The 288358-nt window shown below is 37.4% G+C and overlaps 2 protein-coding genes and 1 long non-coding RNA gene across 4 annotated transcripts; 1 reads left to right on the top strand and 2 right to left on the bottom strand.

Moving 5' to 3' along the window:
* Positions 1-72968: 72968 nt before the first annotated feature.
* MAL2 (mal, T cell differentiation protein 2) lies at positions 72969-99701 on the bottom strand. The gene is made up of 4 exons (XM_053559389.1): positions 99451-99701; positions 86034-86204; positions 76170-76325; positions 72969-73331 (listed from the first exon to the last, which is right to left on the bottom strand). Exons 1-4 carry the CDS (start codon positions 99580-99582, stop codon positions 73260-73262), a joined length of 531 nt encoding a protein of 176 aa, XP_053415364.1. The 5' UTR covers positions 99583-99701; the 3' UTR covers positions 72969-73259.
* Positions 99702-99863: 162 nt separating this feature from the next.
* On the top strand, positions 99864-261954 carry LOC128563974 (uncharacterized). Of its 2 annotated transcripts, none has more exons than XR_008373937.1 (4): positions 99864-100006; positions 112597-112723; positions 113775-113851; positions 261799-261954. It is a non-coding gene; the product is annotated as an uncharacterized LOC128563974 (long non-coding RNA). The 2 variants fall into 2 exon arrangements; XR_008373936.1 differs by lacking the exon at positions 261799-261954 and adding an exon at positions 126618-128074.
* COLEC10 (collectin subfamily member 10) lies at positions 179690-215722 on the bottom strand. Its single transcript, XM_053559574.1, has 6 exons — positions 215486-215722; positions 192028-192099; positions 190683-190754; positions 183933-183986; positions 182118-182213; positions 179690-180212 (listed from the first exon to the last, which is right to left on the bottom strand). The coding sequence occupies exons 1-6, from the start codon at positions 215631-215633 to the stop codon at positions 179821-179823; spliced, it is 834 nt and encodes a 277-aa protein (XP_053415549.1). The 5' UTR covers positions 215634-215722; the 3' UTR covers positions 179690-179820.
* Positions 261955-288358: the final 26404 nt, after the last annotated feature.

Raw genomic sequence — 288358 nt, 5'->3', positions numbered from 1 at the left:
CTTGTTCTTTCTGGCCTTTTCCCGATATCTGAAAGCGATGTCCTGATCTATGGCTCAGGATAATGGGAAGTCTTTGTGCTATTGGACATGCAGACAAAGATGAAAAGAAAGAAAACAAGTATTACTTACAGGAAAAATTCTAGCTCTTTTTAAATATAGATTCTACAACAAAACTCACATAATATTATTTTGTAACCACACAATGGAATTGAGAAATTAGATTCTAAAAATACTGAAGGAAGAATAATCATGGGAGGAAAATTGACTTGGGAGGACTCTGGAGGCTTTTAAATAGTGGGATAATGTGGAAATAGTTCCTACACTGTTATTAGTATGTTTTTCTCATTTGTGGCAGCTGATGCAGAGTTTTTTTTGTTTGTTTGCTTCTCTTGTTTTGAGCAGAGCATATGCTCAGAGAATGATGTCAAGCAGGGTGAAAGGTTGGAAACTAAGCAGGACATGGGCCTGGTCTTCTGCAGCTTTTGGAAATTATAATGACAATCTGTTAATGGAAAAAGAGTGCTGTTTATAGCTGAAGCTAAAAATTATGTGTGTCTCCCCTTTGGCAATTTTTATTTTTTAGCCGATATTTTCTGTCTCCTACTTATAGAGAGTGGCTGGACATCAACATCAGATCAATTTGTAATTTTATGCAAATGAAACACACTAACTTAATGGGAAGTAAAAGAGCTGACTTCAGAATAAATCATCGTTGAAAGCCATTTGAATTACATTTGAGATGGAAATGAAACAAAGTTGTTTTATGGCACTGGTTTACAGGCACTGTCTTATAGACACTGTCCTGTTCTGTTTAGAGAAGGACTCAAATAAAGTAGAGAGAACCAGACTCAAGACCAGTCCCAACTATATACATGTCAACTGTTAACATAGGCTGGTTCCTTTTTTTAATATATATATTTTCATTTTCATTTATTTTTATTTTTTCAATATATTTTATTTTAAAATACTAACCAATTAGCAGTTAAATGTAGAACTATGAGTTTAAGGATAGCTGTTTTGGGATAGAATAGATACAACATAAGATTTCTTAATTGTTGCCAATCTACCTCATTTAATGTTTAGAATACTTGCAGTTCTCAAAGAACTTTTCTACAATGGCACTTCTTTCCATTATTGATCTTAGGTACTATCCCTTGTTAGGTCCCTTCGTGGTCGCCACTTGTTGGGCCTTGTCTGGGGTACCACTTGTTGGAGTCCAGGGATGCCCAGTCTCCAGCCCCAACGTGGGGGCTCGTCGGAGCCGGGATGCTAGGTCTCCCGCCTTGGCCCAGGAAACTGTCTGGACGCAGGCCGCTGCACCAGCTTACTCGGGGTAGGACTTGTTCTGGTCTCGGGTGCTGACGTGCCTTTAGAAGTCACAGTCAATATTAGTAGGAGCGAGCATCTCAGCAGCAATCTCAGCAGCTAGCTTGCTAGCTGTCTGTCTGTCTTAGTTCTCAGTTTCTCAGATCCCGTAGCCGCTTCTCCTGAGGTTATTTATAGAAGTGATACACCACAGGTGTGGAGACTGCTATGCTGCAATGTTGGTGTTCTCCCCACGTGCTCTTATGCACTCTGGTGCTCCTTAACAAGAAACCAATGATGTTAAATGGTGTTATGTGATGTTATGTCCCTGCCCCAATCCCTTATTGCCATGGTATTACTCACGGGTGTCTCTTACATCCCTAAACTGGTTCTCTCTACTTTATTTGAGTCATTCTCTAAACAATGTAATTTAGAGATGTGAAAGGACTCATCCACTGTATGTATTCAAAAGCAATATAGTTGATTTCGGTGTTTGCTAGGTTTTATTTCCTAGTTGACCTGGTATATGTGATAGTATAAATGAACACACGTGGACTGGGAACTGGAGTATAGATTTTAATCTACAATGATCCACATTGCATCCAAGAGACACCAAGGCACTCGGACAGCAGGGCTGGTGTCAGACATAACACTAGAGGGTGCCATTCCCACTTCCCTCTTCCTTTGGCCCCAGGAATCTTCAGGTTTCCAGATTGAGGACAATGGTGAAATTGTGAGGAATGCTATTTCATTTTGCTTAGCCAAGATTTTTGTAAGGGTCTTAATTTCCACTAGTGGAGATGTGTAAAAAATTAATGCCTATAGGGCTCTAATTCTTATGAATAAACAGTAGCATCATGAAATGATTATGATGGAATAGGACTGTCATCCTCATTTAACTTTTACTTAAGCAGCTGGATTCTCCTCTTTCCCCCTTCACTCTCACAGAGTTATGGGCAGGAGGGGCCTAGTGTGATTTTGAAAGGAGATTGGAGAGTAGAGGAGGATTTTTCTGTTCCAAAGAAACAGTGTGGCACTGTGCTGAGCTGTGGCAACCGTGCAGAGCCCTCAGCATCCAGCTCTCAGAGATGTGCTTTGGGATGTTTGTGTATGTAGAGATTACAAACACTTTGAAGTGTGAATTGGTCTTAAGTTATTTTCCTACTCATGGACTACAGATTGACCCTGGTTTGCTGAACCAGAGAAGAAGCTCTAAGCTTAGGGAACTCACAGAAGAAAGGCAAGAATCTCAAGTGTGAAATACTACTTGGTATCTGGTCTCTGGGCCCATGGAATTCAGAGTTCCTGGAACAGTGCATAGCACATCTAGAGAGAGAGAGAGAGTTGTCTTTTCAAAATGGAATCCTGAACTTAATGGGTATTGTTTGCTCTCTCTGGCTACCAGAATACTGATTCTAAAAATTAGTGAAGTTATAGATCATATAATAGCAAAACCTCAAAAAGTTTCTCAAGGATTTTATGAAGATGATACAATCATTTGTCTGAGGATACCTAAGAATAAGGTACTGTTTACACATACGTATTATACATAACACACTGTAAAAGACACATAATAATAAATTCAGCATCATTCCTCTTACAACATTGTGACTATAGTTAATATAATAATTCTGTATTATTAACTTGAAATTTGATAAAAGCAGATTTTTTCAAGATTCTTGAACAACAAAATTTATTCTTAAAAAATAGTTATTTAACATTAAAAATCATAGTAATAGTCCTCTAAGTGTTTGATCCTACAATTACTCTACTAGGTATATATCTAGAAGACCAAAAATCACACTTTAACAAAGATATTTGTACCAGAATGTTTATTGCAGCCCAATTCATAATTGCTAAATCATGGAAGAAGTCAAAGTGCCCATCAACCCACAAATGGATCAATAAATTGTGGTATATGTACACCATGGGATATTATGCAGCCTTAAAGAAAGATGGATACTTTACCTCTTTCATGTTTACATGGATGGAGCTGGAACATATTCTTCTTAGCAAAGTATCTCAAGAATGGAAGAAAAAGTATCCAATGTACTCATCCCTACTATGAAACTAATTTATAGCTTTCATATGAAAGCTATAAACCAGTTATAACCTAAGAATATGGGGAAGGGGGTAAGGGAGGGGAGGGAGGGGGAGGATGGGCGGAGGGAGGGTAATTGGTGAGACCACACCTACGGAGCATCTTACAAGGGTACATGTGAAACTTACTAAATGTAGAATATAAATGTCTTAACACAATAACTAAGAAAATGTCATGAAGGCTATATTAACCAGTTTGATGAAAATATTTCAAATTGTGTATAAAACCAGCACATTGTACCCCATGGCTGCATTAATATACACAGCTAAGATTTAATAAAAAAAATCATAGTAATAAAAATTCATGACTTTTAATGATTAGAAAATTTCCATAAAAATACTTGCCTGTAAGAGGTTATGTGGTATAAAGTGAATAAATGAAATAAATTCACTTAGTGAATAAATGAGTATGTTCATGCTTGACATGATTTAACATACTGCTCAGCAAAAATATTCAAGGAGTTATCCTGCCCTCACATTCATTTCTACATGAATTTTTTTTTTTTTGCAGTTTTTGGCCAGGGCTGAGTTTGAACCCATCACCTCTGAGCATATGGGGCCGGTGCCCTACTCCTTTGAGCCACAGGCGCCGCCCATCTACATGCATTTTTTATTCCCTGATGATAAAAACAGATTTTAAGTGTCTTCATCATGCACACATCCATACAAATGATAACTGTGCATAGTGATGGATGTATTACCTAATTTGATGATGGAAATCATTACATAGTTTTTACTTACATCAAGTCATCATGCTGTACACTTGGAACATATACATTTTTTACTTGTCAATTATATCTCAATAAAGTGGGAAAAATAAATATATTTCTGATGGACTGAGAAAAAAAAGAAATATAAATGAAAAATAAAAAAGGAAGAGGCTGAGACACACAGGTGAAGTAGATGATCACTTCTGAGATGATCAATTACTGTATATTGACGTCCAGTTCTGATGTTTATAATATGTTTTCTGGGCTGATCTGCATTCTTTGACGTTCACATCCTGAGGCTTCTTTACTAGCTGAAAGTGGCTCCAGAAAGATAAACTGTATAATCTCAACAGCAGAATCTTATTGCTTAGTTGTTTCACCTCCTATAGCACGTGGTCTCAGAGCGTGTGTGCTGTCAGTCCCATGACAGGTGTGCAGACAGACACCTGTCGTGAAGCTGCATAATCTCCATGTTAGGAGGGCCTTGAAAGAGACTCATACTCCAGAATGCTTTACCCAGTGATAAATACCCTTCACAACATCTCTCTGCAATCCTTCATAACATTGGATTCTACCAGAAAAAAAAACACATAGGAAGAGTTGTCAGTTTCATGGATGCCCATCACAGTTGTTGAAGATTTTTTGTTTTTATTGTATTGAGCAGGATTTCATCCCCCAAAAAACAGCTCTCTTAGGGGCCGAATTAAACCTTCTTGGATTAAAATCAATGATAAAAACTCCGTTTTTGTAGTTATCTCCACACTTACAATGCACTGTGGATTCTTGGGAGATGATATTTACTCTGGGACTCCATGCTTTTAACTTACCACCCCTTTTTTTTTGCAGTTTTGGCTGGGGCTGGGCCCAAACCCACCACCTCCCGCATATGGGGCCAGCACCCTACTCCCTTGAGCCACAGGAGCCACCCATTACCACCCCATTTTTATTTAAGTTCTCTTCTTAACTAAACTGGAAACACTAGTAGGCCCTCCAGGGTAGACTGCGAAGCTCTAAGCAATTAGCAGATGCGGAGGGTTATAGGAACACTGAGAGTTGCTGTGATTGGTGTTTGGGGAGTTGTAGCCAGGGCTCGTATCCCAGAGACAGATGATTTTGATTTCCCACCTCCCTTTGATGTCCTTGTTGACAGATGATGTGTAACTAGCTCCCCTGAGTGTAGTCGGGCTGAATTTACTGGATTTGCAGGTGTTTGGCTTCATCCCACTAATGAAAAATCATACCAATGGTCTCTCCAGGCTTACTTAGAAGGAGCTCATGGATCAGAGAAAAGAAGAGCCTTAGAGTGAGAAGAGACTATAAAGATGGTCTGGTCTTCCCTCTGATTTAATATATTTTTTATTTTAAATTTTTTTCTTCACTTCAGACCTCAAGTATAGAGCATTGTATTCATTATCTTTCTTAGTGCTTTGATGTTACTATTTGCCTCAATGTCCTACTCTTATTTTATTTCCTTTTAGTATTTTCCCCTTGATCACTGATCTCTCCCGTCTCCTCCTCGTTATGAGTACTCACTCTAACATCCTTAAATTGTGTGGCTCTTTGAAAAATTGTGATCATTCACGTATGCATGTGTTTTAAATTTGTGTAAATACCGGGTACTTTATATCTTGTGATTCTTGGTCCTTTTTCCACCAGCATTATATCTGCAGGCTTGTATTCTGTGTGGCATCTGAGAGCTGCTTAGTAAACAACTGAACACATACTCCACTTTCTACTACGTAGGTTGTCATCAATTCCCCACTGGTACATACAATTCCCAGGTGAATATCCTTAGATGTTCCTCCTTATGCACCTGTGGGCAGTTTTTCTCTGGGATGTGTATTAAAGAGATGGTTTCAAGGATTTACAATATGTGATTTCATTAAATAATTGCCCTTCAGGATGACTGCGATCATTTATACTTTCACCTGTGGGAGGGTGTCCTTTCCCTCATATTCTTGTCAAATGTGGAACTACTTTCTTCTGAATTTTTGCTAATTTAATGGGTATAAAGCATTTAATGTTGCTGAATGTTACTCTGACATATATTTATTTGCTTATTTATAGTTTAAGGTTCTCATGTACAGACTCATGGCTTTTCTGGTTTTGTTTGTCTATGAATTGCCTATTTATATTCTTTACCCATTTTCATCTTAGCTCACCAGTTTTTAATGTACATGTGCAAGAATTCCTTTAATATTTTCGACACTATGTTGGTTTTTGACATTGTTGGTATCTATCTCAACAAGGCTGCCCAGGTTAATATTATTTAGTGTTGTACTGTCTCATATGATTTTTCACCTTGTAAACTGTGTTTTGGATGCTTTACCTAAAAATAAATGATTCCTTTCTAACACTCTGGGAGGCAGAGGCAGGTGGATTGCCTGAGCTCACAAGTTTGAGACTGGCCTGAGCCAGAACTAGACCCATCTCTGAAAATAGCTGGACATTGTGGCTGGTGCCTGTAGTTCCAGATACTCGGGAGGCTGAGGCAAGAGAATTGCTTGAGCCCAAGAGTTTGAGGTTGTTGTGAGCTATGATGCCACAGCACTCTACCAAGGGTGACAAAGTGAGACTCTATCTCAAAAAATAGAAAAAAAAGATAGATTCCTTATTCTGAGGCTATAAAGATGTTTGTATATCTTTTCTTTTATTGGATTTATAATTTTTTCTTTCAAGATTGGGTTTAATTCATATGTGCTTTATATAGTATGAGGTAGAAATCCAACTTAGTTTGGATAAATGAGCCATGTATGCAACTCTATCTATTTAACAATTCTTTCTCCATTGTTTAGTGAATACCACCTCAGTAATGAATAGGCTCCCGAGATTTATATGGATCTGCGTTTGGATGCCTATTACCTTTTACACGTTTACTTACTTTTTCTAAGGTACTGCATCCTACAGTTTATAGTAGGGCTTCATGTCGGACCATATTAAACTTCTCTTTTCCTCTTTATTTTATAAATTGACAACTATTCACACATCTTTACATTTTTATCTAAATTTTAGAATTAGTTTGTGTGGAATTTTGATTAGAATAGTATAAGATTCATAAATTACTTAGGTGAAATGTTCTATGTTTATTAGTCTCATTCTTGAATGTGTATGTTGTTATACTTTATGAGTTTTAAATATTTTAATATCATTTAAATCTTTCTCCATTAATTCTTGATCCAGTTTTGCAAAGTAGCTAATAGGATTTTTTATCATTTACAGAGTTTTATAATTTCTTTTATATTTTCTAATTGGTATTGCTGATAGAGGAAATATTGTTGATTTTTGTTTTATTAAATTCATTGATTTCTGGGGAAAAATTGATAACTTTAAATATTAAATCTGGAACAAGAGATGCATCTCGATCATTTCCCATCTTTCTTTATGTCTTCAGCAATGTTTAAATACACTTTTAATAAACTTAGAATTTTTTGTTCATGAAGATTATGGACATTTTTGGTTGGTTGGTGTCTAAATAATGTACAGAGTTTTGAATTTGTTTTTATAAATTATATAATGATTTCTATAACATCTTATTGCTTTCATTTGCTGGAGTCAATACCAAATCCAGCCATCTTGCTCATATCCGAGTTTTCCAAATTTTTTCTTTTGATTTTTGTTAGGTTTTCAATGTTAATTATAACATCTGCCAGATACTGGCAGTTTTCCGTTATTCTTTTATGTCTCTATACCTCTTTTTGTTTAAATTGTGTTAGAGCACTCTTTGGTTCAAAACCCTGCAATGTCTGCTCACCTTACTCAGATCAAAGCTGGCATCCTGGCACTGTCCAGGAGGCCGTCTACCTCTGTTCTTAGCAGGCTGCCACCCAAAATTGTGCCTTTGCTCCAGTAATGCTGAGTGCCCCACCATGCCTGAAATTTGCCAGCTGCCTCAGGACCTTTGCAGGGCCACCCACAAAGAACATGAATAGAAAGTGGATACTTCCTTGCATTTTGCAGCCTAGCCCCTCATTTGCCTCACTCTAGTCTAGGCCCTGCTTTATAATTAACTTTTATATCTGGCTAAAAAGCTCTTTCCTCAGATATCTGCATGTTTTATGGCCACACTTATGTCTGGTCTTGGTTTAGATGTCTCTTCCTTGGGATGTTTAAAAATGGACACTGGGCTGGGCCCTGTGGTTCACACCTATCATCCTAGCACTCAGAGAGGCTGAGGTAGGTGGATTACCTGAGCTCTGCAGTTCAAGACCAACCTGAGAAAGAGTGAGAACCCCTCTCTAGAAACAGAAAAACTAGCTGGGTGTTGTGGCAGGCACCTGTAATCCCAGCTACTCAGGATGCTGAGGCAGGAGGATTCTTTGAGCCCAAGAGTTTGAGTTTGCTGTGACCTATGATAACCCCAGGGCACTGTACGCAGGGTAACAGAGTGAGACATTGTCTCTAAAAATAAAACAAAATAAATAAAATAAAACACTGCTCACCTATGCCGGCACTTCATATCCCATTTTCTTGCTTTGTTTTTCTCCGTAGCATGTATAGCTATTTTACATAGCCTGTGACATATTAGTTATTTTTAAATATTTTTGTTATTTTAAAATATTTCTATCTCTCTAGAATACAATGTCTATCTATTTTGCTCACTGCTATATCCTCAATGCTTAGAACTACGTTTGGCATATAAAAGGGGCCTAATAACTACTTGTTGAAAAGTAAATAAATGAACAAGTGAATGCATGTCATACTCCAGATAAAAAATAGAACACTTCATTTATCCCATGAGTAGGGGGTTCACAGTATAGTTTTGATAACTACTCTATTCTTAATCACCTGAAAGTTTATTTTTAATAATACGTTGGTGTTGAACTTACTCAATTTTTATTTCTATGAAGACATCTAATCATGTGGTCTTTGTTATTTAGGCCATTAATGTAAATGATTACATGGTAGATATTCTGATAATAAATAACATGTATATCTGCAGGATGCAATACAATTTTATCATGATGTATTATTTTTAATGTTTTAAAATTTGGGTTGTAAATTTTTTATTTAGAATTCTCATATCCTCTTCAAAACAAAAATATAGAGTCCACTGTAATAAAGTGATTTTCTTAGAGACACTTGATCAGCTCTAGACCCTAGATGTCAAGATTCTCTGTGGTCCTTTTGTTTAGATATTTTCTAAGACTGAATACTTCTTTTTTTTTTTGTAGAGACAGAGTCTTACTTTATGGCCCTCGGTAGAGTGCCATGGCATGACACAGCTCACAGCAACCTCCAACTCCTGGGCTTAAGCGATTCTCTTGCCTCAGCCTCCCGAGTAGCTGGGACTACAGGTGCCTGCCACAAAGCCCAGCCATTTTTTGGCTGCAGTTCAGGTGGGGCCACCCTCGGTATATGGGGCCGGTGCCCTACCGACTGAGCCACAGGTGCCGCCCTAGACTGAATACTTCTTAAAACTCATTATCTTACTTGTGCATCATTTTCTTTTATTTGTGCATCTTTAATGGAAACCAGTGTACTATTTTAAGATGGAATCTCTGCTTTATCAGAACTAGCTGAAAGTGAAATATTTAATATGCAGATAATTTTTTGTCTTTATGATACAAAACAATGATTTTTTAGCTTAATTTTAAATTGAATTGATTTTTTTGTGATCTAAAAATGATGTGATGAATCAATTATTCATGGCCTTTATGCTTGTGAGTCATTCCTCTCATAACGTCTTTCAGCTCAAAAGAGCTTCTCAATTTATTAGAGAACGTTTTCTGGAATGAGGCATATCAAGGGCATCTGGGAGTTTGCCTATCCTTGCTCTCCAAGGCTTCTCCTGTGTGCTATAAAAATTAATAATGATGAAAATGTATTCATCAAATATCAATTAATGTAATCCATCACATCAAAAGGCTAAAAGAAGAAAAATCACATGGTCATATGAATAGATGCAGAAAAAGCATTTCACTAAATTTAACACCCTGTTGTGATGAAAAACTTGCAACAAACTAGGAATAATGGGTAACTTATTCAACTTAGTTATAGGATATTTAAAAAAAAAATTACAGTTGACTTTATACTTACTGGTAAGAAATTAAAAGCTTTTCCACTAAGATTAGGAACAAGGGCAGCACAACTACTTTTTAACATTGTACTGTAAGTCTTAGCTGATTCAATAAAAAAAGAAAAGGAAACAAAAGATATATTGATTGGAAATAAATAAAACTATCTTTGTTCACAAATACCATCATCATGTATGTAGAAGATCTTTAAATATCAACAGAGAAAACACACACACACCTCCTAGAACAAAGACATCATAGTAATAAAGTTGAAGGATACAAGGTTAATATAAAAAAAATCAACCACTTTTCTCTCCACCAGCAATGAACAACTGGATTTTGAAGTTAAATACACAATGCCATTTACATTAGCATCCCCCAAATAAAATACTAAGTATAAATCTGACAATATATTTACTTGATCTATATGAGGGAAACTCCAGAACTGATGAAATCAATCAAAGAGATAAATGAATGGAGATATATTTCAATTTCATGGATAGAAAAACACAGTATTATCAAAATGTCAGTTCTTCCCAACTTGATCTATAGACCCAATGTAATCCTAATCAAAATTCTACTAAGTTATTTTGTGGATGCCAATAAACCTGAAGTCTATATGGAGAGGTAGAAGACCCACAATAGCCAAGACATTATTGAAGGAGGACAAAGTTGGAGTTCTGAATATACCAAACTTAAAAATATAATACAAAGCTACAGTAATCAAGACAATGTGGTGTTGATGAAAAAATAGGTGGGTGGATCAATGGGACAGAATAAGTCACATACCACTAAGCAACATTTTAGTCAACAACGCGCTGCACATAATGTGTCCATAAAGTTCGTGTGCAATTTAAACAGTTTCACATAGTAAATTGCACATGAACTTTATTTCCACCCTGTATGATGGTGGTCCCATAAGATTATAATGGAGCATAGACAGAAGCTTGATACATAGCAATTGGTATTGGCACTGCAGATTAAGTAGGGGAACTGATTGACATTTAGTAATGGTGCTAGAACATTTGGTTTTCCATATAAAAAGAATATTATATATATAATACATATATGTATATATTTGTGTGCATATACATACTCTATAGATTTGTGTAAATATACTCTATGATGTTTGTGCAATGGTTAACTCAATTAATGCATTTTTTAGAATGTATCCCCTTCATTAAGTGACACACAATTGTTCAGAGCACATATATAGATCCACACAAATATAGTCAACTAAAAGGTAAATACAAGGGAGAAAAGAGTATTTGAAGCAGGTGGTGTTATAAACTGCATTTTCTAGAAAATAATGAGGCATTAAAAGGCTAAGTAACTTGCCCAATGTCACAAGCTAGTAAGAAGGAGAGATAAGGTTCAAGCCCATAAACATTTGGTTTCTGAGTCCATGTTTTTAATTATACTATCATGCCTTCCTGTTTTTCCTAAAAATGTACCCAAATACTCACTTTTCCTTGCCATAAACTCCATGCTGCATCTCTTCCCAACATTGACACCTCCAAATTATAAAAGGTATGTTGGGTTGTATGGCTGGTAGGGCTGCTTGGACCTCTGCCTGGACCTGCTGTGTGATCCTTTCATATTCTAGACCTTCAAACCCAGCTACTTTTCATATCAATCAATGTATAGGGTCATAGAAGTATTGCTGGGCTGGAATGTGTGTTTCCCAGGTGTCAAAAAGTTTTCTTCTTTGTTGTAGGAGATGTATGTTACACTACTTTGGTTTTTTCCTTTGCAGAGGATGTCTGGAAAAGCTGTGATTACTGACATCCTCATTGGCATCTGGGTGATGACTCCCCAAATCCAATTCCCAAACCATTCTTAGTGCACACCCTGACAAATTACAGTTTTTCAGGAAGCAGGAAGGTAGGAGTGCAAGTAGTGCCATGGAAGAAATGTCTGAGTGGTGGTGCCAGAGACTTTGCTTTGAAAGCTCAGAAAGACTCTGCATTTGAAGGCTGTCATCTAACCATCCTCCTTATAGATTAATGGCAGATTTTTTCTGGAAGGGAGATTTGAGGGGTTCACCTCTGTAACTGATTTATGCATAGTAAAGTTGGAGAATCAGTGATGTAGAACTCTACAGCCTGTTTTAAAGATCTTTGTTTTTACTTTGAGAGAATAAAGCCATTAAAAGCTTTTGAGATGACGAGTCATGAGTAATTTAGTTACTAATGGGATTACTCTGGCTCTTGTGTTGAGAAGCAGGAATGGGGTGGTAAGAATGAGAGCAGGTCCAGTTAGGAGGCAGTAAATGTTGGTGGCTTGAAGGAGAGTGATATCAGTGTAGGTGGTGCATAGTGGTTGGATTCTGAATATATTACAAAGGATGTTAGTGTGATTCTAAGATCTTGGCTGAAATAACTAGAAAGATGAGTTTCCATCAAATGAAACACAACAAAAAAGGGTAAGTTTATTAGTTTTCAGGGTATAAATTAGGACATCAGTACTAATTATAATGTGTTTTAAATATCTCCTAGAATCCCAAGTGACTATTCCAATTAGGTAGTTGGGTATTTAACTTTGGATTGGAGGAAAGAGGTCCAGCTAGAGATAAAAATTTTGGAGTTAGCACATGTTATTTAAAGCAGTGAGATTGAATGATGTTACCAAAGAAGTGAGTAGCAATAGAGAAATATCCAGGAACTAATCTCTGAGGCCCCAACATTGAGACTTTTGGGAATAGAGTAGGAAGTAGCAGAGGAGTCCAAGAAGGAGGGGCCATGACATAAAGGCAAAGCCAAGAGAACTATGTTCCTGAATCCAAGTGAAGAAAGTATTTCTAGGACGCAGAAGTGATCAGCATTATCAAATGCTTCTGATGGGCCAAGTGTGATGAGAACCGCATTTTGACCTCTGAAACTTTGCATTGTGGAGGTCATTGCTGACCTTAATGAAACCAATTTCTGTAGCATAATGTTGGTGAAAAATCCAATTGAAATGGAGGTTGAGGAGGGGAGAGGGATGAGAGCTAGGAAGAACAAAGTAATGTTTTTGGAGTGTTGCTGAAAAGAGGAACAGAAAAATGGTGTGGAATCCAGAGGATGAAGTAAAGCTAAGCCAAGGGTTTGTTTTCCCAGATGGCAGAAGTGATATCTTGTTTATAGGCTATTGGGAATGAATCAGCAAGGGGGGAAATTTGATGCCTTAGGAGAGAGAGGAATTGCTGGAGTGATGTTTTTGGATCGACAGTAATGTAGAGATGTAGCACAAACAGACAGGGGCTGTCCTTGGATAGAAGCATAAACAGTTTACCTATAGTAACATGAAGGAAGCCAGGCTTTACATACTAAATGGTATACAGTTGTGATGGTGAGAGTTTATGTAAGTTCTTTTCTGATGGCTTCAATTTTCTTAGAGAAGTAGAAAGCAGAGTTATTGGTGGACTATGAAAATGGAAAAAGAGATGGTGAAAAGGTGAGAAAAGTGAAGGTATCTGTGCCTTTCAGGTAGAGAAAGATATTCCAAACAGGTGAACCAGCATAGCTGTATGGCTTATTGGAGTAATCACCAATGGCTTTGTGTAGTTTAGGGTCAAGCTCATCATTGGAAGATGAGCATGGAGCCGGAATGGTAGATTAGGATCAGGTTGTAATGGCCTGAATGAGATGTTAATGTGTTAAAATTATTTTTTTTTTAATTTAAATTAAATCATAGCTGTGTACAATAATGCATTTATGGGGTATAGTGTGCTGGTTTTATATACAATTTGAAATACAACAAACTGGTTAACACAGCCTTCACCACACTTTTTCACATAATGTATGGGGTGGTAAGAGTGAGAGCAGGTCCAGTTAGGAGGCAGTAAATGATGGCAGCTTGAAGCACTAAGTGCTGAGAACTCTTAGTGGTTCAAAAAAAGGAACTTATTAATTAGAATAGCATTTATATTGGAAACACAGTCTTTTGACAGAACACAGAACAAGTTGGAGAAAGAAGTACATGTGTTCTGCACTATGTGAATGGTCATTTTCCAAATATTCACTGTACCTAAGTGTAAACTTTATACCCCCAAATTCACTACTTTAGTTGAAACCCACACTAGTGGATCTGCATACATGTGCTAGCAAAAATAGTTTAGGTTGGAATGTGGACAAGATGATTTGGAGAACACTGCTGTCATTTTTTCTCTGTTCTGATTGAATAGTGTCTCTTGCTTCTGTTTTTAAACCATTTTGTACATTCTTGACTTTATCTTCCCCACATTATTAATGAATTAAAAAAAAAAAACTTAAACTTTCAAGAAAGGCCTTGCCTAGAAAAGACGTAAAAAGATGCTGGAAGTGGTAAGGTCTATTGAACAAAACAAATGCATGTCAAATATAAAGTTTAGCCATATACATTTCTGTATCTGTTGTGCATATGATAAGAAAGTAAATATTATGAATGTGTTGTTGGTGCTGGAAGGCTCACTGTATTACTTGAGTACAGCATAATATTTTTTAATAACTGGAGAAATACTGTATGGAGTGAATTGAGAGCCACACTCAGCATGAGATGTAATTTATCCTCGTGTTGAGATAACAGAAGACGCTTGGCGTTTCTAAAGATCTGAGGAAGGTGATGGAAAAAGGGAAGTTGAGTTCTGGGAATATTTTGAGGAATTTGAGAAGCTGTAAGTTATGTAATTTAACAATCATGACAGGCCCACACCTAACATTTGCAGACCCTGGAGTGGAGTAAAATGGAAGGACCCCGCCCATAGCCCACATTTTCCCCCACTGCCCATCCCATACTGTGAGGGTTCTCACACGTGAGTGTGAGAACCTCACCCCACACTTCAGAGCTCCATCCACTGACTCTCTCCCCATCCCCAGGCTCAGCAAAAGACAATGGCATGGTGCTCTCTCATGGGCCATCTCCAATCTGCAGGATCAATCAGGGAAAGTCTTGGCAGCCCCTGAAAATAGGCGTGGGTCTTGCAGGAAGAGGGCCAGAGCTAAGACCAGGGCAGGTTTGCTGAGACTAAGGGCAATACTGATTAGAGTGGAAGCAGTTTCTGTAAATAGTGAGGCGGAGTCAGTCTTTCTTAGTGAAATGAAGGGAACCACTGATGAAAAAGAAGAGTCATCAATAATAGAGGTCAAACCTTTCAAATAACTTTTAGACGATGCAGACACAATTATGTCTCCTGCTTGTGAAGACCATCATGACTAAATGGAAGCATCACACTTAAAAGAAGGAGGACATTCACCGTGTCATATACTGTAGGAACTGTGTAACTGGAAGAAAAAGGACTTAGAGGAGGTTAATAATGAAGCTTTCACCCCAGTGCTTTCTGGCTGGTTTCAGGTGGTGATCTGTGTTCAAAGTCCTGAGTGTCAGTAAGTGAAGTCTGTACTGGACTTTTCATTCACTTGTTCATTCATTTTCCATCAGCTCTCGTCACCTTTGCATGGCTCCAGTGGCTGACTGTGATCTCCTTTTTCTTCTTAACACCAGACCTCACTCAAGCAACTCTTTAATTAGCATTAGTTAAAATTATCTTTTTTAAAAAATGTTATTAGTTATCATTATGTATTCTAATCATATTACTACATTTATTTATATTATAGTTTATATTCACTGAAGTAAAAAAGGGAAACATATTTGTACAGCATCCTTACAGTTTCACTGCATACTGCAAATCCTGTCTGCAGTATACAATGTCAGATAATTAGACAATTAGTGCTTTTGCATCATGCTGGAATCCTTGAAGGATTATTAGATAGGTAGTTACAATAGTGCTTCTCAGGTCAGCTGTAAAGAAGGGCTCGCTTTTTTTTTTTTTTTAATTTCCCATTCTGTATAGACCATAGCACATAAGTTGCAGTGTATTTTCATTGTTTAAAAGGGGTTGAGACCCATAGATTGAGAACCGCTGATATAGACAATTCCTGCAGGTAATATATTAAAAATAAATTAATAGGATGTCAGAATTAAATTGATTGACTTCAGGGAGGACATTTCCCCTTGTCACTCCTATGCTACAGACAATAGCCTGCACAGAGCCCATAAAGGGGCCAGATTTCTCTCACGAGTGTATTTCTCACAGCCTTGATAAAGGGAGTGCTCTGCCCCCACCAGGCAATACAGTTAGGAATAAGGGGAGCAGATTTGACAGGATACACCCAAAGGCAGTCTCAGTCTTTGGACACATGATTTTATAGCACATAAGAAAATTCTGGCATTTAATTTTTACTTAGCGTAATGCTACATTTAATTAAAAAACAAAAAATGAAATATGAAGTATAAAAATAATTATTAAAAGGTAGGCATGATATGGCTTTTACATAACTTAAAACTTGCAAAGGAATATCACATCTTAATTATAGATAGAGACATATGGAGCAAACTTCACAAAGTATACAGAACGCTAAACAACATTGAATAATAATTATCTCTGGGAAAGAAGGCAAGAAGATGAGATCAGAGAGTTTTATACAGGGAACCTTATCTATAGCATTCTATTTCTTGGAAAAAATTAGAAAAGTATACAAGCAAATTCTGCAAAATATTGATATTTGACAAATTTTGTAGGTGGTGCACAGGGTTTCTTATTTATTCTTTCCTTACAAATATGCTTGAAATTTTTTATTTTTTGCACAAACACACACAATGCCCCGCAAATGTCTGTATATATTAAGCAAGGAAAAACTGTTATTAAAATTATAATTCTTGAGGCATGCATGACTTCTGCAATTATAAGAGGTGCTCAAATGTGGCTGGTATTCATCTTTTGTTTATCCATATATGTTGAGTATTACAATTTTAATACAGGTTTTTCCTTTCTTAAATAGTATATACTTTTTTTTTTTTAGCATAATCTGTATATATATTAAAATAGCAAGTTGGTGTGGTGGCTCATGCCTGTAATCCTAGAACTATGGGAGGCTGAGGCAGGTGAATTGCCTGAGCTCAGGAGTTTAAGACCAACCTGAGAAAGAGCAAGAGCCCATCTCTAAAAATAGCCAGGTGTTGTGATGCCTGTAGTCCCAGCTACTTGGGAGGCTAAGGCAAGAGAATCACGTGAGCCCAAGAGTTTGAGGTTGCTGTGAGCTATGACACCACATCACTCTACCAAGGGCGAAAAAGGGACACTGTCTCAAAAAAAAAAAAAAAAAAAAAATCAGACTTTCTGATTTCTCTCTCTCTGGGCTGAGTGCCGGGCAATGGTGATACCATTCCACATGGCATAGGAAAAAGGGGAACAAATTTCTAAGCGAACAGAGGAGTTAAACTTTGGATTTACTGGTTTAGAGAAGCCTAATGTCTATTTGTATCCTTTACCTGTCCCTGTTCTTTCTTTTCCCTTTTTTTTTTTTAATGAATTTTCTTATAACTTGGAGGCACATCATGAAAATGAATGACTTTGACAGGGCATGTCTAGACTTTTGATGAAGAATGTAATGAAACTTTACATGTTCCTGGTGATTAGGTGGAAAACATGGATAAATGGAAGCTCCACACCCCTCTACCATACCTCATCCTATGGTTCTTTTCCCTTGGGGTGTTCATGGGTTACCCTTTGTAATATCTTTTATCATAAATGAGGAAACATTGTTAGAGTTTTCCTGGGTCCTATGTGTTGCTGTAGAAAAACAATCAAGCCTTAGTTTGGATGGTGGGAACCCAATTCATAGCTGGAGGATCAAAGCACAGACGTCTGAAGCTTGTGGTTGTGAGTGAGAAATGAGATCATGCATATGTAACACTTTACACACAACCCATGTCACTGGACATTATCTAGGAGAGATTTGGGTGTTCTGCAACAGAATGGCTAATAGGAAGTCCAAGCTAGTGAGAAGATACTGTTTTTGCCTTGTACTCTTGAGTTTAACTCATCCAGTCAGTTGCTATGTATAGACTGGCTCTGTGATGTGGATCATTTTAGAATGAACTCTTGTCTACAATTATGACAAAGCGGGCAACTAACTTCTTGGACTTCTATCTCTTGTTCAAAAAGTTCACTAGCTAGAATCCAAGTCCATTTTGACTTGGGAAGATGAGAAAGAGTAATTCTGCTGACAGCTGAGTTCATCACATATATTTAAGTTTTGGACAAGCAATTAGCTCACAGTGGCTATTATGTCATTGCTAAGCTGGACATGATGGGGCAGCTTCAAATAACAGGGTGATAAATGCTTCTCCCAGTCAAGCTTGCCAAGCTCACTGGGACCCAACAGGAACTGTTCTCAAGCAGCCCAGGGGAATAGCTTATAGCACTGAAAGGCTTTTTAACATAAGTTTTCTCATTGTAAATGTAGAACAGTTCTTATTGTGGAAATTTTGGAGATGGATTTTTGTCTATGTATTTTGAAAATAAAGCGTCTTCCAGTAATAGATGGTCCTAGTTATAATCTGTCTTCTTCTAAATATTCTTTGAAATATGCAGTTTCATGAAAATGAGAAGATTATTCTGAAAGTCAGTTTCACAGATATTTTGTTGTATTTTGAAATACAACAAAATATCTGTGAATTTTCTGAACGGCTTTTGTGTATGTCAAGCTCTGTTGAAAAACTTCCTTTCTGTGTTGTGTTATAAATTTCAAATCAATGTGATATATATATATATATATATATATATACACACACATGGGGGCTGACAATTAAGTTTGGGAACTCATCCTAGAAAAAGTGCCTTTAAGGGTGAACTAGGCACTGCTATAGGTGGATAGTTTTCCAAGGTGAGTACTTTGAAGGTGACCATAGTGATACTCAGCATGAGATATATAGCATTTTTTCTGGGATGAGTTTGCAAACTTAGTTGTCGGATGTTGTATGTGTGTGTAATAAATAAATAAAAATCGCCTTCCTGGATTTTGTAAAGGGCTAATTTAAGACTCAAATCAAGGGTTTGTGGTTATTGCTTTTTTTCTGTGGTTTCATTCCAGTGGGTGGTATTTAATACACTAATCAAAAAATATATACTGAACTGGACCCCTGAAAAAGCATAGCTCTTTAGAGGAATTATTTCTTTACTTTACCTTGTCCTAAGTTTCTTGTGTTAAGACTGAACATTTTCAGATATGGAGTTCAGGATAGTATGAAAATTTATTTCTGGTAAAGTTTAAAGGGATTCTCTCAAAGTATGTGTGTCTTTAATAAAAAAACTCATTTTCTAATAATTCTTGTTTTAAGTTTTCTCAAAAAATGGGGAAGCTGGAAATTATGATCTTTATCTTTTAGATGAAAGGCTTATTTTCTGTAGAATAAGTTCCTGAGGCTGTCCCTTCTTTCAAAACAACTCAATAGATTGCATTGTGAGTCACCAGTCAGGTGGCAGGGGAGAGCAGGGTACTTTCAGTCTTCATTATGCCACAGGTAAGTGTTTCATTCAAATCCAATAATTTCTATTTTACCCTCTAGCAAAAAAAACGTGAGGCAAGTAAGTCAATGCATAAGTTATACATGGAAATGATCAACTTCCCTTGAAGATTTTTGGGAAAAGAGAATATAAATTATGTAATGAAATAATTCTCCTACATTTTAGGGGACTTAACCTAGAAAAAATTACTCAGATGAAACTATAGGGTCTGAAGAGAAGGCTGTAGCAATTGGGGACTTTAGCCACAACAAAGGTTATTGATTAGGCCCTTGCCCAAGTCCTGGTCTCAGTTTGCTTCCTGAAAAGAGTGAAAGCAGTGACTATCAATGGATCAGGCTAAAGGGAAAAGATGTAGGGGGGCACAACTTAAAATCTCCAGTGTTTTTTTTTTTTTTTTTCCAAACCATGCATGTTTCCAGATCAGCATCTGGATATGAAAGGCAAGGAGGTGTCTGGTGAGAATTACATGTATATTGAACAAAAAAGACAATGAGGCTTCCACAAACCAACCAACTATCTCTATCAAATCAAACCTCTCTCTGAGAACAACCAAAATAGCTGATTAAAGGAGAGAAAAAGAAAACAAATTATTTGATGATATTTGAGAGCTACTGAGGTCACCAGGATTTGTGAACCCCAAATCCCAGGGAAAGGAAGCCCAGAGAACATGACATTAGGCACCACTTCTCTTTTTAAGGCATTTGCAAGTTTGCAAGCAGCAAAAAGGTTGAGGAACTGAGCAGAGATGTTGACTAATCCTGGGATGGAAGAACACTAATTAGAAATTGGAGCCTTTCAAGGCCAGACCATAGTTATGAGGGTGAACTGGCAACAGACCAGTCCTCAAAAGACAGAGCCCAGCTTCAGATTCATTCAATCCTAAAATGGAAACAAACAAACAAAAAAAAAAAACAAAGATAAAAGCCAAGGATACCCTATCTCTCTTTCTTATCAGTTAGTTACCAGAGAGGAAGTGACCCCTCTCTCATTCAAGGCCAAGCCCTCAGTTAGCCTGTGCATGAATTGTCCTCTCTCTCTCTGGCTCTAGTCCTGATCCTTGCCCTCTCCTATACCCTTAACCACACCACACCATACTACCTTGTTGCAATCCAAACTTCTTTATTCCTTTGGCATTCACTGTTCCCTGAATTCAGAATGAAATGTTTCTTGCCACAATGATCTTCTTAAAAGTCCTCCTCTGAGTAGCATAGAAAGGACTGGCTCATCAACGCAGGCCTTTTCTGGGCTGCTTCTTTCTTTTTCTTCTGTTCCCCAGATGATTTTAATAAACACATTTCAAGATATCATAGAGTGCTCAGTATGTTAATTAAACACATTAACTTTTTTGTCAAGAATCTTGCTCTTATTTGCCACAGTGCAGGCCTATTAACCATGAGACCCTCCTAGATAAGCCCAGGGAACAGTGCTGTTCCCTCCAAATTACACATTTTAGCTGACTGTCAAGTAGCCAAGGGTTAAAATTGATATTCAGCCTAAGCTGAAGAGGAAGATGAATATTACTTCATGGAATGAACTGGGAAACAAAAATAAATAATAAATTCTCCACATTTTAATTTTATCTTTGAAAATGCTTATAGTTCAATTGTAAAACTGACATTATTCATTGCAATGATTTCTCAGCCTTCTCAGCTGAGGTCAAGATACTCAACTTTTGTAATCCTAAAATGGTAGATTCTCAGTTTCAATTCGGATCAAAGGAGGAGTAAGCTATTTGCTCTTGAGCTCTGCTGATTTCAGTATTGGTGATGGTGAAATGGCCCCCAGTTATTGAGCTTTCTTTCTGCACAAAATTGCAACATATAAATACATAAAGAGATTAATTTTTATTTCAAGTCACATTTTGAATGTTTGTGTATATTTGTAAGTGAATATATAGAAGATAATATTATACCTTGAATTGCACATATGCTTATAACTGATACTGTTGAGGGGATTAGTTAGTAATTTTGTTTGGTCATTGACAAAGTTAGGGTTTCAGAAATTAGGATGAAATAGATCTTTGACCAGTTATCCTTCCAACGATCAAGGCTGAATCCTAAAAATGAATTTTGTAAAATCCCAAGGCCACATTAAATTCTGGTACATTCCTGTTGTGGGTCATTTCTTATTTTGTAGTACCCATGCTCTCAACATCTCTAATATCATTTAAGTTATTAATCAACATATAAGTAGCTAAAGAAATAAACCTATGTTTAAGAAAGTGGGCAGAGCACACATACTGGGTCTCTCTCCTATATTCTTATTGGTTCTTTTTTTTTTTTAATGAATGATTATAAAGTGATAGTTCTCATGGAAAGTCTGATCTCTTTGTCTTACTGGTTTCTGTCCCACACTTCATCACTGAAATTTCCCTTGGCACAGTCGCCAGTGATCTCTTTCACTGATCCGTAACCGACTTGATCTCAGGGTAGCATTCCACAAGCTTGATTATTTCCTCCTTTGGTGAAATATTTTCTTCCCTATTTGTTACTACATTTCTTTAAGGGTTCTCTTACTATTCTGCTTTTTCTCAGTCTCTTTTGAATTCTCTTGCTTTCTGTTTGTTTCCTAAATATGATTTTTCTTCCAGGATCTAGTCCACATAGAATTTTTGTTCGTTTCATGTAGTCTACGAGGATTATTTTTTTTAAACACTCACAAATTTGATAGGGTTGTCTGTATTCTGATGATGTTCAAATAGGTCTCTTCAGCTAAGATGTATCTCCACAGCTCCAGATCTAAATTGTTAGCCATCTTCTAGATATCACCACCGATGGTCCCACAAATCTGATTGCCCTTAGTGATTCTTTTGATCAGTGAAAATACCACTATCTACTTAATTATAAAAGCTAAATATCCAAGAATGTCTTCTCTTTCTCTCACTTTTTACATTTAGTCAATTATCAAGCCTTGTGTTTCTTTTTGATAAAATGACTCTCATTTTTTCATCTTACTTCTTGTTACCTTAATTCAGGCTATCATGTATTTGTCTAGAGCCCCCAAACAGCTTCTTCTCTAGACTTTCCTATTCTGAAGTGATTATTTCCGAAAGAGTTTCATGTGGTGCTAAAAGGATATTATCCTGATTAAAACTTAGTAGCTCCCTCTTACCTTTAGAATAATGCTTTAATTTGGGATTATTTATACTCTGCCTCCATCTATCTCCTCAATTCCATCTTCCCCATACCCCCCACCCCCCATCTCTTGTTTTCTCTGCTTCAACCATTGTGAAACATTTTCTTATTTTCTGCATAAATTATGATCTCTTTTACCTCTAGGCTTTGGAACAAGGAGAAGTTTTGACCATGGAGTTTCAACTCAATGATTTGTCAGCATGAGATAATTTTATTTTTTCTGGTAACTTTTGCCAGATTTGCTTTGTTAAATCCCCTCCCTGCTGGACAACAAGAAGTAATATGGTGTCTCAGTTTAATCAGTAACTTTTCATTTACTTCTGATTGAAAGCATTTTTAATATTGGATAGCCAACCATCTACTTCTAAGAACTTGGGCAGAGTTCCTGTACAATGTGTATATTGGACAGAGTTTCTGTGCTAATGTGAATAGGTTGGGGATAGTGACACTTCGCTCTCTCTCTTCACCTTCTCCCCATTGCCTGTTCTACTGAAAATGGTGCAAAGGGATGTGTGTGTGTGTGTGTGTGTGTGTGTGTGTACCTGTGTGTGTAGCGGTAGGGAAGGAGAGATATTGTAAAGGAATGCCTTTGCGTATGTCATGTCAGTGGTAGTGAGATTATAGTCTAATCACCTAATTGTCACTGTTTCTTTGCCTGGAGGTGCTGTTACTTGATCTACACTGAGAGAAGCTAGCTGTCAGCTTGTGGTTATTATCTGATTTGATTTTTGGAAATATCCTCCTGGCTAAGAAGGAACTCATTTAGAAATAATCAATTAGAAATATAGGCAGTTTTCGAGTACCAGCTGATATTACCCTTTCTACATTTTTCTAAACCTCGGGATTAGCACAGGAGTAGAGAGAATTCTCCCATCATCGTTTCTGGCTGCCGTATCCAAGCATTTTCTGATATGGTCGTGGCATAACTTGTTCTGTCTTCCATGATCCCATTTCATTGTTCAGAAAATCTAACAATACCTGTTATGCACACTTTGCTCTTTCTTGATTGGGCTGAATATTTAGCTTTGGATCTACTCCTTCCTTGTCTCTCCTCATAACTCACCAAATAAAATGCAGAAAAAAATACTATGACTCAATAAACTCCTAATGAGAAAAGAAGATGGTAGTAGTTGCTTCTCTCTGATGCTTCTCTTCCCAAACCCTGGTATGTACTTCTTTGGAGAGAAGAATGGATTGAGTGAATGCTAGAGGAGCCCAATGAACTCCTATTACATGGCTGAGCATAGTGGTTTATGCCTGTAATCCCAGCACTTTGGGAGGCCAATGTGGGAGGATTGTTTAAGGCCAGGAGTTTGAGGTCAGCCTGGGTAATGTAATGAGACCCCTATCTCTACAAAAAATTGAACAAGAAATTAGCTGAGTATGGTGGCATGCATGGTAGCCATAGTTACTCAAGATCACTTGAGCCCAGGAGTTCGAGGCCATAGTGACTCATGATTTCACCACTATACTCCAGCTTGGGTGACAGTCAGACCCTGTCTCCCCAAATTATTTTAAAAACCTTTAACATTAGCCTGTACTTTGTCACGATTTATAGCCATCTTGGCAGATACTGTATCTTGTCTCATTTATCCATTCCTGATATTTTTGTCTATTGCTATATTTTACTAAAGAAGTCGAAAAGATAAATATTTAATTTCCTAACATTTCTTGCCCCTAGGAGTGCCCATGTCATAGAGTGCTAGCCCAGGAGATGAACAAAGCCATTGGGAACACTTTTATCGTTTTATTTTTCTTCCTGACTAAAATGCAAACATCACGTTCAGAGGTGGAGGTGCAGTAGCAGTTATCTTGTGACAACACACCTAGGGAAAAATCCAAGTGATTCTCATGGATGCTGGACTCCTTGTTAGGTACAAACCCGAATCTCCATTCTTTAAGATGTTGCAGTGGATTTTCTGTTGTTTGTAGCTGAATACAAACCTTATAGGAACATGAGGTCTTGGGGGAAGGTTATACTGGGGCTTTTGTTGGAATATCCTCTGCTAGTAAACTCTAGTGGGACAGCTAGAAACTGGCATTCTTCCAAACTAAAAGGCTGGAAAGATTAGCTCCTTTTGTCACAGATGTGATCATCTCCATGTCCATTCTTGCTCTCATAAGAAATAGGAACAGAGTGGCCTTCTCATTTGACATCCTTGAATTATACATATACTGTTCAGTGGGTCCGGATACTCTTCAATCCTTATCCCTTCGCTACCCTGTTCACATTTATTTCCTAAGTTGAGACTCATTTCCTAAGGTTAGACACCATGTCCTTGAAGGAAAATCAGATAACTATGTTAGTTTCCCAGGGCCACTGAAACAAACAATAATCGTGGTGACTTAAAGTAACAGAGGTGTATCGTCATGGTAAAGAAGTTAAACATCAAGGTGTCAGAAGCATCACGGTCCCTCCAAAGGCTCCAGGGGAGAATGCTTCCTTGGATTCTCCAGAAGCTGGCGCTCCTTAGCTTACGGCAGTGTAGCTCCAAATTCTGCCTTCATCTTTACCTGGCTTTCATCCCTGTGTCTTTGTGTCATCTCTTTTTTTATAAGAACACTAGTCATGCCATTTAGGACCCTAAATCTAGCATGATCTTATCTCAAGATTCTTGGTAAGGCCACGTTCACAAGTTTCAGGGATTAGAATTTGCACGTATCTTTCTGCATTCACTACATCTGCTAAGTCTAGATTAAGTGTTTTAATATGTCTACCTTAAACTGTGTGCTTATTTCCAGAGGATCAATTATTATAACATATTTTAATTGGCTATGTATTATCTGTAGATTATTTTTCCTTGAGGGAAGGGATTTGTTCTTTACATCTTTCAATGCCTGGCATGGGGCCTGGAACATAGTAGAAAATCAATACATATCACCAAATGAATGAAGACAGGACAATAAATAGAAACACTGAGACTGTGGTTTTTCAACCTTCCTAATGCTGTGGCCCTTTAATACAGTTCCTGTGGATCAGAAACCATAGGTTGAGAACTGCTGCACTGAGAAGACATATTTCAGGTTAATATAAAGATATAGGAAGAAATATTTTGTTATTTTAAAGCTAGTTACAGTTAAGGCTGGTTATCTTAGGAGCCAGGGATAAAGAGTTAATCTAAGTAAGAAAATCATTTTTGTTTTGTGTACAAAAAAATTCTATGGTATGATCTTATTACGCAAGTATAGTTCTCCAAACTAGTCGAGGTGGAATAAGCTAGATAGCAAGTGAATTTTTCTCTCTAATAAAGTAGGAGAGAATTGAGTGATTTTTAGATGCAACACCTGGATATTTTAGGCTGAAAAGGAGTGATGGTGGGAGCGGGGAGAGAGAGAGAGCGAGAAAAGTGTCTGATAGAAAAGGTGAGCAAGATAGTGGTAGATAAGAGACAAAGGAGAAGAATGGCTAGTGAGAAATTAAATCCCTGTGTTGCATATGGGCAAGGGTCTTTATAACTGATGTCCAATTGCTCTTCTTCTGTGAGCAATTGCAGTAAACAGTTTCACAAGCAGCTCTTGGTAGTTGGTACCTTTAAAAATGTAGTGTGGGCAATTTCATTCACACAGAGGGTGAAATGATGTGGCAAAGTAGATAGCAGCTTCTGTAAATAAGATTTAAGAAGCTTAGGTGGTGCACTTGATGTGAGGAGGAATTCAGAATAAGAGGGATCCAGGGAATTACTGTACCCAGAAACATTTCCTGAAATATTAGAGAAACAGTCAATTTCTAAGCAATGAGATGGCTGCTTGAGTCATTTTGTTTTTGCATTGATGAAAATTAATATCCAGAAAGGTACATATTAGAGACTTGGAGACACTTGAGTAGTACAAGTAAGAACTTTTTGATAGCCTGAGGCATCCTTAGATAAACATGCAATGAGTATTTTGTCACTATGTATAGAAAGATGAGCTGGAAGATAGTTTGTCAGGGACATCGTACAGGGGATTCGTGCTTTTGATGGTTGAATATCTACCATCCATGATGCTCAATGGTGCAATAATGTTAAGATTTTAAGGTTTAATGTGATACAATATAACTTTTGATTTTGGGGGGTAGAATTCTTCATATGGGTCAACTGTGTAAATAGGAAATTTGTGGTGAATATCTTCAAAAAGTTAGAGAGTCTGTCTTTTTATTTATTTAAGCAAAATCTGAGTTTCTATCTCACATATTGGCCTGCAGCTTGCTTACTTTTACTGCATCTCTAGATGGCCCTCAGGAACCTTGAGGGGTTTGAGTTCTATGTGCATAGAAGCCTGGATAGCTGCCTCCATCACCCCCAGCCATCATCCTGTGTGAGCCTGCCACAAAAGATTCATAGTGTTCTACAAATTCCGGCTGGTATTCAAAGCAGATTTGAAATATAGCTCCAGATGGAGACACCTACATGAATCTACAGGATGAAATACTAAAGAAAACAAGTAAATGTCGCCATTACCTTATATGTCAAAAGCAGAATAGAACATGTGAACATGCCAACCAAAGTTCATTCTCTACTCATTGGGGATTCTCTGCCCACCAGAGCCCAGTTGATTGTTGCAGAAAGTTTTCATTACAGATATTTGTTAGAGAATCTTAGCAATATAAGCCAGACGAACTATTTCCTCCAAGATTTAGACCCTGAAATGGACTTTTATTTGGAATTAAAATCAGGTTTTCCTTGTTATATTTGGTATTGGCTGAGTAAAAACACAGCTTGAATGTTGTCTCTAAGAAGGCAGGCATTGATCACTGCTGTATCCTAGTGCCCAGAAAATTATCAGAAACATAGTAAGAACTAATAAACAGAGATAAGTGCTTCTTCTATAAGCAAGGGAGTACATTGGAAAACATTATATAATTGAAAAATATAATTGATCACGCTAAGAAGGAAACACAAAGAGTAAAGCAAGAACATAAATTGTCAAGACAACATTATTTGAGGAGAATTGAGAAAGTGGTGGATGGACATTTGGACCAAGCACAAAGGCAGAGAAAGAGCATCAGAAACAGAATACACTCTGGAAAGAAAGGACTTGAGGAATTCTAGGAATTTAGAAGAAGTTTGGTGTGCCTGCAGTGGAGTGACAGAGAAGAAACCTGTGAGGGTACAGGGAGAGATAGAAGTCCAGTTGTTTGTAGTCTTGAAGACTGGGATAAAGAACTTTGACCTATTTTAAGAGCAAAAGAATATTTTTGAGCATGGTTGTGCCATGCTTTGATTTAGGTTTTTGGTATTTATTCTGGATGCTATAAAAGGAGACATTAATGTTGGTCAAAAATGCTGGGAGCCCCTGCAAGGGATGATTATCACTTAGGCCAGGGTGTTGGCGTGAGGACGGAGAAAAGAGGTTATCTTTGTGGCGCATTTTGAACATAGAACCACTTTGTTTGTGAGTTAGAATCAGAGAGTAGTCAATGCAATTTTTAGAAATAAAAACAAATCTGGAAGAATGATGTCACCAGACTTCAGGTTATACAACAAATCTACAATTATCAAAACAGCATGGTACTGACATAAAAATAGAGAGTTCTATGGACTATAGTAGAGAAGCTAGAGATGAACCCAGCCACATATCACCATCTGATCTTTGGTAAACCAAACAAAAGCATGCCCTAGAGAAAAGAATCCCTATTTAATAAATGGTGCTGGGAGAACTTGTTAGCCGCATGTGCAAGACTGAAATTGAACTCATACCCCTCACTACTGCCATAATTGACTCTCACTGGATGAAAGACTTAAATTTAAGATATAAAACAATAAAAATGTTAGAAGAAAGAATGAGAAAAACTTAACAAAATTGGCCTCTGGGGAAAGGTTTTATGAAGAAAACCTCCTCCTTGGAAATTGCAGAAACACCAAAAATGAATAAATGGGACACGATCAAACCAAAAAGCTTCTGCACAGCTAATGGTATAATAAATAAAGCAACACATTTTTTTTTTATTGTTGGGGATTCATTGAGGCTTTATTCTGTTTTTAAAATAGTAGGGGCTAAAATGTTATTAAAAACTTGGATGTTTACACTGCACTTATATTTTGTGTTTCACAAGGTTAAAATTTTATATTTTATAAAATGTCTGAAAAGGAATCCACAAAATAATTCTTTCTTGTTTCCAAACACAGAGATCTGAGAGAAGGCACATGGCCCTATTAGCTGCTGGGTGTTAAAAACAATTCTCTCTCAAGTACCGAGTGCCCAGATACATTTACAGGGATGCTGGAGTCTCATTTATACAACAGCTTTTGCTAATAGAAAGAGAAACCTCTTGATTAAAGTGTGGAGAAATAGAAGTCATACCAATTTGGGCAATTCTAGCCCCCCAAATGTCTACTTTTCTGTAAAAGAGGAGCATGTTCTAAGCTAATGTTCTTAAAAGCAACTTATGAATTTCTCCTTAAAATTTTTATAAAACTATTTTAGGAAAAGCTGTTTTATTGCATAGCACAGATTAAATGTACAGATGTCATCTTAAAAACTATTAAGGAATTCCCTTGTGATTTTGAATATTCAATGCCAACTATTATTCACATCAATATTTTCATATTTTAGCATCAATATATCAAATATAAAGTATTGATAAATAATGTTTAACTATTTAGAGTCCTAGTTAAACTTGTTGAGATGAATAAGGTAAGGGAAATAACATTCCTAAATGCCTACTGCGTGTACTAACTCTACGTAAGTATCTTGCCTAATCTTTATTTATTTTTTTTCAATGATTTCATGAGACAGATTTTAATTCTCATTTTACAAATGAGGAAATAAAGGCTCAGAGAGGTGGTATAACTTTCCTGAATATACATAGCTAATAAATGGCAGAATTGGAATTTGATCTAAGTCTGGCTCACTGCTAAGTCTATGTTTTGCAGAAGACTCTCCTCTTGTATTTCATAAACTGCTAATCTCAGCCTATATTTGGATTATCATATTTATGGGTTATTGGAGAGAGGTATAAGTTGGCAAGCCTCTATGGGAAAAATGTGGATAGAATTTGAATGAGATAAGAGTGGGATGCTTTCATAGTGTCTTATTTGTGTTGCTGAGGGAATGTTTTTGTTTCCCTCTTCAACAGCAGAGTATATAGTAGGAGGATGTTTTGAATTGAAGTCAGTTGGATCTGAACTTTTCCTATTATGAGTTACCTTCAAGACAGGTGATTTGTGACCATTTAAAAGTTCTGTTATTTAAAAGCCTTAGCTAGATCTCTAAGAAAGGACATAAGAAGGAGGGTTATTAAGGATCATGGCACTAAGGATGTAGAGTATAATGGGCTAAATCAGGATTAGCAGGTTGCTATGAGCTGGGGAAAAGATTAGTGAATATTAAATCCAATGATAGGAGCAGTTTTGTTTCAGTTATAACTTAAGAGGAAAAGTTGAGGGGCCTAATCTATATTTTGCTCCAGATCCAATTATTTAATTTTGAGCAGGAAGATCCAGTGATTGAATTCATGCATGGAAATGGCCTGGGGCTTACTGAAAGGTGGCAATTACCATTGCAAGACAATTCAAGAAAATTAGAAAAATAAATACAACTTTTAGAAGAAACTTCAAGTTTTCTCTCATTTACATTTAACCCTGGGAGTCTCATAGTTTGAGAATTGCTTAGGACTTGTGCTGTCAAAATATGGTAGCCACTAGCCGTTCATATGTGGCTACTGAGTACTTAAAATGTGACTAGTCTGATTTGAAATGTATAACTGTAAAATACATCCTAGATTTCAAAGACTTAATAAAAAAACAATGTATTTTTTTCTGTTGATTACATGTTGAAATGACAATATTTTGGATATATCTGAGTTAAATAAAATACATTACCAAAAGTAAAATAAATAAATAAATAAAGCAACAGACAGCTTTTAGAATGGGAAAAGATATTTATATACTATGAATTTGACAAAGGGATGATAAATATAATCTATGGAGAATCCCAATTAATCAACAAGAAAAGAGCAAACAATCCCATTTATAAGTGGGCAAGAGACTTGAACAGAAACTTATCTGAAGAAGACAGATGAATGGGCAACAAACACATGAAAAAATGCTAATTATTCCTAATCATTAGAGAAAGACAAATCAAAACTATCTGAGTTGTTTCCTAACCCCAGTGAGATTAGCTCACATCACAAAATCTCAAAGCTATAGATGCTGGATGTGGAAAGAAGGGAATACTTTTTTACTGCTGGCCAGATTGAAAACTAATACAGCCTCTATGAAAATAAGTATAAGAATTCTCAAAGAACTAACAGTAGACCTTGCATTAGATCCCATAATCTCATTACTAGATATCTACCTAGAAGAAAAAAAAAATTTTACCATAAGGACATTTGCAGTAGAATGTTTGTTGCAGCTCAGTTCACAATCAGAAAAACATGGAAGTAACCCAAGTGCCCGTTAGCCCATGAATGGATTATTCATGGTATAATCTGAACTGTAGTATATGTATACCATGGAGTACTATTCAACCATAAAAAGGATAGAGACTTTACAACTTTTGTATTAACCTGGATGGAGTTGAAACACTTTCTTCTTAGTAAAATATCACAAGAATGGAAACCCAAGTATCCAATATACTTTATACTAATATGAAACCAAACCAATATATAAACAACTATACACCCAAACAAAAGAAAAACACAAATATTCCAGTGGGGGTAGAGAGAGGAAGTGGGCGGTTGATTGGCAAGTTCTCACCTAACATGCACAATGTAAGGGTGTTGAGCATGCCCCTCCCCCTTAAAGATCTCACTACAACTTGAATCTTTGGGGATAGTTTGATACACAGCAAGAGATAACTGAGAGTGAGAGTTGCTAATTTTAAAAAAAGCTGCTGAAAGACAATTTTAAATTAAGACTGATTATAAGTGTCCTTTCAATTTTGTACCATGCCATAAAGAAATGGAGAAACAGAAGTAGACCCGTGGGGAAAAAAGCATGAGATCAGGAGCTACTCTTGTGGGAGAGAAGAGTGAGACACTCTGTCCTTCATGACATCACCTTTTCTTTGTTTTGTTCTCTCTAACACCCCTTCTCAGTCACCTTTGCTATCCATTCTCCCTTGTCAACTATTTCTATACAACACCCCAGGTTTATGCCATTGGTCTCTTTTCTTCTCAACCTATACTCTTTTAGTAGCCAACTCAGCCTCTTTCATGATTCAAGTTCAAAATTCATATTTTCAGCATCAGATTATCTCCAGATATTGCAGACACATACACCCAGATCTGCATTGGACATCTATACTAGGTTCTTCCCAAGTTATTTATGTGAGCTTCCTTTGCAAACTTCTTTCTCTTCTTTCTACTTGCTCTATCTCTAAGGGAATATTCCATTGTGCACTCAGTCATCCAAGCCAGAACTCTGGAAAGTATCTTTTACACATCTGTCTCTCTCAACTTTCACATTCAATCAATTACCAAGTCTGGATTTGTTCTACCTTCTATCAGCTCCTGAATCTCTCCTTTTTTTGGTTCATTTCCACTATCATTAGCCAAATCTAAAAATACTTTTATCTCATGACTATTCTTCCACAGGAATCTCCTAAATTGTCTTTTCATATCCTCTACTGTCCCTGTTTGTAATCTGGTTTTTACACAGACTGCCAGCATAGTCCTTAAAAATTGCAAATGTGAGTGTATGGTACCTCAGTTAAAATCTATTGCTTCTCTGGTCAATCTCAGCATCTTTAACATGTCCCAAATAGTCTTCAAGATTTTCTCCTATTTTTCAACATCTTCATCCCCTAACTCCTCACACTTCTTATTTATCTCTATATGCTAGTATTATTTCCGCTCTTTTAGCTTTTTGTTGCCTAAAACACCTTTGTAGATCGGGCCAGTTACCCATTCAAGGTGAGGGTAGATACCTTTATTCACCTGCAGAGTGTACTTGCTTTTCCATCCATGAACTCATTGCCATTTTCATTCATTATATTATCCTTTGCCTTCTCCATTAGGCTGAAAACTCCATAAGGGCCCCAAAGCGTATCTGTGCCAGTCTCCACTGGATCTCCAGGGCTTAGTATACAACCTAGCACTGACAATGAAATCAAAGATTAACCCTTTCCAATTCAATTTTTTTTGCCACCTGCATATTCCCCTGCCCTTATTTATTTTGGGTGGGAAAGAGATTGGTGGATTTCTTGTAATTATCCTACAGTTTTAAAAAGTGAAAAATATAAAATGGGCTCAAATAATGATTTTATTATTTATTTTTTGTTATATCAAATAATTCAAATGTTGTTGTCCAACATAGGATTGGAAAAGATTAATTCCTAAATTATTAAATAAACAAGGACTTAAAATAATGAGCATTTACATTTCTTTTTGTTTTGCCAAGTTGTTATTTGAGGCGATGAGATATATGCCCTTTTAAATAAAAAATCCATTTATCTCCTCAACGGATATGGTGAATGGTATTGATACCAAATATTATGAGACTTTGAAAAATGCCATCTCTGGTGAAAACACTCATAATGATGGGAAGCCTCTTCCTATGGAGCTACAATAAGGCTTTGCCACAAAGTTTCTTTGTCTCAGAGAGTCCTTTCATTAGGCTTCACTGAAATAATATATCACCGTCTGGGATACTTATAAATAATTTTTTTTTAAAAAAGATAGAAACAGATTTAGAGGGGAAAGGGGTAGAGAAAAAGACTTATATTATTCCAAATGCAAAAAGATTCATATTATTCCAAATGCATTTCCCATACCCTTTCCTGCCTTCTCCCTGTCATTATATATTAATCCATTTAGTGGTGCTATAAAGGAGTATGCAAGACTGGGTGATTTATAAAGAAAAGAAGTTTATTTGGCTGAGGATTCTGAAGACTGTACAAGAAGTATGGTGCCAATATTTGCTCTGGAGAGGGCCTCGGGCTGCTTCCACTCATGGCAGAAGGTGGAGGGGAGCTGGCATGTGCAGAGATCACAGGGTAAGAGAGGAAGCAAGAGAAGGAGAGGGGGACCCAGGGTCTCGTTAATAGTCTTCTCTCACAGGAAACCATAGAACACTCACTCCCCACCCCCAGAAAGGGCATTAATTTGTTCTTTAGGGATTTACTCCCATGACCTAAACACCCCCCACTAGCTCCAATGCTGGGGATCAAATGTTAACCTGAGATTTTGAAGAGATAAGCATCCAAATTATAGGATATCATGTGCCAGTATGTGAATTCAGTGCCATTCCAGCCTATGGGCCCAAAGTTTGGTGGGGGTGGAGGGGCACATTTGCTGTCATATCTAACATTCAGTAAAAGGACCAGGGATTTTTTTATTGATTTTTATGCTTCAGGCACATGCTGGCTCTTTTTCCACACATAATCTCACTTTTTTTTTTTTTTTGTAGAGACAGAGTCTCACTGTATGGCCCTCGGTAGAGTGCCATGATGTCACACAGCTCACAGCAACCTCCAGCTCTTGGGCTTACGTGATTCTTCTGCCTCAGCCTCCCGAGCAGCTGGGACTACAGGCGCCCGCCACAACGCCCGGCTATTTTTTTGTTGCAGTTTGGCCAGGGCTGGGCTTGAACCCACCACCCTCGGCATATGGGGCCGGCGCCCTACTCACTGAGCCACAGGCACCGCCTCACATAATCTCATTTTAAACTTCAAAAACAACTCATGAAATAAGAGTTATTATCCCTATTTTGTTTAGAATTAGGAATAGAATTTGTACTGGGTCAGGGATTAGCATGGGTTGTGAGGAGGAAAGAGGAAGGTTGGTACATGGCTGTGTGGTTTGGGCTGAAGAAGAAACAAAAATGTGGCCTGGGCATAAAGTTGGGTCAGGTATCAGAAGATGGTCTAAGGAAATGGCAAGGAAAATTTGAATTTCAACACATTGTAACTTGTGTCAATATTGCACCATCAGAGGGTAAATGGAAGCAGAGCCTCAAACATTTCTGTTAAGCATTGAAAGATAGAATCTCTTAATTTTGTCCAAGGTTGACCAAGAGTTCTTAAGAGTGCCAAACCTATTCAAGAAGAAATTAATTTTTTTATTTCAAATTAATATGAGGGTACAAATGATTAGGTTACATTGTTTGGGTTTGTTAGGTAAAGTTCACCCAGGGGGTGTTCTGTATACCCTTTCATTGTACCCACTAGGTGAGAGCTTATCAATCCCTCCTCCTCCCCTCTCCCTCTTCTGTCTTCCCCTTCCCCACACTTGAATTTAATTGTCCCTCATGTGGGCATGTAGTGGTTTACCTATTGGTTTCCTAATAAGGGCCATGACACTAGTGATGGATGAAACTAGAATTTGAACCCAGGTTTGCTGCATCAAACTCATTTTACATTGCAGCTTTGTATTTTAATTCATATTTTCAAAGTGGAACTGTATGAGCATCTTGGTGCTCATTTCAAAGGGGGGAATATTAATCCCCAAATGTTTTGTTTATTGTGGATACATAACTAATTTATGTTTTACAAACATTCTTCTTGATACAATGAGAAGAAACTAAAGAGGATGGCAAGGACACTAGCTAGAAGACTAAGATATAACTAGTAAGGGAAAGTGATATCTTAGGTAGGGTTAGTGGTGGCAGAAATGAGAAGGGGGCTCATTCTAAATGTACTTTAAAGGCAGAGCCAATGAATTTGAGGTTCTCAAACCTCAAATTCTTGAGAGAAAGAAAAGAGTCACTCAACACCAAGGATTTTGGCTTGGGAAACTAGAAGGATGGAATTGCCATGTATTGTGGTATCTTCCTCTGGGAACGTTTCCTGAGTTTAGTTGGCACCAACTTCATAGGGTTTCTCATTCTAAACTGTAATTTTTAGTTTCTTTCTCTTTGTCTATTATAGCACTATTCTTCATGTGTGTGAAGGCAGGCCTTGGTCTCATTGACTATTATACTTCTAGTAGCTATTATCCTGCAGAAGTATATGCTCAATTAGGCATATATATAGTCAGAATCCATACTTATAATGAATGATTAATATATAATAAATGATTAATAATGGACATCACTTCCTCAGAGCATAATTCCAATTAATAAATGTCTAAAGAACATTAAAGAATGGGGGAAATAGGAACACTATTATTATGCAAAAAAGACAGTAATAATTTTGCAAGCAAGGACTATTGATAACAAAATGCGTAAAGAAAAAGATGAGAACTTACTCTGCTGTTTTCTCAACTATTGTGTAAGTCTAAAATTATTTCAACATAAAAAGTTAAAAAAAATTGTGCCTAATAAATATTCTTTACCTGGACTGTAATGAATGAATTACTTTTTGCCTGACATTTCCAAACACCCAGAAACTCTTTCAGACTGTCTACATCAGAGATGTTTACTTTCCTAGTCTGTATTTCTCACTTAACTCAGTCACATTTTTTTTTCGTTACCTGGCTGCTTTCAGTTTTTATGGACAGTTACTCAGTTTCCAATTGTACCCTATACTGTAGGCTGGCCTCCTGATTTATTTACGACCAGTTTTCTGCTACATGGAGATACAAAGCCTAATGTTATTTTCATACATAATACACCCAAGTGCCTATGGACTAAATGACCAAAGCCTTAGTTGTTTATCTACCTTTAGCTTTGTGTGAGAGAGTTTTTAAATAATAAAGCAAAAAAAATTAATCTTTACAATAAAGTTCCCTAGAACAAAACAAGCCTAGGCTGGCATCTGGACCTTTTACATGGCATCTTTCACCAAGGAACACAAAGTATTTTATGGTGACGTGCTGTGGTAATGAGGGTTGGCACTTTGGGCAAGTCCTCTAAGGCTTATTTTTATGAAAGGATAAAATCCCAAGCCCTGAATTTGGGTATTTCGTCCAACACTTACAACAAACTGGCAGCAGGATAGGTGGTGGAGTCTGTCTTCTGACCTCCATTCTCTTGCCCTCATTAGGAGTTCAAACCACTCTCCTTTTGTTTTCATCTGTAGGGTGATAGCCCAAAGGGGAGTGATTCTGAGAAGTCAGCAGAGAAAAATCTTTGCCCCCTCTTGCCTCTCAGATACACTGAACGAGGTGTGGAAGTAGGTTATGAAGTTGCTGGTCACTTGCTGTACCCAGAATGTGGCCTATGATTCATTTTTGCAGCCTGTTTGTTCTTTTTCTCAAGGAGACAGGCTATTTTTCTTTTTCTCTTCTTTGGTAAAGTGTGCTATATTATAGGCACTACTTCAAAGGAAATAGTTGGATCAGGCTACTCTGAAAAATCTCTAGTAACCTGCCATAAATTTAAAACTTTTCAGTACAGTCAATATTTTTCAAATGCTAAAGATAGGAAATGTGGCAATTTTTAAAAATTCAGCAAATCTATTGCCTAAGGATAACTCTTGCCTTTTCTGCATTCCCAGCACTGGCTAATTCTAAGGAATCTTTCTTATCTTAAAAATGTTGACTGTAAGATTGAGCCAGTAGGAGTTAGCTCCAGATGGACAAGATAGATATCCAGAGTGGGAACCCAAGGATACACACTTAAATAGACTTACCTTTGTTTCTTTCATATCACTTAGGTATACTGAACCTTTCTAAGAGTGACAGCATACCAAGAATTCTATTCCTATTTTGTTTTCATCTTACTACAGATATTACCTAATAACTCCAAAGCAAATCCCTTCTTATTTTCAGATAGAAAGTTAAAATTTATGTCCATTAAATCAAAGTATATAGAAATTTAGAAAATCTATAAGATGGTCACTGCAGAGAGGTAATTTCTTGAATTTAGGCAAATTAGTCTGAGGTTGCCTAAGGATCACCCAGAAATCTTGCTCAAAATACAGATTCCTTAACTCCAAATATAATATTTCAATTCAGTTATTCACATATGTATCCAGGCTAGAAAATCATTACCTTAAGAATTATTCAATGGTTCATGAGCTTGAAAAATATCTTTTGTTCATTCATCATTTTATCTATGTCCACCTATCTGTCCATTCAATATATATTTATTAACTCTATATAAATTCTTGCTACATATTAGGAATGGAACCATGTGCTAAGTCTTACATGATTACATATTTCAGTGATATAAAATGATAGCCTATGAAAGCATTCAATGAGAAGAGAAGATGTATAAGAAAATAGCCAATTATGATGTGGTATATTAAAAGTAATTCTAGGGGTATGCATATGGCAAAATGAAAGACATAACAACAGCACTGAATCCAGCCTTGTGACTCAGAAGATTTCTCAGAGGAGGTAAAGTCTTAACCAGATTCTAAAGAAACTGTTCAATCAGAATGAGCTAAGTGAAGAAATATTGGTAAAGGGAAGTGATATGATGAGCAAGTATATGTTAGGAACCCATAAGTGAAAAGAACGTGGTGTAGAGAATTCTAATAGGTCAGTATTTATGGCAAGAGTAAAAGAGGCAATAGAGGAAGCAACAAAGGTTGACATTGGAAGGTTAGTAGGGTGAGCAAGAGAGAAGAGAATATAAGAGAAGGATCACATGTCCCCACTTACATAAGAAAGTCCTAGTTTATAACTGTTGTCTATTTTAATTTTAATAACCTCTCCTTTCACTCTCAAATCATGATATATGTTATGACTGGATGATGCAACTGTATGATTGGCCACTTATAGCCAATGCCAAGGAGTCTGGTTTTTTGTCCAGAGGAAGATGTATTTGCCCTTGAAGTGGTTCAGGAGAAAAATGAATTGGTCTGATTTCTGGTCTAACCATCTCACTGCGGCTGCCATATAGAGAACAGATTGTAGAGGGACAGGATTGGAGTCAGGAATATTGTTTGGTGGGCAGCTACAGAAATACTGACAAGAGCTAATAGTGGGTTGAACAGAAAGATGTTAGTGAAGTCAGCAGACAAGAATGGACTATGAAAATACTAAGGATCAGACTAGATTTACCAATTAACATGTGATCTTGGACAAGTTACTTAATGTTTCTTCCTTTGCTTTTAAAATAGGAGATATAAAAATTCCTCATCAGATTATTCTAAGAGCTAAAAGAACAAGTTGATTAGAGCACCCAATGTGTGCCCTGTGAAGCCCTCAGTGATTGTTGTCCCGTTTTCTGCTAACCAAGACCCTCAAGACACATATGGTGGTCTTCATGGCACCCTTCCAAGATTATCTCCCATGGTCAATTCTCCATTTCCTAAATTATATGCCATAATTCTCTTTTAAACTTCCTAGTTCTGCTATCCACTTAATGCCCAGATCCCAGGGGGATGTCACCAATGATAGCCTAATTTACTGGAAGATGTGTTGAGATTTATAGTTGCTTCAAGGATCATCAACAAAGGACAGCAATAAAAGGACAGTAACAAAAACCTACCATGCTTTAACCTCAAAGCATGTGCCCTGAAGACTACAAACATAAGCAGTGTGGCCTATGGACCTGGTAGCCAGGAGTTCCTATAACAGTTTGGTCAGAGATCCTAGTTTTGTTGGCTCAGAAAATATGGTATCTTTAGAAAAAGATAATTATTTATTTGAATCAGTTTCACCCTTCACCACCATCACCTTTTTTTGTTTGTTTCAAAAACTTTCCCTTTATTAACCCTTTCTTTTCCTGTTCCTTCATTTCTTTTCAATGTTTTCTCCATTTTCTGTCTTTGCTGTTTTTCTGGTATATTCACAGTTACGTCTAATCACACACCTAGGGACCTTGAATTCCTTGGTCTGGTTTCAAGGTCCTTTGAAATCCATCTCTTTTCTGCCAAGGTAGAAGCTTTGTCAAAGTCAGTCCCCTTCCTGAAGCACAGCATCCTCCTCCCTGGTCTCTGTGTTCATTTATGCTGACACTTCACCCATAAAGTATTTGCTTTTGAGTTGATTCTACCGAGCTGACTTTCTACTTTCCCCAAGGAATGCTTTTATTTCCTGCTCTAGCTTGAATTTAGCATCATCCATCCCAATATACCCCCAATTACTTTAACATTAATGATCTCAGATTCTTTCTACAGTATTCAGTTATGCTTTGTATTGTTGTAAGACTTCTGATAGCGCCTAGTCAGGAGATTTTTGTCTTATATATTCCTATTGCATCCATCAAACCTGGCATAAACTTTAAACACAGAAAATTATTTATTTGTATACTTTCAAGTACATGAAAAAATGTAAAACACCTTATTACCCATTTCTCCTAGGCTTTTCAACTGGCTTCTGGGTACCATTATTGGTGTGGTCTATAAGTTGCTCCCTTGTGCTTTTGTCATCAGAATTCCTAGGTCGAGACTTTGGGAGAGGTTAGTTTCACACACAGAAAATGGAGACATGAAATATCTCTTATGCCTGTCTTCTGTCATATAGCCAAGTGGAACAGTGTATTGTGGTTTGTGTTGAACTTATTTTGTGAGTACATGTAAGGTCAATTAATACATTTTTAAACACTTTGACCCCATTATGGACAACATCCAGCCTGATACCTTTTCTGTCTTTTCATTGTTGCTGAATTAATTCTCCTCTGGCTAACCGGTATTTTACCTTAAATCTAAGTTTAACCTATATTCCCAGTTCATCTCTGAGTGAGAGTCCAGGAAGAAATGTTTTAGAGTTCATTCTAATAGCCTAGAATTCTATATATTTGATTTTTCCCAAATTAATAAGAATAATTAGGTCTGGGTGTAGTGGTTCACACCTGTAATCCTAGCATTCAGGGAAGCCAAGGTGGGTGGATTGCTTGAGCTCAGGAGTTGGAGACCAGCCTGAGCAAGAGTGAGACCCTGTCTCTACTAAAAGGAAGAAGAAAAGAGAAGAGAGGAGAGGAGAAGAGAGGAGAGAAGAGAAAAAAGAAAGATGAGCATGGTGGTGCATACATGTAGTCCTAGCTACTTGGGAGACTGAGGCAAGAGGATCACTTGAGCCCAGGAGTTTGAGGTTGCTGTAAGCAATGGTGCAGTAGCACTCTACCCAGGGTGACAGAATGAGATTCTGTCTCAGAAAACAAACAAACAAACAAAAACCCTCAAAACCTCAAAACAATAAACAGTGTATAGTATTAGTGGGACAATTCAGTATGATGCACTTGCTGTGGTTTGAATTTGTTCCCTCTAATCAGATGTTGTCAAGGTGATAGTATTAAGGGGTGGAGCCCTCAACAAGTGATTCAGCTATGAAGGCTCCTTTCTCATTAATGCAATTAAGGTACTTATGAAAGAGGTATCAGTGTTCTATGAGTTTGCCCTTCTGTCCTTCTGCCACGTGAAAACATGGAGTTCCTTCCTTCAGGCAGACGAAACCCTTATCAGACAACCAGACTTGTGGATGCCTTGAATTTTGGACTTACTGGACCCTTAAATCAGGAAATTCCAAGCCTCTAGAACCATAAGAAAATAAATTTCTATACAGAGGTTTTTCATATACCCTTTTTCCTCACATATGCATAGCCCCATTATCAATATCCCATACCAAAGTGGCATATTTATTATAACTGATGATATTTTATAATCATCCAAAGTCCATATTAGTGTTTATATTAGGGATCACATTAGTATTTTAAATTCTATGCATTTGGGTAAACATTTAATGTCATATATCCACCATTATAGTGTCATGCAGAGTATTTTCACTATCCTAAAAACATCCTCTGGGTTCCATTAACCTATTCCTCCCCACACCCTCTACCTATGGCAACCATTGATCTTTTTACTTTCTTCAGAGTTTTGCCATTGACAGAATGTCATATAGTTGAAATCATACAATATGTAGAATTTTCAGATTGGCTTTTGTTTTTAATCACTTAGTAATATGTGTTTGAGATTACTCCCTGTATTTTTATGTTTTGATAGTTTATTTCCTTTTAATACTGAATAGATGTACCACAGTTTATCCATTCATCTACTGAATGAAGGAGAATCTTAGTTGTTTCCCCAGTTTTTGGAACTATGGATAAAGTTGCTATAAACGTCTGTGTGCAAATTTTTGTGGCCATAAGTTTTCAACTCCTTTGGATAAATACCAAGAAGTGCAATTGCTAGATCATAAGGTAAAAGTATGTTTATTATTTTAAGTAATTGCCAAACTGTCTTCCGAAGTAAGTGTACTATTTTGCATTCCCATCAGCAATAAATAAGAGTCCCTGTGGTGTTCTCAGTACTTCTAATTTTCTCTGTTCTAGCAGGTTTGTAAGGGTATCTCACTGATGTTTTAATTTGCATTTCCCTGATGACTTAGGATGTGAAGCATTTATAGTCTTGTATTTTAGATTTTAGCCTGTCATCCATTTGGAGTTTTAAAGGATGTGAGCTCTGTGTCTAGATTCTTTTTTTTTTTTTTTTTTTTGCATGTGGGTATCCAGTTGTTCTACTACCATTTGTTGAAAATACTATCTTTTTGACATTGCATTGTCTTTGCTTTGTTAAAGATCAATTAACCACGTTTATGTGATTCTATTTCTGGACTCTTTATTTTGTTCCATTGGTTTATTTTTCTATATTATCACCAATATTACACTGTCTTGATTACTAGCTTTACAGTAAATCTTTCTGGTAGTGTCAGTCCTACAACTTTGTCCTCCTCCTTCAACATTGTGTTGGCTATTCTGGGTCTTTTGCCTCATTATATAAGCTTTAAATTCATAGATATCCATAAAAATAAATTTGTGAGGTTTTGATTGGGATTGCATTGAATCTATAGATCAAATTGGAAAGAACTAACATCTTGAAAATATTGAGTCTTCTTATCCATGAACATGGGATACTTTCCCATTTATTTGTTTCTTTAATTTCTTTAATCTGAATTTTATAATTTTCCTCTTGCAGATCTTATATATCTATCGTTAGATTTATACCTAAATATTTCATTCTTTGGGTTGCTAATTCAAATAGGATTGCATTTTTTAATTTAATTTTTATTAAATCATAACTGTACACATTTATGGGGTACAATGTGACGATTTGAAATAGAATGTGGAATGCTTAAATCAAACTGATTAACCTAATCATCACTTCACTTATTTTTTATGCTAAGACATTTATAATATACTCTTATTTTTAAATTTACTCTTGCATTTTGCATATTAGGTGAGATCCCACCAAATGCCCTGCCTCTGCTTGCCCTCCCCCTCCCCTCTCCTCCCCTCCTTCTTGCTGGACTATATTTGTGTTTTATCATTTGTATGAATGTGTAAGTGATTATATATTGGTTTCATAATAGTATTGAGTACATTGGATACTTTTTTCCCCATTCTTGAGATACTTTACTAAAAAGAATATATTCCAGCTCCATCCAGGTAAACATAAAAGATGTGAAGTATTATGTTTTTAATTTGAAAACCCAGTTGTTCATTGTTGATGTATAGGAAAGCACATGACCTTTGTATCCTGAAACTTTGCCATAATTGTTATTAGTTCCAGAATTTTTTTTTTTTGTTGATTCTTTCAGGTTTTATTCGTAGATGATCATGTCATGAACAAAGACAGTGTTATTTCTTTCTGTCCAATGTGTATATCTTTTATTTTACCTTGTTTTATTTCACTATCTAGGATTTCTAGTACAATGTAGGAAAGGGGTGTAAGAGAGAGGAGGTCCTTGCCCTGTTCTCAATCTTAGTGGGAAACCAGTTTCTTACTAACATGCTGCTTTTCTTAGTGTAATTTAATGAAAGTGATACAAATAAAGTAAAGCCTTGTTATCCCAGCTTTAGCTAAAATAGTTACTGTTAATCACATTAACATTCCTCTGTATAAATAATTCTTTAGGTAAAGGGAAATTTTTGTAAAAAAAGATGGCAAAGGAGCATATTTGTACAATTCTGTTTCTCATTCCTTCAGCTTCTTATTCATTTCACACATATTTTAGTTTGTATACTATGTAATAGGCACCATTGAAGGCTCTGGAGAGAAAGCAATGAACAAAAAAGAAAATTATCTTTGCACTTTAGGTGCTTATACTCAGAAAGGGAGTAATAGGCAAAAAAGAAAAAGTAAATAAGATATAAATGATCATTTTAACAGCTACAAAAAACATTAACAGTTTATGAGAGTTATATGAGAGAGAATAATGGGGTATGGATTACATGAGACTGGATGAACAAGGATGATCCCACAGTTGTCAAAGAACTGTGGAAAGAAAGAGCTTTCAGGGTAGAGGGAATGGCCTCTGTAAAGGCCATGAGGTATGAAAGAACTTGAGAAGTTTAAGATACAGATAGGGTTTGACATAGCTAAAGAGGAAGAAGAAAGGGAGAATGGCATGGAGCAGAGTTGGAGAAGCAGCAGGTCAAATACAGAAATGGAAACAGAAATTAGCAGGCAGGTGATTAGAAACTAAATAAAAGTGGTTTCCTTTCAGAAGAAGCTGGACATAATTAGTCATGGTTGATGTCTGTAAGCAACCCTTGTCCTTTTCTCTTGAACCAAAAACTGGCTTGTGAGCTCTGCTTTGCCTCATCTGACCAGTGGCATAAAAGCTGCCTTGTCTAAATGAGACCTTCCTCCATTGATTTTACTCAGGCAAACTCCCTGTTTTGGAGGCCATGGAAGACACTTGCCTTATGCAAATAAGTTTTTATTCAACAAAAGTGGCCTCATGTAGTGTAGACAAACATGTTAAATATTATCCATTCTCCCATGGGGTATTTTACAAATCAAAAAACTTTCCCTTTGGTTTATAAACTCATGCGGTTTTAAAGGCAAACCATCTGGATGGTTCTGATTCATTTACATTAAATTCATTACCATGTCATTTTTTACAGTGGTTTGAAGTTTAAGAAGCATCATGAGACTAATTTACTTAAAAAAAAATACTATTTAATTTTAAAAGGCCCTTTTAACTCTTTTTCTACAGAACAGGAAATGAGGATTTTATAAACACAAATAAACAGAAAAGCTCAATTCTACAGTTCAGTTTGCAACATAAAAATTTATGATGCTGGTGTAAGTTTCAAATTAGCCAAATAGATTCACACATTCATGATAGAATGAGAGAATCAGACTTTGGCACTATGAGCAATGGTGTCTTTTACGTACAGTGGAAAACTATAGCATGTGTGGGTCACTACAAAAGTTTTGACAGACTGTACTATAATCCTTTATTTCACTTCCAAGCAACACGGTTGACAGCCATCCTTTCTGATTCACGTGGTAAGTTTCTATTTGCTCAGCTTATCAGTGCTGGTAGGGCTTCATTAGTTTCCATCCATGTGCATTGTGTGTTTCTTGATTTTTGTATATCTCAAAACTTTTGTAAGGACCCACATATCACTGTGAGGTCAGTATTTCCTTCTGTTTACTTCCTTACTTTATCTCAATTCACCAAACTACTGAATTTCAGAGATTCTTGAAATATCAGAACTTTAGACGAAAAAAAATCATCAAATTACAACTGGCAGTGCTTGAAGAGTCATTATTAAAGGTCTTTTTGCTGGGTAAGGCCCTTTTGGTTGCAAGTGGCAAATAATTCACCCAGACTGGACTCAAACAAAGAGAGAAATTGGTTTATGTGACTGAAAAACTCAGAAAGGGTAGAAGGAGTTTTAGAATGGAAGAACTGAGAGACTTAAACAATGTCATCAGAACTCTGCGTCTTTCCACCTCTAAACTTTGGCTTCCTCTCCTGCCATCACATCATGGCAAAATGATGTTAAGTAACTTGAGGCCATGTGCTCCCAGGTTCCATGAAAGTCCAGTGAAGAATTAAAAAGATAGACACATGTCAAAACTCCTAGATCTATGATTGGATCAGAAGTTCATTTCTGAGCCTATCACTGTACTTGAAAGATATGTTTTTCTCATTGTCAAGGCCAAGTTTTGTGCTACCTGGTACAATTAGGGGTTTTAGTGAGCTTTGCTTTTACCACTGGGAAAGAGATGGGGAAGTGATATTCCTGTGGGAACATGCAAGTATTTTCCCCAGAAGAAAAGACAATAAATATTAGATAGTAAAACAAACAACCCAATAAACAAAGCCAAACAAAAATGTTCACTGTGTAAACTAATGCACCCATTCCTCTGATGTCTGAGTTCCTTGAACTGGTCAAGTGAAATAGCATCCTGGATAGAGGGCTTGGCTTTGTCATAAATTACCCAGGCAATATGGCCAAGTCCCTTCACTTCCATGCGCCTCAGTATCCTCATTTCTAAAAGGCAGGGATGAACTCAATGCTCTCTCCAAGTTTTCTTCCAGCTCTGAAATGGTAATGATCACAAACTTGCCAAATGAGAAAGGGAAGATTCTCCTGGCCTTAGATTTCATGGAAAAGAAAACGGAAGCAGGCCCAGGTGCAGGGGAGAAAAGGGAGCCAGCAGACCCTGGGCCATAGAGTGAAGGAAGCAAAGGGGGAATGCTCAGGGGAGCAAGGTCAAGTCCAGGACAGGACAACTCTCTGCAAGCTGAGGAGCACCCTCCAGTCTCTGCTGATTTCTCTGTGAGTGAGTGCACTGGAGTGGTGGTGATAGTTGCCATAGAGAGGGGATAAATAGACTGTTGTTTGGTGCAATAACTTGGTTTCTGCCAGAAAGTTTCACACTCAAAATAAATATTATATATGGCTTCAATTAGCAGTGCTTAATCTGGAAAGAAAAACATATATTTTTTGAGGTGTTGTGTTATGATTCCACATGTCCATAACTTCTCATTTAGAATCTTTGAAATCATTTGTGTTTTGAAATTACTTAGGGGGGAAGGGATTTTAAAAAGCAAATATAAAACATGTATCACATAGGTCATATATTTCCAAAGGTGGGGTATACTGCATGCTCATATATATGTGTGTGTGTGTGTATCAACATTGTTGTGGTAAACTGAATGAATGCTTACACTGAGGCATAAAGTTTGCAAATAGTCTCCCTATAGTTCAGGTCACGTCGAATTTTTGTAAAAACTCAGGTTTCCAAAGCTTTTTGTATTTTGGAGTGTTGATTAAAGACCAGTTGGGTGACTGAGATGATTTTGGATATGATGAAGAAAAGAGATGGACTCTGGAATGCCCATGCATAAGTTGAGCTGTTTTTCTTTATCAATGCCCAGGCATGTGGAATTTACCACCTTTTTGCTCTGTGCAAGTCTATAGTAGGTGTTCAATAACCATTTATCAAATGAATGCTTTCTACCCACTTTTGGCTCATTGCCTGTGTTCTCGTCTCATTGTCCCAACCTCTCTGCTGAATGGTGCACAGCAAGTTCATGAATGGCCTCTGCGGCACTTGCCAGGTTGACAGTTTCCCTGCATTTCTCTTTCACTGATTTTCATCAAGCCTCTTTGTATCTAAATCCCTGAATGGTCCTTCTTGATTCCTTTGTTGTGTTGGTTTTCCTCCACCTCATCCTCATGTATTAGCCTTCCTCTTCTCTTGTTTCTTTTGTTCATTTTTCATTTGTGAAGCTAAAATAACACCCACCCCATCCTTTGTATGCTCACATCTCTGAAACTGTATCTCTGGCTCATATGACTCTTTTGAGATCAGGCATTCATTTACCAAATCAAATGTGCTCTTGATATTCAAAGCAAGTTTCTGACATCTCTTTCCTTCCCTCTCTCCATCCTCCCTCCCCGCTGCCACACACAGGTTACCGTAGAGAAAGCGAACGCCATCCATTCAGATACCTAAGACAGACTCCAGAGTTATTGAGTTCTATTACACAGTACCCACCCTATATCTTTTGTACACATTTCCCCCCACCATTTATTCTGCCACTGTTGTAATTCTGAACTGTATCACCTTAGCCTAGATTACCCAGTAGCCTAACTCACTTCTCTGTATCTAGTTACAACTCTTCATAATCCATTCTCTCCTTTGCTGTTACAGATTTTTTTTTTTGAACAAAAATCTGATCAAGTCATAGCTGTGCTATAAGTTTGTACCTTCATTCACCCTCAAATCAAGGCCAAGCTCCATTCTATTGATACCAAACTCCAGGTGCTCTGGCCTCTAATTTCTAGACTTGCTTTTGATTCCCACTGTGTGACCCAATCATAGGAAACTATTTATTACTCTCCCAACATATTCAAGCAGTTTTGCCTTGTTTCTTTGCACATGGTATCCTTGTTTTCTAAAAATGCTTTATCCTCTCAATTAATTAATTTATAATTCAGACTCAGCTTAGACACCTGCTTCTCCAGGAAGTTCTTCTGATATTCCCAGCTAAAGTCAATATCCCTCTCTGCACTCTATTTAGAATCGTATTATAAATACATTTTAATGTCTGTTTTCTTTCATACAATTCCTAGCTTGTGGGAAGAGGCCAAAAAGTTCCTATCTTCATTGTTTAGAACAATGTCTGACCCAAAATATCCCTGAATAAACTTTGGTTGGAGGAAAGAATTAATGATCACACACACACACACACACACACTTCCCTCTCCCACTGTTAAGCATCCCGTAAAGCATTTAATATGTTTTTACTTTTCTAAAGTGTTAGATATTGGCCTGTTAATTCTAGAGAATGCTGTTTTGATTTGATTTTTCACAATCCAGATCATAACCCTGAGGATAAGCAAGGTTATTCTGCAGTAGGAAACTGTCCCTAATCTTAGCTATCAGTGACCTTGTCACATGGGCCCCTGGTGGGAAAAGCCCAGCATGTGCCCAGAAGTATGGGACATTTGTAACACAGTAGGATAGTTATAAATTGGTCATACAAGGTATTGTAACAAACTGGTCAATATACAGAGGTGGTCAACATAAGGAACTAAGTCTCTTGTACTGTCATGTACATGTGGGGCACCAGTCTATGAAAATTAGCTCAACAAAGGAGGTGGTCAGTGTAGGGAGGTGGTCAACTAGGGAAGGTCTACTGTAGTTGATGACTGGCACGATTTTAGATATGAAGAATTTTATTTTGTTTTCCCATACTTAAAACTTCATACAGAAAAAAAGCACACATTTAACATCAAAGGTTAATTTTTAAAAAGAAACTCCTAGGGGCAGCACCTGTGGCTCAAAGGAGTAAGGTGTCGGCCCCATCTGCTGGAGGTGGTGGGTTCAAACCCAGCCCTGGCCAAAAACTGCCAAAAAAAAAAAAAAATCCTTGAAAAGAAACTCGTAGATCAGTATGAATTTATTTTTCTTTTCCTTGCACATCATCATGCAAAGCTCTGATTCTCTGAAACTCTAAATCTTGGACACACTCCTCGCCCACCACAAACCACACCATCCAGGAAATCCTTCCTTGCCCGCTGCCCACTCTCCTTACTCTGCCATCCTCTCGTCATGCCTAGATCATTGCACCAGCTCGCTGCCACCCTCAGTTTCTCTTCATTCTGTTCCCACGCATTGCAGCTAGAATAATCCTCTGAAAATACTCCTTTAGGCTTCAGCGTTTCTTCTCCAGAGCTTGCGGAATGATATATTGAACCTGTAGTTTATCATCCAAGATCTGTTATAATTTGTTCTCACCTCCACTGTGACCTCATTTTCTCTTTATCTCCCTGGGGAAGCCGTTGGCTCCTGCAAGGGCCCCACCCTGAGCTTCCCTTTCTTATCTGCACAGGTTTCATAATGGCAGTCCCTATCTCATAGAGTTGACATGAAGACTTAATGAAACAACTTAAGAAAAGCCCGAGGCCACAGTCCTCATCTATATTCCGCCTTGATATTACTGTGGCCTGCTGGTAGAAGTACATATTTCCTTTCATTGGCACTTCCATTAGCAATTCCTCATAAGTGCTTATACAATATTTCAATATCTTCCTTTATTCTTTAGCATTAACTGAAGATAAAGAATTTATTAACAAACACATAAGTGCCAATCATTTATACTGAAAAACTAGATAAATGGCTATAACTCATTTCTTCGCAACAAACAATTCCAGTTCTTATCATCCAAAGGATGATGAGTCTTCTAGTCCTGTGTCTTGCTGAGTTTCATGACACCACCGATGGTATGCAGCCACTCAGAGGTGTTACTAGCTTGACAGCAAAGAATCTGCCTTTACAGCTGCCAGGTTCTCCTTCAGGGGCTAACTCCACCTTTGTCGGTAAGGCGCCGGCCCCATATACCGAGGGTGACGGGTTCAAACCCGGCCCCGGCCAAACTGCAACCAAAAAATAGCCGGGCGTTGTGGTGGGCGCCTGTGGTCCCAGCTGCTCGGGAGGCTGAGGCAGGAGAATCGCTTGGGCCCAGGAGTTGGAGGTTGCTGTGAGCCGTGTGAGGCCACGGCACTCTACCGAGGGCCATGAAGTGAGACTCTGTCTCTACAAAAAAAAAAATAAAATAAAAAAAAAAAGAATTTGCAAGGATTTTTGGTTACTTCTGGCTGGAGTCATGTATGATAAATCTACTGTATTTGGTAGTGTTAAAGGTGGTTGAAGGATGTTATTCCAGCCACTGGTGTACTTACTGACAACCTGGGGGGAGGGTGATAGAGTTTTCAACTCCTTATAAATGCACTCGATTTGAATTGCTTAAAATTGTGCTCTAAAGATGATGTTGTACTGAAAAAAACATACTGGACCAGGAGTCCAGAAACCTGGCCTATGAAATCTGAGTGGAAGTAATGGAGCGATCCATTAGCATCAGCTTATTGTTTTGGTAGAGTTTGAATAATATCTGTCTTCTTAGAAGACTGTTGTAAACAACAAATTGTGTGTGTGAAAGTGTTTTGCTTAAATTAATAGTTTTATTTTCACATTAAGTTTGCACATGTAAAATGCAATGCAATATACGAATCACCTAAGAATCACTTGTATCATGTTTGTGGTATTTGCTGAAAATATTGTTTCTTTAAGAACCAAATAGAGGTAACTTGTACTCACAGTCAACCGCAATTAAAGCAGTAAGAAAATGTTTTTACTATTATTGCTTGTTATTTGTGGTGTTGGCATTCCTTAAGGGAAGGAAGGTACATACAAGGAAAGGATTTTACATAAAAGAGGCAATTTGAGGAACATGATAATTTTGCATGAGGGTACAAACCATAGGATTTGAATACTTAATATTGAAAACTGGCATTTAGGTAAAGGCCAGACTTATTTGGACTTACAGTTGTATTACCAGAGCAAAGCAAAGCAAAGGCTTAGCTACTTTTGGAGAGAAATCGCTCGTCAATTTCTGGCTCATTTGATGAAAATAATGACAAAAACAACAGCAACAGCAATAGTACTTTTACTCCAATTCTTACTGCTCAGTAAGACTGGAGCAATGTGCATCTTGCCAGGAAAAAAAAAAATCTGACTCAGAAATGATGAGATTTGCCCCTAACCTCACCTCTGAGCCAAAATATGAAACAACTTTTACCTATTTCCAAACGCTGTGTTCCTTTTATGCAACCACCTGACAAAGCTGGTTGTAAGAATAACTGTGACTTCAATCAAGAAGGCAAAGACAAAAATAGAAAGTTTACAGCAGATTTTTTTTCCTATTGCTTTTTGTTTCTTGTATGGACTACCTGATGGCCTGAAGCCTCTGCTATTACTAATAACTCAATCACAGCTACGGTTTATAGCAAAGGACGAAAGAGTGTGCTCAGCCTCAGTAGAAGCAGCAGCCAAGGTTTACAAATGGAGTCTGGTTTGTATGTTCCAAAACTGTATTTTGATTAACAGTGAAAAAACATTGCAAGGTGTTGAAAAGATAACTCTTAATTGTAACGTAGTGAGTGTCTCAAGGACACGAAAGATATTGATGTTTCATCTTACAATTCCCCCATCTCCACACTTTGTGGAACTAGGCATTCTGATTACATTTGCCTGTAATTTAATTTAATGTGATTACATTTATTGCTACTGGTGCGTTTGATGATTAGGCTTTAGCTAGGGCCTTAAAAGAGCCATAGCTCTCAAACGTTACTTAGAACAGCGTGTTATGTATGGCTTTAAAATCTGAGTTTTCATGTTTCCCTGAGGAAAGGGACTCAAGGCTATATCAGATTAAAATGGAAAATCTTTCTGAAGTTTCCCATCCTGAAGCAGCTGCCTAGTCTCCCAAGATGTTCTCTGACTGCCCTCTCCTGGTTGCATGTAAGAACAACTAAAAAAATCGATTACAAACATTGGTTTCAGCAGTTGCATGCATTTTGACTATTCTGAATTTAATGAAAATAGAAATTACCATGTGATCAGAATAGAAAAACAATGGGGCAGACCATGAAATCTCATGTGTAATTTTGCATTACCTGCATAAAGCCTGACTCAAGGATTCCATAAGGAGGCATCCACATGTCTGACTGAAGTCTTCTGGGGCTGTTTGATTTGTAGGGTTGTCTCACAGCTGTCTCTTGTGAGTGACCAGAGCTCACCTGAGTTCTCGAAGGCTTTGGTGTGGGCTCCATAAATGTGGGACAGAAACCAATAGAAGCAGAGGACACCAATGCTTGCATTTTTTTCATTCATTTATACATCTAGCTGGTGCCCTTTGGAGTATGCCAATGGCAGATGAAAAAACTGATAGTGGGCTGAGGTGCCAGCCCCGGCCAAACTGCAACAAAAAAATAGCCGGGCGTTGTGGCGGGCGCCTGTAGTCCCAGCTGCTCGGGAGGCTGAGGCAGGAGAATCGCGTAAGCCCATGAGTTAGAGGTTGCTGTGAGCTGTGTGATGCCACGGTACTCTACCCGAGGGCCGTACAGTGAGATTCTGTCTCTACAAAAAAAAAAAAAAAAAAAAAAAGAAAATAATCTTAAAACACTCAAGCATTCACCTATCAAATTTGTGGCTGTGATAAAACCTAAAATGTGTATCTCTGCTCAACTCCTTGTTTCTGGTTCAGAAACGTTGACTTTTAAAAATTCTTTCGATACCAATACCTCCTGGTCTCTTGAGCCAGATTTCTTGGGTTTGAAGTAGGGCTGTGTTCCTAGTTGTGTTACCTTACCCAAGTCCCCTAATCTCAGTGTCCCCCTTTCTACATGTAAAATGGTGAGCACAAGAGTACGTCTTGAGTGATTGTAAAGATTAAATTAGGGGCAGCGCCTGTGGCTCAACAGAGTAGGGCGCCAGCCCCATATGCCAGAGGTGGTGGGTTCAAACCCAGCCTTGGCTAAAAAACTTCAAAACAAACAAAAAAAATAAAAAAAGAGAGAGAGAGAGATTAAATTGGATACACATAAAATTCATAGATCAGTGACTAGCATATAAAAAATGATCAATAATGCTGGCTATTAATATCATTCTATAGTCAAAAGAGGGAGAGATCAGAACTGAAAAGTTCCATTGACCAGAGGAACTCTAAAGTCATTCTTTGTCATCAACATGTCTAATATTCAGAGAGTAGAATTACATTGATTTCAAAACACTCTAGGTCTTTGCTCCTCTTCTCAGATCTGTTTTATAACCTCCTTATCTTGCTGAAACCCACAAAACACACAAAGGGAGATTTTTGCTGCTGCTGTTTTGAAGTAAATTCTTCATTATAAAATCATCTGTAGCTCAATGAATAGTTTGAAATGTCAGAAGTAATTTGAATTTTATTGGTTAATGGGAAATTCTGTGCAAGGAATTGTACCTTTTAGATTATGATAGACAGGAAGAGAATGCTTCACTGTTCAGACTGAAGGAAAAACACAAATTCAAAGCAGCCAGGCAATGACCAATACACTCAAGTGCTTCATTTACTATGAAGGTGCAGCGGGTCAGCCCCATATTTGCCTACCCTTCCCTAGCACCAATCAGTAGTTCTGACTAAAGAATAGTGGGCACGTGATCATATATCATATGCACATTTGCTCTTGGATCTTTTATCAAAAATTGAAAAAGAAGAGGGACGCCTGCCCATTCTTTATTTCAGAAATAAGAAAAAATTGTTGTGAGGTAGGGCATTGGCAGGTTAGAATACCTCCCAGCAGTGGATCAGAAGACTATGAGAGTGAAGTAGTAGAATAAGAAAGGAAGATGGATCTAGAAATAGGGCTGCTACCTCTGCATGCCTGTGGGTAAACTGCTGTATGCTCCTTAAATGAAGCCCTAGAGTTCTCAGACTCAAGGGATATATCCAAGTTGGACAATGGTGAAAACTCCAACATTCATAGTCTTTAAGTAAAACAAACACATACAAATGTCTTTAGGTAAAGAAAGAGAAATTATGAGAAATAGCTGGGCAGGTGCAATTTGGTTCAAAGTATCCTTGAGCCTCTTGGTGCAAAGTCCTAATTCCTCAGCAGGGCACAAAAGGGTCTCATAAGGGAGTTTTGCTGACTGCTGGGTCTTCCGTCTTCCTTTCTGTGCTACAGCTGCGTGGAACCACTTTGCTTCCTGAAAGCAGCATCTCTCACTTTGCAAGTGAGTCTTTGCCTGGAATGCTCTTCGTATTTACTTGAGGGCCTCTAAGTCATCCTTTAGCTCTCATGTATTAATATATCACTTTCAACAAGAAGTATCGCAATACCCCTCAGCTCTCAGGCCTGATTATTTAACCTTTCCCTGTGCTTCCATAATATCTGTGTTTCCTTCTAAAATTAACTTGTTTTGTGTTAATTGTATGTTTACTCATTGGTTTTTCTCTTTAGGGATAGTTGCTGGGTCTCATTCACAATTATAGCACCATCTCTTGTACACCTGATCTAAAATGTGTTCTCAATATATCTTTTGAGTAATTGAAAAGACTTCCTTACTTTCCCTAGAATCATGCAGAACTTCCATTTGAGAAGTTCCTTTGGTGGTGACTTTACCTTAATGGTGAGGTCGCCTTTTGAAATTTCCTAAAGAAATTGTCAGGAGACTAAAAGCTCTCATGTGTAGAACTCTTCTTTTAATTTTTTTTTTTTTTTTTTTTATTGTTGGGGATTCATTGAGGGTACAATAAGCCAGTTACACTGATTGCAATTGTTAGGTAAAGTTCCTCTTGCAATCATGTCTTGCCCCCATAAAGTGTGACACACACCAAGGCCCCACCCACCTCCCTCCATCCCTCTTTCTGCTCCCCCCCCATAAACTTAATTGTCATTAATTGTCCTCATATCAAGATTGAGTACATAGGATTCATGCTTCTCCATTTTTGTGATGCTTTACTAAGAATAATGTCTTCCACTTCCATCCAGGTTAATACGAAGGATGTAAAGTCTCCATTTTTTTTAATAGCTGAATAGTATTCCATGGTATACATATACCACAGCTTGTTAATCCATTCCTGGGTTGGTGGGCATTTAGGCTGTTTCCACATTTTGGCAATGGTAAATTGAGCTGCCATAAACAGTCTAGTACAAGTGTCCTTATGATAAAAGGATTTTTTTCCCTCTGGGTAGATGCCCAGTAATGGGATTGCAGGATCGAATGGGAGGTCTAGGTTGAGTGCTTTGAGGTTTCTCCATACTTCCTTCCAGAAAGGTTGTACTAGTTTGCAGTCCCACCAGCAGTGTAAAAGTGTTCCCTTCTCTCCACATCCACGCCAGCATCTGCAGTTTTGAGATTTTGTGATGTGGGCCATTCTCACTGGGGTTAGGTGATATCTCAGGGTTGTTTTGATTTGCATTTCTCTAATATATAGAGATGATGAACATTTTTTCATATGTTTGTTAGCCATTCGTCTGTCATCTTTAGAGAAAGTTCTATTCATGTCTCTTGCCCATTGATATAAGGGATTGTTGGCTTTTTTCATGTGGATTAATTTGAGTTCTCTATAGATCCTGGTTATCAAGCTTTTGTCTGATTGAAAATATGCAAATATCCTTTCCCATTGTGTCTCTTTGCTTTGGTTATTGTGTCCTTAGCTGTACAGAAGCTTTTCAGTTTAATGAAGTCCCATTTGTTTACTTTTGTTGTTGTTGCAATTGCCATGGCAGTCTTCTTCATGAAGTCTTCCCCCCAGGCCAATATCTTCCAGTGTTTTTCCTATGCTTTCTTGGAGGATTTTTATTGTTTCATGCCTTAAATTTAAGTCCTTTATCCATCTTGAATCAATTTTTGTGAGTGGGGAAAGGTGTGGGTCCAGTTTCAGTCTTTTACATGTAGACATACAGTACTCCCAACACCATTTATTGAATAGGGAGTCTTTCCCCCAAGGTAAGTTCTTGTTTGGTTTATCAAAGATTAGGTGGTTGTAAGATGTTAGTTTCATTTCTTGGTGTTCAATTCGATTCCAAGTGTCTATGTCTCTGTTTTTGTGCCAGTACCATGCTGTCTTGAGCACTATGGCTTTGTAGTACAGACTAAAATCTGGTATGCTGATGCCCCCAGCTTTATTTTTGTTACTAAGAACTGCCTTAGCTATACGGGGTTTTTTCCAGTTCCATACAAAACGCAGAATCATTTTTTCCAAATCTTGAAAGTACGATGTAGGTACTTTGATAGGAATGGCATTGAATAGGTAGATAGCTTTGGGAAGTATAGACATTTTAACAATGTTGATTCTTCCAAGCCATGAGCATGGTATGTTCTTCCATTTGTTAATATCCTCTGCTATTTCCTTTCTGAGGATTTCATAGTTTTCTTTATAGAGGTCCTTCACCTCCTTCGTTAGGTATATTCCTAGGTATTTCATTTTCTTTGAAACTATGGTGAAGGGAGTTGTGTCCTTAATTAGCTTCTCATCTTGACTGTTATTGGTGTATACAAAGGCTACTGACTTGTGGACATTGATTTTATATCCTGAAACATTACTGTATTTCTGGATGACTTCTAGGAGTCTTGTGGTTGAGTCTTTGGGGTTCTCTAAGTATAAGATCATGTCGTCAGCAAAGAGGGAGAGTTTGACCTCCTCTGCTCCCATTTGGATTCCCTTTATTTCCTTGTCTTGCCTAATTGTATTGGCTAGAACTTCCAGCACTACGTTGAATAGTAAAGATGACAGAGGACAACCTTGTCTGGTTCCAGTTCTAAGAGGAAAAGCTTTCAGTTTTACTAGATTCAGTAAAATATTGGCTGTGGGTTTGTCATAGATAGCTTCAATCAGTTTTAGAAATGTGCCACCTATGCCTATACTCTTCAGAGTTCTAATTAGAAAAGGATGCTGGATTTTATCAAATGCTTTTTCTGCATCTATTGAGAGGATCATGTGATCTTTATTTTTGCCTCTGTTAATATGGTGGATAACGTTTATAGACTTGTGTATGTTAAACCAGCCTTGCATCCCTGGGATGAAGCCTACTTGATCATGATGAATGACTTTTTTGATGATAAGCTGTAATCTATTGGCTAGGATTTTGTTGAGAATTTTTGCGTCTATGTTCATGAGTGAGATTGGTCTGAAATTCTCCTTTTTGTTTGGGTCTTTTCCTGGTTTTGGTATCAGGGTGATATTTGCTTCATAGAATGTGTTGGGGAAGATTCCTTCTTCCTCAGTTTTTTGGAATAATTTCTGCAGTACAGGAATAAGCTCTTCCTTGAAGGTTTGATAGAATTCTGGAGTGAAGCCATCTGGACCAGGGCATTTTTTAGTTGGAAGCTTTTTTATTGTTTCTTTGATCTCAGTGCTTGTAATTGGTCTGTTCAGGAGGTCTATTTCATCCTGGCTAAGTCTAGGGAGAGGGTGTGATTCCAAATATTGATCCATTTCCTTCACATTGTCAAATTTCTGGGCATAGAGTTTCTGGTAGTATTCAGAGATGATCTCTTGTATCTCTGTGGGATCGGTTGTTATTTCCCCTTTATCGTTTCTGATTGAGGTTATTAGAGATTTTACTTTTCTATTTCTAGTTAGTCTGGCTAATGGTTTATCTATTTTATTTATTTTTTCAAAAAACCAACTCCTTGTTTCATTAATTTTCTGAATGATTCTTTTGTTTTCAATTTCATTGATCTCTGATTTGATTTTGGATATTTCTTTTCTTCTACTGAGTTTAGGCTTAGATTGTTCTTCTTTTTCCAATTGCATAAGATCTCTTGTGAGATTGTTGATGTGCTCTCTTTCTGTTTTTCGAATGTAGGCATCTAAAGCGATGAATTTTCCTCTCAAAACTGCTTTTGCAGTATCCCACAGGTTTTGGTAGCTTGTGTCTTCATTGTTGTTATGCTCAAGGAAGTTAATGATTTCCTGTTTTATTTCTTCCTTCACCCATCTGTTATTCAACAGAAGATTGTTTAATTTCCATGCCTTTGCGTGGGCTTGAGCATTTTTGTTAGAGTTGAGTTCCACCTTTAGTGCCTTATGGTCTGAAAAGATACAAGGTAAAATTTCAATTCTTTTGATTCTGTTGATATTTGTTTTGTGTCCCAGGATATGATCAATTTTGGAGAATGTTCCATGGGGTGATGAGAAGAATGTATATTTTTTATCTTTGGGGTGGAGTGTTCTATATGCATCTATCAAGCATAGTTGTTCTAGGGTCTTATTTAAATCTCTTACATCTTTGTTTAATTTCTGTTTAGAGGATCTGTCCAGCTCTGTAAGAGGTGTGTTAATGTCCCCTGTTATGATGGTATTATCAGATAACATATTGCTCAGACTGAGTAAGGTGTGCTTCAAGAATCTGGGAGCATTTTAATTGGGTGCATAAATATTTAGAATTGAAATGTCTTCTTGTTGTAGTTTTCCCTTGACCAATATAAAGTGACCATCTTTGTCTTTTTTGACTTTAGTTGCTTTAAATCCACATGTATCTGAAAATAAGATTGCAACTCCTCTTTTCTTCTGAATTCCGTTTGCCTGAAAAATTGTCTTCCAACCCTTGACTCGGAGCTTTAATTTGTCTTTTGAGGCCAGGTGTGTTTCTTGCAGACAGCAAATGGATGGCTTGTGTTTTTTAATCCAGTCAGCCAATCTATGTCTCTTCAGTGGGGAATTCAAGCCATTAACATTTATTGAGATAATTGATAAGTGTGGTAGTATTCTATTCGTCTTATTTGGTGAGAGTCCATTGCTTAGTTTTATCTTTTGCATCAGTGTGGAGGTTAGGTTCTGTCCTTTGATTTCTGAGTTCTTACTTTGCTGCTGATCCATTGTGGTGGTCAGTGTGCAGAACAGGTTGAAGTATTTCCTGTAGAGCTGGTCTTGTTGTGGCGAATTTCTTCAATGTTTGTATATCCGTAAATGATTTGATTTCTCCATCAATTTTGAAGCTTAGCTTAGCAGGGTACAGAATTCTGGGCTGAAAATTGTTCTGTTTAAGTAGATTAAAGGTAGATGACCATTGTCTTCTTGCTTGGAAAGTTTCATTAGAGAAGTCTGCGGTAACTCTGATGGATTTGCCCCTGTAGGTCAACTGGCGCTTACTCCTGGCAGCTTGCAGAATCTTTTCTTTTGTCTTGACTTTGGACAGGTTCATCACAATGTGTCTTGGAGAAGCTCGGTTAGAGTTGAGGCGACCTGGGGTCCGATATCCCTCTGAAAGCAGTGTGTCAGACTCTTTGGTGATGTTTGGGAAATTTTCTTGTATAATATTCTCTAGTATGGCTTCCATTCCTCTGGGGCATTCTTCTTCCCCTTCTGGAATTCCTATAACTCGTATGTTGGAACGCTTCATAAAGTCCCATAATTCTGACAGTGAACGTTCTGCTTTCTCTCTCTTCTTTTCTGCCTCTTTTACTATCTGAGTTATCTCAAGAACTTTGTCTTCTACCTCTGAAATTCTTTCTTCTGCATTGTCTAACCTGTTGCTGATACTTTCCATTGTATCTTTAAGTTCCCTAATTGACTGTTTCAGTTCCTTCAGGTCTGCTATATCCTTTTTATATTCTTCATATCGTTCATCTCTTATTTGATTCTGTTTTTGGATTTCCTTTTGGTTATTTTCCACTTTATTAGCAATTTCCTTCATTGTTTCCATCATTTCTTTCATTGTTTTCAACATGTGTATTCTAAATTCCCTTTCTGTCATTCCTAACATTTCTATACTGGTGGAATCATCTGCAGTAGCTACCTCATGGTCCCTTGGTGGGGTTGTTCTAGACTGGTTCTTCATGTTGCCTGGAGTTTTCTGCTGATTCTTCCTCATGAGTGATTTCTTTTATCTGTTTCCTTGCCCTAATTTTCCTTTCACTTCCTCTTGCTCTTTAAGTTCTTGTGCCTGTGGACTAAGGGTTACAGGACCAGAAGGGTGAGAAGGTTGAAGAGCAAAAAAAAGGGGATGAAAGAAAGGAGGACCGAGTGATAAGAAAAAAAAGAAAGATAGAGAAAGGAGAGGGGGTGGGTATAAGGAATATTGACAAAAAGAAGAGAGGCACAGAAAGAGGGAGACAGGGCAATATAGGTGTACAGTAGGGTACTTTGACACAACCTTAAAAAACCCCACCTTCTGTGGGTGCCCATTTGCGTGGTTCCCTTGAGGTCAGCAGCTCTTTGCTAACCTGATCAGACACAGTACCCCACCTCCACCAAGTAGAGGGGAAAGACAAAAATGCTATAAATCAAACCAAAAGAAGCAAACAGAAAACTTTACGGGGATAAAATTGGGTGAAAAACCAAATTATATCGGTAGAAACACTAGCAAAAATGAAGTTGAAGTTATTAAAAAAGGCAGCAATGGGAAATTATAATTAAACTAGGAAAATTGAGAAAGAAAAAGGGATCTGTGTGGAAAAGATTGAAATTAAAAAAACAAAAGAACATCAGCAACATCAAAATAAAGAAGCAAAAAAAACAACCAAACCAAAAAAAAAAAGAAGAAAAAAATACACAACCAAAAACAAAGCAGTTTGTATATGTTATTGAATATTGTCTGGGCAACACGTGGTCTTCTGGGGTATGAGATGTTAGTCACAGTTCTGATACGACTGGAGGCTGCTGATTTCTCAAACCCCAGCAGGTAGACACCCTAAATCTCTCTTCAGCCTACTTAAAAGGCACTTTGAACTTGTAAACTTGCTGAGCAGAAGCTTTCCCAGCTTTCTCGCTGGAATCGCTGCTGAAGTGGCTATCCACTTACTCAGTGTGCCAAAACCAGACTCACTCTGCCCCTGAGGGTTAGGGCTGCAAGGCGGCTCAAACCCCACCCTTAGGCTACTTGGTTGCTGGGTTACCAGCTCCCACCCATTTCTAGCTCTGCGACCCTGAGGGCGGAGCTTGCCGGGGCAGATCGCTGACAATGGATCCGTGTGACCCACCGCCAAACACTATTAGTTCCGTCTGGCTCAGCGGCTCAGACTGGGGCCCCAGACAACGGCCAAAGTTCTCCGCACTCCCGCTCAGGCCTTCCCCAAGGCAGTTCAACTCAGTGCCAAGTCCAAGGACATCAAAACAGTTCACAGGTAAGGCCTTTCTGGTTTGCAGTCTCGCTGCTACTGAACTTACAGTTGTGGGCGGGTTTAGACGGATTGAACACACGCGACCACTTGCCGGTTTTCCACTGTTTTAGTCCTCCTCTTGGGGTCCAGAAGTCTCTCTCTGACTCCCTGTATCTTCATAGGAGTGATGAAAGGCAGTTCCCACCAGCCAGAGATGCCTGGAGTCCTATCTCCCCAGACTCACGGTGCCCAGATGCAAGGAAGCTGTTACTCGGCTGCCATCTTGCTCCGCCTCCTGACCATTTCCTAGCTTCAGGGATGTCCCAGTGTTGTCCCTACTGATCTCCCAGTACCTGCAGGTCATAAGTGACAGAGGCGTCTGCAGAGACACCTGGATCGTCCTGAAGATGCAACAGTGAAGAGGGGACCCCAGATCCTTCTTTTAATTTTTTTAAAGGATCTCCATTAATTTATCATTATTTGTATACATCAGCTGCCCCTAAGTAAGCTGACATTTAGCTTTAAATCCAAACAAGTGACATATTGAAGTATGTTATATTCCAAAAACATTTGTTCCAAATATATGATTGCCGAATTTACAGCAATAGACACTACAAGGAGATTTGATTCATATAGTTCTTGAGACTTTCCAGAGGGATTCCACATTCATTGTCCCACGAATGGGACAGAATCAGCACTGGGAGATGCAGTTCACATAAAGCCTTGTTATCACATGATAGGACTCTACCTTGTTCCAAATTAGCTGGGAACCCATTGGAGGGTTTTGAGCAGAAGTATGGGGTAATCTGACTGATATTTTAACAGGATAATGCTGTTGGGATGTTGAGAACAGGATGTAAAGGAGCAAGGGCAGAAGCAGGGACACTCATGAAGAGCTAATGAATAGCACTCATGAATGGGACAATCACTTCCAAGTGGAGATTGTATTTTCTGGTCTTACTAAAAAGGAAACCGTGATTACTTTGTAGTTTTCTCAGATTTATCCAGCAACTAATAGGGTGCCCAGAGTTGTACCCTAAACATTTTTAACTTGAATCTTCCATCTAAACATTTTTAACTTAGATCTTTCACCTAAACATTTTTAACTTAGATGGTTCATCCAACAGACTTGCATATTTCACTGTTTTCTCAACATGGATGTCTAAGGAATCTCAAACTTGAAACAAAGTTGGAATGTCTTTTACTGTTTAAACTTTGTCCCTGAGAAAGTTATGTTGAAATCTTAATTCCAAGTACCTGCAAATGTGACCTTATTTGGAAAGAGAAACTGCACATACTATCAAGTTATTATGAGGTCATTAGGGTGAGCTGTATGCAATGTCACTGGTGTCTTTAAGAAGAGACAGAGATAATGCAGAGAGAATGTTGTGTGACAACTGAAACAGAGATTGGAATGATACAAGTGGAGCCAAGGAGCACCAAGGATTATACAAACCACTACCAGAAACTAAGAAAAGGCAAGAGGGGATTCTGTCATAGTCTCGGAGAAAGCTTGGTCCTGTTGAGACATTGATTTTAGACTTCTGTCCTCCAGAGCTCTGAGGAAATATATTTTGTCATAAGCTACCACTTACGCTTCTCTGATAAGGCAACCCTAGCAAATTCATGCAATGTTCAAAGCTTAACTCCTGATTCTCCTCCAAACCACCTCCTTCCACATTTCTTCCAAGGAAGAAATGGCAACTTCATCCTTTATGTCAATCTTGTGTGTTCCCTTTTGCTCATGCTCTACACCCAACCTGGCAGTGCATTCTGTTGGCTTTACCTTCACAACATTCCAAGATCCCAAGCACTCATTACCACCTTCTCTGCTGCCACTATGGTCTGACCCATCACCCTCTTTTTCCTGGTCTATTTCAGTAGCTTCTTCATTAGTGTCCCTGCTTCTGCCCTTGCTCCTCTACATCCTGTTCTCAACATCCCAACAACATTATCCTGTTAAAATATCAGTCAGATCATACCCTACTTCTCCTCAAAACCCTCCAATGGCTTCCCAGCTAACTCGGAACAAGGTAGCGTCCTATCATGTGATAACAAGGCTTTATGTGAACTGCATGCCCCAGCACTGCTTCTGGACTTATCTCACCCCACTCCTTCTCCTACTCACTTCTTTCTGGACACACTACTCTCCTCACTGACCCTTGATCGCACCAGTCACGCTCTCATGTCAGCCCCTATGAGGGGTTCCTTCTGCCCAGAGAGCCTTTCTCCTTAACACCTACATGACCTCCCTCAACCTCAGGATTCTGCTCCTTGCCCCCAAGTTTGGCTTCCCCTTCTCAGCTTCTTTCAAAATCACATTCCTTCTTCTGACGCTCCTACATTCCTTATTTTGCTTTCCCACCCCCCTTAACACTCATGAGTATCTAACATTTCATACATGTATCTTGCATTTATTTATTTCTCCTCTCCTTACACCAAAATGGAAAACCTGTGAGGACAAGGACATGTTTTTCTTCACTGTTTATGGAGCATCTAGAACACATATGATACAGAGGAGTTCAACAATTATTTGTTGAACAAGTGAGTGATCTCTTACATCACAGTCTCCTACTTTTCTCATTATACACAAATGAGAAAAAAATACACTGCTTAATAAATGACCAAGCTATGTAACTTTTAAAAAATGAGCAAGTATACCAAATACACTAACAATTTATTTGCACTCATCCAATGATCCAATTATATGAAATAAATATTATCAAATACAAAATATTTTAACAATTTAAATATTAATATATGATTTACCTTAAATGACCCACAACTTCAACAGTAGAAAAAGTAAAACAAAAGAAGGAGACAGGAAGAAAACTTTTATAGTTTATCAAGAGAATTTGTTAAAACATGAAATGTACAAATATCAGAAGTAAATTTAGGGTTGAATGAGTCCAGATAACATGCACGCACTTGTCTGATGGAGGGAGATTCATGCTTATATGGGGGATTCCTTTACACTATTCCTCTACTTTGCTTTAGCAAGTCATGTAGATTCCTTTTCTATATTTGGAAACCAAATCCACTCAAATGTCTTTGGATTAAAAGAAAAATGTTTAGTTATTGAAACCTTAGAAAAGTTTGCAATGATATTCTAGATAGAGAGAAATAGTGTTCTTTTGGATTAATGGCAAGAGAATTTGTATATTTAATAAAGCTTTATAATGGTAGTCAGTGAAACTAATAAAATAAAAAGCACAAATAAATTATTGGGTAAATATAACTTCTCTAACAGGAGAATGTCCAATATGCTGATTTAGATACCAACACATGAATGTACAAAAACATTGGTGACAGGTTTCACTGATGCCCTATGGAAGGAGCAACCAAAGGTCATCAACAAATAGTGAAAGTTAAATGTAGTTTATGAGGAGGATCCTACCTTTTCAGGAGAAGAGCAATACAACTAAAGAGTATACTCAAAATGGTAGAATCCTCAAGATGGTACCTTCAAAGACAGTGGAATTCTGTGCCATCTGGTACTAAATTTGGAATCATGGTAGGAATTTCATGAATTCTGAAACGTGGAATTTGGAGGAATACCTTTAAAGAGGGGCTCCCCAGAATACGCTGAACCTTCAGGGGTGCAGAGATGGCTCATCTTTCCCTATTAAGAGCTAGCACTTTCTCCATGCAGAGGGCTTTCCTTTAGGGGGCAACAGAACACTCTCTTTAGACTGTGTCCCTGCTGTTTTCCAGTCTGTCAGGCTGATCACTATGGCTAATCCCAGAGTATCCCAGCTGAATTCATGCCAAGGTCTGTTCAAGAATAATGAGATTATACGTGTATACCCAAAAGTTGTTGCAAAAATTAATTAGCATGTATTAGTAGGAGCCAGGGGAATACCACTGTGAATTGATTTGAAGGATGATTGATCAAGCAAAATAGACATTAGAATGGACATGAAGAAAGGGGCTTCAAGAAGCCTGCGAGGAAAACCTGGCCTACTGAATCATGAAGTCTAGGGCCCATAACAATGTGGATATGAAGTAAACTAGGTAACAATGACCAATAGCAAAAGAAGATCAATGACTAATTGAAAAAGGCAATACTTCCTGAAGGCCCAGAGAGGCCAATGAAAGACTTGCAGCCAATTTCAAGGGAGAGGGATTTATAACCCTGCAGGCTTTGCATCTCCATCTCTCTTTCACTTCTGCTCCTTCATGAGAGGGATCCACTTCCAGCTCCCTTTGGAAGTGCCCTAAGCTTTCTCTTTGTTCTTTCTAAATAAATCTTTAGGTATTTTTAGGAATTTGTTACACTGAAACTTGTGTAGGTTACTTTTAATTTCTATTCACATTGCCTGCATTTTTCCAGTTTTATTTCTAGTCCCATTCATTTTTTTTCCTTCAATTACTGCCTCAGTTGAACTTTCTAGCTCATCTAAGTAATTGAACCAGGTCATCTGAATAACAAAAAATTAACCTCAGAGGATGGTGCCACTAAATTGCCCAGGAATTAAAACACTCAGGGAAGTTGGCATGTTGGAATGATGTATTATGTGAAGGAAGAATAGTCTCCAAAAGATTTTATTCCATAGGAAAGCCTAGAGGACACATAGTTTACTAATGCTCTCAGAAAGTCTCTGGTAAGAGGAATCAAGATCTTGTGTCACACTTTATGGGGGCAAGACATGATTGCAAGAGGGACTTTACCTAACAATTGCAATCAGTGTAACCTGGCTTATTGTACCCTCAACAAATCCCCAACAATAAAAAAAAAAAAAAAAAAAAAGAATGGTCAGCTATGGAGCTCTCTTAAAGACTAGGAAAACATACTAACAGATCTTGACTCATCAGCATCAGTGAGGATATGCAACCTTGATGTAAGAGTCTAGATCAGGGGTCCTCAAACTACGGCCCACAGGCCACATGAGGCGGTGTGAATTGTATTTGTTTTTTTACTTCAAAATAAGATATGTGCAGTGTGCATAGGAATTTATTCATATTTTTTTTTTTTTTAAACTATAGTCTGGCCCTCCAACAGTCTGAGGGACAGTGAATTGGCCCCCTGTTTAAAAAGTTTGAGGACGCCTGGTCTAGGTGGTGATACTTAACCATCCAAATCCAGATGGCTAAACATTTTGGGGGAGGTAATCCTATAGCCTTGACCCACAGGGATTTATGCAGACAGTTATTAGAACATGGCATCTTTAGGGACAAATACAGATGGATGATAAATGAGGGTGCTGTTTACTATATACAATGAAAAGAGGGCAACAATAGTTGAGCAGAAAGATTTTGGCAAGTGCTCACATTTTCTTTTTTACTTCACAAATATGAACCCATCTTAAGACCTGGAAACTATGGACTGAAAGAGGTGGCTGGTTCCCCACAAGAAAGAACCCTGCAACACCAGGGCAAGTTCATACTATAATTCCCTCGGTCCTTCTCCAAGAAGATGTATGACCATCTACTCAAGGGACTGATATTAAGTCAGGGGAATAACAAGGCATTTTAAGGGGTTTTGGATATAGGGACTAAGTTGACATTGATTTTTGGAGGCTCACAAGATCATTATTTTACTATTACAGTGGGTGCATTAGGGAACAGATAATAAATGGAATCTTGCTCTAAGTATAGCTTACAATAAATGCACTAAGTTTGTGGAATTAACTTTAGCCTTCTCCCTAGCCTCCAAGTGTATAATTGGGTTTACCATACTTAGCAAGTGGAGTAAACCTTATATAGGATATTTGTGGATTAAGAGCTTTCATAGTGGGTGAGCCCAAATAGAAGTTTCTGAAACTGCACATCCCCTCAGTGAACATACTAAGTTAAAAATAATACATATTACATTTCATGGGGAGGAATCTGACAGAAAATAGTGCCATTACTAAGGATCTTAAGGATACAGAGAAGGTTGTCCCTTATATATATTTAATTCAATCATCTGGCCCCTGCAGAAATCAGATGTGTCTCGGAGAAATGCCCACAAAATACCATAAGCTTGACCAAGTGGTGGTCCTGCTTGTAGCTTCCATGCCAGATGAGTTATCAGGGATATTGGATGGTGAAAGAATTTGTTCTAGTTTGAGAGGATCAGAAGCAGTTTACTTTCACTAGATTTGTCGCAGGATAGTTTTCCTGCTATGTGTAGTAATATTAATATAATTTGAAGAGCTCTAGATCACGTGGATATAATTACAGAGCATGATATTGATCTGTTCCATCAATGACATCAGGATGAAAGAGACCTAATTAAAAAGGTCCACTCAAGAGGACATAAGATGACCCCTGTGAAGACTCAGGGACCTGCCCTTTCTGTAAAACTTTTAGGCACCTGTTTGTCAGAGGCATATTGGGACATCACCTTCAAGAAAAAGTTAAATGGCTGCATTTTGATTTCTTAACCACAATGATGGAACTATCATGCTTTGTAGGTCTCTCTGGATTTTCTGAAGGCAACATATTCCACGTCTAGGAATATGACTTTAGCCCATATACTACTTGACGTAAAGAATCTTCTTTGAGTGGGGTCCAGATCAGCAGATCCAGGCTGTGACATAGCAGCTTGTCTTGGCCAGCTCAGGCTGCCAGAACAAAATACCCCAGAACTTGGTGGCTTAAACAACAGCTAAAAGTCCCAGATCAAAGTCTGGCAAGTTCAATACCTGGTAAGGGCGCTCTTCCTGGCTTACAGCTGGCACCTTCTCACTGTGTGCCCTGGCATGGAAGAGACCTGAGTCTTCCAGGCCTGTGGATTAGGATCCAACTTTTGTGAACTCATTAACCCTAATTGCCTTCTCAAGACCTATCTCCTTTGGAGGAATGTCCATCAAGTCTTTGACTTTTTTTTTTTAATTTTAGAATATTATAGGGGCACATTTTGTTTCCATGATTTGCTTTTGTGCAGTTTAAATCAAAGTTATCAGTGTGCCCATCACCCAGATAGTGTGTGTTGTACCCATTAGGTGTGAATTTATCCATCCCTCCTCCCCTCCCCACCTGCTTCATTTCTATTGAGTTTTACTACCATACATGCATTGGTGTTAATCAATTAATTCCAATTTAATAGTACATGTACATGTGGTGTTTATTTTTGCCCTCTCGTAAAACTTAGAAGAATGGTCTCTAGTTTCTTCCAAGTTATTACAAAAGGTATTAGTCCATCATTTCTCTTTATGACTAGTAGTATTCCATAGTATACATATACCACATTTTATTAATCCACTTCTATATTGGTGGACATTTGAGTTGATTCCACATGTTTGCAATTGTGAATTGTGCACAATAAACATTCAAGTGAATGTGTCTTTTTGATAAAATGACTTTTTCCCTTTGGGTACTTATCCAACAGTGATATTGCCGGGTCCAATGGTAGGTTTTCTTTTAGTTCTTTGAGATATAGCCACACTATTTTCCATAGAGGTTGTACTATTTGCAGTCCCATCAGCAGTATGTAACTGCTACTTCCTCTCCACATCCATGCCAGTGTTTGTTGTTTGGAGACTTTTTGATAAATGCCATAAAATTCACATGGAGTTGGGTGATACCTCATTGTTTGCGATTTGCATTTTCCTGATGATGTTAAGCATGAAAAATGTTAAGCATTTTTTCATAGATTTATTGGCAATTAGTCTTTATTTTGAAAAGTTCATGTTCGTGTCTCTTGCCCACTTTTTTTGAGGTTATTTATTTTTGCCAATTTTTAAATTGGGCTGTTTGGCATTTTGTTGAGTTATTAAAATTCTTTATTCTGGATTCTAGATTCTTATCAGATACGTAATTTGCAATATTTTTCCCATTGTGAAAGTTTCTTCCTGCTTTTTCATAGTGTACTTTGATGTACAATAATTTTCAATTTTGACAAGGTAAAATTTATCTATTTCTCCTTTGGTTGCTTGTGCTTTTAGTGTCATATCTGAGACTCCTTGGTTAAATGCAAGGTCAGGAGGATTTGCTCCTATTTTTTCCTGAGTTTTTCTCATGCACCTATTGTGGAGAAGTATCTTAAGGCGAGAATATATGTAAAGTCATGCTCTGTGGGCTTATGGAGTGCTTGCTTCACATCTGAATGGGGAGACATCCTCACGGCTGTAGTGATCGGTCATATTGCATAATGCACAAACCAGGATTGGCTGGCCTGATGGGTTCTTGGAAGGGCCTACTCAAAGCACAGCTGAAACATCACAACAGAGGCAATACTCTGGGAGGGTGGGGCGCCATTTTTCTGGGTACACACTGAATCTGAGACTTCCTTTGGGCATTGTGTCCCTAAAAAGAGCTGATGTGGGTGAGTGAAAAGAGATGAAGACAGGCATAGCCCTATTTACCATCACTGCCAGTGACTGACTCATGTGGAGTTGGTGCTTCCTGCCCTTGCAACTTTGGGTTCTTCATGCTTATCACTCCGATTCTCAAAGGAGGCTCATTCTTAGCAGAGGGAAGAGCAAGCATTTTATTGAACTAGAAGCTGCAGCTGCCGTTTATGCATTTTGGACTCAGGACATCAGGCACACTTAGAATGATACATTTAAACTACTGATGGGGAATTCAACAACATCCTTCATCTAGACTACCTCTCATATGCATCCAAGAATAAAGCTTGCAGTTGGGCCACATGAAAAATTAAAATGCCGTGTTATATAAACAGGCACCTCCATTTCATTTTAAGTTTAGAACAATGCCTATCATCATCTCTGATCCAAACATTAGCCATACTTCTTGCCTCCCATTGTAATTATAAAAAAAGACAGCCCTAAACCAATAGTCCTTAGTTCCCTCGATGCTTTGAAGATCATCTAAATCAAATGATTCTGTAGTGACTTTAGTCATAAAAATATTGGAAGATTTAATGATTTTAGATCAAATGTCTAATTTGTACATGTACAATTCCCCTGATATAGAGAACTGATTGTACAGTGTTTTAAAAACTATAATCACTAGACAGGCTGTAAGGTTAGAATTTACCCTAAATTCACACATACCTAGGTTAATTTACCCTAGATTCACACAGATGTAGGTTAAAAACCTGTAGCCATTTTATACCAGAGATTTTCAAATGCTAGCAAGGACAATTTTTATAGAATATATTGGTAGGAATGCAAGAGTAAGGAATTATCACTACTATTCATTCATTCACTAATTCAATATGTATTTACTGAGTGCCTGCTATTTGCTCTGCTCTATTCTAGGTGTTAAGGATAAGTAGTGAGCCCAGCAGAAAATTCTCCACAAACCTTGTGTTCTAGTGGAGAAAAAGGCAAAGTAAATATATAAATTAGTGATACATACATATATGCTTTATATAAAATATAAGTGCCACAATGAAAAATCTACAAAAGGAGAACAGAGAGTGCTGGTGTGAGATTTGTATGGTTCTCAGGCAGAGTCTCACTGTAAACGTAATAGTTGAGCAGACTTAAAAAGTCACGAAAAGAAGCCACACAGCAATTGAGAAAAGAGTGCTCCAGAGAGAGGATACTGCTTAAAAATGTATAAGTAACTAGCTCTTTTTACAAAGCTGGGCTTGCAAAACAATAAAAAAAAAAAAAAGAAAGAAAGAAAGAAAAATACATACATTCTAAAGATGATCAAACTCAGGTCCCTTCTGCATGAATATGTTAAGTTGCCACCTGAGAAATCAGTTCCCTGGGTAGTAACTGGAGGAACGTTGCAAAGGATAGAACCTCTGTGACAAAGACTTGGAATTCTAGGTTCTGGAATATGCAGAAGTGGAAATTCACAGTGCACGTCTGAAGGTTGACTGGTGTATTTCAGACTAAAGAACCTTTCCTAAGTCAGCTGCAGGGACGATCAGAAAGCCCAGAAAATTCAGGATAACACTGACTGACTCGATGTAACACAGTAGACAAAAGCCCCCATAGTCCCTGCCAGAATTAACAGAGAAATAACAGCCAGCCAAGCACCCTGGGGGCTTTTGCCAACTAAAGTTGCCTCACCTTTCCTCATCATGCAGGTTTGGCCTAAGTTTTTGCAGCTAAAAATCATGAATCCTTGGTAATGACAAAAATGTACTAAAAGGTGACGTCTATCATATTATTAAACATTCTGCTAGAAGCTTTTTTGGGGGAAAAATCACATTTTTGGATATATCAGAATAATCTGAGAGAACTGAAGCATACACAACAATGAAGGGCCTAAACTTTGGAGCCAGACTTCTCGGCTTTAAATCCCAGCGTTTTCACATGCTACGCAGGCGCCCCCAGTGTTTTTAAGGTCTCTGCCTTAGCCTCCTAATCTTTAAAATGGGATAACAAATCCACCTCATAGCATTGTTTTTTTTTTTGTGATTTTTTGGCCGGGGCTGGGTTTGAACCCGCCACCTTCAGCATATGGGACCGGCGCCCTACTCCTTGAGCCACAGGTGCCGCCCTATAGCATTGTTATGAGGAGGATTAAATGAGCTAGTATTTTAAGAAATGTTTTAGAACACTGCCTGGTACATATGAAGCACAGTATAAATGCTTTTAAAATAAAATAGAATGTAACTTTTATTTAAAGTTCCTTTGCAATATTATTTCCAAAAACTTACCTTTTTTACCTTCATAAAAGAAAAAAGATTTACCAATATATCTTGGCAGACTATCTTTTACACAGAAATGCCTTAAAAAGAACTCTTTTCTATAATTTTAGCAGCTCTTTTAAGTTTGTATTAAACCTTTAACTGAATTTTAAAGTGAATGTAAAAAAATAGATGACCAAAAGGATTACCAAATGAATACTTTATTAGAGTCATAACACTTATAAAATAAATTTCTTTTTATCATGGAGTCATACCAGATTTTAAAACCAAGCAACATTTTCTCATTTTTACAGATAAGATATATAAAGAAATTCTTAAATGCCATAATTTTTGTTCAAGTGCTTTTGTCATTCAACTTAAAAATCTAGAATGCCATTCATCTACAGATCTAAGTATTCACAGTTAGCTGAGACTTAGGCTTGGCTCTTAATGATCTAGAAGCAGCCCATTTACAAAAGTGCCACCTAAGCATGTTAATAAAATCATTTAATGCCACCCAAGCATAAACCTGATATACCTTGGAAACAAAAATAAAATTGTACAATTAAATTCTAGCAGACTAACATTAAGTGATTCTCACTAAAATAGACTATATATCCTTATGGCACATTTATTACTTTGTAATATATTACTCATAATACACACTTAGGTGTGTGGTATGGAACTAGAAAAACCAAGGAAGTTGGATGTTATAGAAAAGATATATATAGTATAAAGTCATAGACTGATTTCCTCAAGCCACATATTGAAACACATCTTTTGTCTTTATAAATTTGCCCCCAAACTCTAGCAAAGTTTGTCTTTCTAGGCAATGGTTAGACGCACGTCATTTGATCACTGAGCATTGTCATGCTACTCATTCATGGCTGTCCTGTGTGCCAAGAAACCTAATAGTCCAACTTATACTGTATATGGCACTCTTAGGAGCAAAGCAAAGGGGTGAAAGAGTAGGTAAATCCAAAGCCCTAGTGGTGGGAACTGTGGCCTGTGTATAGGAGGGTTAAAATACTTCCTGGTGCTCTTCAGCCAGACAGTTTTTATGCTGGCTATTGTTTTAAAACCGATTTTGTCTATCTGTCAACAATGCAAAAATAACATAGATGTCTGAGCTATTATCAAAACATGTAAGAATGTAAGAAGCTACAACTTTATATTTAATAAACTGTTAAAATTTAACTCAGAGAGTAATGCAAAATAATTACAAGTAAAAAGTTAACCATTCTCAGAGCTCTATTTGTAAAGTCTCACATATCCACACACAAATATTCATATATTCATGCACAGGGAAAACAACTTTATTCTGAAGCATAAATAAATCCCAAGTAAGATGTAAGTGGCTAGATATCAGTGCCAGTAGTGATTAGTGGTCTCTGAGGATTCCATTTTAAGGACTCACAGATGAGAATCTCACTCAATTGTTTGGAGATCATTAGTTGAATTAGGAAACTAAAGTTCACTTCATAATTACCTTTTTCTTATACCCAGGAGTCTGTCTGAATTAGCTTAAGAAACTATATGCCCCTCCCAGGATATATACTTAACCATTAAAACAAAGGAAATGTAATTATTACACAAGACTAATGATTATGTAACTTGTCTAGTGGTTTATAACCTTATAACTTTCATAATCTATTCAGTGATTAAGGTTTTGTATCCCAGGTTAACAAACTATAGCCCAAGGACCAAATCCAGCCTCCCCTGTTTTTATAAATAAAGTTTTATTAGAACACAGCCAAGCTCATTCATTTAAGTATTGTCTGTAGTTACTTTCATTCTACAAGAGCAGAACAGTCATGACACAAACCATATGGCCCATGAAACCTAAAATATCTACCTTCTGGATCATTGTAGAAAAAGCATGCCAATCACTGTTTCACATTAAAAGATAAGAGTTCAGTGGGAGGTCTATTTGAAATGTGTGTTCCTTAAGGAGTTTTAGTTACCTATTAAAATTAAGGTGCAGGTGACTCAGTAACCAAATAAAAGGGATACTACTTTTTAATGAACAATATCTTTGTAATTTATGAGTATAAGGGACATTTTCAAATAAGAAAGAAAAACAGAAAGAAAAGATGTAAAATTAAAGGTTATTTCTATTTGACATCATACTAAAATTAAAATTTCATCCATGAAATAAACCACAACTTGTACTTAGACTCTCTCTCTCTATATATGTACTAAACAAATATTTTTGGAATGTTGTTACATCTGGACAAAATGGTATCCAAATTGATTAGACATATAAAAGTAGACAAATGAAACTAACACACGACTGCTAGTTTCTAGGGAGTGCTACGGTCGCCATCTTCGTAAAGCCAGACCCAAACTGCAACCATAACAAGCTGTCGTCACAAAGGCAAAAATCTGAAGAAGAAACAAAAATTTACATCAGATTTATAAGGCTGAATTAGAAACAATGTCCTAAGGAACAACTATGTGAAGACTGATAAATCTACCTAAAGATACTTTAACATTAACAAAAATATTTTGTATTGTTTTTTTTTGTTCATTTATACCACTGTTTTTACTTTCTCACACTATTATTCATTTCTTTAAAAATTCTAGCCTCTAATAATTTCTCATTTGTAAAAAGAGTTATGCTGAGCATTTATTTATATACTAGGCTTACTTATTAGGCATTTCTGAAACCTGAGACACAGTGTTAAAAAATTCAGTATGAAGAATCTGTTCATGTAGTGCCTTCACAGCCAAGGAAGCCAGCAATTCCCAGAACCTGAGGATGTATCAAATCATTTCTGGGCCAATGCAAAGTGACTTTAGAATTCAACAAAGAAAACACATAGAAATGAATTAGCAGGTTGGCTCTTTCTTATTTGGGAGACAGTCCTTATGCTTAAGTCTGCACTCTGCTGTGAATTACTGATTTCTTTAGTACCAACTATGTGTACATTACTACATTTGGTACATATAAACAAATAGTAGATATTGTTCTCATCATTTTGGGGTTTATGACCCACAGAAAACTATGAGACAAAGCAAAGGCAGTTCAAAACATTATGATTTAGTATGAAAATTCTTAACCCCGGGAACCAAAGCTCTGGAAAAGGAGTATCAGAGATACACTTAGAGAACATTTTCACAGTTGAATTACCATTCTCTTGTCCTCCCCACCCTCCTTCTGCTGGTTGTTTCTCTGGTACATTTCTAATCCAGACATCTGAATGACAATAATCACTTTGGTATCTATTATTAGTAAAAAGGAATTTTCCTCTCTCTCAGGCATACTGAAAGAAAAAGAAAAGTAAAGGATGCGATCTTATGTGACAAATGACTAACTGACACATTTTATGGGCTATTAAAACTCAAAGCTAGAGATTTACTTCAACTAGATAAAATGGGACATAATATAGAACTTGAAGCAGGTAGAGATTTACTGAGGCAGCTTTACTTAGGCAGCTAGAGAAAGGGAAGGATAATGAAAACAAAGTGATAGAAGAGGATGGCCAGAAGAAAATTACACCATGGGCCTTTAGGGCGAAGGTATGTTGATGAGAAATTAATGGGATGAGTCAACTGTCCAGTATTTGAGCACCTTCTATTCTTGTGAAGCAGGATCTGAGGCTGCCTATCAATAGATCAATCTAGGGCTACTTCAGTGATCCAGGAAAGATGATGAGAATCTAGACTGTACCACCGCAAAGATGGGATTGGAAGTAAGACACGCTAAGAAAAATTCAAAGGAATTGATGACTAATAGAAAAAAAGAATTCCAAATTGCTGAACTTTGCTTTGTAACACTGACAAAACCAACCAGTGGTTTTCCAGCTATAGTCCTTGGATCGTAAAGATTCTATGAAAGTGCCCCAGGGATGATGAAGTAGTTAGAGAAGGCTTCAAAAAAGGGGATGGGCACCATTCAAGGCCCTCTTCACTTCCACTAAGGCCCCTATGCTTTCATTTTCTACATTTGTTGGGTTTTCTGTAAGATTTCATTATGTGAAATGGCTTCACTTCTTATAAAAGACAGTGTTAAAATCACTGATCTAAACTAAAAACCTTTCAAGGCTAGAACTATGCCTCCTTTCTCTTGCAAGCCTATCTTTAGTCTAATTCAATATAGTGAGTCAATAAATTTTGACAAATCCTTGCAGAGACTTGGGAAGCTCATAGTAGACCTTGAAATCATCCATCTTTACCCTTTTAAACCCAGACTCTACATCCATGTGGTCCAATATGATAGCCACTAGCCATATCTGGGTATTTGAATTTATTAAAATTAAATAACACTACAAGTTCAGTTCTCCAGGCATACTAGCTACATTATAATTGTTCAATAGCCCCATGTGAGGAGTATCCATCCACCACATCAACATAGACAGAATGTTCCTATCACTGCAGAAAGCTCTATTAGACAGTGCTTCTCCGGATGGATTTCAACGACAGTGTGGGGTATACTGGGTTATCTGGGTAAAACAGTAAAACATCAGGGCCACTCACTTTCTACATAGTGTCATCAACTATCAAGATATTTCAGAAAATAATTAGGACTTCTGACAACTTAAAAATTGTCTATAAAAACAAAAATAATGTATCATTTCTTTAAATTGCCTCTGTCAATATAAAATGACAAATTCACTCCAGGATACGAATTAAAGAGGGTAAATTTTTAAAAATTTCCCCACAGAATGCATTTAATCTGCTTATTGTCTATAGCAAGGGCCATGTACTAACCTCTACACTCAACTGCACTTTCTGCAGTGGCAGGAACTGAAATTTATGCCCCTCGTCCCCAAGACCCAGCAGAGTATTTAACACACTGGCAGGCCCATAGTAAATTTTCATGGAATTAAAGTGAATTACAAATAGGCATTGAATACCAAAGAGCAAAAATGGGAACCATCTCCCTTCCTATTTCTAAAAGTTATAAAAAATAAAAAGCCCAATTCATTTTTATTTGTTTTACAAAGAAGATGTGTCGTGCAAAACCAACCAAAACAAGTAGTACTACGGATTTGCTGGGATCTCAGACGAATGTCAGCTTGTGTTTCAGTTTAATCACCCACAACGCTGAGTGTAATAATGGTGCTTTGCTCATAGGGTTATTATTGTACAAATAAATAGCTATTACAGGTTTAATGCTAATGGTTATTAATAAAGAGAACTACTGTGGCCTGAGGATTTTCTTGAAGACTTTGCCAGTGGAAGGAGAGTGCTGGTGAACTGTGCCCACTGAGCACTTACTGTGGCTGCTACATTTATGTTGTACTGGTTATCACTCAGGAGCGGCTGCACAGCCATGGTTGTATTGCAGTGCAGATCGTGCAGGGATGTGGCTGCTGCTTCCAGTAAAAAGGCTCCAAAGTAGAAGACAAACACTGTAAAATGGTAGGCAAAATCCTGAAAGAGAAGAGAAAAAATATCTATGGTTAAACATAATACATTTTTTTCCTGTTCCTTATTTCATATGATGAAGTCTAGCTTTAGCCAGACAAAAACATTTAATGAAACATTTTAACTATACTGGGTGTTAATTTTGGCTACCTTAGCATTTTCAGGCTATTAGAATCCAAATGAAAATCAACTGATCCATCTTAATTGACACAGTGTCAAACCTTCCCATAGATGGAATTTTAAAATAAAATACATAATTACAGTTTGGAATAAGATGACATAAAGATCAATATCAATATAATATGAAAAGGAATAATATACTGTCTTTAAAATTCAAGTAAAATGGCATTTAAACGATGTCTTCTTTATTATAGTTATATATGTACACACTGTATAATTATTTTATTTCAGAGAAATTATTTTTATCATTTGATCATCCCACACACAGAAATATATAGAAGACTTATTAAATCATAGAATTCATTAACATATATTCATATATTCCATTAAAAACAAATAATACTTCTACAAAAAGTATGAGAACTCAGTTATTTATTAGGTTATGTATTATGTATGCTGGTGGCATTAATGTGAAACAGAACACTATTAAAATTCACATTGTCTTACCTGAATTAAAACATCATCAACACATTGGTATTTATTTTTAATAGCTGCTATATACCAAGTACTTTATGCACATTATTATAACCACCATTTATTATTTCCATTTTACAGAGATTTTCTTCTTTTCAGTTAAATAACTTTTCCAAAGCCACATAAATATTAACATTTGGAGGAGGAATGCAAGTCTACATACTCTGGTTCCAAAACCCACTTTCTTTTAAAAATAAATTCATTATCTTAGTTGACAGAAATTACATATACAAAGTATTTAGCATGTGCATAATGTTCTGAAATAAACATATATAAATGGAGGTAATTAACACATGCATTACCTCACCTATTTGTCTTTTTTCCTGATAAGAACACTTCAAATCTCTCTTTAGCTATTTTCAAAAGTACAATACATTGTTATTCACTATCGCCACCATCTTGTACAATACATCTATGGAACCTGTTCCTCCTAACTGAAATTTTACATCCTTTGATCTATATCTCCCTAGTCTCTCCCTGACTTCCATCTCCCCGTAACCACCATTCTACTGTCTGTTTCTGTTCAGCTCTTTCAGATTTCATATGTAAGTGAGATGACACAGTATTTGTCTTCCTGTGCCTGGCTTGCTTCACTTAGCATAATGTCCTTCAGGTTCATCAATGTGGATGGAAATAATAGCATTTCCTCCTAACTGAAGGTGGTATAGTATTCCATTTTACACACACACCCACACGCGGTGTTTTCTTTATCCCTTTCCCACTGATGGACAATTAGGTTGATCCTACATCTTGCCTATGGTGAATGGTACTTCAGTAAACATGAGTGCATATATCTGTTACTAATTTTATTTCTTGTGGATATGTACTGGTAGAGGAATTCCTGGATCATATGGTAGTTGTTAAGAAAAGTGTATGTGTGGGTGGCGCCTATGGCTCAAGGAGTAGGGTGCCGGTCCCATATGCCGGAGGTGGCAGGTTCAAACCTAGCCCCGGCCAAAAAAAAAAAAAAAAGAAAAAAAGAAAAGTGATATGTGGTGGCCATATGTCTAATCTATAAGAGAGATACTCAAATACGTGTGGCTATTTAACAAACATTAAACAAATTTTGATGAAGGTCAAAATCCAAACTCAAATGCCACTTCTTTGAGGGATTAAATGTAAGCTGTAACTTAATTAGTAATGATATTTAAGAAAAACATATTTTTTTTATTACTAGATACTCATTTAATTTACTGAGGTGTATCCCTGGAAATGATTTATCTCAGAAGGGAAGGAGAAAGTTTGGCAACCTGGCCTGTAACTCCCGGTATGGTCTGGTCCTTGCCTTCTTTACCACCATCTTCAACCATCAGCCCCTCTGGCCTCATTTTAGCCCTGGGAATCATTCTGTAGAAGAAGGATGACACTCTAAACGGTGTAGTCTCTGCCTGGAAGGGCTCTGCCCACCGTGATTACTACTTGCACCTGCTCCTCCTCCTTTCTATTCCTGCCAGTTTTGCCTCCTCCCTCCATTTCTGAATTAAACCGTCATTTAAAGGATTCTTCTCTCTAATCCTATTTCTTTCCCTTTAATCTTTCATAGGTGTTGCCACTCAATACACTTTCTGTACTCCTAACTCCATGTGCGTGGGTCACCCTATCCAGCTATCTCTACTAGAGCCATAAATACTCTAAGCCATATGTATTCTAAGGTATAGCAAGGGAAGATACAGTATGGAATTTATGGCATTGCCCCTGTGAAGATCACTCTGTAGGCTCCTAGAGTTCTAGATCTTGGCATGGAACCTGCAACAGAGAATTAAGTCTTTGACAGCAACTCCTGCGGGCAGCGCCTGTGGCTCAAGGAGTAGGGTGCCGGTCCCATATGCCAGAGGTGGTGGGTTCAAACCCAGCCCTGACCAAAAAAAAAAAAAAGAAAGCAACTCCTGCTACACTGCTGGGCCCTGATAGAGAAGAAACACTTGATCTTAAGACACTAAGTGACTAGACATTCAGAACTGTTTCTTATGAGTTGGGTTCCATGAAGCCACCAACTCACAAAGCCAAGTGCCTAGCAGCACTCTCCTTAAGATGGGAATGGCATATCTGAGACAGATAAGAGCAAGGCCAGATGGCATGAGTCAGCTGCAGGAGAAGGTGGCCCAGGCCCCTCTATCACCTACCAGAGTGGAACTGCCCTTCCCTGGCTCATACCTATGGCCAAATGATACAAGGCTCCCCTTACGTCCAGCTGAAGAAGAGAAAACCTGAGCTTTATTTTTGGAAGAGTTGGCTCACTATGTGGTTTCAGGGTGAAAGGGGACAGCAGGTACATTGTCTATGTGGTTTAGCCACATTTAGTGTTGGTTTTGAAAGACAGTGCTTAGGGAATATTTTCCCAATGAGTAGAGCTAAGTGGCGCAGCATGTCACATGCTTTGTGTGGAAAGAAAAGTGACCCACAGTGAGAATGTACATAGACTCATGGTCAGTGGTGAATGGCCTGTTAGGATTTGGCATGAAATGGGAAGATTTGTCACATGGGAATGCTCACCAGAAGCATCACCATGGAATGGAACATAAACAGAATGACCTTGCTAGTTGACATTAGCCAGTCTTTGTCATCGGCCACCCCAGAACTGGCTTTATGAGCATACAAACAGAGAGCCATGGATAGGGGAAGGTGGCCACAGAAAGTCCACAGCATGGATTTCCAACTGCCAAAGGTCAACTAGCTACTAGTTCTCTGAACACTGAACCTGCCAGCAACACAGACCAAATATGAGCCCCTGATATATTACCCTCAAGGAGACCAATCAGTTACTTCAGTAAGCTGATGGAAGCTGAGCTCTTAACCTTCCTACATGGTAAAATGGTTCAGTCTCATAAAAAGAGACACCTGTACTGGCTCCTTCTCACAGTCCAGGGTATGGCTTTGCTTTTCCTTTTCTGATCACCTCAGCCACCTATTTTCAGAGATTCACCGAGGGCCTGATCCATAGGCATCCACAGTTTACACCACATACTGCACCATCTGGAAGCTGCTGGCCTGACAGCACAATAGCATTGCTGGCTGGAGGCACCACTTAGAAACCCTAGTCGGTAAGGATGGGTTGGGGGGGTCATTCTTCAGGATGCAACAGATCTACTAAACAGTGGTATGGTCCCACTGGAAAACTGGGAGCCCAGGGGTGGATGTAGGAATTTCTGCATTTACCGTCACTCCTGATAACCTGCTATAAGACTTTATGGTTTCTGTCCCCAAAATGCCAGGCACTGAATGGTCAGAGTTCCTGGTCTGCAAAAGGGCACATTGTTGCTAGAGGAGATAGTAAGGGCTCCACTGAACTACACTCTATGGCCCCTTTGGACTCTTTGTGCAGGGAACAAAACACAAGAAGATGAGCTGCCATCTTGGCAAGGGTAGTTGACCCTTAGCATTGAGAGCAGGTGGGCTGCTGGAGGTCAGGAGGGCAGTGAATAGTAATATATTTGGACCTGACATATGTGTCACAAGGAGGGCAGGAGGAATTACAAGTCAAAGTCAGATGTTTGACTCGGAGGCCCCCGATGTGGTCTGAAGTGGGTGTGGCCGCCAGGGACTCTGGCTCCCTCAGGAATGAGGATTTAGATGCCCCACCAGAGAAACCATGAAGACTGGCAAATATGAGAGCTGGGCAGGAAGAATGTGAAATGGTCAGTGGGAGAGGGAGCTGATGAATACAACTTTGAGCCCAAGACAAACGTCAGAAAAACGGGGCTGTAGTTTCTCCCTCTAACCTCTCTTTTTAAATATTTCTTCAGAAAGAGGTAAATTGGAACAATGGAGCAGCAACTCCCCAAATATGGGTGGAGAAATGAATCTGCAGGGTTCAGGGAGCAGACGGTGGCACCCATAATTCTAACTGCACACGTTTTCCTTCAAGAAAGAGCTTGATGCTCATCTGTGAGGTGAACAGGAAGCAGGGGATTAGGGACATGCTGCAGTGTTTGAGCCAAGGCCACACTCTTCCTAGGTAGCCACTCACGACGTCACAGTGAGGGTACCAGCCCTTGAACACTGTGCCCAACAGAAGCTCTTAAAGGAATGGCTGTGCTCTGGAGCTTTCCATTGATTGGCCAAGCCTCGTGCATCTGTAGCACAATCTGAGACTTCTCAGACTTATCTTACTTCCTCCCATGTTATCTTTTGCGGGTGTTACCTCCTTTCTCCCTCAAAAACCAAGAATTAACACAAAATACAGAACTTCAAATTCATTTTAGGATCTGCTACCAGTGGAGGTGAGATTATACATATATTGTTTGGCATGCTGGGCTTTCCCTTCTTGGCTATTAATGTAATTTTAATTAATACATTAATTATGTATTTTTTTTCCATTGTTTACCACAAAAAACTCTTTTGAGAAATACTACTAGGCCAGTCGTGTTCACCATTGTAATATTCCCAAATACTAGAAAGCTAAACCCAAATTTATATTTGGCCATCCTGGGTGTCTTGTTACAATTCCAGCTGTGTGTGGGATGTGTGCAAGAATATGCCAAAGCCAAAAAGCTTGGGAAAAAATCCTGAGGCCACCTAACATGAATATTATTTAATTTCATGACCAATAAAAACCATAAAAAATATTCAATCGCCTAGATAAAAATACTTCTAGAAAATAATTTTTTTTAGTAAAATGCATTCTTGCTTCCTTTAAGCATGGTATAAGGTGGCGTTTAACTATTATCACAGGGATTTTTTTTTTTTTTTTTTTTTTTTTGTAGAGACAGAGTCTCACTTTATGGCCCTCGGTAGAGTGCCGTGGCGTCACACAGCTCACAGCAACCTCCAACTCCTGGGCTTAAGCGATTCTCTTGCCTCAGCCTCCCGAGTAGCTGGGACTACAGGCGCCCGCCACAACGCCCGGCTATTTTTTGGTTGCGGTTTGGCCAGGGCCGGGTTTGAACCCGCTACCCTAGGTACGTGGGGCCGGCGCCTTACCCACTGAGCCACAGGCACCGCCCCGGGATTTTTTTTTTTTTTTATTTTTAGCAATTGATGTCTAATAGTTTCAGAATGTGGCAATTCAAAATTGTTACCATCTGTGACAATTCCACGATATGCATGGCTCAAAGATTTTTCTGACTTAGAGCAAGATATATTACCAAATTTTATCAAAAGCAAATCATGCAATCAAAAATGATTAGGAAGAAAATCACAAGAGAAGGGGGAAAGGAATCTTTTCTAAATGGGGGAGACATTTAGTAAACTCTTTGAAGAGTTGGCTCTCTGAAAACATGTCCTCCATGTGATGGGTCCTGTGCAGAGACAGCCACTGTACCATGGAGGGTGTGTTACTATTACATTTTTTGCCTCAGTCAGTAAAAGTAGACTACTAAAAAACCTAGGATAATCTTTGCAGGTGACCTATGGAACAGGCTGAGGGGTCTTTCCAATTACAATCATCACTTTCATATAACAACAACAAAAACTCTTACATTTTATTTCCTCAACCTCATATAGAATGCTAAAAATGAGTGGGAAATACAAATGTAGAAAAAAAATATTAAGGATAATAATGATTGTACTCGATACCCAAGATAAGACTCAATAAAAGCAAAAGGGGAAACAAGGATGGTTTAGACGTGTGTAATAAGACAAAGAATCATGTCCAAAAAATACTGAAGCCCTGGCAAGGCATGTGCAAAGGAATGCTGGGCATCGCAGGATCCTGGAGACCTTACTTCTCCAGGCATTTATCCTTTATTTGCTGGGCTATTAGGAGACCCAGGAAGGTCTCAGAGAAAGAGCCAGGGTGGTCGGTGGCACAGCACTTGGGGAGAGGCAGTAGATTGGGGCAGAAACTAGGCATTAACTAGCACTGATGCTCCAGCAGGGAAGTAGTGGCACGTGTTGGCCTAATATCACCCGTGAGCCTGATAATAAAAGAAGCCAGTACCTCTTGCCAACATTAGGGATCAACTGACTCATTCAGACATTATTAAGAGAAAGCCAGGCATTTAGAAAGAAGAAAATCAGTTATCTATCTGCAACTTTCACAGGGACTTTTGATATTCATCAGGTGACCGAATACTAAAAAATATTTTCTCATCCCTAATGAGAAATTAAGGGAAAAGTGAAGGAGCACAGTACATTAGCAACCTAAGAAATAAAGGAACTTTTAAAGTTCTAAACTGCAAGTCTCAGTGTCTTTCAGGAATGATAATGATAATGATGATCATTTATTTCTAATCCAGACTCAGAGCCAGGTGTTTTATAATACATTATCTCCATGATTCCTTAACAGCATCTGGAAAGGTAAACATTCTTTTTTTTTGCAGTTTTTGGCTGGGGCTGGGTTTGAACCTGCCACCTCCAGCATATGGGGCTGGCGTCCTACTCTGTTGAGCCACAGGCGCTGCCTGAGATAGACATTCTTATTACCATTTTACAGAGGAAGAAATTAAAATTTAGAGAGGTTAACTATTTTGCCCAAGGATACATAGCTATTGAACAAATGAGACCAAAGCCGCAAGCTCGCAAGCTCATGCAGGACTTGTAACCACTTCACACCACCCCTTCTTTTTTTTTTTAATTTTTTTAATTATTGTTAAATCATAGCTGTGTACATTAATGCAATCAAGGTGTACAATGTGCTGGTTTCATATACAATCTGAAATATTCTCATCAAACTGTTCAACATAGCCTTCATGGCATTTTCTTAGAATGTAGACATTTGTATTCTGCATTTAGTAATTTTCACCTGTACCCATTCTAAGATGCACTGTAGGTGTGGCCCCACCAATTACCCTCCCTCCGTCCCAACCTTCCCCCTCCTTTCCCCTCCCTTGGCCCTTTCCCCATGTTCTTGTGCTATAGTTGGGTTATAGCCTCCATATGAAAGCTATAAATTAGCTTCATAGTAGGGCTGAGTAAATTGGATACTTTTTCTTCCATTCTTGAGATACTTTGGTAAGAAGAATATGTTCCAGCTCCATCCATGTAAACATGAAAGAGGTAAAGTCTCCATCTTTCTTTAAGGCTGCATAATATTCCGTGGTATACATGTACCACAATTTGTTAGTCCATTCGTGGGTCGATGGGCACTTGGACTTCTTCCATGACTTAGCAATTATGAATTGGGCTGCAATAAAGATTCTGGTACAGATGTCTTTGTTATATTGTGATTTTTGGTCTTCTGGGTATATACCTAGTAAAGGAATTACAGGATCGAATGGCAGGTCTATTTTTAGATCTTAGTATTCTCCAAACATCCTTCCAAAAGGAAAGTATTAGTGTGCATTCCCACTAGCAGTGTAGAAGTGTGCCCTTTTCTCCACATCCACGCCAACATCTCTGGTTTGGGGATTTTATTATGTGGGCTACTCTTTCTGGGGTTAGGTGATATCTCAAAGTAGTTTTGATTTGCATTTCTCTGATGATTAAGGATGATGAGCTTTTTTTTATGTGTTTGTAGATCGTGCATCTGTCTTCTTTAGAGAAGTTTCTCTTCAAGTCCTTTACCCACTCCGAGATGGGATCACTTGTTCTTTTCTTGCTAATATGTTTGAGTTCTCTGTGGATTCTGGTTATTAAACCTTTATTGGAGGTATAACCTGCAAATATTCTCTCCCATTCTGAGGGCTGTCTGCTTGCTTTACTTACTATGTTCTTGGCTGTGCAGAAGCTTTTTAGTTTGATCAGGTCCCAGTAATGTATTTTTGATACTGCTTCAATTGCCTGGGGAGTCCTCCTCATAAAATATTCACCCAGACCAATTCCTTCAAGAGTTTTCCCTGCACTTTCTTCAAGTATTTTTATAGTTTCATGTCTTAAGTTTAAATCTTTTATCCAGTGAGAGTCTATCTTAGTTAATGGTGAAAGGTGTGGGTCCAGTTTCAGTCTTCTACAGGTCGCCAGCCAGTTTACCCAGCACCATTTGTTAAATAGGGAATCTTCTCCCCACTGAATGTTTTTAATTGGCTTGTCAAACAGCATGGTACTGGCACAAAACAGAGAAGTAGATGTCTGGAACAGAATAGAGAACCACCCCCTTCTTAGCTTTACACCAAGCCATGCCATTGGTCCCCGGGTTGGTTTAAGTACAGCCACATTCACTAGACTTCACTGCTGACAACATTTGGGATCATAATTCTCTTTACACTCTATAAATAAAACAAGAACAGGTATTTTCTTCTAACATCTGCCCTAAAGCTGTTGAATAAAATATTATTATGCTTGAAGGGAACACATGCAAAGCCTCTTTGAAGGTCTGATTTAAGTTTCTAAACACCAGTGTGATCAGGACATAACAGCAGTTAAACATTATCCATCCATTATCCATAGACTGGACCTCGTGATCTGCTGGGACATTCTAAAATAATCTCAGAGAATGAATGGACACAACCATGAAAGAGAGGCTCCGTGTATCACCCAGGAAAATGAAAAGTAACTTGATCCAATTTAATGTTGTCATAATTTTAAGAAATGTGTTCACTGCGAATTCATTTTTTGAAACCTACCAACTCTTGTTAATTTAGGATGGGAATTGATTAGAAATATAAAACATTCCCTTTTCTAAGTATTTTGAGAATAGGCTATATAACTACTTGTTTTCTAAAAAGGATATATGTATATGTGTATAAATATATATATTTATACACAAACACACACACATATATATATTCTTTTCAGAAAACAAGTAGTTATATATCCTCCAAGAGTTGGTAGGTTTTAAAAAATGAATATACTCATATACACACACACACACACAGAGATATATAAATCCAAAGCAGAAATCAATGAAAAAGGTCAAGATACGTGCGACAACATTCATCTCCCAGAGGTATCCATTCAATTGTTCAATAACTGTAATGCAATTACTATACTGTATGAAATGAGCCAGTTTTTGAATAAGGAGTAACAAACTGATTTTTCAGCCCTATCAACACGAGGATTTCACAAACAGGAACCCTGTTGTCCAGCAAAACAATCAACATGACAGGCAGGACAGTGGCCCCTGCGGCCCGACTTATTGGAGGCATCAAACAGAACAGGGACTCAGGCATTTCAGAATAGAATAAGATAAAAATCTCTAACATTTTCTTACAATAGACTTAAAAAGAAATAAAAATCCCTTACCAGGAAGTTCCAGTTGGCATCAATTTGGGTCACCATGCCGGACAGGAACAAACCCAGGAAGAGAAGGGAAAAGAAAAAAGCTGTCACGGACACAAACATGACCCATCCTTGCAGCAGAGGTAGAGGAACATTGGAGGAGGCCACCAAAATCCAGACGAGACCCCCAAACAGCTGGAAAAAAGAGGATAATAGGTTTGCTTAAAAGGTATCTTTTGTGCAACAGAATTAAACATACTTGTTTCACCTTCACTGCTGCCTTATTTTCCTCCCCAGACCCCTGCAGGCATTCCCGCAATCCCACCTATCCTCTTTTTTTTGCAGTTTTTGGTCGGGGCTGGGTTTGAACCCGCCACCTCAGGTATATGGGGCCGGCACCCTACTCCTTTGAGTCACAGGCGCCGCCCCATCCTCTTTTCTTTATATGTGAGATGCCTTCTTTCCACTAGTGCAAGACCAGTCTTTCTGCTTGGAGGCCTGACCTGACTCCGCATCCGCATCTTCAGGTTGGACTCCAGCCCATGGACGTGCCCGGCATCCCTCATTCCCTTCCTTTGACGCTGTACCTAACCATCACCCTTTTTCAGCCCAACCATTTTTTATAAGCTCATCCTTGCTTTGTCACCACTTCCTCCCTGTGTAACTGTGCTTCACACACCATACATGTAATACAAACCAGCTTCTGACTTCACTGCTTCTTGGAAAGCTTATTAGAAAAAAAAATTCATACTTTATAATTTGGCATGTTCAATGGCCATTTTCCAGTCTTTGTCACTCCCTATTTGTACATTTGATATTAATACTATATGCAGAAGAGTCCTATGTACTTTATAATAGGTGCTGTTCATTAGTAAACAAAAGCTACCATCACTGATTATCTACTCTGTGCTGGACATGGGAATAAGTACTTTCGATATCCATGGACCTAACAGGCAATAAATCCCTGTCAGGCACTAAGCCAGGTGCTGGGAATTAAATGATGAACAAGTCACACTCAGTCTCCGTCATCACAGAACTCACAGTCTATTAGAGGAAAGAGACAATTAAGCAAGTAATTAAAATGTGGCTTCATCAATGTCATGATTGGGCAAATGCTGGGCACTGAAGGTCTATATAGCAAGCAAGGGCTGTAAGTTCCGTTTTGAAAAGTTCAGAAACACTTCAGAGAAGCAAAATCCAAGGGATGGGCTTGGGGGAGTGAGGAGAGGGGATTCTAGGGTGAGAGATGAGTCTTGGGATGATCTGGAGGGAGCTGGGAGCCCATGCCAGCTGAGGCACAGAGTGAGCCCCGTGATAGGGATAGTATGCACCAAGTAGAGAGCAGTGACAGCCACGTGGAGACCAAGCTGAAGGGTCCCGAAGGTCAGAGCAGGAGCTGCATTTCACCCACGGTAACAGAAGGTCACCATCATCTTGAGCAGAAACCAGCATGATCAAGATTTGCACTGAGAAGTTCCTCTCTGGCTGGTTTGTGAGAAAGGACTAGAGAGGAAGGGAGGGAGGGCTGGGGCCATGCTGGAGACTGCTATGCCAACAGAGTGCAGCAAGGAGGGAAAGGGCTAGAGAAAATCCATTAGTATGTGTGATGAGGTTGGTGCCAGTTAGATGTGAAAGCAGGATGACAGAAAAGAACAGATAAGGAAAACACCCACAGTTCTGGCTTGGGAAACCAGGACTAAGCGAGAGAACCCTAGAGAAGTGGGGGGTGGGGTAGATAGTGAGTTTGATGAATCTAGCACCGCCTGTTTACCACAAAAGCAATAAGGGCTATGCAGGCTTTGCACGGCATTCCAGGCCTTTTGTAATCTATCTTTTTCATCCTGTTGCAACTACGCCCCTAATATTTTGTATCATAGGGGAAAAATAATCCACAGTTCAAAGACAAAGATCTCTTTCATATCAGAGTGGCTTGATACTTGCTGGCTCAGAATGCCATTCCCTCCCCATGTGTATTTGAGAAACTCCCCTCTTATGTACTCTTGAACATATCATGTAATTTTTCTCTCCTAAGTTCTACCCCATGCTCAGTTACTCCTCCCTCCTCTGGGCAACCTCCTTCTGAGGGATTTGTTTCATCAACCAGACGCGTTGTAATTGAATCTCCTCCACTTCCAGTCCATCTGCACTTATCAGACCTTGGCATCCGAGTGCTTTATATGTCTTGGCATGCCAAGCCTTCTACTAATCAACATAGTAATCCCTTCCTACCAGTCAGGGACCATGCTAGATTTGGCCACACAAAAACTAGGATATACACCTGCCCAAAAGATACCATAAGCAAACAGAAATCTTTCTCTTTCTCTCTCTGACACAGACACACACATACATACACACACAGAAGGTTCTCAAATATTTGCTTAGTGAACAAACTAGTACCCATATGAGAACAACCTGAGCTCCAAATATTCAAAACAAATAATCATTTGTATCTTGCATCTTAATATCGAGATACCCAAACTGCGTAAGTCACTATAAGTTAAAACCAGAAGTTTTAATTCAAGTTTCAAAAAACAGCCCTGTCATAAAATTTGTTACTGCTTTGATGAAACATTTTTGTTTTCTTTTTTTTTTTTTTTATTAAATCATAACTGTATACAATGATATGATTATGGGGCGTCATACACTCACTTCATAAACCATTTGACACATTTTTATCACAGTGGTTAACATAGCCTTTTCGGCGTTATCTCAGTTACTGTGCCAAAACATTTACATTCTACATTTACCAAGTTTCGCAAATACCCCTGTAATATGCATCACTTGAACAATGTTAATCAAAGTACTGGTCTAATACATTTATAGTTGTGGCACACACTTTATAAGTCCTAATTTCAAATAAAAAATTAACTATCAATTCAGACAGTTTGATGAAATAAATATACAGACTATAAATACATATTAAATTTTTAATTACTACCTTATCAGTAACTGTAAATGAAATAAACTTGTTCCTGGTGAAAGATTATCTACTTTTCATACTATATAGGAAATATCTGAAGATGATAAGAATGTCTTCAATAGATTAATCTTTCCTCTTTTCCTAGTTTCTTTTTTCTAGCAGACTTTTCTTACTATCCCACTATGAATAACCTATATTACTTTAAACACAATTAAAGAAATGTACATCTTTATTAAATAGCTCTTAATGTGACAGTCATTTGGGGAGTCATTTCTTTCTGCTAAGAAAGGACAACTGGCCATTGTTTATTAGGGCAGGCTGACCCAAATAGACAAACATAACAATACTATTTGGGGAGTGTGAAAAATTCCTCTAAAGAAAAGGCTGTATGATTCTTTGGAAATAAATATAACATTTAATAAACCTGGACTGGATCTCAAACAGGCCAGGCCCAAGCCTACCCCTGGACACTGCAGAAGAACATTCAAGAAAAAAACAAAAGAGGCAACGTTCTGTCTCCTGGAGCTCTAAATAAGGAAGAAATAGACACCATTAAATCTGATGCAGAAGCAGATTGTGGTGAGTGCTATAAAAAGAGCTCGACACAGTGTGCTCTGAGAGACTGGGAGAGGGGAGAAGCAGTAAAATGGGGGGATCTGGGACGGCAGGCAGGGGAGGCGGGCCTTAACGGATGCTTTTGGGCAGGACCAGTCTTCACAGGTGGGTTATGCTGTGCAACAGTGTAGAATACTTGTCCTTTTTGCACAAAGAATGATAGCCTTCTTCACACCTCAAAGGCTTGGAAAAGAAACTACATGCTCTGAGAAAAGTGATCAGATTTGCCTCCTCATTGGTGGTAAATGCATTGCATGTAAAGGAGAGAAAGGGTATGTGAACACCGTGCCCTCCCACTCTGCTCACAGAAACACAACTACACCTCCAGGTCAGGGAGTCGACATGATCTGGGATAGTTACTTGAAGTAGCAATGAAAACAATTGTGTGGTTGGGGGTCACCACAACATAAGGAACTGTATTAAAGTGTTGCGGTGATAGGAAGGTTGAGAACCACTGCTTTGGCAGGTGGAGGAGGTGCCAGAGAACATAATTAAGCCCACTTTGGAGAGTTGCCTTCCTCCTTTCAACAATGTTGCCCTGGTGTACGGGCCACCCCTACGGTTACTATTCCCTACTTTGTGACTTCCTTTTGACAAAAGCTACCTTTTCATTTGGGCTTTCCATCCAAGCTCCAACTGTTGAACACCCCTACTGGTGCTCAGGATGTTCATTTTATCAATTCTGGGTTTTATAAACTCAAGAGTATTTGTAAGATGAGGCAATTATACACGGAAACATCCCTGTTTAGTGGAGATGATTCTTTTCATCTGTAAAAGCAGGGCACAAAAATGGTTAAAATCTGAGGGAGGGAGAATAGAAGACAAATTACACAACAACTATCAAGTGAACACACGGTGAAGCAAGGGATCCAAATGCCACGTTATGCCCATGTTGTTCGCATCTTGGATCTGAATCCACATTCTTACTCTTTTCTACCACTGCCTTCCCTTTGCTCTCAAGTATCCCAAAATATCCAAGATTTATGTGTAAAACTGCCACATGCACCTCACACTGAAATTTTTTTTTAAGTAAGTAAGGGCTATGATGATTCAAAGCTCAGGTTCTAACAAGATGACTATCCTACTTCCAGGCAAAGGTAAAACCCACTTAGAAGTAGATATTAGCCTTCCCTGTAACTTGGTTACTTCTTAACCCAACTTTAGGTTGTACAGGGTACATACAAGTACTCAAATACGTCCTGAGTTGCAGTTATGAAATTGCTACACATTCCTAAGACAATTGATCTTTGTGGTTTAACATATATTTAATGTTAGGTTAGTTTGGCCTCTGCAAACCAGAAGGGTGTGGCTTGGCTAAAAACCACAGAAGTATTCATCCATAAATCACACTATACTGAACCCTCAGAATTAGAGTTAAAACATGTTTTCCCTAGAGACTGTGGACTGTTAAAAACACACAGTCCCAGGGAGAAAAAGGTATTGAGCAAATGGCTGGTCTGCGGATCTGCTGTGTGGATGATGGACTTCAAAACTTGTCTCCTATCTGAATGGTCATCTTGTGTTGCCAAGGGATTCCTTGGGCAAGTACCTTTTTTCTTGGCAAATATCAGTATTTCCTAACAACCTTCTTTTAGCCATGCCCCTCTGAGATGAGCTCATAATTTTCAAGCCAATTTGACACCTCCATCTTAGTATACCCACTAAGTGAACAGGCTAATTTCCCACTCTAACCTAGTTTTTGTTAATGTTTGGAATGAGAACGGGGAAAAGTTAAGCAAATCTGAAGGGATAAAGACTGTTTACTCCTAAGGAAAACGATTTTATTATTTAGAACTTTCTGTACACAACCCCTCTTTCTCGTTCCCTGTTGTCTTTGTACTGCACATTTCGTCACTCTACTGCAGTGAGAATGAACAACAAACAACAAAATGAAAAAAAAAAATTACATCTCCTAGTCTGGCTTATAGAGTTAGAGTAAGAGGTTAATGCTAAAGGTGATAACAGAAATATTAGCTAACATTTGCTGAGCTCTTACATTCCAAGTACAGTTCTGAGGGATTCTTTGTGCCAGTTTAACCCTCACAACCTATGAGAGACAATATTATTATTTCCATTTTACAGATAAATTAATTGAGGTACAGATCCATTGATAACTTGTTCCCGGCTATGCAGTTAAGAAATGTTAGACCCAAAATTGGAAGCTGGCGACTGGCTTCCAGAGGCTGTGATTCTGACATTATGCTATTCTGCCTTACTCAATGCTTCATGTTCACTCTGGAGCAGAGTTTCTATTCATTTTCCATATGATTCCCTAAAATCCTATAGAATTGGGTGGATAGGACATAGGCACTTTTCTGAAGACACAGTCCACACCTTTCATCAGAATCCCAAAGGGATTTTTGTCTCCCACCCCACCCCCCCAAAAAAACGTTTAGAATGCTTTATCTACTTACTGACCCTTCTATTTTGATGGATGCTCACTTATTAAGTCCCTTAACATGAAACATCATGATTATGTTAAGTGTTTAATGTGTCTACACGTTTGTCATCTAGAAAAAAAGATTGTCTCTAGTTAGCTCCATCTTATAATTAATTTGTATTTTTGAATGATTTCCTTTTAAAAACTGGAAACATACTTTAGTCAGCATAGAGAATGTAATTACTGGTGGATGGATTTACAAGGAGCCCACACAAATGTGAATTGATCCACAACATAACCATAGGAGAACACACTACACTGCTGCCTCCTTCACCAAGCTCACCCCTTTCCCTGCAATGCTCTTGTTCCTCCCAGCCCCATTTTGCACTCCACAGCCTGTAGCCCTCATCTCCTGCACACAGGGAATGCCCGCCGGTCATGCTTCTGTCTAGCATGCTACCAGTAAATTATTTTCTGGGTAACTAAACTTCTGTTCCTTGTCTTCCAAAAAGGCTTCCCTGCCATCCCTTGGTTCTTCTGTGGTTAGCAGTGTGTGTATTCTCCTTAGAATTAACCACAACTGATTGAAATCATGGTTTCACTCACTTTTTATTGCCCACTGGACTGTGAGATGTGTCAGAGACACTGCCTCAAACATCTCTGTGCGCTCAAAACTTGGGACAGTGCTGTCTGCAGTACTGTCCTCGGTCGTATGTTCCTTGAAATGAATGGAAACCAACCACATGAGCAATGAATGGTTCCAGAGGAGAATGCTACCCAAGTGCAGCTTGGGATGCTAGAACACACTGCAGTTTAGAGCCCAGTTCATTCTCTGGTATGTCGTGGGCATCCAAAAATAGGCATGAAGACCAGTGAAGCAGGAACACATACTTCTCAATTTTCAAGTTATTATTGGCAATACCCACCACCTAGTATAAGATTTCAGGAGGCTGAGATGAAAGTTATAAGAAAGTTGGCACTTCTTGCAGTCTAGTTCACGACACCCAATTTTTAATCTTCTTTGGGCTGTAAGTTTGCCCAGATGACTTGTTCTCACTGCAGCTTCCACTGGAACATTTGAACACAGTAAATCTTGTGCCTTCCCCAGTCTCTCCTGCTCCCCTCCATCAATCCCCATGCGTCCTCTAACCATGATGACTTTCATCTAAACTGGTCCTGGACCAGCCCTAGTACAAGCCTGAATTAGAGGTACAGGTCAGCAAAGTTTTTATTTTATTTTAATTAGGGAAAGTAAAACAAAACAAATTCTTGGAAGTAACTCATATGAGTTGTGTATAAATATATGAAGCTTATGAACAAAATATGCTATTGCAAAAAGTTTTGCTTTTTAGTTTTACATTTAAGAGTTTTAAAAATATGTTTGCGAGTACTGTAAAGAGTTATACATTTCCATTAAGTTCCATTTCAGTCACTTATGTAGAACTAAAACCCTAAAAGGGAAAGTACATATTACAGCAGAGAAATATGTTCTGGCCCCTTTTGATTCTTGTTTATAATTCCCCTTGATTTTGAAAGTCCTCTTTTCTTGTTTGCAGGCAACTAGCTATCACAGAGGTGAAAAATGTTCCTGCATGCCAATGCCCTGACAGCGGCAAGAAGCATACAAACCACTGCCTCTTTTCTTTTTCTTTTGACCTCCCTTCTTCTGAAAGCAGCAATACAAAAGTTAAGGGTGTCATGTTTATATGTGGGATCTACAAAAGGACATGGCCCTCTCATATAAACTAGGACACTTAGGAAATTCAGGTCACACTGCAGATAACCTGGAGAAGAATTTATGGCATTTTATAAGTTGGGCAAGACCCTAACAGGGCATCTCTCCTAGAGCTCCCTTTCTCCAGACTATTTTCACACACCTCACACACGATTCAGTTAGTACTTCAGAACAACAAATAGTGCTTGCTAAGTACTGCACGTGTACTGCACTGGCCACGCCAAGTTTCTGGGTTTCTGTCACATGGTCCTTTCTAGTCGGCCATATCCAGGCAAATACACCATGCCCACGGTTCCCACCACCAGGCACAACACCTCTGTTGGGCTCTACGAGATAGATCTTCTCTCCTTGACCTTTCCCTTTGGAGCTCAAGGTGAATCTTTTCATCAACTTGGTTTAAAGTTTTCCATCTTTCAGTTCTTCATATTTTTTTTTTTATAGGGCTGCCAGTCAGGGCCAATGATTACTGACAATAATCTTTGGCAGGGGCACTGGTTTTTCTCCTATGAAACTTTAAAAGTTCTTTCATGTGGATAGAGCTTTTTGACCCAGAGGCAAAGGAATAAAAATCTTACAGTCTTACTTAGAAGACTAAAACTCATTTCGAGAGACAAACAGGTCTTCTGACAGCCCCTCTTGCCCACTGCAGCATGCAATGTCCCTGTGTAATCAAAATTCATTTTCCAAGCAATAAAAGAAAAACTTTACACATCAGCACACATATGTGATAGTCAGTCTAGAGTCCACGCTTTTGAAAATAAAAGTCCCTTCCACAGATTTATTTGCATGATTGCACCTGCCTTCTCCACAGCCACCTCCGCACCATCATCCTTACATTTCTCTTACTGGTACAATTCCTCTGAGTTACAGCTTATATTTAAGTTTAGTCTAGCATCATTTCAGAGAAGGTCAAATTTTACATACTTGGTTAATAACCTAAACCTCAAATCTCCCTCTTTCTTTTTCCATAATTCTTTCCTTCGTCTGAGTTCGGGGTCTCATCATCCCTTATCTAAACTATTGTGATAACCCCCCAACTGATCTCCCTGCCTTTGATCTGTTTTACAACCAAACGTCATTGCTCAAAGATTTCTGATCAAGTTTATTCCTGTCCTTCAGTAGCTCCCTAGCACAGACAGAATACATTCAAGTCCTCGGCCTACTGTTTCTTAGCAAATCACAACCTGAGCCCTAACCACTGTTGTTTTTCCTCCTTCTGCCACCTTTCAAAAAACAGTTAACAAAACCCTCATGCCTTCGTCTTTCTTCCCTGTGGGGTTTGCACATGTCCTTGTTTCCACCTAGAATTCTCTTTCCCACTTTCTACTGAACTACTGCTCATCATTTAAGGCTAAACTCAAATGTCACCACCCCATTAAAACTTCTTGTCCTGACCTCTCCAGTAGGCAGATGTACTCTGTTTTGCTTTTACACAATCCTGTTTATACACAGTAAACCTATTTTAGCACTTTCTACACAGCACTAAAATTCATTATTGACTTTATATTTTCCCAAACAATAATTTATTTTAAGGGCAGGAGCTATATTAGTTGTTCTATTCCCAGGACATAAAAGAATGCACGATGTCAGTAATTAAAAATTAAATATATGAAAATTATTATGGCACCCCAAACACCATGGTTAGAAACATGCAAAAAAGATTCCTAGAATATCTCCCATAAAGAGACACGTGGATTGGGTACAGTGGCTCACACTTGCAATTTCAGCACTTTGGGAGGCCAAGGTAAGAGGATGACTTGAGGTCAGGAATTCGAGACAAGTCTGAGCAACATAGCAAGACCACTATCTCTACAAAACATATGAAAGTTATCCAGGCGTGGTAGTGCATGCCTGTAGTCCCCAGCTTCTTGGGAGGCTGAGGCAAGAGTTGCTCAACGCAACTCCTTGAACCCAGGAGTTTGAGGTTGCAGTGAGCTACGATGATGCCACTGCACTCTAGCACAGGTAAGAGTAAGATCCTCCCTCAAAAACAGAAAAAAGAGAAATGTGAATAACTTGGGGCATATAGTTTCCTAAAAACTAAGACTGCAAAATAAAACATGATAAATTCAATGATGACCTTATTCTTTTATATGATTAATACTGTTACCTTCAATTTTTTTTATTGCATTTTATAACTGAGGACAGACACACTAATATCTTGTTCAGCCTAATAGTACAGATGCTCCAATGTCATTTTTTGTTTTTAAATAGGTAGTGCCACCTGGAAATGCTTTAACTACCCATACCTTTGCTTCTCTGAAAGGTAGTTATTTTTGTGCATATCATCTGAAATAGATTAGAAGGGCTTTCAAGTTGAGAAAGGGGCTAGATATTGTTCCCCAAAGAGCACACTGCATATGGTAAGCATTCAGTAAGTCCTGATGAATGAGTTAGAAAATATGGAGAGATTTTGAAAATGAGAAATTTTAACAGTGATGTTTTCCATCCTAAACTGAAAGGCTTCACTTTGCAATACTAACTTAGCATTAACTCTCTAAGTGGCAAGCACACATTGGAAAGTATAGCTGAGGCCAAAAACCAGCGGGCTGACCATTTAGGTATCCATGAATGGAACACATCTATCTCGCAAACAAAATGACCACAAAACCCCCCTCAAAACAAACAAGAAAACAGAAAACCACACACAAACTATGTATGTGAGGTTGCAATATTCTCTACATCAGAAGACAGTGCTCTAAGACTTTACCTGGTGCTGGTAGGCTAGCAGTATTTATGTCTTTTGTGTTACCTCGCTAACAGATGGCCTATATCTGTGAGATTGTGAATGGAGTCCATTAAGAGGGACTGGGATTGAATTCTTTCAGCAAAGTTAAATGGTTAGCAAGATCATGGGCTCATATAAGCTTATTAACTATTGATAGCCCAGTCCACCTTCGTTAAGTACAGTTTTCACATGTTAAGTTTCAGAGGGCAACGTGGCATAAACGAGGAGATCTTACAGATAAATGGATATGAATAGAGGGCCAAAAATAAAAAGGAATTTGGGGATATCTGTGCTCACTCCGGCAGCACATATACTAAAATTGAAACGAATTTGGGGGTATCTACAAATATGGCCAAAGGATAAGACAATAAGTCCCCAGAAAGGATATCACCTAGCATTTAGGATTGCACCTGGGAATTGTTACGTTTTACTTATAGGGTGAGAAATTTCTGAAGAGATGCCTTGGAGAAAAAACACCTTAAAGGAATCAGAAAATTATAGAGAGCAACTGAAAAATGTAAGAGTAATGGTGTTTCAAAAATGTTTATTTGGCCCCTAACTATACATCCACTCCAGGTAGGCATTTCAGATACAGGGGTCATGAGGCAGCTCTGAGCCCTGCTCTCTTAAAGCACATACTCTGATCCAGTATCTCAGAAGGACCAGAGCCTCAAAGGAGCTTGACTCCAGCATGATCTCTTGTTTCTCTAAGGGCATTATTTTCATTGGAACATCTTTGTCCCTTTTTATGGAGGTTTATATTCAAGTAAAAAAGATAACAAAGGCCTTACATTTAAACCTACCAAGCTGCTCAACCATAAAAAGTGAAAAGCAAACTGATAGGCTTTTGGAAGTGATATTGTTCTATCTAGATAAAAGTAAGACATGGTTCAGAGGGTAAGAAGCCAGAGGAAATGAAGAGATAAGAGGAACAGATGGGACGCTTATGTGAGTCTAAGATCTCTGTAGTATGAGGAGTGGTAGACGTTTTAGCAGCTAGAGAAAAATCACATGCGCAAGGAAAGTCTTTCCTACAGTGGTTCCCAGCCATGATTGTATATTAGAATACCCAGGGACGCTTTTAAATAAATGCATTCCCCAGAGAGTCTAATTTAATTAGTCTGAACTGGCAACAATATTTTTAAAAGCTGCTCAAGTTTTTAAGTACAACAGGAGTTGAGAACTATCCACTGGGCTAGATTAAAAAAAAAAAAAAGAAGAAGAAAAAGATGATATGGGGGGGTGGAAAAAATTCAATAAATCATCTTCTACTTTTTTCTCTCAGAATTAGGCTGTTTTCCAAAAGTATGACATCACTACAAGTGGTTCTTGAGAAGGTATTTGGTTTCATGGCACAGGAATAAGCTATCTTTGCATACAATCCATACATATACATATACTTACATTTATTTATGTCTACATATATACACAAAAATATATATTTGACTATTGGACTATAACCAGAATATCAAATCTGAGATTTCATGTATATTACATATATTGCTTAAGGTGAGGCTAAGGTAAGCACTGAAATTTAGAAAGTGAGTCTATTTAAGTGAATAGTCTGCAGATCCTAGTACAGGGAAAATAACAGCTATGGATGAGGTAAAAGCTCCTAAAAGAGGCAGGCAAAAATGTGGAGCTTGGGGAACATGGAGCTAAAGCAGCCCAGAGCCTATGAAATCTTCCTTCTCAGATCTTCCTGTTCTAAACATGTCCCCCTCCCACAGCAATGCAGCCGGCCCAAAGCGATCCTCTCTCTGCTCTGCCCACATGGATGTCTGCACCTCATCCCGAGCGCTCAGATGCTTCTCAGCTGGGCCTGAACTCAAATCAGCCTCACAGTCATGATCTGATTACTGACGTCACAGCCTGGGACTCACTCTTGTTTCCTCTTTCAGATTCAAATCTGAGCTAAACTTAACTTAGGGTGGCTTGGCCACCTGAGCATAATAGGGCAGAAAACCAATGCTCACAAGGTGTTCCAGCCCCAAAAGCACAAAAGTGAAATCAAAGTGACCCAAATCCACGTTATGTAAACTCAAAGGAAAGGGAGAGATGAAAATCCCAAACCAAGCAAACAAAACCAGCTTGCAGGAAAGGTATTAACTCTCTAACATTTCACTTTTTATTTGCCATTCACAGGGCATGATGCAACCTCAGGTTGCTCAATTTAGATTTGCACATTTTCCCCTTGTCCACAGTGAGCTTCAAAAGCTTCCAACTCCACAAATTCTTTAAAAAGTTCAAGTGTTTAGCCTGAAACGGTTGCAGGGCAGACCGGGTGACGCCACCTTTACTTCGGCCCAACAAAGTACATTGAGAAGGTCTGGAGTTGGGAAGGTATCCCAGGAAGGGAAAAGCGGCAAAGGCAATGAGGGAAGAACGTGACAGTTACCTTTCCCCCACCACTCCACTCTCACGCCAACTGGATTAGAAACTGCCAAGGACACCTTTTCCCCTGCCCTGCCTCCTGAACCCAGCTTCCTCTCCCCAATCCAAAGGGCAGTAATGACGGCAAGGGTGAATGGGAGAAAAATATGCTCAAGTGTTCAGCCCTCCTCCTCCTCCTCTTCCTGGTGACTTCCGCCCCCGCTTTCCACGGCGTGCCAGCCTCCTGGTCACCCAGTCATCGGCTACACCTATTCACCACCCAACAAAATGGCAGGTTAGCAACAGGCGAGGTCAAGATCGCAGGAGATTGCTCTAGACAAGCAGAGGCCCCGTGGCTAAGTCTTTTCTCTGAAGGCTGCTCCAAGTCCAAACACCCTTGTCCCCTTAAAGTCCCCAATTCTCAGCCCTGCCTAGTGGCCTGCTCCCTCTCCTGGGGCCATTTCCTTCGTCGCGGGCTAGGGAGCAGGTGCCAGCGTAACAGGTGCCAGGCGAGAGGGCCCGGGCAGCTGGGCCAGGCACGGAGAGGACCCCGGGAGGCGGCGCAGGAAAAGGCCACGTCGAAGGGAAGGAGGCTCCTGGCAGGGACAGAGGGAGACAGCCGGGGGACCAGGATGCTGCTGCCGGTCCTCGCTGCCCGGGCGCGACCCTAGCCAGCGTCACCCCACTTACGATCTCCAGGCAGACGAAGGCGCCGGAGTAGGTCCGCAGGATGTCTGGGCCAGCAGGCAGGGTGACCCGGGGCGCCGGGAAGGACACGGCAGGGTTCGGGGGCGGCGGGATTGGCGCTCCGCCGGCCGACATGCTGCCGATGCCGCTGCTGCGTCTCCGCGCGCCGCCGCCACTGCCGCCTCCCGCCTCCACCTCCCGGGTTCCCGCCGCCACCGCCGCCGCCCAGGTCTGCGGGGTCCCGGCGCGCCGCGCGGGAGGGGGCGTGGCCGCGCGGGCTCCGGCTGGCAGGCCCCGCCCCGTCACGTGGGTCCAGGTGAGCGTGCCTCCGCCCCGCGGCCGCGCCGGTCGGTCACGTGCACAGGTGAGGCCGCCCGGCAGGCGCAGTCCTTCCTGCTCGGCCGTCCCGCGCTCTGGTCTTTATTTTTACCTTGTACATCCCTTCTCTTAGTTTGTACCTGTCCTTACCACCTGTCCCCTTCCCCCAGCTGTCACAGCCCCCGCCCACTCTCCTAAATTTGACAGGAGCACCTCTGACTCCAAGGCTGTGACTCAAAAGGTAAAATCGCGGTCACTTGTTATACCTAAAAAGCGGGGTGCATATGGTTTATGTGGGTCTCTGGTGGAGTTTTTGAAACGCCACCCGGGCAGCGTCGAGTCATCTGGGTCAGTCCAGCACCTGTTTGGCGGTGGGTCCCCGGCAGGTAACCGCTGCGTTGGCCCCTGTCTGAGAAATGGCCCTGAGGGTGTTACCTCCTTTACGTGCAGATCCCATGATCAGACGTGAAAGGAGTTCAGCGTACGTAAGTGTTCAACTGATAGCTGATACAATGACAGCTATTTTCCTAATTTTTACACACTCAGGTGTCACTGCTCAGTGGACACAGGAGATCCGGCGGTTATATCCTCTACACGGAACTTTAATTATTGATTCACTCATCTGAAACTTCTTGCTTTTGCCTTTTATGCGTTTACAAGGATTTTATTTTTTTTTAAGATTCTATATATGGTTGGGATACCTGAGTTTCAACTCATCTCCATATATCCCCATTTTATCCTTGTTTTTAATGGCGGCATTTTATAGATGGAATAAAAACAATGAGGTCACTTTTATCAATCGTGCTGAAGATGAGCAAAACTACATACATCACACACATATTAAGCAGGTTGGAAAATGTATCAGTTGACACATTCACACATTCTCCAAATTGAGTCCTGATCTTGTCTGTCAGGTTTGGTTTTTGAGGAACTGGGTTTAGCTCTATGTGCTGATCAGCAGGTTTTAGTTGCTCTACCTCTATGTTGTTTTAATAAGCGAAACTCATAGGTGTGGTGATGGCATCTGGGTAAAAGCCACAAAGCAGGGTGTGGGTGAAACCTTCTGTATATACCTCCTATCATCTCCACCACTTAGTCACCACTTGCTGGTATTTAATGTGTGGCATTTACTTAATAGGAAATATAAAGTTTTCTACATTGATCTGTTTGATCCATGGGCTCATTTCTGTGATCAGACCCTAATGGGTAGGGGATGATCTTTTTGTTTGTTTGTTTGTTTGTTTTTAATTTATTTTCTACCTAAGAGTTCCCCAAAGCAATTAAAGAATGTTCAAAGGGAAGACCACTTCAAAGAATTCAGCATGGAGATGATCCACAACTATGATACGCCCCAAATATTCCAGGAAATGGACTTAAATTGACCTTGGTGTTTCCAAAAGTGCTAATAACTTGGGAGAGCCTCAAGTGAGCTAATGTAAATTGCTATCCAAGGGAAAGTTTTTAATGTGCCCCTTCCAGCACCCTCCTTGCCACCATTTGCAACTCTGACCATCCTTTGCCCTGTCCTGCCTACTTTTACAATGATCAGTGGAATGAAAATATTGTCATTGATCCCTCTTCAAATGTAACATTATCTGCTCGAATTGAATCCTTTCTAGAATGGGTTTCCCCTCTCATAATCACTACTGATACCTATTTTTCTTGATACTAACAGTTTTCTTCTTAAGGGAGGCAAATCCTCTGGAATCAATGCAAAGAAAGAAAATGGCCAGGAAGGATAGATTTGTGCATAAATACAAGACAATTACATTTAAAAAATTTTTAATTATAATAATTTAATGTATATTATAAATAAATTTAATAATTGTTTCAAGCAAAAATTATAACAGTATATTTAAGATTTATAATATACGTAAAATAGAATGTATGACTATAATAGCATAAAGGTCTTAGGAAGGAAATTAGTGTTCCTTTTTATTTCGTATAGATTTGCAGGATACAGGTGTACTTTTTAAATATGCATAGATTGCATAGTGGCTAAGGGTTTTAAGATATCCATCACCTGAAAAATTTACATTGTACCCATTAAATGATTTCTCATCACATAGTCCCCTCCCACCCTCTCGTCCTTCTAAATCTCCATTGTCTATCATTCCACATTCTACATCCATGTATACACATTATTTGATCCCACTTATGAGGACATGAGGTATTTGTCTTTCTGTGTCTGACTTGTTTCACCTAAGTTGATAATCTCCAGTCCCATCCATTTTTCTGCAAAAGTCTATTATTAAAAAGACAAAAATAAAAGATGTTGGCAAGGATGTGGACAAAAGGAAATTCTTACATGCTGTTGGTAGAAATGTAAAATAGTACAACTCTATGGAAAACACGGTGGAAATTTCTCAAAGAACTAAAAATAGATCCACCCTATGATCCATTAATTCTACTACTGGTATCCATCCAAAGAAAAAGATATCATTTTATCAAAGGTTACCTACACTCATATGTTTCTTATAGCAATGTTTACTAGAGCAAAGGTATGGGATCAAACTAAATATCCATTAATGAATAAATGGATGACAAAAATGGTGTATATATACACAATGGAATGATTTTTAGCCATAAAAAAGAATTAGATCATGTCTTTTGAATTTTAGTGTTCTAAAATTCTTATTCTCCCTTTGTAGTGGCATAATGGTACATAAAATTAACTGCAACAAGTATACTAAACCAGGCGTCCTCAAACTTTTTAAACAGGGGGCCAATTCACTGTCCCTCAGACCATTGGAGGGCTGGACTATAGTTTAAAAAAAAAATACTATGAACAAATTCCTATGCACACTGCACATATCTTATTTTGAAGTAAAAAAACAAAACAGGAACAAATACAATCACACTGCTTCACATGGCCTGTGGGCCGCAGTTTGAGGACCCCCTAAAGAAATTACAAGAAAGAAGAGAGTTATAGCTAATAAGGCAACAAAGGAGATATCACAGAAATCATGCACTTAATCCAAAAGAAGTCCCCATACAAAGAAGATAAAGGGAACAAAGGACATATAAAACAAGTAGAAAGATAGTAGAATTGAACCAATAATCACGTTAAATGCAAATTCCTTAAAAATCCTCTATTCAAAGGCAGGGATTATCAGATTTGATAAAAAGCAAGACACAACTATACTCTGACTCCAAGAAAACTTGCCTTAAATGTAAAGATATGATATATTACAAGTGAAAGGATATAAATAGGTTTCCCATGAGAAGAATATAATCAAAGCCTTTAATATCCAACTAAATAGGTTTCCATGTCAGGAAAGTTTCAAAGATACTGCATAATGATAAAAAGATCTGTGTATCAAGGGGGCTAAAAATTTCCAAATGTTTATACACCTTATAATAGTTTTAAAATAAATGGTGCAAAGCTAATAGAATGCAAGGAGAGATATAGAAACCTGCAGTTAGAATCAGAGATCACATCACCCTTCTTTCAATACTGATAAAAGAAGTAGAAAGAAAACAAGTGACATTATAGAAGACTTGATCAACACTTTACACTCCTTGTCTTTTATCTGGCCTCCAGAGGCAGATCCTGAGCCAGGAATATACTAACAAGTGATTGAGTAAAGCAGTGCTCACTCCTAGTGGAGCCTGGAAAAAATGTGAGTGAAACAGGACAGGAAAGAAGAGGAAGCCAAGCAAGGGTGTAATGTCAGGCAACGTCCCAGTGTGGCATAGTCCCAGGCAAGGCTTTCCTACCTCTTTACCTGTCTACCTGGCAAAGGTTAAGGAGGAGAGGCAGGAGAAGCATAAAGTCTGAAGTCTTCCAGCTCCATGCACATGTAGGCAATTCACCTTCAGTAGCTAGCTTAATGAAAATTGCTAAATGTGGAATGTAAGTGTCTTGGCACAGCAACTGAGAGAATGCCAGGAAGGCTATGTTAACCAGTGTGATGAAAGTGTGTCAAACACTCTGTGAAGCTAGTGAATGATGCCCCATGATCATAATGTACACAGCTGTGATTTAATAAAAAATAAAATAAAATAAATGAGCTGGGGGTGCTGATGTTGGAACTCACACCAGAGTGGGAAGAAGGGCACATGGAAATGTAAAGAGATTTGAAGGGACCAGGGAGAGCAATAACATCATCTGCTTCACTCCCTAATTTATATCCTAACTCTGATTTCTCTCTCAAATTACTGACCTCAACTTCCAATTGTCTGTTGGAATGTACCTGTACTTCAAGCTCAACAAATCCTACAGGCAACTTTATCTTTCCTTAGAAAACTTCACCTTTCTCTTTGGTTTCCTCCTTCTATTCTTGCTATTACCCTTTACCCGGATAGTCTTCAATTTCATTTGTTTTGTAAAAAAAGAAGAACCTTTCTATACACAGTTTCCAAATCTTTGCGATCTTATCTCTTAGATATCTCATACTTCTGTCCTATTCCTTCGTTACCACTACTTAAAATAATATCCAGTTATTTCTCCTTTGTTTCAAACACCTGGTTTTGTTGTGTTTAGTCATTTTATCCCCTGGTAAATGTGAAGTGATTCTGTCACATTTACTTTATCAAAACACAGACTAGAGATGTTATTTTCCTTCCTAATAACTTTTGATGGCAGCACATTACATACTAAGCACGTGCCAAACTGAACAACTTGCTGTACCTCATAACTTTGCACATGCTGATTTCTATCTTTGTTCACTTCTCCACTTGTCCTTTCTCAAATAATTTCTCCTTCTATCTTAGAATATCCAAATTTGGTGTAAGCTTTAATATCTTACCTGAAAGTCAACTCTTTTGTAATGCTGTTTCTTCTTTTTCCTTTTGACCTTTCTATCCTCCCAACACTTTTCACATTCCATCTTATCTCATGGTCATTTATTAGTTCACACACACACGTGTGTGTAAATATATTTAGTGTAAGTACCCATATACACATGCAAATGCACACATATATGTCTGTGTACACTCACATTAATTCGTTATAAACATCTCTTTTCTACTTAGGATCATATGTGTGATTTTCCTTCGTTTGCCCTATTGCCCCTTGCTCTCATCACCATTTAGATATAGTGCTTTACACATATTAATTTATTCTTTTATTCAACAAATTTATTTGGTATCTATTATATGACAAATCTGTACCAGGCAGTAGAGATAAAGTGGCACATACAATAGACAGAAGCTTAGTCTTCATCAAGCTTCCAGTTCTTTGGAAGAAGCAGTCATGAGCGAAATAAATACTTATTTAAAATTGTGGTAAATGTCACAAAGAACAAGGGTGTTTTTATCAGTCAGAGTTCTAAGTTGTAAGCAACAGAAACTGAGTCTGGCTGATTTAAACAGGAACATGATCTATTGAAAAGACAATAGCTGTTCATAGATGTGGCAGAAGGGTTGGTTAGAAAACCAAGCTCAGAAATTAGAGAGGCAGAAAGAAAGCTGCATAGCCAAAGTCATCTCCCAAATTGAGCTCCAGAACTGGTCTAGTGAGGAAACAACTTCCAACTCCACTAATCACCATAATCTATGACCTGCACTCCTTACATTGTCAGAACTGAATCAAGGATTCTACCAACAGCTTTGATGCCATCACGACCTGTGTCATGGCAGGTTTGGAGCAAACCAACTTGCTTAGTGTGAACAAGCCATTTAACACTATATGTTGGTGCAGCCTTTTTTTTTTTTACCATCTTTAGACTATATCCCTTTTGGTCCACGCTTCTTTGACTCACTATTATTAAAAGCTGAAAGCAGGTACATCCAGTGCTCTAAACCTAGCTTATGTACCTGCAGTCCAGCTGAAAGAAAAGCTTGGGAACATAGGCATCTACTTTTACACCTCCATAAGGAGAGGTGGGCTCTATCTCTCACTGCAACTTAACACTCCGGAAAAGTGGCCAAAGACTTGATCCATATTCTGGTGGTCAAAAAGATGTTGACTCAGGTTTTCTTCATGTAGAGAGTATATGAGTGAATAATGGAGAATCTTCACCTATTGTGGGAAATTGGGGAAACCTTTGATGGGTAAGTGACTTAATCATAGATCTGAAGCATAATAAAATCTAGACTGACTAAAGGCTGGAAGAGGGAGGAGGTATCCTACACGACAGGGAGAGCACATGTGGAGGCCCAAATGTGAAGAAGCAGCCTGGTGGTGAAAAGCTGAGGGAAATCTGTGTACTTTGAGATGAAGCCAGGGGGTCAAGTGAAGATTTGGTCCTTCAGAGCCTTACATTTATGCTTGAGATTATGGACTTTTTATCCTAATAACTCAAAAACAACAGTACAGAGAAATGAACTTACGAAGCACATGGTTTAAAGAGGCAACTCAGGGTGCTATGTGAAGACTAAATTGGCACTCAAATGTTGAAACAAAAGTGGAAAGGCAAGGGCCATGCAACTTTGGAGCAAACCGACTTGCTTAGTGTGAACAAACCATTTAACCTTCCCAATGCTCATTCCTCATCTGTAAAATGGGAGTTAGTTTATTTATCCACCTTTGACGTTATTATGAGGCAAAAGGACATAGACAATGTGAGTTTAATTGCATAATGGTCACAAATATGATGTAATAAATACTTGCTGAGTGCTTAATAGTTTGCTAAGCATGGCGGGGGGTAAAACAATCATTAAACTTTGTGAGTTTAATTGCAGAACACTCACAGATATGATGTAATAAACAGTGAGTGCTCAATAATTTTGCTAAACACGGTGGAGGGTAGAACGATTATTAAACTTGTGGAAAAATATTCTAGTTTTGCATTTCATAGAACATCATTTATCCTCATGTGTCCCTTTATATTTTTAGTGAAATTTTTGTGGAATTTTAGTGCTATTCTTTGGCTAGCTTGACATATGTAGAGGTTGTAGAGGTCTTATCATAGTAAGACCTAACTCATTGTAAGCACCTAATAAATGCTAAACATCACTAGTCATAAAGCATAAAAACTAATGCTAAAATATATGTAACATTGACTCTTTGTTTTGGTGATTACTTAAATTCATCCAATAGAAAATTACTTTAGAATTCATAAAATAAAGAAATGGGTCGGTGTTTGCAAAGGCAAGAGAGTACAGGTGTTACTTTTGTTTTTATAGAAGAAAATACATTTCACATGGCCAGTTTTACACTGAACACTTTGTCACGCCAAAAGAGAGATAGAAGTCTCTCCCCAGGGAATTTACATTATCAATGTTCTTCAAATCTAAGACATAACCAAATATGATCTAACTAGAAAATTATCCAAGGCTAGATACAACCTATTAAACTAATTTCCTTCTAATCATATCACATATGAAGGCGACTCCCTTGGAAAGATTATAGAAGAGATCAATAGCTTGTGCCCTTTGCTTTTTTAAAGACTATTGTTTAGAAAATGTTTAATTTTATAGAAAAACTAAAAGAAGGTACAGAGATATCTCATATACCCTCTGCCTCCACCTGTGCATAGCCTCTCCTATCATCAACATTTCCCACCAGAGAGATACATCTGTTACAAATGATGGACCTATGTGCACACACCATTTACCAGCCAAAGTCCATAGTTTATGTTGGGGTTCACTCTTGCTGTAGTATATTCTATGAGTTTAGACTAATGTAAATGATATGTATCCAGCATTATAACATCACGCAGAGTAGCTTCATTGCCCTAAAAATCCTGGTGTGCTATCTAGTCATCCCTTCTATCCCCTAGCCCCTGGCAACTACTGCTCTTCTTATCTTCTCCATACTTTTACATTTTCCAGACGTCCTATAGTTGGGATCATTCAGTACATAACTTTTTCAGATTGCCTTCTTTCACTTAGTGGTAAGCATTTATTCTTTTCATGTATTTTCATGGTTTAATAGCTTATTTCTTTCTAGCTCTGAATAATTGTCTATTCATGTTCTAGCTTGTGGTTTGTAAGGAGACAAATGGATTGGAAATGAGGAGAATATTTACCAAAAAATTAAGTAAAATGAGAACCGTATAACATGTGTCATACTACCTACTTCCTGTGTACCCATGCAATACATCAGAAATTAATCATAGCACACTTTTCATTGCTGCAGTTGGCACTTGAAAAGAAGTCTATTATTCCTGTCTTACAAAGAGTTTTAAGTCGTCAAGAACTGTTCTTCTGGTAAGACAATGAGATATTCTAGAAAGCAGGGTGAAAGGCAGCAGAAGACCTGTATGCTTAAAAATAAAAGCTGTTTGAACTGTCCTTCTAATACAGACAGTTTAATCTGTGTTGATTACATTGTGTTGTGTCTTGTCTATTACATTCCACAAATCTCTTGGAGAGTAGGGCTATGCATTAATGGGAAAGGAGGATAAATTTGTCCAAGAATGATGCTTGCAGACTGGCCTTCCCAAAAAGGAGCTGGCCTTGTGCAAACTCTGTAGTAGCTGGCTGTGTTCCAGTTCTCAGGATAATCAGTCCTAGTTGAAGGCTGGGGCTCCAACTCTTGATCACATCAAAGGAAGGATGGATCTGTCTCCAACCGCAAACCCTGTTGTTGCAACTCCTACTGCTGGTCTGATGTGTCATGTAACTAGAACTACAAAGATTAGACCCCAGCACCCAGGGCAGAGACACTTGGTTCCTACCACCCATAAATGCTAAAGTGGCAGTATACAATTGGAGCCAAATTTCTGCCACATTATAGCAGAGAATCACGTCAGGAGAAAGGGATTATGCTTCTCTAACATGGAACTTACAACTTCACACCTCAAGGTTTAGAGTCATCTGACTCTTATGCTAATTTTGCAATAATGAACGAGCAACTGGGAACTTACAGATACAGATCTGCAGCTACTTCTAGTTCCAATAGTTTTTTTTTGTTTGTTTTCGTTTTTGTTTTGAGACAAGGTTTCTCTCTGTTGTCCATGCTAGAGTGCCATGACATCAGCCTCACTCATAGCAACCTCAAACACCTAGGTTCAAGCAATCCTTCTGCTTCAGTCTCCCCAGTAGCTCAGAGTACGGGCATGTACCACCACACGCAACTAATTTTCCTACTTTTTTTTTAGGTACCAGGGCAGACTTTATTTATTTTTTTTTTATTGTTGGGGATTCATTGAGGGTACAATAAGCCAGGTTACACTGATTGTAATTGTTAGGCAAAGTCCCTCTTGCAATCATGTCTTGCCCCCATAAAGTGTGACACACACCAAGGCCCCCCCCGCTCCTTCCATCCCTCTTTCTGAGGTCTCACTCTTGCTCAGGCTGGTCTTAAACTCCTAAGTTCAAGCAAAACTTTCCTCCTTGGCCTCCCTGAGTGCTAGGATCATAGGCATGAGCCACTGCACCCATCCTGTTTTTATTAAATGAATGCTGTTCTAGCCAATGTGTGTGTGCATGTGCAATGATCCTAGTATTTGGGAATGTTAAATCATACCTCAGTGTAAAATTTTTAATCTTCCTTTTCTAATGTAAATCACGTATTGTAGATTGAAGAGCTTTAAATAGAAAGCGGTCGTTTCAGCAGAATGGAGCTTTGAAGTGATAATTATGAAATCCGTGTCCTGGCTTTTAAATGCTTCTTTATTGTCTATTGCCTGTACCCACCTAATAAAACCTGATGGTCTCCTCAGTTGAATGATTTTTCTATGGTTTAACCACCTCTCTACTTCTATTTTCCTGCTCTTATTGGCTTTTTGAAATCTCAACACCTATTAGCCAGAGTCCTGGTTTATTTTTGCCTAACTTCCTCAGAATGCCATATCATTGAGGTCACATCTGTTTGATTTCTTCTGCAGACTCACTTTTATCACTGTTCATTCTTCTAACAGTGGCCAGAGTTCAATTGTTACCCTGAAAACATAGGTGTTACACATCATGGCTTGGTTCCTCTTGATGATTTCTATTCAGTGGTATGTTGGTAAATGTTTAACAACCATCTGTGTAGAGATGGGGGATGGTAATTAGTACATGCTAATTTCTCTGGTATAAATATTTCCACTATAGTCAAGTTCAAGCTACCAATGTGAAGTCACTGGAGGTGGAGTTACGAAGAGGTGTAATGGTATACATTATACTTACTCTACAGAAATGATAGATGTATATAACCTCAAGAGTATAGATTAAAAAACAAAATAGTTAAAAATTATTGAATTCAAATATTTTTTATTAATTTTGTTTTTAGTTCTACTATAATTTACCTACTTGTAGATTTATACAATTTAAATTAAATGGTGGCTGTGTACAATAGGCAGTCTGCAAGGCACTTTAAATTTGCTGATTGGCTCTTTGTGGGCCAGAACAGGCTGGTCCCAGCACACAACTTCTCCATCTGACAATTTTCTGGCAGGAAGAAAGAGAAGTGGATGATTCCAAGGAATGTGAATAATAGGCCTAGAAAATGAATTTTCATGGATTTACCCCCAGTTTGAAATTTTCTTGTGGATGTGTCTGATACATTTGCAGGCATATACTATTATATATACACATAGGAATCGGAGGCAGAAAGAGTCATGCTTTGTCAGCTCTGTGTTGAAACTCCCAGTCCTACTCTCCCCCGTTGCTGTAAGTGTCTGCTGTCCACTGAGACACCCACTGAAGTGAAGCAGAATGTGAAAATAAATACAACTGGAGCTGTTCAGGCTTCATTGGTGTTTTGATCCCATGAATGGATTTAAATACTGATTAACTGAATGAAAATCATTCTAATTTCACATTTTTAAAACAAATTTGTTTTAAAATGTACTTGTCTCCAATTCATAGTAAATTATATTGAAATAATTCTCATGACTTTTTTTGTTGTTCCCAAATACTCTCTTCTCTCATGTTCAACTGGACACTGCCTTAGGAAATCAGAGAACATTATATTAAAAGAGGCTAGGGTTGCGAGCATGCTAACTTTAAACCATACTAATAAGCAAATAGACATCTCCTTGTGTAAACTTTTCCCCCTAGCTTTTATATGTATTATCTTTTGCTATCTTTGGGATTTTTAAAACTAATTTACAGTCAGTACAATCATTAGAAAATAAGACTTCTTTTTAATTAACCATACTTCATTACAATAATTAGTCTTCTGTGTACTCATTAAGTGGAATTATCTATCATTTTCTTCTAAACATTGCACTTGTTCCACAGCCTTAGACTGTCCTAGGACTCCTCCCACACTGAATACTTATTAACTTTCACTATTCAAATGTATCCTCATTAATGAGGTCTCTCTCTCTCCCTCATTCAGTTCCACTCATGACAACTTAGTTCTAGTATTTCATACAAACTGGCTTTTCAACTGTTGTCTTCACTAACAACAATTGAAAAATCCTTTTCTATAAAATTATGCAGGTTGATTTTTTTATATATGATAAATATTTGTACGTATATAAAGACATATATATAATATTTTATATATATACTTTATATATTTATATATTATATATAAATATAACGTCTTTATATTTATATATGATAAATATGTGTACGTATATAAAGACATATAAATATATATAATGTATATATAAATATAACATCTTTATATTTATATATGATATTTATATATGATAAATATTTGTACATATATAAAGACGTATATATAATCATTTATATATTTTATATATAAAATATATACAAGGGCTTTCTGGAAGTATCCAGCCATACAATATGAAACATGGAGACATATGTAGTCCATGACTGGATAATTTCTGGACAGTCCTCATATACTATGTATAAAATCCATGCTACATTTCATACATGTGATATATACCACCTATCCATAGTAAATATTATGTTTATATATAATGCTATGGCAGTTACATAATACCTCTCTCTACATGTATATACTGTTATGCCATTATGCTGTGGTAGTGAAGCCAGCTATCAAATCAGACGGGGTTCAAATCCTCATTCCACTACTTACCAGTTGTGTGACCTTGGGCAATTAACTTTATCTCTTTGTCCTGCAGTTTCTTTTCTTGTGAACTAATAATAATAACAGCACTCTCCTCTCAAAGTTAGACTATTAGTTAGCATTTAATCAGGAACATGGAACCCTCATGAATATTATGTAATAAAGAATACATTATATAGGAATTCAACCTTATACAACCATAGAAGGAATCTGAGGAAATAAAATTCTGAAAAAGATTAGAAAACAGTTTTTACTCAGCGTGGTGGGGGCGGATGAGTGGGAGGTTTGGAGATGCTGAGCACGTCAAGCTGCTCTGGGAGGTTGTAGAGGATGCTTGGCTATTCTCCACTGCTGCCTCTGTGAGCTCTCAGTAAAGCATCTTGAAGTGGATCTGCAGTAGGTTACCCGGTAAGCTACCGGATGGCCTGATAAATTGGAATTTCAGATAAACAACAAATAATCTTTTGCAATTGCATACATTTTAAATATTCCATACAGCATACTTTCAATTTTTTTTAAAAAACAATCCTTATCTAAAATTAGCTGAGTGCCCTATATTTTTGTTTGCTAAGTATGGCAACCCTAGGCTGTAATAACTCTTAGTCAAAGAACCAGCAGTTAGGAGCAAGAGCCAGGCACAGAGCAGGGGAAATAAAATCAAGAATAGGCTGAAACCAACGAGCCCCTTTGCACCTGCTCCTTCCCACCCCAGATCATGAGGACCAGAGCTGTGGCTGCAGCTTTGCTTCACGTCACTTCACACTATTTCAGTCTCACCCAATTCATCCTTGGGGCCAAACTTAACCTGGAACTAGACAGGTAAGGGAGTCTGAGAAATGCATTCAGCTTAGCTAAACTGACCAGTGCAAAATCACACACTGCATGGTGAATGGGGTAATATGTGTAAAACCTTAGAAAAGCATCTACACACCACACACATTCATAAGTTCATAAAATAGTCATTCTCTAGTGTTGCTGTTGTTTTGTTGTTTTATCCATTCTACCAGGTAGAACCTCAGCCTGAGAGGGTCCTGACATTTGGTAAAGAGGTGTGAGGAAGAGATTGGAGGGGTAGGTGTACACAATGTTGGCAATGAAGAAAGAGCTCCTTTACTGGAACAGAAGGAAACTTTGGTGAGTACACACCAGCTCTCTGGGGGCAATAAACAGCTCCTCCCAGACAGGGATCGAGGTCTGAAGGCAAAGCCTGTGAACAGTGTGGTAACTGTGGTTGCTTGTGAGGGGGCAGATACCTTTAGTAAATACCTTTACCTTGTGAGGGTGCAAGTAATTACTGTGATTGCATTGTAATTAGTGTAAGATAAGTCAATGTCACTTTGTGCTCTTTAATTTTTCCCATGCAAACAGAAATGTTTGCAAATGGGCAGTGAATGGGCTTTGCAGCACTGTTTCAGGTGCAGCCCTCTAGGTGTGGTATTCTGGGCAGTTGTGGAACAGTCCTGATTTGGCCACTTGCTTTCAGATTTCTGTTGTGCACCTTACCACCCAGGTCACAGCAGGATCCTTTAGCACTCGCTCTTTCTTCTCATGGTCCCAGCAGCCTAATTTTGCCTTTGGAGAAATACCTTCCTCCCATCTATGCCCTGGTCAGTGTTCCCTGGCCAAAGGGTAACCATATGACCCAGGTTTGGCCAGTTAGATGTGTGTTTCCTTGTATAGAATCCCAAACAGGGAGATCCAAAACAGCAGCATCAAAGCAGGATTTGATTCACACCACCTGTGAGGCTGTGAATGAGCTATCAGAAGCTTTGCCACTTAGGTCCATGCTACCAGTGTGGACCAGCAGCCTCAGCATCCCTGCGTGTCTGTTAGAGATGTGGAATCACTGGTCCCACATCAAATCTCCTGAATCAGAGTCTGCCTTTAACCAAGATGCCAGGCAATTTGTATACATGATGATAAAGCATCTCACAAATGTTTGCTTGGTGCACATATTTTCTTTCCTGACTTCTTGGGTATCTACCTAGCTAATTGCATTAGGGGAGGATCATATGTGGACATCATGGAGTGAGCAACACCCTGCTTCTGTCAGGCAAGGCTAGTATCCCCAGACACTGAGAATGTCCACAAACTCTGGTTTATATTTCTCCATCTGCTCTTCTGTCTCCTCCTCATACTTTCATGTCTACCCTCACCCATTAATTACCACATCTCATTCCTATAGAGTTCAATACAATCTCCCTTTCAACTGTATCTGAACATGATGGAAGCTGGTAACAACTTCAGAAGTTATCCATTGAGGTGAGTGCCAGTGGTTGGTTTGTTTAGCATGTTTTCCCTCCCTTCTCATAATAGGGCTTTTCATTTCCTTTAATGAGTCACATCTCCCCATTTTCAGTCCCTATAGCTTGGGTGGGGAAAAATTTCCTTTTTATCTCAAAGGGTAAGAACATGGCAGAGCCCTGGCAAATTTCCATATTCTGTTCACTATTCAAATCCATCCTATGAGACTAAATCCTGGAGTTCCTGTTGGAATGTTTGGGAAAGATAAGCTGTTTCCACTGAATGATTGCTCTAAGGATTTCTTGAACCTGGATATCCCTGGGACTATCTTGTGGAACTATACATTCTGGAAAGCAAAGCCAAACATACAGGTAAACAGCATCTGTAAAGAGGAGAGAGACAATATCATGAGAATTTCATTTGAGCTCCTGGATCCAATTTTCAGTTACATGGTTCAATAGACTTGCTTCTGTTTGAGCGAGTTTGGGTTGGACACACATATATGATAAGGTCACAACCAAGGCCTAGTAGAGGATTTGACTAGAAAAGACACAATGAGCCACACTTGAATTTAGACAGTTTATGACTTATGTGGAAAGCAAAAAGAAAAAGTAAGTCAATGGTGCCAGCTTCCCAGGTCTTTGTAGCATACAACAGAAAAGAGGGCTAAGATTATGGCATAGATTGTGGTGATGGTTTCATGGGTATATCTTTAAATTCATCAGGTTGTATACAATAATTATTTACAGCTTTTGTTATGTAAAAAATAACGAGTATAGAAAATCAAACAACAACAACAAAAAAACCTAGATGAGTGAAATACAAGTTGAGATACTCATTGCTGAGGAATCAGTTCTAGATGTTAGCTAAGAAGTTTTATATTCTGTCCCTCTAGTTTGAGGAGGCGGGGCCAAAAGCCCTGTACTTCACTAGCAACTCAGGGAGATAAGCGGCAGATAGGAAGGCAAGTGATAGATGGGGAATGATAAGTTCTTCTGCCAAGACTCAGAAAAGCTGTAGTCTACTTTTTGCTTGAATGGATACATATGAGATCTTCAGTGTACCATGGCAGAGCCAGTCCTTCAAAGGTCCTGGATCATACAACTTCTGTAGTGCAAATTTGTCCTTTTTGCCAGTGGTAAACTCCTTTCTAAGTTTAGGAAATTCTCTCATCTGAGATAGATGCCTCTTCCCTGTACAGAAAGCTAAAAAACCTAGATACTTTCTAATCTTCCTTGCAGCTTGAGTTGAGCATGTGACATAGGATCCATTTATAAGATGCACTGATTTCAGACTTTGACTCTGAAGCTAGTAATGATGTGAAGATAAGACTATTTGTGCTCCGCAGCACAAATACCCAACTTCCGGCGGCTGCAGTGGCAGCTACTCCAGCAACAGATCCTATTATATGTGATGCAAAATGCAGTGGCTAAGCGCAGTAGAAGCAGCAGTGGTGTCTTCATTAGGGATTTTGAATGATTCATGGCGCTGTTTTTTGGTGCAACACTTTCCATCTTTATGCTTGGGTTCTCCTGCAGATCAGTGAGTTACTTAATATCCTTTAATATCATAAAATAATTTTATATTTAAAACAGAGAGTGTTTTGCTCAAACACAAATAGGTTTCTTTATTGACACATCCTCGAAGACGCTCTGCTACTTTTGTGTTCCCCATCGCTTTCCACTTACCATCTACTTACATTACTAAGACGTGCATCCATTGATCATCAAGCCATATTTATATGGGTCTTAATTATCACATTCTTTAAGATCTAAAGAATGTATTCCTAATGACAGTATTTCCGGTATCATGTTAGATAACACGTGTGATTTTAAAATGATACACATTCATTAGAGAAAAGATGGAAAATATATCGCAGTAGAAAATAATCATTCATAATCCTATCAATTGATACTTTACTTTTTTAATCTAGTCATTTTTCTATGTATATTTACACAATGGTAATAGCACCTGAACACCTTTTTACTTTCTTCTTTTATATTTTAAATATTTTCCATGCAATTTAATGAAAAACTCAAAAGAATTTATTGTGTTATTTTCAGATCTATACCTATAAATACCTCTTATACTGAATATCTTTATGCATAAAACAGTTTTTTCTGCATCTCTGGTAAATTTTGTAGCATCCCATTCTTTTTTTTTTTGGTTTTTTTTTTTTTATTTTTCTTATTGCTGGGGATTCAACGAGGGTACAATAAGCCAGGTTACACTGATTGCAATTGTTAGGTAAAGTCCCTCTTGCAATCATGTCTTGCCCCCATAAAGTGTGACACACACCAAGGCCCCACCCCCCTCCATCCCTCTTTCTGCTTTTCCTCCCCCCCCATAACCTTAATTGTCATCAATTGTCCTCATATCAAAATTGAGTACATAGGAGTCGTGCTTCTCCATTCTTGTGATGCTTTACTGAGAATAATGTCTTCCACTTCCATCCAGGTTAATACGAAGGATGTAAAGTCTCCATTTTTTTTAATGGCTGAATAGTATTCCATGGTATACGTATACCACAGCTTGTTAATCCATTCCTGGGTTGGTGGGCATTTAGGCTGTTTCCACATTTTGGCGATTGTAAATTGAGCTGCAATAAACAGTCTAGTACAAGTGTCCTTATGATAAAAGGATTTTTTTCCTTCTGGGTAGATGCCCAGTAATGGGATTGCAGAATCGAATGGGAGGTCTAGGTTGAGTGCTTTGAGGTTTCTCCATACTTCCTTCCAGAAAGGTTGTACTAGTTTGCAGTCCCACCAGCAGTATAAAAGTGTTCCCTTCTCTCCACATCCACGCCAGCATCTGCAGTTTTGAGATTTTGTGATGTGGGCCATTCTCACTGGGGTTAGATGATATCTCAGGGTTGTTTTGATTTGCATTTCTCTAATATATAGAGATGATGAACATTTTTTCATGTGCTTGTTAGCCATTCGTCTGTCATCTTTAGAGAAGGTTCTATTCATGTCTCTTGCCCATTGATATATGAGATTGTTGGCTATTTTCATGTGGATGAATTTGAGTTCTCTATAGATCCTGGTTATCAAGCTTTGGTCTGATTGAAAATATGCAAATATCCTTTCCCATTGTGTAGGTTGTCTCTTTGCTTTGGTTGTTGTCTCCTTAGCTGTACAGAAGCTTTTCAGTTTAATGAAGTCCCATTTGTTTATTTTTGTTGTCGTTGCAATTGCCATGGCAGTCTTCTTGATGAAGTCTTTCCCCAGGCCAATATCTTCCGGTGTTTTTCCTATGCTTTCTTTGAGGATTTTTATTGTTTCATGCCTTAAATTTAAGTCCTTTATCCATCTTGAATCAATTTTTTTGCTCTCCTCGGTCAGCATCCATTCTTAAAAGTGCTTGTTATCAAGTAATAGGATGTGAAAATATCTTGATATGCATATCAAATCACATTTCAAATTGTCAGGCTTGAATGAGAATGCCAATTTCATTGTATTCTAATTAGTATTACAGGATACCATTTACCAAAATTGGTAACTCGATAGTGAAAATGCTATTTTAAATAAATAAATGGGTGAAGGATAACAAGACACTATTCACTAAACGAGGACAAGAATGTTTAATAAACATGAAAATATTCTGTTTCACTGGTAATAAAAAATGTTTGAGGTAATGATTTCTAGAAGTAATAACATTATTTGGCTGCATCCTTCTTGGAGGAAATCTGATAGAGGTTTTAAGTAATTAATTAATTTAAGTATGGGGTATATGTAGACTGACATTTACATGCTTTTTCTTTTCCTTTTTTCTTCCACTGACCTTGTGAGGTATGGATTTGCTCCTTATTTGTTAATGTCTCACTGAGTACAGTACAGTGTGTCTGATGTAAGTGGGGCAGGATTTTTACAGAAGAGATTTACTCTTCTGGATCACGTTTATCTTTGTTGGAGAATGATGTCTGATGTCTCATCCCCATTGTCCTTGTCAATGACAGTAGACCCACATTTTGTTCTCATTGTTTGCTATTTTAAAATGTCTTCCCTTTTCTCTTCTTTGCACAGGAATGGCTGGTATTACCATTTTTTTCTTAGTACGTATTTGTTGGATTGCTTGATTTTAATGTGTGTACTTTCCCTCTCTACATTGTACATTAAAATTCCACTGTTACACTTACGGAACTTCTGAAGTTATCAAGCTTTTTATTTTCAGTGTATAACCCCCTTTATCTTGGACGCCTGTAGCCGACCATAGACCTCTTTAAAGCAGAGGTCACACACTGGCTTATCGTGAGCTCTCACTGGATTGTAGATGTGTTTGCTGTTTAATATTTGAACTCAAAAACAAATTGTCAATGTTTAAAAATCGTGAGATTTTATTTACAAGTTCAGATTTCAGCTTCCTCTTCAAAAATTAAAACACCACCACCACCCTTACGATCTTGGAACACTGGCCCCTGGTCAGGAATGCGCTGGACATGATAGTGGCTGCTCTCTCTGCATTACAACCCTACCTTCCTATTTCATTGTGTACACATCTTTGAAGAAAAGCAATATAGCTTCCTCCTGAGGAGCCTGTGCTCTCAAACTGCCTGCATGAAAAACCTGGCTCTATTTACTTGCTAAATGTGTGTCTTTGGTGAGTTCCTGTACCTTTGGGTACCTCAATGTTCTATCTGCCGAGTAGGGTAGACTACCTACCTCATAAGGTTGCTGTGAGCGTGAACTAAGTCTCTGACTGTGAAGTATTCTGACTGGTGCCTTCATGTAATACGTGCTCAGTAAACACTGTGTGTATGTATTGACCCTCTGGGCCTTGTAGGTGGTTGAGGTTGCAGTCCCTGGTTTAAAAATATCTAAATTTGGTTTGAGAAGGCTCTTCAGATGCTATATCTTCAAAACTTTCTTTTAATCTTAACATTCTCTCTAGGAGGTAAGGGTTATTATTTTCCCATTTTTCCATTCTTATTGTACTCTCTCCAGCTATAACTCAAATTAATTGTCCAATGCTGTCCAGCTAGTACTTGGCAAGGCCTTACTAATCCAGGTATGTCAAACTCAAATACTATATTTTTATTCTTGTCATTCTGCTTTAAGTGTTTTAATTTGAATAAAACCATACCAACATACACATACACAATTAAACTTATTATGTACTGGATTACTATGATTAATGTAACAAATCTAAGTTTACCATAGGTTACAAGTCAATGCTACCTGGCACAGTACCTGTGAAGTCATTTCAATCAATAAAAAAAAGAAACCCAAATAACAAAAAACAGCCTCTGTACCAGCTTTCTTTTGCTTGAAAAAGTCACATACTAACACAGGCTTTTAAAAAGTCATATACTAACACAGCCATTGCATTATGTTCTTTATATTTAACTCAGCAAATAATACTTTCATTTTATTTAGAGAGAAGATATTTATCTTGGCAAATGAGAGAAAGATTTTGAAGAGACTGGCAAATATTGGAGCCCTTTGGGTGCTGGAGCGTAAGCTATCCCATCTCTGCTTCAAAGTCGTAGCACCTTGAATGGGAAACTGAGTGGCTAGATTGAGAAATCAATGAAAGTTCTAGGGAAAGCAGCTAGATTGGACAGTCTGCATTGTGGTTCTCTCAGTCTCCCTCTTTTTCTTGCTCAACTCTGGCCACTTCCCTCCCCTAAAGGGAGAAAATAACAGAGGTACAGAAACTCTGTTCTCTGCAGGAATTACTTTGTAGCCTGAAGCATGAGATTTGATCATCCATATCTTACTGTGAATCAGGAAATACATTATTACTAGTTAAAAATTTATCCATCTTAAAAAAAATGGCAAATCATTATAATGATGTGCAATTTTGGCCAGTAGTGAGTTTCACATATTAGGTAACTGCCCCTCCCTATATAAAAAATTATTCAAACTTCGTTTTTAATGTAATTAATTTTTTTATTGTTAAATATGGTGATCTCTAGTATGAATGGCCCTAAGTAAAAAAAAGCCTGACTATATAATCTCCTGAAGGTTTTATTTATTTGTTCATTCATTTATTTATTTTTTGAGACAGAATCTCAGTCTCACTGTCGCCCTGGGTAGAGTGCATTGGCATCATAGCTCAAAGCAACCTCAAACTCTTGGGCTTGAGTGATCCTCTTGCCTCAGCCTCCCAAATAACTGGGACTACAGCTGCCTGCTACAATGCATGGCTAATTTTTCCATTTTTTTGTGGAGATGGGGATCTCCCTCTTGCTCAAGCTGGTATCAAACTCCTGAGCTCAGGCAATCCACCCACCTTGGCCTCCCAGAGTGCTTGGATTACAGACATGAACCATGGTGCTTCACCCATCTGAAGTTCTTAAGAAATATGATTAATTCTTTTTCTCTCTCAGTAATCTTTAGCTATGTAAATGAAGACTAAATGGCTATTCACAAATCTCATAGCCTTGTGATTTTCTGACTATATTCCTAGACCAAATTTACCCGCAAACTTGTTTTTACTGTTTGTATTCCAGTCATAAAAAAAATAACTGAGCCTAATTTGATCCTAAGGCTTTAATGAAAAACAGAAAACATTAGTACTTCATTGTGAAGCTCCTAATAACCTAAAAAAAGAAGTCAATATTCTCCTTAAAGGCTCAATAGTAGAGATGGAGAAAACAGAGCAATTTCTGAAGATTTCTCTTGCTGAAGAATATGAGAATATGGATCAGCAGGCCTTGGACTTTCTAAGTGCTACAGGCACTTGGAAACTGGAGATTGGGTTCTTCTTGGCCCATATTTGGCAGATAAAGGTTTTGGGAGACAGAATGGAGCCAGGTGAGCAAATTCAGAGCTGGCCATGGACCAAAGAGGAAGTGTACCCAGGTGGGTAGTCAGGAATCAGGAGACTACGGACATGCAAGGTCAAAGTAACATGAAGACTCCAAAGTCTGAATTTGCAGGCAGTCATAAACTGAGAATGCCGTGAACAGCCAGGAAACCAGAAACTCAGCAATCTGTGTCAAACACCAGCACCAGCAGCGAAAGATTTCGGTAACAGAGACCAAGCCCTGTTTATGATGTAGTTGGAATGGCATGAGCCAGAGAATCTGACCTCATATCCCTGCTCTACCTTGCTCTGTGACCCACAGCTGGTTTCTATGGCTCACCTTCTAGCCTAGTACCTCAGAGCTTGGCACAGAAAAAGAAGAAATGAATCAGCCTAAGACCTGACTTCTCATGTGCTATAATAGGGTTTTACCTACCTAATAGTATTTGTGAAATGATCACAACAAATATTAATAGTAAAGTTATCTGCAAACACAGAACATGCCTTGTAATAGGTGATCCGGAAATAGTAGTTCTCCCTTCTTTTCAACAGCCACCTTCCAGATTCACTTTCAGCTGAGGCCGAGTCAGGAAATGATAACAGGTGAAAGGCTTGTGATTCATACACTTCATAGGGAAGTGAGAAGCAGGAGAGACTCATACTAACACAACATTGGGTGTTCATTAGGGGGTTGTGGTATATTTAAATAGTTAGGTACCTTTTAGAAGCACCTTCCAGCTAGGAATTCCTGTTGGGACCAGGATTGTGTCATATTTTCTATTTTGAACTGAAATAATCTGCTGTTTTAGAAAATCCCTTGTCAGTTTCTGTTTGAGATCCGTTGTCCTTATTTTTGTTATCAATGAAGTTTCTCGTAGGGGAGCTGGCACTGTGGGAAGAGTGTATACTTGAGCAAAGACAGGTATGGAGGGAGAGAAGAATCACCTTGAAGCTGTGTTTGCAAAGGGAGTATACTGTTTTCCTAGATGTGTTGCTTGGGGTAGGTTGTCAAAGGTTGGTGGGTACTTGATAAAGATAGTTTCCCACTACAATAATTAAATTATGATCATGTCGTTCCCTGGCTTATGAGCTTCAGTGATCCCACATCTCCCCATACCAGTGACATTAAAGTGACAAACTTTCAGGATATAACCCACTAAGACTATGTCATTCACTCTCCACCCCTCACATACTAGCCTGAAGTCAAAGTAAATGATGTGAGGTTCTTATAGAGTCCCATGTTACTTTGGATCTTTGTTAATGGTATGCACTCCATTTGCAGAGTTTTTCTCTTTCCACCCTATTTACCTTCAAACTCCTGCTTATGCTTTACGATCCTAGTTTGGAAGTCACCTCTTTCTTCTAGGAAGTCTCTCTTGAGTCTCCTATGACTGACACAAGTGCCCTCCTAACCACGTGTTTCCGTAGTACCCTGTGATTGTTTCTAAATGTGCAGCAAAATTACCTTGCTGTATGCTTTCATGTAAACCTGTCGGAATGATGTAAACAATTGCTGAAATTACTCATAACAATATAGGCATTCCTGAAGCTCAAATGAGATAATGTAGTGAAACATTAGTATTGTTACTGGCAAATAATAAGCAGGCAATATGTCATAGCTAGTCATATTATTGTTGTTATTATTTATAACATTAAGAAGCTCAGTTTCCTGGATTCTGTATTGTTCCATCCATTTTACTGACATTCTGATGTTATGTATATGAAGCGATGACATTGCCAAAGAAAAGGTCAAGTTCATTTTCATTCATTCATGGTTCTTTTTGATGGTAGGAGTGTTATATTGTTATGTTATAAAAATATCTTTCCCATTGTTACTAGAAGAAACTGCACTTTTGAGCTGTGATTCTTTGAAGATGCAAAAGAACAAACAGATCTATGACATGGATGATACAGTGCATTGCATTTGAAAATTTTGTGACTTTTCTCAAGGCCCTTCATCACTACCTTCCTGTCCTTTTTCTAACATACTTTCTGTATTCACCCTTCCTCCCTTCCCACTACCTGGGACTTTTCCCTGAAGGCCCCTAATTCAGGCAATCTCTGCATTTCTCCTCAGCCTAACTTTCGGACACCAGACTTTATCAAAAAATCTCCTCCTGTGCATATTGGTTTTCACCCTCTTTCCTCATTAGGCCCTAAATTTGAATAAGTCTCTCCTTTCTTCAAAAATAAGAAAAACATCAAAACAAACTTTTTCTTTGCTGTGCTGTCTCTTTTTAGTTATTATTATGTTGTTCTCCTTTCCATGGCTACAAACTTCTAGAAGGAGAAGCTTGTATTTCCAGATGTGATTTTAACACCTCTCCTCTTCTTCACCCATTCGGTCTGCCTCTCCATCTCACTTGTTCCTGCTTGTTCTTAAGGTCTATAATCACTACATCTATTTTATTTCAAAAATGTACTTTATTCTATATTCTACCTCGGCAGGACTTGGTTCTGAGGTTTGACGGGAGCCTTGGTTCTGAGGCTCCCTTCTCTCCTGTCCTTTTCAGTGCTCCTTTCCAATATTATTTGAATTTTGGTGTTCCATGGCTTTATTCTTGGGTTTCACCTTTTCCCAATCTTCATTCTCTAGGAGAGCTCATCCATTTGTGCAATTTCCGCTGCCCCCATGACACATGCATATAAATTCCTAATTTATATTTCCAGGTAAACCTGTATTCCAAAATCCTTTATATCTAATTGCCTACTAAATATATTCATTTGGAGGCTCTATGAGCATCTCACACTCAAAATGTCCACAACCAAATTCCTATTTCCCAAAATTTACTCCTTCTCCTGTGCTACAGTTTAGTGGATGACACTACCATCAACTCAGTAGACTAAGTCAGAAACTCTGTTCTTTATATACTTACTAAGAATCTATTATATGCCAACTATTGTAGCATCCAGAATTAAAAAGAAATAGCCATTGTGCCTCAGGAGTTAAAACTCTACTGGGGGAGAAATACTTATTGGCTCCATCTAATTTATATTGAGATCTCACTGAATTTGTCTCTTTACTATCTCTCAACCTGTCATCTCCTCTTCAGTTTCTTTCACTGGTTTTAGATGAGCTCTTTGCCAGTTTCACCATATAGAAGCAACTTAATAACTTTCTTTCTCTTCCATTAATAGCTATCCTTCTAATTTTTTTGCTAATAGAGGAAAGCTTATTTCTTCCTCTTTCTTATATCAATTGGAATGATGTTTTTCCTTAATACCTTGTACCTTTGAGTTATTCCCTTGCTCTTTTTCATACTCAGAGATCTTGGTGGTTTCAGATCCTCCGTTGTGTAGGAACCTCACACTTTGAATAGTGAACCTTGTTCAGAAAGGATTTGAGTTTACTATAATCCCTTGGGCTTTGACTCTTATTGCTTACACCCTCTGTGGTTGTTTTCCCTTAGACTTGGTCATTTGTTGAGTTTGAACCCATTTCTTCATTTTATTCCTTTGTATATTATACATTGCATATGATCTGGACAATGACATTTACTGGTGTTGACTCTTTTCCCAAGGGATCATGTTATCATTTGCTGATATTATATCAAAATTTCAGAGTCAGGTTTTGAGGGGAAAATAATCGTATGAGAGTTGAATCTGGCAAAGTTCATATACCTGCAGACACTTGTTAATGATTCCAGGGTAGCGTCCTCACTATAACAGGTACCTTGGGTACCTACATCACAGTGCTTTGCCTCACCTCTAATACCAGCCACAGATGAAAGAAGAAGTTCTCTGCCAGCTCAGACTCCTTAGCTTCTCCTGGTATCTTTCAGCATTCTGTCCCAGAGCCTTCTCCTTATCCTCAGGAGTGTGCTCGGCCTGCACAAATACCCTTCAGTAATGTGAGGGAGTTAACACACATGTACTCAACCCTCAATTATCAAAATGTTGGTTCTGGGTGATAAATTCTCCAACTTCCTATTTGTAGCCTAGTCACTTGATTTCAAATTAATATGAGGGTACATTAGGTTACAGTGTTTGCACTTGTTAGGTAAGGTTCCTGTTGTAGTTGTGTCCCTCACCCAGGAAGTATGCCATATACCTTTACATTGTGTCCCTTAGGTGAAAGTATACCAACCAATCCCCCTCCCTTCTGCCCTCTCCCCACAACTTGAATTAAATTGAGTTTTTCTCTTGTGTGGGTATTAGTTTGTCTACTGGCTTCATATTAGTATTGAGTACATTGGATACTTACTTTTCCATTCTTGTGATACTTTACTAAAGAGAATGTTCTCCAGCTCTATCTAGGTTGATACAAAAGATGTAAAGTATCCATCTTTTTCATTGTTGAATAGTATTTCATGGTATGCATCTACCAGAGTTTATTAATCTATTCATAAGTTGATGGGTAGTTGGGTGATTTCACATCTTGGTGATTGTAAATTGAGATGTGATAAACAATCTAGTGCAAATTTCCTTATGATAAAATGAATTTTTTTTTCCCTTCAGTGTGGATACCTACCCTGTTTCCCCGAAAATAAGACAGTGTCTTATTTTAAGGCATGCTCCCAAAGATGCGCTAGGTCTTATTTTCAGGGGACGTCTTATCTTTCCTGTAAGTAGGTCTTATTTTCGGAGGATGTCTTATTTTCAGGGAAACAGGGTAGTAATGAGGCTGTAGGATCAAATGGAAGGTCTATTTTAAGTTCTTTGAGGAGTTACCATACTTGTTTCCAAAGAGGTTGTATTGGTTTTCAATTCCACTAGCAGTGCAAAAATGTTCCCTTCTGCCCACATCTGTGCCAGCATCCACAGCACACTTACATTGATTTTTACTCTTCCCCACCTATTTTCTCCACTCCTTCCCTTCTGCTTCCTGAGATCACCACCAAACAAATCAGTGTTTCAAAGTCTTTTTCACAAGCTTCAATTCTGTGGGAAATTAAAATAAGGACACTTAGATATCTGAAGTTACATAATGGGTCTACGTGATGAATGACTATATACAGCTAAAAAGCATTTTATCCAGTTATACCATTCTTGGACTGAGGACCCCTTAATTTCTAGATGTATAATGTTGATAATGATGACAATGTTGTAAGATTAGAGCATAATGGATGTAAATCATAGGCAGTGTCAAGATCTCAATTTAGTTATTTACCAAGGAATTCTCTTGATTCTCTTGCTTAGTGGTATTTTTAGTCAAGTAAAAGCCATATTTTTGGCTTAGAGATAACATATGTTATTAACTTGACCTAATAGCATTGTTACCTGGTAGATAACTACAACATCAAATGAAATGCATTAACCTTTAATGGAAATGGAAATCATCTTGTTGACAGCACATTTAAGTTGAGTTTTAAATGTGTTGTAGAAGTACTTTTTAGAAATGAGATGAATATATCAAGGGGCCAAGGACAAGACTATACTCTCTTACTTGTGGTATAGATAATGGCAGTTGCCCTGAGCTGATCTTCCTTCCTGTAGTCCTTTTTCATTTTCTTTTTTTTAATAATTATGGGTCCATAATAGTTATACATCTTTATAGGGTACATGTGATGTTTCAATATAGGAATACTTCTATAATGTGAATTAATCAAGTCAGGATAATGGGGATATCCAATGCCTTAGGCTGCAGTCCTTTTTTCTACATGGCAAACAGAGCTTCCTAAAACACAGAAACTGATCCAGTTGTTCCCATCCTTTTGATGGTTGACTTCTCTTTCTCATAGGATGACATCTACTGCACATAATTTAACGTGCCTTTTATGAGTTATTCCCTGCACACCCCGCAGCCTGATCCTAGATCCCACCCCCTTCATTACTTGCAGTCTGAACCAACGAGGAAACAGTTTTTAATAAGTTTTGAAATATGCCCTTTTCTCTGCCTCTGGGCTTTTGAACTGCCTAAACTAAGTACCTTGCAAACACTCTTCCTTTTTTGTTTGGTTGACCTAATTTAGGTTGTTATATTTTTCCAGATCTCTTTGTTTGGTCCCTAAGACTGGATCTTCATTTGTCTTCTAGCAAAAACCTGTTAATTTTCTTGCTTGCAATTTATTCACTTTTGTCCCCTATGTATTAGGCTGAGGAATGACCTCCAAAGATATCCAGGTACTAATTTCTGAAACCTGTGAATGTTACCTTGTATGGCAAAAGAAACTGTGCAGATCTGAATAAATAAAGGATTCTGAGGTAAGCAGAATTAAAGTGGATAATCTAGATGGGTCCTAAATGCAATCATAAGCATCCTTCTGTGAAGGACACAGAGGGGGATTTGACACATAGAGGAGGCAATGTCACCACTGAAGCTGTGCTGCTGACTTCAGATCCAGAGGAAGGGTCCACAAGGCAAGGAGTGCAAGGACTGCAACTTGAGAAGCTGGAAAAGGCAACAAGGAAAGAGATCTCCCTCCTAGATACTCTGGAGGAAACTTAACCCTGCCAGTACATTGATTTTTACCAGTTAAACTGATCTTGGACTTCTGAACTGCAGAACCGTGAGGCAATTAATCAATGTGCTGTTGAAAGTCAATGAATTTGTGGTGACTTGTTACAAGAATCATAGGAGACTAATACATTGTAGAAATCTCTCATTTGGTCTCCACAAAGAGAGCCTTTCCTTGACCATGGCTGGCCTCTTGCCCTACTAGATGCTATTTCCTTCCATAACACCTTTCATTTCCCCTTATCCCTGAGCACACTGTTCGTTGAATTGATAACCTTACCACCTGGATCATTAATTTTATGAGGACAAGGTCCACCTTTGTTTTGCTAATCTTGACATCCTTTTGGCCTAGGTTATAATATTGCAATCAATTATATTAAGTCACTCATGTTAGACTACTATAGTTTGAATATGTACTGCAAAGTTTATGTGTTGGGTACTTAATTCCCAATGCAACAGTGTTGCAAGGTGGCATCTTTAAGAGGTGATTAGGTCATGTGGGATCTGCCCTCATGAGTGAACTAACGCCAATATAAAGGGAGTAGTTCACTTGTTTCTGGAGTGGATTCCTGATAAAAGAATGAATTTGGGATTCTTCCCTCTCTCTTGCCAGCCATGTGACATCTTCACCCAAGTTATAACACAGTCTGAAGGTCCTCACTGATACAATCCCCTGATCTTGGACTTCCATATCCCCAGAACCATAAGCCAAATAAACATTTATTATTTATAAATTACCCAATCTGTAGTAATTCTGTTATAGCATCACAAAATGGAGTTATACCATTGACAATTTCATAATAATCAATGTACAGGTCCTCAATGAAAGTGTGTTGAATACATACATCTAAGGAGAACATTTTATGTGTGAGGGACTTGTTCTGAATTCCATTTCCACCTCCCAAAGTTCCCTAATCAGGGGCAGGTCATATGTGTGAAGGTCATATGTGTGAAGACATTCCACAGCTAGGAGCCATTCTTCATGTGACTTTTTGCTCTCTGAATACAATGGTCACACCAAGAATGTGAACAAAACCAGAGTTATAAAAAGGGGAATAGGAGAGTAGATCTCATCCAATAAAGTGTTTTGTCAGAGTGAGTCATTAATTGTACCAATAGCCACATAAGTAGATGCTATTTTTATTCCCATTTTACAGACCAGAAAATGAAGACACAGAGATTTTAAGTAGCTTGCCCAGGGTTTGCTTCTTGTGGTAGTAATGCTGAGATTCACGCTCAAAGTGACTCCAAACTCAACCCTCCACTGCCTTTGGTAAGCATCGGCCTTTTATCAGACATACCATTTATGAATATTTTCTCACCCTCTAAATCTAGTAAAATACATTCTTTTACAAAGACTCACTCTTGGTAGAGGCATTAAAAGCACAAGGTTACATAAAAGGAACTGTGTGTGTCTGTCTGTCCTTGTGAAGATGGAAGTCTCTGAGGTGGGGCACATGAGGGGGAGTCATTATGAAATTCATGAAAGGATTTCCTAGTGAAATCCCGTGAGCCCCACTTTTGTGAAAAAGGCATCGTTTTGGTGATAACCCTTTCTCTGCAAAATATTAAATTGTGTTTTTTTCAAGTATAGGAGATGAAAATTATTGCCACAACACTGACATTTTATAAGACTTGTAAGTTTAAAGAGTTCGTGGAGGTCATGGGAAACCAGAGGCAAAGGGAATGGTTATATTTGAAAATAAAATAATTGCATACCAAGCTTCTTTGGAGTACTCACTTATTATTATTAACATGTTATTAATGTAATATTATACAAGTAGAACTAAGAAATTAAAACTATTATTGTGGCATTGTTAATAAGGTTTTATATGTTTGTATTGCAATGTAAACAATTTCCTGATATCTATCATTTTTCAAAGTCAAACACATTTCGGTGAAAATACGATAGATGGGCTTATAATAATGAAGTTGGTAGATATATTGCTGACTTGCTTACCATAAGAACCCAAGGTTTTTGTTATAATGGATGCAGTTCAGTGATTTAGGCTCCTGAGATGGCACACACATGCTGGTACCCTGCTTCCCCGAAAATATGACATCCTCCTAACTAAGACCTACTTACAGGAAAGATAAGACGTCCCCTGAAAATAAGACCTAGCACATCTTTGGGAGCACACCTTAAAATAAGACACTGTCTTATTTTCGGAGAAGCAGGGTACATTTCTCACTGTAAACATTTGAAGATACACATTTTTATCTTTTAAGATATTTGATTCTTGTGTATTTACTTGAGCTTCAAAATGTCAAAAGACCAAGTTTACCTGACAAATGAAGGCTGCCAAAGGTAAGGGAATCTACCGTATCTTACCACACATGACATACTTTGCCACGGAGTAAAATCCCTTTCATTATTGAGGGAAGCACTGGTGTTCAGGCTCTCATTGCAATTTTCACTTGCAATTTTCTTCCTTATCACTCTAGAAATGAGAAAGATGGTGAAGAGAACTAAGTATCCACCTCTCCTCCATGTATTATACTTGACAAGTTTAATGGGGATTTCTGATTCAATTCACTCAAAAGTGGTATTTGTCAAAAGCCAGTTATTTACAAGACACATCATAGTCACTGCAAAGAACTAAAACTGCTGATTTATTACTATAATTCAACCTCCTCTTCTGGAGCGCATCAAAAGTATTGATGTTACCTGCGAACATTTATACCTGGAGATCAGGGTTGTGACTGGAGTTTAGTCACAGGAATCTATGCTCTTGAGTTTGCTCTGTGATTGGATTTGATAAATGTTTATTACATGGCTATTTTGTGTCTTTTTCTAAACACAACCGCAAATAATTAATTGAGTGACTTTCATCATGTAATTCTAGAGGACCTGTCATGTACCAGGCATTGAGCCTCAGGTCAACTCCATTTCCAGCGCTGGATATTTTCTCCTCCAGACTCCCTTTCCTCTTTTCTCCACCTTGCTCTTCACCCAAGAGGCTGCTCTGTAAGTGCTGCGTAATGTGCTCCCTTCCTTTCTGGCTTTACGTCCTGCTTACTGAATACCAGCAAGAGACGGAAGCAGGAATAAAGTGAGGTCAGGCTACCAGGTCTGACAACGAAGTTCTGAACCTGTCCTAGAAAAGGTGCCATGAAGGGTAGACTAGGTGCTAGCATCGGTGTATAGCTTCCCAAGGGGAGTACTTCAAAGGTGACTGTAGTAATATTCAGCAATGAGGTATGTGGCACTTTTCCTAGGATGAGTTTGTGAACTTAATTGTCCAACCTCATATTTATCCTAACTCCTTTCTTGGGAGGCTGCTGCGACTGGCTGAGCCCCTCTTGAGCAATTGATACTGTTCCTTTGACATAGCCCTCTCTGAAATGTTCCCAAAGTCTGGTATCTGTCCCCTCTTTTAGCCCCTTAAGGCCTTTGGTCTGACTATTGTTGTTAGCTCTGCAAAACTGCAGGATTCTCAATGGTTTCCCTCACCCTGCACACATCTAATAAATGGTACCTTCATTGATCTGTCCTTACATGTCTCCACATACCTGTGCTATCTGTGTCCTGCTGACATCCAGATTGTATGGTCTCTAAACTTCCAGGCAAAGCGGAGCCTTCTGCTGACCCACACTAATCCTGTGTGGCTTAAATATCGATAGTTTGGAGGTTAATTTGCAAAGTGGCTCTGTGTACTTAATACAGCCCTAACCTAGCTGAAACACCGTGAAAGGGTTTTAAACCCATAGAAATCTAAAGGATTAGGGACAATAATCCAAGAAGTATAGATTTTTCTAAATGAAAAGAATAAGTTTTAGAAGGGAATGAAGTGTATAAACCATACTTGACAGATGTTCATAATTTGATATAAACGGTTGCTGAAAAAGGAATCTGCAGCAGAGGCAACCTTCCTCAACAGCTCTTTGGAAAGTTAGGCGTAGTCAGGCACTAGGTATTAGGACATGTCCCTCTCCTGCTCCTCCAGGACATTCTGTTGGATGTGCATGGACCATGACGCTCCCCCAGCATGTCTAGATTAATATCTAGGAAACATTTTCTGTGTTCCTTTCTATTATTTTCCTTCACATGGAGAGGTGAAACTTATTAGAATATAAAGCTAGATCAAATGGAGGAATTAAACTTTTGCCAGAAATTTCATCTAAGTCACTTTAATTCAGATGAATGTTTACATAAATCCATAAACTATTAAGGCAAGAACATCAAACTTTTAATTACATTAGACATGCATTATTCTCGTTATTATATTTTTTTGCTTTGTCCTGAACACATAGTTCAGATCTTCATATAAAGTGAAGGCTCAATAAACTTTCATTGAGTGAATAAGCAAAATCATGGCTAAAGTTATAAGAAGATAGAACAAAGTAAACTATAATAGCTTTTCTTTGTATTGCTGCAAATTTAATTTTTCGATAAATGTGCTAGAATTTATCCAGGTAGATAAGAATTGTCCTTAGGGAAATAAGCTTGGGGTAGGAGAGAAGTAAGTAAAAGCATTTCAACAATGGTAGTTTTATTAACCAAGGTGTTTTTTATATGCCTCTTTCAGAGCCAACTACACATTCTCTTAGAGGGTGGCAAACCTTAATCGTTTGGGACATGTTTTAACTCTTTTGATACTGTTAAAATTTATGCAGAGTCACCTTTTGTATGTAGAGTGAGTGACCAAACCGAGTAGTTTTACATAATATATATATATACATATATATGTAATATTACATAATATATGTTTACAATAAGGTGTGATTATAAAGCAATGATAGCTTTTTTTCTGAAAAAACTCAGATATGCTTGGAAGTCATCAAATTCCAAAACTGGCATCTCCTGAAATATTCTGAGTAATGCCAACCTGGGAAAAATGAGCATATAGCTTGCCCCAGTGATTACTCTGAAGGATGGAAGTCGTTTGACCTTTTAATTTCTGGCTTGTATGTTGAATAAGTGGTGCTACGCAGTTCCTGGTACTTTGGAAGCATTCAGGATAAATTAGTTGAATAAAATGAAAGCACAGAGTTTTAAATCCATGAGGGTAGAGGTTTGGTCTTGTTAGTCTCTATTCTCAACAAAGCCTACTATGGTGCCTTTTATAAAAAAAAGTAGAAGTTCAAGCAATAAAGACTGTATATTAAATGGATGTTCAGGAGGTCATGAAATGCTGAAAATATTGCACAAAAGTTGTCACAGAGGATAAAGAAGAAATATACTCATGTTAACAATGCACCAAGAATGAGAGGCAATGAATTACTGAATTCTGTGGAAGCCAGAGGCAAGCCTTCTCAGTTCCCATCTCCCCTCCACCACTTACAAGCTTGGTGTTCTTGGACAGATGGGTCAACCACTTTAATCCTCATCTCCTGATTTGTATATTAATGAGAATAACTTACCAAAAATTGTCACATTTAGGATTAAATGAGATAATTTATACTGAAAAGTTTTATAGAATACATGCTAGGGTATTTTAAAATAATTATTTTTTAGGGGGGCAGCACATATGGCTCAGTGAGTAGGGCACTGGCCCTACATACCAAGGGTGGCAGGTTCAAACCCAGCCCTCGCCAAACTGCAACAAAAAATAGCCAGGTGTTGTGGCAGGTGCCCATGATCCCAGCTACTCAGGAAGCTGAGGCAAGAAAATCACCTAAGCCCGGAATTTGGAGGTTGTTGTGAGCTGTGATGCTATGGCACTCTACCGAGGGTTATAAAGTAAGAAGACTCTGTCTCTACAAGAAAAAAAAAATTATTTTTTAGGTTTTGAAGTGGGTATGAAGTTTAATTAATGTTGATTGTAGATGGCATTTTGCCTGTTAACACAAGATAGTCAGAGATTGGAAACGTAATAAAAAGTAAGGGAAAGGTAAAATGGAAAATTGTTTAATATAATATTCATCACTATAATATGAGAAGTTCTTTGTTAAAATAAAAAATACTCGAGTTGAAGAAAAAAATCAAAATATTGTTCTTATATCAAAGTCATTCATTTGCATTCATTCATTAGAAAAAAATCTTTCTAATTTCATCTCAATTATGTTGGCTATGTTCTTTTACAACTTGATTATAAATTAAACATAAGCTGGAACAAACAAGGAGTGTTGTGTCAGAAACAAATTAAGAGTGTCAGTGCTCAGATCAGTGAGCATGTTTTTGGTTATTTTCTCAAACCTTGGCGAAATGCAAAAAGGGAGAAGGGAAAGACAAGGCTTCTCCAACTGTTAGCATTAGCACGGGAGCATGCAGGGATTGGGCAGGTGGGTGTCACTAGAGCAGCAGTTCTTAATCTGTGGGTCGCGACCCACAGGAACTATATTAAAGGGCCATAGCATTAGGAAGGTTGAGAACCACTGCTCTAGAGCCTGGCAGATGAACTCAAATTCTTACCTGGCCAGTTATTCACTGCATGGATCTGTCAGGCTAGTTCCTTCATCTAGCCTGAAAGGTTGGGAGAGTGAAGTTAGCTACTGTTTGAGCCTGTTATCAGAGCTGGCTTATGATCTGTGCCATGTACTTACCACACTTAGTACTTATATCACAAAATTATCTTGAGAATTAATTAGAAGTTCTGAACTCAGGAATGCATTAAAATACTGCGCCATGAGTTTGAGGAAAGGAACACATATTTTTGTCTCTAGATCCAAGCACAAAGCTGTAAGTATTGGGAGGTTGTTACATGTGCTAAGAAAAAGAAAGACTTCAACTGTATTATTCTGTGGCTTCAAATCAAGTATCCTATCATCTTTCATGCTTTGTGTGTATAGCCATCTCTTGGAAATAACTGTTTGGGATATGAAGGCATTTGACAAGGACTCAAGATCATTCCGATAGCTGGCTAATACCTCCATGGATTCAAGAAGGAATTAGGCCAAAGGAATATTCTTGGAAAAAGTCCCTCTGTTTATTGTTAAAAGACTTTCTGGCAAATCCCAATAGAGTCTTCTTACCATATAATGCCGTGAGAAAGAGTTTAGCGTGGACTACAGTCAGCAGGGCAGCTGGTCTCCTTGGCCCCACATCTCTATGTCTACACCCTAATCTCAATTTTCCATCTTAACATTGAAAGAAAAGAAGACATTTATTTATTTATACTTCTTGTGCTAATAATCTGGTAAGATGGACTGAATTGTTCTTGGACTTGATTCCTGAAAAACAATCTCTCTTTTGTGACATAGAAGGGTAAAGATGAGCCCTGGGTACCAACCACTATTTCCTCACAATAGTCCCCATGAATCTTAACCATACCAGACATACTGTATTTTTCCATTTCTAGTTGAATATGTACAGGGTTTCAGTTCCAACTAAACCCTTGCTAGCTTTATCATCTTGAAGCAGTTATATATTATCTCTGAATATTAATTGTTTTATTTGGGAATGAAGATCTCTCGTTTCAAGATTGTTTAGGGGGAGGAAATATAAGATTATAGAAGAAATTTCTGAAAAGTGTCCAGTCTCCAAAAAAGGTGTTAATTCTCCTAAAAGAACTTGTTTTTTCCTTTACTGGTTATTTGTTTTTCACTTGTTTTTTCCTCCCTGGGTCAACTTGATCTTAAGAAAACTTTGATATAAACAAAAGATAGGGTGTTACTGGGGAAAAGTAGGAAAACCAAAGGATAATGTGCCAGTTGAATATCTACCCAGGAACAGGTAAAGGTTGTATGTCCAGCAATTTACACTTCCTTCTGAAAATGGTTTTTCCAACTTCAGTCCTATTCTAGGAAATAGTTTTCTTCTCACACTTAATGGTCTAAGGGTGAGTAGAGAAGTCCAAAGTGATATCACTCACTACTTGACCTTTGTTGATTGGCATAGGAATAAGCTTTTTACTTAAAGTGACCAAATTGGAGATCTTCTCCCTGATTTTTTAATTTGGAAAAAGAGCAGAAATCAGTCATTTTTTTCTGGTAATGATTCTAGTTTAAATTATTGAATGAGGAGTTGTGAGTTGCCAGATTCCATGTTTCTTGCTGGTGGGAAAATCTTTTTTAAGAAAATAAAGCCAACATGTAGAAAGAAGACATGTAGCGTGTTCTGGAGACAATACAATTTATGTTCCCAACTGGATTCTTGGCTATATTTGCTCTTTGTGTGGAAGTCTTCAAATACATTTCCACTTTTTGGCTCAAATAGTTTCTTGTTGGCTTGCTGTCACTTTCAATTAGAAATAAAGTTGAATTAGGAAATCCACTTAAAAAATCAAGACTTCATAAACCCTCAGTCCAGAGCCAACAGGAGGCCATAGAATCTACCCTGCTAGGAGATTCTCAAGTTGGGTATATTGAGGAGTAGATGTTGCTCTTTCCTGGCTCTAAACAGAGCTAAACTGGAAGGGGCAAAGGAGAAGTTAGAACTAAAAGTCAGAACACGAAGCTTCTGACACTTATGAAGTAGTCATAGAATAAGCAACAAAAAGAACAAACACACCAGGAAAGGGAGTCAAATGCCAAGTCTTTGGACAGAATCGCATGGAGCATATAGGCCGGGAGGGCTTTGTCATACAGATGCTGATGTTCAGGTGCACAGAGACCAGGATTCCGAGGAAAGGATAACTGGGACTCCACCTGTGGAAGGGAAGAGAAGGGAGCTGCTAAATGGATGGTATGGGGATGGACAGAATGTTTTGCCACCCAAGATACTGAGTTCAATAAGAGAATATTCAATGACCGTGTTTTAATTTTTCATTTGTATCATTTCTTGGTCTAATATAGGCACTTCTTGTTCATGGGTGAGGCTTTCAAGTTAAAAAAATAAAAATCTGAGTGAAGTTTGTATCCCACTTTTAGAACATTAAGCATATAAAAACTCAAATGTATACTCAAGGCCAGTATGCATAAGTCTTACACTAAAGTATTATTTATTCTACAAAAGATTTACCACAGAATTCCTATAATCCAAATAGTAGTATCCTTTTAATATGGCTAAATATGAGTCAATTTGTATGTAACATTTCAAGACATGTCTCTTTCAAGAGAAAGCAAGATAATAAGCACATTCACATTGTCCGATGTAATTTAATCTTCCAGCTGTAGCTTACTGTGGATTACATGCAACAGTATAAAGGCTGGACACAAATCTATCTCCTTCCAAATGAGTCGTATTTATGTTATCATTCCGAACGTTTTAAGATGTCCTCTATGTGATTATTTATTTACACCTACAATCAAAACAGAAAGGTTGTAGGCTCTATAGGTGGGTCTGTAGAAGTCAACATCCAAGGTCATAAATTCACATACCATACCAAGGACTGTTGTATGAGAATAATACCCATCATCTCTTAGATGAGGACAGTTCTTTAGAATGTAAAGCACTTTTCAATATTTTATTTTAGATAAGCCTTATTACAGTTATTTGAAGCAGATATTATTATGGCCTTTGCAAGGACAATAAAATGGAGACTGGAACATTAAATGGCTTGCCCAAGGTTATACAGGGGAGTATTGTCTGGGGGCCCAGAACCCATATTCTATTCTTGTGACTATTCTTCTTTCCAGTGCAATACGGCTACGTTAGAGTAAAACACCTTATTTGTTCTTGAATGAGCTGTCTGATATATCTTATAAATGATAGTAACAAATTCCTCTTAAAGCAGTTTCCTGTTTTCCAAGCATGATCCTGCATAATTGGCCCAGGATTGAACTTCTTGAAAACTGTTCAGAAATCAAAGCCCAGAATGTATTTAGGCAGTTTCTCAATTACTTGGCACAAACTTTTTCTTGAATCTGATCCAGCTGTCAGATAATTGATAGACATGCCCCAATTCATATCTGTTAAATTAACTACTGCTATTTTCCTATGTTAAACAGATTTAACAAAATATGCTTATTCTACAACCAGCTAAAGTATATAGTGAAGAAATTTTGATTGTTAATCTTGCATGAAAAACTCAGAGAAGAATTTTTTTTTAAAAATTGAATCTGTGCTTAAAGAATTGTATATTTAATTTTCTTTTTAGAAGTTGTCATCATGAATATATATTTTTGTGAGTCTAAGAAATATAGAGCCAATTTTTTTATAGTAGTATGTTTGCTTTATTGAGGAAATGCCAGCCTAGAAGTCTATTGGGCACTAAGGATAATTACATATTGTTTTCTTCAATCTGGATAGATTGGAGAAAGAACAAAGCATATACAATCTTGTCAGAAATAAACAACCTTTTTTCTGGATTAATTAGCAGGGGAAGTCAGAATAGGAAAAAATTTAGAAATTTGAAAAATAGGTAATTAGCTAGATAGCTTAAAAAAATATGTAGAAAACAATGAATTTCTCTACTCAATCAATTCCACCACATCACTCTTCTTCCCCAACTAAGAAGTGTTAATTATATATTACAACATAGTTTTTATGTGGGAATGAATATTATTATACTTAAAACTTTCTCTTCACAACTTTACACACACATTTATAAGCACTCAGTCATTTCACATTTAAGAATTTTGAGGAAGAACAATATTCAATAGTTATTACTTATCTTTAAAATCTAGGAGAACTCAATTGTATTAACGTGGATGACATCCAGATAGTTCTTTAATGACATGTTCGACCTTCCCCTAATTTGAATCATTGAAAAGGTAAACATATGTCTGAATAACCTTGTTGCAATAGTTGTATCAATATAAAAATCATTATCTATCTATATGGCTATCTATTTAGGTCTTTCTCTTTAGTTAAAATATATACACACAAGATATTTGATTTATTATTTCATTTTAAATTTGTTTACAGAACCAATTTTACAACAAAAATTTCATGCTTTGAGAAGTCTTCTTGAAATGACTGCCTGTTTGCTCAATTTACAGTGTTGCAATACACAGCCAGTTTTTCAAATAAATGCCATGTTAGCAACTTAATTAACTTTACTATAGGAAAATCCAAACTTTTCACATGTTGTATCAGACACTCTGACTATGCCACATAATTAAATCAATAAGACATGATACCTGTGCATGCTTAAAGCATAGGTAGTCATAAAAATTTCTTTAGAGACATTTGGCTCATCTTCATAGCTCTAGGGAGGGTATCTCTCAAGGGAAACCAACAAGTTTTTGCATTTTATCCTGACTTGGAATGAGATCTGTGTGGGTTGGATTCCAAATGTTATTGAAGTTGCCTAGCTACCACATTTCAGTAGAGGAGAAACTGACAATTTTTACAGCATTTGGCCATGTGGCAAATTACCAGCACCTCTCTTGACAGCTGGGCAGGAGGGAGTTTTCCATTTTCACCTAACATAGCTCCTTTGAGTAAGATCAACTCTGCTGCAAATGCTAAAGAGAAGAGTTCTCCTCTTTCACCACTCCTGAGTCACATCTGTATTCAGTAGGTTTAAGGCTAACATCTGTATTCAGTAGGTTTCAGGCTAAAGTAAAGTCCAGGAATGAATTAAGAAGTCAAGATTATGATACAAGGGTTTGCAAAACCTGATCTGAGGGAATGGTGGTGGTGAGGAAAACTTCCTCTGTGAGGGAGTGTTGTGTTCTGGGCACAAAATGTGTGTTGGCACAGAAAAGATAAAGAGCCTTCCTTGTAGGCAGGAGCAACTGCCTCTATGATGACTCAAGAAAAAGAGAATATTGTGTTCAAGGGTCCGAAGGAAGCGTAACAGGGCTAAAAATAAGATAATCATTCAAGAGGAGCTAGAAGTGAGTAGGGGACAATTCAAACAAAGTCTTAAAAGAAATACCTGTATAATGAATTTTTAACTTTATCTTAAAGACAATAAGCAGTTATTAATGAGCTTTAGTAAATGTGATTCATAATAACAATTATGATATTAAAGGAACCCTATGAACTATTAGGAAAACAGTGAATCAATTGTGACATAAGAGAGGCAACATTATATGCAGGAGGCCAATTAGAAGGATATTACATTTTCATTATTTCCTTACAGACAAAAGGTGTTGGAGATATGTACTTGGATGAGGCCACTAGAGATAGAGAGAAAGAGATTCAAGAGGCCTGTTAGAGGTAGAATTGGCATGAATGGGTGGCTGGTGTGGTGAGGTCCTTGAGAGAAGGTAGGGATCAAGGATGAGTACATACTCTCATGACTGTCCATAAGATACAGTAGAGGATGAAGAATTATTACCTAGGAAAGCAAAGTTACAGGTGCTGGTGAAAAATCAAATGTCGAGGCTGTGTATGTGCACAGGTCAGAGACTTAGACAGGTTTGACACATAAAGTCATGGGTGCTATGAGGATGGTGGTGATTATCCAGGAAGCGAGTGGACAGGAAGGACTTAGACTGGGCCCTAAGGGGGTCCTATGCCTAATTGCTGTATGGAGGAGTGTGGTTTAGTAACTGGACTAGTTTGGTCATAGAGAAAGAAGAAACAAATCTAAAGCAGAGATATCAGAAAAGCCAGAGGAAATGATGGCTTCCAAAGAAAACCAAACTGTTGAATAATAAAATCAGTGCTGAAAAATATACTTAATTTTTAATATGCTTTTAAAAGTTTAATTTATTAGTCCCCTGACAAGAACAATGTTAGTGAAATGGTAGGAGTAAGTTAGGAGAAGGATGGGAGGTGAGAAGTTACAGAGAGTGAATTTAGGCAACTGTGTGAAATTTTGCTGTAGAAAGAAAATGAGTTAGGATAATGAACAGAAGCGAGAAGAGGAGTTAGACTTGAGGGAGGTTACGAATACATAAATACACATGTACACACACATATGTACATGTAAAGAATAAATGCACATGTGATGATGGAGAGGAGAGAGAACTAAATATACCATATTCCTAAAAAGCTCATCAAAAATAGTGAGAAAATAAAAATTTAGTGTAGATTTGAGGATTTTTTGCAGCCTTCAAGATACAGTTGAGGAAAATTTCATCTGATTGATGGCTTCTATCTTTCTGTGAATTCTGGGGATGACTTGAGGTCTTTTGCTGAGAGACGGGGGATGAGGCGGTATCAGATGTTTGAAAATTGTAGAGGAAGAATTATTGTAAGAAGGATATGTTCATCTATCTATGCTGCTATCATACCCAAGACTGGACAATTTATAAAGAAGAGGAATTTATCTTCTCACAGTTCTGCAGGCTGGGAGTTTCAAGATAAGGCTCTGGCATTTGGTGTCTGTGGGGAGCATTCCTCTTCCATACTTACATGACAGAAGGGACGAGCACTGTGTCCTCACATACTGAAAGGGGAGAAGGATAAAACAAGAGTCAGGCTGCTCTCTGAAGCCTGTTTGTAAGAGCATTAATCCCATTCATGAGGGTTCTTCCCTTAATCGCCCCACCTCGTAATGCTATCACATTGGTGATTAAGCGTCAACATATGCTTTGGGGGACACTTCCAGACCACAGCACAGGCTCAATGCACACTGACTGGCATCACAGGGTAGGACTTCAGATCCACACTTAGGACTCAGTTGAGAGTGCTGGACACAAGTTCACAGTGGTGACAATTTGCCCAGTAATGGGACTTTCCCTGACAGTATCAACAATCTGGGTGCCATTGAAGAGGACATGGATAGCTGCCTATTGGTTGGTTATTTGCCATGAAGGAGCAATGGAAGGATAACAGAGCAAGGGAGTTCTGGATACTAGCCATAATTACTAGTGGTGAAAGGGCTGGAAGCCCATGTGTGACAGAGAGTCAATGGATTTTCTGTAGTTGTTAATGGGCCAGTCAACTCAGTGTTCTAAGTTGGGAAGACTTCCTCTCTAGGGGATACCAAGTAGCAATTATTGTCTTGCTTTCAGTATATTGTTTGGCTCCTCTTTATTTTTTTGCCATCACGGTTTCCTCTCCTAACGGTTGACATAGGCTCTAATAATGGACTTTGGAGAGAAAAAGGGTACCATACCTTTCTTTTTTCTTCATTATTTATTAGCCTTGAGCCTCTTGTGGTTCAGTTCTTTTTCTCTTAAAACAAATTATTTCCTAGAAGGTTATTTCACACAGAGATTCCTGTTGAGAATACCCACAATTGTAGACTGAAGGATGCTTTCAGTCGCTCTAATAAAAATCCCATAGCAAAACCTATGATTCTCTGCACTTCTTCCTAAGTATCCACCAAACGCAAGAATACTAGCACTTCCCTCATCTCTCCAAGTTCCTTCCAATCAAATCTAAAGAGTCCCCCCATGGGCAGACAACAGTCCCAAGCCAGTATGGTGCTGCAAACCATTCCTGTGGACTTCTCTTTATAGCCTGAGCTCTTTTTTCTGTTATCACTACTCATGTTCTTTGTCCTGAGTGAGCTCTGATTTGGCCTGGCTCTCCCTGATTTATGGTTTCAGGCTGATTGATTCATCCAGATCCGTGATGCTGTTATATTTGTGTTCAGTGCTATTGCTCAGTTGCTTTTTCTGGTTCATTTATGCGTAAGATAATGGAATTTAAGTAGGAAAGAAATCCTGTCCTTTATTTCTTTCTCTAAAATAATGTCCTCAAGTTTCTCTTTTTAGATCCTCTAGAGAGAGTATGGAGGAGAGAGTGAAAGGCCGTGTGGGTGGGTGAATGCGTGAATCACTTTTGGTGCTGTAGGATGTTTTAGTTTATGGTAATTCTACTAACAATTGGTAAAATTGTCTTACATCTTCTACTCCTATGATTTAAACAAGAAAATGTATGATATTTCAATGTAATACCTATGTAGAGAGATTTACCTACCTTTCTAATGAGTATAGTTTGTTCTAATAGAAAATGAGTGATTTCTCATTGCTGAGCCAATAAGAAGATAACTTCTCATTATCTAGACAAGAGGAAGAGTCCTGACCAATAATGGCAGGCAAGAAAAACAGGAAGAAGTATTGATATTTTTTGCCCTCTTACCCTCAATTTTTCATTAAGTCTATTCAGAATTCCTACCTGGATTTTATAATCTATGTTGTTTTATTATTTTAATTACCCACAATATAAAGCTTATAGACATAGCATATAATTCCCTTTATAATATTTATAGAAGAATTCCATCTACTAAATACAGAAAAAATGGTAAAAATAAAGAAATTACAATTTTATAATCCCTGATCAGGAGAAGAGGGGTCTTTAAGGTTCCTGTTTGATTTTTCTGAGCTCCTCAGAGCCTTTGGTTCCTGCAGAGTTCTGTGGCCATAAGAACTTGGGCTCTGGCGTGGAATGTGGTTTGATTCTGGTATCACCACTTTCTACCTGTGTGACCACAGGCAAGTTACATAACCTCTTTAAATTTCAATTTTCTCCTCTGTAACATGGTGATATCAGTGGTGTCTGTCTTTAACTAAGGAGAAATGATACAAAGCAAAAAGCACTTCACCTTAATTTGAAAAATCCATTAAGGTTTGCCTCTGTAACAGGTACTAATTTTGTTATAAACATAGGGCTAGATACTAGAGAAAGAAATGTGTGCAGGACATTCAGCTTCGGGCTTCATGGAACTAATGTTCTTATGGTGGTCTAGACATACCAAAAACAGTACAGAGGCAAATAAGCACATGATTATGAGTCATAAACATGCCAGAAGAAGAGTAACTGCTCTATTTTGAGTGCAATGATCATGAAAAGCATCTCAAACAATACTAAGAGGGAGAGACTTTGGTGGGAAAGGAAGCATTTGTGCAAAGCTCTGGGAAGAGCTCTGGGTTGTTTGTAGAATCTATCAGACTAAAGGCAGAAGTATATTTACAAAGAGGCAGAAAATGATCATGAAATGATAGTAAAAGAAAGTTCATAAAGGGTGGTACTACAGGCCAGCAGGAGAAATTTGGATTTTGTTCTAAGTGCAATAGGAAATTATTGCAGGGCTTTGAAACAGATAAGCGACCCCGACATATATATTGCTTTATTATATTATTATTATTAAATTATTTATTTTTATTTATTTTTTCATTTCAGATTAATTTGAGGGTACAATTAGTTTACAATGTTTGCATTTGTTAGGTAGAGTCCCTTTTGTAGTTGTGTCCCACCCCCAAGAGCTGTGCCATAACCCCCACATTGTGCCCATTAAGTGGGAGCACACCAATACCCCATCCTCCTCCCCCTTTGCCCCCTTCATCACCCTTCCCTTGAATTGAATTGAGCTTTTCTCTTGTGTGGGAATGTATTAGATCGTCTACTGGCTTCATATTAGTATTGAGTACATTGGATATTTGCTTTTCCATTCTTGTGATACTTTTCTAAGAAGTACGTGTTACAACTCCATTTAGGTATTTTAAGTATAATGGTCCATGACATATGATGGTTTGAGTTATGATGGTTCAACTTTCAATTTTCAACTTTATGATGTTATGAAAGCAAAGAGCATTCAGAAGAAATTATACATTAAATACCCAAACAAATAATTATATATTTCACTTTCAATGCAGCATTCAATAAATTATGTGATATATTTAACACTTTATTATAAAATAGGCTACATGTTAGATGCTTTTGACCAACGCTAGGCTAATGTATATGTTCTGAGCTTATTTAAGACAGGTTAGGCTAATCTGTGATGTTTGATAGATTAAGTGTACTAAATGCATTTTTGACTTACAGATATTTTCAACTTACTGTGGGGTTATTGGGCCATAACCTCGTCATAAACTGAGGAGCATTTGTACTCTTAATGCTGTGTGGATTTAGAATGCATAAGATCAGAGGGTTAGGAAGCTGTTGATTCAGAAAAGGAACAAAAGTCGTTTGGCCTAAGGTAGCAAGAGTGGAGATGAAGAGAAAGACAAGAATTCCAGATGTATTTATGGAAAATAAAGAGGACTTTACAGCAATTAGTGTGAAGGGATGGAGAGAACAAAGTTGGAATCATACAGTATCCTAGGCATCTGGCTTGTTCCCTGGGTGGGGTAGTCGTGCCATTTACAGAGATGAAGAGGAGACAGGAGGAGGAAGGTGACTTATTTGAAAGGAAAAGAAAAGAAAATCAGAAGGACATGCTAAATTTGCAATGTCTCTGAGATAACCAAGTATAAATACTCTACCCCAGAGTGAGGGTGGACTGAATGTTATTTATTTATAGTCATCTTAGTAACATAAGTGCAATTATTTCCTTAGCAATTCTTCATTGAGAATCCAAGACATCATTCGTGACTATTAGAAGGTTAAGGGTTTTATTTTGACTAAATATTGTATCACAAATTCAGTGTATTAAAGAAAGTGAAAATCTGTTAATTTTTGAAAACTATGGTTTAAAAATACCCATAAAGTAGAAAAACTTCATATTCATATAAAACCCTAGACGGCACAATTAAAACAGAGGGCTCACTTCTTCAGTCAATAAAACAGTGTTTTGACAGCTCATGGCAGCCCAAAAATTTGTATCTTAGTCACATAAATGGAAAATATAATGCACTTATGTTTGTTCTAAGTTCTGAATTACTTTAAAGGCAGTATTTTTGAAAAAGCAAATGATATTTATATTCTATTCTTAATATATTTGACATGTACCCTTGCAGTATGCACAGAGTACAAATATCTAAACACAACGATTAAATGAGGTGAAAGCTATGTTAACCAGTTTGAGGTAAACATTCCAAATTGTACATAAAATCAGCACATTGTACCCCATAAATGCAGTAATGTACACAGTCATGATCTAATTAAAAAAAAAAAAAGAAAAAGCAAATGATATAATATGTTCCTCTCAGGTTCTAAAACATTGACTCTAAACCAGTATAAAAACATACATTAATCAGGATGGTTTGAAATTCACAGCATGGTTTGAAACTATAGATACAAACCCCCAAGGTGAACTAGGTAAAAGTTACTATCCCCTCAGTAATTATAAATTGCTCTTGTTCAACTGACAGGTGTGATTAGTCAGGAATGCTTCACTGTAAGACTGAAGTGACTGTGAGAGGAATGCTCAGGAGAACTGGTGGGTTTGGAGCTTTGCATTTCTTTATTATTTGAATAGTACGAGGCATTGAAATTTCTTTTGCCTTTCCAAATAAAGACATAAATAAAACTAAACATACTATTTAACTGTACATGTTACTTTTTATAAAGATCAAATTCTTGGTTTGAGAAATAATTAGCTCACATATTCTTACCAATTACGCCTATCAGAGTTCTAGGCAGGGTGCTAGCCACATATAAGAGACTCACTGGGTACTTTTTCCGCTTAACTCACCTGAATCTGTGTATATTTAAGTAAAGCAACCACCAGTTTTTGCTTGTGCAGGACTGAAGGAGTTTTCAGGATAAATAAATACATAAACATTAATAGGTTTGCTTTGTTCTTTTAAAGCATGTTCCAAGCAGGACTGTGTCTTCTTCTTTTTACATGCCTGGTGTCTCAGAATAATGCATAGAGTAGATATTTTATACATATTAAATTAAAAGGATGGTAATCTGTCAAGAAAATGAAAAGGAAAAGCAATAATTATCATATAAGGATTGCCCTTCCTTCTTTGAAGTTTCCTGATTCTCACATTTTTATGAAGATGAAAAATGTCTATAATATATGCTTTATCTTGGCAAGAAAAATGTGAGAAGTTTTGAGTTCCATGACTAACTGATGCAGAAATTATGTAAACCAAATGCAAAGGTTTGGTAACTGAAATGTTTTCCTCATCAGAGCACAGTTTATGTTGTTATAACATAGCCTTGTTTTAATCCACGGGTTCCCTTTCTTTCTCTTTAATGAAATAGCCATTGCGAATGTGTCTTTCAATGTTTCACTGAAGCATTAGACATATAAGTTTAATGAAACCAAAATTAAACAAGAGGCAAAACATTCGCTTTCTGTTCCTTTGCATTAAATTTTTTTCTAATCAAACCAGTTAGTCTACATTCTTGGTAAAGCATTACCTGTTTCTTGACACAAGGAAGTAAAAATACATGATATATATAATGAAAGGCTGGATCAAGGCCATACACTTTACTGCTTATGTTGTCATTTGAGATCAATGATTAGAAAATTTCTCTTACCCTACAAATTCTTTTCTCAATCAGTGATTGATTCAACAAAGGAGATGCTAATACCATCTACAAACACAGACAAACTTTTAGTGTACGTGGGGGAGAGGAGCAACACAGAAATGTCGGTAGGTTTCCCTTCACATCATTTGACAGCAGGAATGGAGTAAAGCTAGTGCACAAGAGAATTAAATGAGGAACCCTCAGGAAACCAGCATGGTGTTTTGTGGTGGTAGAAATGGAGGCTCTGGTGCTGCTTGGATTTGTCTGAAAAATTATTGAAATAACACGACGACGTTTTTACCATGTCAATTACCTCCTAAGATTTTAAAATTGAACAAGTTTCATAATAGGAGATATCCTCTGATTACTGGAAAAACTATACTCTTTCCCAACATACATGCAAACACATATTCTTTTTGCTGTTTTTTTAAAATAACTTTGCCTTTGGAAGAGATTTCTGCCTTCAGGTATCTTGAAACCAGGAATTACAGTTAAATCAATAGTTTCCTTCTGCTGCTGTAATGTATTATAACAAATTCAGTGACAGAAAACAACAGTTCTAAAGTTCAGAAGTCAAAATGGTTTCTCCGGGCTAAAAATGAAGGTTTTGGCTGGCTCCCATTCCCTAAAAGCTCCAGATAAAAATCTATTGCCTTGTTTGTTTTTTCGTTTTTCACTTTCGGGAGTCTCTGCATTCCTTGGCTCATGGCTCCTTCCTCTACTTCTAAAGCCAGCAGTTTATCACCCCCTTCTCTAATTCTGACCTTTCTGCTTCTCTTTTATAAAGACCCTTGGGATTAAATTGAGCTCACCAGGATAATCAAGGATAATCCTACTGTTGCAAGACTCTTTACTTAATCACATCAACAAAGCCTTTATTGCCCTGTATGCTAATATGTTCATATTCACAGGTTCTGGGAATAACGACATGGATAGCTTTGGGGCTATTACTTTGCCTCCCATTGAAAATGTCCTTGTCATCCAAGTGAATACAAGTACAGGATGAAAAAGATGATAGAAGATCAATTTTACTTCTAAATATATATGCAAAAATCCAAAATAAAGCATTCAATTAAATACAGGTATACTTTAAAAAATAATTTTAGGGACATTTTGATTATTTACTATTAGAAAGTATATTGAAATAATGACTCTATTGAAATAATAGAACAATGAACAAAACTTTATGGTTATCTCAGAGATCCTTGAAAGGTATTTGATGATATTTATAACTCTGATAGAAAACTGTTATTAAAGTGGAAAATACCAAAAGTAGTCCCTTAATATGAAAAAAGTATATATGTATACTTTTGGTATATGTGTAACCAAAACCTTTCTCCAGTGGAACTGCTAAATACACTCTCATTAAAATTAATAACAGAAAAGACTACTGATTTTTTCTATTGTTGTGTGTTATTGTGTGCTGTCATGAGAATGTCAGAGCTTGAATTAGACCAATAAACAAATGTTAAATTTCTTATTAAACTTGACTAGAGTGGAAGTGAAATCAGGGATGTGTTAGTCTAAGTTTATGAGGATAATACCATGAAGAAAATGGCAGTGTTCAAATGGATTAAACATTTTTCTGAAGGAAGAGAAAAGGTCATGGAAAACAACAAGTAATGAGCAGAACTGATGAAAACATTGCAAAAATTCATTGAATTGTGTATCAAAATTATCTGCCAATTATGAGAAGCAGACCAAGTAAACATTGATAGAGAAACAGGAAAATCTTAGCTGAACATCTTGGCATGAGAAACATGTGTGTGAAAAATGGTCCCACAGGAGCTCATCAATGTAAAAAAGCAAAAGTGAGCTGAAGTTTGTCAAGACCTTTTGGGGAGAAAAGATAATGCTTTGGGCTGTGTTATCACTGGTCCTAAAACATGAGTTTACCAATACAACCCTAAACAAAGCATTAAAGTACAAAATGGAAGTCAGCTAATTCTCCATCACCAAAAAAATCCAAATCAAGAATAAAAAAAGTTGTTGCTAATCTTTTTTACTATTGGAGGGATTATACATTATGAATTTGCACTATGTGGACAGTTAACAAAGTTTATTACTTGGAAGTGCTGAAAAGGCTGCATGAATAAGTTAGCCATAACAAGCTAAACTTTTCACCAACAACTCATGACTCTTGCATCACAACAGTGCACCAACTCACATAGCATTGTCTGGAAGGGAGTTTTTAGCCAGTAAAAAAAATAGCTGTGTTGGAACACCCTGGCTTCTCACCTGATATGGCCTCCAGTGACTTTTTCTTTACCTGGAGATAAGGAAAATATTTAAAGAAAGACATTTTGAGGACATTAGGGACATCAAGGGTAATACACAAAAAGATCTGATAACCATTCCAGAAAAAGAATACCAAAATTGTTTTGAAGGGTGCATTGATGCATAGCTTCCCAAGGAGATTACCTCAAAGGTGACTGTAGTTATTATTCAGCAATGACGTATAAGCACTATTTCTAGGATGAGTTGGAAAACCTTGTGTATCAATAATTTTTAGAAATTAATAAAAAGATGATCTAATTTTAAAACATGGGCAAAAGATTTAAAAAGACATTTCACAAAGATAAAAAGTGGTCAATAAACACTGAAAAAATGTTTGACATTATTAGTCCTCAATGAAATAAAAATTACAACCAAAAAGAGATATCATTTACGTGTGTTGGAATTGCTAAATTAAAATTGTCAACAATCCTGAACATCAGTAAGGAGGAGCAGCAAACTGGAACTCACAGATTTTGCTGGTGAGGGTCTAAAATGAAACAAACCACCTGGGAGGATGTTTAGGTTGTTTATTTTATAAAGTTAAATGTACATCTACTCATGACTTAGCAATTATACATGTATGTATTTGTTCAAGAGAAATGAAAACATATGTTTATGAAACTTGTAAAAATGATCATCCCCAGCTGAAAACAACTCAGATATGTATGAGCAGGTGAATGGATAAATTGTGATAATACTTAGCAAAGTAAACTACTGATACTCTTACCTAAATGGATAAATCCCTACAACATAATGTTGATTAAAAGAAGGAAGAGAGAGTATTGTCTTTTACATAAGTTCTGGAAGAGGCAAAGCAAATCCACAGTTATAAAAGTCAAAACAGAGTTTCCCTGTGTTGGAAGTATTGATCAGAAAAGGACATGAGGAAACTTTCTAGGTTAGTAAAACTATAACTTCACAAGGGTGGTGGGTGTAGAGATTATACATTTGCCAAAATTCATTAACTTGTACTTCTAAAATGTGTATATTTTAGTGTATATTAATTTTACCTTAATAAGCAAATAAAAATTATAACACAAATTAAATGCATAGCATTGTTCTAATTGTATTTTAAGATGATTACTTAAATAGGGTAATTACCCTGTTTCCCCGAAAATAAGACATCATCCGAAAATAAGACCTACTTACAGGAAAGATAGGACGTCCCCTGAAAATAAGACCTAGTGAATCTTTGAGAGCACACCTTAAAATAAGACACTGTCTTATTTTCGGGGAAACAGGGTATATAGACAAATGTTAGGTCTATGAGTATAATTTTTGATATTATATTTTATATTTATTTTATTTCAACAATATTTTGTTTGCTCATTTTATTATATATTTACTGGTTTTCTTTTTCTTTCTTTTTTTTGAGACAGAATCTCAAGCTGTTGCCCTGGGTAGAGTGCTATGGCATCACAGCTCACAGCAACCTCAAACTTTTGGACTTAAGCAATTCTCTTGCCTCAGCCTTCCAAGTAGCTGGGACTACAGGCACCCACCACAATGCCCTACTATTTTTTTTTTGTTGTTGCAGTTGTCATTGTTGTTTTAGCTGGCCCAGGCTGGGTTCCAACCCGCCAGCCTCGGTATATGTGGCTGGCGCCCTACCCACTGAGCTATGGGCGCCACCTATATTTACTTTTTATTTATTTTATTATATGTAACACAATTTATTAAATATACATAATCTATATATAATATGACATTTAGTATATTAATATATAAATATATCACATTCATTATGTATTTATATTTTATCATATTTATATTATATCTATACAAATAATGTTTCATTGGAATAAAAAACAATTTATTAGTATAAATACTATTTAATATTTTAGATTAAGTAGCAAAGAATGCCTTAAAGAAGTCAAGGATTGATCTTGGGAGAGCTCTTTAAATGGTGGGATTTCTAGAGTTCATCTTCTTGTTCTCCTATTTTTTCCCACTGTATGCATACTTAGTCACATTCAATAACCCTGTTTCTCACAAGCACCCCGAGGTACAACTCTTGATATCTTTTCTTGTGGGGCTAGTGTCTCTCCTGAGTTTCACTCCCACATACTTATCTCCCTTCTGGGTATCTCCACCTGAATTGCAGGCAACTCAAATTCAGTAATTTCTTTCTGGAAATTAATAAACCTGAAATCCGTATGCATTTTTAAGTAAACATTTGCTCATCACTTATGCCAGGGACCTACAGATTCCCCTTGCTTTCTTCCCCCCTTACCACCAGTGTACACTGTACACGAAAAGGATGCAAACTTCTGGCAGTTCCCTCTCCTAAACAGCTCTGTCACATGTGGCCATATTTTCACATGCAGGCTCCTGCAGGCCTCCTATTAGCTCCAGCCCTGAAGGAATCAGTTACCTGCTGCCTGGTATTTCTGCATCCACCTCCATCTTTACAGCAGTTGCTTTTAGACTGGCTACCAAAGTTCCCTTATCAAATGCAACGTGGCTTTAAAAGAGAATAGATAAAGAGAGGGAAGGAGGGAGAGGGGTGGGGCCTTGGTGTGTGCCACACCTTCTGGGGGCAAGACATGATTGCAAGAGGGACTTTACCTAACAAATGCAATCAGTGTAACCTGGCTTATTGTACCCTCAATGAATCCCCAACAATAAAAAAAAAAAGTTGCAGAATAGCGAGGGTTGTAGAGTCAGATGGCTACTATGTTCAGATGACACCCTTCACTATGTGTAAGCCTGGATAAGTTACTAGTTTCCACTTCCTCATCTACAGGGTATAACAACAGTTACCATCAAAGTACTGTTAAGGACCCTTAAATTACACAGTCCATGAAACATGCTCTATGTGGTGCCTAACTTATTTGAAGAGACCAATGAATTATCTCAATTTATTTTATATACATTATACTTATTTATTATATAATATGTTAACATACATTTATACATATGTAAATTATATTTAATACTTAAAATACCTTTCTCAAGACAGCATACAAAGCTGTTGCTGACAGCTCTTACCACTGACTAAACTTATTCGGTTGCATGTCAGTCACTTTCAGGACTTTATCCATTTTACATCAAGAGAAATTTTGAATTTTCATTACATAAAGAGCAAAGGATAGGTACACCTTGCTTTATCTTTTTCCTGTGATAAGATCTTTTATTTTCCATCCACCATTGCTTTTTTAGTTTGATTCTATGGAATTCTTGGACATATCTGAAATCTTGAAGTAATTTAAGGAAATGTGCCATCTTCTCTTCCCCAAGTCATTTCTGTCCATTCTATACAACATAGAAAGCCAGTCTAACTTCTGTGATGGAGAAGTTAAAAAATGTCAGTGGTCAAGAGAATACACTGCAGTGCATATGCTACAGAACCTCATGCAATTAAACTACCTTTCCTAACTGAATGCTCTGTCCTGAAGTATGTTTGAGAAGTTCTGGTTGGGAACTTCTTTCCCTCCCTCCTTCCCTCTCCACCTTCCTTCCTTTTCTTTAGTCATAGGAGAAGTTGTTTAAGCTGTAAAGGGGACATTGCTTTCCATTCATTTTGTAACACCTATAGAATGAGGCTATTTCCTTCTCTTGTAAAATGGTGATAAAATTGTACTTACCTAATACGGCAGTTGTAAGAATGAAGTTAATTAAGACATGTAAACTACATAGTTCCAACCACATACTAAGGACTCAAAAAACCTTTATCTATACTATTTTATTATTGCCACTATGAATATTATTACACACTCAGCCCTCAAACTCTATGACAATATTTATGTGGCATCAAAATGAACACATGCACATATTTATATCTGTATTTGTATATATAAATATATATATGTTACATATGTAAAATATTGTAAGAATGTTAGTCTATTTCTGTGATGTAGAATTAATTTTTTGAATATTGTAGTTTTTCATTATATTTTTAATAAATGACTAAAGGGGATTCTATACTGCCTAACCTATTTAGTTTTGTTCCATTCAGCTAATATTTATTGGATTGACTATTACATGCCAGGCACTTTTTTGAGATGTGTGAGTACAAAGTGGCAAACAGTACTACATTCCTGCTCTTGTGGGCTTTAGAGTTGGCAGGGAATCTAGATATTAAACAAGGGGTTATAAGTTTGACTAATGTTATGTTTGGGGAAATACACAGTACTACAGGAGAGTACAACTGTCGTCCGTGATGTATTAGTTTCTAGGTAATACACAGAGTGAGTTACTTAATAATTCATTTAGATAATAATTTATGAGACCAAACAGCCTACCAAGTAAACTTTTGTACTTCTTGCCTTAGTTACTTTAAAAATAGAAACTTTTGATCATTGAACTTATCTTGCTAATTAGAAATGAAATAGCTTGGAATGAAAGTACAGATGTTTTGAACTGAGTTATTCACAAACTCAGAATATATAAAGCTAATAAAAGAAAGTAAGACACAAATTTGGTATTACCAAAAATGCTCTGAAATTAGAGTATTTTTTGAATGAATAAATGAATTTAACAAGCAGAATAGAAGTTTAATTCTAAATGTAAAATACTAAAATATATTTAAGTTTAGATTTACCTAGATTGACTTTATAAACTTTGCAAGTCACATTTTACCTCATAGTTATTTTATGAGGATTTTGCTCTTTTAAAACAGAAAGTAGTTAGGACAAGTAAAACTGTGTACTTCGGAAATTACAAACTACATCAACTATTCTGAATAAGAGAAGGTAATAAATGCAAAAAGCTATGGCACAACATTTAATAAATTTCAGTTTTACGTGACATGTTAAATAGCTGTGCTGCCAGATATTGTGAAAATAAATAAGCCTTAACTATCATAATGTATACTGCATTCTTCAAAGGAACTATAATCTTCATAGGGTGGAGATTCTTATTGATCTGCTTATCTTAAAGACTCATTAAATATTATTGCAATGAATGAAGTGTTTTTTGTTTATAATTGATTAACTAATGAAGAATTTTTTCTCTAATATATTTATTTATATATCCATACATAAGTTCATCTATTTGGCCAGGCAGCCAGCCTTATATTTTGAGTTTTTACAAAATCCTTTTTTCAAAAAGCCTCTCTTTTTTTTTTTTTTTTTGTAGAGACAGAGTCTCACTGTACCACCCTTGGTAGAGTGCCGTGGCATCACACGGCTCACAGCAACCTCTAACTCTTGGGCTTAGAGCGATTCTCTTGCCTCAGCCTCCCAAGCAACTGGGACTACAGGCACCCGCCACAACGCCCAGCTATTTTTTTGTTGCAGTTTGGCCGGGGCTGGGTTTGAACCCGCCACCCTCGGCATATGGGGCTGGCGCCCTACTCACTGAGCAGCCTCTTTTTGAGCTTCTGGTATGTATAATTTTAGGCTCAATGCAACAAGAGAGACAAAGATTAACAAGCTTGGTCCTGGTTTTAAGTGAGTTACAATTGTCATCTAAAGGACATTCTCTGAATATCATAAATGACATTAGTCATTTGTTTGCTCAAAGGCACTAAATTTTATGGCTGAAACTTCTTAGTCCGTGTAATCTGGGAGTACTGTAGAACATACCATGGGCCAGATAGGTCTTCAAATAACTTTAAATCTTTACATTGTAATTCTGGTATAGTTGAAATTTCTGAATTTGAATTTTGGCAGTGCCATCCATCTGAAATTTCAATACCAAGTTCTTGACTTGATTTCTTTCTCACCCTTACTCCTTTTGCTATATATTCAAGTATATAAAATAATTATAATTTTCTGTTACTAAATAATAAACTAACGACTTCTTTTTTTTTTTTTTTTTTGTAGAGACAGAGTCTCACTTTATGGCCCTCAGTAGAGTGCCATGGCCTCACACAGCTCACAGCAACCTCTAACTCCTGGGCTTAAGCGATTCTCTTGCCTCAGCCTCCCGAGTAGCTGGGACTACAGGCGCCCGCCACAACGCCCGGCTATTTTTTGGTTGCAGTTTGGCCGGGGCCGGGCTCGAACCCACCACCCTCGGTATATGGGGCCGGCGCCTTACCGACTGAGCCACAGGCGCCGCCCAACTAACGACTTCTTTATACTACATGGTGTATGCTGGCTATGTGTACTAAGTGTGTATATGTGTCATGCACACAAATCAGTGTATACTTTAACATCAAATGTGAGGCTACCCTTGTATGCAGGGCACTGTGAGATATGAAAAAATGAGGAAGAGTTAAGAGGGGGGCAGAGAAAAAGAAAAAGAGAATATTATATCTCAAATAGCCAGTAAATAGCACTGCTTAGAAAGAAAATGATCTTTACTACACAGTGGCTTTAAGTTTTCACTCATTTATTCCATCTTCTTTTTTTTTTTATTAAATCATAGCTGTGTACATTGTTATAATCATGGGGCATCATTCACTAGCTTCACAGACCATTTACCAAGTTTCACATATACCCTTGTAAGATGCACCGCTGGTGTAATCCCACCAATCCCCTTCCCTCTACCCACCTCCGCCCTTCCTTCCCTCCCTTTCCCCCTCCTCCCTATTCTTAGGTTGTAACTGGCTTATAGCTTTCATGTGAAAACCGTAAATTAGTTTCATAGTAGGGCTGAGTACATTGGGTACTTTTTCTTCCATTCTTGAGATACTTTACTAAGAAGAATATGTTCCAGCTCCATCCATGTAAACATGAAAGAGGTAAAGTCTCCATCTTTCTTTAAGGCTGCATAATATTCCATGGTGTACATATACCACAATTTATTAATCCATTTTTGGATGGATGGGCACTTGGGCTTCTTCGATGACTTAGCAATTATGAATTGAGCTGCAATAAACATTCTGGTACAAATATCTTTGTTATGATGTGATTTTTGGTCTTCTGGGTATATGCCCAGTAGAGGGATTACAGGATTGAATGGCAGATATATTTTTAGATCTCTAAGTGTTCTCCATATCTCTTTGCAAAAGGAATGTATTAATTTGCATTCCCACCAGCAGTGCAAAAGTGTTCCCTTTTCAACACATCCACACCAACATCTCTGGTCTTGGGATTTTGTGATATAGGCTAGTCTCACTGGAGTTAGATGGTTAGTTTGATTTGCATTTCTCTGATGATTAAAGATGATGAGCATTTTTTCATATGTCTGAAGGCCGTGCGCCTGTCTTCTTCAGAGAAGTTTCTCTTCAAATCCCTTGCCCAGCCTGCGATGGGATCCCTTGTTCTATTCTTGCTAATGCATTTGAGTTCTCTGTGGATTCCGATTATTAAACCTTTGTTGGAGACATAACCTGTAAATATCTTCTCCCATTCTGAGGGCTGTTTGCTTGCTTTACTTACTGTGTTCTTGGCTGTGCAGAAGCTTTTTAGTTTGATCAAGTCCCAGTAGTGTATTTTTGAAGCTGCTTCAATTGCCCGGGGTGGGGGGGGTCCTCCTCATAAAATACTCGCCCAGACCGATTTCTTCAAGGGTTTTCCCTGCACTCTCCTCTAGTATTTTTATAGTTTCATGTCTTAAGTTTAAATCTTTGATCCAGTGAGAGTCTATCTTAGTTAATGGTGAAAGGTGGGGGTCCAGTTTCAGTCTTCTACAGGTTGCCAGCCAGTTCACCCAGCACCATTTGTTAAATAGGGAATCTTTTCCCCACTGAATGTTTTTAATTGGCTTGTCAAAGATTAAATAACGGCAAGTAGCTGGATTCATCTCGTGGTTCTCTATTCTGTTCCAGACATCTACTTCTCTGTTTTTGTGCCAGTACCATGCTGTTTTGAGCACTATCGATTTGTAGTATAGTCTGAGGTCTGGTAGCGTAATTCCTCCTGCTTTGTTTTTATTTCTGAGTAATGTCTTGGCTATTTGAGGTTTTTTCTGATTCCATATAAAACGAAGTATTATTTTTTCAAGATCTTTAGAGTATAACAGTGGAGCTTTAATAGGGATTGCATTGACATTGTATATTGCTTGGGTAGTATGGACATTTTAACAATGTTGATTCTTCCCAGCCATGAGCATGGTATGTTTTTCCATTTGTTAATATTTTCAGCTATTTCTTTTCTTAGAGTTTCATAGTTCTCTTTATAGAGATCTTTCACGTCCTTTGTTAGATAAATTCCCAAATATTTCATCTTCTTTGGCACTACTGTGAATGGGATAGAGTCCTTAACTGTTTTTTCAACTTGACTATTGTTGGTATATATAAAGGCTACCGATTTATGAATGTTGATTTTGTAACCTGAGACACTGCTGTATTCCTTGATCACTTCTAAGAGTTTTGTAGTAGAGTTCCTAGTGTTTTCCAGATATACTATCGTATCATCTGCGAAGAGTGAAAGTTTGATCTCTTCTGACCCTATATGGATACCTTTGATTGCCTTTTCTTCCCTAATTGCGGTGGCTAAAACTTCCATTACAATGTTAAAAAGCAATGGAGACAATGGGCAGCCTTGTCTGGTTCCTGATCTGAGTGGAAATGATTCCAGTTTAACTCCATTCAATATGATATTGGCTGTGGGTTTGATGTAGATGGTCTCTATCAGTTTAAGAAATGTCCCTTCTATACTGATTTTCTTCAGTGTTCTGATCATGAAAGGATGCTGGATATTATCAAAAGCTTTTTCTGCATTGATTGAGAGAATCATATGGTCTTTGTTTTTTAATTTGTTTATGTGCTGGATTACATTTATAGATTTACGTATATTGAACCAGCCTTGAGACCCTGGGATAAAACTGACTTGGTCATGATGTATAATTTGTTTGATGTGTTGCTGGATTCTGTTTGTTAGGATCATGTTGAATATTTTTGCATCTATATTCATTAGTGATATTGGTCTATAATTTTCTTTTCTTGTTGGGTCTTTTCCTGGTTTGGGGATCATGGTGATTTTTGCTTCATAGAACGTGTTTGGTAATCTTCCTTCTTTTTCTACCTTTTGGAACAGGTTGAGTAGTATAGGTACTAATTCCTCTTTAAAAGTTTGGTAGAATTCTGACGTGAAACCATCTGGTCCCAGGCTTTTCTTTTTAGGGAGGTTTTGTATGGTTGATGCTATTTCCGAACTTGATATCGGCCTGTTCAACATTTCCACTTGATTCTGGCTAAGTCTTCGAAGGTGACATGCTTAAATTTCTCTTTCTGAGCAAATAAAATCGCCACAATGTTCCGAACAGCCACGAAGATCCTCAAGACATTGGAGCATTAAGGTAGAGATGAGTGGCTACTTAATAGGAAGAAAACAAACTTTAAGAAAAGGAAATATTAAAATTCAAACATCAAATTTATGAAAGCACAGACATGTGGGATCAGTATAAAACTCCCAGCACCTTGTAAGTCCCCAAGACTTTCTTATTTTATAATATAATACAATAATTTATATTCATAAGAATCGCATAGACAATCAAAAAATGTTTTTCTATTTGGTAATATTCTTTGAAGAAGGAAGTGCAATTATAATAATTCAGTTTATGAAAATTTACTCCAAAATTAAAAAAAAAATGTTTAAGAATTTCATCCCTGAATAGGGAAGGTTCCATCAATCTAGACACCCTTCTTTGAAATACTTTATTCCCTACTAACTATGGGTCAGCAAGGCAGTCATTCACTTTTCCTCAAATCTAATCCTATGCATTTATTTCTTTCTGTGTCTTCTTCATTCATTTGCCTCCTCTTGGCTGTAAGATGCCCTTCAACAATGCAAATGTTGTTAAGTATCAATATGGAGAAAGATTTACCTACACTATGTAGCCAGGTATCACATTGAGTTTGTCATACATGGTCATGTTTAGTGACAAAGTCCTTATAAATTCTTTTTTTATTTTTGTTTTAATTTAATTTTATTTATTTATTTATTTTTGAGACAGAGTCTCACCCTGTTGCCCCCAGTAGAGTACCATGGAGTCACAGCTCAAACAACCTCAAACTCTTGGGCTTAAGTGATTCTCTTACCTCAGCCTCCCAAGTAGCTGGGACTACAGGTGCCCGCCACAATGCCAGGCTATTTTTTTGTTCTTGTCATTGTTGTTTGGCAGTCCCTGGGCTAGGTTTGCACCTGCCAGCCCTAGTCGCTGAGCTACAGGTGCTGAGTCAAAGTCCTTAGAAATTCTTATCATAAATATATTTTCAAAGTTACTCCACAGTTAAGAATATGAATGCATCATATGATCAGCTCCTTTCAGTGTGCCATTCTTACTCACTTGAGGTATTTTTATAAATCCATCCAATTTCCCTGAATGACCCCTTATAACATTTCTTGGTTGTTGATATCATCAGTATTTTTGGAATCTGAAACTTAAAAGCACTAGACTTTAAAAGTCTTTTAAAAAAATCTAGTGTAGCTCATCTGTTTTATTTAAGCAACCACCAAGTTTGATCACAATTTTGTCTTCAAACTAGATTTGGTGGCTTACTGGTTCTGGCTTTTCATTGTCTTTGTTTCCTTCCATTTCTTTTTTTTCTCCTCCCTGGTCATTCACGTGCATTTCTTCTCATTAACCCCATTTTTTTCTCCCTCACAGAATGCAGTCTTGGGGGGATATCCAGTAGGGTTCCCCAATCTCCCTAAACCAAGAGATGTGTAAAGCTTCAAGGGCTCAGTTCAAAACTAGCATTAGTGAGCTATCGGATGCAGGAAGGTTCTAGATTTCATACTATCCACCAGAGAAAGGTTTGGAAATAAAGCTATTTCTTTTCATGATATACTAACTTATGTGCTTATCTTTATGAGTTATTCCCATTTTCTCCTACCACAAATGGCTCCCCTGTATAAGAAGGAAAGGTGTCTGTGATAGCTCCAGTTTACTTTACCTTTATTGTTTGCAATCCCAGAGGGGGGAAAAAAAAAACACACACACACAGAAACTTGGTCTTGTCTTCCACGAACTAAACCTTCAAGAAAAGGGACTGGTCTTATGCTTGATTGAGATACTCATTCTTGAACCAATCACAGTAATAGAGGAAAGAAGATTTATCTGATTGGCCACCCTAGAGCATGTCCCTGCCCATAAAGGAAAAGGGGCAGGACAATGGATTTACCATGCCCATCACCAACTGAGAGAAAGAACAGACATTGAACAGAAAACCAATGTCCATTATAGGGAGTATTCCAGGGCACAATTTTAGTGTAGACTTGACTTGTGTTATTAAAAACAGAAATTCTACTTTTAAAATGTGCTTACTTGTGTTCAATGCCTATCATTTCGACATGTACCTTTGTACTGTGTCTTTTCTTTTCTAAATGGAACATAGTAAATTGTCACCCTAAATGCAGTTTGACTTGTTAAAAAATGTAAGTCTATTGAAAGTGCCTAACGGTGACAAGTAACAACGCATAAACAAGGAACATGAAAATCAGGATCTCATAAGAGCAGAATCATGTTAACAGCAGTGAAATATATTTTAAATCTATTAGAAAAGCTCCAGTAGGTACAAGTAATGAGTTTTAAAGCACTTAGGTCAGAAACACTAAACAAGCTGTTAGTTCATCACACAAGATCCATTAATCATTTCTGCTGCCCGCAAAGCTGGCCTGTTCAAATGAACCAAAGATGCTGGTTGGTAAAATTTTCAGGCAGGAGAACTGCATAGATGTTAACCAGCAGTGACAGGTTCAATAAGGAACTGATAGCTGTGGACATGATGAGGAAGAAAAAAATAGGAAGAAGACTTTGAATATTCTAGCCAGACAAATGTTTCTCCATTTAAGATACCAATCAAAAATAGCTAGATGTTTGAAATAATACTTCACTAGAAGCTCTGGTCTCTGCCCTTCAAATCTGATTGGCTGTTTTTACTGATGTGCTTCCTCATTTGGTAAATCACAAGGCTCTATTCCACTGGTCACTGAATTCTTGCAGAGAGCAGGCACGCAGAGTTTATTATTTCTCTCTCTATGTTCATGTGTACTCATTATTTAGCTGCCACAGCATGCTTCAGCTATTACCTGTTGATGTGTGTACTTATTAATTGCCAAATGTATTTGTTAATGCCACATCACTTATTACTATCATAAAATAATTAAACATTAATAAACTGAGGTATTATCATGAAATAATTGTTTCTGTGAAAATTAAGTTGAATCCATTGCAAAGTCTTGTCTAATACACGTGTATGATTTTAAGAAATGCTGTATAATTAGGTGAGTGCTCCACTTATTTAAAGTGGCTTTGCAGGCTGTCTTCTTTACCACTGCAGAGTTGTTCCTCTTCATTTCATTTCCCTGTGTATTTTCTGATGCCTCCCTCAAATTCATTCTTCTTTCTCCTTTTCCTCTCCTCTTCAACTATTCTGGAGGCCAGTCTCTAAGATCTTATTCATCAACAGACTCCTTTGTTCTCTGGCTTCCACTTGTTTTGGCCAATGAGAGTCATTAGCAAGATATCAAAGGGAGGAAAGTTTTGAGTATTTATTACCCTAGCTCCTTCCTTGTGGGGTCACATTGGGCTGGTTGCACCCTGGACCAAAGTTCTTATTTTCTGACAAATAATCGTCTCTCTCTGGCTTTGGATAACCACTCCAACTTGCTTCCTATCAGGCCTGTGTTAATGGTGTTCAGGTTTTTACCAGCTTGAGCGCACTGCACTATTTCTTTCCCCATACACTGCCCATGGTTTTGTTTGTATCCCCTTTATAAAATTTGCCTTGACTCACCAATTTTGAGTTTACCAGCTGTTCCTCCCAGTGCCCTGACATGATGAAGGTATAAAAGGTGTGGGTATTTAATGTCATGAGATGGCCTGGATGCAAATCTTTTTATTTTTATTTGTTAATTTTCAGATTCATGTGAGGGTACAAACAACTGGGTTGCAATATTTGCATATGTTAGTAGAGTCCCTCTTGTAGTTTTGTCCCTCACCCAAAAGGTGTGTCATACCCTTACATTGTGTCCATTAAGTGGGAGCATACCAATCCCACCCCCATCTGTCTTTCTTTCTCTCCCCTCCCTCGTGCCCCCTCCTCCCTGCTTGAATCAGAATGAGTTTTTCTCTTATGTGGGCATGTATTAGATCATCTACTGGCTATGTATTAGTATTGAGCACATTGGATATTTGCTTTTCTATTCTTGTGATATTTTACTAAGAAGAATGTGTTTCATCCCCACTGAATGCAAATTTTAACACTTGTCATTTCCTAGGCTAAGTGGAGAACACAGAGCATCGAAGGTAACTATTCAAACTCCAATTTCCTATTCATAAAAAAGCGACTAGTAATAAATTTGACTCCATAAGCATACAATCTGTTCCTATTGCCACAGGGAGAAAGAATCATGTATAACTTTTGTGCTTAGTTCAGTGACTATCCCATACTAAGTTCTTATCAATTGGCAAATGAATACATTAATTTTTGAATGAAAGACAGTATTTTCTCGTACAGATATACTTCCTGGTAAATTTGGTAGTCATATGTTCTTCCTAAATTCCATAGATGAATTCATAGAATATTCTTAGATAAGAACCAGATTACCACCATGTGAAGCTCTTTCACTAATATCACTTTTCATTGGCTTTGCTCATGATCTAAAATAAGTCATGCAAAATTGAAATGAGCTAAAATAAAAGGGCTCATAATGAATCATGCAGATATACATTACTTTGGCTTTTGGAGCCACATCAGCAAGGATTTAAAAAATACAGAATGTGGGCGGCACCTATGGCTCAAGGTAGTAGGGTGCTGGCCCCATATACTGTAGGTGGCAGGTTCAAACCCAGCCCAGGCCAAAAACTGCAAATAATAATAATAATAATGATAAATAAATACAGAATGTATCTGACTTCTTAATCAGATAGATTTATTATAGAACTAATTTAGTAATCATCGTCATGTGTTCTATATTGACCTTTCAACAGTATTTTAAATTATTATTTTTATAGATTTATGGTGTATATGTGCCTATTTGTTACATGGATATATTGCATAGGAGTGAAGTCTGGGCTTTTTGTGTAACCCTTACCCAATTCATATACATAGTATCCATTAAGTAATTTCTCATCCCACACCCTCTTCCCACTCTTCCATGTTCCTGTCTTTCTGAGTCTCCAGAGTTCATTATTTCCCTTGCTATGTTCACATGTACTCATTATTTAGCTCCCACTTATAAGTGAGGATGTGTTGTACTTGATTTACTGTTTTGGGGTTATTTCACTTAAGATAATGGGTTCCAGCTCCATCCATGCTGCTGCAAAAGATGTAATTTCATTCTGAAATCATGGCTGAATAGTAGTATATATGTATATGTATATTTGCTGAATTTTCTTTATCTAGTCATCACTTGATGGAGCAACCATTTCCTGTGTGACACACAATCATATATATGCCAGGTTTATTCTGATTACTTTTATACGTAAACACATGACTCTGATGGAGTTGCTTTTATTCCATTTTATGGAGAAGGAAACTTAAGCATGCAGAGGTTAAAGAATTTGCTAAGGTCTCATGGCCAATGAATAATGAAATCAGAGTCTGTGTACTTAACTACCAGCTTGGAGTTGCCTGTGCAAACAGTGTTATGTGTTCACTGCATTTCCTCTTCCAGATCATGCAGAAAGTCTGCATTTCCTACATTTTACTGTGTCTAGATAGGGCTCAATGACTGAATCCGGACCAGAGAAATGTAAGCAATAGCAACATAACCCCCGCACCTTCCAGGCCTGGCTTTTAAAACCATCTTGTGCCCCCCTCCAACTCTCTCTTCCTTTTCTGTGACAACCTAGGAAGCCAGGGGTTCTACGGGTGATCACCATGAGATAGCCAGGGGCTGCTCACACTGTTTTCAACTGTGATGTAAGTGAAAAATAAATTTTTATTGTGACATACCACCATGATATGAGGGTGCATTTATAGATATAGCACGATATATTTTTACTAATGGAGAAACTGGTAGTTTGGATGGAACTGCTTGAAAGTAAAGCTGTCAGACGTGACATTGGCTTCATTATCAGACAACAAGGAAGTTCATATCAGAGGCTAGAATATATGAGAAACAGTAGCTATACATATAATATGTAACTATACATATTATACTGTGAAGGAGAAGCTGGAAAAGCTGTTAACTTGGGAGATAAAATAGGGTCCTTTAGTTTGTAATTGTATGGGGAAATAGCTAATTAGCATAAAGGTTAGTGTGTATTGGCTATTATGGCTGCTTTTGGAGGGCTTTTACAGATATGTAATACATGTGTATGTTATCTATATCTATACCATCTAAATCTATCTATCTGTATCTATATCATCTATCTAATCTCAGAAAAGAACTGGCCTGTATACAGGCAGAATTGAAAGGAAATACAGAAAGTGCAGACATTGGAGTCCAACTGTGTTAGAAGATGTAAAATAGTTAGGATGGGATGTTATGAGACGTTGGAGAAAAGGCCTAATCAATTTCTCGATTGAATAAAGTGATTGTACGAAGAATGTAAACTTCCCTCCTACAGTTCCAGAGAGTCTCAAAGAAATAGCCTCTGACTTCAGGAAGGGGTGACCAGACCAGGGTGAAGGTGGAGGGATGGGCCAGTCACTGAGCAAGGAAGCATAAGAATACATTGGGCTCGAGAGCTCTTCCCATCAAAGAAATTTGTGTGTGGTTCCTGGCACATGGCACCAAAGCCTAGGAGATCAGAAACATGCTAATGTTTGAAGGGACTCTATTGCTAAAGAAACCACAACTCTGGCCTTAAAAAAAAAAAAAAAAAACACCTTTGATTTTATGAAACCTACATAATCCGTAAGTCCCAATTCTTTGAAGAAAAAAGCCAGGCTTCAAAGCCCCCAAAGTAGGCATGGTCTCTGACACCCACATCAGACGCCGCCAAGAGGAATAATGTTGAGTAGGACCTTCCCTGTGCACAAATGCAGGGTGGTGGAGAACAATGGCCAAAGGCATGCCTCCCAGGGGCCATAATGAGGGTGGTGGATCAGAAGAATGTAATAACTCACATGCACTTATTCTGGCAGCCCAAACAACCTTCTGTGCTCACATTGGCTGCTGGCACTGTCAAATTGCCAGGTATAATGTGTCACTTTACCAGCAATATCTTGCTTTAAATAATAAACACAAGCCTTTTTCATCTCAATAAATGTCAACTTGATAAAAAATAAATAGACACTAAGATCACCATGCACGTTATGACAATTTGAAATACCTCATGCAATTACTTCTTGGCAAATGATAATTGCTAGTTCCCCATTCCAGAAAATTTCTAGTAATTGTCAAAACACTCAGGGAAACTGAAATTTAAGTGAACATGAAAGTGATCATGGCACAATAGGATTGATTTCTAGCCAGAAGTTATATCCTCATGGCCTTTCCGTGTTTGTTTTCGGTGTGAGACAGTAAGCATATCTGTGCTTATTGGATTGAAGTATCCAGATCAGGGTGCCAGAAAGGTTCAGGGCTACGAAAAACATGGCTCACTTTTCTCTACCACAGGTATTACTTATGGGCCAGGTGAATACATTATTTGATATTAAAATAAACACTCTACTATATGGAATAGATCACAAAGTTTAGATGAATTTGTGAGATAAGATACAGAACTGCAAGTTTATTTTTGCAGCATTGACATATGTCAGCTTCCCAGGGCTGCACCACTTGGCAGGAATCGGTTTGCAAGCCTAAGTTAACTGAGAAACTGGGAGGGGAGAGGGAACAGAAGGAAAGAAGGGATGTGGGAGGAATTTTACAATTAACAAGATGGGTATTGGTACCATATGATTTTTGTATCTAAGATCCCACTGATCTCAGGCCACTGTATTTATAAAAGAAACTGAGGCTTGGGACTTCTCAGGTTGAATGCTCCAAGTAATTTGATGTGTGATGTCACTTGGGCAGCATGAAGTTGGAGTAAGGCCACCACTATGCCATTTATCCCTTTTCATTTCCTTCTCTTTCTCCAGCTCAGTCCTTAAGTGCAATTCAAAATCAACATTCATTCAAAATACTAGTACTCCAAACAAAGACATATCTATCACTAGATAGATAGATAGATAGATAGATAGATAGATAGATAGATAGATAGATAGATAGATAGACAGACAGATGGAAAAGAGAAAAAGAGAGATGCAGAGAAAGAGAATGATTCCACAAGCTGACAGAATCACCCTCACCCTACTCCTGACAGTGATTAGCACAAGGCCAAAACTGAGTGCCTTTTAGACAGCACAGCTTATTTTGTCACAGCTGGCAGGGAATGCTGTACTCTCCCTGGAGCTGGTAAAGTGAGAGGATGAAAGTCCTGGCTTTCACATAATCAATTTTTTTCCATTACAGAATAAGGGTCTTCATCAGAAAGGGGCCAAGCAAAGACTAAGAGGACTCAGAGAGAAGACAGTTAGTTGTTCAGACCTTGGATCCAGATGCATGATGTCCAGCTGCAGCCCTGTGCTTCCCAGCTTCCTTCTTTGCTTCCGTTAGTCTGACCTGGGATTCTGTCTCTTGCCATTAAAAAGATCCTAGGCTGGCTTGGCACCCGTACCACAGTGGTTATGGGGCAGGCCATATGCACTGAGGCTGGTAGGTTTGAGCCCAGCCTGGGCCAGCTAATCAACAACAATTGCAACAAAAAATAAAAATAGCTGGGCATTGTGGAGGTGCCTGTAGTCTCGGCTACTTGGGAGGCTGAGGCAAGAGAATTGCTTAAGCCCAAGAGTTGGAGGTTGCTGTGAGCTGTGATGCCATAGCACTCTACTGAGGGCAACAAAGTGAGACTCTGTCTCAAAAAAATAAAATAAAATAAAATAAATAAAAAGATCCTAGGCTGAAGCAGTACTATGGGAGAGGTCTGAGCCTAGAACTGATGGTCAGAGGGAGCAAGGAAACACATTCCCAGAGCAGCCATTTGTTGTGCAAAGGATCTTTTCCTTGATTGAGTTGATAGTTACTGAAAATAAAACATTGAGTCATATCTGATGTATGGAGATTTGAATAAAATTTAAATAAATCCTCCATAAAAAACTCTCTAGTATTTAAAAAATAACAAAATTTAGTTGCATATATATCCACTATAAGCATGATGCCTGTAGTGTTAAAGAGTTTCAGGGCTTTGTTGCTAGAAATGTTTTGAGAATACTTTTCAAGGCTCAGCACCTGTAGCACAGTGGTTATGGCGCCAGCCACATACATCGAGGCTGGCAGGTTCAAACCCAGCCCGGGCCAGCTAAAACAATAATGACAACTGCAACAACAAAAAAAATAGCCAGACATTGTGGCAGGCGCCTGTACTCCCAACTACTTGGGAAACTGAGGCAAGAGAATTGCTTAAGCCCAAGTGTTTGAGGTTGCTGAGAGCTGTGATGCCATGGCACTCTACCCAGGGTGACATAAAGAGACTCTGTCTCAAAAAAAAACAACAAATACTTTTCAAAGATAAGAATTGGCAATCAGTTCTTGACCCCAGTTTTCAGAGACCTGAAATCCAAAGATATTTCCAAGGAGTAAAGTGAACTCTTGAATTACATCTGACCCTGTTTGCCTTAATAGTTTTGAAAGTTTCTAAAGTTAGGAATCCTATCTTAGGCCTCTTTGCAGCTGCCAAAACCAGCTCCACAGACTTAATAGCTCCTTCTGCAACTATAAATAAATCTATTTATTTGTAGATAATTTATAAAAAATTCCTACAATAAACTCTATTTTCCTAGAACATTTGTCTGGGCTCCACCTTCTATCTTCCATTAGCGCTGTCCTGTTCAATCGTGGGTCCATGTTACGTTGCATCCCATTTGTCTCCTTCTGTTCCTGGCTTGTTACTCTGATGCATTATTAGGACTGTCTGTGTTAATTATAGTTGTCCACTGTGTGCTGCCCTCCTACTTCTGAAGCTTTTCCAACTTCCTTAGTTGCCTGGGTTGCCAGAATCCCTAGGCCACCGTTAGCCATTTCTTACTGAATAAGTGAGTTTGAGCTTTCTCTCTGTGATGGATATTTTTCTTTGGACCTTCAGTTCCCTCTCTATCCGGCTCTACCATCTTCAGGAGTCTGAATTTTGTAGACCATGACAACTGGATGGCTTACTTTCTGATTTCCAGGTGGGATTGGCCAAGGAGAAGCACAGGTAGGAGAAGAAAGTCACAGTGGGAGACTTAAGCCACCTGGGGACATCTGGGCTTCCCTCCTTGACTGCAGCAAGTTGTTTTCCTACCTCAAAGGTCACAGTTCCTGTCAGGTAGCACTTCATCAAATGAACGAAAGTTTGCTCAGCAGATATTACTGTATGAACATTTGTGCCCTCAAATCCACATGTTGAAACCTTAACCCTCAATGTGAAGGTGTTAGGAGGTGAGGCCATTGGGAAATAATTAGGTTACCAGGACAGTACCCGCATAAATGAGATTAGTGCCCTCATAAAAGAAACCTTGAGGAACTTTTTTTTCATGTCTTTTCCCATGAGTAGAAACAGCTATAAGACAGCCATCTATGAAGCAGCCCTAGGCCCTCAGCAGACACTCGACATAAGGGCTCCTTGATCTTGGATTTCCAGCCTCTAGAACTGTGAGAAACAGATTTCTGTTGTATATAAGCCACCCAATGAATGGTATTCTCTTATAGCAGCCTGAACAGATGGAGGCAGCAGACAATAGGAAACAATATACAAAGACAACACACACCAATTAGAGAGATGACTCCTCTGTTGTGGCAACTGCTAGTATATGCATTGATTTGGAGGTAGGTACCTGGATGGAGGTGTCCAGTGGCAGGGCTGAAATGTCTGCAGGGGCCATGCACATATCACAAAGAATGCATGAATATCTAGGCTTCATAGGATGTTATATTATGAAGTTGTGGCTTCAGTCTGTAGGGCTGGAAGATTAAGACATAGGATTGGAGGCAAGATCTCTGTGATTGTATAAATATAAAAGCTAAAAAAAATGATTGCCTTTGTAGATTAAATTCTGCTTTATTCTTAAAAATTAATAAAAGCAGCAAATCTTGTTACATACAATATAATAATGAAGGAAAATTTAAAACTGATATGGAGTCATTGGACCTGAAGGCTTTTTAGAATCCCAAACAAAGGACTGGATATCCTCACCACTGTGGGCTCAGGAGACCACGCCTCCCTCCAGGAAGTCTGGAGATGTGCTTTAAAGGGACCCTGTGCTCTTCAACTTCCCTTCACACCCCAGCCCAGGATCACAGCCCTTCAGCCCAAGGGACTTCAATATTTCCCTTCTCTCTGTCCAAGCCATTGCTTTCCAACATTCTTTTCAGGAACTTTATCATATTTGACTTTAAGTGTTTTCAACCAGTTCCCCCTGGAGCACTCTATCTCTATTAGAATCATTTCCTTTATGTGAGCCTGTATTTTTCCTTGCCTTCTGAAGGACAAAAAAAAAAAAAAAAAAAAGTCTTGAAATATCTATTTTTTTTTTTTCCTTCTGAAGAATGGAGGAGATGTTTCTAACTTTTGAACCTATTTGTAACCAGTGGAGGTGTTACAGGCAGTAATGTTCTCATACAGCTTTTCTTTTCCTAATACATCCATGAATAGGAGTGTTGTACACACAGGTGAAGGCTCAGAAAAATTAAATGAGAAGACACATAGAACACAAGTAGCAAAGCAATAGCAAGTGTGCCCATTATCACATGGTGACACAGAGTACTGCAGGGGTTCACCATAGGAATACCTGACTGGGCGGTTACATTGAAATCTCAGTGGGGTGACCTTAGGGATGTTACTTGGTTTCTGGGCCTCAGTTCCTCATAGGGAAAATGGAGGGAACAACAATATGTGTCACATAGTGTTGATTTGGGGATTAAACTAAAACCACATGTAACATCCTTAGCATAATGCTCTTTGTATGAGCACCATTATAACATATGCATAATGTAATGATAATAGTTATTACTATTTTCTTTGACTGTATCCAGCAACGATTCTTGACCTTGTGGTTTTAACTCTCCTTTTCAGGCAAGCTTCTTGAAAACATTTTCAGTGTACACCATCCCTACTTCTTTGAAGCCCATTTCCCCTTCAGTTCAACTTTACACTGTCTTCTTTTCCCATAATGCTACCACCAAACCCAATCGATACTGTTTAATAACTGTTTTTTACTTGAACCCTCAGAGACATTCAATACAGCTATTTTCCTTTTCTTCAAGCATTTCTGATTCCATTACTACTTCTCTGAACATTCAGAGAAGCATTCTTATCAGTGTTTCTTAAGAGATCCTCTCTGTTCCTTCTCTCAGTAAGATTTAAACATTTGGATAACTCAGAGCTCAGTCCTGGGATATCTGATGTCTTCCCTTGACATCCTTACCCTAAGCAACCTCACTTATTTCTATTCTGTCAATGCTGTCTTTATGCCCATAATTGCTGCAATACTCTATGGCCAGGACTGCACACAGAAAGTGACTAAAAGGGTGTAAATGAGAAGTGTCTAGATCTTACAGCGCAGGCTCCAAGTGAGATTGCAAACATGCTGGCATGGAAGAACATCGAGTCCCAGAACCTGGTCTTTAGGCATATATGTTATGGCTTGTTGAGTTGCAGAATTCTTATCGTATATAGTCACTTAAGTTGTTTTTGACAAGGTCTTTTGAAGAGAAGGAAACTTGATTATTTAGGCTTCTTACATATAGAATACTTCTCATCTCATGTGGGGTTGCTGGGTATTACCACTATCTTGAGTGAATGCTGGTAAAGAATAAAGGAAAAACTTGCCCAGGTGTATAATTTGGTAGATAACACTATTGATTAATTAATAAAATATCTATGAGTTTTATTTCTTTAATCTTTGAATTAATTCCTGATTTCTTTGAACTAAGAAATTTTTAGCATATGAGTGATATAGTAAAAATTATCTAACAGCTTATGTTGGAGGAAAGGAAACAAGGATAATACAGCTCTCCTTCATCTCAGGGTGGGCTAAAGCTAAACCCAGTACATGGGGGTATATGAATTAAAGACTTGCCAGGCAAGTCACATCTGTAATCCCACCACTTTGGGAATCTGAGATGGGAGGATCACTTGAGACCAGTTCAAGACTAGCCTGAAAAACATAGGGAAACTCCATCTCTAAAAAAAATTAAAATTAGCCAGGCATGGTAATGCATATTGTAACTATTTGGGAGGCCAAAGCAGGGTAATCACTTGAACCCAGGAGTTTAAGAGTTTAAAACCCAGTGAGGTTTTATTGTGCCGCTTCATTTTAGCCTGGGTGGCAAAGCCAGATCTTATCTCACAGAGAAAAGAGAGAAAGAAAAATCAAAGACTTATCAGGTACATTCCACTAATGAGGAAAAAGGGGTATTTACTCTGATGGATCCTAAAGGAGACGGATTAGAGACTAACTCCTACTTATTGCCTAGAATGAGCGAGTTTATCAGAGAGAGAGGACACTGAGAAAGTGAAAGCGGAAGCCCATTCTCTTTCTGAACTACACCAGTAAATCAAAGGGGGCTAGTGGGCAGAATCACTCATCACCTAAGGGAAGGAACTATGGGCAAAAACTGCAATCCCCTTCCCAATCTTTAAGGAAGATATAGCTGGATTAATATGAGGTTTCCAGGGAAAGCTTTGGAGGGTCTTGGATACAGGACATGATCAAATATGTCACTGTCTCAAGGGTTTAATCCCCTGAGACTTCCCAACTCCAGTGGGTGCTCCAGGATGCTCTTCGTGGATGAATCAGCTTTCTTCCAGGGCAAATATCTCCAAAATTTGGAAAAATAGCTAAGACATTTGACATATTAGCTAATTACCTGGCTTTTCTATTTGTCTGGTTTGGCTGAATTGAGATAGGTTTTACTGAACTTAATGGGAAGGAAATTCACTAGATCAAAGGCTTAACCAAAGACTCCTAAAATAAGAGGTTATTGAGCACCTAAACATAAATGAAAGTGATTTAATTTCCTGTGATTTAAGCACAAAACAGATGAAATTGACTTTTACCCTTAGTTACTGGGTGTTAAAGGAAGAAGCCACATTAAGGGTAAAGGGACTAAGGGTCTACAAAACCAACAGATATGTGGTAATTACACTTCTGCAAAGGATGAGGATATTCTCCAACAATGATGGCAGGTTATTCCCAGTAATTTAGGGCTCAAAAGATTATGTTAAATGCAAGGATATTTCAGAATCCCAAGCATGTAAATTATTTAGGACCAATTGCAAGCAATTTGATAGTAAATATTTCCAATGAAAGAAGTTTTGTATACCAGGGCCTAGATAACAAATCATTTCTGTCTATTATAACTGAGAGCTTGTTTTTGATGATCAAAGAGACACATCTTTTAGTTTATGTATAATTTCACACTGAAAAGAATAACTGGATAACTCATAGAGGTATAAATGGGTGAGGTCAGAACATTAGTGCATGTTGAGCTACTGAATTTTCAAAAATGTAAGAATGAGGGAAACTTATAACAAACATTTTTTTTTTTTTTTTTTTGTAGAGACAGAGTCTCACTTTATTGCCCTTGGTGGAGTGCCGTGGCCTTACACAGCTCACAGCAACCTCCAACTCCTGGGCTTAAGCGATTCTCTTGCCTCAGCCTCCCAAGTAGCTGGGACTACAGGCGCCTGCCACAACGCCCAGCTATTTTTTTTTTTTTTGGTTGCAATTTGGCCGGGGCCGGGCCTGAACCCGCCACCCTCGGTATATGGGGCCGGCGCCCTACCGACTGAGCCCCAGGCGCCGCCCTATAACAAACATTTTTTAAAGAGGAATATAGTATTCCTGACCCCACTCCCAAGTAGATACATTATGCGAGGAAGGAAATGCTTAGGTATTTTCTCTTTTGTACTTTCAAAGGTGGAGACACAGCATATATATATTTACTCCTTGACCTCCTCTTTTTATAACATCTTATCATATAGGTGTATTTGGGGTCAAGCAATCCAGAAGAACTATTTTCAAGTTTATTCAGAATCTGTCCTTTTTGGATGCTTCATTCTAGAGTCTCAAATTTATTTGGGATATTTTAACTAATCTCATTTTTTTGTCAGATGTAGAGATCAATATGGAAGTAGCTTCTTGTGTTTGTGACCTCTGTTCCTTAAGTTTTAAGGTCTTTTTTTTTTTAAGAGACAGAGTCTCACTTTACTGCCCTTGGTAGAGTGCCATGGTGTCACATGTGGCTCACAACAACCTCCAGCTCTTGGGCTTACATGATTCTCTTACCTCAGCCTCCCGAGCAGCTGGGACTACAGGCGCCTGCCACAACGCTCAACTATTTTTTTGTTGCAGTTTGGCCAGGGCTGGGTTTGAACCCGCCACCCGCAGTGTATGGGGCCGTTGCCCTACTCACTGAGCCACAGGCGCCGCCCAAGTTTTAAGGTCTTATAGGGCAAGGACATTGTTCCTCTTCTGTGGATGGGAGAAGCATGGTACATGTAAGTGCCATATAATAACCCTTTCATCAGCCCTAGAATTTTAGTCCCTTAAATGTACCAAGGTCAGCAAGATCAAAGATAAGATCATGCAAAACAGGGGATTTGGGGAAAAATATTATTTTAAACATAAATATTTCCAGAAGGTATCCACTTCTAAGGCATATACATCTGCTTCTCCTGGTAAGCCTTTTCTAGAATCATGGTCTCTGATTTATGAAATAACCTAGTGGGCGATGCCTGTGGCTCAAAGGAGTAGGGTGCTGGCCCCATAGGCTGGAGGTGGTGCGTTCAAACCCAGCCCTGGCCAAAAACTGCAAAAAAAAAAAAGGAAATAACCTATTTACAAGGGGAGAGCCTTACACTAGTTTATGTTATCAATATACAGACTTAGTAAAAATATTCACCTAGCTCTTAATGGATTGAATGTTCTTTGTAATTGGACTTCCCCCAAGTTCATTTCCTCAAGTCTAGGAAAATGCTTTTGTGCTTTCCTGGCTTTTCTACATATCATAACAGAGCTTATGAGTACACTTTTGGAAACTAGCATTCTATCAACATATCGAGAGGCGGACTATAGAGAGCCTGCGGACCAGATTTACCCAGGAACAAAGATTAACTATTAAAAAATAAATCAGTTTAAGAGTTCCAAACTGGAAAATATATATGTCAAAGAGTTACATAATCTTTAAAATAGTATGAACCCACCAATCCACATGATCTCCCAACTGTAGTCTCCAATATGGTAATTAATTTGTGGTTGCTATACTCACATTTTATTTTATTTATTTATTTATTATTTTGAGACAGTTTCACTTTGTTACCCTTGGTAGAGTGCCATGGCGTCACAGCTCACAGCAACCTCAAACTTTTGGACTCAAGCGATTCTCTTGCCTCAGCCTCCCAAGTAGCTGGGCCAACAGGCACCCACCACAATGCTGGGCTGTTTTTGGAGGCGAGGTCTTGCTCTTGCTCAGGCTGGTCTTAAACCTGTGAGCTCAGGGCAATCCACCCGCCTCAGCCTCCCAGAGTGCTAGGATTATACGTGTGAGCCACCAAGCTGGCCCTATTTATTATTTTTTTAAGGAATGGAATCTCACTCTCGCTCAAGATGGTCTTGAACTCCTGAGCTGATGCGATCCTCCCTCCTCAGTCTCCCCCATGCTCGGATTACAGTCTCCCACCATGCCTGGCACTATTCTCACATTTTAATAAATTGTAAAATGCCTGACTCATTTCTCTTCTCCTCCCTACCCTTCCTTATTTCATGATAAAAGTGACGATCTATGATGAATCTGAATTTTTCTAAATGTCAGGTGTAGGTTACCAGTAAAAAAATAAGGTAAAAGAAAATTTTCCACTTTTCAATGCTCGTTCACGCACAACTACAAAGATACGTTCTATCTTGTGAGGAAATGGTATGGGTGAGTATTCACATTGACATGGGAACTTCTTGTCCACATTCCAATGAGTAAGCCAAAATGGATATGCCAATGCATTTGAACACATGTGTTAATGCCATTCTTCACGAAAAGGTGATGCAGTTCTACAAAAATTCCTTGGTGCAATTTATTTCTACTTTTTGAAGAGCTATTATGTTGTAACATACCACAGGTGTAAAAATTGGATAGGATTATATATTTCTGACAGTGGATTTTATCTTGAGCCTCAGTGTCCTGCACCTGACATCCAATGAGTATGAAGGGAATCCTGCCTACAAGGCTGGAAATCTGATCTGTTTCCTTCTCCACTGTGTCTCTGGCCCTTGGCATAATGCCCCATTAGATACTCTGTGAACATTTTTGATGCATCGATGGGTTAATTAACTCTGCTATTCACTAAGCCACAGCCTTCCCAGTTGTTTCCCATGCAGTCTTTATTCATTTAGACTATGATTTTGACTTCTTTCACCCACTGGCACAGGGCACCTGCCCTGAACCCTCTCAGTGGGGCCTTTCCAACCATCTACCCCTTAACAGCCACCTCCTCTGGAGATCGACCCTGTCCACCATGTACCCCTTCCTATTAGATGATTTATGTTGGATGTGTCACGTTTGACTTTGAACACCATTCATACACTCTCTTCCTTGTGTCTTACCAACAAAATTTGACTTCACTGGATACAGAGCATGCCATCTAGATTTTGAGAAGGGAGTCTTACTGGATATCCATCTTGGGTCCGTAGTGAGGACAGTTCTTTTTGTTCCTATTTTTGCTTTCTTTAATGTCTGCTATTGCTGCTCCGGCTAGTCCCAGGGTCAGATCTTTCAGAGTTATAAACAGCAGAAAGCAGAATATAGACATTGAGTGGCAATTAGAGATAAGCATATTTTAGATCACTATAAATAAAGACTTTCCAATAGGCATATAAAATTACTGAAAATGCTCAAATATAGACGGCATGACCATGTGTTGGGGGACATTAAAATGAAATACTATATTTATAAAAAGATTCATGTGTACAATATCTGTGGCAAATGGTTCCTTTCCTTCAATCCTATTTGAAAGGACATGGCAAATTGCACCCCCCCCCTCAAATTTTAAAAGACTTGGCTGTATTAGGAAAACCTTACAACTGTAAAACAAAACAAGTTAGTGATTTCATTTTTAGGTTTAAAAAATAGTTAATTCTAATGTGATAAGCATAGGTTCAGATGAACTTCAGCCTAAAAAAAGGTGTAAATTGTTTTAGAATCAATCCTATCCCATTATGAACCTTAGCTCTAATTCTACCAAGCAGTGCAAGCTTTGCAAATTTATTCACTTCTTTGAAGATAAAAATTTCATCCATAAATAAGGATAAAACAATTTACCTTGCTGTGTATACATACACAACACACATTTAATATATACATATACAAGATTAAACAGTTAACTTTGGGAACTCATCCTAGAAAAAAATGCTACATAACTGGTTGCTGAATATCACTACAGTTACTTTCAAAGTACTCACCTTGGGAAGCTATGGAAGCTAGGCCCTAACACCAGCTCCTAGTCTACCCTTCAAAACAATTTTTCTAGGATGAGTTTGCGAACTTAATTGTCCCACCTGCCTCACATATGCTGTGATATATATAGCACACATGTCATAAATACTCACTTAAGTGAATTCACGTAATTGTCTGACCTAGTATATGCATGTGGTATATATAGCATACACGAGTGATTTTTTTTATGTATCTTACAATATGGTTGTTTCTTTTCGACATGTAGCTGGTTGTACACGTAGCTAATGGCTAAGTTTTATTGTACGCATGTAACATGTCTAGCTGGTATTCTGCTAAATACCTCATAACATCACCTCCTTTATTTGTCACATGGGGAGACACATATAGGTTGGTTAGGCAAGGTTTAGAGCACTGAACATATTCCCCTAATGGCTAGAAGAGGCACAGTTGGCATGCCATTCAGTCACTCATGACATCATATCTAGATTTCTGATTTCTAAGTGATGCTGTCCAATTCTTGCTCCCCCTGCTTTTCACACCAGTATTTTCCTGCCATTGATAAGCCCTGCAAGAATTCATTCTCAGTGTGCTGATGATGCTGTGAGTGATGCTGCTTGGTTTATTTTTTCTACTCCACAGATATCTTGTTTCAAAATACGAGTAATTATTTGATTAATGGCATTCAGAGCAACCCATATTTGGATAACACAGATACAAACAGGACAAAACGCATTTCTTTTTTGCCTGCAGTTTTTATGGGTGAGTCTTACAAAGTTCAATCAATGTTTGTTATATCTCTCTTTAACAGTGATTTTCAGCTGGATCTTAGGAGTGCCATAAAAAATTTTAAAGATCATTAAATTATTTTCAAAAGAAGTTCAAAGAACAGTAAGCATATTCTTGTTTTTTTCACTCTTTTTTTTTTTATCAACGTAATTTAAGTACACCTTGGGAATTTAACTGTAAGTTCGATACAGTGCCATGAGAAAAAAAAGGTTGAAAAATATTGCTCTATAGCAAGGGTGTTACTTTCTACAGTGTTTGCATAATCCCTCACTTTTCTAATAAACTTTTTATGGGGAGAATAATTATTTGCTTATTTGTATTTTGAGCAAACCTTGATTTTGATATATATGATGTGATTCCCCCATATCTGTAGTGACCTGCAAAATTGTACTTGAGGGTAAACAAAGTCCCCTCCACAACATTTATGTCATCTGTAAACATTTGTGTGTCAAAAAATAAACCAGTGAACCAAAAATTTGAAAGGCTGGTTTCTGAATCCCTATCATCTTTATACATTAATTCCTCATCTTTAACTTTAGAATGTAATAGAAATTATTTGAGCTCCTGCTATCACAAGGCCATTGTGGATGAACTTCCATTTAATGCAAGAGCAATGGACAGGGGCTGGGACGGAGACAGGATTGGCAGTCTCCATCAGCAACTGGGGGCCTGCTTTTCCTTTAAACGAGCTGAGTTTGGTAAATTGCTTAGCTTCTTTGGGCCTCAGTATTTTTTTTTTTTAATTTTCCTACAGGTTTTTGATATGATGTATTGCTTTGTAATTTTTTTTTTTTTTGAGACAGAGCCTCAAGCTATTGCCCTGGGTAGAGTGCTGTGGCGTCACAGCTCACAGCAACCTCAAACTCCTGGGCTTAAGCGATTCTCTTGCCTCAGCCTCCCGAGTAGCTGGGACCACAGGTGCCCGCCACAATGCCCGGCTAAATAGTTGTCATTGTTTGGCAGGCCCGGGCCAGATTCGAACCTACCAGCTCTGATGTATGTGGCTGAAGCCTTAGCTGCTTGAGCTACAGGCACCACCCACTTTGGGCCTCAGTATTATTGGGAAAATGGCAGTGAGAACACCTGCTCTTTCTACTTCACAGTTTATCAAATGAGAAATGATACACAAAAGCATTCTACAAAGCACAAAGTATGTGAGTTTCCACAGTCATTCTGTGTGGTGCCTTCACAATTTCTTTCAGACAAGGTTGCAGCAAGCATCCTATTCTTTGAAGCTCTGTTACCTTCTCTTGAAAGCATAACAGCAAAGATGAGTCATTGAGAGAACTGTTGTTATTATAACATTCATAGTAAATAATAATAGCGCTTAAAGTACGCACAGTACGAACTCATATTTTGGTGGCTTAGAACAAATGCGAACATGGATCCCAGGAGGAGTGTCCCCTAAGCGATGTCTGTTGTGCTTTTTTTCCCTTTCTTTCTTCTTATCCCCTTATTTTCCTGTAGGTTTTTCTAGGTTCTGGTTTTTCAGATTTTGATTGACATTTTGCCCAAGAATACTGGCTTTGCTATGATGTCTTGCTTTGTAAATTTTTTTTTTTTTTTTTTTTTTGAGAGAGAGTGTCTCACTCCTTTGCCCTGGTAGACTGCAGTGGAATCATCCCAGCTCACTGTAACCTTAACCTCTTGAGTTCAAATGAGTCTCTGGCCTCAGCCTCCTGAGTAGCTTGGACTATACATACATGTCACACACCTGGCTGATTGTTTTCTATTTTTAGTGGAGATGGGGGTCTCACTCTTGCTCAAGCTGATCTCAAACTCTTGACCTCAATCAATCCTCCCACCTTTGCCTCCCAGAGGGCTGGGATCATAGGCATGAGCCACTGCATCTGGCCCTGCTCTGTAATTTTTCTTGCATTGTTCTACGCCTTCAAAATATCTTCTGCTACTTTCTCAACAGATCTTAACTAACTGGTTTAATAACCTGATACATGTTAAGCATTTGACAAATTCCTCTTACTGAGCTGAATTGAATAAGGTATTAAAGGGATACTCTGACATTAATGTCATCATATCCCCATGACATTCTATACGTTTAGAATGTTCAGAAGGTGACAAATGGAATGATCGTATTTTTGGCTAGAAGCATTTTGTCTGACTTAAAATATAGGTTAAAATTGGTAAGTTGCCAACATTTTAAAGTAGGAAAATTTATTATGAAGATGGAGCTTTCTGATTTCTCTTGAATATTGGAACATGTAGCAAAATTGGGTCCTTCATGGCAAGAAGAGCAGCCGGCTCTTTCAGGTGCAAATTGCCTTCAGTGTAGTAAGGGTCCACACCTGTCCCACTTCATTTATTCATGTCATTGTTTGTTCCCTGTAGGATCTGAGTTTGTGACCCTTGTTGAACCCACAGAAATAACCTAATTAAATCCTACCTCATAACCAGTTAGTCATGAGTGAAATCATGGACAGATGGTTCAAGGTGAACATATGTTGTTGATCTGTTTCTCTTATTTCCTTAACCACTCGCCAGCATTTTAAAAAGTCTAATCATATGTCACAAACCATATCTGGAGCAGCAGTTTATAAAGTGACAATATGGAGTTTCTTTAAATTGCTTATTTTTAAAATTCCAAGTGAAAGCTGTTCTGAGGTTTAATCTGCAGTTTGAGAGAGAATTTTATCATCTCAGTAAATCCAAGTTCTAGTCATGTTCTAAATTCCATGCCCAACACATTTCTATGATGTCAGAGGATTAGAAAGGGAAATCTCTGGTATGTTTTTTTTTAAAAACCATATAAATTTACAGAAATTAAAAAGCCTCCCATGAAATGTCACCATGAGTAATATATTAAAGGCAAGGAGGAAGGGGCCTGGACGCTTAGTGCTGGCAGCACAAAACTCTTCCCTCATTCCCAGTGCATAAAGAGAGGAAAGTTGATACAAGTAAGCCTAAGTCATAGAAAAACTGAGTCATGCTAATCACAGGGGGCAATTTAGCAGGACCATAAATAATATAGCTTGGGAACAAATTCTCTCTTCTGATTTCTAGAGTTCCCTTTCTCTTAAGTCAGAGGGCTCATATCTAGGAGCCTGAGATTAAGATTTGAGCCTGCACAAAGGAGTCCAAGGTTTCTGCTTATTGTACTTTAGTGAAGGTTGTTGATCAGAAGCAAAAAGGACTCCCTGTGATTCCACATGGTCTGAAACAGGACACAGTTTCTCCTGCTGAGGTTTGGTGTTAAAGCATTTCTATGTCTGTGTAAGCAAGGACTTCCAAGTACGGCTGTGGCCATGGTGCGTGAATGGTTAAAGATCTGCCCATTTGGGGTTCAAAAATCTTGACAATACTCATGGAAGGCCCACTTATATGCCTGGCTCTGGACAAATAGGCACCATATAGCCTAATTATCACCAAACAACCCAGTCATCACCAACCAACAGTGCACCTATCCACTGCGCTAGATAGTGGTTTAGGGATCTAGGGAGAGATGGCAAAGCAAATGCCAAAGGAACATTTCATCTGAGACATAGACAACTACCTCCTGCACAAATAGTAATTCAGACTCTGTCCTGGGATACATGTAAACCTGTGAGCTATTGGATCAGTAAGACACCACAAAAGAGCATGGCACTCAAGATTCCAAACCTCTGTCTGGTATTTCCTACTTGTCTTGAGTCAGAACAAATTTAGTGTATTGATTCAGAATAAATTTAATGTCATTGGGATGAATAAGAATCACTGTAATAATAGTAACAGGGGAAATAACAAATGCATAGCATGAGGGAAGTTACTTTTTCTTTTTAACAAACTCACAGACAAAGTACATGGTAAGATGGCACTCCGTATCATTCCATCTGCCGGAGCTCAGCATTTCTACACAGTCCTCGTGACCGTAAGGGTCGCTGGGCTCCCCCTCACTCCAGTTGCTATAATTCTGCAGTGGAGTGTTGTCTGTGAACACATACTGTCCCTCCCTCTCAAGGTCGTTCACCCCGATGAACACCCGGAAGAAGCCACTCTTGGCCACGTAGTCAGCGATGAGTGTGTTGGCAGCTTCGTCCTTGGGCATGGCCAGCATTCCACCCCGAACCCTGCAGTGAGTCAGGGATTCCCGGTAGTTCTTCTCCTCCTGCACGATGTAGTAGAACTTCTCTTCAGTTTCCCTAATCCCTGCTATGACTTTGCAGGGAGGAAAAGAAGAGTATAAGTATGTATCTCGAAAAGAGAAAAGGCAAGTATATAACGCTGTCAGATTTAAATTCATTTACTCAATGTTCAAGAATTATTTTGCAAGGCCCTGAGATGAGGCAGTCACTGGTTTGATTTTTTTCTTCCCCTTTCTAGTTACCAAACGGAGAACTCACTTCAAACACTTGTCCTCTGCTTTTCGTCCTCCTCAATGTCCCACAGCTGTCCAGCAGAGAGCTATGTTGACAAAGAATTGTTACATGAATGGCCACGTAGACCACCTCATGCTGCTTTTCCCAACATAATTTATGTTTTAACCACATTTTTAGCTCCAAGGGCATATCTTCCTTTCTTCCATTTCCATGGCTTTCATGCCTGAGAAGTCTTGCCACTGCCTCCCTGCCTGGAAAACTTCTACTCATCCTTTACATCTCAGTGAAAATCCTTTCTCCTGTAAGAAGTCATTCCAATGACTGGGGACAGACATGGAAGTTCTTGTGTGCTCTTTCCTGTGTTTCCACTGGATCTTCCACTTTTTTGTTTATAGTAGTCAACACACCTAGTCTAATTGCTTCTCTGTGCTTCTCTCCAACTCAGCTGTGAATGTCTTGAGGACAATGACCATGCCTTTGACACTCTTCAGCCTCGGTGCTTGAAATATTTCAGGGGATGGTAAATGCATTTTGAAATGGCATTAGAATAATAAAGACATCTGCCCAGTTGGAGCTAAATTCCTGGGCTTTGAACATGTATATTGATTGAATTTGTCCGTACTTCATCCCAGGTACAGGGAGAGTGAGCTACTGAGTAAACTTCAGGACAGAACTAGGGACTCAGAATCATTCTGAGCTCTCATGGTATGTTTTGATACATCTTGAGCTTCTGGGGCTTCTATATATGCATTTGGGACCTCATAACTTTAATTCACATAGAGGTCTATGACCACTAAAATGTTAAGAACTATTGCTGTGTTCTATCATTGTGGTCTGGTTTATTCATGGCAGTCTAAATCATACCAGGGACAGACTCTTCAGTAGGGGTTATAGCCAGAGTTACAATTAGGGTAGTGAGTTAATGTCAAGCATTTCCTTTGCCTCTAGAATTACAAGATGAGGATGAACACAAGATGCCATCTATGTACTTCCAACAATGTACAAAAAATATGGCTGGATTGCAGTAAATGAAAGTACAACAAAATGAAGCCAGTTGTGGCAGTAACTATGACAGTTCCCTTATTAGAATTGTTTCAGAAGATAATACAATAACCCTTTCCATTTTATAGGCTTTACTGATAACCATCTTGGGGAAACAGACCAAACACTACTAATACAGGAAGCTGCCAATGTTAGAGAAACACACCATGTTCATACTGGCTTGTGCTGTGAGTAAAGGAATCAGAGAACGTGTACGGAAATCCCTGACCCACTGCCCTTTAAGGTTTGTATCTACAGGCAGGGGTCTCTAAGTCTCAGTTTAATCATAGTGCCCACATCATAACAATTATTATGAAAACTCAGGGATCTACATACTCAAGAAAGTAGCCATTATTGTTGTTATTACTTCTATTTTCTGAGATGATAGTCCTGTTTGACTCTTACTCTTTATTCTAAGGCACATGTTGCCATACTCTGTCCTTTACTCATTTCCTCTCTCTTAGGAAAATGCCTTATCTGCTCGTGCACATATGTATGAAGATATGTAGTGGACTCAAAGTGTCCTGTGGTCTGAGTGGGTAGTTAGCATTTTGATCAGAGACCTTTAATTTCCTTTTGGTGATGCTCCCTTCATGGAATTTTTGTCCAACACAAGGTATTCCTGCTAGGAGTATTGAAACTGTAGTGTTGAAAGAGACTAAACAGTCGTTGTATAGCATAAAATGAAAGAGAATATGTTTACCATTCTTGACGAATTTCATAGATGTCTTGAGACGAGCAACACTAATATCCAGTTGTCCCACAACTTTCCGGTATCGTCCACAATCACAGACAGTACCTTTTAAATGACAAAAACTGTGAACTCATGCTGAACTACATAAACTGAAGACCAGTAAAAAGGGACATTTGCTCTCTTTCCAATATTTACTTTTTTTTTTTTTTTTCCAAGTCCGGCTCTCTCTCTGTGAATGAGTAGACTTTAATCTTTTATTTAAAACAAGGTCTCCAATTTAAATTATGTTTTAGAAATCCATAAAATATACCTTTTAAATGTTTTGAATGAGTTACAAGACAACTCTAAACTAGATTTTTGAAAGGAAGAATAAATATGACAAACCCCTGCACACACATTGTGGGCCATTTGGCATTTTTGCTGAACACAGAATGTGTCTCCCTAATCTCAAAATAAAATTTTTACAGCTTTCTTAAAACATATTTCTAGCCATTTCTCTCAGCTGTTTCTGCATAATTCACTAGTTCACACACCTCTCCTAAGACAGGAGAAACTTTTTGTCATTAAATCAAATGTTAATTCTGATTATTCACTTAACGTATAGCTAGTGTGTTTCAAAGACTAGGTTTAAATCCTGTAAATAGATTCAATTTTTTTCAGTTTGTGGATTAACTATGATTTTGTCCTTCATTCTTTTTTGCTCACCTAGCTTTTCAGCTACTTACAAATATTGTTCTGATAGAGAAGGAATTATAAAGAAAATTATGGGGCAGTGCCTGTGGCTCAAAAGGGTGGGGTGGCAGCCCCACATGCTGGAGATGGTGGGTTCAAACCCAGCCCAGGCCAAAAACTGCAAAAAAAAAAAAAATTAAAATTAAGAAAAAAAAGAAAATTATGTAAAATTCAAATGATTCCCTTTTTCTATTTGATGGCAGTTTCATGTCACATTGGTGTTTGATTTTTTTCTTTTATAGTGTGAAAATTGAAAGTAATTTTATTCGGTAAAAGAAAAAAATATGGCTTCATGTATCTCTGTTAATGCTTAAATTTAAGGAATGTAAAACAATTCTTAGAATTTGTCTTCACTACATCCCTGTGGATAGAAACAACTGAAATTACTCAAGAACAATCTACCTCCTTTCCCTGAATAAAGCACTAGAAATAAAATTCTTTTTTTAAAATTTCTGATTAATGTTAGGGTAAAAACGATGAATTTACAATGTGTTTGTTAGGCAGAGTCCCTCATGTAGTTGTGCTCCACACCCAAGAGATGTGCCATATACCTTTACAAAAGCAAATATCCAGTGTACTCAAAACTAATGTGAAGCCAGTAACCATCTAATACATGTCCACATAAGAAAATAAAATCTTTTTCTAATCCTCTGCGAAAATCTACGTGGCCATGGAAAACATGTGCCATAACCATGAGGTCTTTCTGGATCAGGCCAAGTTGCTGCTGCCACTTTGCTGGCCAGCATTTGGTTGAGACGCTAGTGGAAGTAAGGCATGGCATGCTGACGCAGGTGCTGCTGCTGGACTTTCCTCTTAGCCCAGGAGAATGAGGGCTGCTTCCTGAGGTTCTGGGTTTGCTTCTAACAGTAAGCAGGGCAAGAGTGGAATGTGCCTTCATTCCCTTCCCAGGGGTCTTGGAAAGACACCAGTGAGTAGAGAGGAAAGTTCTCTTCTTCCCTTTACTCTAGCCAAAAGAAAATAAGGTTTAGCATACTGACAAGACTCTCGTTTTTATTTAAGATATACTTAGTTTTGAGAGGAATACATTTGGCATGATGCTACAGATTAAAGAGAAATATGAGCATATCATACCTGCTTTGCCTTTTCCTCCTGGTATTCCAAGCAAACCCTTTTCCCCTTTGTCACCTGAATAAAAACAACAATAATAATAATATATATAGCCATATATATAGCAATACGATATAATATATATATTATTATATACACACAAACACGTATATATATGAATAAAGGGTGAATTATTTCATACGTAAAATCGAAGCAGTTTTAAAATTTCATTTGCAATATCTTCAACTAATATCTCTTGGTGTTTTTAAATAATTTGATTTCGAGTTGGCTGTACAAGCACAATTAATAAAATGAGTAATAATCAATTTAGATTGAAAGTAGCATTCCAGTAGGAACATGTTAGGAACATTACCAAAACCATGTTACCTACCTCACTAAAATATTTTTTATGATGTGGCCTTCTGCACAAGGCTAATACAATCCTCAGCATGTCTTTAATTTACAAAATACCATTGTTTTCTGAATCCAGATTAATTAGTATATTGTAGAGTCAGTGTATTTATTATTCCCTGAGTGATTTCATGTGGATTTGCCCTTGGATTTTCAAAAAAGTATCTGTTACATTTTTACAATTTAATTCAATAAATATTTACTATTTACTTAGTCAATGAAAGACAAAAGGCTAGGTACTTTGAGAGGTTATAAAGAGAGACAAGATCAAATCTTGACTTGAAGGAGTTTACAAAAATTTTTAGAAAAGATGTGATACATGCAAATACCTATAATATAAAATGTCAAATTATATTCTACTGAAATATCAATTTTGGTAATTTTCCCTTCTTTTCTTCTTCGTAGAAGATAATTTTCTCATTTAGAGGGCTCTACAAAATAATTCTCAGAGAAGTAGGATTTTTAAAGCAGAGAGAAAGAAAAAAAATGTTGATTTATTAACTTCACAATAAGCCCATACCAGACTCAATAATTGAAAGCAAAAGCCTTTGATTTGCAAGAAGAAATGCTTGGCTAAGTTTTTTTGAGAATCAAAAGAGGAGACCCATTTCCTCCACATGGTCAAATTTCTGGGCATAGAGTTTCTTAGAGTAGTTGAAAATAATCTCTTGTATCTCTGTGATATCTGTTGTTATTTCCCCTTTTCATTTCTAATTGAGGTTATTAAAGATTTTACTTTTCTCTTTCTAGTTAATATGGCCAAAGGTTTATCAATTCTATTTATTTTTTTAATAACCAACTTTTTGTTTCATTATTTTTCTGAATGATTCTTTTGCTTTCCATTTCATTTACTTTTGGCTTAATTTTGGTCATTTCTTTTCTTCTGCTAGGTTTAAGATTGGATTGCTCTTCGTTTTCCATTTTCTTAAGGTGACTCATTAGGTTATTAATGTGCTCTCTTTCTGTTTTTCAGATGTAGGTATCTGATGCAATAAATTTCCCTTTTAGGAGTGCTTTTGCAGTGTCCCATAGGTTTTGATAACTTGTAGCTTCATTGTTGTTATGTTTGAGAAATTTTAAAATTTCTTCCTTTAATTTCCATGCCTTTGTGTGGGGATGAAAATATTTGTTGGAGTTTAGTTCCACCTTTATTGCCTTGTGGTCTAAGAAGATATAGGTATAATTTCAATTCTTTTAATTTTGTTGAGGTTTGATTTGTATCCTAGGATATGATTGATATATTTTAGAGTATGTTACATGGGCTGTTGAAGAGAGTGTATGTTCCTTAGCTTTGGGATGGTGTGTTCTGTATATGTCTATTAAGCTCATTTGTTCTAGGGTTGCATTTAAATCCCTATATCTTCATTTAATTTCTAATTAGAGGGTATGTCCAGTTATGCCAGAGGAGTTTTAAAGACCCCAGCTATAATGGTATTATATTTCTCAGCCAATTAAGGTCTATTTTATAACTTTGGGAATATTTAATTTGGGTGCATAAGTATTTAGAATTCAAATGTCATTTAGTTGTATTATTCCCTTGACCAGTATGAAGGAACCATTTTTGTCTTTTTAAACCGTAGTTGCTTTAAATCCACTTGTATCTGAAAATAAGATTGTGACCCCTCCTTTGTTCTGGTTTCAATTGCCTGAAATGTTGTTTTCCATCCCTTCACACTGAGTCTTGCTTTGTCCTTCAAGGGTAGGTGTGGATAAGGCTAGACAGCACATAGATGGCTTGTGCCTTTTTATCTTATCAGCCAGCCTGCGTCATTTCGGTGGGGAATTCAAGCCATTAACATTTATTGAGAGATTTGATAAGTGTAGTGGAATTCTTCTATTCATCTTATTTTGTGCCTTAGTTTTATCCTTTGTGATATTGTGGAAGCTAGGTTTTGTCTTTTAGTTCTGGGGTGTTTACTTTACTGGTGGTCCACTGTGATAGTCAGTGTGGAGAATAGGTCTAAGAATTTCCTATAGAACTGGTCTTGTTTTGGCAAATTTCCTCAATGTTTGCATATCAGTAAAAGATTTGATATCTCCATTGATTTTGAAGCTTAGTTTGGCAGAATACAGAATTCTGGGCTAAAAATTGTTTTGTTTAAGAAGCTTAAAAGGTAGCTGACTATTGTCTTCTGGCTTAGAAGGCTTCATCTGAGAATTTCACTATTACTCTGATGGATCTCCCCCTGTAGGTAAATTGGCACTTACTCATGTTCTTTTGAAGAATTTCATCTTTTGTCTGGACTTTGGAAAGCTTCGTTACAATGTATATAAGAGATTTTCTATTTGTGTTGCTATGACTTGGGGTTCTATAACTCTAGAAGGAGTGTTCTTTATCTCTAACACTCTAAAAGGAGTGTTTTAGAATCTTTAGTGATACTTTGAAATTTACCATTTATATCCTCCAGTAGGGCTTCCATTCTTTTGGGACATTCTTCTTCCTCTTCAGGAATACCTATGATTTGTATGTTTGAATGCCTTGTGAAGTCCTATAATTCTCTGAGTGAATGTTCTGTTTTCTCTCTCTTCTTTCTGCCTCTTTAACTGCTTGAGTTAGCTCAAGAACTTTATCCTATAGAATCTCACAGCTAGAGATTCTATAGGATAAAGTTCTCTAGAAGAGTATATGTGAAATTTAGTAAATGTGGAATGTAAATGTCTTAGCACAATAACTAAGAAAATGCCAGGAAGGCTATGTTAACCGTTGTGATGAAAATCTGTCAAAAATCTATGAAACTAGTGTATGGTGCCCCATGATCACATTAATGTACACAGCTATGATTTAATTAAAAAAAAAAAAGAGATTCTTTCTTCTCTGTGTAATCTGTTATTGATACTTTCTACTGCATCTTTAAGTTCCCTGATTGACTTTTTTACATCCTTAAGCTCCTCCATATCCTTTCTATATTTTTCATATCTTTCATCCATTTTTCAGTTCTGGTTTTCCACTTTCTCATTAATTCCCTTTATTGTTTTTGCCATCCATATTTTAAATTTCCTTTCTGCCATTTCCATTAATTCTTTACATGTGGAATCCTCTGTGGTAGCTACCTCATGATCCCTTGGTGGGGGTTGCTGTTCTGTTTTTCATGTTGCCAAAATTTTTCTGTTGGTTCCTCCTCATGTGTACTTTCCTCTTATTCACTTCCCTCTCCTACTCTTTCCTTCTCACTACTTCCTTCACTTTAAATTACCTTGTCTCAGATCTTATGTGTTGAAGTGTCCTTTTGGTATAAGGCCAAAAGGAAGACAAAAATAAAGAGGGAAAAGGGAAAAATAAAATTTAAAAAGGAAGATGAAGAAAAAAGAAGAGGGGTGGATATAAAGAATTGAAGAACAGGAGATAAAAAAAGAACAGGAAGGAGAAATAGAACATTAGGAGAAATGGTTGTGTTCCACAGGGTGCTTTAAACACACCCAAAACTCTATGACTTTGGGTGGCTGTGTTGGGTGGGTCCCTCAAATTCAGGAGCTCCTTATCAGCCTGGAAAAAATCAAGACCTCTGCCAAATATAGAAAAAAATCAGAAGTATGTCACAGTGGAGACCTACCAATACTTCTTTCCAAAGGCCAAATATAGAAGGACACCCTAGTCCTTGAGCTCACAGCCTTTTGAGCCAGACCAAAGAAGAGAAAACAAGGGAAAAGATAATAAAAATAGATAAAGGAAATTAAAAATACAATTATGTAATTTAACGAATAAAAGATATCTTAGCTGTTGTATGAGAAATTTATGTGGGACAGATGAGAAAATGTAGAAAAATCTCAACCAAGAGACAAGAAAAAGAGAGATGTAAAAAAGAACAAGAGAATAAAAATGGCTGAAAAAACCATAACAAAAATGGAGAAGCCTTGCTATTGAAAAAAGTAAAATAAAAATACAACCACCCCCCCCCATAAAAACACTAACAATAAAAACAAAAGATAAAAAAGGAAAAGGAAAAAACTAAGGAAAAAATTTTTAAAAAGCAAAAATGTAAAGCTGTGTGTATATATATATATATTACAATATATTGCTTGCACACCAGGTGGTGGTAGAAGACAGAGAACACATTCTGGAAGCCACTTGGTAGTTGTACAGGAGACTGGGTCTTGTCTTTTTTACTTGTTTGCCCTCAACTTGAGCCTGTTTGCTTTGTCAGTATTCAGTCCCCACAGGATTGGGATCCCAAAGCTCTCACCAGACTTACCAGGAGGCCCACCAAACAGTGCCCTCTGGCAACAAAGCCATCGTCCCAGGGCATGCAGGAGACACTCCACTCACCTCAAGGATAACTGCTTAAATTCAGCAGGCATGCCAGAGTTGGCCATGCACTAAGATCCTGTGGATGTTTCCTCCCATTCTCAGCATTCCAACAGTGGTGGTGCCCCACTAGCAGCCAACATGATGGGAGAACCACCTTGCACAGATAGCCCTTGGTCACTGAGTTTCCTCACCACCCCAGTGAGCAGCCAAACCCCAAAAACTGTGGGACAGCCCTTTCCTGTCTCCAGCCCTCTGTGGTAGAACCTGTCAACTGGCTGGCCTCTGCCCCTACCACACATTTGCCTTCTGTTGGTTTTACTCAGCTCCAGACCTCCTCATTGGCTGCTGATATCTCTCACTGCTTCACTGTGCCCCTAGAATGATGTTTCTAGGAAGATTCCCCCAGCTAGAGGTGGTTGAAGTCCACCTTGCCCTGTATTACCATGAATAGCTGGCAAGGAGATGTCTCTATTCTACCATTTTGCTCTACCCTCCCCGCCAATTATGCTTTTTAAATGGGGTGATATCACTCAAGGATGCAAAAGTCAGTTCTTGGAAAGTGAGAAAATTGTACTCCTTTTTTTAAATATAGGAAGTACAAATTACATACAGCACATAAACAAATATATAGTCCATGGGTAACATTAAAATTTCATGGGGAAGGACAGTTAGGAAAAATCGGTCTAAAAAGGCTTGGCGGGGGGAGTAATTTTTTTAAATGTGGAGGAGCACTATCTTAACCAATGAAGTTAACTCCTCTCACTTTATAAATTTTATCAAGATATGTGGCCATGTGGGCTCATTGCTAAGGCTTTTATCAGGGTCTTGATAAGGACCAAAGGAAAGATTCTGAAGCTGAAGCTTCATTAGCTTCATGGTAAAATCAGCACAGGCACACCCCCAGCTATGAGTCTTTCAACTATCGGTGAGCATACAATATAAACCACCAGATCCAAAATACCTGTTATAATTTTTTTCAGTGACACTGCCCTTTAGTCCTGTCATAAAATGCAGGCTGCAGGAAATACCTCAAAGGAATGAATCAAAAGTGTGGTGAGAGAGGGATTGGTGAGCTGGATGATGCAAACAGAGAGACTACAGCCTCAGCTCAGACCATAGGCTGTGAACCTGCCTGCAAGAACATACCAGTGTTCAAGTGAGGCACATGTTTAATTATGAAGCTGCTCAAGCATTTATGAAAATATAGAGTGCACATCAATTCTACAGGGATGATATTACCCATGACACTGAGCTTCCCCCCTAATCTGTACCACTGCATAAGAATCTCTGGCATCCCTCTGATCCCTTTCTCCCATTTTTATTTATCTGTTCTACCTCATGTCAGTCTTGTTTTATTTTCCCATATGGTTCCCAGAGTAGTCACATTATTCAGTACTTTAATTCTTTTTGAGAAAGCTCTATCTTCTTAAATAGTCTTTGAATCCTATGCTATAAAATTTTAATTGTCATTCAGCTTTGTATCTCTAAAGCATGTACAACAATGCTTGTATAAATAATTAGATATCAGGAGCAATTAGAACCTGCTCCCATTATGGGGCTTTATGAGAAGAAAGGGAGGAGATGATGTAAAGGAGATTCCCTCTGTTTTATAATATTGATGCTGCCGTTATATATAAGAGCAGGAAATGACTGAAAACAAATGAGCATACAGATAGATGCTTTAAGTTCCCATCCAGTTAATAAATCACAGGTACAGAATTTTCATTTACTCCACACAGATTAAGAAACAAAATTATACTTTGCTCTGCCTACTTCGTGTTTTATGAATGATCATGCATCATTTTGATTGTATCAAGGATCAGTAGCCAATCAGTAGAGCCCAGGAGAGAATTCAATGTAAAGACAACCAGAACTTAATGCTTAATCCTATTCTTGATATCTTGTTTAATTTTGCTTAAGGCCTTTTTTTTTTCATGTTGTGAGATATATTTCTCATGCTTGCATGGAAGAAAGAGCCAAGCAATTAAGACAGAGAAAACTCACATTTTAGAAGAAAGAAACGGGATCACTTTAATGATGCAAAATCTTAAAAATATTTCAAGAGCATTCTTAATTTGCTTTAAATTGCTACTGGAAAATAGTAAAATGCAACTTACCCTTCTTGCCAATGGGCCCCGTCTTGCCAATATTGCCCTGCTCTCCTATATCACCCAGTTTTCCTTTAATTCCTAGAAAGGAAAGCATGTCATCTTTATATCATAAAGTTTTATCTTGCCTTGAAAAATGTGGTTAATATGTGATATTCACTTGAAGGAAATTAACAAAATGTATATACTTCTACCTGTGATATCTAACATATATTCCATGCTATATTACCTATTTTTTCACAGAGTTATAATGTATGTATTAAAATTAAAATTTGGGTAACTATGAAAATCATGGAAATCATGATATTAAAATAATTACGAATGCAGAATTTCTAAAATGATTATGTCAAAAGATATTTAAAATAAAGCTTAGACAAGGGCTGAGTGAAAGCATCCTTGCATTCCATTCTGGTTTTCTTTTTCTCTAGATCCATTTTGGCATTGCTTTGGGAATCAATTTCCCTTCTTTTTTTTTTTTTTTTTTTTTAACAAGATTTGATAATCACAGCCACTTAAAACAGGGGAGGAAATATGAAGTTATAAAACCCAGTGGTCAAAGAGACATCAGAGATGGTCCCTCTGAGTTTTCATCCCCAAAACTATGATTAAGAATCACTGAGTTCTTTCAAAATTGTTAATTTTTTTATAATGATCTAAAAACTATTTGCCAGTTAATGAAATTTTATTTCTGTAAAGATAATTTTCTGATTGAAAGGTGAGTTTAATTTAGCACTTCTCAAATTGTGAGCCTGTGACTCTTTCTTTCCTTTGAATCATTCAAGATTTTAAAATAAGTTGTCTAGGACACCCATCTTGCACCAGTTGGCAGAGAATATTCCCACTGTTATTTTCATGTTTGATCCCACTTCTTCCATATCACTATCATTTGCCCTTTTGTGTTATTCCTTTGTATAAGAGTTAAAGAAATACAGAGAGCTTCGGGAAAAGGTGACTATATCAATGGGCCAAGCAACTCTTTTTGTTTCTTTTTATCTTCCTTAAGGGCTAGGCCAGCCAAAAAAATGTTTCTTAGCAGTGGCTTCAGAGGGGGTGACACAGCTACAAGCACAACTGTGTTTCTAAAACTCGTAGTTTTTCAGATCTTCCTGGAGACTGCTTTCCTCTGGGGATCCCAGTGTGCTCCACGCCAGCCCATCCTAAGGATGCAGCTTGTGAAATATACCCAAAACTTGGTGACAGGTGATCTGATAGGAACTCTCAGACAGCGAGTTAATTCATGTCTGAAAGGCACCTTACACATCTTTGAGGAAGAGGACATTAAGAAGGCTGCTTATTTTCAGGTCAGGAGAGCAATTCTGGCATCAGAATGTCAGTTTCATATCATTTTACTTACCTTTTGGCCCCATGCGCCCCACTTTGCCATGCTTTCCTTCCTCTCCTGGGTCTCCTTTTTCACCATCATCTCCTTTTGAAACAGAAATTGTGAGAGACATATCTTTAATCAATATTTTGGTTCAGTTTTTATACCTATCCATTAAATGGTGCTGGAAGAACTGGATAACCACATGTAAAAGACTGGAACTGGACCTGCACCTTTTACTATTTACAAAACGTGATTCAAGATTGATACAATATTTAAATCTAAGACATGCAACTATAAAAATCCTGGAAGAAAGTGGGAAAAAGTCTTGAGGATGTTGGCCTGGGGAAAGATGTTATGAAGAAGACTTCAATGGCAATTGCAACAACAAAAATAAACAAATGGGACTTAATTAAACTGAGAAGCTTTTGCACAGCTAAGGACACAACAATCAAAGCAAAAAAACAACCTTTGTAATGGGAAAAGATTTTTGCATGTTACCACTCTGTGAAGGTTTAATAACTAGGATCTATAGAGAACTCAATTTAATCAACAAAAAAAGAGCAAACAATCCCATCTTTCATGAGACATGAATAGACCCTTCTCTGAGGAAGAAAGACATATGAAAAAAGTCTCAAGGTCTTTAATCATCAAAGAAATGCAAATCAAAACCACCACTAAACTCCAGTGAGAGTAGTCCACATCACGAAGTCCCAGAGTTGCAGATGCTGGCATGACTGTAGAGAGAGAATTATACTTTTATGCTATTAGTGGGACTGCATACTAATACAGCCTCTTTGGAAAAAAATATGGAGGAGCCTCAAAGAACTTAAATTAGACCTCCCATTTGACCCCTCCATCCCACTGCTAGACATCTACCAAGAAGAAAAAAATCATTTTATCATCTACCAAGAAGAAAAAAAAATTTTATCATAAGGACATGTGCACTAGAATGTTTATTTCAGCTGTAGAAATAAACATTTCCAAGATGTAGAAATAACCTAAATGTCATCAACTCAAGAATGGATTAACAAATTGTGGTATATGTGTACCATGAAATACTATTCAGCCATAAAAAAGATGGTGACTTTACATCTTTTGTATTAACCTGGATGGAGTTGAAACACATTCTTCTTAGTTAAATATCACAAGAATGCAAAAGCAAATATCCAATGTACTCAATACTAATATGAAGCCAATAGATGATCTAATTCACTGCCACATAGGAGAAAAATGTATTTCAGTTTGAGGTTGGGGGAGAGAGAAGGAGTGGGGAGTTTGGGGTGCTCCCACTTAATGGGCACAATGTAGCAGTGTATGGCACACCTTTTGGGTGTGGAATACAACTACAAGAGGGACTCTACCTAAGAAATTCAAACTCCCCCCTTCTCCCCCTCCCTCACTCTCCCTACCCCCGACTTGAATTGAAGTGAGTTTTCTCCTATGTGAGCATAAACAACAACAATGTGGTTGTTTGTACCTTCACATTAACCTGAAAAAAAGAAAAAAAACTACAAAGAGATATCACCTAACTCCAACAAGAATTGCTCATATTAAAATTCTTAAAAACAATAGATGCTGGTCTGGATGTGGAGAGAAAACTCTCAGATGCTGTTTGGGACTGCTAACTAGTACAACTCTATGAAAACTCATATGGAGAGATCTCAAAGAACTTAAAGTAGACCTGCCATTTGATCTAGCAATTCCACTGCTTGGTATATACCCAAGGAAAAGTCATTTTATAAAAAAGACACCTATAGTCAAATGTTTATAGTAGCCCAATTCACAATCACAAAGATATGGAAACAACCCAGTGCCTACCACTACGTGAAGGGATTAATAAAATCTAGTATAAGCATACTATGAACTTCAGCCATAAAGAGAAAATGGCAATCTAGTATCTTTTGTGGCAACCTGGATGGAACTGGAGACCATTCTTCTACACTTGATCTTAGCCAAAAGGCCGAGAAGCAATGGAGACCATTCTTCTAAGTGAAACATCGTAAGAATGGGGAAACAAACACACGTACTCAATACCAAATTGGAACTAATTGATCAATACTTAAGCACACACATGGAAGTAAATCTCAATAAAAATCAAGCTGGGGGGAATAAATTCACACTTATTATGTATGGTGCATGCTGTCTGGGTGGTTATAACTTTTATTCAATTTTTTCAAAAAAACAGGGTGGGTAAACAAAATACGTATATCCTCTAATATTCTGGGAAAAAAATTATGGGGGAAAGAAGGAAGGCAGGGAGGGAAGAGAAGGAAATGAGAGAGACAAGCAGCTCAGATAGGAATGTAAGCACATTGTCCTCCAGGTAGGATGAACATGGGTAGAATCTGTCCCTCAGCTCCATGCTTGCTTCATAATTCAGCTCCCAGTACATCCATAGACTCACATGGATCAGAACTCAGGTAAAAAGAAGAATCATCCAATATATTGTCTTGTTTGTTTTTTTCCACATCTGTTTGAAGAAATATCCTTGGTGTCAAATCTCTAAGACTATTGTTCGGCCTGACAGACCTTTATTTTTGCTATAGTATCTGGCAAATTCTGGAAGTATGGTATGTATAATATACATATATATGTATATATGTACATATATATATATATATATATATATATATCTTACTCTCAGACTGCATGCTTGGGAAGTCCAAAATTATAGGCATGGACTAGGAGTGAAGAACAGGAGACTAGGAATAGGAACAGCTGCAAAGCAGTTCTGTGTGAGCAGCAATGCGGTCTCACAGGTGGGTATAACTCCAGCATGTGGAGCAATCAAGGAGGACTGAATGAATGGTTTAATGAATGATGCTCTGGACTTTGACTTGGGACTCCTGGATTTTAATATCATGTCAGTCACTCAAGGATTGAACAAATATTCTTCCATAGACCAGTGTCTGAGCTCATTGATCCTGGACTAAAACAGATCTAGACATGAATTCCAGCTTGTTCCATGGAGCAACTTGAATGCACAACTTCCATCTCTGAGTCTCATCTTTCTCTCCTAAAAATTGAACTTGTTAACACCCAGTAGAGTGGACTTTCAAGATGTTCACATACATAGAAGATAATATACATAGAAGACCTGGGGCACAACTGGTGCTTAGCAATGATGGCTATTGTTAGTTATTCTTTCCTTTACACTTCAGTTTCCTCATCCTTAACCTGGGGGTGACATCTGCTCTCCCTACCTTGCCCAGCTGTTTTAGGATCAACAAGGTAAGCATGTGAATGTGCTTTGAAAACAAAGAGTAAATCACACACAATATTGTGACCAGATACCTACATTATCATCGCAGAAATCTCAGGAGTTAGAGTCCTGTCCATCACCAGAGGAAACAAGAAGCAAAAACTTCCAAAGACAAAAATGAAGTCGTTAGGATTAGACAGTTTGTATGAGAGAAAGTCGTAATGTTCATGGATTTATCTAGAAAAAATACATGTATGACCAGAGATTTTCTCTCTCTCTCCTTGTAGCTTTTGCCTAAGAGCAGAATGTTGACATTTTGAATGAAAACAAAAACGATGAATGAAAAGTTGGGTTTCCGGGTTGTGAGACGGGTCAAAGAGTAGGCTGCTTCCCAAGGGACGCTATAGACTTCTCCTGGGAAAAGCTTTCAAAAAAGAACTCACAGATAATTTTTGTGGTCAGACCAGAGTGGGGAAGTGGGTGGACTAGAGGGCATTTTTCTAGCTAAAGTTAACAGTGAATGTCTGCTGAGCAATTATAATGTGTACCAAACAGGGGTGGAGGACTTGGCATGTCATAGCAATTCTAGGAAGTGAAAACTATCATTTCTCTATGAATGAAAAAAAGTGAGGCTCTCTGTGGTTACCTTGCTCACCTACTGTTAGAGAGCTTGTTAGTGGCAGAACAAGGATTCAACAGTATGTACACTTCTGTTCCTCCAGATCGCTAAAAGCATGCAGGAGTGTCTGTTGGACTAGGTTTCTGTAATTCTTAGCAGATGATGGATTTTAGAGAATTTGAAATGTGCCAAGTTTTTCAGTTTGAGAAGGGGAGATAAGGAAAGAAAGACAGGTAGTGGGGGAGAAAGGAAAAAAAAAACCATGCTTATTATCTCAGTGACTTCATCCACAGAAAATGTATTCTTGGGGTAGTTTAGCATAATTGAGACCCAGGTTTGCCATTCACTAGCTGATGGAACATGGGCAGTCCTTTAACTTTTCTGAGCCTACCCTCATTTGTAGAATAGGTGAAATAACACCTCCCTTACCTCCCAGGGCTTTTATAATAGTAAAGGTAATGTTACAGAGATAATTTCCTTCCCTTTCTAACACTCCCAGACAGGGCTAATTTCTCCTTCTAATTACATTTGTTGCCTAAAATATCACTTTATATTGAATGTGTTGGTATATCTCTGCTCATCCTTTATATCCCTTTGTGACTTGAGAGATGGCTGGGATCATAAGATTTATTATAGCATCTCCATAATTTAGCACAGTGCCTGGCCCTGGGGCTTGATAAATGTAGTTGAACTAGATATACTTTGTGCAAACCATAAAACATTTTACAAATGTAATAATAGTGTTTATTGAGTGCTCTGTGCCAAAAGTGTTCTTAGCACTTGACAGGTAATCTATCATTTGATTTCCACAACAACTTTTGAGATGAATACTATTCTTAGTTTGATTTTAAGGATGAGGAAATGGGGTCGCTCAGAGGTTAAGTAACTCATCCAGGGTCACACTTGTTAGTGGTAAAGCTGGGATTCAAACCAAGGCATTTGTCTTCAAAGCCAGTGTTCTGAACAAGTTAGACAATTTGGAACAAATTCCTGTCTTAACATAAGGGGACTAAGGATGCATGTCCTGCTCACTAAAAGGCAAGATCAAAAGCAAGCATGTATGCGAGGCACTTTGTGAACCAAAAGGACACACAGACGTGAATTATTGATGCTGTTATTGTTTCCCCTCCTTCGTTCCCTTCCTGGGAGGTTCCCCATTCATTTGCAAGCCAAGTGTCTAACTGGAGGCAGCCCAGTGAGTGACTCAGTCATCTGCTGCTCCCTGGTGGCTCCTGATGGAGATCCAGGAGGGTGAAAATAGGATTATTATTCTTGTAACCCGTGTGACTGCATCCCAGCCTGGTGGCAAGTGGAGCTGCTGGCAGAGAGGAAGTAAACAACCTATGCCCTTGACTTGAGCTTGAGTACTGGGTTCATTTGATCTTTGGGACATGCTTTAATGAGAACGGAAGGGAGATATAAAAGCAAGCTTTGGATAGGATCCCCTGTGTGGCTCACAGTTGTCTGCTCTCTTCCTCTTGGCAATATTTTATTGAATTAGTAGGACAATTTAAACTTCTTTACTTCATTTAAAATAACCACTTGCATTAGAAATTCAATGAAAATCTATAAACTGAAGCAAACCAATTTCAGTATTACAAAAATGATTTACTTCGCCCACCCCCCACAAGCCACACCAGCAGAATTCCAGCAGCGCACACAGCTGACTACATCTTAGATAGGACTTTTTCTTTTCCCCCTAATAAGGAAAAAGTCTTTTAAAATTGAATTCTGCTTTGAACCCAGGTCAGCACCCTGTTCTCAAAGGAAGTAACTATTAAAAATTAGACAATTGATTTTGGAAATGCCAGAAAACAGATTAGTGGAAGTAGCTGTCCTGTTTCCATTGTGAAAGTAATCTTACAAACTGGGAAGAAGTTGTTATCAATCTTTCTCCTGATCAGTCTTAGAATTCATGGGGATAGGTGGTACAGTGTGCTTTATTAAGCTGGCAAGAGCTCCTGCTTAAGGTATCTCCTCCCCACCTCTATTTACATCTTCTTTCCATATGTGCTAATTGCATCCTCATTCTTAGAAATTTTAATACTCATACTGATTATTCCCCAGACCACTCAGATTCAGTCTATGCCAGCTATACCAGTAAGGTCATACAATGCACCACTCCCAAGGACTTTTCCATCCTCAGTCAACCTTATCACTTCACTGAATTGCCTGGGCCCCCTGGGCTGTGCTATTGCCTGGCTTCTCCCCACTCACCCATTTCATCATTCCCTGTGCCTTCACCTGCCCTATGCCCTACCTTTCCCAAGTGCTGTCAACTCAGTCACTTTTGCACAGTTCTCCTTATAGCAAAAGAATGAAATGTCTTGGTTAAGAGTACCCTGAAACAAGTCATTTCCTTTCTCCATGTCTCAGTTTCCTCATCCGTAAAAAGGAGAAAATAAGCCCTATCTCACAGGATTGCTGTGGGTTAAAGGAGACAATGGGTGAAAAGTATTTACTTCAGTGCCTTGTTGTTCTTGCTTTAATGAGAATGGTAGGGAAGTGTAAAAGTGATTATTCCTTTGTCTCCACTACCTCAATCTCTATTCTATAATCATTATTTACTTTTTCACTTGAAAATGTGTCTTCTTACTCTTTACTATGAACACTTTTTACACTATTAAAGATAGACAAATATATCCATTACTGGGATTTACCAATTAGCAAGTTGTAGTTGCATCATCTCTTTTATTTTTGCTATTCTTGTTTTAAAAGCAAATTAATGACATGACATAGCTTCCTTAAATAATTCATCAAGTGACTCTAAAACTAAAATCAGTCTCCCATGTAAACATTATCATTATGTTAATCTTGCTGTTATGGGCTGCAAGTATTTGCTAAAATCACTTTCATAGAGTTCTGTGACCTTGTTTACCTTGATCCCATCCTGTTGTGTTATAGGTGATCTAACAAAACAGAGGAGTGGGTACTTAGAGAAGCAGAAACTCACAGGAGTAAGGTCGAGTTTTCTGAAAACAAATCATGACAAATAATTCATTTTCTCTTCTGAAAGAAGAGAAGCTGCCTTGCACAAAGTGGTTCGAAGAAGACAAATTTCCACTGGTCATTGACAGAAGGCAGTCGTTCCTGGGCAGGTAGAATGACATAGTGATGAAGCCCACATGCTCCAATCTCACTCATTCTGAGTTCAAGTCCTTCCTATATTGCTGACCAGCTTTGTAAACATAGATGTAATATCCAAACTCTTAAAGTTTCTTTTTTACCCATAATTGTAAACAACTACCTATTCAAAAGTCTCCCATACTGAGGGCTGTTACCTAACTCTGAGACACATGCTGCCTTGATTTACTTTATAGCTTTGCAATGGGAATTGCAGTAGAGGAAGAAAACCATTAAATTGTTCCCATTATTCTCCGTCAAATGTGCTGTGTAACGTTCAGTATTCTCTGTACTGCTTCTGCCATTGTCTAAAGGTTGAACTGTTCAGCTGTTCAACTGGTCCTGTGCCCTAGAACTGCAATGATAACTTAGTCAATGGGAGTCAACAGGTGAAAGTGGTGTGCAATTTAAAACCAGCCCTTTGTAAGCATAAGGGACCAATACCAGACATAGTGGTCGGCATGCTCCACGGAAAGATTATGGTCCCACAGTGACATTTCTTCACACCTCTTTCCTCTCATTTGATACACTAAAGGAAAGGTTTTTGTTCTGTATTTCTTTTAATAAAAGTATAAAGAGCAAGCAAGCATGAATTTAAATAAAGAATGATTTGTAGATATTAAGGTTTGCAATCTTCATCGCTATGAGGCAGCTATGTGTAGAAAACGGAGGCCCAGTGGCCAACTTTCCTCAAGAACAATGAACAATAGTATGCTTCTCAGGAATCGAATAAAAAAAATTTATAGTGTAGTGGAGCAAAAGTCTTTAAAGAGATCTTTCTACCCTCAGATTACCATGCCCAGTTATGATGATGTGCATGAAATTAAAATCATTTATGTAAAAAACAATGCTTTCCCCAACATATTTAAGGAGTTCAAAAAATATTGGTCATTCTGGGCTTACAATAGGGACGTGATTTCAAAAGAATCATTTACATCTTAGTCCATAGGAAACTGCATGCCTTTAAGAAGAAAAGTTATCTCGGGGAGAATCTCATTTAAGAGATAGCAACCCCTTACAAAGACACAATTTGTCAAAGGATTCTACCTTCTGGAACCACATGTCTATTAGCAGATAGGACATTCATTCAAGTTCTCTCTGAAGGCTTAGGACAATGGGAAGAACAAGAATTTTATAATCACACAGACTTAGGATCAAATCCTGAATTTGCCACATATCGGGTCTTTAATCTTATACTTAAATAATTTATACTTTTACTTTAATGTAATAGATAATTGAATTTGATAAATAATTAAATTTTAATAATTTTATTAAATGATTTGTAGAACTATTTAATAAATTATTTAAACTTAAATTAAACCATATGCTAAATAATTGACCTCTCTGCTTTAATTTCCTACCCTGGAAAATGGGGATAATGACTCTTTTCTCATGGTTTTACTTGAGGATTAAATGAGCTTATGGATGGTAAAATTCATCAAAGAGCCCTTTGCATTGAGTATACTCTCATCAATACAAAAACATCACACATATCATGAGCATTGTTTTGCTTTATTTTTTTAGTATTCACTCGCTGTGCTTCCGGTAATAGCTCCACATATTTTTGTAGGAAATCATATTCATTCATTCTCAATCCATGTAATTTATTTAGACCTCATCACAGTGACTAGTTCAGAGATTTACATGTGACCCAATAAGAGCCTCTAAGTCTCAGTTTGAGGATTTTTAATTAGAACTTTTTTTAGAAGTGGAGACTTGTTCTTTCTGTAGGGGATGTATCTCACTCAATCTGCTTTGACACCATGAAGAGAGAACTTAAATTTAACCATGAAGTCATCATAGAGGAAAGCAGAAGAGAGGAATGGAGACTGAGTTCAGACACACCACTGGAGCACCGGGATCTAACTCAGCTGGCCCCCCATCCTGTTACTCCATTAGTTGCCCTTCACTCCTCTCTTTGTTTGATTAATCAGTGAAAGTTTGGTTTGTGATGGTTTCTTTCACTTGCAAACACAAGTTTCCCCTTACTAATAAAATTTCTAGTCAATAATCACAATGAGAGAATAAGGTCTTTTTTCCCAGGAGGCGGTCAAACCCTCAGGGAAAGTTGGGCAGATAAGCAGATAATTACTGTGATAAATGCTCAAAGGGTCACTATTCCCAAACTTTTTTCTATTCTTAGAGAAAAGTATATGGGATCCTTTACACTGAGCTCCTCCAGAATAAACTTATAAGAAAATAAGCCAAAATGCCAATTTGTCATCATATGAGGGTAGGTTGATTCTAAAATCTCCAAAAAATTCATGTGGATTTTTGTCTTCCGTTGAACTCCACACACCTTACAGGTCAAGCTCATGTGTGTGTTGCCTCCTTTACCAAGTACAGACTTTGTGCCTCTATCGCTTCCTATGACCATCAGAATGAAACTCACTCCCAGAGTGGTGATCCCCTCAGCCTCATGGCATCCAACCACACGGTGTCACAGATGATGAGACAAGTCAGGGACGATATCTTTTCTCCTTTGTGTTCCTAGCACTGGGCAGAGTCTGACATGCAGGTGCTTGCTCAATGAATGTTTTCAAAATAAAAGGAGTGGCATACTTAGAAGACAAAATGGATAAATGCGAGCTTAATGACAATACAGTCAGATGAATTTGTAATAGATTGAAATGTCCTTCTTGTTAACGGTTGATGAATGAATTGACTCCAGGCTGCTAGGAGGTCTGTGGTGATGGCCTATAAACTAGTAAGGCAGCCCAGGAAAACACACCATTGTCCACCCTGTTCCTCAACACTCCACGTTTTTATTTTCTTTTCAGATTTATCTTTGTCTGTCAATATTACTCTGTGCTCTAATTTCCCAGGCTCCATACCCAAATCAACTTTGATTGCTCTCTCTTCCCTCCTCTTAGCTTGACTCAATTTTTCTCACTTTTTTGTTTTTCAATTTTCTCCATCCCTACTCACTCTATCTCTTCCTGTCCTTATGCTGTGTCCCTGTTCCCTATAGGTGATTCCTAAATGGTCTTCATTGTGTTACATTCACCAATGCATCTGCAGTGCCTAGCACAGTGTTCAATAAATAGTTCTTGGAATATTGGGTTTATTGCATCTAAATTTTGCTTTTCTAAACCATCTTGTAATTTAATCATTATAAATCACGTTTTACCATGCTACTGCCTCATTCAAAATGTGTCAACAATTCTTCTGTGTTTTGGGCCAAGTACAAACTAATTAGTCTAGTACATAGACTGACATCTTTAGACTGACATCAATGGAACTTTCCCACATTGTTTCCTGATATTGATCTGCATAGCCTTTTATTCACCTCCCACCTGTTCATTCATTGTTCATAAAATGTCTCTCAGTTCCTGCCTCCATTGAAAAGTACGTGCTCTTTTTTCTGTTTGAAATTTGTTTTCTTAGAGAAGAATCCCAAATCATAAAAAAAAAGCTAGAACTATATGACCACATGAGAAACTAAAAGTTTCTATATGGTAATAGATACCATATAAAAAGATACCATGTACGTGTACAAAGTTTATAAACAAATAAATTATCAAGGAAAAAAATTGGACACTAAGACATAAAATTGATGACTCTTAATAAATTGGTTTGCAAACAAAAATAATGAATAAAATATAAAGGTGGTCTAAAAATTCAAACAATAAATAATGATAAAAATGCCCAGACTATGAGTCAGAGAACCATATACATGTAAATGTCTATATCATATTTTTCCATTCTACTTCCATCTGAAAATGGTATAAATGGAGAGAATTAGCTGTTCTCATTGATTGCTCTTGATAGTGTAAACTGGTACAACATTTCAGAAAATACTCTGTCAATAATGTTTGAAATAAAAAACACATATACCCTAATTTACCTTAGGGAACTTATTTTACAGGAATAATAGTGAAAACAAATGTATACACAAGAATATTTGTAGTGAAAAAACAATTTGAAAATGTATCATCATGGAGCTGATTAAAAATACAATGATTAAAGTTACATTATAATGATTAAAGTAAAATTAAAATACAATATTATGCTTAAATGTACTAAAAATGGTGAGTTAGCAAAAGCTTTTTGGATACAGAGTGAGCTCCATGTTACATTATGTACAGAATGCCTCTTTGTAATATGAGTAATATATTGATATTTATGTAATACCATTTAGAAAAAGGAAGAAATAAATAAAATTCAGAGACAAGTGTTAATCTAAAGCTATTATTATCGATGGTTACATAGGAGAAGTGGATCTAGAAAGGAAAGGGTGACAGAGAAAAAAAGGATCGTTAGCTTTTTTTTATATACCTTCATTTGTACATCTTTATATTGTTACATGTTATAACAAGCACAAAATACTTTTACTAACTTAAAAATAAATAATTCATAATATAAAAGAAACTATAGCTCTTTCTTCCTCTATAAATCCTACCCATGAATCCTGTCTCAAGTTAAATTCTAATTTCTCTGAATTTATTGATACAATTATTCCTTAGTAATTCACCATCTGGTTCCTTGTTACTACTCTCTAATTGCTGCCTTGGAGTATTATTTAAATAATGCATTGTTATTTAACTATTTGTATTAATGTCAACTATTTAATTAGAGTTTAAATTACTTGTGATAAGAACAGATAATCTATATTTTGTTTTCATGTGTTGTTCAAAGACGCACAATTTGCTCACTTATGCATTGATTGAGCAAATATTTATTGCCTTTCTACTAGCTACAAAACTGTGTTGGGCACTCAGGAAATAGCTGTGTCTTGGACAAGACATAATCCATGCCTAACAGTTTGGTGGGGTGGGGAAGGCATTGAAAACAGTCTTATAAATAAGTTACTGAAGAGAAATTGCAGTGTGCCGTGTTGGATGCCAGCATGGTGAGCCTTTGGAAAGCTCAATGACATAAGGATCAGAAAATTTGGCTTTTACTAATCTATATTGCTCTCCTCTTAAATGATAAGATAAAAAATTAAATAAGAAAATGGAGTGAAAGTGTTTTTTCAATATTAATAACCTAAAAAAAATGCAAGGAAGTATATTATGTAAGAAAATTAATTTACCAAATAATAATGTCAATAATGATAACAGCTAATATTGACTGGGTGCTAACTAAACAGACAGGTCATTGATGTGTGACCAGGATCCCAAAACACTCTTGAGTGGTGCCCCATCAATTCCAGAGACCCATGAACTTCATTTCCGTTTCTGCCAATTCCTGTGCAGCCTAGCAAAGAAGAAAACTAGAGATTTCAACAATCCTACCATCTCTCCTGTTGGAATCACAAAGCACCTACTCTTTGTTTTCAGAATTATTTGGCTTAAGAAGAATTACTACTTGGAGCCTGTAGTCCTTTGCAGTCCCTGCATGTCTGAGTAAGGGTTGGCAGTGGGGGAAGCTAACATTGTACATAATGGCAAACCAGACTTCGGCTGGTTTGTTAGGTGGGTTTTCTTCTGCCTCACATATCATTCATTATTAAAATGCATTCTCAGCTAAGTCCATAGAAACAAAACCAAAGAGAAATCCCATCAATCCAGGACTAAATGGCATGCCTCTGCAAAGCAGCACAGTTGTTCAGAGTATGGGAGCTGCGATCAAGTGCTTGGTTCGAGTCCTGGCTCCATTATTCATGGGCTGTGGGACGTCAACAGCACACTTCAGTTCTTTAACCCCCAGTTTTGCTCATCAGTAAGTCAGAATAGTGAAATGCCTCCCTCACAGAGCTATTTATTGTAAGGGGTATGCATGGGCAGGGCTCAGAATGGTGCCTGGAAGGTAGCGAGGACTCCAAAAATAATACATTATACCAGCATCTCCTAAGTGGCTGGAGAGAACTTCTAGCTATTACAAACTAGTGGTGTACAAAGAAGAGAACAAAGGGAAAGGTGTCTTTTTTGTCCTTGCCGTGGAGTGTAGATTTCTAACATCCTGATTGATAAGTGCTTTTGCTTCCAGTGCAGCTTTGTGCTTCTGGCATTGAAAGATTTACAGAACTCAATAGATATAATGTACTATTTGCTACCTCTACCTAAAATTTCTTTCAATACGAAGTGGAAAAAAAAAAATTAAAGGAAAAGAGTAGTATCTTCATTAAATATAACTAATGACTGTGCTATTACACAAAAGGTGCTAAAAAATTTATACACATTTTAAGAAAGGAAAAAACTGTATTAAAATTGTGATACTCAATATATACCAGTAATGTTTTGTTGTCTTATATCTTACATCTCTTGTAGTTGTAGAAGCCAAATGTGACTTGAATATTACAATTTTAAATTTTAATACAGCTTTTTTCTTTCTTAAAATGTGTATACATTTTTGGCACCCTCTATATATACTGACATCCCAATCTATGGCCATACTATGGCAGTATCTTTTCTGATGACTATTACTAAAGAAAAAATATAAAAGTTGTAAGTCAAGGCTATAGGTCATGTGATTTGCTTTTCTAGAAAAATAGTACATAAGAAATATTTATGAGCCTATTTCCAACTGCTTATTAGACTTTCCATTTTGGATATCTGTAGGCAACTGAAATACGGTCTAGAACTCATTATAGAATCCCATTTTTGCTTCTGCAGGACTCTCCAAAGCACCCCATTCTCTCTATCCCAATCACCAAATTCAACTCTTGCTTTTCATTTATGTCCCATCAAGATCTTCTCACATCCTTCAGATTTTAACAAAAATAAAAAGAAAGAAAGAAAGAAAAAGAAAAAGAAATTGGATCTAGTACTATAATTCTACTCAAAGACGTCAGCTGGTTCCTCTGGCTTAAATTATCATTTGGTTGTTTGGATCACATACAAACTACCTCAGAACTTCTGCAAAATAACTATGAAATTTGAAGAGGAAAAGGAAAAGAAAAAAAATTCCAATGTACACTGAAAATTTAGGTTACCAGACAAATATAATCAGTTTTCCTTTATGTTGAAGCCATTGGAGCTAAAATAGAGAAAATAATTCTATGTTCTACCCTTATTAAAAGATTGATCCTATGCACCTAAAAGGAAGTGGGGTAACACCTGGTGTCTCCTCCACGGGATATCCCAACTTCCGGACTCAGGGTCTCTACTAACCAGAAAATTGAGTCAATAACATTCTTGCTTTGGAGATTTTTTTTGATATGAAAGAATATTGTGGCCCTAACTTCTCCTTCCCCACTCCTATTTCTATATTCCTAAAAGCAAGACAGAAAAGATATAGGAAAACAGTTAGTGATACGATGCATTTTGGGAGATTATGTTCCCATTGATAAAGGCTTATAGGCAGAATCAAGGACAACTGGGTAGTCTAGGATGCTGGACATTTTAGTTTTGCATTCACTCATTCCTTCAGGGTTAAAATATTAGAGAATCAGGAAGAAGGAGCAGGAGAAAAACGTCACATTGGTCACATTAGAATAACATGGGATTGCCTCCCCTGATTACAAGGAGATAAGAAAAATATATTCTGTACACAGGCTAATCCAAATTTTGAGCTTATTTTAATTTGAAAAGTAAAATGTCCTCTTATGTTTACTACAGTCAGGGAACGCAGGTCACATCCCTTGCTTGTGTACACTCTGTGTGATCTTCATTTCAGTGATTTGGTCTGTGTCTGTGGTCTAGCTCTGGCTTTGACTCAAAATCATTGGTGGTATTGTATACACTTCCTCTTCAAGTGATCAGAATAGTGCTAGGGTGACTCTTATACTGGCTCCAGAGACCCTTGTTTGTGGTGTACCAAAGTCTCCCTGCTTCTCAGGGGACCTTGACTTTGGTCCACAGCTCTTGCCCCACTGCATCTTCCAGCTTCCCTTGGACATATGGGCCTCGTCCCTTTGGTTGTCCTGTCATTTGGTCACCCAGTATGTGGTCTGATGAGAAAGAGAACTTTGTCATAGCTTTTGGCTCTGAATGGCAAAGTCTTTTCCTAAATACTGGTTCATCTCAGGACAGGCAGAACAACAGGATTAAAATTATTTTTGGCCGCATCAAATACTATACTGCCTGGCATACCATTCATGCCTGGGTAGCATCAAATAAATGACTCTCAAAACCTAGAAGTTCTTCCAGTCCAAGGAACAATGACTGACCTTTTCAAAGTATTTTGTATCCTGGTACTCTAACCAAACTTATAAAGACATGGCTGATTTTTCCTGAGGTGATACTTGTCTCATTTAACAAATCTTGGCTCTTTTTACCAGCTGGGTTGATTAGGTTCCTGTCTTCATAGTTAGGGAGGGAGAATGCTCACAGGATTTCTCTTCAGAATACTTGCTCACAGCTGTGTAGTTAAATCACACATAGGAGCTGTGTGCTTTAGTTTCCTTCTCTTTGAAATAGGGGAAATGATCCCCACATATGTCAGTGGAGCAAAAATGAAATAATGGATGAACCCTTGATAAATTCTAAAGACTGCTGTTAATATAATTTGTTTAACAGATATAAGGTTCCTTAAGTGTCCATAAGAGATCCAAAATTATACTTCCAGAGTTTTCAAATCAAGAATAATCATAATAAATAATTTGAAAAAAATGAAATTATTTAGACGCTATTTTACTTGAGTCTTGGAGTGTCAGATCTTTACTGTGTATATTTACAATCTTTTCCAAGAGAGCATCAAAAGCTATAAAATATAATTTAAGGAGTTTTGTAAAATTATAGAATATTGCAAATCAAATAAGTGATAGCAAAAAATCCCAATAAACTGCTTATATGTTGCATATCATGAAAAGGTGTGAAGAGGCCTAATAAAACTGTTCCAACAGAGTTATGTAATTTCTAAAAGTAGTATTTCATAAACACAAACAAGAAGAGTCTGAGACAGATAATTTGTGCTTGGTCTATATCAGTGATGACCTAAAGCCAACAGAAAAGCCTGCCTGAGGCACAGACTAATGGAAAATATTTCTTAAAGGAAGGGGAAAAAAAGAACAAACACCAGAAAACAAGCTCATTCTCCCCTGGGTTTTGCTAACATATCTATGGTTTGCTCATATTTACAGGGTCCCTGAGACAGTGCTAAGGTGTATGCTAAGTAACTCATTTTTCCTCAAGACAACTCCATAAAGCAGTTACACTATTATCTTCCCCATGTTACTGTGAGAAAATTAAGGCTCAATTTGGTGGTCTTAATTTATTTCATACCCATTACAACCCTGGAGGTATTTATTCTGTCCTATTTCCATTTTATAAGGAACACAAGGCTCCTTTGAAGCACTGCAGAAAGGAGGCAATATGAGCGAAGAGAAACTCAAGTTGATGAGATCTTGATGAATGAAAGTTGACCTTGGAGTGGTACTGAAAACAGGCAGGAAACTGCAGCAAGTATCAGAAGGGGTTGCCTTTTCTTGGTAGATTTTTATCTGGGGAGCCACCTTTTCTAATCTATGAACCTTTCTTTACAGATGTGGGGAGAGAGAAAGCTTATGGTGACCAGTAACAGCAGTGAAAACTAATGAAAGAAATAATTATATAGCTATGGTTTATGTCAACCATGTTTTAATTTTAAAAATGGGCATCTGAGATGTACAACATGATCTCCATTTTAAAGATAAGGACATGGAAGCTTAAGGTCACATAGCCAGGGAAGTGGCAGAGCTCAAATTCAATATCATATATGTCATCTCCAAGGTTCATGATCTTTATCAACATGCAGGTGCCTGTTACAATGGTCCCTACTAGTAGCTGATACCTAGATTATTATATAAGAAAGTTGGAAGAGAAATGGCATGGGTAAAGAATATGCCCTCATCAAAATGGAATGATAATCTTTTTTTAATCGTTACCATTCGGCACCTCCTGACTCATCTTTGCCTATACTTTGATGGATCGACATTTTGTTTTTTCCCTCCTGACCTAGACTTGAAATATCTTCTTGGCATCTACCTAAAGGGAAAAGGGGATGAAAAAAATAGTTCTGAATATCCATATACTAGAACATAAATATTAAAAAATGTGAAACCACTTGAAATATTGGTCTGTCTTTATGAATAAAATCTACATTAAAACACATAATGAAGGAATCAAGTGAATTAATACATTTAACAAAAAGGTTTTTGGAAAATGCTTACATGATTTCCCTTTGTGATAAAGTCACCAGAAAGGAACCAGTAGCTTAATCTGTGTCACCGTGATCAAGTTGGAGTGATTCTGTGCCCAGTGTATTTGTAGACTTTACAAAACTTGTTTTCTAATGTTAATTTATAAAAATGGAAGGATCATTCTATGCTTAATGCAAATGATGCAGGTGATGAAAAGTGATGCAATGGTAGAACAGATCAATGACCAGTCCAGAAACACAGAACCAGAGTTCTGGCTCTAGCCCTGCAGCTCTGTGACCTAGAACAAATTATTTTACTTCTCTGGGCCTCAGTTTTCAGTAAGTAACAATAACTGGGGTTAAATAATTCTCTGAGAGTTACTTTGCAAATAGTAAGACTTTCAATTAAATGTGAGAGAGATCTAGATATTCCATAAGTGCCATCTGTTTGGGGAAGCTACCAAAAGGCTTATTTGTGTTAGTGGCTCAGAAATATCTTGAGAAGTAACTCAAATGTGTCAACTGCTGCGATTCAGAGCCGTGTCCAATAAAATAGTGGATCTTAAAATAAAAGTTCATTTTCCAGTGAGTAAGATGTTTGCTGAGGAAGAAATTACCCCCATAGAACGGGGGTGAGCTCTCATGGCATAGCCTGTCTTACCAAAGAGAAGGGGTAACTGTGCACAGCTTACATTGTCTAACACTCAGATGTGTCCCCGTGACTATCCATGCAGGAGTTCCATCGAGATCAAGGGGGGGGCAAATACTTGGAAAATTTGGTTTAACTTATTTAATAAAAAATATTTATTGAGCCCTCACTATGTGTCAGGGACTCTTCCAGTCTTAGAAAAACACACTCAGCAAGGTGGGCATGTATCCACCTTGCATTCTAGGAAATACTGAAGTAGCTATTCATCTGGCCCCATCAAATACTGTGGGACAGCTGATGCTTCTTAGGGGCCCTTCTGGCTTATTAAAGGGTTTAGCCCAGAGGTCCTCAAACTTTTTAAACAGGGGGCCAGTTCACTGTCCCTCAGACCGTTGGAGGGCTGGACTATAGTTTAAAAAAAAATAAAATAAACTATGAACAAATTCCTATGCACACTGCACATATCTTATTTTGAAGTAAAAAAACAAAACAGGAACAAATACAATCACACAGGCCGTAGTTTGAGGACCCCTGCAAGCTGAGATACAGAGTCCAGCTAGAATTTCAACTTACCCCTCCCAGCTCTATGGCCTTGGGTCAGTGACTTAATAAGTCATAGTTTAGTTTCTTTATCTGTTTAATGGGAATTACAGTGTTTTCTTTTTAAAGTCCATGGAGAGAATTAAATTCAAATACAATTATAAAGTGCTCACACAATGCCTGGGGAATTGCAACTATTCGATGTGTGTTAGCAACCCCTCCTTCTACCCTGATGGACGGTGTCCTTAGAGTCGTCCTGAAAGGGAAACAGCCTTTCTCTGCCCTGTGATCTCATCACAGCCCATGTGTATGGAAGAGTTATGGTGGTTATCCATAGGAGTCACCATAGAAACCCTTCTTACTGAATGACGTGGCAGCGAGTTAGTGGCCAAAGTAGGCTTAGATGGGGCACCTGGGAAGCTGTGACACTGTTGTAATTAAGGGAGAAGCAATGGTCCCTGGCAGGGAGAAGTGCACAATGACAATGTAACAACAGCCCTCAGCAGCAGTCCTTTTTTGGGAACATGTGCTATACTTTTTAGGAACTACAAACATACTTAGAGGATATTTTAAAGGAGTTGTGTTAATAGATCAGGGCCTAAAGCTACAATGTTGGGGTGGGGGAGGGTTCTTGGAAAATTCTGTTTAACTTACTGAATAAAACATATTTATTGAGCCCTCACTATGTGTCAGGGACTCTTCCAGGCTTAGAAAAACACACTCAGCAAGGTGGGCATATATCCACCTTGCATTCTAGGATCAACTATCAATGTATAAAGACAGGAGATTTTCATTTAGTAGTGAGTCCTATGAAAACAGTGAAATGTCTTGGGAACTGTGGCAGGAAGTACAAAGTATTTAGGCAGGGCCTTGAAGCACAAATGGCGTTTGAGCTAAGAGTTCAATGAAGACAAGGAACTATCTGTTGGGAGATCTGTGATTAGGTGGCACCAGGAAGAGGGGACATAAAAAGCCAAGATCCTGAGTCAAGAAGAGGCGACACTAAGACTCCCAGAGAAACTACTAGTAGAAAAGCACTTTGAGATGGTGAGGGAGAAGTCGGGGCAAGCTGGATCAAAAGGGCCCTGTAGGCCATACACACAAAAAATATCAATAATAGAAAAGAGGTCCCGCTGAAAAGCTAACAAAAGCCAAAGTAAGCAATAGGGTGAAACAGCATTAATTTTCAAACAAATGAATTAATGGAGTTACTTACTGAAGAAAAGAAGTGTGATCGCGTTCAGCATATTTTAGTACCCAACACAATGCCAAGCTGTGTGTTTGCGCAATGTTATGTTCTGAGGCATGTTCCTATCCATTTTTTAATCACCCACAGTGGCTGATGGATGGTGTTTTCAAAGCTGGTAAATAACTAGAATAAACTGGGGGGGGAGGTGTTGTGAAATGACACCAGACCCAGAGCCAGAGGGCCAGGATGAAGTTCCATTTGCTTGTCTCTCTACTTACTGAAAAATGCTGGGTACTATTTTTGGCCTCACTGGGATTGTTTCCTTAGGTCTAAATGTAAAGAAATTGCTACCACACGGAGAAATTGTGGGAATTAAATGAGACAAGGTATTTTAAAGTTTCTTGAAAATTGTAAAACATCATCCAAGCATTTGTTACTGATTTTAAAATTATTTCAAACATTTCTTGTTAAGATTTACTTTCTGGGTTTCTCTGTGCTTTCTTTCTTTCTTTTTCTTTACAATTTTTATGGAGGGTGGCACCCGTAGCTCAGTCCGTAGGGCGCTGGCACCATATACCGAGGGTGGTGGGTTCAAGCCCGGCCCCGGCCAAACTGCAACCAAAAAATAGCCGGGCGTTGTGGCGGGCGCCTGTAGTCCCAGCTACTCGGGAGGCTGAGGCAAGAGAATCGCTTAAGCCCAGGAGTTGGAGGTTGCTGTGAGCTGTGTGAGGCCACGGCACTCTACCGAGGGCCATAAAGTGAGACTCTGTCTCTACAAAAAAAAAAAAAAAAATTTTTTTTATGGATACATAATCATTGTGCGTATTTTGTCCTTGTTGTTTTCAAGCAAAACCACTAGAGGTCAGAATTTCACATAAATTGTTTAGAGAAACAACAAAGTTTGGGAGGGGGAAGGAGTGAGAGGAGGTAGGGGAGAGAGGACATTTTTCTACCAAGAGGCATAAAACAATAAATGCAAGGCATAGAAAGAAAAATAATGATGGCTTGTAACCAAGAAGTTTCGATAACTGATTCCCAAAATTGTCACCCAAAAAGATTTAGACTGATAGGAAGAGAAAGGAAAGATAAAATAGAATCTGTTATATATCTATTTATGATGTCCATACAGTTTAAAGCTCACATTGATTATCCCATTCTTAAAGCAGGCCTGTGATGAAGGCACATTTTGCACATCAAGAAGCTAAAGCATAATATACGTAATAACATGCTGAAGATCAAACAAATCGGTGTCTGTCTTTCTGCTAAGCCATGCTTGGGAAGTAATATCTACATATTGGTCAATTTATTCTGTGATTAGTTAGCATTATTGGTTTTTCATCTGCAATTCGAAATAATTTATTTAGTTTCCACTCTCCCAAATGAATTAAGGGAAAAGCCGGTCCTTTCATTGTCTGTGTTTCCCAGAGTGTCTATTATAGAAATTTCTGAGCACAGCATTGCAGTGCTAGTAAATATGGTAATGAGATGAACAGCCATGGAGAAATAAATAGACCATTTTGATCTAAGGCAAAAAATATAATTGAACAAAAGCAATAACCCAGTCCTTTAAAATGTTTACGTAGCCATCTTTTTTTGTTTTTTATTTTGTAGAGCTAAATGTACACATCTGCCCTATTTGGGGGTGAGGCGAGGCTGTCCCAGTGTTCATGAAGGAAGGTAGAGTAGATGGCACTTTGTACCTTTTGTTGTTGTTGCGGTTTTGCTTTTTTTTGCAGTTTTTGGCTGGGGCTGGGTTTGAACCGCCACCTCCAGTATATGGGGCACCCTATTCCTTGAGCCATAGGCACTACCTGCACTTTGTATCTTAAGAGAAGACATCATGGAACATCCGAGATAGTGCCTAGAGCAGAGAAAAGGCAATGAGGAATATGCTTGTTTGCATGTGCAGACAATTTGCAAAGAAAAAAACAAGTTAACTAGGTGCTGAGCTCAAGAGTTTACAATCTAATGCCAAACTAGGACAGTTTTCTTTTCTTAACTTCAAAACCTTAGCATCTAACATGCTTCTTGGAAGTTGGTAGCTATTTGGGACAGGTCAGAATCATAGAATCTTTTTACTAAGGAAAAAACTTAGTCCATTTGGTGTACTGGTTCCAGGTGCTGGGGAAAGGTGAAATCACACCTGAGTCCATCACAGACTTAGTTCTACAATTCGTGTTCCAAAGCACTTCTTCGCAAGTCCATCTCCCAAGGAGCACATACTTTTTCATTCTGCCACATTTTGGCTTGTAATCGCCTCATAGTTTCTAAATACAATCAGGAAGAAAGTTAAAGAGATTTCTATTGCTTGAAATCTTAGAATTTCTAATAGGAAGGGAGAAGATTTTCATTAGGTTAAAAAAATACAAAGGTAGGAAGACTTGTGATAATAACTCTGTTTTCCAAAAAACATCAATTGCATATGGATTGAAGTGATAAAAAGAGGCTAAGTGGCTTTAAAAAATGTTTAAAAGTATACTTCTTGCTTTTTGTTGGAAAGATTTAAGATTTTTATCTATTCTATGTAAACTCTCAAAGGCGAGAATTAATGGGATTCTCTGCCAAGCACATTCTACAGGTTTTCTCTTCTTGGTTTTGGAGAGCTCTACCCACTCCCTGGAATGCATTCCTTCTTCAGCTGCCTAAAAGAGTCAGATCTAAGGCTCAGCTCAATAATTCCCTTCTCAGAAAATCTCCTTGGCCCTTAGTTTCCCTCCTAAATGATTTATCTCTCCATTGTGTCTACCACCAGTGCTTATTATTTTATGTAATTCTTGTGCCTACAATACCATAGTGCTTGACACTTAACAGGTATTCAATATATGTTGGCTAAATTGGAGTAAATGGCATTGTTGAATTAGAACACATTGTATTTTGAACATTAACATCACTTTGCCCATTTTTCCAGTTCGAAAGTTGCAGCTTCTCTGCAAGAAAAATTGTGTGACAGTGCTATTCTCCAATGTATTTTCCCACTGTTTTAATTTTCAGCACCTCCCAAGACACCCCAGGAATAATACAAAGTTCCCTACACTCTATGGAAAGTCCAGCAATGCTTTTAAGTAAATAACTTTATTTCTAATTGAAACTTTCTTTTCTGAATGTTTGCCCTCACATTATTCATTTATTCACCCAAGAAATTATTTGGACGCTCTAAGGTCTCACTGTTCCTTCCAGCATTTATTTTATCGTATCAAAGGTTAAAACTTGGATTGCAATCTTAGAGGAAAATTAATTCACTGATTAAGAAAAATGCACTTTAAGCAATACACATTTAAATAACTGACAAGCATAGGGCAATGCATTTTCGATTTTTTTTTTGAAAGATTCTTTTCTACTTAAAATTTTAAGCAGCTGCAGTTCTTTCACCCTATATCCTGGGGAAACATAGCATGAATTACTAATAAGGTAGCACCAATCTGCAGTGCAGTGACCACTTTCAGAACAAAAGAGTAAGAACTGAAACCAGGAAAACAGATTTTTAATCAACTAGTTGCTTTAAAGTGTGTTTGGACCTCAGCTCTACTTGAAAAAATTTTACAATATTCTATCATTGCTCAGCTGAAGGCACTTGACCCCGAGGATGCCACTTTTAAATAAAGCAATGTTCATTATATACTACCTTCCATGCTTGACAAAAATTTCCTGTCCTCTACAATGGAACCCAAGAGCTCATTAATTTATGAAATACATAATTTAAATTTATACATATAATTATATATTTTTAATTAATTAATTACTGCATAATTTGTACTTTTCTGACCTTTTGCCTAAATAACTTTACCAGCATCAGTAAGAGAAAGGAGTTGGATAAAAGCAGCCCAAGAATAGAGATGCTTTTAAAGAAAGGATTCCTGAAGACCAAGTTCTTGATTGTGTGTCTTCCCCTGGAGCAGACTGGACAAGGGACTTTCCCCCCTTCCCTGGCATTCTATCAGATTCCCACCCTGGGTTTCCCCCTCCCAACATTCTCTACCTAACATCAAGGGAGAGCTTTAAACAGATTAGGTTTGGAAAAAATTCTTTGGATTTTCCAAAATAGAAGGAAAGTGGGAGAAAGCGAGAAAGCAGAGAAAAGAAAGTCATTGAAAGTTGGAATGAGGTTGGGCAATATGGAAAGAGATCACATTTATTATATATGAAAATTTCTGTTTCTTTCCTCACCTTTTGGTCCTGGTGAAATTGTGTGTGTGGCACAGACTTCAGTGGTAGGACGACTATCGATGTCCAAACCTAGACTCTGAATTTGCAAAAGAAAGAGTACCAGGAGGATAAATTGGTTTCTTCGAAGCAGGGCTCCGAAGGTATTCATTGCTACGGTTCTCAGAAAAGGGGCTTCCAGAAGCAAATAAACAGCTTTATTTTAAGTGAAACCTCCTGCTTTGGGGAAGAAAAGGAACTATCTGGAAGACACATTCCAAAAAGATTACAAAGCCAAGAATGAAGCATATCCTAGATTGTTTATTTCTCAATATTCCAAATAGGCCATACATTGGCCAGTCTGTTTATTTTCAAGTGACAACAGTTTATTCAAAAATTATCTCTGAACTGAGCCTTCAAGTGTGCAGGAGAAACATCTCCAAAAGCAAAGAGGATAGAGATGCCTTCTGTTCAGTGCTTGACAATTTAATAGGCTATAGTACATTTAAACGCTGAGTTCCAGAAAGGTTGTGAGCCAGAGAGGTCTTTATTCAGCCACATATTATGCAAACACCATGCACAGCTTTGAGCTTTTTGTGAGGTGATATTTGTTATCTGCTTGTGCCAGTTGAACACTAATGCTTCCAATGCTTTCCATGACCTTATTTCTTTATCGTGCTACCATGAATGAGCCTTCTGATTAAACCTAAAAGGAAAGAATAACAAGCTTTTCTGCATAGCAATTTGGCAATAAGTATGGAGAATATTAAAAATGTTTATAACCTTTGGCCTGGTAATCGTGCTACTGGTACACTAGCTCAAGAGAATAGTCTAAATGTGGGGAAAGCTTCATTTGAGGGGAGGGATATCAATTGCCTAGCAGTAAATTAAATATTGGCAAATTATGGTAAATAGAATTGCATGAGAGAGTAGTGTATTTTGCCATGAATAGTGCACACATTTTTGCCCAAATTTTTGAGGGAAAAATAAGGATATGCATTATACATAGGCAATACTAATTCTGTATCTATATAAATGTTTGTAATTATTTTATTCATGCTTATACATTAAAAGCAATAATAATATCCATATGCAAAATGGAAATTACTCTGGAATATGGTAATCAGTTTTGTTGAACTTATGACAAACTTACAATGAAAGCATTTTAGGCCAACAAAGACCAAGGTATTTCTCTTTATATACTATAGGCAGGAGGTAGCAATCTAGCTGATATTTTTACAAAAGTTATTGGAAAACCCTTTGAAAAATGTGTAAAACATTCATAGCACACTTGAAAGCCCAACTTTCTATAATACCTGGTGGACTGACCAGCCAACTGTAACCTCTGGATGTGCCAGTGAACAAACCCGTTAAGGTTGTAATGAAGGAAGAATGGACAACGTGGATGTAGTCATTTGATAATGATTTAAAACCTGTAGGCAGAATCTAGAAAGCATCCATCACTCAGGTTTGTGATTAGATCCTAAAATTATGAGACTGTATCAAGAACAGAGTGATTGTGAAAATTGTTTAATAAAGATGGCATCAACAGCTCTATGGATAGAACTAAAGACAATAAAATTGACTAGAATTAGGAAGATGCCTCTTCAGAAGACACTGGTAATATAAAAATTGAAGAAGACAATACTTCATATATTGACAGTGACAAGAGCTCTTTCGATGGTGCATAAATATCATAAATTTGCTACTAGTACATAAAATGTCTTGCACATCGTATCTGTTTTTATGCTTTGTAATTATTTGTTACATAAAATTTCTTGTACCATAAAATGTTAAGAAATAAGTGCTGGGTGGCGCCTGTGGCTCAAGGAGTAGGGTGCCAGTCCCATATGCCAGAGGTGGCAGGTTCAAACCCAGCCCTGGCCAAAAACCACAAAAAAAAAAAAAAAAAGAAAGAAAGAAATAAGTGCTAAAATTTATTTATAACACAAAAAACAAGTACCTAAATATAAACAAATACAAATTTAAATAAAAAATTAAAACAAAAGATTTTTTTCCTTGAAAATTTGGGTAAAAAATGTGAGTGTGCATTATACATGGCAAAATACCATAGGTCATGGTAATTTTATTAAAGTAGTATTTCCAGCAAGGTTTTGATAAATGGTAGGAACAAGTTTGTGGTATTATGATTCCCCAAAAGCAGAATAGATTTAGAAATAGATTATATGTGTATAAACTTGACCTAGATCTTTCTGTCATCTACTTATTCCACCAACTTATAACCTGTAGAAAGAGCCTAGGTTTAGTAAGACTTTGGAAGACTGGAACCAGAACCCCATTATTGGAGAGGCTCCTTAATCTTCTCCAATTTTGAAAAGGCATGTTAAAAGTTGAGTGAAAGGGATTTTGGATCTACTTGCCTTGAAACTGGAAAACAATGACCTTACAAATTTTGGTAAGAGCTGACTGCCAAAGAATTATCCCCAAGACATGTCATTATAAATAATGGTCATTCGAGAAATACAGATGTATTAGTTTCTCAAGGCTGCCGTAAAAAGTACCACAAACTGAGTGATTTAAATAACAGAAATCTGCTCTGAGGTTCCAGGTCGGGACTTCAGCGTGTGGATTTTGAGGTGGGAAGAGCACATTTCAGCCCATAACAAAAGGTGTAGACTATAACTAAACTGGTCTTTTCATAAGTAATTCAGGCAGAGGCAGGGAAAGAAACTGGCATGGATTGAGTAGTCACTAGGTATGGGCTGAAGGCTAGTGGCAAATTTATCTCCTTTAAGCCTCAAAATAACCCCGTGGATTAGGCAGTAATCCTTTCATTTTGCAAGCACTGTAGCTGAGGCTCAAAAATGTAAGCAATTTTTGCAAGGTCATTAATTGAAAAAGTGATCAACAAAAATATCAAATATAAACTATTTCCCAAACTGCCTGCTTTAAAAATACTATTTGGTTTCCATAGAGGTAAATATTTTCAAGCTTTGGAGATGCATTAATTTTTACACATGCTTAAAATGTCCAGAATGGATGTGTTTGTCAGGTTAACCATGATAGGGAAATAGTGAGAATTAATAGAATGATGTTAGAAGCCTCAAATCTCATGTCTGTCATAGCGAGATATGTGACACAGAGCAAATCACTCCATTTCAATTGCCACAAGGCAGATAAAGGAAGTTTGGACCACATGTTCAATGTTCTCTCTGAATTCTATGATTCTTTGAAAATCGGTGCTCTTTCAATTGTTTAGACCGCTCTAAATCTATTTCACTTCTTTTTCTTCTTTTAAGGCATTCACTGGCACATGTGAAAATAGAATCATTACATTTATACATCGAACTTCGATAGGTGCCATTGGAAGCAAAGTCCTTAGTAATTTTCCTTGGCATATTCTATTTCTCCTCTTTCCAAACTTTCTTTGTATCTACTCAATAATTCATATAAGTACCTTTCCATGTCCCATATCTAAGTATAAAATCTTGCATCCAAATTTAAATTTCTGTATTCACCACATATTTTAAACATACAGTATTATTTAATAAAACAATGCTTTGTTCTTGGCAATGTAAGTATTTTAAACATTATTAGAATGAAAAACACTGTGATGAGCATATTTACAGCTCAATCTGCGTGGGAAAGGGAAGGTGAAGGCAATCAGAACAAGGTGGAGCTACCCGGACAAGTCCATGAATCAGCTGCTGATTCTGCTATTTTTAGATTTACCACTGATCCCTTCCTATTCATGCCAACTGTAAACTTGATAGGCTTGTTGCCTACTTTAAAGCCATGTTTTAACGCAAAAATAGTGCTAGTTATAGTTCTCAATTATTTCATTTTCTGGATAATTGACAGAAAACTCTAAATGCCAGAAGAAATCTTTCCAGGTAGCATTTGGTATTTTTTGTACACTAAAGAATTTACTTAACAGAATTGAACAACTTTGTATGATGTATTAAGTCACTGGTCTCATTTTCAAATTTGTGTCATCCCATATTTATTGGGTTATCGAGGAACCTATAAAAATTTTCAAAATCATGTTGGCATCAGACTCACAATTTTCATTCATAGACAATATTCCCTTTGATGAATCACTCTTCGGGGTCTATAAATACTTTCCTCACATTATCTTTTTTATCTTTCCCAATAAATTTATTAGAAAATTACTCTAGATTCCATTGCCTTACTTGCCACACCATTCAGTATTTTAATAGCATTCTTGTTTAAATACTGTTCAAAGGCCAGGCACAGTGGCTCACGCCTGTAATCCTAGCACTTTGGGAGGCTGAAGCTGGTGGATTGTCTGAGCTCACAGTTTTGAGACTAGCCTGAGCCAGAGTGAGACCTCATCTCTAAAAATAGCCAGTCATTGTGGTGGGCACTTGTAGTCCCAGCTACTCAAGAGTCTGAGACAAGAGAAGAGAATTGCTTGAGCCCAAGAGTTTGAGGTTGTTGTGAGCTATGATGTCTCGGCATTATACCAAGGGCGACAAAGTGAGACTCCCTCCAAAAAAACCAAAACCAAAACAAAACAAAATAAATACTGTTTAAAATCTTGAAAAGAAATATAGCATAGTTTCCAGGTGCTCAGAGGAAGTATGTTTGAAATACTTGGGTCCAGTTCAGAGACATATACCTCTCTTTTTTAGTTTCGGTTCTGAAACATGTTTCTTAACCTCAGTTTTTTGTATGTAGGACATGGATACTTGTGGTCCTTCAAAATGTATTGTACACATTGAATTATTTATGTAATGTCTATTTTATTGTGATTTTTCCTTTCTTCCTATCTTTTTACAATCTCTCCATTGGATGGTCTATTTCATTCTTAAGTTTATATTTACAAATGATTATTATAAATTATGGATTCCTAACCCCCCCCGCCGATGGTTCTCAGCCCTCGTCTTATGCTTCCATGTACTAGTTGGCATCAGCGACATGTCTAAACTTTCTTGTTCTTTGGCGTCCGTTAAATCTTGCTATCACTCTGATTTATTTGCTAGCCCCTCCTTTTCCTTCTGGCCCCAAATGTGGGCTTTCTCATCATTTATATTCCTGAATGTCTCACTCAACATTCTACATTCAAAATTCACTCAAAACAAAATCTCAAGTTCTAGACTTTCTCCTACACTCAAGCTCTGCATTATAAAGTGAATAAGTGATTTTTGCCTACGGTTATTCTATTCTTCTGTAGTTTTTAATGGATTGAATGGTGGCCCCCCAAAACTGAAGTCGATATCGTACTCCTCCAAACTTGTCAAGGTGACCTTATTTGGTAAAAGGGTCTTTGCAAATGTAAATAAGCCAGATGCCTCAAGATGCCATCCTCCTGGATTGCCTGGGTGGGCCCTAATACAGTGAGAAGTGTCTTTATAAGATACCCAAAGGAAAGAGAGAGATAGGGGCTGAGAACTATGTGAATACTGAGGTAGAGATTAGAGCTATGAATCTCATGCTAAGGAAGGGTCTTGCAGCCATCAGAAGCTGTAAAAGGCAAGGAGGCCTTCTCCCCTAAATCCTTCAGCATGAGCTCAGCACTAGCTATACCTCAATTTTATACTTTTGACCTTCATAACTGTGAGATAATAAATTTCTCTTGTCTTCAGCCCCTGAGTTTAGGGTAATTTGTTAAGGTAGCTCTAGGTCACTTATACACCATTCTTAAGATACTCATCCACAAGTACTGGAAGAAATAGCACATCAAAACATTTGCTCAGTGCCTGACAGATACCCAGAAACATCTGTTCTTGTGCATTTTAGTTATTAAGCATCCAGCTTCATGATCTCTGGAAGGAAAATAAAATCTAGATTATGAAACAAGCATATTCGAAACAGAAGCATTTTACTAGTTAAAACAGAGCAGTAACATAAGGACAATCTGCTCTCCAGAAGGGACTTCCTGAAAAATTGATATGACTCATCCTTGGTCCTGCTTTTGAGTTTGTCCATTCCCACGTGTACTTTATTGGATCGAAATTCTCTCTCTTATAATTTAATTTAACTTAATATAGTTTGTAAGAAACGGAAATTAGCAGATTGACTTTTAAAATAACACCCCATTTAGAAGGCAACATAAAAGCACATACAATAATTTTTTATATTCCAAATTTCATATTTATAAAAGCATATTTTTAGAAAACCACATGGTTTTTCAACAGGCTGAGACAGAAACAGAAGCTTATTGCTGTTCACTCTCCACTCTTGCTTCTTACTCTGATAAGGAAACGGTTTTAATCATTTTAGTGCTTCTTCATTTATCTCCTCCATATTTTCTCCATATTTTTAAATGATAAATTAATATTCTGGTTTTCATTTTTATCAATTTACCTACTGAATGGCTTCATAGGAGGGAAGGAGATTTCCCTCTCATCCCCATGTCTCTCTCCATACACATTACTCTTCTTTCCATTCTAATAATTTAATATTATGATTTTAATTTAATATTCAATGATTATTTTATAATGGATCTGCAACAACAATTCACAGCAGAACCACATAATGCATTATAAATGCATTTTGTCTCTTGTACTAATTTTGTTTTCCCTAGGCTTAATAATTGCATTGTTTTCCTTTGCATGGTTTTCTATGTATTAATCCCATAACAACTACCAATTTTTTGAGATTTGTCAGTTCTGTGGGAACATACAATGTTCAATTAGCTTCCATATCTCTTTTGGAACCCTCAAGTTCACTGCTCCACTTGGATTGTAAGACTTGTTGTCAAGCTGTTGCCCTGAGACTTTGCTTTACCATTGTCTAGGAATCTGTATTACAACCCCTTTTCTGATAGCCACACCTTTTTATCTTGGTTTCATCTCTCATTTTGGTGTAGTCTGTCATTTGTAGTTTTCTGAAAGAGAGTGAACCATAGATAAATGTTTGAGACATGGCATGCCTGAAAATACAGCAATTCTACCTTCAAATTATATACCATTTTGGCTGGGTATAAAATGCAGTTGAAAGTAATTTTCAAACCGGGGTGTAAAAGATGTTGTTTTATTTTCTTCTATTTTCCAGTACTGCTGTTGAGAAATTTGATGTCATTCAGATTTTCTATACTTTGTACAGAATGTTTTTCCTTCCTCTGGAAACTTAAAAAAGTTTCTCTTTATACCACATATTTTGAAATTTCAGTAATAAAGCCATAATGGGAGCTTTTTCCTTTACTGTATCAGGTTATCTGTGGGCCCTGTAAGTACTATACATTAGTTCTTGATAATATCCTCTCCTTCACCAACCTGTACCCATCCCTATTTCTCTCTTTTTCTCTATCTCCCTTTCAGGACTATCTATCAGGAGCATGTTTATCTTTTGGACTCATATTCTAATTTCTGGAATATTTCTCAAATGATTCTCTTGCCTCAGTTTTTTCCATTTTTAGTAGAGATGGCGTCTCCCTTTTGCTCAGGCTGGTCTTGAACTCATGAGCTCTAGCAATCTACCAGCCTCAGCCTCCCACAGTGTTAGGATTATAGGCATGAACCACCATGCCCAGCCCCCTTATTCATTGTTGGTAGGGATTTAAAATGGTACAATCACTTTGGAAATCAGTTTTGCAGCTCCTTAAAAATTTAAATATATACTCAAAGCATAACTCAATAAACTCCTAGATATCTATCTGACAGAAATAAAAACATATGTTCCCATGAATACTTGTACATAAATTTTCATAAAAGCATCATTCATAATGATTAAACATGGAACAAAAGGTAAACATACATCAAGCAGTGAGTGGATAAACAGAACATGTTGTATCCATACAATGGAATACTGTTCAACGATAAAAGGACCAAACTAATGATACATGGAGGACAGCTCCTCTCTCAATTATACGAAGTCAAAAATAGACACAAATGATAATACTATATGATTCCTTTATGTGGAATTTCTAGAAAAGGCAACACTGTACACATAGATAGCAGATATGTGGTTGTCTGGGGCAAAGGGTAGAAGCAGGATTGGCTGCAAATGGACACAATGGAACTTTTGGAGGTGATGGCTGTATTATACAGTGGGATTACAGTGATGATTGCACAACATATAAAGGCACTAAAAACTCTAGCTCTTGACTTACAAGTGGTTAATTGAATGATATATAATTCATACCTCCATAAAGCTATAAGAAAACCTATCATGAAAATTGCATTTCAAAACTCTTGCAATGTTTATACTTCTCAATTAGTGTTTATAAGCCTGAAAATAGTCAATTAAACAAACTGTGCTTTGCCTCTATTTTAGAGAGAAGTCCTTGTAGATTCAGTAAGTCAGCAAGCTTACGATTGCTTCCAGTTCTGTATGCCCTGATGAAATGTCTTTAGGTTCTGTAGATGGGGCTTTTGTAGTAAAAGTAATGGCTAGAGAACAACCAGAAAACAGTATAGATACGACTAAATTTTATTATTTCAATAGACCTAATAAAGTTAATTACAAAAAGTAATTATATTAAATAGCACAGGTGTCTCTAAACTTTTTCTTTTTTCTTTCTTTTTTTTTTACTTACTGAGGAATCAATACCCTCACCTCGTCCTAATGGAGCTAGAGGCAAATTCTTCATTTTCTTTATTGTTTTTCTGTGATTGATTATGTAAAGCAATGTCTTGAACAATATTGGATACATTAGAATGAATAATTACACAGTCACATAATGATGGAATTTGGTGCTTGATTAATATGCATAATGAAAATTTACTCATTCATTCACTCCAACAACTATATAATATTATTTGTCAGATATTGAGATAGGCTCTGGAGTTTTAACAGTAAATGAGCTACTTAAGAGACATCATTTTCCACCTACTTGAGGGGACACAGAAGTATAAGAATAGTTGCCATTAGTGTGGGAAATATTCTATTAGGGGTAAATCCCGGCCATGTAGTTGTCATGGGGACCCAGAGGAGAGGCACCTGACCAAAGCTTGGCAGATCAGGAAAGGTTTCCTTCAGAAGATGTTTCCTAAGCAGGATTTTGTAAAACCTGTCAGAGTTATCCCAGCAGAGTGGAGAAGCATGAAAGGAAGATATTTCACATAGAATAGCATACATATGCAAAGTGTTAGTTGAGAGGTAGAATGATGTGTGTGAGAGACTGGAAGTAGTTCACTGAAGCTGGAGTTACAGGTGAGGACCAGATCCTGAAAGGCTTTGTACATGCTGCTTAGGAGTTTGAAAAATATTCTAAGGGAAATGGCAGCCCATGAAGGATTTTAAGAGAGAGAGGATTTCACTAATAGAAGTGACAAGCAGAATATGGGGGATGTGTCAGATGTAGAACTTCATTGCCTTTATATAATATTAATAGAAACTCAGCAATGGTGGCTTATTGGCTTAATGAGGTGTGTTTTGCTTATTTATTGTTTTTGTTTGTGTTCTTCAGATACTGGGAAATACAGAGGCAGAGAATCTTGACATAGTAGCCCCATGCTTTCACCAGAATTCTTCTTTCCAGCTTCATTTTTTGCATCGGTTTTTCTCATCATCATCATAAGAGGGCTGCTGCAGTTTCAGACACTGAAAGTTATGGACCAAGGACTTGAGAAAGCAAGACAGCTAAGTCAATCAACGTCTAAAAGAATCTTCTGGAAACTTTTTGTAGTGAAATCTACTTAGGTCGCATTGGCCAGAATTATGTCCTGTGCTAGCAGCAAGGGAGACTAAGAGATTAAATATTGTAATTAAGTAAATCATTATTTGGGAAGCAAGAATGGATATTGGGTAGGCAACCTGCCTGACTTTATAAAAGTCCCCTGGACATTATCAGTGACGGTGGGGTTCTAGGAAAGCAAGTAGATTCAAAAGATATTAATGAAAGTGGAAGTGATAAGACTTACTGTTTCTCTGGAAATGGAAGGTAAGGGAGAGGGGAGATTCCCAGGTTCCTGCCTTGAACAATTGGATGTGGTGCCATTTACAGAAACAAAAAAAAAATGCAAATGGTGAGGAAGAGATGAAAAATTGAATTTTAGATATGTTGAGCTCAACATTTTTCTAGAATATTCAAAGGGAGCTATCTAGTAGCTCAAAAGAAATACCACCCAGAGGTACAGACTAGAGTGTCATCTACATATCAATGAAAGCCACTGGAGTTGATGAAATCTCAAAAATTAGAAAATGAGAAATAAAAAATGGCCAATGTATTTTAAGAAAAGAATTAATAGGATTTGGTAACTGGTCAACTCTGTGAAGAGAATGCATGTTCAGATTTATAACTGGGAGATTCTTTGATGGTTTTGGCAGTACACAAGGGAAATTTATACTAAATAGTACTTTTTTTTGACAATGCATTTTTGATTCTTTGTAGTCAGCTCAAATACATGATCCCTTTAAATTGGTTTATGCTTTGTAGGACCAAGAGATAATTTAATTGAATATGTTTAATGGAAACTATGTTAAATAGTAGTCGTGACCCGACCTTTTAAAGGCATTGGGCCAAACTTTCAATTCCATCTAAAATCATATTTCTAGGGTAATTATTTACTTGTTCTACATCTTGGCTCTCCATTTTGTAAATAAGGAGACTGAGGCCCATGTTCCTTTTGTGGAACAAAAGAAGATAGGTCAAATAAAGTTTCCTTGTACATGGGTTGCTAAGAAAAAGGCAGATAAAGGTTAAGTTACTAAAAAGCATCCTTGCCTCTCTTCCTGTGGTACACAGAGGTCAAGGATCAGTGTTCTTCAGGGTAAGTGCAACTTCCCATTTTTCCTTTACCCCTGGCTTCTGAGAAGCCTCAATAAGCAGGGTTTCCACATAGACTGAGCAGTATGCAGTTGACCTACTGTATTTGTTTGACATCCAGCACAGAGGAGTTAAGAGAGGCTATCAGGCATTCATTGAACTGATAAAACACAGACTATAACCCATTCCTGGGAAAATATTTTCTGCTGTATGGAGATAAATATTTATTTCAGATTCGCTGGGAAGCAGGGGCTTAATAAATAATATGTCCCTTTTTAATGGTTTGTTTACATTTTAGAGACTTCATATCATGGATCTTGGTTACTTACATCATATATATTCTCAAAACATATTTTACAGAAATGCTTTTGGGAAGGTCTAAACTTAGTCCTCAAGAAAATATCCTTCATTTTCTAATTTCCCATAAATGACTAAGATTTCTACTTAATAACATGCATAGATACTTAAGTCTTTACTCATACAATTACTTTTTATGTTGAAGGATCCAAAAACTTACAAGGACATTTCACAATTTTCATTCAACCCAAGGGAACAGTTTTGTCTATAAATGAGCATTTTGTTGCAAAAAAGTTTTTCAACTTTAATTCCAGAGGTAAGAATACATCATAGAAAATAGAAACTAAAATCTAGGCATTTCCAGCAAGATTGCTGTGGGTAATTCTGGCTGTCTTAAGGATAAATAGGCAGGTATGTTCTAGATCATACAACTAAGCTCAACTTAATATTGGTTTTGGGTTCAATTTTTCAAACCAATCCCAGGTCCTTGGTGTGACTCCTTGTCTGTTACATGTTTCCTATATGCATCACTTATTTATTTATTTGAGACCGAGTCTCACTATATTGCCCTCAGTAGAGTGCTGTAGTATCACAGCTCACAGCAACCTCAAATTCTTCAGCTTAAGCGATTCTCTTGCTTCAGCCTCCCAAATATCTGGGACTACAGGTGCCCACCACAATGTCTATTTTTTTTTGCTGTTTTTGGCCCGGGCTCAGTTTGAACCTGCCACCTCCGGCATATGGGGCTGGTGCCCTACTCCTTTGAGCCACAGGCACTGCCCTGTCTGGCTATTTTTTGTTGCGGTTGTCATTGTTGTTTAGCTGGCCCAGGCTGAGTTCGAACCCACCAGCCTCAGTGTATGTGGCTGGCACCATAACCAGCGTGCTACGGGTGCCGAACCTGCATCACATATCTTTTAAAATATAACTATTGTTATGTGATTAGTATATAATATGTAATATGATATGGAAGAAGTTCCCCAATGAATAATTACATTCACAAGTGGTGTTCTTAAAATACAGTAGCTCCTTCTAATCTGCACTTTGTTTTTAAGAGTTTCAGCTACATGTATAGTCAACTGTGGTCTGAAAATATTAAATGGAAAGTTCCAGAAATAAACAATTCTAGTTTTAAATTGGCTGCTGTTCTGAGTAGCATGATGAAATTTCATGCCATCCCCTCTGTCTCATCTGGACATGAATCCCCATGCTGTCCAGTGTCTCTACTCTCTCTACTCTAATTATTTCCACAGTAATTATTTCCAGGGTCAGACAGACTGCCATGGTATTGCATGTTCAAGTAACCCTTATTGTGTTCAAGTAACCCTTATTTCATTTCATAATGGCCCCAAGGGGCAAAAGCATTGATATGGGCATATTGTTCTAATTATTCTGTTTTATTATAAATTACCTGACCTAATTTATAAACTTTATCATAGGTATGTATATATAAGTATCAAATGGTGTATATAGGGTTCAGTACTACTTGCTGTTTCATGTAGCCCCTGGGAATCTTGGAAAGTGTCTCCCATGTATAAGAGGGGGACTACTGTAAACTGCTTCAAGTTGATTAACTAAATCAAGACTGCAGGAAAGAATAGAGGTCATTTTGTAAGTTCAGCAGTGTGCAAGCCATCATGCTAGACTTTTATCATTTTTTATCACCTGCAATACTGAGAAGCAGGTGTTCTCTGCACTTTAGAAATGGGTAACTGGTTTCAGAAGGATTTAATAAATGACTTCAGTGTTGGAGAAATGTAATGACATCAGGGTCTAAACTCTAATTGTTGACTGCAAAGCCCCTCTTAAGAACTATTGCTCACTAGAATTCAAACACGATTCTTCATATTGTGGATATCAGAAATATGGAACCCAGATTCCAGCCATGTACGGATCTTCAAATTTTCCTGCTTTAAGGGATCCTGATGCTCTGTCATCCTTAAATAAAATGGCCCTTACACACTTTGCAAGCCTATTGCCCTCACTTTGCAAGATTCTGAAAATACCTGAAGGCTTGTCATTCTAACATCCATGATATAAGCTTGCTTTCCTGATATTTCTCTGTCTTTAATAAAAGATGGGAATTTGGACTTCCCATTTATTTGCATTATTGCTGAGTGTTGTGTTTTTATTAATTGTTTTTTTTACTATAATTGGCACGATAACTTTGAAAGTAAACTCTCAAAGCTATTCATTTTATCCTGTTTTTCATTTTTCTTGACAGTAAAATGCAGAAAACTAAAGAGTATTAGTACAGAAAAAGAACAAGTACTTTTGGAGGAGTTTATGCTTAAAATAATAAACACATTCTCCTTTTGCCCATAAACATTTTTCAGAGAGAAAACTTATCATCATTCTGACTGATGGGAAAAGGGTCTGAGAAACCTGAATTTGCCTATTAGATATATAGGTTAATTCTAAAAGGAGATAACAGTGGATATTCTACTATTAAGAGCCTGAAACTGAGAAGTCAATTTGCATTTTGACCTTTAGTCTTTTTGCAGTTCTACAACCTGAGCCCAATAATCCAGCTGAAGCATCCTTGCTGGCGCACTGAACGCAGTAGTCTCTGGTAACTTGGGCTGGAAGGCTAATGGCTACGTTTGACACAGCATATGTTGTAACACTATTGGTTACTGAGTACACATAGAAGCTTGAGACAGCTGGCCAGGGCCACACTTTTGGCTTGGAATAGCGCCCTGAACTTCCACAGTTGAAATAAATCCATGATTTTCTGGCTGCCTGATCTATTACCCATGTGGCGAGAGAGCCAAAGTGGTAAACCAATTTCACCAAAGCTCAGATGTACCCAAATTGTTTACCTTGTATGCCATACAAATACTCTTTTATTTGAAGGTGCCTGCTCCTTTGTGATGGTGACACATTAATTTGAGATGGCACCCGTTAACATCTGTTGGTTTATATTCCAAAAAAATATATCGTTGAGTAGAATTCAAACTGGGAATGCTGAATTACTTAGAAGAGTTAAGTCGGTATTTAGGGAGTTCCCAAAGGTAGGCTATTTCCAAGGCCTCATCACATTCTTAGCTGAGTTCTTAATGTGAAAACTCATGCTGGTTGACTCCTTTTTTATTTATATTTATTTATTTATTTATTTTATTAAATTATAGCTGTGTACAATAATGCAATCATGAGGTTCCTAGCAAGTTTAAAGGTGAGGTGGAAATTTTGTGGTTCAATTATGTTGGGCCTACTGATAACACCATAGTGGAATCCTTTGGTGCAATCCTTGTTTGCTTGTTTGCAAGCAGGTAAACAAAGTATCTCATAAAAATCATGAAAGACTAAGAAAAAGAGTATAATCTTTTGGAAATCCAAGGTATCCGTTTTTCATAGTTGGAAGAATTCTGATGTCTCCAGCTTCTACTTACACAGTAAATGTTTGGTGTAAAACATTTGAACTCCCTGTTGTTTCTTTAAGAGGCACTACTGAAAGGATGAGTTGGCCAGTATAAAATATGGGCAAAGTTATCTGCTGAAATAAGATGCAGCCAATATTTATCTGGATGATAAATTCACGTCAAGGATTTCAATTTACTATACAACTATGGACTTATGATACCCACCATTAATCATGGCCTTATAGCAAGAGCCCATTATAATCTGAACAGAGCCACCAATGAAACAAAAGCAAGAATAAAATAAAAGGAGGTTGCTAGGACGAAGGTTGAAGATTCTAAACAAAGATGAGTGATACACACACGTTGAGTAGGATAAATCTACAAATAGCCTAGAGCCAGACATCAGACATTATTTGAAATGACAAACTTCACATTAAATAAAAGAGGAAAAAAAAAAAGATCACAAATGGAGACAGACAGCAGGGCTAAAAGTTATACAACGGCATGATTCATTTCTAGAAGAAATCAATGTTGAGATGACTTTTTTCCTCCTTCAGAACCAATAATGAGCCTCCTATAATTAGGTAAACTTTCTCTGTCCTATCAAAACAAACGTTAAGCCACAGCAAAGCCACTGACACATCTACTTCTCAACTAAAGCTATAGTATTTTAATCTAAGTACAATGCAAAGATGCATGAGTCAATCTACCGTAAATTTTCAGCAAATAGTATGTGTCATTGGAAATAACTTCTGCTTTTCCAAGACTGTAGATTTATTCTGTAGGAGTTTTAGAAACAAGCTACAATAATTTTAGCTAAAGCAATTCCCTGCGTTCACTAAACCATAACTGTCTGAAACTAGTTATTTCTAGAATTACACAGAACCAAAATAGCAAACATGTAAACAGAGAGCTATGGGTTGGAATTCATCAAATAAGGGGGAAGAAAAAGTTTTGAATTTTAAGGTATAAAATATCACATCTGTTAACTATTTATAGACTCCCAATTTGAATGCACAATTCAAGCACTAATTAAAAACATTCTCTATAAATAGAAAACCAATTTGCTGTGCGTGCAGAAAGAATAATTCAATCAACCTTTCCTAGATATCAGTTTTCTCTCCATACACATGCAGTGAAAAAGTAATTGACCTTTGGAATTCTCATTAAAATTCAGCTATCCAGGCTAAAACAATGAAGCAAGGTCTATTCGTGCCATTAAACACAGTTATAGCATATCTAATCCCATTGTTTCAGCTTCTGTGTTGTCAACGTGAGTTGCTGTGCCATGGTCTGAACTAACTGGGGAGAAAGCAGAGTTGAACCGATTGACCATGCCACATTTTATCCATTCCACGCCCATAGGCAGAGGCTTACCTTACCATTGAGCTGATAAAATAGAACAGGAGACATGCAAGTGACTTTGTCCCAACTGGGACACTGAAGTAGGGAGATGGACCCTCTTTGTTCCAACTTTGTGTTGATAGTATATTAATAATCAATTGGCCAAAGGCCAATTCCAAGAGGAGATATTCTTTGTATTACCTATTTCTCGTACCTTCTGAAATTTCTGAGAAAATTCTTTCATCATTGAGAAATTGGGACTAACTTGTGGATAAATAGGTAATACATTTTTACCAGGCAAAGAAAATTGAAGAAATTCATTAGCAAGTGTATGGGAGTCTAAAATTGGGGCTGAAAAGAAAGAGGTTGTATAATTCCTTCTCTTTATTTTATAGATGATAGAAACTATAAAACTAAGAGAAACAGAGCACACTTTGCTAAGACAAGAACGTGAGACAACTCCCAGCTGTGTTTTTCTAATTACCACATGGTCTTACTACTCTCTCATGTACTTTCATTTTGTTTGTTAAAAAAAAAAAAAAAGGCAAAAACAGAACCACAATTCCACTGAGGATACCTTGCAAAGCTGCACATTTGTCTTAGGTTTTGGGGGTGAGGGCTAGCGCTTCTTCCTTCACTCTATGTACTCTTGCTCATTTTCAACTACATAGTATCACCTGTCCCCCTTTTTAATTTCCAAATCTTGTGACAATTTTTGTATATTTCATAATGAGAGGCCAACTCTTAGAACACATTTTCACATTCTTTGCAAGTAAAATGTGAATCTTGACATTCAACATAAAACCTATGCTTTAATTAGAGTAACCACATAAATTATATTCCAAACCAGCACATTTTTGAGAATGCATCAGGGCACTGTCGATTATTACAATAGTACAACAGGTGCAAACTGAAGTATTCTTGGCAACCTATGACATGTGGTCTCTCTAGCTTCAGTGTTTCAAACATACAAAATAGTAAATATATTTCCTTTGCATTCAGGCATTGTCGTCTGTCTGTTTTGTAGTGGTTTTATTTTAAATGGTTTATTTGTTGCTTTTTCTTTTTTACTATTTTTTTTCTACCCAGAGCATCATATGATGAAAAAGTAAAAAGAAATAGAAAGAAAAAGATCTGTGATCCAAGTGCTACTTCTCACTGTGAGACCTTCAGTAAGCTCTTGGACTCAGTATTTTCATCTATTAAGGAGAGGGTTTAACTGAATCACCATTGATCTTTCTTCTAGCTTTAATGGTCTAGAATTTCCATGCCCTCCAATTATCCATTTAACGTGTGTGTATACATGCATACGTATTACATCCATATGCATATGTAAACACACAGACTAACTATGAAAAGAACATTAAATTTTAAAAAATATTAAAGAAAAAATAGTGAGATTTTGAGTCTGGAATTTACTGTTGGTAGTGCTATCTTTGAAAAGACAGCAAAATTGTTTATCTGTATTGAAAGTCACACCAGAGACATAATATTATAGCAACTTGGTAGTTCAGTGACAGACAGGAAATGATTTTTCATGGGTGTTTTTGGCAAAACTCTACAGTTTTGGATACTGGTGGCTTTGGTATTATAATAGGGTCTCTTCTGTGGCAATGTTACAATAGACGCTGTCTGGTTGCTCTTGGTTACAAAGACTTTTCCTATTTGACTCAGCTTCAATTTTTAGGCAAATTCTCTGGCTTCCTGCTATTGTTTCTGGATGTCTGCAAGTCCTTACAGTCTTTTATGTGTCTTCTGGAGGTAAAGACTGTGTGATAAAAGAGAGTTAAATAGCCCATGTAACTTTAAAGGTGTGAATTATTAAAAGCATAAAAGTGGTTGAATAAGAAACAGAAATAGAATTCATCATAAATTCTAGATCCTTATCTAGTTTAATAAATCCTCCCTTTTAAATTGCAAGTGATAAGTCTTATCTGCTTTCTGCATATATCACAGGCACAATTTGGGGTGGTGTTTTGTCTTTTCATATTGCCTGCCTGAACTCTAACATTTCAAAACTTCTTCAAATCAGCTGGCTGAGCCAGGGAGACAAATACAAACACATATGGTTTCTCTTGGTGGTGACTCTTTGTTATAAATTTCAGAGGCAAGATTGCTTCCTCATTTGATTACTATAAAACATTTTTGCCTATGCTGTTGTAAACGAAATAGTTAATAAAATGAGTTTATTGATTTATGGGCTTGGTAAATGTGCTCAGTATTTTATCTACACAATCTCAAGTAATCCTCATAACAATTTTACGCGATCAGCGTAATTATTTCCATTACACAGATGAAGAGACTGAGATTAAAACAGGTCAATCACTTAACCAAGCATGCCCACCTAGTATGTGACAGAGCCAGGATTTAAAATCAAGTGTTTCTGAACTCTAACTCCAACTGGCACATCCATTTAGCATAACAGGTCCTCATGAAGGAGATTTGTTGGATTCACTTTAGCGATGAAGCATCAATGCTCAGAGAGGATCATCTAGTGTTACAAAGTCAGCAGATGGTGGCACTGGCACTGGAATTCATGTCTCTGGGCTGCTCCAAAGGGGCAAGTTCCCCCAAACTAGAGTTGGTTCATAAAAATGAATAATTTCAATAAAAGCTTAAAGAAATAAAAATTGACAGCATAGTCAATTATAAATCAAGCACAATTGCTGTGTTAATCTCAAATGCTGGAGGCACCACTTAAAAAATACTTCCCCTCCTTCCTGCCCTAGTCATTTCCTATTCTACATATGGCTAGTCTGAATTTTGTGACAACCTCAGTAAGTTAAGATGGTTAATATGAACCAAACCTTTATTGTTCCTTACGTCTTATCATGCACTACTATACAGGGTGGCCATAAATTTCATATGCAATTTAAATAGTAAAATATTTTAAATTTAAATAGCAAACCAATTTTTTTTTTTAATTTTTCTTTTTTTTTTATTGTTGAGGATTCATTGAGGGTACAATAAGCCAGGTTACACTGATTGCATTTGTTAGGTAAAGTCCCTCTTGCAATCATGTCTTGCCCCCAGAAGGTGTGGCACACACCAAGGCCCCACCCCCCCCTCCTTCCCTCTTTCTGCTTCTCCCCCTATGACCTTAATTGTCATTAATTATCCTCATATCAAAATTGAGTACATAGGATTCATGCTTCTCCATTCTTGTGATGCTTTACTAAGAATAACGTCTTCCACTTCCATCCAGGTTAATACGAAGGATGTAAAATCTCCATTTTTTTTGATAGCTGAATAGTATTCCATGGTGTACATATACCACAGCTTGCTAATCCATTCCTGGGTTGGTGGGCATTTAGGCTGTTTCCACATTTTGGCGATTGTAAATTGAGCTGCCATAAACAGTCTAGTACAAGTGTCCTTATGATAAAAGGATTTTTTTCCTTCTGAGTAGATGCCCAGTAATGGGATTGCAGGATCAAATGGGAGGTCTAGCTTGAGTGCTTTGAGGTTTCTCCATATTTCCTTCCAGAAAGGTTGTACTAGTTTGCAGTCCCACCAGCAGTGTAAAAGTATTCCCTTCTCTCCACATCCACGCCAGCATCTGCAGTTTTGAGATTTTGTGATGTGGGCCATTGTCGCTGGGGTTAGATGGTATCCCAGGGTGGTTTTGATTTGCATTTCTCTAATGTATAGAGATGATGAACATTTTTTCATGTGTTTGTTAGCCATTCATCTGTCTTCTTTAGAGAAGGTTCTATTCATGTCTCTTGCCCATTGATATATGGGATTATTGGCTTTTTTCATGTGGATTAATTTGAGTTCTCTATAGATCTTAGTTATCAAGCTTTTGTCTGATTCAAAGTATGCAAATATCCTTTCCCATTGTGTAGGTTGTCTCTTTGCTTTGGTTATTGTCTCCTTGGCTGTACAGAAGCTTTTCAGTTTAATGATGTCCATTTGTTTATTTTTGTTGTTGTTGCAATTGCCATGGCAGTCTTCTTCATGAAGTCTTTCCCCAGGCCAATATCTTCCAGTGTTTTTCCTATGCTTTCTTTGAGGATTTTTATTGTTTCATGCCTTAAATTTAAGTCCTTTATCCATCTTGAATCAATTTTTGTGAGTGGGGAAAGGTGTGGGTCCAGTTTCAGTCTTTTACATGTAGACATCCAGTTCTCCCAACACCATTTATTGAATAGGGAGTCTTTCCCCCAAGGTATGTTCTTGTTTGGTTCATGGAAGATTAGGTGGCACTGGGGGCATCAGCATACCAGATTTTATTCTGTACTACAAAACCATAGTGGTCAAGGCAGCATGGTACTGGCACAAAAATAGAGACATAGACACTTGGAATCGAATAGAAAGCAAACAATTTTTAATTGCACACAAACTTTACAGTCATCCTGTATATCGACACACTATTTTTCCTGCTAAATTCTGGTGTCCCTTATGTACAGAAATCCTTTCTTTTAGATCTTTCCATAAATCAGGCATTTACTAAAGGTTTGTTACATAAAAGAAGATATTTTTGCTAGACTATGTAATAATAACATTTATTTAGTCCTTAATTTTTAATATAGGTCAGGCATCTCCTAAGTACTTTAGGTATATTGAAAATTTTAATTCTGGCGGCATCCATAGCTCAGTGGGTAGGGCACTGGCCACATACACTGAGGCTGGCAGGTTCGAGCCCGACCTGGGCCAGCTAAACAACAATGACAACTGCAACCAAAAAATAGCCAGGTGTTGTGGCAGGTGCCTGTATCCCAGCTACTTAGTAATCTAAGGTAAGAGAAGCACTTAAGCCCAAGAGTTTGAGGTTGCTGTGAGCTGTGACACCATAGCGTTCTACAGAGGGTGACATAGTGAGACTCTGTCTCAAAAAAGAAAAGAAAAGAAAAAGAAATTTAATTCTACTAATAATTTTATGGGGTAGTTATTTAACCCACCTTTGTAAGCATAAAAACAAGGTGCAAATAATTCAAGTAGTTAACAGGGTCGTGTTGTAGTAAGGGCCAAGGTGAGAATTTGAATGCAGGAAGTACAGTTTAGAAAACCTAAGATTTCAAACTTCTTACCATTTAGCAATTTATTAGGGAGTAAATCTTTGTTTATGTCCACTTCATGTAAATATTTAAAATGCATTCCAATAGTTTTTTGCTACTAAATTGATATACTGAATGAAACATATTCTTTTAAAAGAACTTCAGGTAAGGTTTTCATCCAGAATTAAATGTTACTAAATCATTTGCAAACCATATTAGGAGGGGGGAAAGAAGGAAATGCTTTTTTAAGAATATCTAACAAGCAAAGCCAGCATGAAGTGGTAGATACAGCACAGGCTTTGAAGCAAGGCAGATGCAGATTTTCGACTCAGCTCCACCTCTGTTTTGGGTCAAGTTCCCCAGAAATGGACCCTTAAACAAGGGTTTGTGTGTTCCTTTACCATGGTGTCAAAGTAAATGAGAAGTTTTACTCAGGCTGTGTCCAGGCACAGTCCCCTGTGTTGAGGACTCACTCTGTGTTCATTATTCTTCACGTGTTTTGTTCTTTTGTCCTACGGGACTTTCCTCTTAAGGTCTTATCATAGCCTCACTTGACCTGTGGCTTCCAATAGCATTTGCCAAGTAGAAAAGCAGCACCAGTTGGAGACAGGGGTGGGGTAGAAATTGAGGTATTCCCACTACACGCCCCTTGGGGAGCTACGGCCATGTCAGTGATCCTTTCTATACCCACAGCCACAGCTCCTGAGTCTTCCCTTCTGTGGATGTTTCCCTGTCTTTGGCTGGTACCTTAATCCTGCCCAGACATCCCTGTAAGTGCTCCTTTCATGACACTTTCTTTGCTCATAGCCTTGAATGTACATCTTAAAGATTTCAACAGGGAGGAGGGCCCAGTGTACCTATTTTGTGATACACTTCACACTTACCTTCCCCTTGTCTTCCTGTACACCAGGTAACAAGAGTGGGTGGGCTTTTCCCCTTTCCCTTATAATAGATATATGCTTGCATCATATCCTGGACTTCTTTTTTCATGGTTTAAAATAAAGATAAATTTTCAATTTGCTACCTTGATGTATCAATGAGATATGAAGGAATTGAGAAAATCTTTTTCTCTCTCAGTAATGTCTGGTCTTGACATCGTAGCCATGCTAGGTCATCAAAAACAAAAACAAATTAATAGCTAGTTTAAGAATCAAATCTAAGTCATGATGTCATTGTTGTGGTTGGTAACTGCTTTTTTTCTACCCTATGTGTTATGGCTTATGACTTGGAGTTATAGACAACATGATTTACCTTAAAGAAAGGAGTAAAATGTATTTGTTTAAAATTTCATATTATCTGCACTACCTGGGCTACAGATATAAGATTCCTTAGAGGTTCACTAACCTCACCCCCTACTTTAATCATGTAAGCTTGAGTGAAAGAGTAACATTCTTGTGATAAGTAGAATGACAGTCCATGCCCTAATTTCTAGAACCTGTGTGGATGTTAGGTTACATGCAAAGTAGAATTAAGAATACAGATGAAATTAAAGTAATAACTTAAATAAGTTCAAATAAGCTTCTCCTAAAAGAGAGATTATCCTGGATTTTCCAGTGGACCCAATATAATCACAAAAGTCCTTATAAGTAGAAGAGAGAGGAAGAAGACCAAGACGGAGAGACAGCACCATGAGAACAGCTTGGCTCAATGTTTTTATCTTTGAACATGGGAAAAAGGGATGCATCTCAAGGATTTTAGAAGCTGAAAAAGGTAAGGAAATGGAATATCCCCCAGGGCCTCCAGGATAAATATAGCTTCACTAACACCTTGATTTTAGCCTAGTGAGACAAATTTCTGACCTCCTAAACTGTGAAATAACATCTTCATATTCTTTTAAAATATTAAGTGAGCATGTGCTAATTTGTTACAGCAGCAAAAGGAAACTAATACCTTTCTACATCAAATTTCCTCATGTCTTAGCTCAGAGTTTTGATCCAGAATTACTTATTGAGCATCTTTTATGGGCAATGCATTATGCCAGACAGTGGTAATTTGTTACAGCAGTAAAAGGAAACTAACACCTTTCTACACCAAATTTCCTCATGTCTTAGCTCAGAGTTTTGATCTAGAATTACTTATTGAGCATCTTTTATGGGTGATGCACTATGCCAGACACTGGTATACAATAAGAAATCAGGCAGACATAGTTCCTTCCCTCTTAGGGCTCTCAGTCTGCTGGAGGAAGTCAGGCAGCTATATGAGCACTGGGCAAGTACAGTGTACACTGGATGATCTAGCAGGCTGAGAGAATAGGAAGGCTTCTGGAGAGGTAGCTGTTTCAAATTGAAAACTGCATCATGAGTAGAAGTGAATTGACCTTGGCAGTGTGGGTGGGATGGGGAATGGGAACATGAGGGACTAAAGGAAGATGTTCCAGAATAAAAAGAAAGCCTTAAAGCATCCCAAAAGAAGGTCGTACATGACTAGAATGAAGACTCAAGAGAGAGCATGGTGCGAGACGGGGCTGTTGAGCCTGAGCAGGAGTGCACATACTATGGAAAAGAATTTTGGGATGTCATTTAATACTGCTAGTAGGAAAAGAATTTTGGGATGTCATTTAATACTGCTAGTAAGATGGTTACTATTATAGATGTGTGTGTGTGTGTATTCAATCACTTATACTGTAATTCTATGAATAATAATAATTAGGTAGTCATGTACAGTGGCAAAGAACTCAAAGAAGGTAAAGGTGCCTGGAGCCAAGTGAGAAATTTGGGGGGAGAGGCTCTGGAAGAGTGGGCTGGTAAGATAGGCAGAAATGATGACTTTGGGAACTGAATTAGCTCTATCATTCAGGGGTGATGAGTAGTTCATAGATAAAATATTGAAGATTACACCAAAAGACAAGACTTCACAAATGGATGAGGATGAGAGGTTCACAGGTATTACATTACCATATAGATACCACATCTTTTGGTTCAATTCCTAAGGCAAATTCAAGTGTTATTTTACATAGAAAAAGGGTGAGCACATTTAAATTAACTCTTGAGTTTTGTTCACTTGGATTATTATTATTTTTTTTTTTTACTTTGCTTGAGAAAAGGAAAGAAACATAACATAGTACAAAGATTAAATTTTCACATTCTGCAGATAAGAAAGTTTAAAGGAATGCTGTTGGTTACCATTATGCCCAGCCCTTTTTTTTTGAAAATTACAAGAAGTTCCTTAAAACACCCATTTAAATCCACCGGCCAATCCTTTGACTTTAAACATAGTACAATTTTTGATATTTTTATGGGGACAGTGATAGAGGAAGGGAAGTTGGTATTTTGTCAAGTGTCAGCGAATTTACTGTGTGTATAATCTCATTACATTCTCCCAGGAACCTCAAGAAGTTGGATAAAGCTCAAGGTTATCGAGCTAGAAATGGCAAAGCTGTGATTTGAGGCTGGGGTCAGTCTCATATGAAAGCCCTGGTTTATTCTATTTTACCATGCTGATTTTCATGCTTTCTGTTCAACAGCTGAAAACAGTGAGAATCAGCTTCTTATTGCATCTCAATAGTGTAAGGATGTAGCAGCATAGCAGAGAAAAGGTTTGAAGGATATTGAACTTCTGAATAAATTCAACTTCTACTCATTGAATCTTTATTATGTGTCAGACTCTGTGTTTGTGTATACCATGATGCAAAAAACAGGGTCTAACCCCCATAGGCATCTAGACAACAAAAGTTTATTTTTAACACAATCATTTAAGGAAAAAATATAATTAAATGTGATCATTGCTTTTATGGAATGAATGTCAACCAAATACAGAAAAAGCTTCCTAGAATAATAACCTCCATCTACATGAACAAAAGAATAGAAATGTACCAAAGAAGAGCACAGGATATACAGATGCTTGAGACTCTCAAATTAGGGCTCAGAAAATTTGGTAGAGGGTATTAATGGAAACCTCCCATAGCCATTTAAATATCAGGAATTCTCATTGCTTATTTTCCCTATGTGGGTAAAACCCAAATACCTGGAATTCACCATATGGGAGAGTCCAATAAAAGAGCACAGCTATGTCTGTCTTTAGATCTCTTGGGGTTGAGATCTCATAAAAACATTAGAAGCAGCCACTCTCTGGAAGGAAATTTCCCATGATTTGTGTCATAGCAACAGCACTGAATAATTTGTTCACGGTGAATAAATAGGTTTAAATAGCAATATAAAATATCAAGCTGAGATACTTATTTGCCATATACTTTTATTTATCTCTATAAATAAATGCATATATTTATTTATTTATACATATATTCATTTATTTGTTAATACATATGAATTAAGAAATTCATTTGTGTCAGGCACTGTTCTAGGTTATGTGGAAAGTGTGATAAGTTAAGTTATACATGGTCTTTCCCCTCAAAAAGACAAAATAGAATATTAGGTAATGGAGAAAATAACTATTTTACCAAAAGAAATTACAGACTTTGCTCTCAGAGACAAAGATTTTGCCAGGATCTTTATCTGGTTTGGAGTGGGCCATTCCTAAAATCAAAGTGATGGTAGAAATGATGTCTGGTTGGGATCATCTGAAGTCTTTGACCCTTCAGATCTATTCTTTACACTTTTTAACTCTTCTCTTTGCCTTGTGAAGTTGACTGATAGGAATCTCCATCAGAGGGCATATCTTCTGGCTTCTGCCTGGTTTAACCCACAGGAAGTTCCAAGGACATTGAGAAAAAGGGCCCCCCATACATGCCTGGGCCTCCATCTAAGACTGCTGCTTCTTTCCAGGTGAGCTTCTCTCTATGCCTCCTCTGGAGGGTCAACATCTGCCCCCTCCTCTCTCCATCAGAGCTTAGGGATGGTAACAATTTAGCCACAATTTACTAGCTCCACGTTATTGCACTATCTCATGGATTTCTCCTATCTCTACCTACATCTTTGTAAATGACTCTTTCATAAATAACCTTAATTTGAGTGCATCTTCTGTTCCCTGTTGGGACCCTGTATAAAAGAACATTTTATTGTATCCCAAGTTTTTATCCTTAATTTACCTATTCTGCCAGCCTTGTTAAGTTCCACACCCTTATCCAGTTGTAAAGGAGAACACGCAGAGACAATAGAATATTTGCCTAAAATAAGCACGCTCACATACTCTTAGAACTTAACATATAAGTTAAAATTTTAAACGTACCTACCATTTTATTCAGCAATTGCACGAAATAATTTACACTGTTCATTACAAATATATAATAACAAGACATAGAGATAACTGGTTAGATTATGGTAACATTATGGTACATCTAAATAGCAGAAGGTATGCAGATGCTAAAATGTACATAGCAGATCTGTACATAATAATATTAAAAAGTCTCCAAGGTACATCACGTAAAAAATCAAAGTACTCAACAGTACATCCTTTAACTGTTTGTATAAAACGAACTAAATATATATATATATATATATATACCTATGCATAAAATTTGTTTTTATTTTTGTTTCCTTGTTTTCTAGATATATAGAAAAAAAATTTTTGAAAGTGATAACTTTGGGGAGAAAAGCTAGAGAAAGGAGGTGGTTACTTCTCCTTCTTTCAGCTTTCTGTGTCTATTTTATTTTTTAAAAACCGGGTGCTGAAATTAATTTTGTCATATATAAAAGTAGAAACAAAAAGAAATGTCATCACAACTTTCTGTTTCATTTAGTCTAACAGAGGAGGTCTGATTTCCGAAATAGTAGTTATTCAGAGGAAGTAAAATAATTTCCTAAAACAAATTCATAAGAAACGGCATCAGTACATTTAACAATATCGCTTATGAAACCTGGAATGGGAGCATTTTATTACATTATTTCACATGAAAATCTATTGAAACTGACTTCAAAAGCTGAACCACACATCCTTGACAGCCACCAGGGGCCTGTTAACATAACCTCTGCTTGTTTCTTATTATTTTTACATTACAATTATAACTGGAAGTCCCCAAACCATGTAATTGTCAACTAACTTTTGGAAAATGCAAATGGTTTACCAAGAGTTTAAAGGAAGGCCCCTCCTACCCTCTCTGAACTCTGTGGTGATCTTTAGATGTAAAATGACTTCTTTGGGGCTATGTTCAAAGATGAGCCAAAGAAGAAAATAATTGTCTTTTCAGGAAGGGTTTTTTTCTGTAGACATCAAAGATTTCTAAGCAGGGATCTGTACACTATTATTTTCTTTTACCAGAATTTATTGCCATCCTCCCAAGGTTTTTTTTACTGAAAATTAACAGCTTGGTGTGTACAGATAGGTTTGATATCGGAGCTCAGCTGGGTCAGCCATCTTTGTGCAAAGTATATTAATGTGCTGTTCATACCTCAGGCATTATCTTATGAGCCAGCAAAGTCTCACATTTCTTCCTCCTATGTCTGTTTTTCCCAAATAATCACAAACAACCACAGATAGCAGATATTCCTGAAAATACATAAAATAATGGCTGATGCACATATAAAGCCACTCTGAGTTCAATTTTCCTTCTAGAATAATTTAAGCCCTAAGTTTTGTAATTTCTAATAGAGAATTCCAAGGGCACAAGCATATTATGTCAATTATTTTCTATTCTGTTTGTTTATTGACACAGCATCTGTTGCTATTGTTACTTATGGGTGCCGCAAAGAAGCTAAATATCTGAAGACTAAGAAAGAGTTTTATAAATGGTCTTGCCCAATCAACAAGGAATAGTACACAGTGAGTATTATTTCTTTTAACTGAGAATACTAGTCTTTGTTACTTTTTAACTATGTGATTAGTTCCCTTTTCTTAAACTTCAGGCAGGCACTGAACTGAGCATTTTACATACACTATTGACTTTAAACTTCATGACAAACTCATGAAAGAAGGAGTTTGATTCCCATTTTATGGATGGGAAATGGAGGTTCAAGAATGTTATACAGAATCACAAAGCTAGTCAGCGTATCATAACCAGTGTTCTGACTTCAAACATGTCTTTTTTGCTCTAAATCCCGAGGGTAGGGCCAACATTAAAGAATTTTAAATGATCAGAGTAGACACCCTTTTTTTTTTTAATCTCCAAAGAAAATGGATTACTAAAAAGCCTCAGTAAAACTGCTTGTTGCCAAAATGAACCAGCAGTAAAAAGGCCAATGTAAAAACTGAAGCTAGATAGGGCTGATAGCTTCACCCTGCGCCTTCCCCATTACCATCTATGGCTTGAAAAGACCTGTGTGGGTTTTTCCTTTCCAAATCTCTACTTAGAAGGGCTTTCATTCTGCTATATTTGGGCATCATAACTGCAGGGTAAAAGAGTGATGACAGAACTCAAGAGAACACTTCACAAAAAGCCCTTTTCTGAATTGTTTTAAAACACAATGGCCAGGAAGACCTTTGTTTATGGGAGAACAAAATTTTCCTTCTTCAGAGAAACTGAGCTTGCTACTTTTTTTTTATAAAGGTAGGGACAATAATGTAAATAATTCCTTAGGCTGAGTAGAAACCCATGACCTGTAGAACTTGGAGAGGGCTTATAATAAATGTATGAACCAAGCCAACGACCATATTGAACCAAGCTAATGACCATTTTGCTTGGTATTTATTTTGGTCATGTATCTGTCCTCTCAGTACATTGCATGGATCAGTCACCACATCTTTTTGCACTCAGAGTCACAATGAGAATGAAGACTTCAACATGCGCGGCCCAACCCACAGAAAGTCAAAGCTTGAGGGGGCTACAAAAGTCTTCAATTTCATCCTCTCCAGTTATTCCTACCCTGGCAACCCATCCCTCAGTTATATATTTTATAGAGAAGGCCAATGCACCTACCTATTGACTTACCAACAAATAGCTACATTAGGAGTCTAACTAGATTCATGGATTTCCAATCCTCTGTCCTTTCTGCAAAATAGGAACCCCTAATATTGAATCCTACCTAATCTCTTAACAGTGGGTGATCAAACTTTAAGCCTCAGTTTTACCATGTGTAAAATGGGGAGAATATGGTATTTGCCTCATAGGTTTGTTGAAAGGCTTAAATAAAATAACACCTGTGAAGAGCCAAGGACAACGCCTTGTACACAGTGTCAAACTAATATTAGTTATCATCCTTATAAACATAATGCTTTCCCAATCAGAGTCTCATTCTCTAAGATGTGACATATATGGGCTTTAAAATTTGCATTTTTACTTCTATGGATGTTCAATTTTCATTACAAGTTGAATTAAGTCCAAGTAAGACAATAAAAATCTATACATAATTTTTTTCTATTTATCTTTTAGCTGAATTAACTTCTAACATGATCAAGAAAAAATAATTCTGGATAACCAAGATAACGTTTGCAATAAGATAGAGGGCACTAGGAGGGCACTCTGGAAATGTTCTTGCCTTTCACCCTGTTTACTTTCAACTGCAAGTTCCTTGCCAGTCCTCAGAATTACAAGTTAAGGACTGATTTATTAAGTCAGAAATAAAATTATCTTTCTATGACACAATCTTGTCTTGTGATCAACCTTCATTGTCCTTCAAGACTCAGTGTCTTTCTCTGTGTCCAGCATCCCCCTGTTCTCATTCCCCTCATTGTATTATCCTGGAATCTGTTCACTTCTGTTATCATACTCCATTGTGAATTTTTTAGCTGCCTTTTTTCTCTACTAATTGGAATTTTCTTGGCGTGTTAATCTTGTTGGTACCTTCATATCTTTGCTAACAATTGACAGGTAGTGTTTACTCAACAGATTTGTTTTAATGAATGGAAACCTTCCAGATTCTTGTGACTGTTAATCATTCATTTCCACTTGATATTTCGTTTAGCCTATTATACTTCAGAGATGGAACTTTGGAGGAAGCTCCATGCATCCTTGGTGAACGAATGGATTTTTGTACCCATGAAGTAGGGTGCATAGACCATGACTCCAGAGACCTTTAATCTGGTTTGAAACACAATGTGACACTGGCACCACTCTTCATCTTTTCTTCCAAGGATTGCATTGCACCTTTAGATATAGTTTCCATCTGGGATGACTAAAGCCCAACAGAGTGTGATGTTGGTATTCTCTGATAAGTTCTATCCCTCCAGAATGGATAATTATTAAGTACTTTTACATATAATAACTCAGAACTGTAGGTGAGGGGTAGAGTAATAATTGCCTTTAATATAAAATATAGACAATCCCACAGGCATGCCTTGTCATTTTCATAGCTTTATAGAAAAGTATTAATGCTCAGGTGGGAGTGTTTAAAAGGTCTCTGGCAACTGGATCGCAGAGGTGTGGTGACAACTCAGATATGACTTGCTCTGGCGCTCTGTGAAGTCAGGAAGACCCATCCAGCAAATAGATTAGTCTGGGAAAGTTGATGCCTCCTTCCCCACTTTGCACCTCTGTCACACCCAGTCACTGATAGCCCCGCAGGGCTGTGACCCAGTTGCCTCCAGTGAGCAGATACTCCAGGGGTTTGCACCTGCCTGAATCACAAGGTAATCTATATAACACAGTAAGCAAAGCAAGCAAACAGCCCTAATAATAGGAGAAGATATTTGCAGATTATGTCTCTGACAAAGGTTTAATAACCAGAATCCACAGAGAACTCAAACGTATAAGCAAGAAAAGAACAAGTGATCCCATAGCAGGCTGGGCAAGGGACTTGAAGAGAAACTTCTCTGAAGAAGACAGGTGCATGGCCTACAGACATATGAAAAAATGCTCATCATCTTTAATCATCAGAGAAATGCAAATCAAAACTACTTTGATATATCATCTAACTCCGGTAAGATTAGCCCATATCACAAAATCCCAAAACCAGAGATGTTGGCGTGGATGTAGAGAAAAGGGAACACTTCTACACTGCTGGTGGGAATGCAAATTAATACATTCCTTTTGGAAAGAGATATGGAGAACACTTAGAGATCTAAAAATAGATTTGCCATTCAATCCTATAATTCCTCTACTAGGTATATACCCAGAAGATCAAAAATCACATTATAACAAAGATATTTGTACCAGAATGTTTATTGCAGCCCAATTCATAATTGCTAAGTCATGGAAAAAGCCCAAGTGCCCATCGATCCACGAATGGATTAATAAATTGTGGTGTATGTACACCATGGAATATTATGTAGCCTTAAAGAAAGATGGAGACTTTACCTATTTTATGTTTACATGGATGGAGCTAGAACATATTCTTCTAAGTAAAGTATCTCAAGAATAGAAGAAAAAGTATCCAATGTACTCAGCCCTACTATGAAACTATTTTTTGGCTTTCACATGAAAGCTACCCTGTTTTCCCGAAAATAAGACAGTGTCTTATTTTACGGTGTGCTCCCAAAGATGCGCTAGGTCTTATTTTCAGGGGACGTCTTATCTTTCCTGTAAGTAGGTCTTATTTTTGGAGGATGTCTTATTTTCGGGGAAACAGGGTATAACCCAGTTATAACCTAAAAATATGGGGAAAGGGGAGAGGGAGAGGAGAGAGGGGGAAGGATGGGCAGAGGGAGGGTGATTGGCAGGATTACACTTATGGTGCATCTTACAAGGGTACATGTGAAACTTAGTAAATGTAGAATATAAATGTCTTAACACAATAACTAAGAAAATGCCAGGAAGGCTCTGTTAACCAGTGTGATGAAAATGTGTCAAACTGTCTATAAAACCAGTGTATGGTGCCCCATGATCATATTAATGTACACAGCTATGATTTAATAATAAAAATAAAATAAAATATTAAAAAAAGAATGTATTAATGGATGGGACCACAGTATCGTAAGAGTTTCAAAACAGTAAGATACAGTAAAACAGTATCTTACAGTAAAACAGTATCTTACAGTAAAACAGTAAGATAATAAAAAGTGCTGTTTATGTTATTCTGAGCTCAGAGCATGTATGGACTCATTTAATCCTCCCAATAATCCCTGTCAGGTGACCACTATTATTACCTCTATTTTAGGGGTGGACTCTGAGTCACACAGTAGATATGAAACCTGTTCATATTCAAGCTGTTGGTCAGTTGTAAATCCAGGATTCAAACTTCAAAGCAAACCACTGCAAATGACTAAAACATTTCACAAGGTGGTCTACAATACATATTTTTTAATTTGGAAATACTTAAGTTATCTTATATACATATTGAATTATTAATTATACATTATTAAATATTAAAAATCACCTATGATTTAAAAATACATTTTTATTGCAGTAAAAACATGCAACAAAAAAATCATGCTTAATAACTATTTTATATCCATGATATTCTTTAAAATCTTGTTATAAATGATGACCACAGTTAAGATATTTCCACAGTATCCAACCATGGCTTACTCTGTCATAATTTTCATGATCCATAATCTGCATTGTGACAAGGAGGAATATTTGTGGTGGCACCAAACAACCAATCATCTGCATGTGATCAGGATCATACAGAGAGAGGCTAAGTGAGGATGAATAGGGATATTTTTCTGCTCCATTTCTGTTCTGGCAAACCATACATATTCCTGTGGAGAAAACCTTAGAATTTTTTTTAGACATAATATGAGTAGACTTCTCAGTCAAACTCCATCACCCACCATGGATTTATACAGGTTTGTTTGAAGTTGAGGTAGCACAAATCTTTCCCCTCAATTAACAAGGGCCTAGAGAATACTTAGAGCAGTAGAAACCTAATTAGCCTTACGTTCGTTTTCTATCCTTGGCTTCAAGTCTCTCTAGGTAGAACTATTTGTTTTCTTCACTAGATTAACGGTTTCTTGGAAGTACAGAGCATGCCCACTCTTTCATTTTGTTTGCCCTCGGGACATGTATAACCCAAAGCACAAGAATCAGACCCATTGAGTGGGGCTTAGGTGGGATACCTACCTTTGTGAGGCCAGACTTTTCCATCTAAAGGTGAAAGTGATGGGCCAGATGAGTTCTATAGGTTTCTTTTCTCTCTCTCTGTATGTGTGTAATCATGTGGTCCTTTTTGTCATAATACTTATGGTCCTGACTCCTTATCATTACAATAGTACAATTCTCATGCGTTGTAAGACAAAACAATGGTGAATAGAGATGCAGATTTGGAGACTGGGTTCATAATTGCTCAGGTTGCCAGTTGTCTCCCAGGTAATTTCTCTTGCTTTAGCTTTTGCCTTGTTAATCCAATCTCTGTTGGAAGTCAGAGAAATCTTGGAAAAATGGACATCTGATGGTATTACTTCCATACTGTTTATTTTCTTTGGCTTAAACCTACATATTACCCTTGCATGAAGTTTAAAGGCTTCATGCAGATTAGAAAGCCCTGTGGGAACCCTATGCCACTATGCCACAATATTCTCACCTCCTTTCACTCCCTTCAACTAGTTGGGTGCCTCCACTACATGTTACTATAGCATCCTGCACGTTCTCTGTAAGAGGCCTTACCACACTGACTGTCATTGCTCTAACAATCATTTGCTGTCAGTCACATCCTTAATTTGATGGAGTTTTGTGTAGGCTACAGCCACATTTGGCTTTGTTCATCTTCACATTGCTTCCACCTAGCATGGTTAGCATTTAGTAGATGTGTATGAATAATTATTAAATGAATGAATGAATGAATGAACAAGCAAATACTTCACTACCATTAACTAGCCATTGTGATTTTTAGTCTTATCCATAGGGGAAAATAATGTTTACTTCCCTGAAATGACATGAGCAAATATTAATGAACCTTCAAAAAGCTTTTACTTAGATTAGGAAGCATTCTCGTTTTAGAATACAGATAACTCCTTAAGTTTCTGTGTCTTTTACACTTGACATTTCACTTTTTCCAAATGTCTGTCCTTTACACTCCTGTACAACTTCAATATGATGTATGATATGTATCAAACCTTTCCTTTGCCATTTACCTAACAGTTATTCATTTAATATGCCAGACACTCTCCTAGATGTCAAGAAACAAAGATGTATAAGACAAGCCTCCTACTCTGGAGGAGGCTTCACTAAGTGGGGAGACAAGCAGATGAATACAGTAACACTCCTCTCTACTCAGAACAGAGTACGTGATTTGTGTATTTTTTTTGTGTGTGTGTGTTGTTGTTTTTTTTGTTTGTTTTTGTGTGTTTTTTTCTTTCTTTTTTTTTTGTGTGTGTATTTTTTAATACATCTTTCATTTAATCCTGACACAGACCCTGCAAAGTAAGCTGAGAAAATTAAGGGTGCAGTTAATCCAAGGACCCTACATAAATAAGACCTGAGATTCAATTTAAACCTAGAATTGTCTGATTCCAGAGTTCAACAAACCACATTATAATACAATATGCTAAGTGCTTTAATCAAGATATGAGCAGGGGAAGGAGAGTAACATCAAAGAGAAAGAGAATAATTTTTTCTATGGGCACAAAGTCAAATATCTGAGTGTACTGGTGCATGTGTATAGATGAGAATCCCAGAAGGCTTTGTAGAAGGGATTTTTGTTGTAGAGACAAGATAAACTCACAGAACAATCAGCCAAGGTCCCAGACAAGTGCAGAAGCCTTATAAAATGAGTTCAAAGTAATTAGCTGCTATTGGAGAAGTAGCTACATAAACGGAGTGGCAAGAGACAGAGCGGTTATCTTTCTGCTAAGACACATACACTTCGTCTTATCAGCAATGGGATTTTTAAGGAAACCAATAATTGAATTTGAATTTGTAGAAAAGATCACTAACTGTTTACAAAAGATTACTTGGATGGGAGAAAGAAAAAAATAAAAAGACATAATCCAGATCCAGACAACAGTGTATCTGATGCTAGAAAAAGTGCTACACACCTCATTGCTGGACATCACTATGGTTACCTTTGACATGCTCCCCTTAGGAAGCTACACACCAAGGACAGCCCCTAATCCACCCTTCCAAGCACTTTTCTTCAGGATGAGTTCATGAACGTAATTGTCAGACTTCATATGATGACAGCTCTGATAGCCATTCCATAAAAAAGTTCCAAAATTGTTTTGAAGAGTGAAGTAGGCACTGGTGTCAGGGCATAGCTTTCCAAGGGGAATACTTGGAAGTATGACCACCATGACATTCAGCTATGGGGTATAGAGCACTCTTTCTTGTAAACTTAATCATTCAACTTCATATATGAGGATCTGACCTATGAATGCATCATTGAAAATTTGATCTCAAGCCTCATCATTGAGGTTATTCATAAGAAAAAAATTCAAAGGGATCAATGGAACTTGTGAATTGAACATGGCATGAATCTAAGATGTGTCTAAGGTTACAGTTTGTCAATTTGTTGACATTTGCTCTGAGGCACCAGCTTAGTTTTGCTAGAATGGCTAAGGAATAAAACATTGACTGATTTTACTGGGCATTTACTATGTGACCAGTAAAAATTAACTAATTTCAACCAGCCCATGTGGAATATATTATTATTATTTCTATTTTACAGCTGCAGAAAGTAAACCAATTATTTAAGAAAGATTAAATAATTGTCCTAGTCATAAAAAAGATTCCATTCCAAGACATAAGAAGCTATGAAGCTGTCTCCAGATTTTCTTCAGGATCATCACAATTTCCCCTGATGGCTGGCAGTGCTGCTGTCTGCCAACCCTTGGCTCTCGGCCTCATTAAGGGAGGAGAGCTACATTGCACAAAGTAATACCACCCTCTCGGGGGCAGCCTACAGCCAAAGATTGGTAGATGCAAGTTTGCAAAGTTACAGCCTCCTTTCCCTAGCCTCACCTTTTCCAGCTTTAGACATTCCCATGGAATTGCCTTTGTTGAGATCACACATAGCCAACTGCTGTTTTTGCCCAAAGCTGCTTCCTCCTCTAATCCCTGCAGGTGTTGATTTCAATAGCACTCCTTAATAGACATCCTAAAAATTAATCTCCATTTCAGATTCTGCTGTCTGAGAACCCTATCCTTAATAGTCTCCAAAAGGCAGAGCTAGTGTTAGAGCCCAGACAGATTGGTCTTAATAGCCATGGTTTTAAACACTTTTCTGTATAGCTTCCCAAAATAAAATACCCTTGGGCAATACCCAGTACAGTAGAAATTACTCATCAAAGGACAAGTTATGACTTCTACTGTTTGTATTCCATCGTGATACAGAATACTCATTCAATAAAAAATGGAGTTATCATGAAGAGAACTAAGAAAATGTTAAACCAGGTTCTTGTTAAGGGAGGAGAAAGTTTCAAGTAGAAACTAGTCAATCACATCAAATACTTAAAAAAAAAGATTAAGTGGAAGAAGGACTAAAAAGAGTTTGATAACTTTGGCGATGGGGAAGTCTGAGCAATCCAAGCAAGTTGTTGACGTCACATAATATAGGAACTATATTGCTGTGTTACGGAGAGAGCATAGAGATGAGGGATGATCATAAACTGTGCTCTCAATAAGCCTGGATTTCAAGGGAGCCAGGACAGTCTTGATATTTTCTAAAATTGCCAGTCTGTCAAGGTTGAACTGGGCCACATCTGCTGCATATACAGAGGGAACTTACACTGATACGGTTTGCAATCAATGCTAAGCAAAACACCAAAGCCATTCACATCGTATCTTCTCCTTTCTCAAGAACAGGAGGTTCCCAAAAGGGAATCCTCAAATCCCACACTGTGATGTGGTCAAGCCTCCTGCTTAGTCATTCTGTGCCCAGCGTCCGCACTGTCCATCTTTTGGAGGCCAAAGTGTTCCCTACAGCTTGCCCTGCCATTACACTCTGAAGAACACCAGGGACTGTGTTTCAGGTAAGAAGTTCCTGACCTAAGGCCACAGGGATGGGTAGCCCAGGGGGAATTAACCACAGAGAGTGTTTCCCACGAACCCACAGAGCACAGAATCCACTTTTGCAATGCTGGTGTTCCTCGGCGCTTGTTTATTCTTAGCAGAGTGCAACACCAAGCATTATGTAATAGAGGCAATAGCAGCTAAAGCTTTAAAAAATAATCTCTGTGGTAAGTCTGAAAGCGAATGCTGAAGACTGGAACATTTCAGATTTTCCACTCAGTGGATTGAATTGCCAGAGTCTTCAGTATCACTTTCTCTCCATTTCGCTTTGGAAAACAAAGATCAAACGCATGACCTTGCAGTCGATTTCAGCATTCTGGAAGGAGCAGACACTATAGATTTGAGCTGGAGACCAAGCTCTGAAAAATGGTACTGTGTAGATGCAAATAAGTGTTCCCAGAACTGTATGAATGTTTTACAGAAAGTAGTATCTTTCTGTTAGTTATGGTAATCCATGTAAATTCCTAGTGCACTGTGACTGGGTGGAGGGAATCACATGTCTTTTATCTTGGCCACACCTCTTCTAGTTTATAAAAGGGTCATGTGAAAACTCTGAATTGATTAAATCCTAAATTTGTCTTCAATTTTCCTTTTGAACTATGATAGCAGATATACCTTTCATTCTACAAAACTTGGAAGCAAAGATTATCACAGTCTTTTTCTTTCTGTAAATTAGATGTCTTGCCCCGAGGCCTCCATGCTCCTGGCAAAAGTGAAAAAAAATGTATCCAGTCTTTAGTATGTCCTATAAGAAGACTCGAGGTCTCATGTCATCTGAACGTTTAATGAAGGCTCCTCTGCCAACTGTCATGAAAGGCAGGTGGCCACACAGTGTCACCTACATGTATGTGTATGCATGAGTACACGTGTGCATGCATGTGAGGCCATATGTATGTGTGCATGTGTGTTGGGGGTGATTCTACCATAGGGCTAGGCCTTGACAATCAGTGTGCAGCATCCCAAAATGCTCCATGAAGTCTTTGTTCGTTAGTCAGACACCAGGGAATAAAGCAAATATAGTTCCTTCTTTTCTTTAATCTTATGGACTATAGTGGAATAAATTAAACAAATAATTTCATGGTCTAGTTATATGTGAGATATGTGCTGTGAATGTCAAGGGCAGGATGCTGTAAAAAAGAATTAGTAGTGTAACTTAATGTATGTTGAGGTTTAGGGGATCATAATACATAAACATACATAAACATAAACTTAGGCCCTAGAAGGGACCCCACTTAAGTCGTTAAAAGAACTACTTAAATCTCATCTGCCCCAGTCACCAGGGAAGTGCTAAAAATAATTTTTTAAAAAACATTTTCTGCTATTTTATTTCACTTCTACTTTTCCTAATGCTTAAATGCCTTTCTTCATAAAAGGCAAGACCAAAGTTCTCAAAGAATATTCTAGGGATAAGTTAGAAATAACTGAGTATTCATCAACTTTGTCTTTTGTCAAAAGTACCCTGCCATCCCCTTCCCAACCAAGGCATGGGAACCCAAAGTTCAAAGCTCTTTCTTGAAACAGAAAGCTGAGAAACTGAGAGCAATGATCACTTAATATCTTTACCTCTCAGGGCTTACTACATTGATATAAATACATATTTCTGTGGCATAAAACCATCTAGAAGGAATATACATGCATATTAGGTTTTGATTTGCAGTTCCTGGCAAAGTAGTGCCAGCTAGTTGACAGGGCCGTATGCACCCTTCTGAGACCAAAACAGCAATAACAAAAAGAAGTGCTTCTGCTTATTAAAAAACTATTCCTCTGACTTCAAATGATGAAATACAATTGCAGCTTTGACAGATAGATTAACATCAAATAAGTTGAATGAAAAATAAATATGGAATGAAATGTTGCTTTTGGCTGAAAAATCTATTTATTTGTTTATTTATTTATTTTGATATAGTGTCTTACTCTGTCATCCTGGGTAGAGTGTGGTGATATCATGGCTCACAGCAACCTCAAACTCTTTGGCTCAAGGGACCAATCCTCTTGCCTTAGCCTTTGTCCCTAGTAGATGGGACTGTACCTGCCACAATGCTCAATTTTCTATTTTTTAGTGGGGACAGGGTCTCACTCTTGCTCAGGCTGGTCTCTAACTCCTGAGCCAAGTGATCCACCCACCTTGATGTCCCAGAGTGCTAGGATTACAGGCATGAGTCACCTTGCTGGGGGCTGAAACATTTCATGAATGAAATGTAAATTCCAATAGAAACAACATCATTGTTCTATCTCATGAACTGTTACCAACTCTCTCGATGTAGCTAAAAATTAAAAGCGGAGTATTTTCCAACTTTCAAAGAACTTACAGAGAGAGAGCTAAGATGAATAGCTGATATGTTTTGTATTTGGAAAATAGAGGTTACAATAAATCTTTATAATTAAGTTTTACTTCTATTGATTATCATTTCTCTTTACAGATTGCTCCCTCTTTCTACTTCTAGTCTTTCCATTTAAAATGTGCTCCATGCCAGGCTCTGTGCTTCACTTTATGGTTTCTCTTAAAATTACCACTCTCAAAAATATCTGGATAAGGGATATCATCCATTTATTATTCTACAAATGGGATACATAACCAAATAGACATGTAAATACTTGAATTCTTTTAATGTATAATGGGGGAATGGGTGGAAGTTAGGAAATAAATAATAAGCATAATTAATAAATTGATTCTATGGAAGATTATATAACGATAAGATCTATAGGAAAAAAAGATTAGGATAAGCAAGATTGGGAAGCAGGGAGTGGTGGACAGTTTGTAATGTTAAGGTGAGTGGTCAGAGTAAGCTTTATTGAGAAGGTAATATTTAAGCAAAGGCTTGAAGCAATTGAAAGTATAAACCCTGTGTGTATCTGGCACACAGCAGGGATGACTGCAGCTGCTTTTAGGAGAGTAAATGGCCAGATCAAAGGCCCTCAAGCAGGAGGAGTCTGTTGAGTAAGAGGAAGAGCAAGGGGCCCAGAGTGATCCAAGGAAGGACTAACAGTGATGTCAGAGAGGGAGGAGAAACAGGGTATGCAGGACTTTGTGAGCATTTTCAAGATTTAGCATTGACTTTGAATGAGATGGGGGCCACTGGAGGGTTTTTAACAGAAGAATGATATGATCTGACTTACATTGTAAAAGGATTACTCTGACTGCTAAGTGGAGAACATTCTGGGGAGGCAACCAGGGTGGGGGACAAGTGAAGAGGCTACTGCAACAATCCAGGTGAAAGGTGACTGTCCTTCCTACCTGAGTGTAGAGAAGAAGGAGATAAAGAGAAGTGGTCACTCAGTCACTTTCTTGATCTATTTGGAAAGAAAGAGTCAACAGAATTTTCTCAGCGATTGGATGTGGGTGTGAAAAAAACGGCTGGCCTTTCCCAATGCCCTTAGGAGGCAGGAATGATTAGCTATTCCTTTTGTCCTCTCCACCTTGGGCAGTTTCTTCTGCTTAGCACTGAAATGGTTTTTATACAAAGCTAACATAGATGTCACCTATCTTTTTTTTTTTTTTTTATTGTTGGGGATTCATTGAGGGTACAATAAGCCAGGTTACACTGATTGCAATTGTTAGGTAAAGTCCCTCTTGCAATCATGTCTTGCCCCCCATAAAGTGTGACACACACCAAGGCCCCACACCCCTCCCTCCATCCCTCTTTCTGCTCCCCCCCCATAACCTTAATTGTCCTCATATCAAAATTGAGTACATAGGATTCATGCTTCTCCATTCTTGTGATGCTTTACTAAGAATAATGTCTTCCACTTCCATCCAGGTTAATACGAAGGATGTAAAGTCTCCATTTTTTTTAATGATGTCACCTTTGAAAAATCTTTGCTGTTTCAGTCACCACAGATGTATCAAGAAATGAAAAAATGAGTTAAGAGGCACAAATACTTAAATATGAGAGCAGTTGGCCTCTCTGAAAGAGGGTGCTCATCCTCTTTGTTTTTCATTTGCTCTCTTAAAAAAAAAAAAAAAAACACAAAAAACCTGTCCAGTGTTTAAACTGTCACAGAACAAATAGAATCCAGACTTGTTTCATAATTTATGTAGCTGATTTAATTTACTTTTGCTAGTTCTATCACAGTCCTAACAGTTACAGCTTTTATTTTTCCTCTAAAATATCAAGATCTTATACTTGGATGTTGCTTGGAGAGACACAGAGGAATTTTGGCATTAGAGGAAGATGAGTGCTAGAGCGAAGGATACTAACCTGCTAACCGTGAAATAGTTTGCCAGTTTCTGCGGGAGGTTAGCTTCTTGGGTGGTAATGATGTTGCCTAACAAGTGTCCTTGACCGAGCTGTTTCTCATGCATGACCCTACGTGATCCTCACCAGTCAACCTATCCATTATATGTCATTGGCTTCATTGTACAAAGGAGCATATTGTCTCAAGCAGGTTAAATGATTTCCGCACGATATCACTGATGAATGACAGAGCCAGGTTTAAAATTGGTTTTGGAATTTGATTCTAGTCATATATTTATGATAAGAATTGGGCTTGTTTCTTCTTGTTACAGTTGATAAATCGAGAAAGAGATAGTAGACCATCCATGAACATTGTTCTTTTTCACAGTGCCATTTAGGATTGGTCTTCCCAAGAATAAAAGGTGGTATTGCTCAGTAAGTGTATGGGACTCTAAAGCCTTTGCCCAAGATGCAGTCATCCAGGATAAACACTGCCTATTCCATTTCCCTCCTGAGGAAGGCTTTCAGCCTCTACTAGCTTCAGCAGGAATAATTTCTATCAGTGATTGTTGCTTCGATGACAGAGGACATGCCTTCCCTACCCCTAAACATCATGAGAGCATACCTGTCTTGAGTATAATTGCTGTTGTAGCTCATCTGCAGGAAGTAAAGTTCTCTGATGAATGAGCAGACCTGCTTACAAAGTCTGCAGTGCTATGCAGCCCTTTAAGAAATGTTAAATCATGTTAATATAAATCTAGAAATAATTTGATACATGTCTTTTTCACATGCTGGAAGAATAAAAAGTCACCATCTGTCTTTTCACAGCATAATATAAATGGGGCCTAAACCATGGATCTAAATTGAAGCAGCTTCTAAAATGAGGGAAATTGATAGCATAAAATGTTCTCTCTCAGAAGTTTATTGGTTTTCCAATTAACATCGAAGTTTGCTCCTTGAAATTTTGCTTTCTGCCTCACAAATGAAGTATACCAGTGAATATTAATTAACACTAATTGCTATATTCTCTGTGTCATCCACAATGTTACCATGACTCATAATGAGCAAGGCCTACCTATTTAATCACTCTTCAGCTAAAGTAGCATCATTAGAAAGATAAAGATCACACAGCATGACATCCATGTGTATTTTTAATGATTCTGACTTAGAACAAACATACATAGAATTCATTTTTAGAAAAATGTAATACAGTGTAATAAAAAGGGATCCTTTTGTTAAGAAGTACTAGGTACTTTCTAAATAATAAAATTTCATTTAGTACAGTTTTAGGAACTGATTCAGGATTACCAAACTTTTAACCTTCAGAATATTTTAGGATGCTTTTAATCCCAATCACACTGATATTGGTGCCCATGGAAACATTAGGTAAACATAGAAATTATTTGCTCACTTAGCTGTCTCTTATCTTTTCCTTATTGAGTACATCTTCACGGGGGAGTAGGTTGATCCATAACTACCACAGAGATACTACGAAACTGGACGCTTAATCATAATCTTAGAATTTAACATCTGGTATTTAGCAACTTGTACTAGATACCTGTGTACATCTGTTAGGTAACCATAGTTACAAAAGAAACCTGGAAAGCATTTCTCTAGTTTTTGGAAAAAGTAAAGCCTTGTAAAATGTTTATTTGAATAGAGAATATTTTATTAATGTATTCTAAGCACCTAAAACTGTACATGGTAAACATTTGAGCTCTCAATAAATATTTATTGAATGTTGGTTAAATGAATGGATGCTCTATTTTTCTCACCACCATTTCAATCATTTCAGCAAATGCGAGTGCTTTCCCTATGCTAAGTAATGTGCTAGGTCCTAGGAAAAGTAGAATGAGGCAGAACCAGACACCCACTTCACAAGCTTGAATAGCTAGTGACCTAGAGGGGCAGGATGAAAGGGAGAGAAAGTATAAAGCCGGGCTATGAATGAGCCCTGTGTGATCATAGATGAGAAAGCTTCTGCCTGCCCGGGAAATCAGGCAGGACTTCAGAGAGAAGATGCATGGTCTAACCCTTGTGAAAGAGAAATACTGAGGAATGAATGAAACCTTCCAGAATCAATGATACACCTGTTTACTTTTTTTTCCTTCAAAAGTTAATCCTTATCACTCTTTAAAAAGTCAGATGACATCATACTAAAATTATAACTGAGCCGTTTAGCTTTATTGATTGTTTATATGTTGTAATAGGCATTCAAGAGAACAATACTTACCAAATACCAAATGCTTTGTTCAATGCTGGGCATATGTCAGTGTTATGAATGGCATAATACCTTTCCCAGCGGATCCACACTATAGTGAGAAGGACATGTGTTTAAAAACACAATTACAGTGGAATCTGGTTAGAGCAAGGAAGGGGGAGGTACAGTAGTGTGTCATGAGCACACAGAACACAGGACTCTCCCTTGGACTGTGCAAGCTGGGAAGACTTCACACAGGAAATCGCTGCAAGGCTGAGATCTGGAGGATGACAGTTGACAGGGAAAATGGATGCAGGGTAGGGGTGGGAGATTGGGAAGGAGGGAAGAACATTCCAAGAAGAGGGAAAAGCATGTGTGAAACCACCCACACCCGTGGGTTCCAAAGGCAGGTTTCTTGGGCATCTTTAAAATAATTGGCTTCTAGAGAACATGGAAAAGAGAATTTTCTTTCACTGCCCCCATTTCCTTTCCTTCAAGTCCCCTTCAATGCATGTGGTCCAAACTTGGGCTTTCAGTTTTCCGGTATTCTCCTCCCACTGGCCCTGAAGTTGCAAGCCACAGGTTTCTTGGAACTGCAAATATTGTTTGAACTCAAGCTAAAACTGTGTTTTAAGTCACATTATGCAAGCATATTTATACCATCTGTTTATGACACTTACAGGTGGACACTATGATTCATTACACATACAACATACTAAACATAGAAGCTTGGAAAATCCTGAGCTCCACGGAATTGTTGGGTATGGATAAGTATGCAGAACAGGAAGATAGTAAGCATTTTTTCTTTGAATTTTATAGGTTTTCAAATAAAATCCTTATGTTGACCAAAAGGTTTTTGAGTGTTTCATCAAACAGATTTGAGTAGATGAGGGTGGGAATGGAGGGATGAGGATGACAAAAAATCATATACTACTAGGGCCTGTTAGGGAAGATTTCCCTAGGAAGTGTGTGTGTGTGTGTGTGTGTGTGTGTGCACGCGCACATGCACACATATTAAATAATTGAGATATATTTGCTAACTATGAGGTCTGAAATACATCATCTCCATATTAAAAGAAAAGATTTGCTTCTAAGAAAATTGCTTCTTTCTCTTCACTACTATTTCTTTATCATTTCCAGTTTATTATTTGTGTTATATTCTTCATATACAGATAATTCCTTGGATTTCAAAAAAAATCATATTAAAACCCTATGATCACCTAAAAAATCAAGCCACAAGACAGACCCATTCTTGTGTTTTTAGAAGGTAATCCCTTATTCATAATTTAGGAAGCCAAGCCTGTTATCATCCTATTTTGTATATTTTAGTCAAATGGGCAACTTTTCACAGCCCCATTAACAGCAATAACTTTTAAGTAGTTTCAAGGAGCAAGTATTTCAAAGCCAAGCTATCTGATGGGGACCTTTCCCCTTAGGGTAGTAGAAACACCCAAAAGAGTCAAGGAATAAAGAACTCACTGCTATATTCAATTATTTGAGACCCCATCAAAGTAAATAAGGCAATACCTTTAAGAACACACAAAACAGGAGTCAGTGTAGTAGAACAGATTAAAAGAAAAGGGAAAAGTCTGTTTTAGCTACCATGTGACCCCAGGGGTGAAGAATAATTTCTTCTTCAGGACACATTTAGTAAAGGTCTCCTAGTAAGATAGCTCAGTGGAAACAATTTCTTTTCATGTCTGTAGGGAACTGATGAAGTTTGCAGGAAATACAGGACAGACGCAGAGTTTAATTCCAAACAAAGTACAGTAGGTCAGCTTCTAGAAGCAATTTTAGAAATGTTTTGTCCCCACCTAGAATACTAATGTCTTTGAAATGCCCCAATGGCCATTGACTAAGGCATTTGCAATTTAGGAATAAGATACCACCCAGAGGAAAAGCTCATTAGCTCTGTGCTAAGTATTGCCCATCCCTCAAGATGGCTTTCACAGAATAATCAGCCTTCTTATAATAATACTTAACTTACAAAGTTAGTTTTAGCCATACATACATTTTTCAATAGCTATTTACTGAGTCCTTCTACCACATATGGACCAGAATTTGTGTCAGGCTAAAGGGAGACCCCAATATATGAGTTCTCCAACTTCAATATTAAGAGTAGTAAAAATACCATTAGATACTTACACAATTATTTGTAAAAGAAAAATTATAATGGCATGAATAATGATCTAGGTCAGGAGCTCCAAGGAGATAACTCTATCTGGAAAATGTAATATATAAGACAGAAATTTCCAAAACATAAATCTCCAAGCAAGATTCAGCAAATGTGCTCTGGGCAGTCCCTCCATCACTGCAAATGTGCTGGTTTCTGGAAGACATGACTAATCAGTCACTATACTCGTTCCCACAGAGCTAAGCTTCAGCCTCAGAATCCTTCACAACACAAATATTTCAAGCATCACCAATAAACAAGAGGTAATATGGAACCCACGTGGTAATCTGGCTTTCTACAAATGTAAGGAGTTATTATCATAGTTTTGAAACCTGCTTAAATTGTACATTGCAAAAGAGTATCAGTTTGGACAAATTATTTAAGGAGCATAGGACCAGGAATCAGATGATCCAAATTCATGTCCTACCTTTGTGCTGTGGCAAAAGCTTGCACATCAAAAATTCTTTCTTTGTAAGAAAGGAGAAAATACTACTTACCTGAGAAGATTTAAGTGTAAAGTGTCCAAAGTATTATATATATGAGTACTTTGAAAACTGAATTGTTAAACAAACACAAGGCATGTACTACCATGATGGTCCTTATTACACTCTTTTTAAAATTGTTTTAACTAATCTCTCCATAATATTCTGGGAACTCTTGCATAGTTGGACCCCACCCCTATCCCCATCTTGCCAATTCCAGGGTAAGTCTATTAAAATAAAAATCATAAGTGTCTTTAAAAGACAAAAGAAATTTTTAAATGTAAAAGAGGGAAGAGTTGTGCAAGGTCTAAAGTCAGATTATGTGGGTTTGAATCTTGCATCTTCCTTTAACTGTGTGATCTTAGGCAAGATACTTAATCTCTCTGGTTTATTTTCTCATTGGTAAAATGAGGTTATAAACAAGACCTGTTAAATAATAATTTTGTGAAGCTAAAAGGAAGTAACATACATAAAACTTTAAGGACAGACTCTATAACATAGCATATAAAAAACATGAGCTGTGTTTTTATTAATCAAATAGAAATTTATTGAGTTCTTGCTATAGGTCTGACCCTTAGCAATATGCAAGTGTTCTCCCCAACTTCAACCAAACCCCAAATGTATTCAATTCAGGATAAACACCCCAATATACTAAAACTAAGGATGGTTTATGTTTCTTACCAAGAATTTCCTTATTATGGAGGAAAGATCAGGACTTGTGTGCACAGTCTATAATCTTAAAGATGTATTAAAGATAAATGCTGTGTAAAAAGATTTCAGCTTTTCCCTTCCTTATTTCCTCCATTTTTTCCTGCCTTTGTTTCTTCCCTATTCTCTTCATTCCACCTTTTTCTTCCTTCCTTCTCTCCTTTTCATTCTTCCTTTCTGTTTTCCTCTCTCTAACCAGGTTAAGGACATGCTCCCTTGAACCTGGGCGTTTGAGAAAACAGCAGAAGCAAGAAGCTCACTCTGACCTCCTCCCCCCCCACACTTCTCATGATATCCTTATTCCACAGATATCCTCCATAAGTCTGGAGAAAAGGAATATCATCACCGCTGAAGACACAGAAACACAGAGAAGAATCTGGACAAACAGGCCTTGCTAAGTAAGTCCACCCCCATCTCATTTAAAATGATCATAATGTTTTCCCCTCCAATTATATTTCTCCACTTCTTTCTACTCTTCATCAAATCTAAGCATAAAAATATATTAAGTTTACCAATTTCATTGGGTCTTCATTTATGAAGGTTCCTGTGTTGTGTAAAACTTAACATATTAAATTAAAATGTATGCTTTTCTCTTGTTAATCTGTCTTTTGTTATAGGGTCCTCACCTAAAAACCTACAATGGGAAGGAAAGATATTTATTTTCCTCCACTCTTGTTTCTTTCCTTCTAACAATATTCTTTTAAAATTCATTATGTATTATATGCTATGTTAGAGAATCTCAAAACTTTTTATTATGGTGAACTTCTCCCAAATAAATACTGGTAGCTTTGCTACTGTAAATAAACCCAGTCAATCTTGAGAAGGCAACTTAAGTCATCCTATGACAGTGTAGATTGATTCATGGCAATTAAGCATTTAGTGTGGTTACCTAAATTCTAGGGTCTTTAAAACAGTGGTCTACAAGCTTGTTTGAACATTTATATTCATTGGTTAAAAAAAATTTGAGCATTCACTTCTGCTATATGTATAATATTAATTTACAAATTACCTGAGGGAACTACTATAATAAAAAATAATATATTATTTATGAAACAATATCAACAATAGAAAAAAAAACTAAAACAATGATATTAAAGAAAGGCAAAATCCAAAAGTAGCAGTTTTTAATAAAACACTGAGAGCCTGGTACCATGAACTAGTAAAGGAAGGTACAAAAAATGATATAAATCATCATTTTGTCATTCAAGCTATACAAAAGCATCATTCAATTAAATCAGATGTTAGCTCTTCTGTGTAAAAGGTATTGGCATTAAGTCATCTACATCAAACAAAAATATGAGTCAAAATAAATGAATGTTCTAGTATTTTTTCCATACTTCAGTGGATAGCCCTATGCACACCCCTGGGATTCTTATACCTCATATAGAAGACATCTCTTCTATTGGATTTCTATAAGGTAAAAAAAAAAAAAAACTACAAGGGAAAAAATAAAACTATAAAATGACAGAGAAATATTTACTTTTTATAAAGTCAGCATATTGTGAAATAACTGGAAACTTTTACACTCTATCAAGCCAAATAAGACTTCTTTGGAAGTAAAATATGCAACAAATGTTCCACAGAAGTATGCAACACATTTTCTTGGCAGGTGTTGTCTTATAATTAAGAGTTACTAAACTCACTCTCCAAAGTCAGCAGTAGAGTATATTGGTTAAACTCAAAGTATCCAAAACCACATTGTCTCTACCAATCTCTAGCAATGTATACTTGGAAATGTTTGCTAGACTTTTTGTGTCTCAGCTTTCTTATTTGTAAACATTCTCAGTGTCCTCATTTGTAAAAGGTAGAATAATAGTATACCGATATCATAAGACACTTTTGAGGATTCAATGACTACCTGACACATAAGATGTGTTCTAGGCTACCATTCACTCTAGCATAGATGGTATAAAAAGCAAACTTTTGCCAGTTTCCAGCATGTAAGAAGCCTGGAAGTCACCATCTGTCCCCCAAACAACTTAAAAGCTGAAGAGATTGAAAAAAAAAAAAAAAACTCTTCTTAGATACAGGAGAAGTGAGGTCACAGGGAAAATCACTGTCCCTGAAATTGGAGAAACAGACAGGGTAATACGGAGAATCACAACTTGCTGGAGTAGAAACCACCACAGGAACAAATGAGGTAGGAAAACTTCAATTGTAATTGACATATTGCAGGAAACTCAGTATGTGACCAGCCGAAAGATCAAAAACTCCAAGGGGACCCAGTCCTGGGAGGGTTCCCACATTTTTGTGAGCTTTACTTTTTAGTGAATAGCAAAACAAAATCCCCTTTAATTCTTCCAGCAGGGGAAGTGGGGAAAATAACTACTTTGAATTGCTCAAAGCTTCTCCTCTGCTTAACAAGATCTACCCTCAGGAAAACTATTCAATCGGAGTCTAATCTGCTGGGATTTTTATCAGAGCCTAACTGAGCTTGGAGAAGGGAAATATCCAACCCCAGCCCATACTAGACTTCCTATTTTACTTAATGGATGAGGGGTGGTAGGGACCTGAGAAACATGTAGGAAACACTTACATGTCTAAATTAACAGGCCAGAGGCACAGGCTCATTGAAAGACTGAGATGAAATCATATGACTGGAGAATGCTTCACCTCCTCCACCCACTAACCTACCATAGCATCACTAAAGGCCTATTTAGAGCAATTCCTTTTGCCTAATACATCATGTCCTGCTATCAAGAAAAAAAATTAGAAGACATACTAAAAGGTAAAATATACACTTTGAAGACACAGTTAAAGCATCACAAATAGACTCAGATATAGCAGCAATGCTGGAATTATCAGATTAAAATTTTTAGAAACTATGATGAATATGCTATTGTACTCTAATAACTGCATGCAAGAAGAGATGTGCAATGTGAGAAGCTAGAAATTCTAAGAAAAAAAATTTTTAAATTTTTAAAAAATGCTCAAGATCAAAAATGTTGTAAGTGATGACTGCCTTTGATAGTTGCACTATTAGACTGACTTGGTTTAACTAAGGAAAAAATCTCTGAGCTTGAGGATATATCAATAGAAACTTCCAAAACTAAAAGGCAAAGAGAACAGACACAGAAACAAAACGACAGCATAACAGCAAAAAGAAAGTCTAAAAACTGTGGGACAACTACAAATGGTGTAACACACCTAAAATGGGTATACTGGAAGGAGAAGAAAGAGAGAAAGGAACAATATTTGAATCAGTAGTGACTGAGAATTTCCTCAAATTAATATTGGAAACCAAACCACATATTCAGGAAGCTTAGAAAACACCAAGGAGGATGAATGTCAAATAAACAAACAAAAAAAAACTATATCTAGGAAAGTCATATTCAGACTTCATAAAGTCAAAGAGAAAGGAAAAAGTTGAAGGAAGTCAGAGGAAACAAACAGCTAACCTATAGAAGACCAAAGGTAAGAATTACATGCACCTTCTCCTGGGAAATTATGCAAGCTGGAAGACAGTGGAGTGAAATCTTTAGTTTTGAGAGGAAAATAACCTCCACCAACCTAGAATTCTGTACCCCTAAAAATTAACCTTTGAATGTGAAGGAGAAATAAACACTTTATTAACTACTACAGCAACAACAACAATAACAACAAAAAATTGGAGGAATTTGTTGCCAGTAGACCTATCTTATAAGAAATGTTGAAAGAAGTTGAAGGAAGGAAAATGATGTAGATCAGAAATTCAACTCTATCTAAAGAAAGAATAGGTGAAGCTAAAATAAAAGCATATATTTTTCTTATTAATAATTGACCTAGCAGCAATTTGCTAAAAATAATAATATCAGCAATATACATATTTGATATATGTGGTTGTGAATGTGTGTTCAAGGGTGTGTGTATGTGTATCAGTGACCTGGTAACACAAAAATAAGGAGGGAGAGATTAGCATTATTTTATTAATATAAGGCACTTATACTACCTGTGAATTAGTATAGTATTTTTTTTTACTTTTTAATTAGTACAGATATATATGTATTATATTTATTTTAACAAAGGCAAAATCACATGTAATTCACATTAATTGGGGTATCCATCACCTCAGGCATTTAACATTTCTCTGTGTTAGGAATATTCTGATTTTACTCTTTTAGTTATTTTTAAGTATACCCTAAGTCTGTGATTTTCCACCTGTATGCTACGGCATGCTGGTGTGCAGCAAAAAATAATTTAAAGATAATTAGTTAAATTATTTTCAAAATCAGTTCAAAGCACAGTAAGTATATTCTGGTTTTTACTCTTTTTTTTTTTTTTTTGAACAACATAATCTCACTCTGTCACAGAAGTTTAACTATAGGTTCAAGTGTGCCATGAGATAAAAAAGGCTTAACAACACTGCTGTAAGGCTTAATAATATAAATAATATAAGCAAGAGAGCTCCATATTTTTGCGTATCTATTGTAGGGTTTTTTGATTTGCGGTTACCTGGAGGCTTACAAAAATAAAAAATAAACATTTTATAACCAATTATTTTAAAAACATGACAACACTGCTTACAAATAAAGAAACAAGAAAAGAGAAATATAATAGAAATTCTACACACCTACTTATTTTTTCACTTTTTGTTGTTTCCATCTATATGTTTATACTACCTATCTCTCAAAGAGTTGGTATTGTTATTTTTGATAGGTTTGTCTTTTGGTCTTCACAGTCAAGATATGAATGGTTTATATACCACAATTATAGCTATACAGACTTATGTGTTTTTGTACTTACTGTTACTAGTGAATTGTGTACTTTAAGATAATTTCTTATTGTTCATTAATGTCCTTTTCTTTCATAGTGAAGAATTCCTTTTAGTATTTTTTGTAGGACAGATCTGGTGTTGATGAAGTCCCTCAGCTTTTGTTTGTCTGAGACACTATCTGTCCTTCCTGGTAATGGTAATTTTGAATGGTAATTTTGTAGGAAATAATAGTCTACAGTTATGGTTGTTTTCCTTCAGCACTTTGCAATATATCATAAATCAGATGATATATCTACTCTCTCCTGGCCTGTAATGTTTCCACAGGAAAGATCTCAACAAATGAACTAGATAAGGTTCCAGTAACCAAACCCAGAGTGATGGAGTTGTCAGATGTATTGGAGATCCTTTTTATGTTATTTTCCCCCTTTTCTTTTTCTGTGACCTTTGGGAGCTTTATTATTAACTTTCTAGAAGTAGTCTTGTTTGGGTTAAATCTGCTTGGTGTTTTGTGATCTTCCTTTACCTTTATATTAATATCTTTCTATAGTTTTGAATAGTTCTTTGTTATTATTTCTTTGAATCAACTTTCTACCCCAATCTCTCTCTCTAACTCACCTTTAAGGCCAATAATTTCTAGATTTGTTCTTATGAGGATATTTTCTAAATATTATAGGCATTCCTCCTTCTTTTTTGTTCTTTATTCTTTTTGTCTCTTCTGATTTCATATTTTCAAATAGTCTATCTTCAAGCTCACTAATGTTTACCTCTGCTTGATCAATTCTGCTATTGAGAGATTCTGATGCATTTCTAAGTTTGTCAACTAAATTTTTCAGCTCCAGAATTTTTGCTTGGTGTTTTAAAATATTTCAATCTCTGATAAATTTCTCTGATAGGCTTCTGATCTCATTCTTTGTGTTGTCTTGAAGTTCAGTAAGCTTCTTCAGTACAGCTAATTTGAATTCTTCATCCGAAAGTCATGTATCTCCATCAGTTGGGATGGCTCACAGGAACCTTATTTAGTTCATTTGGTGAAATCATGTTTTCTTGGATGTTTCTGATGCTTGTAGATCCTCATCAGTGTCTTGGCATTAAAGAGTTAGGATTTTTATTTTATTCTTTGCTGTCTGGCCTTATTTGAACCCATTCTTCTTGAGAAGGCTTTCAGATATTCAAAGTGGATTAAGCATTATAATCTATGTCTTTGGTTGCTATAGCCTTATTAGCATTGTGAAGGCCCCAAGCCCAGTAATGCTGCAACTCCTACAGACTCCTGATGGTACCATTGTGGTGGACTTGGGCACAATATAAGAAAATTCCCTGAATTACCAGGCAAAGTCCCTTACTCTCTTCTTCATCTTATGTGCTGGGCTGCTGGAGTTGGGGGAAGAGTGATGTTGGTACTCCCTCATGGCCACTGCAGCTGGGACTGTGCCAGGTCACGCCTGAAGCCAGCTTAGTCTTACCCAAAGCCCATGATGACTGTTTCCTGGCTACTTCTGACATTTATGCAAAGCACAAGAGTTCATCAGTCAGCACGTGATGAATCCTAAAATAACTCAGTCCTTCCCTTCAGGGAAATATGTTTCCTTCTAGCATGGGGTGGATCTAAAAATGCTATGCAGGAACTAAAACCTGGAATCACAGGCTTTAGCAGTCTACTTTGTGCTTCATTTTACTGTAGTTGAGCTGGTACCCAAGTTAAAAACAAGGTCCTCTGAAATTCTCCTTTTCCTTTCCCCAAATGGAAGAAGAATGTCCCTGATCTGCACTGCCTTCAGTTGAGGGAGGGGTGACATTGGTGCTGGCTTGACCACAGCTTCTGGTGTCTCATTGAGTCACATGAACCCCAAGTCCATGGACCCTGAGCCATGACAGACATAGGAGTTGCCCAAGGACTTCAGCTTTATTGCCAGTCTACTCTACGAATTTATTTCAGGCCCCAGGTCATGTTTTGTCAGCCAGTGATGGGGCAAGCCAGAACTCAGGTTTCTGGGTAGATTTCTTTCTGGAAGGTCTGGTCTAAATGCTTCCTCCATGGGCACCAGAATAATCCTGCCTTGTGCTATGTTCTACTGTGACAGAGTACCCCTAAGTTCCAATACAGAGTTCCACAATCACTTTACTGTCCCTCCCTCAGGCACAAAGATTCTCTTTCCACTTGCATGCTTGGGGCACTGCTGGGAGATGAAAGAGGGATGGCATAGACAGTACAAGATAGTCTTTTCTGCTCTCTTCAGTACCTCTTCCTTGATTTAATGTTAAAACTGGATATGGTGACTTCTCATCTGATTTTGGTTCTTTTAAAGTGCTTCTTTTCATGGACAGTTGTTGAATTTGGTGTTCATGTGGCAGGACACTCACTGTTGGTTTCTATTCAGCCATTTTGCTCCAACCTCCTGCCTTCCAGTATGTGGTTGTTTTAAGTAGACTTGGATGAATTTTAAAGTTATATTGGAAACTCTAGAACAATCACTCAAAAAATAAAAACAGTAACTGATATGCTTAGAAAGGGAATTATATAAAGCCCTCAAAACTACAAAAGATAAAAAAAAAAGACAGTGGAAAACAAATACAATAACAAAAAATAAGGGTAACAGATAGAAAACAGTAACAAATAAGGTAGATAGCAATACATCTATATCAATAATCACTCTGAATAGCGATAGTATATATATACCAATTAAAAGAGACATTGGCAATGTGGATCCAAAAACAAGACCCAGTTATGTGTTGTCTATAGGAAACTAATTTTAACTATAAAGACATACATGAGACATGGTGTCTCATTCCTGTGATCTCAACACTTTTGGAGGCCAAGGTTGGACCATTGCTTGAATCTAGGAGTTTGAGATCAGCCTGAACAGCATAGGGAGATACACAAAAATGGGTTGGCATGATAGTGTGTGCCTATATTCCCAGCTACTGGGGAGGCAAAGGCAAGAGAATCACTTGGGACCAGAAGTTGGAGGCTGTGGTGAGCTATGATCAGGCCATTGCACTTCAGCCTGGGTGACAGCACAAGACCTCACTTCATAAATGAATAAATAAATAATAATTTAATCAATTAAAAGATACATATAGATTAAAAGTAAATGGAGAAAGATATATCATGTCAACACTAATCAAAAGAAAGCAGGAATAACTATATTAATTCCAGACAGAGAAGACTTTAAATTAGGGTAAGTTAACAGGAATAAAAAGGGACATTACATAATGAAAAGGGCTAATTTTTAATATGCATATCCCTAAAAAGCACAAAGCATTAAAATACCTCAGGAAAAAACTAATAGAACTAAAAGCAGCAACAAATTAGTTTACTATTATATTTAGAGGTTTCTCAACACCTCTTTATCAGAAATGGACAAATCCAGGAAGCATAAAGATCAGTAGAGACATAGTACAAGGACATTGAGTTGAATTCAACCACACCATCAATCAACTGGATATAATTGACATCTATAGAGTACTTCATCCCAAAATAGCAAATACACATTCTTCTCAAGCTCCCATGGAACATTTACCAAGACAGACCACATTTTGTGCCATAAAACACACTTTAACAGATTTAAAAGAATAAAAATCATATGTCTATTCTCAGAATGCAATGGAACTAAATGAGAAATCAATAAAAGGCAGAACACTGGAAACTTCCAAAATAAATGGAGACTAAACAACACAATTCTAGATAACCTATGGATCAAAAAAGAAACATGAAGAGGAAATGTTACATATTTTAAATTAAATGAAAATAGCAACACAACTTATCAAAATTTGTGAATGTAGCAAAAACTAAATTCTTAGAAGGAAGTTTATACCATTAAAAGCATATATTAGAAAAAAGGAAATATCTAAAATCTTACCTTCCATCCTGGAAAACTAGGGCAAGAAGAAGAAAAATAATAATTCGAGAAGAAATTATTGAAATTGAAAATAAAAAAGTAATAGAGAAAATAAACAAAGCCCAAAGCTAATTTTTTTGAAAAAATCAGTAAAATCCATAAGACTCTCCTCATACTAAGAGAAAAGAAAAGAAAACACAAATTACTAATATCAGAAATGAAAGGACAGTACTATATATTCCATGGACATTAAAAAGATTATGATAGTATTTTTTAATTATGCTATTATATTTTTTTCCCACAAACTTGATAAGGTGGATAAAATGTACCAATTTCTTGAAAGGCACAACACTTACCTAAAAAGTTATAAACAATCTGAATAGGCCTATATTTATTAAATAAATTGATGAAATAATTAACAACCTCCCAAGACAGAAAACACTAGGATCAGTGGCTTTTGTTAAATTCTATCAAATACTTAAGGAAGAAGTTACATCAAGTCACTGAAATCTCTTTCAGAAAATAGAAGCATAAGGAATACTTCCTAACTCATTCTATGAGGCTAGAATTATTTTAGCATTAAAACTGGATAAAGACATTACAAGAAAAGAAAACAACCAACCAATATTTCTCATGAACGTAGATCCAAAACTCTTCAACAAAATGTTAGTAATTTGAATCCAGTAATATATAAGAATAATCATATACCATAATCATGTTGAATTTATTCCAGGTATGCAAAGTAGTTTCAACATTTGAAAATTAGTTAATGTAATTCATCACATCAATAGGCTAAAGAAGAAAAACCACATGATCATATCAATAGATTCAGAGAAAGTATGTGTCAAAATCTAACACCCATTTAAGACTTAAAAAGGTAACTGTTAATTAAGCCTTAAGTGTAGGGAAGAGAGGTGAATTTTCTCAACTGACAAAAGATATCTACCAAAAGGACTAAGCTAACGTCATACTTTCTGATGAGATACCCCAAATTTTCTTGGTAAAATCAGGAACAAGGCAAGGATGTGCTTCCTTAGCACTCATTTTTAATGTTATACTGGAAGGAAGTCCTAGCCAATGCAATAAGATAAGAAAAGGAAATAAAAGGTATCTTTATAGGAAAGGAAGAACTAGGACTGCCTTTGTTTGCAGATGCCAGGATCATTAATGTAGAAAATTTTTTAAATTTTAAAAATGACCAAATATCCATCTAGGAATTAATAAACAATTATAACAAGGTTGCTAGAATACAAGTTTAATGTACAAAAGTCATTTGCTTTTCTATATACCAAAAATAAACAAGTTAAATTTCAAAGTAAAAATTCAATATCATATTAGCACCCAAAAGAATAAGATACTTATAAATATAACTATATATATATAGTTAGACATATATATATATACATGTACATATATATATGTAAGATATGTATGAAGAAAACTACAAAACTCTGGTGAAAGAAGTTAAAGTGACAGATAAATGGAGAAATATTCCATGTTTATGAATTGGAAAACTCAACATTGTCAAGACAGTTCTTCCTAACTTGATCTATAGATCTGATTCAATCTCACTTAAATCCTAGCAAATTATATTCTGGATATCATTAAATCTAAAGTATATATGGAAAAGCAGATAACTCAGAATATCCAACAAAATGTCAAAGAACCAAGTTGTAAGACTAACATGATACTACTTGATTTTAAGACTTAATATAAAGCTACACTAATCAAGGAGTGTTGTATTGGCCAAAGAACCGACAAATAGATTGATGGATTAGATTAGAAAGCTCTAAAATAGACCCACATAAATATATTCACCTGATCTATGACAAATTTTTGAAGGCATTACTGTGGAAAAAAAGATAGTCTTTTCAACAAAGGTTGAACGACTGGACGTCACATGCAAAAAAATTAAATCTAGACAGAGACCTTGTGTCCTTCACCAAAATTAACTCTAAATGTAAACTTTAAAACTTCAAGATAAGAAATTCTAGATGGTTTTGGATTTGGTGATGACCTTTTTGCTCCAACACAAAAGCCATAATCCATGAAAGAAAGAATTGATAAGTTGAACTCCATTAAAACTGACAAACTTCTGCTCTATGAAAGATAGTATTAAGAAAACCAGAAGAAAAGCCATAGACTGGGACAAAGACTTAAGACATACCTTATGAAACCAAAGGTACAAAGACCTATTAGAAAAAAAGTGAGAAACTAATAAGAAAATTTGAAAATGAGCCAAATACCCTAACAGACAGCTAAATAGATGGCAGATAAGCATATGAAAAGATATTCCAAATCATATGTCATCAGGGAAATGCAAATTAAAACAGTGACTTACCTATGCTTTCTTTGAAGATTTTTATTGTTTCATGCCTTAAATTTAAGTCCTTTATCGATCTTAAATCAATTTTTGTGAGTGGAGAAAGGTGTGGATCCAATTTCAGTCTTTTACATGTAGATATCCAGTTCTCCCAATACCATTTATTAAATAGGGAGTCTTTACCCCAAGGTTTGTTCTTGTTTGGTTTATCAAAGATCAGGTGGTTATAAGATGTTAGTTTCATTTCCTGGTTTTCTATTTGATTCAAAATGTCTATGTCTCTATTTTTGTTCCAGTACCATGCTGTCGTGACCACTATGGCTTTGTAGTACAGCCTAAAATCTGGTATGGTGATGCCCCCAGCTTCGTTTTTATTACTAAGAACTGCCTTAGCTATACAAGATTTTTTCTGGTTCCATACAAAATGCAGAATCATTTTTTTTAAATCTTGAAAGTACGATGTTGGTATCTTAATAGGGATGGCATTGAACAGGCAGATTGCTTTGGGAATTATAGATATTTTAACAATGTTTATTCTGCCCAGCCATGAGCATGGTATGTTATTCCATTTGTTAATATTCTCTGCTATTTCCTTTCTTAGGATTTCATCATTTTCTTTATAGAGGTCCTTCACCTCCTTTGTTAAGTATATTCCTAGGTATTTCATTTTCTTTGAAGCTATGGTGAAAGGAGTTGTATCCTTAATTAGCCTCTCATCTTGACTGTTATTGGCATATACAATGTCCATATATTGTGGACATTGATTTTATATCCTGAGACATTACTGTATTTTTTGATGACTTCCAGGAGTCTTGTGGTTGAGTCTTTGGGGTTCTCTAAGAATAAGATCATATCATCAGCAAGATATTGGCCTGGGGAAAGACTTCATGAAGAAGACTGCCATGGCAATTGCAACAACAACAAAAATAAACAAATGGGACTCCATTAAACTGAAAAGCTTCTGTACAGCCAAGGAGACAACAACCAAAGCAAATAGATAACCTACACAATGGGAAAGGATATTTGCATATTTTGAATCAGACAAAAGCTTAATAACTAGGATCTCTAGGGAAATCAATTAATCCACATGAAAAAAGCCAACAATCCCATATATCAATGGGCAAGAGACATGAATAGAAACTTCTCTAAAGAAGATAGATGAATGGCTAACAAACATGAAAAACTGCTCATCGTCCCTAATTGTTAGAGAAATGCAAATCAAAACCACGCTGAGACACCATCTAACCCCAGCGAGAATGGCCCACATCGCAAAATCTCAAAACTGCAGATGCTGGCATGGATGTGGAGAGAAGGGAATACTTTTACAATGCTGGTGGGACTGCAAACTAATACAACGTTTTTGGAGGGAAGTATGGAGAGCCCTCAAAGAACTCAGGCTAGACCTCCCATATGATCCTTCAATCCCATTACTGGGCATCTACCCAGAAGGAAATAAATCCTTTTATCATAAGGACACTTGCCTAAGACTGTTTATTGCAGCTCAATTTACAATCGCCAAAATGTGGAAACAGCCTAAATGCCCACCACCCAGGAATGGATTAACAAGCCGTGGTATATGTACACTATGGAATACTATTCAGCCATTAAAAAATGGAGACTTTACAGCCTTTGTATTAATCTGGATGGAAGTGGAAGACATTATTCTTAGTAAAGCATCACAAGAATGGAGAAGCATGAATCCTATGTACTCAATTTTGATATGAGGACATTTAATGACAATTAATGACATGGGGTGGGGGAAGCGGAGAGCAGAGAGAGAAAGAAGGAGGGAGGAGTGGGGAAAGGAAGAGCAGAGAGGTAAAGAGTGAGGGAGTGGGGTCTTGGTGTGTGCCACGCCTTTTGGGAACAAGACACAATTGTAAGAGGGTCTTTACCTAAAAAATGCAATCAGTGTAACCTGGTTTCTTGTACCCTCAATGAATCCCCAACAATAAAAAAAAAAAAAAATGTGGCTGTAAGGAGAAAGGCAGAAAGGACATCAAAGGGGAGAAAGTCTTTCCAAACATACCATAAGGACTTAAGCTGGGAGTTCAAATGCAAGGATAAGAGTTCAATGCTCACTTCCATTTCAATTAGCAGGAAACAGAAGTGCATAAACAATAGTGAATTACCATTAAACATCTATTAGCCTGAACAAAAATCCAGAACACTGACAATGACAAATGCTATCAAAAATATGGAGCAACAGGAACTCATACCCATTGCTTGTAGTAGTGAAAAATGGTACAGCCACTTTGGAAATAGTATGGGAGTTTCTTATAAATCTAAAAATACTTCGACCATATAATCTAGCAATTGTGTTCCTTGGTGTTTACTCAAAGATATTGATAATGGACATTTGCATGAAAACCTTCACATAAATATTCATAGCAGCTATATTCATAGCAGCTATATGATTGCCAAAACTTAGAAGCAACTGAGGTATTTTTCATTGGGTAAATGGATAATTCAGGCTGTGGATTGTTATTCAGTGCTGGAAGGAAATGAGCCCTCAAGATATGAAAAGATATGGAGGAACCATAGGTTCCTACTAAGTAAAAGAATCCAATTGAAAAGCCCCCATACTGCAGTTTCCCAGCTACAAGACATTCAGAAAAAGGTAAAACTATGATGACAGTAAAATGTCAGTGGTTGCCAGGTGGAAAGGTGAGTTTAATAGGCAGACAGCAGAGGATTTCAGATCAGTGAAGCTATTCTGTATGATACTATACTGGTGAATATTTATCAGTATACACTAGCTTAAACACAGAATGTATAATTCTCACTGTGAACTATAATGTAAACTATGAATTTTGGGCAATCATAATGTGTCAATATAGGTTCATTAATTGTATCAAATGTACCACTTTGGTGATGGTTGCTGATGTGGGGGAGGTTATGCTTATTGTGGGGTGGACAGAGAGTATAAGAGAAATCTGTGTGCTTTCCCCTTCACTTTGCTGTGACTCTAAAATTTCTCCAAAGGTAAAGTCTTTAAAAAAAAAAACTTAAGATTGCATTTGCCTCTGTTTTGAGTAAGTTGGTAAATTCCTTGATAACTATTAGGACAAAGTATAATCTTCTTGAAATGAATTTAGTCCTTAATCTACAGATGAGCAAAAAGATTAAAGGTCATTTCCCTCATCTCCCAAAAGAAAAGAGCAGGAAATAAAACTCGGACCCCCCTTACCAAGGCACCCCCAATCTGTGCCTTGATAAGTCTATCACTTGTACAAAAAAGCATGCACTGGCACCTGCTTAACTGCTGGTGGGGGTCTCATGCTGCACCATCATGTGGCAGAGAAGTGGAAAAAGAAGCAAGGTTCTGATAAAGACTAAACACAAGGGGCAGCCTCGATTTCTAACAATCCAGTGTCTTGGAGAGATGACAGAGCAAGAACTTCCTCCAGAGAGAAAGGCATTAATCCTTTTAAAGGCACCACCTCCAAGAGCAACCGCATTAGAGATCTCGTCAGAATGTTCATTTTAGTGGGCACAAACCATAGCAAGGCTTTATTCTAACTCGCTACAAAATCTATCTTTGATGGGAGGTGATGTCCACAAAAAGGGTTGGGCCCTTCCTCACTTGTCCGTGCATGTTGGAGTTTATTCAAATGAATCTCAGAAGAGAACCTTATGGGCAAATGTTGGCTGGAACATGTATTAGGATATCAAAGCTACTTACTGCCTGTCTAATGGAGGAAACTGAAACAATGTATGTGCTTGTGTTTAAGAATTCCAAATTAATATTTCATGAATTTTCTACTTGGATTTTATAATTGAGGCCATTTCAGGAAGCAAGGAAACATTATTTTTAAGTACCCGTTATGTGCCAACTACTGTGCTGGATAACATATGCACCCACATATATTCATTTAATCCTAGCAATGATTTGATGGGGTGTGTTATTATAATTCCTATTTTACATGGGAGGGAACTGGGGCTCATTAGGTATAAGTCACTTTCTCAAGATTACAATGCTATTACAGATGCATAATCAGGATTTGCTATCTAGGTGTGTCAGAATCTTGGTCATCACACACACTAACCTTAATGTAGCCCATGAAATACCCAACAAGGTCCTGAGAAGCATTAGGAGCACATGTACTATGAAATCATCCCACTGGGCCCTCTCCCTAAACAGATGCAAACCTTTGAGTTATCATGGACCCCAAACCTAAACACAAGCTAAACCCCAATGGCAAAGAAATGATCCTTTTGATAATGATTCTATCAAGTTAGCCCTTATCTGATCCTGCCACACTACATTTGCTAAATTACTCACTTTCAGGGGAATCGTGAATGATGAACTACTACTCTAAGTCAGTATGGAAACTGGGAATCGACAGAAAGGGATGGTATTTGGGACTTTCCAGCTGTCACAGTCATCTGAGTTCCCAGATCACTTCCTTTCCTATCCTTTTTCAACTTACTGCTTGCAATTAATTAAAACCACACTTGTAAAAATGTCTTTACAGAAAGTTCTCATTTTGCAAAAAATAGTGGTATTACATAATTCACTTAGAATTCAGTTGTTTGGGTCTTCAACTGATTTTTTTTCATAAGACTTACATTCCTAATTTATTTCCCCCAATTCTCTAACCTACAACATAGTTGAAATTTATGCAATGCCCTAATGTAAATAATAAATTTGAAGAAGAAATCTTTCTTGGCGGGCACCTGTAGTCCCAGCTACTCGGGAGGCTGAGGCAGGAGAATCGCCTAGGCCCAGGAGTTGGAGATTGCTGTGAGCTGTGTGATGCCATGGTACTCTACTGAGGGCAATAAAGTGAAACTCTGTCTCTACAAAAAAAAAAAAAAAAAGAAGAAGAAGAAATCTTTCTTTTTGTACTTAGTAAAGTTATAACAAATATGTATAATAATAATAATTTCAAGCTTGGGCCAGGATCAGTAGTAATACAGACTATCTCATTTTATTTTAGGAAAACCTGTGAAGGTATTATATTCCATTTTTATTAGTGAGAAAGACTCCTTGATTCCCTGAGCTAGATTAAATTATTAACCTAATGGCACATAATTAGCAAATTGTCAAGATTTGAACTGAGTTCATATTTTAAATGTGCTGGTTACTCAGCTTCTTTTTATATTTTGATGTAATAAATTATGGGTATGAAGAAGAGGAGATTCAAGTTTGCTCTGAGTTTAGTTACCTACCTACTTTGGGCAAGTCCTTCGACCTTCCTGGTCTTAGTTACTTCAATGGTAAGTTGAACAGTTTGGACAATTAGTTTTTAAATTCCAGGCCAACTAAGCTCCCAGCAATAAATCATTCATTACCATTGAAAGCAGCTCTTTGCCATTGTTCTATGGTTAAACTTTTCAGAAAGTTCCTTTTTCATAAAATATGTCAGTCTCAATAATTTCCAAAGGTTTTTCTCCTGGAACCCTACAGAATAAATCTACATACCTGTTCCAGTTCATTTATCCAATCAGTAAACGTGTAAGTTAGTGCCAGCCCTGAGAAATCCAAACAGGCTACTGTATAATGGATGGAGATAAAATAAGAAAATCAAAGATAAATACTTATTGATTTAATGTTGGTTATATCTGAGATTCAGTAGGAATCCCCAATCCTTCTTTGGGATATATTAGTTATGGCATGCTAGACTATACTGAAATAGAAATAAACATCTCTGTGGCTTAACACAAGTTTTCCACTCCAATAATGTCTAATGTGGTTTAGTGATATTCCTAGGAAACTCTCTTCCAAGTTATGAACCAGGAACCAGCTGTTTCTAGCTTAAAGTTTTCCTGTCTTTGACTCCTCCATTTCCAGCAGCCTAGACAGAAAGAAAATGGAAAAATTAGGCATATAATTTTGTGGCTAGGTCTGTATAAATCATTTATTTCCCTGGTTAGAACTCAGTCACATTGCTCTAGTTACATGCAATGGTGACTAGAAAATGTTCGCTTCCAGTATTCAAAAAATCTACTTTGGGGAGTAACCAAATTGCACTATATTTCCTATAGAAACACAGAGGTGTTTACCCAGTGGAGTTGCAAATGAGTTGAAAAAAAATGAACAGGAGTATTATAGGTGATAAATATGATGGATTTTTGGGGACAGATGGAAATCCTAGGCAAAGATCCAGACAGAGCCCAGGACCCAAAAAGAGTGTGGCATTTAAAGAGGCCAATATTAACATTAAATGAATATTTATTGGGCCCATACCTTGTGTCAGTCCCTTTACTAAGTGCTGTAATTATTTTGGTAATGATATTTAAAGTGGATTCTTAGCAAAAGTTCCTCCACAATACAGTTTCTGTCACAAATTCTTGGTGAAGATAGTTTATTAAGAAAGTGATCCCAGAAAATGGAAGCGATGGACAGGGGCAAATGAAACAGGAAAGAAAGGTAAGCCAATACAAGATTGCATTATTAAGTTGGTCACTGATACAGGCAACTGTTGCCTAAGGGTCATTATTGGAGGCTTATGAAATGTATCTCATAACTGATACCAGAGAATCTGAAGTTGTGCGCAAGACATATCCAATACGGTCCAGCTCATATGCTGCTCAGACCTTGTGTCTCTTCTATTATTGGGATCCATGATAAGGTCACCTTCAGAGTAGTAGCCAGTTATTAAAGCAGGCTACTGGAACTGGCTCCAGTCTGTGCTACTGAGCACATAATTCAAATCCATTCTTGCATTTCTACAGTATTTGTTATAGACTTAATGTTTGTGTCTTCCCAAAATTCAGATGTTAAAAAGATTACTCTCAAATGTGACCATATTTGGAAATAGGATCTTTATGTAAGTAACCAAGGTTAAATGAGTTGATAAGGGTAGGACTCTGATTCAATAGGGTTACTATCATTATAAAAAGGGACACCAGAAATCTCTCTCTCTCTGATAAAGAAAAAGCCATGTGAGCACACAGTGAGAACGTGGTTATCTGCAAGCCAGGAACAGTCTTCACCAAGAAGGGAAACGTGATCTTGAACTTCTCCAGAACTGTAAAAAATACATTTTTTGTTGTTTAAGCCATCTAGATTATAATATAGTATAGTAATATAGTATATAGTAATATATTAGTATTACTATACTATGTGTGTGTATATATATATATATGTGTGTGTGTGTGTGTGTGTATATATATATACACACGCACATAGTATAGTAATACTAATATATTACTATATACTATATTACTATACTATATTATAATCTAGATTACTATACTATACTATACTATACTATATTATACTATACTATATTATATACTAGTGTATATTAGTATATTAATATACTAATACACTAATACTATACACTAGTATTACTATATACTATATATAGTATACTATATATACTATATATAGTAATACATAGTATTACTATACTATGTGTATATATATATGTATATATACACACACACTGGTATTACTATACTATACTATAGTATATTACTATATACTAATATAGTATATAGTATATTACTATATACTAATATAGTATATAGTATATTATATATATTATATCTATAGTATAACATAGTATATTAGTATATTACTATATACTATATAGTAGTATAGTATAGTATAGTATAGATGCTATGGCAGCCCAAACACACTAAAACACTTAATATTTTCTTCACCCCAGCCCACACTTTGGCTGTTCTAGTTTGTGTTACTAGGTCAAGCTTGCTTATCTGATGAGATGGCCTTCTAGAACTTCAATCCTAAGGGCCTTGTACCCATTCCCCTGCTGGTCATGGTTATTACACTTGCCCAGTGATCATTTTCACTGGGTACAGGACTTACCAAAACGTTTTCAGATAAATCCCATGGCTGTTAAACATACTACAACTTACCTTCTTTGTATAGCAGCAGCCCAATGGTAATCATGGTGAATTACTCACACCAGTACTATAATAATTTTCTTGCTTGCTGGTACACTCACATGAATAATCCAGAATAAATAATTAGGAACCTTAGCTTCAAACAGAATGGAATACTTCCTTTTCCCTTTAGTGGCAAATCCTTCAAAACAATAGGACCTCAAATTCAGTACAGCTTAAGCATCAATTTCACAAGTGGGTCTCAGAGAGTGAAATAAGAGGACACAATTAAATTTATGTAACCCCCTGAATCCATCTATTCTACCTATTAGGGACCCAGCACCATTTTTCAGCCATTGCTTCAGTGCAAATATGCTATTTTGAAAATAGTGCTGCAACCTTAAAAGCAATATACCCAAACTGGCCCATTACTTGAGTTTTTAATAGTACTTTTCAGTATTCTATTAGACCAGTTGCTTTTTGGTGATTTGTATATAAAAAGTCAAGTAGGTCCCAAGATTATGATGATATTTCAGGCATTTTATAAGTCTTCAAATTGTGATGGTTGTAGAACTGAAGGCAGGAAAGGCCTAATCCATATTATTATATATAACAATTCTAGCAAGGACAAATCACTCACAGCATGCCCACTGGGTGAATTGTCTTTACCATTCCCATGCAGGAATATTCCTGGCTGGGTGTGTGATATGGCAGCAGTCCTTTTAAAACTAATTATCAATGTAATGTATTAGAACCAAAATATCTCGTTCAAGGAACAACTCTGAGTGTGGAGTTCATTTCCTGTCCTCTGACTCTGCCTCATATGTCTCTTACTGGGTATTTATATTTCTGGCTACTTCATGCTCTCAGAGTCCAGATACACAGAAGCATTCCATACAGTGTGATATGAATAGGAATTTTTAGGAATAAGAGAGATCCATGCCAATCAGATGTTTGAGCTACCATGTAAGCCAACTTTCCTTCCTTTTGCACCTTATCAAATATGACAGTCTTAATAACGATGCTACTGCATGCCAAAGATTATTGCCACCCACTTCCCATTAGTAATCAGAATTTTATTCTGTTCTGATCTACGAGCAATCTGGTCTTGAAATTTCATCACAGGGGTCTGTTTTATATAGACCTGGTAACTACAGTCTTTCACACTTCTTTGAAAATAAAGCTTCAATCAAGGTTAACATGAAGACAATTTCGGGAGCAATCACATCAATCAAGGATGATAGAAAGAGGGAGTGAAAAAGAGTGAAAAATCTAGATATGAATTGTTGAGTTGGCCATTTGATATGGGTGACAGGTACTCAACCTAATGTACTCAAGCTACATTAAAGCAGCTCCATGCATGTGAATGTCCTGCATTTCCAACTCTCTAGAAGAAAACACAGAAAAATCTCTTCCAGACATCAGCCTAGAATTTTCCTGATAATTTGTGATGTTGAGCAATTTTTCATGTTTATTGGCCATTTTTCTATCTTCTTTTGATAAAAAACTGTTTGTGTCTTTTGCCCACTTTTTGATTTTTTTTTTTTTTGCTGATTTGTTCGAGTTCTTTGTAAATTCTGAATATTAGCCCTTCGTCACATGCAGTTTGTGAATATTTTCTCCCATTCTGTAGGTTGCCTATTTAATGTGTAGATTACTTCCTTTCCTTTTAATTTAATTGTCATTTATTTATTTTTGTAAAATAGAATGGGTTCTTACTCATAAATTCTTTGCCTAGACTAATGTCTAGAAAAGTTTTTTTCTGTTTTCTTCTAGAATTTTTCTTACTCATAAATTCTTTGCCTAGGCTAATGTCTAGAAAAGATTTTCTGTTTTCTTCTAGAATTTTTATGGTTACATTTTTATTGTTACTTACATTTAAGTCTTCAATCTATCTCGAGTTAGTTTTTGCATATGATGAGAGAAAGGGATCAGTGTCATTTTTCTGCATGTGGCAATCCAATTTTCCATCATTAACTGAATAGGGTATTCTTGACCCAGTGTATGCTTTTGTTTGCATTATAGAAATGTAGTTGGCTATGGTTATATGGTTTTATTTCTGGGTTCTCTATTCTGTTCCATTGGTCTGTATGTCTACCTTTATCCTAGTACCATGCTGTTTGGGTTACTATGGCCTTTTATAATTTGAAGTCAGGTAATACGATGCCTCCAGATTTGGAGGGGGGTTGGCATTGATTAAGTGGCACAGCGAAGATCAAATGGGAAGAGGGATCAGACTTCTTTAACTCTGAAGCCTGTGATATTTTTGTAATTCCACAGTGCTTTCTAAGCATCCTCTTATAAAGGGCCCATCCAGTTAATTCTTTTTATGCTTAGTGACAACCACCATAGGTTCATGCTGTTTATGCTTAAATCATTCTGTTCACCTTTCAAGACTACATTAAAAAGAGAAATTCATCTTCTTGCCTTTTCTAAACAATCATTCCATTTAGGGACCAAATCAAATATTTCATAGGGAACTAAAAACCAGGGAACTAGAACCTGGTATGAAGTGTAACATATACTGCAGACCATTTTCATTCACTTGGCTCCTGGCATTGAATCTTTAAGCCAGTTGAAATGCAGCTTCCTTATTAAGGACAATCTTAAAGTTATGTGACAAAGATTTATAAAAAGTAGCTGAAAAATATAACAAGGTAAGGGGTTAGACTTTGCTCTGTTGTCATTGTCACAACATTTTAAAAAATTGCTCAGAGTCTTTCCTAAATATTCACCCACACACTTCATTGCCTGAAACTAGTTATGATTTTCAGCTAGAATATTTCTCTTTGCAAAGTGAAAATTCAATTGGAACTAAGTCAATGAAGAGAAAATTAAATTAAATATAATTATGTAGAAAACTTTACTATGCTAACTTTTCCAAGGTAACTCAGTTATTAAGTGGCAGAATAGGAAATGAAGTCAGGTTTAGATAATTTCAAAATCCCAGGGTTTGAAATGATGTTCACAGCTGTCTTCAATGATTTATAGACAACTCAACTGGATTCCCACCCTTATGAAACAAATTCCTCAGAACTGATCCACCTTTCTTTGAATTCCCTAGACTATTAACCTATTTCTGATTTCACTTTCCTGTATTTGGGAGGTAGTATCTTTTGGTCAACTATTTTGACAAACCTTTCCCCAAATGCTATGCGATTCTCTGCTGTCTAGTCACCCTGGGTAAACTCCACACATCTTTCTAATTAGATTCCTTTGTAAAGCAATGCAATTGACCAGATAAGAACTTGGGGAGACTTGAAGGTATTTAGTCACTGGAATAGAACATCCAAGCATCACAAATAAAATGCCATCATCTAGAAAATTTGACCTATACTATCCTATTTATTCTTATCTATTAAGTAATTGGATAAATAGGCTTTAACAAGTGATTCTGGCCCCCAAACCATGGATGTTCAATTTCTTTTGAGAACATATATGTAATACCTTAATGGAAGAATAATCTGTTTACTCACAGAATTTAAAATTTTTAAATTATCTCATAGTAAAATGAAACTTACCTTTTTATAATCTAAATTATACAAATAAATTTTTACATATTTCATTATAAAATATTTGAATTAAGTGGTATTAGTCTGATTAAACATTTCAAGATGATTTAAGAGGATATACTACTACATTCTTGATGTTTTATTAATAATACTATTCTTCAAAATATTTTTCTGTTAAATTATTGAAGTTTATTTTAAATGAAATTTATAGACCTAACAAGATGATTTGATAAAAAGTACTAAAAAATATATGACTGTATATGCTAAAAGTTATATACATGCACACATAAAATCACATCAAATATAGTTGAGTATTGATGTTTATGAGGTAGGACTATAAACAAACTAGAGTGTTTTTTTCCCCAAGCCATCCATAAATATAAACCCAATTTTATTATCAGTCTTGATTTGTCAGACACAAAGTTAAAGAACTAAGTTCATGAATAGGAGGAAATTTTTAGAATGAAAGTGACTGACAAAATAAATGCCATTTTGATTTTTGACTACCAAAGCCTATCTAGTCAAATTGTGGTGTCACAAACTGTACATCATATCCTTTAAGTCTGTAAAGGAGTTGTAGGTTATTCTAAGTTCCCATTTTTAAAAGCTGAAATCATTTCTATTTGATTCCTCCTTCAAATTTGCAAACAGATAGTTAAAAGAAAATGCTAAATAATAATTTGACTTTTAGAATTACCATTTTTTACTGTTTGGGCTGGTGCCTGGAGAAAGTGGAGTAAGGAACCAGATTTGAAGTCAGAGGAGTTCAATGAATCTTTCAGCCTTGGAAGACCCATGAATCAGGCAGCACTGCTCAAATGTAAAATATTTGTTGAGCATGTGTTTTATAAAGGCTGAAATAATCACTGCTCCTGTCCTGTTTCTGTGCAGCAACAGCCATCTTCTATTCTCCAGCAGTACTCTTCCTAGGGTCATTTTATCTGTTCTCATGGTTCCAAATGCCATCTAAACACCAATTTGCCGAATAATGAGTACTTTCATCAAAATGAATAGATAAATGAATGGTGAAAATGCAGCCACTTTGATAGTCTTAGCTATATCTTATGTATATCTCACTGTGTGATCTTGGGTGAATTACTTCTTTTAGGCCTTGGTTGGTAACATTACTTTATATTTGAAGTTTTTATGAAAATAAGATTCTAATGTACATAATGCACTTAGCACAGTGCCTGGCAAATGGGAAACATCCAATAAATGCTAATATGTGAAAGCTATTACTTACAATAGGGATGGGCTATTATTTGAAATAACACATGCAAATTTAAGCATATACAAGATCTTAAATTATCACCCCAAGATCTACCATACATATTCAAAAGCACTCCATTACCTCTATTTTAAATCAGAATAAAGCCAATTAAGTGACACTTAGAGAGAATGTTAATTACTAACTACACACAGAGAGTTTAAATTTATCCACACTGGGAAAAATTAAAATGTTTATGTCCTCCAGAGAATATATCATGGGTAATATGCAAATTTACCTTGTTCCCTCTAAATTCACACTATTTTATAGGTACACACTTATGTATACATAAATATGCAATTTTATATTGAAGTTAATATTGTGTGTTAGCAGAAACAACATAATTTTTATCTTATATATTAAAATACAGAGGCTAATTTATTTGTTCAAGGTCATAAGATTTATAATTGGCAAACTCAGTCTTGAAATCCTGGTCTCGATATCTAGTTTGTTGAACATTCCACTACTATTTCTTAATGCTGCTGCCTGAATAGAGTTTAGGATAAGTTGATTTTATTATATGAAGTAGAACAGCCTGTTTTCACTTGTTAACAACATCTTCGTTTACTACCATTTAAAGCATTTCTTTAATGTCTTTCCGACTGAGAAGCAGTACCTGTCCATGCTCCAGTGTACTGTACATAACTTTCCATGCCATGATAGAATGGTTCATTAACACTTGAGAATTTCTAGTAAAGGAGAAGAGACACGATATCCCACCAGTTATAAAGCACGACCAATAAAAGAGAGAGGGCTATGGCAAAAGCTGAGCCTACAAGGGCAATCCTTTATAAGGCAGAAAGTAGAAACAGGTTTCAAACTCAGTTAAGTGGGTCTGGATGCTGAGGTGTAAATACTTTGTTTCTCATTGAAAAATGAGTACACTAAAGTCCAAATTCACAGAATAATTGTGAGGATTAAAATGTCTCACACTTTATTGGTGTTTATTAAGTATTTGTAAATCAACTTAAAATGGATTAAAGATATAAATGTAAGACCTGGAGTTTTAAAACTTCTGGAAGAAAATATGGGGGAAGAACTTCAAATATTGATTATGACATGCTTTCTTGGGTATGACATCAAAAGCATAGACAATAGCAGCAAAAAATAAACAAGTGGAGTTATATCAAACAAAAAATCTTCTATACAGCAAAGGAAACAATTAATAAAGTGAAAAGACAACCTATGGAATTGGAGGAAATATTTGCACATCATATATCTGATAAGTAGTTAATATCCAAAATATATAAGGAATTCTAGGAAAAATAAAATTATATTAAATAGCAAAAATAAAATAAACTTATATTAAAATAAGACCTGATTGTAAAATAGACAAAGTACTTGAATAAACATCTCTCCAAAGAAGACATACAAATGGGCAATAGATATAGGAAATGATTCTCACATCACTAATCATCAAGGAAATACAAGTCAAAACCACAATGAGATACTACCTCACATCTGTTAAAATAGCTATTATTAAAAAATAAAAAAGCATCGAGTTTTGGCAAGGATGTAGAGAAATTGTAATTCTTGCACACTGTTGGTGGGAATGTGAAATAAAGCACCCTGTATGAAAATCATAGAAATTCCTCAAGAAATTAAAAACACAACTACCATATGATCCAGCAACCCCAGTTGTGGGTATTTATTCAAAATAATTAAAATCAAGATGTCAAAGAATATCTGTAGTCTCGTGGTCATTACAGTATTACTCCTAACAGTTCACATGTGGAAACAACCTAAATGCTTACCTAGGGATAAGTGAACAGTTACCCAGTTTCATAAAAGAAGGAAGTCCTGTCATATGTCACAATATAGACATCTTATAGTGAAGGAAGCCAGACATAGAAGGATAAATACTACATCGTTCTCTTTATGTGAAATATCTAAAATAGTTGGACTTGGAATCAGAGAATAGAATATTGGTTGTCAGGGGTTTGGGAAGAGGGGACTGGCAGGTTGCCATTCAAGAGGTATAAAGTTTCAGTTATGCAAGATGAATGAGTTCTAGACATGTGCTGTACAACAGTGTGCCTGTAATCAATGATATAAATTGTATACCCAAAAACTTGGTCAGAGGATAGATCTCATGTTAAGTGATCCTACCACATTAAAATAATAACAAAAACAAAGAAACAGAGAGAGAGATACCCACAGCCAATGATTTTGATCATTAAAATATCTCTTTTAGGGGAGAGGGAGGAGAAGGGATGGGGGAGGATGGGTGGAAGAAGGATAATTGGTAAGACCACACCTATAGTGCATCTTACAAGGGTACATGTGAAATTTACTAAATGTAGAATATAAATGTCTTAACATAAGAACTAAGAAAATGCCGTAAAGGCTATGTTTACCAGTTTGATGAAAATACTTCAAATTGTATATAAAACCAGCACATTGTACCCCATGATTGCATTGATGTATACAGCTATGATTTAATAACAAACAAACAAACAAAAAATCTCTTTCTTTCCTGGCTTTTGTATCATTTGATCCCTTCTTGCTAAAGCTGTACATCATAATATGAAAATTCCACAAGAACAGTAGAAACCGGGGGTCACACCTTCCATTACTCTACCAAATTATGTTTGCAGGAGATGGGTTGTATCTCACCCATGAAACCTGCTGAGACTCTGGTAGAAAACAAATTGTTTCATATCCCAGGAGCCCGAAGTTATTTTGGGTCTGCCACTTACCAGCAATGTGTCCCTGTGTGGGTCACTTAACTTTCCTGGGCTTCTGTTTCCTTATCTACAAATCTATGAGTCTGGGTCAAATCATCAGTCAGACCCTTCCTGCCCCCATATTTTCTGATACAACATATGAACTGATAACAAGGATTCCCAAACTAAAACAAATTCAATGTTGCATCCAGTTTGGAATGCACTGAGGTGATGTTACTAGATTTAGCATATCTGTGGAGAGAGGGAAAAAATACAGAGTTTACTGGCAGCCTGGGTGAGTCAAAAGGCCAAGCTATTTTTGGTAAAGACCACTAAACTGGCTCAGGCATTTATATGCATTTTCTCAGCAACAGGACGAGGCACCCTGCTCAAATTCCAAGGAAAGACCTTGGAAACACCTTTGCTGCAATTCAATAGAAAAAGAAATGCACTTTGCTGAATAAGACAACAACACACCATGGGTGCTGGCTGGGTAGGGTTTATGCTAAGCTTCAAAGTTTGCTAACTAGTAACATTGTCAAAAGACCTAAGCAGCAAATAGGACTCAAGAAGGGAATACAAAAGCTTTATGTGACTCCCTTTTTCCCTTTGGCCCACACCGAATTGAATTAATGGGTCCTTCATAAGTAGCCACCTTGTGAAGACTCCCCCTTGTCAGCGCTGTGTGATAAAACGAACACTTATGTATGAGGATTGGAAACAATTTTGCAAACTGAAGTTAGATGAGTAGGTCTTTCTAGCATATGT

Source organism: Nycticebus coucang, chromosome 13 (genome assembly GCF_027406575.1).
Source record: "Nycticebus coucang isolate mNycCou1 chromosome 13, mNycCou1.pri, whole genome shotgun sequence".
Lineage (NCBI taxonomy): Eukaryota > Metazoa > Chordata > Mammalia > Primates > Lorisidae > Nycticebus > Nycticebus coucang.
Note: the sequence above shows the minus strand (reverse complement) of the source record. Positions and strands in the feature narration are given on the sequence as shown.

What these genes read in the sequence shown, in the direction of transcription:
- MAL2 (XM_053559389.1), bottom strand. Translation starts at nt 99,582, where the DNA reads ATGTCGGCCGGCGGAGCGCCAATCCCGCCGCCCCCGAACCCTGCCGTG. An exon ending in CCTTCGTCTGCCTGGAGATC is followed by an intron (nt 86,205 to 99,450) that starts GTAAGTGGGGTG and finishes TCTTTTTTCCAG; the next exon opens with CTGTTTGGGGGTCTCGTCTG. An exon ending in ACATAAATGTAGCAGCCACA is followed by an intron (nt 73,332 to 76,169) that starts GTAAGTGCTCAG and finishes TTTCTTCTTCAG; the next exon opens with ATTTTTGCCTTTGTGACGAC.
- COLEC10 (XM_053559574.1), bottom strand. Translation starts at nt 215,633, where the DNA reads ATGAATACCTTCGGAGCCCTGCTTCGAAGAAACCAATTTATCCTCCTG. An exon ending in GGGGCGCATGGGGCCAAAAG is followed by an intron (nt 190,755 to 192,027) that starts GTAAGTAAAATG and finishes TTTCCTTTCTAG; the next exon opens with GAATTAAAGGAAAACTGGGT. An exon ending in AGGAGGAAAAGGCAAAGCAG is followed by an intron (nt 182,214 to 183,932) that starts GTATGATATGCT and finishes GTCATTTAAAAG; the next exon opens with GTACTGTCTGTGATTGTGGA.